Consider the following 288,358-nt stretch of genomic DNA (forward strand, 5'->3'; position numbering starts at 1 on the left):
GGCAGGGGATGAAAGAGCGTGAAATCTTCTTTCCTAACAGGAAGTGCATAGATGATGCCTAAAATGGAAAAAAATCAAGAAGTAATACAAGGAAGCTATTTTGAAATATGGCAGCAGCTAAAATAATTCAAAGTGATTGCCTCTGAGAAGACAGATTGGGGGGAAAGGGACTAGGGACTGCTCTGCTTTTTTTCATTGTTTTTAAACAAACTCTGTAGAACTGTAAAATTCCTGACATTTGCACATGTATAATTTTGACAAAAATTAAAAACACTCATCCCCTGTAGTCTAGGGATTCTAACTCTAAAGACCTTATCTGTCTCACAGACACACTTACATGTGCATAATAACATTTTTACAAGGTCATTTATTGCCGTATGGTCTGTAAGAACAAAAGACTGGAAATGATTTAAACATCATTAATAAGGGATTGTTAAATAAATGAAACATATATTCACTGGAATACTACATAGCCTATGGAGGAATCTCCTAAATGAAAAAGTGAAATGCAGAAAATATGCATATATGCTACCACTGGCATAAAAACAAAAATTTACCGGCAATATACAGAAACTCTCTTGAAGGACACACAAGAAGTGGAAAACAGTAGTTGTCTCCAGGAGAGGGAACTTACTGGCTAAGTTCAAGTGGCAATATTATCTATTAGAAAATAAAATTTTAATTAAAAAGCTTTCATACAAGATGGAAAAACACAGAATTAATTAAACGAACCCAACAACAAGGCAAATGGATATTTGCTAATAGTAACCGTATCAGTCAGGGTTCTGCAGAGAAACAAAGCCAACAGATACACATCTCCAGGACCAAGCTTGATGTCAGTAACAGCCAGGAACAAGATAGTCTCCAATGCACTTGCAACTTCTAAATCTCACCAGAGCACATACAATTGATGGAGTCTAATTCGTTTCCAGGACTCTAGTTGCAAAGGAGTGTAGACAATGTGGTGTTTAGCTGACCACACTTCAGAGGGCATGAAAGCATACCTGGAGATGACACTGTCTGGGGAAGCCAACCCACAGAGTTTGCCGCAGTAATTGAACTTGTGAATGGTGGTTTCTGAGAGGCTGATATAACAGAACCCATGCCCGGGGCAGCTGTACGCCCTTGTCCTTTTTGGGCTTGGTGTCACTGGTTTTCTAATGTCTTTCTAGAGCCAGAAAGACATTATTTTGCCTTCTTTCATTTGGCCTCCCATAATGACCAAGTACAATAATTTACATGCCTTAAAGAATACATTGCACCTGTCAAAGAAAAAAAATTATTCCTGAGACTTGTTATAGATGGTAAGGGAAGGACTTCTCTGATAGTTCAGTATCTAAGACTCCAAGTTCCCAATGCAGGGGGCCTGGGTTAAATCCCTGGTCAAGGAACTAGATCCCACATGATGCAACTAAGAGTTTGCATGCTGCAAGTAAGATGGAAGATCCCACATGCCACCACTAATACCTGGCACACCCAAATAAATATTTATTTATACATAAAATAAGAGCCATAAAACATTCAATCTACCACAGTGACTTTGGGCAAGTTACCTTATCTTCATGAAGCTCAGTTTCATCATATCGTAACTAAAAATAGTAACATCTATCTTGAAAAGGTTTTAGTAAAGAATAGGAAAAATAGAATGGTTCTATTACTAGTGAGCATGTGTGCATGCTAAGTCATTTCAGTCGTGTCCGACTCTGTGCGACCCTATAGACTGCAGCCCATCAGGCTCCTCTGTTCATGGAATTCTCCAAGCAAGAATACTGGAGTGGGTTGCTATTTCCTTCTTCAGGGGAACTTCCTGACCCAGGGATCAAACCTGGTCTCTTATGTCTACCTGCACTGGAGGCAGATTCTTTATCACTAGCGCCACTTGAAAAGCCTAGTATTTATTAGTTTATCTGAAAACTTTTTGCCAAAAAGCCACAGCTTTCTTAATGTTCTTGATTCATTCCAAGTCTGGTTTAGCCTCAGGGCCTTTGCACTTGCTGTTTGCTTTGTTTACAATGCTCTTGTGACTACCTTTCTTTTCACTCAGGGCTCAGCACAGTTCTCCTTTCCCAGATATGTTTCATTAACCAACCTATATAACAGCTACCCTCCCACTGGGAAGAGACACCAGAGACCTCTTTTTCTCCACACACACAGAGGAAAGGCTGTGGCAGGATGCAATGAGAGGGTAACCATCTGTAAGCCAAGGAGAAACCTCACCAGAAACCAACACAGCTAGTTCTTTGATCTTAGACTTCTGGACTCCGAACTTTGATAAAATGAGCTTTAAGTCACCCAGTCTGTAGTATTCTGGTATGGCAGCCCAAGCAGTCTAATATAGAGTTTCACACCTCTGACAGATTTTCTTTTAGGCTGTTTTGTCTCTGTGGAGAAGAGTCTCTCAAACTTCTGCCTGAGACGTATAAGCCAGCCACTGGTATGCTTAGAGCCAAGGAGATGAAATGCATTTGGGGTGAACCTATTCAGTGTATCAACTTTGAATTCAGTTCAGTTCAGTTGCTCAGTCGTGTCTGACTCTTTGCGACCCCATGAATCGCAACACACCAGGCCTCCCTGTCCATCACCAACTCCCGGAGTTTACTCAAACTCATGTCCATAGAGTCGGTGATGCCATCCAGCCATCTCATCCTCTGTCGTCCCCTTCTCCTCCTGCCCCCAATCCCTCCCAGCATCAGGGTCTTTTCCAGTGAGTCAACTCTTGCTGCTGCTGCTGCTGCTCAGTCGCTTCAGTCGTGTCCAACTCTGTGCGACCCCATAGACGGCAGCCCACCAGGCTCCCCCATCCCTGGGATTCTCCAGGCAAGAACACTGAAGTGGGTTGCTATTTCCTTCTCCAATGCATGAAAGTGAAAAGGGAAAATGAAGTCGCTCAGTCGTGTCCGACTCTCAGCAACCCCATGGACTGCAGCCCACCAGGCTCCTCCATCCATGGGGTTTTCCAGGCAGGCCCTAGTATTCAGTAGTGTCCCTGCTCTTAGTTCTGCCTTAAGTCTCTCAGTCCAAAGACCCTCAAGTGCAACCTCTCTAGAGGATAAACCTCTAGTCTTCTTCCAGGGTGGGAGATGAGGTGATTTAACTTCTTGTTATACAGACTTTCAAACAATATTCTTGTTTTTAGCATCATCTTCACTCACCTTCACAGTAACGTGGTGCTTTATTTTTCTAAATCTTTCAGAGTTCTGGATATGAATTAGCATGAGTCTGTACTGCTTTATTGCTGGCTTGAAAGTGACAGTCGCTCAGAAGTGTTCAACTCTTTGCAAACCCATGGACTATACAGTCCATGGAATTCTCCAGGCCAGACTCCTGGGATGGATAGCCTATTCCCTTCTCCAGGAGATCTTCCCAACCTAGGGATCGAACCCAGGTCTCCCGCATTGCAGGCGGATTCTTTACCAGCTGAGCCACCAGGAAAACCCAAGGATACTGGAGTGGGTAGCCAATTCCTTCTCCAGCAGATCTTCCTGACCCAGGAATCGAACTGGGGTCTCCTATATTGCAGGCGGATTCTTTACCAGCTGAGCCACCAGGAAAACCCAAGAATACTGGAGTGGGTAGCCAATTCCTTCTCCAGCAGATCTTCCTGACCCAGGAATCGAACTGGGGTCACCTATATTGCAGGCGGATTCTTTACCAGCTGAGCTACCAGGGAAGCCCAGGTTTCAGCGTTCACTGATTGCAAAGTCAGTTACTTCTCATCCATTTGCTTTCCACCTTCCAAAAGTTTGGTGCTATCATCTCCACGCCTAGCCTATCTTTCTCCCTGCCCCCCCCTTTACTGTCATGAAGTATTCAATATGCCATGTGTAACTGAAAATTGGAGTTTAGTGTTTAATGACCAACTGGGAACAAAAGATAAGACTCTGGGCTAAGGAACATAAATTGAAACTGAGATTCCCACATAAAGCCTGAGCTTTCAAAGGAATGGAATATCAGTGAAAGGATAGATTAGGAAAAAACTCATTGACTGGCAGAGGAAAATAACAAAGAAGCCTTTAAACTAGACTCTGAGTAGGGAAAAGAACTCTCCCTTAAGAATTTATAAACAGGGACAATGTCACACAATTGAATTAATACTATTAGGGAATCCCCAAGCCAAGAGACTGACATAAAAATTGATCCTGGGTATATGATCCTCCTAGTGCGCCTGGTTCTGAGTATATGATGTTCCTAGAAAATTTGGCCTTATAAAAGCAAATGGAAAACTGTTTTGAAGGTCATGCTCTAAATATAGGCCTGTTGCGATTCCCATAGCCAATGCTAAGTGGAAATGATCTCAAATTTGCACAAAGGAGCAATCATTTAAATGAGGATCTGCACAGACACACAAACTAAGATTCAGCTCCCAAGTTCTCTATAAGTACAACAACTACAGAACACTACAGAATAAGCATTTTCATAAGTATTAAAGATATAAAAGAAAGATTTAGTGCCATAAGTAAATAAAGCATTATAAAAGAACAGGACTTTTTGAAAGTGTATTAAATGTAATTTCTAGAAATGAGAAATGAAGTCATTGAAAATGAAAACTAAATAGATAGTTAATATCAGATTAGACACAGATGAAGAGAGAATTTGTATGCTAGAAGATATATAACCAGAATGGAACAAAGTTAAAAATATGGGAAAATGAAAAAGAGATTGAAAGTCCTAGAAAATATAAAAGGAAGTCAAACAAAAGTTCCACAAAGAGGAAATAGAGAGAATGCAATAAAGCATTCAAATCTTATCAAATTCAAATCAATAAAGCAATAAATCTTCAAATAATGATTTGAAGATTCTTGACCATATACCCTAGTCCACAAGGCAAACGTCATCAAATACCAAAGATCTATATCATATAAACCATGTTCTCTGCCCACAATACAGTACAATGAGAATTCAATAACAAAGGATAACAACGCCAGAAGTGGCCGAGATGGCAGAGGAGGAAAAATCTAGTTCACCTCCTCCCACAGGCACACCAAAATTTGAAAAAAAAAAAGCATCTATTGATGAAAAAGACCAGAAGACTAATGGAAAAAATCTTCTTTAACTAAAGATATAAGGAAAGAACCACAAGAAGACAGGTAGAAGGGGTGTTAAATAGTCAACACCCATCCCCCGAGTGGGTGACCCACAAATGGGAGGATAACAACACGGCAGAGGTTTTCCCCAAAAAGCAAGAGTTCCAAGACCTACATTGCTCCCCCAGTGGTCCTGCACCAGGAAGATGAGTTCCTAGAACACTATCCTTTGAAGGCAAGCAGGGCTTACTTTCAGGAGAACTAGAGGTCTATGGGAAATAGAAACTCCACTCCTAAAGGGTGTACACAGAATTTCACATGCTCCGGGCCCCAGAGCAGAAGCAGTAATTTGAAAGAAGCCTGGGTCAGATCCACCTGCTGATCTTGGAGAATGTCCTAGAGAGGCAGGAAGCAACTGGCGCTCACCCTGGGTACACAGACACGGGTGGCAGCCATTTGGGTGCCCATGCTATGAGGACCCTGGTGCTGGCGAGGGCCATTTCAGAATTCTCCCTCTAACTTATCAGAACTGGAACATGGCCCCTGTTGGCATTAGCACTGGGACATCTCAAGCTGAGCAGCTAGCTGGGGAATGGGGAACACGAGCCTACCCACCAGCAGGCTGATACCAGCCCTGGGATGCCCCCGAGTCCCAGCCCCACCAATCAGCAGGCTAATACAAGATCCAGGACCCTCTGCCCCATAACTACTCACCACTGTGCCAGTACTAGGCCTGGAAAGCCCCGGGCTTCCACAGCCAGCTGCCTCATGAGCCAGCCCCACCCTCTAGCAGCTGTCAGCGTCCACACAATGCAGTTTGGCAGCCAACTAGGCAAGCGGACAGCCATACCTATCAGACCACGCACACTGATCAGTCTCACACAACAGAAGGACCCCTGCAGCCCACATAGGGGGCACTCCTAAGGCATAAAGCTCTAGTGGCCAGAGGGAGAGCATACTGCTGGGATACATAGGACGCCTGCTACAAAAGGCCACTTCTCCAAGGTCAGGAAATGTAAATACTTACCAAATACATGGAAATAAAAATAGCAAATTAGGCAAAATGAGGTAATAGAGGAATATGTTCCAATCTAAGAACAAGATAAAACCCCAGAAGAACTAAGTGGAGATAAGCAATCTACTCAATAAAGAGTATAAGGTAGTGATCACAAAGACGTTCAAATAACTCAGGAGGAAAATTAGATGAACAGAGTGAGAAGTTAGACGTTATTAACAAAAAATTAGAAAAATATAAAGAAGAACTAGATATAAAGAATACCATAACTGAAATGAAAAATATACTAGAAGGCTATTTTTAGTAGATTAGATGATACACAAGAACAGATTAGTGAGCTGGATGACAGAGTAGTAGAAATCACAACAACAACAAAAAGAATACAAAGAAATGAAGACAGTTTAAGAGACCTCTGGGACAACATCAAGCATACTAACATTCAAATTACAAGGGTCCCAGAAGAAGAAGAGAAAAAGAAAGGGTATGAGAAAATATTTGAGAAGATGCATAGTCGAAAACCTCCCTAACATGGAAAAGGAAGTAGTCACCCAAGTTCAGGAAGCTCAGAAAGTGCCATGCAGGATACACCCAAGGAGAAACATGCCAAGACACATATTAATCAAACTAACAAAAGTTAAACACAAAGAACAAACATGAAAAACAGCAAAGGAAAAACAACAAACAACATACAAGGGAATCCCCAAAAGGCTAATAGCCAATCTTCCAACAGAAACTCTGCAGGTCAGATGGGAGTGGCAGAATATATTTAAAGTGATGAAAGGAAAAAACCCTACAACCAAGGTTACTTTATCCATCAAGGATCTCATTCAGATTCAAAGGAGAAATCAAAAGCTTTACAGACAAACAAAAGTTAATTCAGCACCACCAAACTAGCTTTACAACAAATGCTAAAGGAACTTCTCTAGACAGGAAACACTAGAGAAAGAAAAAGCCTACAAAAACAAACCCAAATCAATAAAGTAAATGGTAATGGGATCATTTATATCAATAATTACCTTAAATGTAAACTGACTAAATACTCAAGCCAAAAGACACAGATTGCTGAATGGATATGAAAACAAGACCCCTATACATGCTGCCTAAAAGAGACTCACCTCAGACCCAGTGACACATACAAACTGAAAGTGAGGGGCTGGAAAAAGATATTCCATGCAAATGGAAATCAAAAGAAAGCAGGAGTAGCAATACTCATATCAGATGAAATAGACTTTAAAATAAAGACCATTACAAGTGACAATGATGGACACTGCATAATGATCAAAGGATCAATCCAAGAAGATATAACAATTATAATATATATGCACCAAATATAGGAGAACCTCAATACAAAAAGAATACAAAGAAATGAGGACAGTTTCAGAGACCTCTGGGACAGCATCAAGGATACTAACATTTGTATTATAAGGGTTCCAAAATGAAAACAGAATAAAGGACAGAGAGCATATTTGAAGACATAATACCTGAAAACTTACCTAACCTGGGAATGAAAAAAGACATCCAGGTCCAGGAATCACAGAGAGTCCCAAAGGCTATCAGCTGACTTTTCAGCAGAAACTCTGAAGGCCAAAAGAGAGTGACATGATATATTTTAAGTGATTAAAGAGGGAAAACCTACAACCAGTAACACTCTATGCAGCAAGATTCATTCGAATTGGATGGAGAGATCAAAAGTTTTACAGACAAACAAAAGCTAAGAGTTCAGCACCACTAAACTAGCTTTATAAGAAATGTTAAAGGGACTTCTCAAAGTGAAAAAGGAAAGGCTACAACTAGAAATATGAAAATCACAAAAGGAGAAATTTCATTAGTAAAGGCGAACATACAGTACAGATAGAAAATCAACCATGTATAAAGCTAGTAGTAATGTTAAAAGATAAAAGTAGTAAAATCATCTATATCCATACTAAGTAGTAAAAGGACACAGAAAACAAAAAGATATAAAATATGATGTCAAAACAGTAAACATAGTAGGGAAGAGTAATTAGCAGGATTCTTAAAAATGCACTTGAACTTTATAGATCAGCAACTTAAAATAATCACATATAGATTTCTATATGTAAATCTCATGGTAAACACCAACCAAAAATTTATAATACATACACAGATGAAAAAGAGAAAATCACAAGGGAAGAGACCAAAAGAGGAAGAAAAGAACAACCAAAAAAACAAAGCAAAACTACACAATAACCCCACAATAAGTACATACCTATCAATAATTACTTTAAACGTAAATAGACTATGTTCCAACCAAAAGACACAGAATGGCTGAATGGATATGTAAATAAGACCCATTTATATGCTGCTGACAAGAGACTCACTTCAGACCTAAAGAGGCACACAGACTGAAAATGAAACAATGGAAAAAGTTATTCCATGCAAATGGAAATCAAAAGAAAGCTAGGGTAGCAATACTTACACCAGACAAAATAGACTTTAAAATAAAGATTGTTATAAGAGACAAAGAAGGACATTAAATAGTGATCAAGGGATCAATCCAAGAGAAAGATACAACAACTATAAATATATATGTACCCAACAAAGGAGCATATAAATACATCAAGTAAATATTAATAGGTATAAAGGGAGAAACTGACAGTAACAACTTAACAGTAGGGGACTTTAACACCCCACTTACATGAATAAGATAATCCAGACAGAAAATCTATAAGGTAACACTAGCCTTAAATGACACATTACACCAAATAGACTTCACTATGTGATGGGACTTCCCTGGTAGTTTAGTGGCTAACACTCCATGTCCCCAGTGCAGGGGACCCACGTTCAATCCCTGGTCAGGGAACTATGTCCCACATATCACAACTAAAGATCTCACATGCTGCAACTAAGACCCAATGCAGCCAAATACATAAATATTTTTTAAAACTTATAAGAAAATTATGTGATGCAGCAAAAGCAAATTTTAAAAGGAAAGTTTATAGTGATACAAGCTTACCTCAACAAGAAAAATATTGAATAAACAACCTAACCTTATACCTAAAGAAACTATAGAAAGAAGAATAAACCAAAGCCAAAGTTAGTAGAAGGAAGGAAATCATTAAGACCACAGCAGAAATAAACGAAATAGAGACTTTAAAAGCCCAATAGAAAAGATCAATGAAGCTAAAGGTTGGTACTTTGAAAAGATAACCAAAATTAGCTAGACTCATTAAAAAAAAAAGGGAGAGGGACCAAAGTATAAAATCAGAAATGAAAAAGAAGCTAAACCAAACACCATAGAAATACAAAGGACCATAAGAAACTGTATGAAAAACTATATGCCAATAAAATGGACAATCTAGAAGAAATGGACAAATTACTAGAAATGTACAACGTCCCAAAACTGAAACAGGAAGAAACAGAAAATCTGAACAGTAATGAAATTGAATCTAATAAAACAAACTCCCAACGAAAAGAATTTGAAAAAGAATAGATATATGTATATGTTTAAGTGAAATACTCTACTGTACACCTAAAACTAACAAAACATTGTTAATCAACTATACTCCAATATAAAATAAAATTTTTTTAAAACTCCCAATAAACAAAGGCCTAGAACTAGATGGCTTTACAGGTGAATTATATAAAAATTTATAAAAGAGTTAGCACCTATCCTTCTCAAACTATTCCAAAAAATTGCAGAGGAATGAGGGCTTCTGAACTCATTCTATGAGGCCAGCATCACCCTGATACTGAAAGCAGACAAAGCTATCACACACACACAAATTACAGGCCAACATCACTGAACACAGATGCAAAAATACTCAACAGAATATTAACAAACCAAATTAAACAATACATTAAAAGGACCATGATCAAGTGGGATTTATCCCAGTGATACAAGGATGGTTCAACACCTGCAAATCAATGTGATACACCACATTAACCAATTGAAGAATAAAAACCATATGATGAAAAAAAAAACCATATGATGATCTCAATAGTTGCAGAAGAACTTTGTCAAAGTTCAACATCCTTTTATGGTAAAAACTATCCAGAAAGTGGGTATAGAGAGAATATACCTCAACATAATAAAGCTCAGATAGTTCAAGCCCTTAGCTAACATCATACTCAATGGTGAAAAGCTGAAGGAATTTCCTCTAAGATCAGGAACAAGACAAGATTGCCTACTTTCACCATTTTTATTCAACATAGTATTAGAAGTCCTAGCCACAGCAATCAGACAAGAAAAAGAAATAAGAGGAAGACAAACTAGAAAGGAAGAAGTAAAACTGTCACTGTTTGCAGATGGCATGATACATATAAAATCTTAAAGATGCCACCAAAAAACATAAAACTAATCAATGAATTCAGAAAAGCTGCATGATACAAAATTAATATACAGAAATCTGTTGCATTTCTATACACTAGCAGTGAATTATCAGAAAAGAAATTAAGAAACAATCCCAGTTATAATCCTGCCAAAAAGAATAAAATATCTAGGAATGAATCTAACTAAGGAGGTAAAAGACCTGTACTTAGAAAACTGTGAAACACATGAAAGAAATTAAAGATGACACAGATGGAAAGATATACTGTGTTCATGGATTGAAAGAATTAATTTTGTTAAATGACCATACCCAAGCCAATCGACAGATTCAATGCAATCCCTATTAAAATACCAGTGATATTTTTCACAAAACTAGAATGCATAATTCTAAATTTGTACGGAAATAGAAGCTTTTTCCATAGACACATAGACAAAACAACCTTGAGAGAGAACAAAGCTGGAGTTATCATGCTTCCTGATTTCAAACTTAATTAACAAACCAGTATGGTACTGGCACAAAAACTGACACATAGATCAATGGAACAGAACAGATAGCCCAAAAATGAACCCACATTATATGGGCAGTTAATCTGTTGACAAAGGATGCAACAATATACAATAAGGAAAAGACAGACTCTTAAATAAATGGTGTTGGGAAAACTGGACAGCTACATACAAAAGAATCAGACTGGACTACCCTCTCACACCATGTACAAAAATAAACTCAAAATGGATTAAAGATGTAAATATAACAGTTGAAACCATAAAACTTCTGGAAGAAAACAGGCAGTAAGCTCTCTGACACTGATTTCAGTAATATTTTTTGGTTAGGTCCCCTTAGGCAAGACAAACAAAAACAAAAATAAACAAGTTGGACTGTGCACTGTGCTTAGTTGCTTAGTCATGTCCAACTCTTTGCGACCCCATGAATTGTGGCCCGCCAGACTCCTGGGTCCATGGGGATTCTCCAGGCAAGAATTCTAGAGTGGGTTGCCATGCTACATCAAACTGAAAAGCTTTTGATCAGCAAAAGACACTATCAACAAATGAAAAGACCACCTACTAAATGGGAGAAAATATTTGCAAATGATATATCTGATAACGGTTTAATATCTAAAATATTGATAAAGAACTTATACAACTCAATATTTAAAAAACAAACAACCTGGACTTTCCTCACAGTCCAGTGGTTATGTCTCCATGCTTTCACTGCAGAGGGTACAGGTTCGATTCCCTGGTTGGGGAACTAGGACCCCACATGTTGCATGGTGCAGACCTAAAGAAAAAAAAAATTTTTTTTTAAATTTAAAAATAAAAAAAAAAAAAGTAAAAAAAAGCAAACAACCTGATTTTAAAATGAGCAGAGGATCTCCACAGACGTTTTTCCAAAGAAGACATGCAGATGGCTGACAGGGACATGAAAGATGCTGAGCATCACTATGCAAAGGTCCCCAGCCTTTTTGGCACCAGGGACCGATTTCATAGGAGACAATTTTCCCACAGACATGCAGGGAGGGGTGTGGAATGGTATCAGGATGATTCAAGAGCATTATGCTTCTTTACATTTTATTTATTTTTATTATTACCTCAGTTCCACCTCAGATCATTAGGCATTAGATCCCAGAGGTTGGGAACACCTGCATCAGGGAAATGCAAATCAAAAGCACAAGTATCATCTTTCACCTGTTAGAAAGGCAATTATCAGAAAGACAGTAAATAGCGGGATGTGCAGAAAGGGAACCCTCATGCACTCTTGGTGAGAATGTAAATTGGTGCAGTCACTGTGGAAAATAGTGTAGAGATTCCCCAAAAAGTTAAAAATAGAACTACTATGTGATCCAGAAATTCCACTCCTCCATATTTATCTGCAGAAAATAAAAACACTAATTAGAAAATATATATGAACTCCTATGTTTGTTGTAGTATTGTTTACAATAGCCAAGATACGGAAGCAACCTAGGCACCCATCACAAGATGAATGGATAAAGACTGTTTGGTACATACATACAATAGAATATTACTCAGCCACAAAAAAGAATGGAATCTTGTCATTTGTGACAAAATGGGTGGACCTAGAAGGTATTATGCTAAGAAAAATATATTAGACAATAAAACAAATACTGTATGATTTCACTTACATGTGGAATCTAAAATTCAAAACAAATGAACAAATATAACAAAACAGAAACAGTGCTACATGTACAGAAAACAAACAGGTGGTTGCCAGAGGGCAGCAGGTGGAGGGAAGAAAGAAAAAAGAGAGAAATTAAGATGTATAAACTTTCAGTTACAAAATAAGTGAGTCATGGATATGAAAAAGAAAAAAGATCACAAGGTCATACACACTAGAAAATTTTAAATCATACTAATAAATGATAATAGAATATTATATACCAAAATTTATGTAATGTAATTAAAGCAGTATATAATGGAAATGCATTGCATTCTTGAAGTTAGTCCCCAAGCCCACAGATTGACCCAGGAACCTGACGGAAATACAGTTTTCAGTCTCCATCCAAAACCTATTGAATCAGAAATTCTGAAAGTGGGATCCAGAAGTCTGTATTTTATCAAGACCTCTAGGTAATTCTGATGCACACTCAGTTTGAAAACCACAGCTTTAGATGTACATTTTGAAAAAGAATGGTTAATAGAAATATCCAACTCAAGAATTTAGGGGAAAAGAATACAAAATTAATCCAAAAATTAAAAATAATAAAGATTCTTTAAAATGCATTTTAATGGCTTTAATTCTACATTAGGACTCTTAAAGAGGCATTATCTTTGCTTCTGGGTTCTAACAATCCCAGGCTTCCTCCAGGTTGTCTCTGGTTAGGGAGCCCATCAGGGCAAGGAGGTTGGGCAAAGAAGAAATATATATATATATATATATTTAAATATATATTTATATAAATATATTTATATTTTTATATATACATAATTTTATATATACATAATATATACAAAATTATATAAATATGTTTATATATATTTATATAAATATATATATATATATATATAAAACCCTTTCAAGATCTCTCATTCTAGGTATTTATGTATATATGCATACTTTTTTTTCTGGCTAGAATCATAAGAAAGTATTAAAAATGCTTTTTTTGCATAGAAGGACTTTGGGTAAGAGGCATAGTTATCATTTTTCCCTTTAAAAATATTTTCATTAAAAAAATATTTTCATTGAGTTTGAAGTTCTAAATTATACAGATATTAGTTTCATTTTTTGAAGCGATAACAAAGCTTATTTGGACTGTGGGATTATGGGTAATTTTTATTTCCTTAAAAGAAAAAACTTGGGTAATATTATAGTTTTGTTAACAACAATAACACCCAGCAAAAAAAATTTCCCAAACCTGGATTCCATCAGAACTTTTTTTGCCTAATATAATTCACAATTTCTTTGTAGGAATAAAGCTCATACCTAATACAACGTATAAGCAATTTTCTGATAAACTCTAAAGGAACTGAAGACTTGTTCTAAGAAACCCACACACCTGTCAGTCAAGAGTCTAATTACCTCTACCGAAACATAATTTCCTTTTGTGTCCAACCTAACAATGATTATCTATTTCTATAAAGCGTCCCGATCAACAGTAAATCTTTGAATTGGCTCAGTAGACTCCTCCTTTGCAACAAGATTTGTAATAAATTTTAATAAACGGTCATAACTAAATCACTTGGAAACGTTTCCTTTCACACCAGTTTAACATGTTTTAAAAACCTTCGAAATCCTGGGGGATGTACACCTTCGTTACCAGTGTTGATGGATGACAGGGCCATAAACACTATAGAAATGTAACTGTAGGAATGTTTATTCATTCGACAAGAATTTGAGTTCATACCCACTTCAGGCTTTGAAAAGCACTCGAGTTCTACCACGTGCCAGTCACCGTTCTAAGCTATGGGATACAAAAATGAACAAACGGCGTTGAGGGATAAAACTACGGTACCACACAGTATTTCGCGCTTCTGCCTCTTCCCTGGTGGGCGCCTCTCGCCACGGGTCTCTTCCCACGATTCTAGCTGTGCAGAAAAGCCCCGCCCGCTCATCTGCCATTTCTCCAAGCTCTTAGGAGACGGACGGACTACAACTCCCACAATGCCATCCCGGGGCGGGCTCCTTGTAAGGGTTCCACCTTTTTCCTGGCCTTGCGAAGGACGACTACAACTCCCAGAGTGCTCTGCTTCCTCTTTGGAGTGTTATTGCCCCTTTCACGGTGCCGGACGCAGTAGAAGCGGGCAAGAGTGCCAGGTTCGATGTTTTCTGTGTCCTTCCCCGGGGCAGGGACCAGGCGGTGACTTGACCCTTGGGCGCAGAGCCCGGGAGGGAGCGCAGGAGACGCTGTCCCTTCTGCCCGCCTCACCTCGCGCTACTCTTCGTCTTCTCCACCCGCGGCCACCTGAACTCCTGCTCAAGACCGACCGCCCCAGGCAGGGTGGTGGCTTTGCCGCGCCCCCGCCCCCCTCCCCCTCCCCCGGGCCGTGGTGAGGCCGCTGCCCTCGGGGCGGCAGTAGCGGCGTCAGCGCTGGGGAGGCGAAGGAGGGAAGATGGCGTCGGAGCTGGAGCCTGAGGTGCAGGCCCTCGACCGGAGTTTGCTGGAATGTTCAGCTGAGGAGACCGCGGGGGTGAGTGCCTGGACTGGGGCTCGGATGTCCGGCCGTGGCAGGCCGCGCCCCGGGGGAGGAACCGACTCCTGGGAATCCCCAGGCGGCGGGCCCTGACTTGGGGTGACGACCCCGCGCGCGGCGCCTCGCCGTGTAGGTGATGGCCCGGGGAGGCCCCGGATCCTGCTCCTCTCCTTCCCTCTTTATCCACAAGTAGCCGGCAGCGCTGTGGGTGCACCAGCCACCTCGCGTTCCTTTTCGCTCTTCCATTATTCCTCCTTTTCCCCACACTCCCAGTGAGTCTCGCAGCACAGGGCCTTTGCCCTCTATGCCAACTCTGCTTCCTGGTTTTTGGGGGTACTTTGTCTTCCTGATTACTTTTCCGGAGATAAGCGGAGCCTTGCCTCCTCGTTTGAAACCTGCCGCCTTTACTTTGTTTCTGGGACCGGCGGATGCCAAGGACACTGTCCTCCGTCTTTTTCTTTTCAGTGCGTTTTTGCCCTGGTTTGGTCAGTCGACGTTAGTGAATGTACGAAGAGTTAGTGTCTTGACAGGTTTATGGAGTGTGAGAAAGTGGTCGTTGAGACTGGGAGATTAAAACAATAATTCGTCTAGGAGTTGGGGGTAGTTGGACGGAGAACAAACGTTATATAACTTTGAGAGAGCGGCTGTCAATAAATGGAAGCTAGTAATGTGGCCACAGCGTGGTGAGAGCAGTTAATGCCCCAAACTTAAAGCATTCAAAGCCGGTCTTGTACTGAACCTATAATATGAATATGCTCATATAAGTAACAGAGTTATAAAACAATTAATAAAACTCGATGGTATCTTTCCTCCAGAAGGACAGGGAACACCCGTTAGAACAGATTGCCCAGAATGATTATAAGTGGACCAACACAGCTTAGGCCCCACCTTTAGGGCCTCCGATTTAAAAAGTAGTAGGAAGGAAGTGACCTTTGAGCACAAGTCAACAATCTGAATGTTAGGAACAAAATTGTAATGGGGCAGTTTGAGCCTGTTGGTTAGTGAGGAGTTATTTTGAGCGAATTGATGAGGACACTAGAGTCATAGGGGAAGAAAATGTCAGGAGTAGAGGTGAAAAGTTTCAAGAAACACGTTGTTGACTGATGCATCTTTGTTTTTAGACCAACTTCTTTAGTTCCATTTTCATTTACTTTCTGCTTAACATTGCAACAACCAAGGATTTTCCCCATCTGCCTTTCATTTATCGAGAGATTTGAAAAGAAAATGAAAGCTGTGTTCGAAGTAAATTGTAAAATGATGATAATAGCTGTTCCCTATCTACATCATCCTGTCAGTATCCATGTTGATATCTGACCTTTTATTTACCTGATTTTTTTTTTTTTACTCCTGCCATATTTTGCCTGTAACCCAGTGGTACAGGCTATGTACTCTGTTTTCCCAGTTCTAAAAGTGCAAGCTGCTATACACCTGAAACTAACACAACATTGGTAATCAACTATACTCCAATATGAAATAAAATTTTAAATAAAAGTGCAAGCTGTCAAGTGAGAGCTTCTCAAATTTGTTGAGATTTCCTGAGTAAACAGTTATAAAACTAATGCTAGAGACCAGTGCTCCTAGTCCTTGTGTAGTGAAATTCTCAGTCAGATGTAGTGGGGGATATTAAGGGAAATGTAATCAAAATTTAGTACTCTGGACTTGGAGTTTGTAAAGATCAGAGTCTGAGCTACATTTTAGTTTTGCTCTGTTTTCCTTTTAAATGGATTTCTGAATAAGATGGAAAAAAATTTAGTCTGAAGACCAATAAAATTTTTTAAAGAAGATTCAGGCTAGTATTAAAATACAGGATTCTTCAAGCAGTATAATTTGCTCTTACTTTGTGAGGCGTTTATTGTCTGTATTTGGTTAAAACAGCATAACGCTTTAGTATTCTTCCAGCTTCGGCTCCAGCCCAGCCTTTATCACAAATTAAAATGAATAAAGTTTTCTCAGGTTAAAATAAACTTGAGAGAATAAACAAGTAAAGCAGTTACTGCAGCTTTTAGACCTCTGTGACTAGTAATTGGTTGGGATCACATCCGTCTAAAATTACTTAATAAGCACTGGTGTCATCTTTCCCACACTGTATTTACACACTGGCTTTTCTTATTTGTAGAGGAGGAAGGACTTTTTGTGATCCCATCTATTCTTTACTAGAATGCCTCACAAAAGTATTTAAGTACTCCAGTACTTTTAAGTTTAGGATAGTAAAATGACTGGCCCTATGTTCTAGTGTTCTCTTTCCTTTGGTAGAGTTGATCCTGCAAGTATGTTCAGTTTAGTTTGGTCGCTCAATCGTGTCCGACTCTTTGCGACCCTGTGGACTGCAGCATGCCAGGCTCCCCTGTCTATCACCAACTCCCGGTTGTGCAAGTATGACTCCCCTGACACTTCTTGAGTCTATCTACATCTTATGCTCCACAGATTCAATTATATGTTTCAGTGGATGATTATGATTTAAAAAAAGTGGATATATTGTTTCTCCCCAAGTCTGAAAGAACTATGTATTCCTTACAGCAGTTTTATATAGAGTATTATATCTATATTGGTTACTTTTTACCTTAAAATTTTCAGCAGTTTTATATATTGCAATATAATTCACATATCTTACAGTTCAGTTCAGTGGTTTTTAGCATATACAGAGTTGTACAGCCATCACCACGATCAGTTTTAGAACATTTTCATCACCCTTCCAAAAGAAATCCTATATCCATTATCTGTACACTCCTTCTAACCTCCCAGACTCTAGGCCACTGCTAACCTGTTTCTTTGTTTCGATAGATTTGTCTATTCTGGAAATTTCATATAAATGGAGTTATGTAATATGTTGTCTTTTGTGACTGGTTTTTTTCGCTTAGCGTAAGTATTAAAGTTTTGTCCTTATTGTAGCATATATCCTCAATACTTCATTCCTTTTTACTGCCAAATGATAGTCCATTATGTGGACATACCATATTTTATTTATCCATTCATCAGTTGATGGCTATTTGGGTTGTTTCAACTTTTGAGAGATTATGAATTGTGCTACTGTGAACATTTGTGTACAGTTTTTTTGTGGGAATATATGTTTTCATTTTTCTTGGGCATACACCCTGGAGTGGAATTGCTGGGTCAGGATTTGCTAGGCCGAAATGACTGCATCGTTTTACCTTCCTATCAGCAGATGTGAAGTTTTCAGTGGGTTTCACATCCTTGCCAACACTTGTTAATTGTCTCTTTTTCCAATTATAGCCATTCTGTTGGGTGTAAAGTTGGAGCTCTTTATAGTTTTGATTTGTATTTCCCTCGTGACTCATGATGTTGAACATCTTTTCATAAGCTTTTTGGGTTGTTTTTTTTTTTAAGTGTCAATTTGGGTCTTTTGCCTATTTTTAAGTTACATTTTTTCTAGTTCTAATTTTTTCTTAATATAGTCCCGAAAGCTCCATTTCAGCATTAGTGATTGTAGCTTTAGATTGTTTTTTTTATAGTTAACTTACATGTTGATTATCCTTGTTCAAAAGCAAAACCAAATGTGGTTAAAGAATGCAGTTTTAATTTGGCAAAGAATTATAATTAGATCCTGTGATACAAGCTTCCCTTGTGGCTCAGCTGGTAAAGAATCTGCCTGCAATGTGGGAAACCTGGGTTCAATCCTTGGGTTGGGAAGATCCCCTGGAGAAGGGACCCAGTACTCTGGCCCGGAAAATTCTGGGCCAGTACAGACTGGCCCCCTGTACAGTCCATGGGGTCCCAAAGAGTCAGACATGACTGAGCAACTTTCACTTTTCACTGTGATAAAAGAACTAACCCCAAGGGATTCTTTCATTTTTGTGTTTATTATACTTGCTCTCCATCCCAAGGCTGAAAATTAGCTTTCAAAATAGGAGAGAGCCTAGAAACATTGTCATAACATGTTTACTATAGTGGAATGAGTTGACAGTTTCCCCACTTCCCTTATGGAGGACTTCTAATAAGGTAGTGCTTATTACTGTGATGTGCACATTACATGACAGCCGCAAGTGTATGAAATAAGGACAGATTAACATGCAACCAAATTGGAAATCTGGTAATTTTTCCTGTTGAAGAAATAGTTACAATTAGCTTATGTTACTGAGAGCTAATATGAAAAGCTATAGATTTTTTCTTTTGAGAAATATGTAAACCATTATTCTGAAATGCAGCCAGAAATTTTCTCCACCTGCTCATTTTCTCTTCACAGCTTTTTTTTTCTAATCTATACTGTTGCTGGTCACTAATTGTATATCTCCGGTATATAATTCCCATGTAAAGGTACTTTGCTTTGTTTATAAGTGTTTTAAATAAGGTGACTGATTTTTTTTTTTTTCTTAATCAGAAGCTGATATTAGTTTCTGAATTTTTTGTTTAAGAAATCTGAACATATTTGGCCCATCAGTGTTGTTGGAGACACAAGACAACATAATTTCTTTTACAAAGCACCATCCTTTATCCTCCCTGGATCAAAATTCTGCAAAAGTAAACTTTTAAGAGAAATGGCAACATAAAACAAAAAATTGGTGTTAAACAAAACCTTTAAATATGTTGTAAATTAAAAGTGAAGCATAGTTTTCTAGGATCCTGGGGGTGAATTCTTGAATCTTAATGATTGTCTCCCTGGAAGTACTGTTTTAAGAGGAATTTCGTCTCTTTCCTACTTGATAAAAGGAAACAGAGCAAAACTAGTTACATTTGGAAAGGATTGTTTCACTTCAGGGGTAAAGACTTTTTCGCTGTTTTCAATTATAAACTTCCATCCAGCCCTTAACTTATGAACAAGAATTTTACATGTTTAGGAAAAGTTCTCTAAAGTGTGAAATTAACTTGAAAGTTAGTATATACCACCTCATGAATATTTAAAATCTCTCTGTAGAGTTATTTAAAAAAAAAAAGAAGTGGACTGAAGATTATGCAAGTAATAGTTAAAAAGACCTTACACTCTTTTTTTTTAAATGTGTTATTTTATATTGGAGTATAGCCATTAGACGACCTTATACTCTTGTCTTATGGTGTTAGACATCACTTGAATGCACTCTTTGTTAACAAGGATGTAATTTGAGACTTAAACGTTGTAATCTGTAGGTAAACATGAGACCTATGAGTTAACAGTTAACTGCATTTTTATAGAAGTGAGTTGTTCCATGTTTTCTGATTTCAAATTTTTACTTGGTTTAGAGCCAGAAAAAGTTGGTTGTAATTAATGCAAGGAAATATGAAGGACAAATAAACATAGATGGAATTGGTATGGAAGGCAGGAATAAATAAATGACAATGGTATGAAGAAAAATCTTAAGACTTAAGGAAATAGAAAGGGAAAAGAATGGAGGTAGTTTGATGGATGCCTTATTATAGGCCTTATTTGGTTTGGTTTTTAGCGCCTGCACCTGGATTGGCTTTATTTCTGCTTCCATAAAAGCCACATGGAGTATCTTTCTGTAATATCAATGTTAAGTGACAGTCAGTAGTACAGATACATTTATAGTCTTTAGGTTAACGGATTTTACTAAATGCCCACTGGGGCTTGGTTCTGTTTTAGAACTTGGTTGGGGTGGGGAGTTAGAGGAACAGGAGACTACGGTAAGGAATGGGCTGAGGAGGCATCTTAGAGAACGTGAAACATAAACTGAGATCTGAAGAATGAGTAGAAAATAGCCCTGGGAAGCAGAGAGAGGAGCAGTACCACTCAGGAGGAGGAGACTAGGAAGTATAATACAAGACAGAGGGCTTTGTAAACCATGTCAGTGGACTTGTCTTAATCCTAAATAGAAGGGGAAACAGTGACATGATCAGATTGGCATTTTGCAAGAAACACTCTGGTAGTGAGATTGGAAAAATGAACTGTAGAGGGGCCAAACTAGTGGGGATTACCAGTTAGAATATGGTTGCACTAATCTGATGGTTCTGGGCAGTTTGGGGGCAGTGCCAGTAGAGATGGAGAGAAAGAAATGGATGGATTCAACAGATGTTGAGGAGCCCTAATAGACAAGACATGATGATTAATTGACTGTTGGGGTAAGGAAGAAAGATTTCTGCTTTTTTTCTGGTTTGAATACCTGGTAGATGCTGGTGTTTAAAACAGGGAGATGGAGAAAATAGCAGGGGGTTTTGTGTTGTGGGAGATCATGAGTTCAATTTTGGACATATTGAGTTGGTGTCTGAAAGGAAAAACTATTTCTTCTGTTTCTCTTTACATTCACACTAACATTTCCAGCCACCAAATGTAGGGGGGTGGTTTTCCCACATCAAGCAGTTCTCTCCTTCTCAGCAGAGACCGATTGGGTGCCCTACAAGTTGGTCAATTCTGACACTATACACCTGGAGTTAGCATCAGATCCCAAAGATTAAGGGCTCAGTCCCACAAAGCTGCCCCCAGTACTGCTTCAGATGCCACTCACAAGCAGGGGGTCCTCAGGTTACCCACAATTTATGTTGCAAATGAGGGGGGTTCCTGTGACCCCCTCTTTCGGTTCAATAATTTGCTCAGTGGCTGACAGAACTCAAGGAAGCAGTTTATTTACTAGGTTACTTTTTTATTATAAAATGATACAACTCAGGAATAACCAAATGAAATAGAGGAAGGTGTGTGGAACTTCCATGCCCTCTCTGGGCACGTTAGCTCCTCTGCCTGTTCACCAAGCAAGAAGGTGTCTGAACCTCGACATTTTGGAATTTTTATGGAGGCTTCATGCCTCCGTAGGCATGATGATCAAATCATTGGTCATTAGTGATTAACTTCACCTCCAGCACCTCTCCCTTCCCTGAAGTTGGTTGGGATGGAGGCTGTAAGTTCCCACCTATTAATCATGTTCCCCTGGCAACCAGCTCCCCATCCTTAGGGGCTTTCCAAAAGTCACCTCAGTAACTGCAACTCATGTCTGATTGAAAGGGGTTTGCTCTGAATAACAAAAGACACTCCTTTTATCTTTATCTCACTTACACTTAGGAAACTTCAGGAGTTTTAGGAGCTCTGTGCTAAGAATGAGAACACCAAAAGTGTATGTCTTATTGTAAATTACAATATCTCAGTATCTGTTAGATATCTAAGTAGAATTACCACAGGTAGTAGGACATGAAAGTTTGGGTACAGGAAACGGTGGCTTTTTAAGATGTTTTTAGTGTGGAGAGTGAAGGAGAAAGGGTTTAAGCAGAGGTCGATCGGGGGAAAAGAGCATAATCATTAAAACAAAGTTGTGGCATGTCATTTATTAATCATTGAGAAATAGAATTAGTACATTGGCTGTTCATGTTTACTGTATGCTCTTCCTATCAGCAAACTGAAAAGAGAATCCAGATCACAATTAGAGTATCATTTGAGCAAAACAGTTGAAACTAGAAAGGAAGTCAGATGGGCTCAATGGCTAGCGTCTTTGAGATGATTTATTGTGGTTATTTTCCTGGACTGCCTGTAGAAGTTTGCTTCAGAAGTCATTTTGAGCAGATGGGCTCATTTCACTGTTGATTTTGCTTTCACTTTAAGTAGAATTCTAAGATACTGGCTATTGTAGTTAAGTTCTGAATGTTTCACCCTTTTTGAAAAGGCATACAGTGATGAATGTTGTCAATAAAACAATTTATAAGATTCTTTTGTCATTATTTTTTGTGTCTAGGAGAAAATAGATTTATTCAAATTTGCAGTTTATTGACTGTTTAAAAGTATTTTTTCTTTTTTTGAAGAAATGGCTGCAAGCAACTGACCTTACTAAAGAAGTATACCAGCATTTGGCCCACTATGTACCCAAAATCTACTGCAGGGGTCCCAACCCTTTTCCGCAGAAAGAAGACACGTTGGCACACCAAGTTTTGTTGGGACCAATGGAATGGTACCTTTGTGGTGAAGATCCTGAGTTGGGATTTTCCAAACTTGAACAAACAAACAAACCTTCTCATCTTTGTGGTCGTGTTTTTAAAGTGGGAGAACCTACATACTCTTGCAGGTAAGATATTGCCGTTTTCTTTCTTTCTTTCTTGTTTTTATGTGACTTATTTTTTTCTTGAAACCTTACATTTTAATTTTTAAATTATGAAATATTACATATGTATGTATGTGTGTGTGTAAGTCTATACAACAAATATGTATGGTTTAATAACTTATCATAAACAAACATTATTTTCCAGGTCAAGAAATAGAGCATCACCAGGATTTCAGAAACCCATAGTGTTCTTTCTTCCTCCCCCATAGTTAACCCCTGCCTTGACTCTTGTAATGATCACTTTCTTGCTTTTCTTGATAGGGTGATTCTTTTCGATGTTTGAATTATCCCTTGTTTGGCCTTTGAGTGCCCCATCACACTAGCTTCTTGGTCCTTTTCACATGCCTTTCATAGTCTTTGGGTGCTTCTTTGCTTTCTGGCACAAGATGTCCACACCTCACTTTGTACTTACTCTGACCCATATGTGCAATCAGCCACTTATGCAGGGAGTTTCCTTTTAGTTGGGAATGTTAGAAACCATGGTCTGGGTGCTATATGTACTTACTGCTACCAGGTTGACTTTAAATTTCTTTGTTGAGAATTGCGTGTACAAGGGTAGAAGATGGAGAGGAAAGTGCTCTGTTTCCCTTCAGGACTATCTTCTATTTCTCAGAACTAATCATTATTGACAAACTCTTACGTATCCTTCCAGAAATTTTCTGTGCGTATACATGCCCATAAATGGGGCTATCTTAAACATACATATATGCAGACATACATAGAAAAGGGACTATGTTAGATATACTGGGCTAAGTTTTCCTTTCTCTACAAAATCTTGCCATTGACATCTGTCCATATCAGCTCATATAGCTAGATAATATTCCATTGTGTGGATACAGTATTGATTGTATAATATTTTTTTCTTTAAGACTTTTTCCCATACAACTTAATTTTGGTACAACTTCTGGGTGTCTGTGGCAATCTTTCTTTATAGTTAGAATACCGATCGAGAGCTTTTTATATATTGAAGGACTGTTAGATCTAGTGTTTTGTCTATACAGAAACCTAAGTCCCTTATTGATATTTTGAGCAGTAGATCTAGTTTAATCTCATGATTTATAGATGAAGAAACTGAGATCCAATTGTTGCAATAACATCCTTTGTATCAAAAATATCCAGTTCCAAAACATGCATTTGTACGTCATGTCTTTCAGTCTTCAGTTTGGAATGTTGCATTGGTTTTTCTTTGATTTCCATGATCTGGACACTTGACAAGTACAGGCCATTTATTTTGTAAATGCCTGTCAATTTGGGTTTGTCTGTACGCTTCATGGTTAGAGTCAGGTTGTCTCTTTCACAGAAATATTACAGAAATCACTTGTTCTCAGTGTTCCAGTAGCGTATGATTTTGGTTTGGTTCAATAGCTCTGTAACTTTGATCTCTTGATAAGGGGATTTCTGCAAGGCTTCTCTACTGTGGAGTTACCCTTTTTCCCTCTCTAATCATTAAGTATTTGGTGATGAGATACTTTGAGACTATTAAATATCCTATTTCTTACCAAATGTTTAGTTTTTTATTTGTATCAGTATGTATTCATGGAGTCCCATTATTCTGGTGGTCAGAATTGTCCTAGATTTGACCAGTGGGAGGCCCTTCAAGTGGTTTCCCTGGTGGCTCAGATGGTAAAGAATCTGCCTGCAATGTGGGAGACCTGGATTCGATCCCTAGGTTGGGAAGATCCCCTGGAGAAGGGAAAGGCTACCCACTCCAGTATTCTTGCCTAGAGAATCCCCATGGACGCAGGAGCCTGGCGGGCTACAGTCCATGGGGTCACAAAGAGTCAGGCACAACTGAGTGACTAAGCACGCACATACAGGCCCTTCAAGCTGTCTTTGTTCTTTTTTATGTCCCCATCGTTCTTTGAGCACTTCCTTTTTCTGACACAAGATGTTTTGGACACATCTTGGACTTTTCCCTGCCTCAGTTCTGAAATCAACCATTTCTCCAAGGAGCCTGTTCCTTTTTAGTAGAGATCAGTGTTCAGAAATAAAATACTAAGTCAACTTGTTGCCGTTGGTATGTCACTAATCCCAAACCCTGTCAATGGATCTGTGTATCTGTATGTAGGTCTCTCTAGTTCCAGTCCAGCACCACAGGATTCTTTCTTGTTTTCGTCCTTTGCTTATTTTATCTCTTCTCTAATGATGCCGTGTGTGTCTGTGTATGGGGCCATCCCAGGGGAGAACAGGTTGGGTGCTGGTTTGAATGCTTTGTAGGGAGGGCTTGATTAAATTGACAGTTCTGAGAGCTTCCATGACTAGAAGAAAAAGAAGTAGAAAGAATCTTGTTTTCAGCAGTGATCATGGAATCGGCTTTTGGGGGTTTGGAGGAGTGGAGGTGGGATGACAGGAGGAGGAATGTATTTACTCCCTCAGTGACAGTGGTGCACGGAAAAGCTGGCTGCCTGTGTTTGAAGATTAAGTGTGCCTGTAGGATTTGTGGGTGAAACCAAGTCAGGGATGATCTCAGAAGAGTTTTCCTGTATGTGTGTGGTGGAGGCTGGAGTGGGTAGCCTATCCCTTCTCTAGCAGATCTTCTCGACCTAGGAATCAGACTGGGGTCTCCTGCATTGCCGGTGAATTCTTAACCAGCTGAGCCACCAGGGGTGTTTATTCCCTGAGTGACTGAAGAGAGAGAGCAGGCTGCAGTGACCTGCACTCGGACAGACAGGTAGCCTGGAGTGGGGAGAGGGACATAACTATGGTGGCCCCCCAGCACTCAAGCTTGAACCAGACTCTTAGAGGGTGTTTCTAAACTTTGTTGTTACTTAAAGTTGGCCGACTCCAGGTTAAGGGCCCAGACTTCTACAAGATTGTATAAAATGCAACTGAAAGTTGGGGACCTCTTGAGCCACACTCAATTCTGATCTGCTGGTTACAAATTTCAGGCATCTCCATAGATTAACTTAGGTTGGATAATTCACTGGAACAATTCACAGAACTCAGGGAAATGTTGTAGTTACGATTAAAGTTGTATCATAGCAAAAACACACAAATCTGAACCAGTCAAAAGGCAGGATTTCCAAGTGCAATGTTTTCTTGTTCTCAGGGACATATTATTATCTTCCTAACACATTTACTGCATGACAACAAAGTATTGCCAACCAGGGAACCTCACCCAAGCTTAGGTGTCCAGAGTTTTTATTGGGATTTCTTATATTGAATAATGATTAATTGAATCATTGCCCACATAATTCAGTTTCCAATTCCACTACCCTTCCCAGTGTCAGAGCTGTGCCTGAAAGCCCCAGCCCTCTGATCACATGATATTAGCCCTCTAATCACTTGGTTGGTTTTCTGGTATGGCCAGTCTCCAGTCTGAGTTACTTAATTCTGCCGGTGCTCTGTGACAGCCTAGAGGGGTCGCACGGGGACGGAGGTGGTAGGGAGGTTCAAGAGGGAGGGGATATGTATGCCCTTGGCTGATTCTTGATGTGTGGCAGAAACCATCACATTATTGTAAAGTAATTCAGTTCAGTTCAGTCATGTCCAACTCTTTGCGTCCCCATGGACTTCAGCACATCAGGCTTCCCTGTCCATCACCAAGTCCCAGAGCTTGCTCAAACTCATGCCCATTGAGTCAGTGATGCCATACAACCATCTTATCCTCTGTTGTCCCCTTCTCCTCCTGCCTTCACTCTTGCCCAGTATCAGGGTCTTCTTCAGTGAGTCTGTTCTTCACATCAGGTGGCTAAAGTACTGGAGTTTCAGCTTCAGCATCAGTCCTTCCAATGAATATTCAGGACTGATTTCCTTTAAGATTGACTGGTTTGATCGCCTCACAGTCTGAGGGACTCTCAGAGTCTTCTCCAAACCACAATTCAAAAGCATCAATTCTTTGGTGCTCAGCTTTCTTTATGGTCCAATTCTCACATCTATACATGACTGCTGGAAAAACTATTGCTTTGACTAGAGGGACCTTTGTTGGCAAAGTAATGTCTCTGCTTTTTAATATGCTGTATAGATTGGTCATAGCTTTTCTTCCAAGGAGCAAGCATCTTTTAATTTCATGGCTGCAGTCACCATCTGCAGTGATTTTGGAGCCCCGCAAAATAAAGTCTGTCACTGTTTCCATTGTTTCCCCGTCTGTTTGCCATGAAGTGATGGGACCAGATGCCATGATCTTAGTTTTCTGAATGTTGAGTTTTAAGCCAACTTTTTCACTCTCTTCTTTCACTTTCATCAAGAGGTTCCTTAGTTCCTCTTTGCTTTCTGCCATGAGGGTGTTATCATCCTCATATTTGAGGTTATTGATATTTCTCCCAGCAATCTTGATTCCAGCTTGTGCCTCATCCAGATGGCATTTCACATGATATACTCTGCATATAAGTTAAATAAGCAGGGTGACAGTATACTCCTTTCCTGATTTGGAACCAGTCTGTTGTTCCATGTCCAGTTCTAACTGTTGCCTCTTGACCTGCATACCGATTTCTTAGGAGGCAGATCAGGTGGTCTGGTATTCCCATCTCTTTAAGAATTTTCCACAGTTTGTTGTGATCCACACAGTCAAAGGCTTTGGTGTAGTCAGTAAAACGGAAGTAAATGTTTTTCTGGAACTCTGTTGCTTTTTCGGTGATGCAGTGGATGTTGGCAATTTGATTTCTAAATCCAGCTTGAACATCTGGATTTCACAGTTCATGTACTGTTGAAGCCTGACTTGGAGAGTTTTGAGCATTACTTTGCTAGTGTGTGAGATGAGGGCAACTGTGCAGTAGTTTGAGCATTCTTTGGCATTGCCTTTCTTTGGGATTGGGATGAAGACTGAACTTTTCCAGTCTTGTGCCCACTGCTGGCACAAATTTGCTGGCATATTGAGTGCAGCACTTTCACAGCATCATCTCTTGGGATTTGAAATAGCTCAACTGGAGTTCCATCACCTCCACTAGCTTTGTTCGTAGTGATGCTTCCTAAGGCCCACTTGACTTCACATTCCAGGATGTCTAGCTCTAGGTGAGTGATCACACCATCGTGGTTATCTGGGTCATGAAGATCTTTTTTGTATAGTTCTTCTGTGTCTTCTTGCTACCTCTTCTTAATATCTTTTGCTTCTGTTAGGTCCATACCGTTTCTGTCCTTTATTGTGCCCATCTTTGCATGAAATGTTCCCTTGGTATCTCAAATTTTCTTGAAGAGAGTAAAGTAATTATCTGCCAATTAAAAATAAAATTTAAAAATAACAAGTTACTTCATTAGTATAAACTATCAGATATGTGGGTGGGGTGGAAGTGTAAATAACAAAGACACTCCTATATATGGGAAATTTCAAGGATTTAAAGTTACTTCCTAGGAACCCCAGACAAAGGTGAGCCAAACTCTTTATCACACAGTTGTTAAGAAAGTAAATGAGGTCCTTTGTGTAGTGCTTTCCGCAATATTTGATACATAATAAACTCTTGGTAAATGGCCATGCTGGGGTCTGAGGATCAATGTCTTATGTTTAAAGTAGTACATGAAACTCAGTACCTTGATAAGATGACATGGAGTCTGTTATTTGGAAAGATGAAATATGGTTATTGGAATTCTGGAAGAGTTTCTAAACTAGACCCTTTAGGAAAAAGGTGACTTATGTCTGTAGGTTGGAGATTTTCTTTAACCAGAAAAAATGATACTCAGGAGTCTTTAAAATGAATCTATGAAGGAAATTAAGTTAATTTTTCTGTTACTTGTTCATCATTTCTAAAATCGTATAGATCTCAGATCATCTCGCTGAAGCCTCTGTGATGTCAGAAAAAGCTATCTGTTTTCAGACAGTAGGCTAATTTTTATATTTGTCTATGCTTAGTTGGGCTTCCCTGGTGGCTCAGATGGTAAAGAATCCGCCTACAATGTGGGAGACCTGGGTTGGGAAGATCCCCTGGAGAAGGGAAAGGCTACCCACTTCAGTATTCTTGCCTGGAGAATCCCCATGGGCAGATGAGCCTGGCAGGCTACTATCCATGGGGTCCCAAGGAATGGGACACGACTGAGCTACTTTCACTTTCGCTTTTTCATACTTGGTTCACTATTAGGAAAAATGGAATCAAACCTGGCACTTGTTATTTCTTTCTAAATAGAGATGGTTGTTATTAGGGACAATCATGTTAGTGTGATGTTGATCATAAGTACTTATATTTTGACATCTCATAACCATTAAGAAAAATAAAATAGTAAAATATGAAATCATACTTTGGTTATGAGTTTAACATTAAGTTAGTTCCATTGTTTTTTGTTGCAAAGTTAAATTAAAAACATTCTTATTTAACATTTAAAAGCTTACTGCTTGAATATTACAGATAACCAGAATTTGGAGTCGGGCGTTATGCTGCCATCGGTTAGGAATATTCTTTTTTTTTTTTTAACATTCACAATCAATATTTATTTAGCTTGACACTAAAAATATAGGTGTGTAAGTTACATATATATATAGGGAGAGAGAGAGAGAGAGAAATAGATATAGATATATAATTGACAAGACCCACAAGGCAAGGATTGTTACAAATATCTTATTAGTAGGGGCTTCCCTGGTAAAGAATCTGCCTGCAATGCAGGAGGCCAAAGTTCAATCCCTGGGTCGAGAAGATCCCCTGGAGAAGGGCATGGGTACTCACTCCACTGTTCTTGCCTGGATAATCCCATGGACAGAGAAGCCTGATGGGCTACAGTCCATGGGGTTGCAAGGCAGAGATTATTACAAATAGTATATTAGTAAAAACTGAATATATTACTGCTAAGGAAACTGAGGCACAGAGATTAAAACCTAATAAATTATGGGAATAGTTTAAAGCCTAATAAATTATGGGAATGTTTATTTAAATGTCAAAAAATAATTTGTACTACCGTGTCCTTTAATTCATGTTCAATTAGTTTTAATGTACTATATTAATTTTAATTTAATCTTGTAGAGATGCTCATATCAATCTCTACCTGAAAGCCCTTTCATTTCTACTATCAATTCTGCTCACATTCCCCCCAGTGAGTTATTTCCATACACTTATCTTTAGGAATATTCTTAGCACATGTTTCCAGATAGTACTTTATGATTCTTTGTTATGAACAATTTTGCTTCTTTAATTTTTTTAAACATTGAGTCTATCAGTAATGATAGATGAGGTTATGCTAAAAATAAGCAACAAACCTGCCATCTCAGAAACTTTAAATACCCAAAATACATTTATTACTCAGACTGTGTGACCAGATTGGTGGGGGTGATGAGTGGAGGGCTCTTCTCTAAGTAGTTATTTTATACCGTGTGGCATCACAGTCAACTTCATATGTTTTTAAGGGTCACAGAGCAAGGAAAGAGAAGGATCTTACACAGCAGATAAATTGCTCTGGCTCAAAAGTGACGACCATGCCTATATCCCTTTAGCTAGAATTAGTTAGAAGGCCTCTGTCTGACTGCAAAACAGGGCAAGGAAGTGTAATTTTCCTGTGTCTGGTAGAGATGCAGACTTGAAAGTGGGTGAACATTAGAAGTGTTTTCAGTGATCTTTAGAGTTTGGGTGTTATTTTTCCTTCCTCACAGGGTTGTTAGGATAGAAAGAGGTATAGTATAGAAAAGCACTTAGGGAACTATAAGGAATTTTTATATGTAAGATTTTTTAAGCCGAATACTCAGTCTTAAAATTTATTATTAAAAAAAAAATTCATTATTGAGCCATGAGTAATAAATATGTTAGGCAGAGGGAAAGAGGTGGTTTCATTCCTTTTCTCTCTGGAAGTATAGAACTCTAATATGGAAGAAACACTTATTTTCAGTAAGAATAGTTTGTTCAATTTTTTGCTTTTTAAAAAACTTGAGGAGAAGGAAATGGCAACCCACTCCAGTGTTCTTGCCTGGAGAATCCCAGGGACGACGGAGCCTGGTGGGTTGCCGTCTACGGGATCGCACAGAGTTGGACACGACTGAAGCGACGCAGCAGCAGCGGCGGCAATGTGCTTGAATACCGAGAGAAGGTTACACAGCCGGGAGAAGGGTTTGGTTACAGGCTAGCAATAAAATATACAAAATCAATGTCCCCACAGCCCTGCGCAGAAAAGACAAATTTGAAATGCACGAAAATACATTTTATACAGAAAGTCATCACAGTACACAATGTGATAAAGCTGTGAGTAGCAGTTACAGTCATAATACCAAACAATGAATACTGATGCAACCAAATTGAAAGAATATTGGGAGGATGGAGAGATGGTAGTGTGTGCAGAGGAGAGGGAGGTGAAAGAAAGCCCTTCCATGATGGAAATTCAAAAGAAAATACCTAAAACTGAAACACTATTGAGGAACATGTGATTTGGAGACAAATACAAAGTAAATCGGCAAAAAAAAAAGAAAAAACTTGAACACTTGATCTTTTTTTAGTACTATTTTAAGACTTTTTTAAAAAAACATGAATGGTATAGAGATTGAAATCATTGCTGTGTTACTTTAAAAAAATATTTGTTACCCCTAATTATGGATGTGATACATGAATGAAATTATACTGTGTGTATTTGTAAATGTGGCTTTTTTTCATGAAACAGTTTGTCTTAGAGCTCTTTCTCAGTCAATTTATATAAATCTACTTCATTCTTTTAACTGCTGTATTTCCACAGTAAGGCCAGGCCATGATTTATTTGTTTGCCCTGTTAATGAAATGAGAATGGAAATTTTCTAGGAATTTTTTTTGTCCTGTAGCAAACCATGCTGCAGGGAACATTCTGTACCTATTTGTATACATCTCTTTTTATACACATTTTAGTATTTTCCAAGATAGATGCCTATTAATAGAAACAGAATTTCATTGCCGTGTGTTATCACTGTGGTCTTCATTGTATTGGAATTTCCCTTGTCTAGTTTGCTCTCTCCAACCTGGGAAAGTAACAGAAAGTGGGTAGTTGGTATCTCCTAGATAGGTTGAATTTCTGGGGTTGTCTAAAATGAATCTTGTATTCTTGGTTTGGATATTTATGGTCATTTTTATTTACTTTTTTTTAATGCACCAATTTGGTGTAAGATCGAACATAGCCATACATGGGGTATAATACCAACTTTACATGTATGCCTTTTATCCAGTTATTAGGGAATAGTAGATGTATGAATAGGTTACTGTGGGGTAATCCTTTTAGATAAGGAAATTTGGGTTTACATCACCAAAATTTTCCTAATGACACCCTATTTGAGTTCTTTATTTCTTAGAGGAAAATTTATGTATTTCAAAAGGCGCAAATCTTAATTGTACATTTTTGACAATAGTTAACCTCATGTAACTCACATCCTGTCAAACAGAACATTTCTGTCTGACTGGAAATTTCCTTGTTAAGGACTCCAAGCCCTAGGTAACCACTATTCTGATATTTTCACCTTAGATTAATTTTGTCCATTCTAAAACTTCGTCAAAATGAAATCATACTCCTTTGTGCCTGGCTTCTTTTACTCAGCGTAATGTATATCTGATTCATCTAGAATCCTATAATTATTAGAAATTGTTTCCACTTGTATTGCTGAGTAGTTGTCCATTGTATGACTGTACTGTCATTGCCCATAATCCATTGTTCTACTGATGAACATTTGAGTTGTTTCAGTTTGAGGTTATCATAAGTCTTCTATGGCTTTTTTTTAATCAGCTCATTCTGTTTTTTGGTAGAAATTTAAAATATTTTAAAGGAAAGGAAAATGGTAGTTTGTTTCATAAATCATATCAGCTTATGCCAACATTATTTTAAATGCAACATAGTCAAGTATTAAACAGTATTATTTTATCCTTAACTTTAAATCTGTGTATTTAAAATGCCAATAAAGGAATTCCCTGGTGATCCAATGGTTGGAATTCAGCTTCCACTGCAAGGGGCATAGGTTCGGTCCTGGTTGGGGAACTAAGATCGAGCATGCTGCATGGCATAGCCAAGCAATTTTTAAAAATAAAAGAACAAATAATAAGTCTTACACTATTAAAAATCTTCAGCTTTTTATGACACACTTAAGGAATATTAAGACACCATTGGTTGTTGGTTGTTTATTCCCAAGTCGTGTCCAACTCTTCTGCCCACGCTCCTCTGTCCACGGGATTTCCCAGGCAAGAAATGGGAGTGGGTTGCCGTTTCCTTCTCCAGGGGATCTTTACAACCCAGAGATTGAACCCACGTCTCCTACATTGCAGGCAGATTCTTTACCACTGAGCCACCAGGAAAGACACCAGTAAGATAAGCTTTTCTATACTGTTATTATTCTGATAGAGTGAACACTCTTAGCTGATCCATTAGTTGCTGGCCATGACTATTTGCAAACAAGTCTTTGTGTGGACGTATGTTTAATTATGGGCTTCCCTGCTGGCTCAGTGGTAAAGAATCTGCTTGCAGTGCAAGAGATGCAGGAGACGCGGATTTGATTCCTAGGTTGGAAAGATTCCCTGAAGGAGAAATGGCAACCCGCTCCAGTATTCTTGCCTGGGAAATTCCATGGACAGAGGAATCTGGTGGGCTACAGTCCATGGGGTCACAAAGAGTCTGACACGACTGAGCAATTGTGTGCACATGCACAGGCGCGTGTGCACACACACACACACATTTAATTGTTAGTGGATTCTACCCCAGGAGTAGAATTGCTGCATCAAAGGACAAGTATGTTTGAACTTAATAAGAAACTGGCAAAATTTTTTCTAAAAAAAAAATTTTTTTCCCAGCAATAGTGTTCCACTTGCTCCATATTCTCACCAACATTTGATTTTGTCAGTCTTTTAAACTTCAGCTATCCTATATAGTGATATCTCAATATGGTTTTAATTTTCTTTGATAACTAATGATGTTGGTGCAATTTTACATGTGTTCATTGCCCACTGAACTAATGAGGTTTTTGTTCAAGTCTTTTTTTTTTTATTGGCTTCATTATCTTTTTATTACTGAGTTTTGGAGTTGTTTATGAATTCTGGATACAAGCCCTTTGTGAGACAGATTTTATGAGTGTCTCCTCTAAGTCTGTGACTTGCCTGGATGGTATCTTATGATGGCGGAAGTTTTAAATTTTAATGGTTTAACTTTCCAACTTTTAAATTTTATGAGAATTGTTTCTTGTGTTAAAGAAATGTCTGCCTTCTCCAAGGTGACAAAAATATTCTCTCAGTTTTCTCCTGTAAACTTTGAAGTTTTAGATTTTATATCTGGGTCTGTGATCTGTCTCAAAACTGATTTTTTTAATAAAGTTTAAGGTATAAGGGTTGAGCTTCACTTCCTTATTACTTGTGGGGATCCAGTTGTTCTAGCACCATTTTTTTACTTTTCACATTAAATTGCTTTGGTACCGAAGACTCTTGACCATATGAGTGTGGGTCTATTTCAAAATACTAATCAATTCCATTCATTGATACGGCTATTCTAATGCCAATAACAACATTAACTGGATTACTGTAACTTTGTAGTAAACTTCGTATTGATTTCATTTTTGCTTCTTTAAAGTTTCTTTTCTCTATTTCAGATCCTTTACATTTTATGAATTTTAGAATTAGCTTGTCAGTGTCTTTTTTAAGTCTCTTGTTAAGTCTTTCTAAGAAAGACTGCTGAGATTAAGATTAGTACTGCATTGGTTTGAGGAGAATTGACATTTTAACAATACTGAGTTTTCCAGTCCATGAACATCTTCTATCTCTCCATTTATTGAGGTCTTCTTTAATCTCTTTTAACTGTCTTATAGTTTTTATATAAAAGCTATACATACCTTTTGTTACATATTTATTCCTGAGTATTTTATGATGGTATTTTTTTCTTAGTTTTAATTTCATTTTTCTTTTGTGAGTATAAAGAAATAGAATTGGTTTCTGATATCGAACTTGTATCTGTGAGCTTGTAAAACTCATTTAGTAGTTCTAGTAGTTTCTGTTTTCTTCTAGTTTTAGTTCTTTAGGATTTTTGCATAATTGTGTCCTCTCTGAATGGGGACAATTGTATTTGTTCTCGCTCAACCTTTCTGTCTTGTATTTTTTTGTGCCTTACTACACTGGTGAAAGAGGACATCCTTGCCTTGGATGGAAGGCATTCAGTCTGTTACCATAAAGTATGTTGTTATCGTTTTCTCATATACATCCTTTATCTCATTAAGGACATTTCCTTCTGTTCCTAGTTTGCTGAGTTTTTTTATTATTATAATAAATGACTGAATGTTATCCAGTGCTTTAATTATATCTTCTAAGATTACTATAATTTTCCTTTTTTATTCTATAAATAGTTGCATTGATTGATTTTTTTTCCCAAATGGTTTTCATTACTAAGATAAACTCTACTTGATCATCATGTATTATAAGCTTTATATATTGCTGGATTCAATTTGCTAGTATTTTATTAAGGTTTTTTTATGTCTGTAATCCATGAAATATACCATCTGTCACTTTCTTGTAATGTCTTTATCTGGTTTTGGTAACAGAGTTATGCTAGCCTTATGAAATGAGTTGAGAAATATAGAAAAAAAGGAATATCTTTGAAGAGTTTGTATAAAATTGGTATGAGTTCTTCCTTCAGTGTTTTTGGGGTTTTTTTCAGTTTTGAAAAGTTTTATTAAAAATTTTTTTAAATTTATTTTTTTATTGAAGGATACTTGCTTTATAGAATTTTGTTGTTTTTCTTTCAAACCTCAACTTGAATCAGCCATATATCCCCTCCCTTTTGAACTTCCCTCCCATTTCCCTCACCATCCCACCCCTCCGTCAGTGTTTTCTTCAGAGGAAAATTTTGATAACAAGTTAAATTTCTTTGATCCTTGATTAGTTATTTAGAACTTTATTTCATCTTGTGTCATGTTTGGTACATTGTGATTTTCGAGAAATATGTTTCATTGTATTATGCCAAATTTATTGGCATTAAGTTCTTAGGTCATTGATATCTACAGTATCTATTGTGAAGTCTCTTTCTTTGTAAAATTAGTAATTTGTATTTTCTCTTTGAAAAGATTCATAAAACTGTTTAAAGAATCACTTCGGGGCTTTATTAATTTTCTTTTTTATCTGTTTTGTTTGTTTGGTTTCTACTCTTCTTTCTACTTATTTTTGACCTAATGTGCTCATATTTTATTCTTTAGAAGTGCGCTACTTAATTTTCATATATTTGGGGCTTTCCAGGGTATCATATTGTGACTGGTTTGTAACACAATTAAAGTTCTGTAAGGCTGCAGTCTTTGAATTTATTGAGGTTTGTTTTATGACTTAGCAACACAGTCTTGTACATTCTGTATGCACCTGAAAAGAAAGATGTATTTTGCAGTTACTGGATATAATAATCTATGACTCTTAATTAGAATGAAGTGGTTGATTGTGCAATTCACTTCTATACTTACTGATTTTTATGACTAGTTCTTTCAGTTACTGAGGAAGGGGTATGAAAATATCCATATATGATTATCATTTATTTACTTCTTTTAGTTCTATCAGTTTATATTTCATTTGTCTAAAAGTTCTTTTATTAACCTGATACATAGATATTTATAATTGATATTACTTCTGATATATTGACCCTTTTATCATTTATTAATTCTTGTAAGAGTCCACTTTACCTGATAAAATTTTTCTTTCTCTTTCACTTTCACTTTTGAAGGATAATTTTGCAGGTACAGAATTCCAGGTTGGTAGGCATCTTTTCTTTCAACTTCAAATATTTCACTCTACTTTTCTGTTGTTTTCATGGTTTCTGAGAAGTCAGATATGATTCTTACCTTTGTTCTGCTACATGTAAGATTTTTTTTCTCCTCTTGCTTCTTTGACTTCCTGTATTTTGAAAATGATATGCCTAGGTACAGAGTTTTTTGGTGTTAATCCCACTTGATGTTCTTTGAACTTCTTGGATCTGTGGTTTGGTGTCTGACAGTCATTTAAGGAAATTTTCTCAGTAAATGTCTTCTCTTTACTTTTTTATTTATATTCTTTTCTTTTCTTTTCTTTTGTTGCACTGCATCTTAGTTGCTGTATGTGGGCTTTTCTTTAGTTGTGAGGAGCAGGGACTACTCTTCGTTGCAGTGCACGGGCTTCTCATTGTGGTGGCTTCTCTTGTTGCGGAGCACAGGCTCTAGGCGTACAGGCTTCAGTACTTGCAGCACACGGGCTCAGTAGTTGTGGCTCATGGCCCTGGAGCATGCAGGCTCAGTAGTTGTGGCCCACGGGCTTAGTTGCTCTGGGGCATGTGGAATCTTCCCAGACCTGGGATTGAACCCATGTCCCCTGCATTGGCAGGTGGATTCTTATTTACTGTACCACCAGGGAAGTCCTACATATTGTTTTCAATATTCTGTTCCTTTCTCTCTTTCCTCTCTTTCTTGTATTTCCATTACATATGTGTTAAACCTTTTATAGTTGTTGCACAGTTCATGGATATTCTGTTCTGTTTTCTTTCCAGTCTTTTTTCTCTTTGCTTTTCAGTCTTAGTGCTTTCTATTGAGATATCCTCAAGCTCAGATATTCTTACATCAGCTATATCCAGTCTGCTAATAAATCCATCATTCTTCATTTCTGTTTCGGTGTCTTTGATCGCTGGCATTTCTTTTCGGTTTTTTCTGAGGATTTCCATCTCTGTTTATATTGTCCGTCTGTTCCTAAACGCTATCTACTATATCTATTAGAGCCCTTAGCATGTTAATCATTATTGTTTTTAAATCTGTGCCTAGTAATTCCAATATCTGAGTCTGATTTTGATCCTAGCTGTCTCCAAACTGTATTTTTTGACCTTTTAGTATGTCTTAAATTTTTTCTTGGTCATTAGTCATACAATATACTTGGTGAAGGGGACTCTCGTAATTAGGCCTTTAGTAATGTGATGGTACAGGCATAGAGAACAGACTTGTGGTTGCCACGGGAGAAGGGGTGTGTGTGGGGGGGAACTGTTGGGAGTTTGGGATTAGCAGATACAAACTGTTACATATAGGATGGATAAACAGCAGGGTCCTGTATTGTAGCACAGGGAGCTATATTCAGTATCCTGTGATAAGCCATAATGGAAAAGAATATGAAAAAGAGTCTATAACTGAGTTACTTTGCTATACAACAGAAATTAACACAATTCAATAAATTAACCATACTTCAATAAAATTTTAAAAAGCAAAAACATCTGCTAGAAAATGTATACCAACAACAACAAAATAACATGGTGGTAATGGGTCAGGGAGAGAGCATTCTGTAGTCTTATGATTAGGTCTCAGTCTTTTAATGAGCCTGTATCTCTGGGCTGTGAACCTCACATGTGTTTCTTGATGTCCCCCATAGCCCTAATTTAGTTGGGACAGGATGGCTAGAGCAGGCTAGAATTGGGTATTTCCCTTTTTCCAGTCAGTTTGATAAAACCCCAGCAGGTTAGGCTCTGATTAAGGAAAGCTATGACAAACCTAGACAGAGTGTTTTTAAAAAGCAGAGACATCTCTTTGTTGTCAAAGGCTGTATAGTCAAAGCTATAGTTTTTCCAGTAGTCTTCACATATGGATGTGAGAGTTGGACGATATAGAAGGCTGAGCACTGAAGAATTGATGTTTTTGAATTGTGGTGCTGGAGAAGACTCGCGAATCCTTTGGACTACATGGAGATCAAATCAGTCGATCCTAAAGGAAGGCAACCCTGAATATTCTTCGGAAGGATTGAAGCTGAAGCTCCAGTACTTTGGCCAGTAGATGCTACAAGTCAACTCATTGGAAAAGACCCTGATGCTGGGAAAGATTGAGGGCAGGAGGAAGAGGGAATGGCAGAGGATGACATGGTTGGATGACATCACAGATTCAATAGACATGAATCTGAGCAAACTCCAGAAGATAGTGGAAGACAAAGGATCCTGGAGTGCTACAGTCCATGAGGTTGCCAAGAGTCAGATATAACTTAGGGACTGAACAACAACAAAATACAAAGACAGCGATTCTCAGAATTTTAAAACTCCAAAAACGTTATCTATCAGAGGCATAGTAAAACAGAAAGTCACTAAAAATAGAAATATAAACAGTGGAGAAAAATATACCAGGCATAAAGTATGATACAGAAGAAAGTTAAAGTAGCAGTTTTCCTTGTATTCCTGCTTTTCTAATTAGAATCACACTGGATACTGCTACCCTCATTTCTTATTCCTTTCTTTTTATTTCCTTTCTTCTTTTTCCTTTGGGTGTGCTCAGCTGTTCTTTTTCTATTAAGGATCCAACACAGACTCCCACATTACATTAGGTGTCATTTTTTCCTTAATCACCTCAATCTCCAAAAGATTGACAGGTCCTGTATGGAACCTAGAAGAGAAGTAAAGCACCTTAGTGGGAAAACTGATGATATTTAAATTAAGTGTATAATTAATAATATTATACCAGTGTTAGTTTCCTTGTACTTTGGTTAACATTAAGGAAAGCTTTTAAGGAAAAGTAAGGGTGTAAAGGAACTCTGTATTTTTGCAACTGTTCTATAAATATATTTTAAAGATAGAAAAAGAAGGTTAAACACTGAGTTCAAGAAGCCAGTAGAGATAGAACAATTGAGCACACTCAAGAGAAAGAAATGAAAAGATCAGAAAATGAAATATAAGTAAAAAGTTGGGATACTTACTCTTTGGAATTATTAAGGCAATTTTCTGAGAAGACTGAGTAAGAAAAAAAGAAGGTGAACATATATAAAATTCAGAATGAAGATTGATACACTCACTGCATTCCTTTTGGTGGTATCATTTCTTGCAAAGCTGAGTCTTCTCTGCTGCTGATTTTTAAAAAGCAGAAACCTGTGAAATAAGAAATGAGGGTGGCAGTATCCAATTTGATTCTAAAATTTGAGAAATTGTGCAGTGCCCACCAGGTGCTAAATGCCCACCAGGTGCTAAATTTGAGTCTAAGTGTGTGATAAACAGAATTGTTAGGTGTTTCATTTGGTGAAATGGTGCCTTGAAGGAAACTGTTGAGACACTAAAGATGCCATTAACCAAGAAAGTCTGACAACCTCTGAAATGCAAGAATTATGAACAAGTAAATGCAAACAAAAAAAAAAATTGAAAATGTAGATGAAATGGATAAATTTGTAGAATAGTGATAGGCAACTTGAATATATTATGTGAAATAGTATGAAACATGGAAGGGTAATCAAAGATCTTCCCTCCCTAAAATCCCATACCTGGATGACTATATACGGGTGAATTCTATCAAATTTTGAAGGAACAGTTAATTCTTTTCTTAAACAAGTTACTACAGAAAATGGGAAAGTAATGAAAACTGCCTCTTTATGAGGCTACTTACCAGCTTGATTTCAAGCCCTGATAAATTCAAGGAGACGTTATAAAGCCATTTCTCTCATTCATATAGATGAAAGAATCCTAAATAAAATATTAAATATCTGAATCTAAAAATATACTAAAAGAGTGATGCATCATGATCAAACAGAATTTAGTTCAGGAATCCAAAGATAGTTCATCTTTAAAATAATTATTAATGTAATTCACCATTTTAATAGTTGAGAAAAGAAAAATGTTTTACTGATTTGAATCAGAAAAGCATTTTATAAATTTCATTTATTGTTTGTGATTTAATTCTTAGCAAACAAAGAATATATAAGGGAACATATTGAGTATTTGTATGTTAGATTTCTCTAAGTTTTTTTGTTATGGACATTTTCAAGCATAAAGATAGAGTGAGTGGTCTAATATACTTGAGAGTACTCATTGCTGAGCTTCAGTTATTACTGGTATATGGCAACTCTTTAATCTGTGCACACATACAGGCTTATACACTTTTTCCTGCCCTGCCAGATTATTTTGAAGAACATTCCAGATAGCATACTCTTTAAAAAAATCAATACTCACTATGTGCCTTTTTTCTTTATAACCATTAATGTTTTAAAATAATTAACACTAATTCCTTAGTATCTACTGTCTAACAGGGTTGAACTTGTCTTAACTGACTCATAAATGTGGCTTCAGATTTCACACATAGCATTTGGCTCTTAATCATTTTTTCTTTTAAACTATAATAGCTCCTTTACCTCTTTTTTTCATTTTTCTATTTATGTTACTAAGAAACCAGGTCATTTGTCCTATGGAATTTTCCACATTCGAGGTTTGGCTGATTCTGGCCACATGATATTGCTTAACATTTTTCTTTTTTCCCTGTCTTTCTTCTAACATGTAGTTAGGCTTGGTTAACCTCTGTTATTAGGGAAGGAAGTGGATAATAATTTTATAATTATTGATGCATAGCTTCTTTTAATAAACTTTTTATATCTTAACTGACCTGCTTGTTTATTTATTATTTATTTTTGACTGCCCTGGGTCTTTGTTACTGCATGGATTTTCTCTAGTTGCAGTGAGGAGAGGCTGCTCTTCATTGTGGCGCACAGGCTTCTTTCTCATTGCGGTGGCTCCTCTTTCTGGAGGCCGTGGGCTCTAGTGGAAAGGGCTTCAGTAGTCGCAGCGCAGAAGCCGACTGGTCGCAGCATGTGGTCTCAACGGTGCGGGTTCAGTAGTTGTGACACGTGGGCTTAGTTGCTCTGCGGCCTGTGGAATATCCCCGACCAGGGATCAAACCCATGTCCCCTGCCTGGGCTGGTGGATTCTTACCCACTGTGCCACTCCAGGAAGTCAGATGCATAACTTTTTATTTCTTCATATCAGAAGGCACGTAATGCTTGGCTGCTTTTAAGATTGACCAGTGGATTTAGGCAGAGAAGGCAATGGCACCCCACTCCAGTACTCTTGCCTGGAGAATCCCATGGACGGAGGAGCCTGGTGGGCTGCACTCCATGGGGTCGCTAAGAGTTGGACACAACTGAGCGACTTCACTTTCACTGTTTACTTTCATGCACTGGAGAAGGAAATGGCAACCCACTCCAGTGTTCTTGCCTGGGGAATCCCAGGGACGGGGGAGCCTGGTGGGCTGCTGTCTGTGGGGTCGCACAGAGTCGGACACGACTGAAGCGACTTAGCAGCAGCAGCAGCAGCAGCAGTGGATTTAGCTACCTGGCAGATGCAATCATTGTAAAGGTCTCCATCAGCCTTTTATTTATTTCTTTATTTTGCCACATTATGCGGCATGTGGGATCTTATTTCCCCAGCGAAGGACTGAACTCATGCTCTCTGCATTGAAAGCGTGGCGTCTTACCGACCAGACTGCCAGGGAACGCCCTCTACAGCCTTTTTGCCTGATGTTTTAGCAGTCAGTGATGGCTTGCTGCCTGGATCTTTATTTTGTTAGGTGGTTGCAAAATGGTGCTATTTGACTTTATTATCTTTTCTTTGTTTATTAGCTAGTCTTCTATAAAGAAGAAATACGATCCTTCTTCAATCCTTTGATTACCCTGAGGCACAGTTTGTATAGGAAAGGCAAGATAAATGCTTGATTCTTTTTTTTTTTTTTAAATGCTTGATTCTTTTTAGAAGAGCACTTTCTTACTATACTTCCAGTGAACATAATACTTAATGAGTGATATCACTAAGTTTGTCACTTTCTTAGTAAACTAACAGTGAATGTAATACTTAAGAATACTAAAGAACCTTTAGGTGTGTTTAATACCCAAAACCAAGACAAGGATGCCTGCTATTACTGTTGCTGTTTACCATTTTACCTGAAGTCCTTGTCAACAGTGTGAGGGAAGAAAAATAAAAGATGTAAATATTGTAAGGAAGAAAATTAAATTGTCGTTGTGTACATACTATATACTCAGTTTACTTCAGGGAAAAAAGAATCAGCAAACTATTAGAAACTGCTTAAGTTTATCAAGGATATTAAAAATCAATAGTTTCTTTTCCTCATCCTTAACTAACTAGAAAATGAAAAAAAAATTAAATGTGTGTCATTAAAACAACAAAACCTAGAAAGTACCTAGATAATTTACTCTTGAAAGGATGCTATTACTCCTGAAGTTTATCAATAAATTCCAGGTAATCTATGTCAAAATTTTAGCTGAGTATTTTTGAGGAACTCTGTAAACTTACGTGATTAAGCCTTTAAAAAAGGAGAATAAAGGGGAGTTTATCCTACTAGATATTAAGATATTCTACAAAAAGCCATAGTAATACAGTGTAGTTTTGTATAAGAACAAATAGGTCACTCAAATATATTACACAACCTAGATATAGACCTGCTAATGGAACTTAACATATTTAAAGGTGACACCACAATCAATAGATAAAAATTAGATTGTTTACTAGATGGTTTCAGACAAAGAAAGCAGCTCATTGTCTATGAAGAAATAAATGTTATCTCTGTTCTATATTATATGCAAAAGTAGATTCCAAATGGATTAAGCACCTAAATGTGGAAAATACCAAAAGATTTCATTGACGAAAATTATCTTCTTTAAAAGCATATATTTTTGTGACCTAGGATTGGGAAAAGAACTTCTATAAATCTCAAAGCACAAACCAATTTGTGTGTAAATTTAATTGCATCAAAATAGGGAGTTCTGTTTAACAAAGGACCCCATGGGCAAAACTAATACACACGTGACACATGGGAGACAATATTTGCAATGTCTAAATGGCCAAGTGATTAATGTCCACTAGACTAAATTATACAGGAACTCCTGCAAATAAAGAAGATGAAGCAATCCCAGCAGAAAAATGGGCGTAGGATATAACCAGGCAGTTTATAGAAAAGGAAATCCTCAAAGCTGTAAGTATATGAAGAGTTGCTCAAGTGTATTAGAAAAATGCAAATTAAAACAATAAAGTATCGTTTCATAGGGCTTCCCTTGTAGCTCAGTCAGTAAAGAATCTGCTTGCAGTATAGGAGACCTGGGTTCGATCCTTGGGTTGGGAAGATCCTCTGGAGGAGGGCATGGCAACCCACTCCAGTATCCTTGCCTGGAAAATCTCATGGACAGAGGAGCCTGGTGGGCTGCAGTCCATGGGGTCACAAAGAGTTGGGCACGACTGAGCGACTAACACTTACTTACTTATCATTTCATATATGTTAGGCTGGTCGTTGTATAGTTGCTAAATCGTGTCCAGCTCTTCTGTGACCCCATGAACTGTAACCCACCAAGTTCTTCTGTCCATGGGATTTCCCAGGCAAGAATACTGGAGTGGGTTACCATTTCCTTCTCCAGGGGATCTTCCCCACCCAGGGATTGAACCTGTATCTCCTGCATTGGCTCGTGGATCCTTTACCACTAAGCCACCAGGGAAGCCCCTGTTAGAGAAGAACTTAATGCTAGTGAAGATGCAGGGCTATGAAAACCCTTACACACTGCTGGGAAACATGCAGCCACTCTGGCCAGTAGCATGGCACTCAGAATAAAAACTTGATGTACATGACCCAGCAGTTCTGCTCTAGAGTTGATTTACCAAAGAAAATCTCAATCAGATCTATAGAGAACATTTACAGGGATGTTAACTGCAGCAGCATTTGTGGTAGAAAGGCATTGGAGGTAATCCAGGTATCCGGTGCAGGGATAGTATAGAGAAAAAATGTTTTGGAACACACCATGACATATTATATAGCAATTAGAAGCAGCACATCAAATGTACACATACAGAATGAATGGATTGTGTTACAGAATTGAAAAAGTAAAGAACAGAATGAGACAGAATAATACATAACAGTAAGATTTGCACACATCAAAAATACATGCACTTAGTAAACAAATATTTACTGTATAGCACAGGAAACTACGTTCAGTATCTTTTAATAACCTATACTGGGAAAGAATCTGAAATATATATGTGTATATGTGTATCTGAATCACTGCTGTATACCTGAAACTAATAAAATATTGTAAAAACAACTATTTTAAAAAGAATTAAAAAAATACATGTACTCAAAAACATTTTGCAAGAACACAAACAAATAAAGAACTTCTGTGGTGGGTCAGCAGGTAAAGAATCTGCCTGCAGTGCAGGAGACCCGGGTTCAATCTCACGGTCGGGAAGATCCCCTGGAGAAGGGAATGGCTAGCCTGGAGAATTCCATGGACAGAGGAGCCTGGCGGGCTACCAGTCCATGGGGTCACAAAGAGTTGGACACGACTGAGCCACTAACATATACAAATAAAAGTCAATAATAAGGATAGTAGGGTGGTTGCCTATGAGAAACAGGATAAGGGGAAATGTAAAGATTTTCATGACTCCCATATCATTTCATAGAATCATAGAGATTCTCTTATTTAAGGTATGATATGTAGTATATCTAACTGACAGTATGTTAAAAGCAAATGAAGTGACTGAGGCTACCATTGTCAACCCGTGCACCTTGTGGAATCTTACTCTCCCAACAGGATGTTTTATGAACCATAAATGTTGTGCGACCATCAGATATACAAGTGTAGAGACCCATATCAGCCTCTATATTGAATGCTTAGTATATGATTGCCTTTTAAATTAGTGAAAATTTAAATAGACCTTTGCTTTAATATTGTCTTCTTTCATCTTGCCTTTGGGGAATGTGCATAGAAACCACTTTGATGACCTTTGGTCTGAATTATCTGTTTGGATAAAGTTACTTGAAATCTCAGGATATATCTTAAGACTGTATAATATGTAAAATCTATTCCATATACATCTGTGTGTTTTAATATAAAATATGATTTCCCCAAATCTTTAGGGAAAATTCCCATTCTGGTAATGTGTGCTCTCTAAGACCCGCTAATATACATCCAATATGAGAAACAGTTTCTTAAGCTGACTTCATTGATCAGAGATCTGACAGATCTTTCGGAGCAATAATTTTTTTTTCTTACAGCAAGGCTTTTCACTATTCTGGCTCTTCTAAGATAGATTCTAGTTTGAAATACTACATTGTAAAACATACACTTATTGTATACATTATGATTTTTTTTTCTTTAACTTTTCAGAGACTGTGCAGTTGATCCAACTTGTGTTTTATGCATGGAGTGCTTTTTGGGAAGTATTCACAGAGACCACCGATATAGGGTTAGTAATACCCAGATGATAACCACACCTAGTATTGAAATTTATACTCAATACATTTTCTTCCTTTTTAAAATTCCAATATTTAACACTGAAACTGGGGAGAGCGGTTAAGAAACGTGTTATTGAAATACCATTAAACATGTGATGGCAGTGTAGAGACAAATTATGAATCCAGATTTCATGGAATACATGGTTTAAGAAAGGCAAGACAGATAGCAGCTCTTCCAGTATTGGTTTTCAGCTAGTTAGCTTTGCTGTTTATTTTTAATGTTTATTATCTTTCTAGTTCTAGGTTTATAAAGCAGGTTATCAAAAATTAGAGAATGAAGGTGAGAGTTAAAATGTGAGAGGGAGACTCTGAAGGAAGAATGAGTGAGCAAAATAAGGAGAAGTGACAAGATTATACCTTTAAGAAATATTTTTTGGTGAACCTCTACAGAATATTTGCTGTTTCTTAATGTTAAAGAGGCACCTACTATTATACAGTGTAAAAGAGAGCCAACTCCAAAACATAAGGCTAACCAGGTTTTGTTTGTTTATTTTACTGCTATAATACAAACAATACTTTTCCAAAAATCAAGTGTGTTTGCTTTTAAATTAGGGCCACAGAATACATTAGGCAGATTATTGCTAAGCCTGTCCTGGTTCCTGTACTGGAAATTGAAGCCAGAGCTGTGAACATTCAAAAATTTAGGGAACTGGAACTTCTCACACTAATCTCAAGTAAAACGATAGAGAAGAAATATTGCAGTCATCTTATTAATTCAAGAGCTTTATTAGTTCAGGATTTTTTCTCCTGTTTGTTTTTATTTACTCTGCCTGAGTATTGATAATAATCAACTAAAACAGCTGCAAAATTGAATTCGTATTTTTGTATATTTTTTTTATTTTCATTGAGCAAGAGAATCCTAGTTTCCTTTAGTCTGTTCTGCCTACCTATCTTTGGTAACCAGAACACGCATAAGAGCTATAGGGTGAAGTTATCATTTTCCATATGCCTGCCTGCTTATGTTTCTTGGTATCTTTGCAGCCCTTAAGAGTAACCATCATTTGTGAGTTTACATTAATTACCTTGTGATATGTAACATATAAATACTTTTCTTGAGCAAAATATGAAAGGCTTTTTCTAAAACTTGCACCTATACCCATTCGTAAACTCACAGCATGTTTTCAGAAGCAGAATTTCCGATCTACTAATTATTAAATAATAAGTTTTATCTTGCCAGATTCCTTGAATTATTGCTGCATTTTAAGGAAGCAGGAATAATTCTTGACCCCCACAAGTGGTAAAAAGTTTTGTGGCCAGATGGTATTTCCAGAGTTTACTTCCTTTTCAAAGAATGCTATTTAGAGAGTTTTAGAAAAGAAAAAATAAATGATTTCCGTAGTTTTCGTTGATCACTTTTCTGATAATACATGCAGCACTCTTATTAGACTTTTGTAGAAGATAGCAGTTAAAGGAATCTTTGTAACTCTTGAATCTGTTACAGTATGTTATAGCCTAGTAGCACAGATACCAGCAGTATATCAGTTTAGCCAAAACCTAGCAAGAAAACCCTTGTGATTTTTACTAATTAGAAACTCATGCAAGTGGACATATTTTACCTCTTTAAAATAGATGTAGCCTTGTTTGGTAGAAACCAGTGCAATACTGCAAAACCAGAAGCAATTATTCTTCAATTAAAAATAAATAAAAAATAGATGTTGCTTACTAAACACTATAAAGTAGCTTATTTTATTTTGAAATCACTTAAACTAGCCTATAGGCTTATTTAAAATAAGTTTTAAAACATTGAGAGATTTGGCATTTTGATTTTATCCTCCAAAGAAATTAAACATTTTAGCAATGTTATTTCCTTAGCACTTGATATTCCTATTTATAAGCTGATAGTCCTCAGTAAATACTTATTGACAAGATACTTTACAATTTCTTTTCAAGATGACAACATCAGGAGGTGGAGGTTTCTGTGACTGTGGTGATACTGAAGCTTGGAAAGAGGGTCCTTACTGTCAGAAACATGAGCTTAACACCTATGAAACTGAGGAAGAAGAGGTAAAAACATTTTCACAAAATTGTTTTAAGGAAATACTATTTTAACTATGCTTTTGAAATATTTTCAGACCTAGAATTAGGTTGTAATATAGAATTGTGTAAGTAAAATAGCCCTGGCACAATAAACAGTATCCAACTATACTTGAAAAGCTTTTTTGCATTTTGTGGATGCCATACAATTACTAATAGAACACACTTGAAATCCTAGAAATTTAATTTAATTTGGACTTTTGCATTGGTTTTATTTTAAGCATATATGAGCTTTTTTAAGTCTTCATTTTTTATTAAAAGGATTGTTTGTGGTTACATGTGGACCAGTTAACTTAGTTGATTTTTATTTGTGTTGTGACCAAGACTTTGTAGACTGGATACCTTTCTTTTCTATAGTCAATAGCAGCCAGTCCTACTCATCATCTCCCAGTAAATCAGTGTCATTGGATATGTGATGGGACCAAACATTGGGATGATAGCTCAGTACAAATTATACTTATTCCAGTAAATAATGTGCTTTCTAAAATTATCATTGATCCTTCATTGTTTTTCTCTAAATATTTGGAATGATTCAGTGGATTCTCACTAAATAAATAACTTTAAACTCTGCTGTTTGTGGCAGTTGATATTTGATTTAGGATCTTATTTCAGATTTTAATTTTAAATGGCAGAGAGGTGGGTATATTTGAAGTACTTATTGCATTGTTAGTAAGTAGATCTCATATAGATTTGGGGCAAGTGGACATTGCTAGTCCTTCCTCATGCATGTATCTTCGTGGTCTCAAGTATTTTAACAGAATGACCAAAGAATTTATGGTGTAGGACAGTGTCTTTTAAACTGTGTTCTACTGTGTTTTGGATGGATGAAGTTTGTGCAAAATGATTCAGTGCTATAGAAGACATATATTTGTTTGTGTTTCATTTGCTTTGTGCATGTGTTCTGGGATTATTTGCTAGAGAGAGATGCCAAGTGATCAGGGTTTCAGATTTCTCCACTGGCAGTTGAAACAGCTCCATTTTTATCTCTTACATATTGGATTGGGATTCTGTATATAAAAATACAAGCAAGGCAAACAAAGATAAATTTGGAAAGGGGGGTTTTAACTTTTGGAAAAAATTTGGGAACTAGTATAAAACTTTAAGATTCTGGGAGAAAATATTTACAAATCATATCTAATAAGTGTCTGGTATCTAGAGTATATATCTTATAACTCAGCAACAAAAAGACAACACAATTAAAAATGGGCAGAGGACCTGAATAGACATTTCTCCAAAGAAGATATAATACAAATGACCAACAAACACATGAAAACATGCTCAAGATTATTAGTCATTAGTTCAGTTGCTCAGTCGTGTCCAACTCTTTGTGACCCCATGAACCGTAGCACGCCAGGTCTCCCTGTCCATCGCCAACTCCCAGAGTCCACCCAAACCCATGTCCATTGAGTCGGTGATGCCATCCAACCATCTTATCCTCTGTCGTCCCCTTCTCCTGCCCTCAATCTTTCCGAGCATCAGGGTCTTTTCCAATGAGTCAGCTCTTCGCATCAGGTGGCCAAAGTATTGGAGTTTCAGCTTCAACATCACTCCTTCCAATGAACACCCATAGGAATTGTAAATCAAATCAGTGAGATACCACTTCACACCCAATAGGATGGACATAATCAAAAAAGTGATAAGCGGATTGGAAAGGATATAGAGAAATTGGAACTCTACAGTGCTAGTGGGGTTACAAAATGATTCAACACTGTGGAAAACAGTTTAGCTATTCCTCAAACTGTAAACATTGCCATATAAGCCTGTAATTTCATTTCTAGGTATATATGCAAAAGAATTAAAAACAAATATTATGATATGTACACGCACAAACATGTTAGTAGCAGCATTATTCATAATAGCCAAGAGGTGGAAATAGCCAAAATGTCTCTCAGTGTGTGAATGGATAAACATACAGTGTAATTTTTTTTTAATTTAATTTTATTTATTTATTTATTTTTTCATTTATTTTTATTAGTTGGAGGCTAATTACCTCACAATATTGTAGTGGTTTTTGTCATACATTGACATGAATCAGCCATGGATTTACATGTATTCCCCATCCTGATCCCCCCTCCCACCTCCCTCTCTACCCGATCCCTCTGGGTCTTCCCAGTGCACCAGGCCCGAGCACTTGTCTCATGCATCTAGCCTGGGCTGGTGATCTGTTTCACCCTAGATAATATACATGTTTCGATGCTGTTCTCTCGAAACATCCCACCCTCACCTTCTCCCACAGAGTCCCAAAGTCTGTTCTGTACATCTATGTCTCCTTTTCTGTTTTGCATATAGGGTTATAGTTACCATCTTTCTAAATTCCATATATATGCATTAGTATACTGTATTGGTGTTTATCTTTCTGACTTACTTCACTCTGTATAATGGGCTCCAGTTTCATCCATCTCATTAGAACTGATTCAAATGAATTCTTTTTAATGGCTGAGTAATATTCCATGGTGTATATGTAGCACAGCTTCCTTATCCATTCGTCTGCTGATGGGCATCTAGGTTGCTTCCATGTCCTGGCTATTATAAACAGTGCTGCGATGAACATTGGGGTGCATGTGTCTCTTTCAGATCTGGTTTCCTCGGCGTGTATACCCAGAAGTGGTATTGCTGGGTCATATGGCAGTTCTATTTCCAGTTTTTTAAGAAATCTCTCCACACTGTTCTCCATAGCGGGCTGTACTAGTTTGCATTCCCACCAACAGTGTAAGAGGGTTCCCTTTTCTCCACACCCTCTCCAGCATTTATTGCTTGTAGACTTTTGGATAGCAGCCATCCTGACTGGCATGTAATGGTACCTCATTGTGGTTTTGATTTGCATTTCTCTGATAATGAGTGATGTTGAGCATCTTTTCATGTGTTTGTTAGCCATCTGTATGTCTTCTTTGGAGAGATGTCTGTTTAGTTCTTTGGCCCATTTTTTGATTGGGTCATTTATTTTTCTGGGATTGAGCTGCAGGAGTTGCTTGTATATTTTTCATACAGTGTAATATTACTCAGTTATAAAAAGAAATGAAGTAATGAACTTTCAAAACATCATGAAAGAAGCCAGACACAGAGGGTCATATATTGTATGATTCCATTTATATGAAATATCCAGAAGAGAAATCTGTTTCGAACACAGACTGGTGGTTGCCAGGGGATAGGGAAGAGAAGAATGGAGAAAAACTGCTTAATGGGTAAGGGCTTTTACTCTGAAGTGATAGAAATGTTTTAGAACTAGATACAGGTGATTGTGGCTTAATATGAGGTGCTAGATACCAGCAGACTGTTCACTTTAAGTTTTCTAAGAAAAATTATGAATCTGCTTGCAGTTACTCTGTTGGCTTTATCCTCATACATTAGTGGGGTAGCTATGAAGTAGTGAAGACAAGTTAATTTCCTAAATTTTAAGAAGATTCTGGGACTTCAGGTGGTCTAGTGGTTAAGACTCTGCCTGCCAATGCAGGAGACACACGTTCAATCCCTGGTCTGGGAAAATTTCATATGCTGTGGAGCAGCTAAGCCGGTTAACTGCGACCACTGAGCCCAAGTAGCTGCGTGCTGCAGCTACTGAAGCCCGAGCGCCCAGAGCCCGTGCTCTGCAAGAAAAGCCACTGCAATGGGAATCCCACGCGCACCGCAGCTAGACAAAGCCTGTGCACCGCAGTGAAGACCCAGTGCAGTAAACATAAAATAAATATGTTTTTAAAGTTCAATACTGTTGGGAAAAAGTGAAAATGCCAGCAAGATACATGCTTGAGTGAAATTATATGGTCCTGCCTGGAGAATATATATTCCAGCAATCTGATAGAGAATCAAATCTCCAGGCTCTGCCATTTAATTCCTACTTAAGAATTCAGTTAAGAGAATGAAGTCTTTGAGGAAAGACTAGAAGATGTTAAAAGATAGCATTCTGTTTAGCATACCTGGTCCCCACTCACTAAATTTATACATTATCTCAGTTTTCTATATTTTGTGCTTGAAATGGAAGAAAACTATGTAATATTTGGAACGTGACTTTTTAGTCTGTCATAGAATTGTTGTTATTGAACATAATTTTATTTTTGTTTTACATTCAGCCTACATCTTAAGAAAAAGTTGGAAAAATTGGATTATATACTTCTGTTGGGATAGTGTTTAGAACAGCTGTGTAAGATAAATACTACTGTTACCCATATTTTGTAGCTGTGGAAGCTTGAATCTTATTTTAAGAAAGTTGTCTGCAGTACCGCACCCAGTTAAGTGCTGGTACTGGGCTTTAAACCTAGGTATTTCAGACAACTCTGATAGTACATTGCACTGATTTTTGGAAACGTTTTTTGGCAGTGGAATTTTTTAAAATAAAATTTTAATGAAATCCCAATAGTAAAACACAAAAGTGGTATTATTAATGAATTTATTTTTTATAAGTTGGAATGTATATTATTTACTTGTTAGAAAGGCATTCATGATTATTTTGTTTCTAGTTAATTTCTAGTTTTAGTTGGGCAGTGTGGAGAAAGCTCTCATTCATACCTTATTTGCATAAGACAGCAGTTAAACTCTTTTATATTATATGGTTACTTTTTTTCCCCTTCTTTTTTTCTGTTTGGCTGTGTCACTTGGCTTGCAGGATCTTAGTTCCCCAACCAGGGACTGAACACATGCCCTCAGCAGTAAAAGCTCAGAGTCTTAACTGGACTGTGGACCACCAGGGAATTCTCTCTGTTTTTTTCTTTTGACAGTCTAAAAATTCAAACATTATAGAGGTATAGAAGTGATCACATAAAAGATTAAAGTTCTCCATAATTCCCATGGTTTTCTAAGATAACGGTAGCCTTTTTAGCCTTTTTAACTCACTGACAAAGGCTTGCATTCTCTAATATAAATGTCATCAAAAACCATTATTAATCATAATAGGTAATACAACATGGGATAAAAACGGTCATTTATTTTCTCATTCTGACTGACTTATGCTGTGATAAGAGCAAAGGAACAGAAGTCTCTTCAAATAGCATTTGATTTCCCATTGTACACATGAATAGACTTGCACAGCCTAGCATCTCTTCACTGTAGAAATATTTCTTAATCCGTAACCATTTTCAAGAAGTTAACATGTGCATATAAATATGGCAGAAGAATCTTTATCTGGAGACTGTTTAAAAATATAGATAATCATATATTTTTAAACAGATGTGTATTTCAAATATGAAACATCTCTGACAGGCCCTGGGATGTTGTAGAACAGAGTTTGAACACTACTGGCTTGGATTCTCAAGAGGTGGCAGTTGTTTCTATCACAACACCATTTCATTCCTATAAATCCTGTTTATCATAATTCTTCAGTCCTCTAAAATGTCTTGTATTATGGGACATAATAATGTAAGAAACAGAATGACCGTATAGTGAGATACTATAACCTAGAAAACTGAGTTTTGGTTCTACTTTTTATTTTAGTTCTGTGTGAGGTTCATTTTATGATTTCTAGCCGCTCTTCTATGAATCCCCAAAAGGTTCCAGTTCTGGTACCTTCTTTATAATAGGTGATTTTACCATGTTAACTTCTAAAGTCTCCATAAGAAATGGTAGCAAACCTGGTAGCAGTATAAAAAAAATTTTTTTTTTGATGGAACATATAAAGCATAGGTAGAAAGTTCTGTAAGACTTTGGAAAATCTTCTTCTTACTTTACTTTTTCTTGCACTCTTTAAGCCCTACACCCATCTTCTTTAGGAATCTGTCCTTTTTTCTTCATTCTTGTTATTACTCTCTTCCATTTGATTTATATCAGTTCCATTAAGCTGGTCCTTGGTGAGGATGTACAAAAATGTTTCTGTGTCCTTATGTATATTTGCAAGAATGTGCTGGTTCCCTTTCCATCATGTTGGAATATATTGATTTTCTTATTGAGAGATGAATATAACACTTTTAGCCATTAAGCTGAATAACATGTTTATCTTAAATCTAAACATAAGATAAAGCATTAAGATTAAAGATTGTGTAAAACATTTTGCCAGCCTGACTGAAAGATACCATGATAAACTTACTGTATGTTTATAGTAATACTTTTTTACATTAGCGTTGAAATTTAGTGACTTATTCACTGTTAAGTCTAATGTGCGAACTTCCGTGTTACATGCATACACAACTTGTCTCACTGAAAGTGAGTGACTCTTAACTGCATCAAGGAGCAGTTTTCTGATCTTGTTGACTTCTCCCCTTTAGAATCCTCAAAATTAGGCTTTCCTTCATACCTGTAAAACTAAATATTGCTTGCCTGTCCTTAGATAACTTTTCTTTGTTTATCCTGGAATTTGGGGATTAGAGGGATATGAAGCTGTAAACATGCTTTTAAGATCCCATAATGCCATTCCAAAATTTTTAGATGTGTTAGGCATTGGAGAGCCTTGGAATATTTTGATTCAGAAGATTCAGTAATAGGGATTATTGTGGACAAAATGTTTTAGAAGTTTGATTTGCTGAAATACAACATATAGGATCAAATTGAAGAGAAATTGACGCTGGAGGATCAGTCAGCCTTTTACAGTAGTATTTTGAGGAGGAAGGCAGAATGGGAAAAAGGAGAATTAATGTGCGTTTAACATGGTTGCTTTTTTCTTCTTTCAGGATCCTCTTGTCCATTTATCAGAAGATGTGATAGCAAGAACTTATAACATTTTTGCTATTATGTTTCGATATGCAGTAGAGATACTAACCTGGGAAAAAGAAAGTGAATTACCACCAGATTTAGAGATGATGTAAGTACAACCCATTTATTCTTTGTATTTGCTTATACTTAGTTTTAAACATTTTGATTCTAATTCCTCAAATTAATGTAGCTAGGATTGAACATAATCTTTTTTAATTACTAGTTTTCAGCAAAATAATAACCTTGATTTTATAGTTTTAAAATATATGTGAGCCATTTAATTAGTAGAGGTTTTTTCCTGTTGGTTGCTTTGGCTGATTTATAGCCATATTTTAGCTAAAGCTGTACCACTGGTTGCAAGCACGGGCACTTTTCTCTTCTTTTTGTGTTAAAGCTGTTAACTCGATAATTCTTTTTGTTTCATCTGTCAGATTTGATTAGGGAATGAGCACTGTGACCTAAGTGAGTTTTTTGGTTTGACTAAATGCACAAATTCAGTTTTAATCATTTTGATTCTGAATTTTTTTTTTAATTTATTCTACACTTTGTGCTTCTTTTGGTGTACATCTAACTTTTTTTTTTTAACCATTTGTTCTTAAATTATTGAGGAGATTGTAAATTTGCAACCAGAGAGCTGGATTCTGCTATAGCTGTATTACAGCTAAGGACTTAACTTTTTTGCATGAATGTGCTTGCCTCGAGCAGCCTTCTCTTTTACATTTAATTCTAACCAATCTTGTTGGAATCATACTCATACTCAAGGTTGAATACAAGTGAGAGTCTAAAGGACATTGGTGCTGTATCTCTTTTGCTTTCTCAACAGTGTTCCAAATAATCAGGTTATAGTTTATGTTTCTTAATGAAATGAGATGTTAGCATTCCTTTTTGGAACTGTTGAAAGTGACTTAGTTAACCTCATAACTTTATCTTTGTGTATTTTGAGTTAGGAACCAACTAAGATCTAAATCTAAAATCCAGATTTAGACCCTAGAGAATAGAAAAGTTGTGTTTTTATTTTTCTATTCCATTTTCAGTTTGGGACTACCAGCACAGAAGGGAAAACAATCTAACTTACTTGTAATGTTTTCTCATCTTAGTAAATGACGTTTGATCTACCCAGAAACCTGAATCACCCATGTATCCACTTAGATTTCGGGTCCAGCAGGTTACCCCTGTATCAAGTTGTTCTACTTTTGTTCATCTGTGTTACTACTGTGGTAGTCCAAATTATATTAATTTCATCCTTGGACAGCATGATACCCTTAACCAGACTGCCATATCCACTCTTGTCTCCCTGCAGTTCATTCTCCGCACTGTAGCCACAGTGAATTTTAAGGCAAATCTGACTATAGCTCCTATTTCACCATTTCAAATCCTGGATTGCTCTTAGGATGGAAAAGTCCAAGTCTGTTTCAGGGTCTTTAAGATTTCTGCCTCTCTCCAGACTAATCTCCTCCTTCCTCCCTGTGCTCCACCACCCAGTTTCCCTTTACCACCTCAGGGTACCACCCAGGGTACCACCTTTCACTTTTTACTAGACTATAGTTTCTCAGCCTTGGCACTGTTGACTTTGGGGGTCAGATATTATGGGCATGACTTGTGCATTGTAGAATTTTTAACTGCATCATTGGCTTTTACCCACTGGACACCAGTAGCACTTCTATCCCAGTCATGACGACCAAAAATGTTTCCAGACATTGCCAAGTGGTCATCTCTGAAGGGTTGAGGAGAATTCCCCCTAGTTGAGCACCACTGATAGCCAGTTCTGACTTCAGCTCTCAAGTTACTTCTTTGGCAGTTCCCTGAACTCCCAGACTGGTTTTATCCCACTCTGGCATCCTGTTCTTGATAAAAACTAATTCACACAGATTATATGTATGTATCTTTTGCACCAGCTTGATAACATCATAGAGTGTGGGGACCACAGATGACTTCGTTACAGATATGTGCCTAGTGCCTAGCACATTCCCTAGGACAAAGTGTCTGAAGTGAAAGTGTTAGGTGCTCAGTCATGTCCAGCTCTTTACAACCCCATGGACTGTAGCCCTCTAGCCTCCTCTGTCCATGGAATTCTCCAGGCAAGAGTACTGGAGTGGGTTGCCATGCTCTTCTCCAGGGAATCTTTCCAACCCAGGGATTGGACCCTGGTCTCCTGCACTGTGGGCAGATTCTTCACCATCTGAGATACTAGAGAATCCCAGGACAAAGTGTTCTCTTAATAAATCATCCTGGAGCAGGGTGATATGCAAATAGATGATGTGTAATTAATGTTTTATCCCACAGCGAGAAGAGTGACACCTACTATTGCATGCTGTTTAATGATGAGGTTCATACCTATGAACAAGTTATTTATACTCTTCAGAAAGCTGTTAACTGTACACAAAAAGAAGCCATTGGCTTTGCAACTACAGTAGATCGAGATGTAAGTAATTTCATTACATTGATGTTGTGTAATTACACTTTTAATACAGATAAGGTATCCTAGAAAATTAAGTTAAAAGTGTTTGTCTAGGTTATTTTTTTTTAATTTCATATGAATATTGTCCCAAATATATATTGGATATAACTGTAGGCTGTTGTCAGAAAGTTTAGGTGAAAACATAAATTGCCTTCATTCTATACAGAAGAACAAATGTAGTATTGTTCAAAGGTATATACTTACTGATGGCTTGAAAATGTTAGGATTGCTTTGAAGGAAAATATTTTAATTTACTTTCTAATTAATGAATAAAATAAACATTGTAAATATTTAAACTTTGACCAGAGTTGTTATATGCTCATATAACACTGTTTACTGATTCAAAAATTATTAATACTGAATATAAATATTTTTGCAAGTTAATCTCAAATGTCTTTATTTACAGGGACGTAGGTCTGTTCGATACGGAGAATTCCAGTATTGTGAACAAGCAAAATCAATAATTGTGGTAAGTAATGTAAAAACATGTGTACACTTGTATTTTTTATTAGTATAAAACTAGTCCCAAAAAAAAAAAAAACTAGTCCCACATTTTGGTGTTTATGAACACATTTTTCTGCCTTCTTGAATGTAAAGCCAACATCAGCTAAAAATCACGTTTAAAGATACGTTAGTATAACATTGCTTGTTGCTTTACCTAGTTTTTTTTAAGCTGTAAGATAGATATAAAAAAATGAATGTTTAGATGCAATACATATATATTTTTTCTCTCTTCCTATTTCTTCATCAAAGATGTCTTAGAAAGTTTTTTGCTTTTTGTTTTGTTTTTGATAGGGTTTCATGTTACCTTTTTAGGAATTAAATTGGCCTTTAGCACCAAGACTAGAATTCAAGGGAAGTTGTTTCTTGGTCACTTATAGCAAGGTATGCTGTATAGCATTTAGTGTATAATACATCTGAAAGAAAACTATTCCCCACATTTAGATTTCTTTTTAAAAGTTAGAATTTATTGTTTTTAACTATTCCCTGTAACCGCACTTTATGTAAATATCCTTTTAAAGTATAATTTTATATATTGTAAAATATTTTAAATATATAGATAAAATATGGAGATAGCACAGTAAATGCCTGTGTGCTACATTATATCTTATTTTCTTCATGCTTATTTTAAATAAATAAAATAGTACAGAGGCACTTGTATTATCTCTTCTAAATCCCATTCCCCTTCCTCTTTCACTAGAGTTAACTACTTTTGTTAATTAATTTTTCATTTCCATACATGCCTTTTACTTTATCTGCTAAATACCTATCAATATTATATGCATTGATTTGGAGGTCTTTAAACATTATATAACAAGATTCATACTGAATGTATTATATTGTAACTTGGCTTTTCATTTCAGCATTGTTTCTAGATTTATCTGTGTTGATACATGTATGGTATAAAGTATTCCATTGATGACTATACCATCAATGGTGACTTGTCTTTTCATGTCAGTGTTGTTTCTAGATTTATCTGTTTCGATATATGTATCTGTAAAGTATTCCATTGATGACTATACTGTAATTTTACATTCTCCTGTTGATGAAGAGTTTGGATATTTCCAATTTTTTCTATGACAGTCAGTCCTGCTATGGACGTTTTTTGGTCCTCTTGTTGCATAAAAGCAAAAGTTTCTCTAGTATATATACCAAGAAATGGCATTGTCGAGTTGTTAAGTTATAAGCATTTTCAGTCATACTAGATTTTGCCAAGGTAATCCCCGAAATAGTGGTACCCAGTATACATTCCAACCAGCAGTGAAGTACAGTTCCCGTGTCTCTACTGCTTTGTCAGAACTATATATTGTCAAATTAAAAAATTTTTGCCAACCTTCTGTGTATGTATGGTATCGCATCTGTTAGATTTGCACTGCCTTGATTACTGAGTATCTTATTTCATATTTATTGTATTGGTCATTTAAGTTTTCTGTAAGTTTCTTGTTCATATACTTACCCATTTTTTTTAAAGTCATTTGTCTTTTTCTTACTCATTCGTAGGGGTTCTTTACATATAATCTGAATCCTGATCTTTTGTTGCAGTATCTTTTCCTGACATATGACTTTATGTCTTATTTGTGATGCCTCTCCTTGAGCAAAAACTTTTAATTTTAATGTAGCAAACTATATTTTTCTGTTTATGAGTTTGTGTCTTATTTTTTAAATTATTGATATCTGGACATACTCAATTTAATAATGCATTAGAAACAATACTGTGGTAGAACATCTGCATTCTTAGGAACTATATACTGAACTTTTTAGGAATAAGAGGACATGATCCATGTAAGTTACCTTCTGTGATTATTTTTTGTCTGTGTGTGGAAAAAGAAAGATAAAGTGTAAATGATAAAGCAATTAGGATAGAATTTTACAGGTAATTTTACAGAATCCAGGTAAAGGAGATGATATTTTTTCCCTTTAATTTGTTGTTTAATAGTGTTATTTCAGTTTTTCCCTAAAAAACAAGTCTCTGGTAATGTCTGCATAGATATAGCAATACTATTTTCATAATATAGAATAGAAAGTTCAGAGATAGATACTAGTATGAGGAAAATCTAGGACAAAGATATATTCTAGGGGGGAGGAAGAGAGCTTCTTAACCAAGACTAGAACCCCAGGAGTTAAAAAGAAGACATTTTTTTGGCTACATAAAAAATTTGCATAGCAGAATATTATTAAAAATGTAGTAAATTTAGAAAAATTATTTCTAACACAAAGGATAGACGTTTAATGTTTATGATAAACAGAGCACTCATAGATTATCAAGTAGGGAGCAAACAACAGAATAGAAAAATGGACATGGGGTATGGAAAGACAACCACAGCAGAGGTAATCTCAATGGTATAAATATATGTAAAAAAAGACTCAAGCTCACTAGTAATTAGCAAAATGACAGGAAGATTTCATACCCAACAGATGGAGAAATTAGAGTGATAAAGTACCTTGCTGGCAGAGATGCATAAATTACTACCATGTATTTGGAAAACAATCTACTAGCATATATTAAAATTTTGCCTCTCCTAGAAATTTATCCCATAAAAATATAAGCACCAGTTAGTGTGTGTACAAAGATGTTCACTACTACCTTTGTTGTAGTCATAGAAGATTGAAACAGAGAATATGAATACCCTTCTCTAGAGAATGTTTAAATAAATCCACACCACAGAATATGATGAGTCATTAAGCTCACCCCCCCAAAAAAATCTGTTAACACAAAGATGCAAAAGAGTATGGTAATATTCCATTTTTTTGGAAATCAAACAAAAGTCTTTATAACTGTGTGCATATATGATACATATAAGGTGGATAAAATATTCAAAGGTATACTGTGCTAAAGTGGGTTATGGAGATGGGATGAGATAGGTAGAAAGATGATTCAAAAAGAAAAGGAAAAGGGGGAAATCATGTTAAATGAAAAGTTTTGATAGACTTAAATACATTTCTCCAAAGAAGGTGTGCAGATTGGCAAAGAACAGGGAAGCATGCTCAATATTATTAATCATTAGGGGAATGCAAGTAAAAGCCACAATAAGATAGCACCTCATATGCATTAAGATGGCTGTTATAAACAACAATAATAACAAAATCACAGGTATTGTCAAGGATATGGGAAATGGAACCCTCGTGTGCTATTGGTGGGAATGTAAAATGGTGCAACCACTATGGAAAACGGTATGGTGCTTCCTCTAAAAATTAAAAATAGAATTACCATATGATCCAACAGTTTTGCTTCTGATTATGTACACAGAAGAATTGAAAGCAGAGTCTCATGTTCATAACAGCATTGTTCAGTTGACAAAAGGTGTCTATCAATTCATCCACTGATAGACACTTAAGGAGCTATTTAACTGGATGAATGGTTAAACAGAATTTATATACATACAGTAGAATTTTATTCAGCCTTAAAAAGGAAGAAAATTCTGGTACACACTACTGTGTAGATGAACCTTGAGGACATTATGCTAAGTGAAATAAGCTAGTCACAAGAAGGTTCTGTTTGTATGAGGTACCAGCGTATTTGGGTACAGAGTTTCAGTTTTGCAGGATGAAGAGTTCTGGAAATCAGTTGCACACCAGTGTGTACTTTGCACCACAGAACTGCACACTTAAAAATGGTTAAGCTGGAAAGTGTTGTGTGTTTACTATAATTTTTTTTTAAGTACTGATAACATCACATTTGTGCAGTGAAGTAAATTATTCAAATTAGTGTATAATTACATTAAGAAATTAGTTTAAAAACGTACAGTCAGTTTAACACTTAAATAATTTATAATTGATGGGGCACATTTTCAGATATAAGACCAAGAATTCAGGTTAAAACTGTAACTTCTTACTTTTTTGTAAGAATCCTAGGATTCCTTCTAGAAAATCAGAATCTGAATAAAGTAACCCAAGTGGTGTTTTTCTTACACACATACATGAATAACTCACCTATAATGATGAGAGTGTAGTTATATTTAATAAAAATTTGACTTACTTTATAGAAAATAAAAAAACCTTTTTAAGTTTTGGTTTTTTTCATCCTGTCATTTCTTTTTAAGAGAAATACCAGTAGACAAACAAAGCCACTCAAAGTTCAAGTTATGCATTCGTCTATTGTCGCACATCAGAATTTTGGTTTGAAACTTTTGTCTTGGCTGGGAAGTATTATTGGATATTCAGGTAGGTCCATAAAACCTTTTGCAAATTGACTTAAAAATGAGCTCATATGCCCTAGTAAAACTATTTTGGAAAAGTAACAAATGGAATCAGGTGTTCTGATTTTTCCTTTCTTTTCTTTTTTTTTTTTTTGCTTTAGTTTCATGTTTTAAAATACCATCTAAGAATATCTTTATATACACAAAAAAATACTTCCCAAATTTTGATCTATGGGATCTTTTTCATATGCATACATTTATGTATTTTCATACATAAATAAAAGGTATTTATTTATCTTCAAATAAAGGAAACAGTAGATTAAACAATTGTAAATGATTTTAATATGCTAATAAATCTAAATCTTACCAGCTTGATAAAAGAACCTATTTTTAATGGAGCATCCTGTGGAATTCTTTTCCACAAAGCAAGCTGGAAAATGCTACTGTAAATAAAACCTAAATGGTTGACTGTTTAAAGGATATCTTTGTTTTGATTTCTACAGTTTGTGTTTACCGATAATTTGCAACCCTGAAAATATGCAAATTTGAAGTTACTATGTTTTTGAATTTTTGTTTTTCCATAGTCTACAGATCAGATAATCTTTTAAAAGTAGTGGTAACAATTAAGAGCCTTCATGTCCAATGCCAAAAATACAAGTTTGTTGTGTAACACTGAAGAGTAAACTAGGAATACATCTAAGCTGTCTGTCCTACATTTCTTCAGGCAAGGGATGTGGTTTGGATGCATGATATTCCAGTGTTTGCTATAAAGAAAATTTCTAAAACATTTGTATTGAAAAGCTATTAGAATACTGCCAACTGTGAACTGACAAGTGAAAATCGGGAAGTGTGGAAATTTAGGAGAATATGTTTGCTTGCCTTTTAAATGTCTTTCCAGTTAGTTTTCTTAACCTTTTTTAACTTTGCTGTTTTCCATTGGGTATCTATCTGTATGCCAAGTACTGTGCTACAGGATTAATAAATAGTATCATGGAAACAGTTTTCTGCTAAAAATTTTTCTTTGAGAAAATTTATCATCAACAATTTAAAGACCTTATCATCTATTATTTAATATATATAAAGTTTTCTCTGTAGCCTTCTAAAAAATTTCTATTTGGTGGCTCTTATAATTAAATTTAAAAAGTTTCAGATTATTTTGCATGATTGTAGATGACTAAAAACAGTGGTTTTAAATATAAAATACGAAACCGGAGGTTACTAAAGTTCTACTTTTGTTAATGCTTACATTAATATTTGAAGGTTTTTTTTTAAGTTTAGCATTTAGAATATGTAGGAATTTGTCTTCCAAAGCCTCTCATATAGTGGGTATACATAAGTACATATTTTTGTATTTTTGTTTAATAAAGAACATTTTGCATAATAACAATAAAATGGACTGGTATATATTAAAGTACAGAGCATGTATTCTTTTAAATGGTAGCATAATTTCGTATTATACCTATCTTTTGTTACCATAGGATATATAACAATTTTCTAATACCTGGTTTAATTAGCATAGATGCTTAGAAAACCATGTGTACGTCAGTGGCTTTTGGATTGATTGTTGTTTAAATTGTTTAAGCATAAAAGGTCATTGCCATTCTGATAAACAAATATTTTGGTATTCTGGAATAAAAATTGGTATATAATGCAAGATTTGGAATTTTTCTCCATTTTGTGAAAATGTTAATAAAATAGTTAATATAGTTACTTTTTCTGAATAAATTTGACCTTTTAAAAAAGCAAGTAAAAACTCTATAGTAAAGTCCATTTGAACATTTTTACTAATACGTTATTTTATTTTAATATTTGAAGTTAACTATTTCTTGACTATTTTTCTTCCTGTTTTAAGATGGCCTTCGCCGAATTTTATGTCAGGTTGGTTTACAAGAAGGGCCAGATGGTGAAAACTCTTCTCTAGTGGATAGATTGATGCTTAGTGATTCCAAATTGTGGAAAGGTAAGTATCTTAACTACTGTAAGGTATAGGGGAACTTTCATAGGTAATTGGGATGTTAAAGTTTCTTTTTCATTTGAGGAAATATTTAATAAATATATTTATGGTTTTTAGAATTAGCTCATGCAGTCTTATTCTTTGGAAAAAAAACAGATTTGAGGATCCATTTCTCAAATAACCTTTATGTTTTGTTGGAAGAATACACTTAGAAAAACTGATTTTTAAAGAAACAGGTTTCACATGTTTTAAGGAATACATGTAGAGTTTCGCTCTTAAGATTTAAAAATACAATTGATCATATGAAAACTTTGGAAATGTAATTTTTGGCTTGTTTGGTATATCTTCATGTTATATCTGCTCTTTTTGTAAAAGGTGCTAGGAGTGTGTATCATCAGTTGTTCATGAGCAGTCTACTTATGGATTTGAAATACAAGAAACTGTTTGCTGTTCGATTTGCAAAGGTAAGTAGTTTCTCACTTTTGAAGAGTAATAAAATAGGTTATATACAGAATAGCTGTAGTCCATGATTATATCCAGCATTTGTAAAATTAGTAGCTGATAGTAATGTGTCATTATGTTGATTTTTACATTCTAAGAAACTTCATAAAGTATCTTTTTATCTTTTATCAATAGAATAAAAGTCTAGCAGTGAGGTTTTTCACGTTTATAACCTGCCATGATAATATAAATATCCATCTATGCAGTGTATATGACATGAAGTGATAAATGGAAACTTTAAACCTACGCCATTCTGAATTACGATATTCCTATTAAATTTTGTGTAGGAAAAGATAATCTTAGTTGAAATGACATGTGTATATGGATGTGATTTAAAAATCATGAACTATAGGTTGTTGATACCATTGAATTTTGCTCTTTTTCCTTAAGCTAACTGCTTGGTTATTTTTATTCACCTGAGTTAGGGATTATTAACAAAGGAAACATATGAGAATCATTTGAGGAGCTCTTTCAAAATATACATGTTTGTATTTTCCATTCTCAAACCTGCTGAAGCAGATTCACCAAGAATAGGGTCCAAGCATGTGTACTTTGAAAGAGCCACCAGGTGACTGTGATAGCCATCCGGAAGTAATGAAAGTCTGATTTCATCAGAGACAATGTAAAGCTACTGTGATTGAGCTCATCTGTGCACAATAACAGCCCAGGATTTTAATAGCTGTTACTCCTGTTTGAGCTCATAAACTGCCATGGTGCTCAAGAAGATTGCATAGTGAATCAGTGTGTTTACAGATTAGTATATTGGTAGTTGGTAGAAATCATTCCAGTTGTTCTCATAGCACATCTTATTGACTCCTCCAGCACTGATTTTTCATTATAATCCTTAAACATTTGGTCATTGTGGATTAGAGGTGAATCTCCCCCTTGTTGTTTAGAATTACCAGCAGTTGCAGAGAGATTTTATGGAGGATGATCACGAGCGAGCAGTGTCCGTGACTGCTCTGTCTGTCCAGTTCTTCACCGCACCTACTCTGGTGAGTAGTGCTTGCCTCTTCTTTGTCACTGATAGCTGGCACTCCTTGCCTTTTTTTGCCTTCTTAATAGAACTATGAGCGTTTGCAGAGTGATTATGTGACAGATGACCACGACAGAGAGTTTTCAATCGCAGACTTCTCGGTTCAGATTTTCACAGTCCCTTCACTTGTAAGTACTAAAAGACTAAGAAGAACTTTCTTGTTTTCCACTAGAAGGAGTAAAGCCTTAAAATAATAGTGAACTGAGATCTGTATATTTCTGAATAGAAAAATATTTTATTAATGGGTGATACGACTTTGGATGCCTTCTATACCAGAAGATATAACTTTGAATATGTAATCTGGAGGGGGAAAGTTAATTTGAACTTAATCTGTACTTTCTCATAGTACTTCCTTGAGATTTTGAACTGACAAGTTAATTAAACTCATTAGTTAAACAACATTTTGTGTGAATTCCTAGACTGTCCAGTGGTCAGAACTCGGTGCTTTCACTGCCGGCTCCTGGGTTCAATCCCTGGTTGGGGAACTAGGATCCCACAAAGGACGCAGTGTGGCCAAAAAAAGAAAGACAGGAAGGAAGAAACAGCCTATTGTATATAATCTCACATTTTTGAGAAGCCTCCTTTTCCACCCTAAGGCAAGGGATTACTAAGGGAATTGAATCATGATGATTCCATGATCTTGTACTAAGTTTCACTAGTTGTTCCAGCAGGCGTCCTTATGTTTTTGTAATATTGAATAATTAATATTTGATTCATTTAACAAAACTTTGAGCACCTATTGTTTATTTAGTTCTGTGTTTTGGGAATGAAATGGTGAACAAAAACAGACATAGTCTTTGCCTTCATGAAACTTACTGTAGAGGGAAAGACTCACATAAATGGTTAATTAAAGCTATAGTAAAAACTCTGAAGAATTTGGTTGTTCTGAGAGAATAGTAAAAAGGTCTGACCTTTTCCCACAGTTTGGAAGAGGATTCTGTGTAGCTTTATGCAGGCTCATGAAGGAAAACCCATTCAGAGGAACCAGCACTTGAGAAAACCCTGAAGTAGGGACGTTCCTATAAGGGGAATAGAAGGAAAGAAGTGCAGTCGAACATCCTTGAACATGGAATAAAATGAGACCAGAAACATAGGCAAGGGCCTAACTGTATGGAGCTATGAGTATTCTACACTTATTTTATTAATAAGGTGTCTGTTCCAGCTTCTTTTTTTAATGACTGTTTTATCCTCAGATACTTTTATATTCAAGGGTGTATTCTAGCACAGTTGAAGCTATCTGAAGTCTATTTACCCACTAATGAGATATTTTGGTCCAAATGAAGGATTTTGATTTTCATCTTAAGAGCATTGGAAGGCATTGAAGAGTTTGAAGTGGCACTTACATCATCACATTTGTGATTTTTAAAGATGAAGCTTTTTGTAATTTGGAGAACAAATTTGCTGCGGTAGTAGTGGTTGTGGGGAGCCTGTTAGGGATTGTGGCAGAGGGTATAAAAGTTGTGAGAGAGATGTAAGTAGTGAAATCTGCTAAACAACCACACTTTGGGTTTCAGGGATATTGGGTTTGGTGAGTCATTGGTTATTGGGTTTGAGGGGAAAATGTAAAGGTGATTCCTGGGTTTCTGGTTGTAACCAAGTAGATTTCTCTGCCACTTGCATAGGAAGTTTTGGAGAATGAGTAGAACTTGTAAAGAGGGAAAGTGTTGCTTTCAATTTAGTAAGCGATGAGTTTGAGAAGCCTCTGAGATGATCCCATGTGTAATCAAATCTGCATTTCTCCTGCATTGATCCTTTTGTTCATTTCCATGCCAGTACTCAGTTCTAATAATTTTAGCTTAATATTCCATTTTAGTATTTTATAGAGCTCTAGATCTCCTTTTATTATTCTTGCCAAGAAATTTCTTGGGACTTGCCTGTGGTTCAGTTGCAAAGACTTTTGTGTGTCCCCCCCCCGCCGCCCCTTGCAGGGTGCCCGGGTTCAATCTCTGCTCAGGGAACTAGATCCCACATGCAGCAACTAAAGATCCCATGTGCTACAACTGAAAAACCTGATGCAAGTAAATAAATAAGAACTGAACTGAAAAAAAGGAAAAAAATTATTTTCTTAATTATTTTAGACCTTTTTTTTTAAAGGACTAAAATCATTTTGTCAATTTCAAAAAACAACCGAGAAACAAACACATTAGGGTTTTTGACTGAAAACCTACTGGCTCAGTGGTAAAGAATCCTCTTGGCAGTGCAGGAGATGTGAGCTCAGTCCCTGGGTCGGGCAGATCCCCTGGAGGAGGAGATGGTGACCCACTCCAGTGTTCTTGTCTGGGAAATCCTATGGACAGGAGAACCTGGTGGGCTGCAGCCCACGGGGCCTTGAAAGAGTCAGACATGACTTGATGACTAAACAACAACAAACAAAAGTAAATTTGTCAGTTTCAAAAACAGGTTAGAGTTTTTGACTGAAAAAATATGTATAGATAATTTGGGAAGAACTGATATTTTTGCAATATTGAATATCCCCATCTAGGAACATAATTTGTCCTAAAAGCGTTTTATGTTTTATATTTTTGACACTATTATAAATTACTCACAATTTTAATCTCATTATGGCTAATATATTAAGAACTTCTGATTTTTATATATCCATCTTGTATCTATCTGGTTTTCTTACTAACATTTTCTCTAATATTTTGTGTTAATTCCTTAGAATTTCTAGTAATCTGCAAATAATTTTTGGTTTTTTCTAATATTTCAATTTTTTATGTTTGCTTCTTACCTGACTCCTTTAGCTAGAAGCACTAGGAAAATAACAAGTATTTGTAATTCAGAGCATATTTATTTAGAATTTTTATTAACTAGGCATTGTTTGAGACTCTGGAGATAAGTAGAGCAGTAAACAAAAAAGACAAAAGACCTTGTTCCCATGGAATTTATAATCTTAACTAGGAGGAGATACATGTATGTAATACTGCTTACAAATCAAAGGCCGTTGAGAAGTGCTATAAAGTAGGAAAGCAGATTAAAAGGTTAGAGAGTGGCAGTGAAAGGGTAATATTTTATACAGGGTTTTTCCAAAAAACCTCTCGGAGAGATGGTGTTTGAACAGAGATGTGACGGAGTAAGTGATGTGCCCAGCTGGTGGAAGAGTCTCCTCAGCAGAGAAAGATAGCAAGTGCAAAGTTCTGAGGTGAATGTGCACTTGATATTTTAGAAGAAAAAAACCCGAATCAGGCCAGTGTTGCTAGAGTGACTGAGAAGGAGAATGATCTGTGAGGTCATTGAGTTTGGGGATGGGGTGTGATGGGGGTGGATAATGCCAGATCTTGAAGGCCATTGTAGTACAACTACTTCTGTCTTTTATCTAAAGAAAGAAGAAAAAGGGAAATAGTAAAGAACACAAATTAACAAAACAAATTGTACAAAAAATTTTTCTTTGAGAAAAGCAAAACTGGTGGGAGATAGATCTCTAGAAAGTCTAATAAGAAAAATAGAAAAAATTTTAATTTAAAAAGGATTGCAAAAGCTACAGATCTTACAGATTTCAAATAGAAAATAGCCAATATTAGGATCCAGTTAATATAATTGGAAATCTAGATGAGATGAACAGATCCCTAAGAAAAAACACCAGTTATTACAAGAGAAACAAGAAATAGGAATTTTAATTAATATAAAAATCTGCTCACAAGGAAGTCCCCAGGCCCAAAGGCTACACGGGGAAATTCTTCCAAATATTTAAGAAAAAAATAATACCTGTCTTATATAACTTTTTCTAGAAAACAGAGAGAGAATATACTTGACAATTTAATGATGTCCTCTGTAATCTTATTACCAAAACTCAGATTGAATTGCAGACAGAATCAAGCAACATGGGAAAAGGATAATGTATCATAACCAAGTTTGTTTTATATCTTTAAGGCAAGAGTAGTATACCATTTGAAAACAAAATCAGCTTGCATAAAAGAGCTTATTAACAGACAAAAAGGAGGAAAATTGATCATATCAAATGCTTATCCTGAATTCATGATTTAAAACAAATTAATAAAACCTCATTGCAAATGAAATAGGAATAAAAGAATTTCTTTAATCTGATAAAGTACCTTATAGCAAAACAAAAGGTAAAAACTGAAAGCAAACAATGTGCTTGATGGCAAAATGGTAAAAGCTTGTCCCCTGAGACTAGAAGTTTTTCTTAAGTCAGTGAAATTGCATATACTCATTTAATTGTCTCAAAATTGACTAATACAGCAAACAAGAAGGAAAATCATTTTACTTGTCAATTCCTCCCCTCCTTCAAACTTGAACTATAGTCTTTACTGTCTAGGAAAATTAACATACATTAATCCTGTTGACTTTGAGCTTCTTGGAGCCTAAGTCCTGGCAATGAGATGGTGATTTAACAGTTTTTCAAAGGGATGTTTAACTATACATTAATAGGTTTTCTCCTTATCTGATGACTTTACCACTTAACCTCTACATTAGGCATCTTTTCTTCTTTGACATCTTTGTCTTCTTTCAGGAGACAATTTGGAGTTTGGTGATATCAGTCAAAATTTATAATGTATATTACCTTAACACAGTAATTCACTTCCAGGAAATTATTTTATGAATCTCCTTGCAGCTGTACACAGTAGATAATTGTTACAGTATCTTTTGTGATAAATAGCGTAAGATTGGGAAAAACCTAAATGCTCACCAGTAAAGGGCCTGGCTAATAAAGTTTGATAGAAGAGAATAGTTGGGATAGTTAAAAAGAATGAGAGAATTTATGTTAACTGGTATGGGATAATCTCCAAAATATATCAGGTGAAAAACCCAAGTGCAGAACAGTGTTTGTAATATGCTATCCTTTGGGCAGGAGGCAGGGGGCAGAGATCATTTTACATAGCCATACTTATATCTACTTAATAACATTTATTCATGTATACTATAAATGTGTATATATATGTGTATGTATGCATACATGTATATGTTATACACGTACCACCTCTGGAAGTATATGTAAGAAAATGGCTAACAAACATTGCCTTTGAAAGGGGAACTTTGGGAGCTAAGAGACTTACCTTTTTACTTCTTTTTTGCATCATTTAAGTGTATTTGCTTATTCAAAAATACATGGATATGTATATCTATACATAGAAAGAAACAAAAAATAAATCTCAACTAAGTTTAAAAGAAATATGGTTTCATATTTCATACTGAATTCTACAGAATCTGTGATATAAGCCTGTGGATCCTAGAATAATTATACCATACCATTATAGGTGTCTAAAAGTCTCAGTTAAGGAAAATTTGCAGCCTGGTTCAGATCCCCCACCCTGAATTGTCTTTGAATAATGAGCCTTGGATCTGTCTCCTTACATTCTGGCATCTTTCTCCGTGATATAATTGTTGCTTCATACACGTGGCAATTGGAGTAAGTAATTGTTATTTAGAAATACACAATAATGCATTTATGATATTATGATATTATATAGTTGTATTGAAAAAGGTCTAAACTGAAAGAGCTAACCAGTGTTGGTGACTTTTTTTTTTTTTTTTAGCTTTCTGGTAAATAGTTTTTTATTACCCTGTACTCTGATATACTTTGTCTTAGGCTCGGATGCTTATCACAGAAGAAAACCTGATGACCATTATCATTAAGACTTTCATGGATCATTTGAGACATCGAGATGTCCAAGGCAGATTTCAGTTTGAACGATATACTGCTTTACAAGCCTTTAAGTTTAGGAGGGTTCAGAGTCTTATTTTAGATCTCAAGTAAGTTTTTGTTCAGTTATTAAACAAGTTGCAACTTGTAAAAGGTCATTGTTTATTCATATACTCATTGCTGTTTTTATGTTGTTCAGGTATGTGTTAATTAGCAAACCAACTGAATGGTCAGATGGTCTGAGGCAGAAGTTCCTGGAAGGATTTGATGCCTTTTTGGAATTACTCAAATGTATGCAGGTATGTATAAATAGATACATTTCAAAAGGGAAACGTTTACTTTTTTCCTTTTTGGCTCACTGATCTAAATATCTTTCTGTTTGCATTTTTTTCCTTCTGGGCACATGTTTAAAAGAATAATTTGGATAGCTACAATTTGGACCAAGAAGCTCCTCTTAATTGGAAACTCTTAGAAAGGTGTAGAATGCATGAGATCCCAGCACAGGTTCTGACATCTGCTGTTCTTTTGTATTTGGTTATTTTTTTGTTTACCATTAATGTTCTTTCTTTGGGGGCTTCAAGTTATTTTGTTTTGAATATGCTTAAATGGAAGTATTGTCAACTCAGTTAAGAAGCTATGTTTGTGTGTTTTTTTAATGTTTCCATATTTCTTTCTTATTTCATGGATGTCATATTTATATTGATAGAGTATAGAACGCTCCTCACCCATTTAATTTTCTTCTTGGAAACCTCTGTATACAAAACAAAATCTAGAAACTAATTAACTGGTATAGTTAACCAGTTTTTTTGGTTGTTGTTTTGTTTGTTTTTAGCCGCAACTTGAGGCTTATGGGATTTTAGTCCCCAGCCAGGGATCAAACCTCAGCAATGAGAGCACAAGTCCTAGCCACTGGACAGCCAGGGAATTCCCCTGGCTGTAAAAAGATAGATAACATTTCAGAGAATATGAGCAATATCATATGCTTCCTTTAGTACCTGTCCTTTTTAGGATATATTCTAGTTCCATGTTATGTGGTAGTTTAATGGATGTTTAATTTAGTATAGTACTTCTGTTTTTTGCTTTGTGCCTATAGAAACAGTAGCTACCTTGGTTAATTTGAATACTCAAAATGTCCTATATTTTCCATCATTTAATCAGTTCTGTTATACCAGGGTAGTTAGGCTAGTTTCTAAAGAGGTATATTCTTTTGTATTAAAAGCTGTTTATCTTTTTCTGGTTTTGCTTCCCTTCAAACTCTGAAAACTTGCAGTTGCAAATTACAAATAAATATAAAATTTTTATTTTAGTATTTTATAGAACATATTTATAAATTCAATAGCATTTTAAAAGCCTGTCAAATTTCTTCTGACAGTTTTTTCTATAGATGATAGAACTGAAAAGGAATTTGAAGGATTGTTGCAATGAAGTACAAATTTATTGTCTAAAACATGTAGAAGATTGCCTTTAAAGTAATTCATTCTGTATCTTACTGGGATTTTTTTCTTTATAAAAGTTTAGGGAATGTTATATAAACATGTAATTTAAGAAGTTGGACTTCTTATACTGCTTGAAACTTCCTGTTAAAATTGTTGTATGTTTTTGTAATCAGTATATATTTCTTCTACATTATTTCTTAAGTTTCTATGTAGAAGAACAAATGTAATTTTAATTCATTTAAAATCTTCTCACTTCTTTTAAGGGAATGGATCCAATTACACGTCAAGTAGGACAGCATATTGAAATGGAACCGGAGTGGGAAGCAGCCTTCACACTACAAATGAAATTAACACATGTCATTTCAATGATACAAGACTGGTGTGCTTTAGATGTGAGTCTGTTCTGGGGTCAGGGATAGGAGATAAATGGAGGAGGGGCAGAGAAACAATTTCCTAAGTAAAATATGAGGTGGTTTGGAGGGGATAATAATGATATGCTCATAAAATAGCATATTTTCCTCTTTCACCTATACATTCCATAAAAGTTACAACCCTAAAGCCTTAGATAAATGAGAAAATAGAGGGAGATATAATCCACACTCTTTTCTCTTATGTTGCTATCTTCCTTTTTTCCCCCCATAATCCTATCAAGATTTTGAGTGTATAAAAAGTTTATAAATTTACCCCAAAATGAAATTTTACTATTAGTACATTTGTCCTGTGTCTTTAAACTATGTTGGCCTCCTTTGGCTATAAAATCTAGAGGAGAGGTGTAAGTTGGGAGATCAGAGAAGGCTTCCATGAGATCTAAACTATGTGTCAGAGTTAACTGATCAGAGTAAAGAATATTCCTGACTGAGCAAAAGCTGTATCATGCTCTCTGATGAAGAGGAGTATGGTTGTTCCAGAAGCTGTGAGAGGCTGTAGTTGGAGCAGAGGTCAAAGACATAACTTTGCAGGGCCATATTCAAAAGTTTGAATTTTATTCTGACTGAAGTGGATGCCATTTGAGACTCCCAAGCAGAAAAGTGACAGACATGATCCAGTTTACATGTTTTTGAAAGTTACTCTGTGTGGATAACAGATGGAGGAGGGCAAGAGTAGAAGCAGGAAGTTCAGTGGAGGCACATTGGCTTTCCTTTAAGTGACTGGAGATATCAGTGGTCAAGTTTGAGAGCATTTTTAGATGCAGTTGCTAGCTTGGTAATAGATTGCACAATGGGGAATGAGGAAAATAGAGCCCAGAAATAAACCCACACAATTATGGTCAATTAATCCACAACAAAGGAGACAATATGCCGTGGAAAGAAGGTGATCTTTTTCAGTAAGTAATGCTGGGAAAACTGGACGGCTGCATGTAAAAGAATGAAATTAGAACATTTCCTCACACCATATAAAAGAATAAACTCAAATTGGATTAAGACCTAAATGTAGGACTGGAAACCATAAAGCTCCTAGAAGAAAGCATAGAACACTCTTTGACATAAATCTTAGTAATAATTTTTTGAATGTATTTCCTAAGGCAAAGGAAACAAAAGAATAAACAAATGGAACCTAATTAAACTTAAAAGCTTCCACACAGCAAAGCAAACCATCAACAAAACAGAGAGACAACCTACTGAGGAGGAGAAAATATTTGCCAATGAGATGACCAATATGGGATTATTATCCAAAATACATAAACATCCCATACAGCTCAATATTAAAAAAACAGCCCAATTAAAAAATGGGCAGAAGACCTGAATGGACATTTTTCCAAAGTAGACATACAGATGACCAGTAGGCACATGAAAAGATGCTGAACACTGCTAATCATAAGAGAAATGCAAATCAAATCACAGTGAGCTGTCACTTCACATCTGTCAGAATAGTTGTCATCACAGAGCCCACATATAACACATGTTAGCGAGGATGTGGAGAAAAGGAAACCTGTACACCTGTTAGTGTGAATATGAATTGTTGTAGCCCCAGTGGAAAACAATATGGAGGTTCTTCAAAAAACTAAAAGTAGAGCCACCATAAAATCCAGCAATCCCGCTCCTGGGTATATACCTAAGAATAAAGAAACGCTAATTTGAAGAAATACATGCTCGCCAATGAGCCTGGGAGGCTACAATCCACTCACAAAGAGTTGGACTTGACTGAGTGACTAAGACTTACAGTGTTCACAGCAGCATTATTTGTTCATAGCAGCACAATTGCCAGGATACAGTGTCCAATAGATGAGTGGCTAAAGAATATGTAGATGGATGGGTAGGTGTAATGGAATATTACTCAGCCATGAAAAGAATGAAATTTTGCATTAGCAACAACATTGATGGACCCTGGAGGGTATTATGCTTAGTGAAATAAGTCAGAAAGACAAATCCTATAATCACTTACGTGTGGAATCTAAAAAATAAAACAGAAACAGACTCAAAGGTATAGAGTGATTACCAATGGAAAGAAAGAAGACCAGGAGGGACAAAATAGGAGAGATTAAGAGGTACAAACCACTGTGTGTAAAATAAATAAGCTATAAGAATATATTGTACAACACAAAGAATATAGTCAATATTTTATAATAACTAAATGGAATATAATTTATAAAAATTTTGAATCACTATATTGTACACTTCTAACTAATGTACATCAACTATGCCTCAATTTAAAGAAAAAAATGGGGAATGAGGGAAAGGAGTATATTAGAATGACTTCTAGATTTCTACAGCTCTATAGAGATGTTCCCTGAGACAGGGCGTTGGATAGAGGGAGCAAGTTGCGAGGGGAAGATTGAGTTTGCCCATATTGATATTTGAGGTAAATATTCATCATTGAATTTGAGATTCTTGTTTAATATTGTAGAAACTTAACATAAAATCCTTTTTTATAGGAAAAAGTATTAATAGAAGCTTACAAGAAATGCCTTGCTGTATTGACGCAGTGTCATGGTGGTTTTACGGATGGTGAACAGCCAGTTACATTAAGCATTTGTGGACATTCAGTGGAAACTATCAGATACTGTGTTTCCAAAGAAAAAGTTAGCATTCACCTCCCAGTTTCTCGCTTACTTGCAGGTAAAACATTTTTCCCTAAAAAGAGAACCCTGAAATTGTCTTTTGAATCTTTGCTTGTGGTTAGTATTTACTGAATACCTACAATGCTTTATTTTGAAAGTGTTCTTGTTCGGTCTATCACTTAAGTGATTGTTAATAAATTAAAAACACCCAAAAAAAAAAATTGAAAACACCCTAGACTTCCTCTCTCTCTAAGCAGTTTCTTATTGATAAATTTTTTAATCATCAGGTTGAAATGAGTTCGAAATTGGGTTGATAGTTTTTTTTAATTGTAAGTAGCTGATTTACACACTGTTTATACATGCTCGACTATTTGAAGCTGCTACCTCACGGCAGCCAGAAACTCTGCATATGCATTCAACTGTCTCTATAGACATCGTAAGTTCCTTCCACATTTCTTGAGTGCATAGTTCTTAACCTGTTCACATACTGTTCCCTTTAGTTCGGTTTTTAACTCAGAGAGTAGAAAAGTAAAGTTATCAAGGTAAATATTTTCATTCATTGCAGAACTTGCAATGTAGATTAAGTATGTGGCTCAGTAACTTAATAATGTGAAAGTAGTTTGTGTGTGTGTGTAAGTGTAAGAAACTGGAGAATTGGCATCTTTTCTTCCTTAAATGTTCGGTATAATTCACCAGTAAAATCGTATGGAGCTGATACTTTCCCTTTTTTGGTAGGTAATTAATCATTGATTCAGTTTCTTTAGCAGTTCCTATTATCTGTATCTCCTTGTGTGAGTTTTGGTGGTTTGTGTTTTTCAAGAAATTGGTCCATTTCATCTGAGTTATCAAATATGTGGACATGGAGTTGTTCATAAAATTCCTTTATTATCCTTTTAATGTCTATGGGATAAATAGTAACAATCCCTCTGTCATTTCTGAAGCCTTTTTTTTTTTTTTTTTTTTTTTTTTTTTTTTTTTTTTTTTTTTTTCATTTTTCTGTGCATTACCACATTATCTTGCCAATAGATGTTAGCATTCCAACAATTTTTTTAGATTCTTATTGAAATTGTGGTGATTTAAGATTGAACTTAGACATGTGAATTTAAATAGTACAAGTAGAACAATAAAAAGTACCTGGAATGAAATTGTGATTGTAGGCAGAAATCTCTTTTTCCTATAACTTGTTCATGCCCAGTTTTGTTTTCATAAGTATTGATACTTGCATGCTGAACTATTGATCTTCAGTACAGGCAAGTGATGGCATGGTGGTGTGGCATAGTGTTCAACTAGAATGCAGGAAAGTGGGTCTCCAACTCAGCTACTGATCTTTTCTGCCCTTTGAAAATCTGAGTGGAAGCTAATGCTGATAATTATCCACAGGGAAAACAGTCAGTACTCTAAAAATGTACTAATTTTGCCGAGGTATTTACCCCCCTCAGTCTTCTAATATTTTGAGCATTTTATCTTCCTGTGTTTGGCAAACCTTGGCCTGAACGCTTATAATCTAACTGGAGAGCCACGCAAGCATACACAGAGCAGCTCAGGAACAACTTGGAGGCTGAGTGCACATTGTTAGAACGGGATTCTCAGTACAGGTGTTCTTGGATAAGGAAAGCTTCAGACCAGGCTTGACCAGGCGGCCTACATCTGTCGATGAGACTGTAAAAAGCATTCTCTGTTTAGACAGCAACATAAATAGGACAATTCTTAGCTAGCAGAATTAACTAAAGTTGAGCTATGAAAGGCCCTTTGCAATTAGGGACGAAAGAGGCTTTGATCCTAAACTGGAAGTTCTGAGGAACTGAATTCTGAGGTCAGAATCAGTGCAGACCTTGAATTCCATGGCCAGTGTCTCTGTTCAGTTGCCAGGAGGATCTCTTGGTATTGTACTTTAAATGGAACAAACTTCATGATCCAGTCGATTATGACCCTTAAAATTGGTTTAACACAGAAATTGCTTTGATAGTTACATAGCTGCATTTGCTATGTTTGCACTTTTAACATTTACTTTTGTAAAATTTAATCAGTGTATGTTGGTACATGTAATTAAGACTCTGGTTCTAAGCATGGCTTTAATACAGAGGTTCATGAAAATAACAGTTGTAAAGCTTCTTTTATGGATGCAATTCATTTTGTATCTTAATGTGTAATATGATAGGTTTCCAAAGAAACACAGAAAGGGAATTAGATATAAAGTTGAGCAAATACTTAGGGTATTTTTATTTTTAAATCTAAATGACTTTCACCTATAGAAATACTTTTATCTTTGTTTTCCATGCAGGTTTGCATGCGTTGTTAAGTAAAAGTGAAGTGGCATATAAATTTCCAGAGCTCCTACCTCTAGTAAGTAGTGCGAACATTTAAAAGTAAATATCTATTACAGACCTCCAGTTAGATAATAAGTTATGAGAATATAATATCCAGCATAAGGAATATGCTGAGTAATATTGTAATAACTTTGTATGGGGACAGATGGTTACTAGACTTACCATGGTGATCATTTCATAATTACGAAAAAGTGAAAGTCGCTCAGTCATATCTGACTCTTTGCGACCCCACGGACTATACAGTCCATGGAATTCTCCAGGCTAGAATACTGGAGTGGGTATAGCCTTTCCCTTCTCCAGGGGCTCATCCCAACTGAGGGATTGATCCCAGGTCTCCTGCATTGCAGGCGGATTCTTTACCAGCTGAGCCACAAGGGAAGCACAAGAATACTGAAGTGGGTAGCCTGTCCCTTCTCTAGCGGATCTTCCGACCCAGGAATCAAACCGCAAATATCAAATCATTACATAGTATACCTGAGTGTGTGTTTGTATATGTGTGTGTATACAGGAAAAGACAGATTAATTTCTTGTAGGGATTTGGCTCACATAGTCAAGGGATTTGGCAAGTCTGAAATAAACCTGGCAACCTGGTGGATTAAGAGTTGATCTTATAGTCTGAAATCCAAAGGCAGGCTGGAAGCAGAATTTCTTCATCCTTGGGGAAACCTCAGTCTTTTCTTTTAAGGCCTTCTAGCTTATTGGAAAAGGCCCACCAATATCATGGAGAGTAATGTGCTTTACTCATAAAGTGTACTGATTTAAATACTAGTCACATCTAAAAAATGCCTTCACAGCGACATCTAGACTGGTGGTAATCAAAAATTGGGTACCATGGTCCAGCCAAGTTGACGCATAAAATTAACTAGCACACAGACATACCTTAAAATAATTTTGATTTGTACTTTATATAAAGTCTCCATCTCTAAACCAGTCTTCTTTATAGAGTTGAGATTTTTGTGGTTTTTTTGTATACACAGAGTGAACTTAGCCCACCCATGTTGATAGAACACCCTCTTAGATGTCTTGTTTTATGTGCCCAAGTACATGCAGGAATGTGGAGAAGAAATGGTTTCTCCCTCGTAAACCAGGTGAGTGGTTTTTAATTCTGTGAAGAGTTTTCAGTCCATTCTTTAGTTTCTGTGGAGGTTATAATAGTCATCGAAAGTCATCTATATTGAAACTATTGAATGGCCACTGGAAATGAACCTTAAAAATGTTTTATTAAAAACTGTTTGACAAGATAGATGTAATGTTAAACCAAAAGTTTCTTAGAGCTTTTATTCATATTTTATTAAGAAACAATATCAAAAGTAGAAATGAACTTAATTTTCACTTGAAGTCATTTTTAGAACAAAGTTTGCTGTTTTTTAAAATGTAATGAAAAAATCAAGATTTCACCTGCTTTAATTATAAAATTGGGTTAAAAGATAAAAGTGCTGTTAGTATAGCTCTGAAATTGAGGTTTTAATTTTTAAACCTCCCCAAGACATGGTATAGGATTTTTCTCTACTTTTGATAGCTATAAATCTCATTGAAAGAACTTTATTAGGAGACCCAGAAAGTTGGCTGCAAAATGTGAACCATAAAGTTCCATAGAGTTTCCATACTATAATCTGGAAATTTCTAATTAATTAATCTCTATTAAGATAGCATTCACTGCTGGGGAAACCACATTGTATGTGCGTGTTTGCATGTTCACATACTCACATGCACAAAAGCCATGTGCTCTTTTGGTGAGTGGGGAGAGGAGAAAACTGCACAAATAAAAACCTGTTTACCCAATATAATTACTTGTGTTTTTTTTTTTTTTAGATTTATTACTACCACAATGTGAAATGTAGACGTGAAATGTTTGATAAGGATATAGTAATGCTTCAGGTAATGAATTAAAAGCATTAAATTTAAAGGTTTGGGGGAGTTTTTCTTTTTATTATTTTCACCGGACCCAGACACTTAGGACCACTCTCAAATCTGTAACTTCAATCTACCCCTTATCTGTTTTTGTTTAGTCGCTAAGTTGCATCCGACTCTTTTGCGACCCCATGGTCTGTAGCCCGCCAGGCTCCTCTGTTCATGGTATTTCTCAGGCAAGAACACTGGAGAGGGCTGTTGTTTCCTTCTCCAGAGATCTTCCCAGCCCAGGGATCAAACCTGCATCTCCTGCATTACAGGCAGATTCTTTACCACTGAGCTACCAAAGAAGCCACCTAGCCCTTATCTACTAAGCTCCAAATTCATATGGCTAAAATAACTGATTGAACATTTCCATCTGGTTTCCTGAACACATCTCGTATTTCACATATTCAAAATAAATCCTGTGTCCTCCATACCTTCTTCCTATCTTCAGTGTTTCTTTACCTTGGTGAATTGTTCAACAATTTATACAGTTATTAGGGTTAGAAATCTGAAAGCCATACTTGCTTCACTGTCCTCTGATTATAAAGCCCCAAATCCCTCAAGCTGATTTTCAAGGCCTTCAGTACTTAACTATGTTAAAAACTCCCTGAACTTGTGATATAGTCCATTAAGTCTTAAAATTTGTACATTTATGTCTTTCCTTACCTAGGTTGTACCCCCCACCCTCTTCCTTTTCTGTTTGCTACCTGTCTTGTCTTCCTGCATATCTTCATGTTTAGTTTAGTATCACTTTCTCCAGAAAGCTGGCATACTAAAACGTGGCTGTGTGTCCTTTTGGGGAGGGCCCATAGCATGCTACTTATCCCCACCAGAGCATTCATAACTCTGGATTGTGGTTGCCTGTTTGCTTTCCTTCCTCTGCACTAAACTGTGACAACTCTCTTGGTCCTTTTTATGTCCATTTACCTAGCACGGTGCCTGTCACAAAGTAGTGTTTCCATATTATTGCTGAGTGGATTTAGAAATTACAGAATAAGTTATAAAATGTAAATTTCAAAAAATTATTGGTTCAAAAAAATTAAAATTCAAGTTGATTGAGAATCTGTACAAATGGAATTATAGGAGAATTAAAACTAATATTTACAAGCCAGCGTTTCACTTAGTATAGCATTTATTACTAAAAATTAGTTTGAGTTCTTGATAAGAGTTTAATATGATAGGCATTTAAAAAAAAATACTGAAAGTTTTATTGCTATACCACATTTCTCTCAGAGTCGTACCCCTGAGAGTGACAACACTGACATAAAACCTTGAACTGAATTTATTGGGATACAACTAATGCAAAGCATTTAAAGTGAAGAGAACATATAGTCCATGTTATTATGATATGTGGGTTCAGGGCATGTTTTGTTTTGTTTTGCCAGCACAGATTCCTGTCCACACTTGTAGCTATCACAAGTAAGGACTGGGGCTAAATGAGTCCTCATCTTTTATTGGAATTGATGAACGAGTAAGCTGCTTTCTCTTGTGCAAACCAAAATATGTCTCACTAATTGCTTAGTAGCCCTTTTGACCTTCCTTTTTTCCTTTCTTTCATACATTTTAAAAAAAGACAGGTGTCTCCATGATGGATCCAAATCATTTCCTGATGATAATGCTTAGCCGCTTTGAACTTTATCAGATTTTCAGTACCCCAGATTATGGGAAGAAAATTGGTTCTGAGACTGCCCATAAGGTAAGAGCATGCCTTATGAGACCACAACACAATCGTTAGAGAAGCGCCTTTCATTCTTTTTGGTTATTTTAATCATCTGAGGTAATACAGATGATTCTTATTCTTATCTCTGAACTTGCTCTCTTCCATTGCCCCCGATGGTTTCAGGATTTAGTTCAGCAGAACAACACTCTAATAGAAGAAATGCTATACCTCATTATAATGCTTGTTGGTAAGTTTGGATATTTTGAAACATTTATGTATTGTATTGACTTTAAAATTTTTTTTTATTTATTTTTGACTATGCTGGGTCTTTGTTGCTGTGCATGGGCTTTCTCTAGTTGAGGTGCACGGGCTTCTCATTGCAGTGGCTTCTCTTGTTGCAGAGCACAGTGGTTGTAGCACACGGGCTTAGTTGCCCCACAACACGTGGAATCTTCCCAGGCTAGGAATTGAACCCACGTCCCCTGCGTTAGCAGGTGGATTCTTAACCACTGGATCACCAGGGAAGTCCTGTATTGACTTTTGTGGTAGCAAATAGTTTAGAATCTAAACTGTTTCTTCTGTTTGAGCAGTTACTCAGTTTTAGGGGAAGGAGATTAGAGTATATATTTTTATTTTCCCCTCTGGTTACTGTAATGATGAGTAACAGCACTCCAGTGCTTTGGAAGAAGGGGAGAGGACAACTGCTAACGCAGGATAAACTGGAAGATTGTGAGTTAGGAATAAAGCAGGGGACAGGAGAATTTAGCAAACAAGAATAGGATATTTAGGAGCTATTTACTGTTACTTTATATCTTAGCTGTGTTTCTCTCCATGGCTTTGTGGTGTGTGAGTGTTCTCACTGTCTATATTTTCGGTCCTGTCACCTCCATCTTTCCTACTGTGTGCTTTACTTTCTCCCTCCTCCCATACTGTTTCAGACTCTCAACAGCCCTGGAGCAGAGAATCCTGGCTACTGTCAGGATGTAATACCAAAGAAGGAGATCTCAGAAGGTGATACCTTATTTGCCACTAGATCAAAGTGCAAAGGAGGACTGTCCCTTCCTCCTACCACATGGCAGATGACTTGAAAGCAGTTTCGTAGGCTGCTGGTACAGCTGCTGTTTCTAGTCTCTTCCCACCTGCTGATCTCATTCTTTGAAAACAGCAACCAGAATTCTCTCTCTGTGGCTGAAGACTACACTCCCCTGTTGTGTCAGAGGCTCAGAAAAAATGATTGAGAGCTATTCTCATCCTGCTTTATTGCCTGACCAGTCATTGCTTTCCCATTGTAAAGAAAGAAAAATATATTGTGTTGCATGAATTATAAATATGTATTGCTTATAAATATTATGATTGTTAAGTGTGTGTATATGTACTTATTCATTGTTGACAGGAGAGAGATTTAGTCCTGGAGTTGGACAGGTTAATGCTACAGATGAGATTAAACGAGAGATTATCCATCAGTTGAGCATCAAACCTATGGCTCATAGTGAATTGGTTAAGTCTTTACCTGAAGATGTAAGTACCTACATTTTAAAAAACATATGGAAATCCTTCCATAAACCCTTCCATAAATATATGGAAATATTTAAACCTTTAACTGTCCGTCTAGTATACCTTTTCCACAATTGTAAAAACTATGGTGCTAGCACATGTATAACTCTAGTCACTCTTGTTAGAAGTAAACAGAAAAAGAAAATACTAGGTACTAGGAGTGGAAAGCAGCAAAGAAATAGAATCCTTTATAGTGAAGCCTTGAAGGAGATAAGGCTACTGAATAAAACAAAACGTGTTCCTTAGAACTGAATTTACATATCCATTAAAGAAGGATTGTTGATAGGGTGTTTAGTACAAAGTTGTGATGGGTAGAGATAACACTTTATAACCTAGAAATACCTACTCAACTATGTTGAATAAACTAAAGTTTGCTAGAGTTTTTTCCTTCTAAAGCATCCAAAGACCCTCCTAAGCCATTCCTCTCATTTTAGTGAATGTAAATTAACATTCATGTGGGCATTCGTAGATCAGTTGTAGCTATTTTTCCTGCTAGAATCTTAAGGTCCTCTACCACCTATTTTTCAGCCCTGGGCTTTTTAGAAACCCCGATTACAGTTGGGAAAGATTTTTCAAAATGTTTTCCCATGTTTGAACCATAGATTAGAACTCTGAACCTTAATTTTCATTCTTCGAGGATTTAAACCTTTACTTGTGGCGTTGTAATACTTAAACATTGTCTTATTTCAAACTTAAAAAACTTCAAACATTTATAGGAATGGAGAACATAGTATAATGAACCCATCACCAGTTTCACCAGATGACCAGTCTTATTTCTACTCTAACCACTAATCCCTACACCCTCACTGGGTTATTTTGTGGAGAATACCAGATTTACCATTTCATCTATAAATAGAATTGTATATATCTAAAGTAGTGGTTCTCAACCAGGGATAATTTTGGCACCTCCCGCCCCGGGAGGGGACCATTTGACAGTGTCACTACTCAGGCCTGAGTGTGTGTGTTCCTGGCGTCCATTCAACAGAGGCCAGGATACTGTAAACATCCTACAGTACAGGATAGGCTCCCACAATAAAGACCTATCTAGTCCAAATGTCAGGAGTGCCAAGGTTGATCCAAAAGATACAAGCTTTTAGAAAAAACCTGTGCATTTGCCAGTTATCACACCTAAAAAAATAATAACTTTTAATATCACTAAGTATCTATTAAGAATAAAAATTACATGTACTTTTTTTTTAGGTCTCTGTTAATGGGCTGCTTTTGCCATTTCCATTTCTAGTTATGTATGCAGGTACTTTTTAATGCAGAAAATGAGGGAACAGTTATAGTTTCACTTAGATGTTAGAATAGAAAGAAATAAAATTTAAAAAGCATTTTAAAATGCAAATACCTTGTACAGAGTGATGGCATCTATATCTACCAAACATTTTTGACCAGAGAATTCTTTTTTTCCACACAATTCCTGTTAACATCTTGTCACAAATAAGATATGATTTGGAAAATGGTGTTTTAATGAAGATAGACAAGAAATTAGTGTAGCTATTTCAGAAAATATTACAAAGATATAAATTTTGTTTAAATGTTATGTATACTTTGTGTTTTTATTTCATTCCTTTTGAAAGCTGTCACCTTGATTTCATATGATGACTTGTTTTTAATTGTATCAGTCTGAATGAATGTTAGCTTACCAAGTAAATTTCCCCAACTGCATATTAATCGTGTTTCCTATGGAAATCCTATGGAATCTGTAGAAACTGAGATAGTAGTGTATTCACTTTATACAGTTGCTCTATGAAGCTTAATGAGATAAAAGCACAGTGCTCAGACTGCTAGCAGATACTGTTATTAACATGAAACACATTTATTTCCTGTACCTTTAGGAGAACAAAGAGACTGGCATGGAGAGTGTGATTGAAGCAGTTGCACATTTCAAGTGAGTTTATTTTCTATTTTTTCACATTTGATTTTATTTTATGCATTAATTTTTCTTAGAGTATTTCCTTTGGTGGAAGTAAGAATAAAATTGTTGTTTTCAGAGAGTGACAGCCATTTTCAGACATGTAATTCTGAACTAGATTTCTCACTGACATTTCCCTTTTATGATCTAGCCCTGTGCTTAGCAGCTTAAAGTAGATATATGAGAATTTTCATTGTATTCAAAATAGGTGTTCATAGCTGATAGTTTCAAATAGCTGAAATTAACCTGGTCTTAAGTAAATGCGTTACTCTTCCTTTGTTTCCATTTGAATGTGCCGCCTGAGCTGTGATCAGCCTCTAAATAATGCTTTCTTTGGTGTCCTGTGTGTCACCCAATCAATAAACTAGTTTATCCCCTTAAGGTTGTTGAGGCAGTTTCTTAATCCTGCTTTTTCTTTGCTCCTCACTTCAATGACAGTGTCTTTATTTCTGTTGATTTTAAAACAATACATGTTTTTAGGGGAAGTATCAAAATAACTATAAAAGAGATTCTCAGGGGCTTCCCAGGTGACTCAGTGGTAAAGAATCCACCTACCAATGCAGGAGACCTGGGTTCAATCCCTAATCAAAGAAGATCCCACATGCCATGGAACAGCTAAGCCTGTGTGCCACAACTACTGAGCCTGTGATCTAGAGCCCAAGTGCAGCAGCTGCTGAAGCCCATGCACCTAGAGCCGCTGTTCTGCAACAAGAGAAACCTCTGCAGTAAGCCTGCACACCGCAACTAAGAGTAGCCCCCGCTGTCTGCAAATGGAGAAAGCCCATGTAACAACAAAGACCCAGCACAGCCAAAATAAATATAAATAAAGTAAATGATTTTTAAAAAATTCTCTCAACCCAGATTACACTTGCTTTTTTCACGTGGTAGAACTTTTCATAGACATGTTTACATGTCAAAATATAGAAGTTAGCATCACTTTTAATAGTTTTCAATTGTCTGAAGATAGCATAATGTGTGTTACCTGTCCCTTATTGTTAGACCTCAAATTGTTGTCACTACAGTGATCATCATGTTCCCGTGTCCAGTTAGAATAAATCCATAGTGGACATGCTAGATAAAATGGATGCACATAAAGCTTTGGATATAGATTACCAAATTAATCCACAGAAAGTAGTTCCAGCTTATACTCATTAGCAGTGTATGAGATTTTGTAATTAATTAATTGTTTATTTATTTTTGGCTGCCCTGGGTCTTCATTGCTATGCATGGGCTCTCTCTAGGTATACAGGCTTCTCACTGTGGTAGCTTTTCTTGTGAAGCACAGGCTCTAGGACGTGGCTTCAGTAGTAACAGCACACAAACTTAGTTGCCCAGATCAGGGATCAAACCCATGTCCCATGCATTGGCAGGCGGATTCTTAACCACTGGACCACAAGGGAAGTCCAGAATATGAGATTTAAGAATTTTTTCTTCCCCAAAGGAAACCTGGATTAACAGGACGAGGCATGTATGAACTGAAACCAGAGTGTGCCAAAGAGTTCAATTTGTATTTCTATCACTTTTCAAGGGCAGAGCAGTCCAAGGTAATTGGGAAAATTAAAAAGTATATTGGGAAGGGGTTGCTTGGAATTTTTTTGTTTTTGTTTTTTCCTAAACAACTTGTACTGCTTTTCACACAGATTGAAAAAGGGCACATTTTTATTGTAGAAAATTTGGAAAATATGGAAAGGTATAAAGAAGAAAGTACAGATGACCTATAATACCACCATTTAACATATGGGGTTTTCCCCTTAGTATTTTGTGTGTACATAAAAGAGATCTATATAATTATACACGTACCGACACATATCTAATTGTATGTATTTTATTGGCTTTTGATGACAGATCATCAACCTGTATGGTAATCAGTTAACTTGTTTCACTCTCATTTCAGAATTGCTAGTGCTAACATTGTGCTTTCCCATGGTGACTTATGGAATTTAACTAGTTAAATTTTGCCTTTTAGCAGTTTACTCTTAAAAATAAGTTTTGAATAAATGGCATTAAACAAAACTTAAACATGAAGCTTTTGTTTACTAGTTTATTTTTTTTTTGAAGTATAGTCGATTTACAATGTTATGTTAGTTTCAGGTATACAATACAGTGATTCAATCTTTATATATATATGTGTAGTTTTTATATATATATAGTTTATATATATATAGAGAGAGAGCTTATATATATATATAGTTTTCCAGATACTTTTCCCTTATAGGTTATTATAAAATATTGAATATAGTTCCCTGTGCTATGTAGTAGGTCCTTGTTGGTTATCTGTTTTATATATAGCAGTGTTTATTCATTTTTGATGCATGAGATAGAGCTCAAACCTAAATAATTTTTTTACTTTGGTTGATACATGTTTCCCCTGCATTTTAAACCAAGAAAGAATCCACTTGGGGGATTCTCTTAGTGTAAGGGGAAATTAACCTGGAAATCAATTTCAGAGTGATGACAAAATTAAGGATAGAAATTTCCTAAAATCAGAAGTTAGTATGACAAAGATTAACTTATATCAGTAGTTTTGGATATTAAATTGTTTCATATTACTTATTCTCTGTCCAAATTACTTCATTTTCATTAGGCAGAGGAAGCTCAACGGAAATTGAAAAGACAAAATAAAGAAGATACAGGTATTTTTAATCTTTCCCAAAATTTCATGTCAGTCTCTTAATTGTTAAAGGTTGTTTTCTATAGACTATGATAATAATCCCTAGTGAAGTGAAAGATGTAAATGTAAGCTTTCTGAATGAATGAACATTTAAAGGGCTAATATATAGGCTAATATAAACATATTCTTGTACTGAGTCACCTCTGAGTTAATGGTTTTATCTCAGATCTTCAGACATTTCTAGGGAAAAGAAAGACCTTCTTTTGTACTACTGCTATTTATGGAGCTACTTTTATTCATTTAACTGACCCGAGAAGGTAAAATATAGCTTTAGGATGAAAATATTCTTTGAAGGCTATCATAGGTTGTTTGGTTTGGTTTGATTTAAAGTGTGTTCTACAAAAGGAGCCAATAATATCTTTATTTTCAGCACTTCCACCTCCAGTTTTGCCCCCATTCTGTCCTCTGTTTGCAAGTCTGGTTAACATTTTGCAGTCAGATGTCATGTTGTTAATCATGAGGACAGTACTGCAGTGGACTGTAGAACATAGTGGACACATCTGGTCTGAGTCCATGCTGCAAAGGGTAAGTTTGAAGACATGTATTATTTATATTTCAGTGGTTTTGTAGTAAAAACCAAAGTACAAAATACTCTTTCAATATCTGTACATGGGACACTTAGGTTAAAATGTAGTGTTATCTTACTTTGAAATGAAGTATTTTGTTTCTGTTTTTGTGTCTGAGGATAAAAAGGAGAGCTTGGCAGATGTTTTTACACCACGTGGTTGTGATTACCCGGCTCTTGTTGGCAGATCTGCCTCTCACTGACTGGTCCTGATCTGTCTTTGTTTATGCAGTAGTCTGATATTTGTATAATGTGTTATCTGTGCATTTGTTTTTTACTTAATTCTCTTTAAAAACTTGTGAGTTCATTAATACTTATATTTTGCAATTGAAGAAATTGAAAGTCAGGGACTTACGGTCCTATAGCTAATTAGTGGCAAGTTCAGAACCTTTGTATTTTACTTTATAGCTTTAATCTAAGTCATTCATAAATTATCATCTCATTAAATTCACATAGTACTCCTATGTAGATAGTAGATAGTTTTTCTTCTGTATAGATGAAGAAGGCAAGTTTCAGTGAGAGTCAATTAACTGGTCCATGTTACTCAACTAGAAAGTAAGATAATACTAATACTCAGTTAATAGAATTAGCCTATTCTTGCCAGGCACTTTTATGTACTGTACTGGTAACCCTCAAAACTCTAGAGGAAAGCTAATGTTTTTTCCCATTTTAAAAATGATGAAGTTAGGCTCAGAGGAACTCCCTAAAGGCATGTAGCTTCAAAGCAGTGAAGCCAGAATTCAGATGAAGGTGAGCCTTCCTTCAAAGCTATTTCCCGTTGTCTCAGCAGCTTCAAGTATCTCACTGGCTAAGATATTTGTATATGTATACTTCCCTCATGGCTGGATGGGAGGGCATTTTGGGGGAGAATGGATACGTGTGTGTATGGCTGGGTCCCTTCACTGTTCACCTGAAACTGTCACAGTATTAATTGGCTATACCCCAATAATAAAAAGTTTAAACTAAAAAATAAAATGAGATTACAAAAATTAAAAATAATAAAATGTAAAAGCATGGAGTTGTGGTATACTGGAGACGATCAGTATTATATGAGCAAAAGAGTTGTGGGAAAATGGAGAAGAGGAATGAACATGATTTATCATCTGTATACCTTGGCTTTGTGTCGTTCACACTAATGTTCTTCCAAGTGTTTTGACAATCACAGCAGCCCTATGTATAGGGAAAGATACGGAGACACCACACACGTATCTCCCTCAAAAACTGGGGAGCAGGGTAAAGAACAATAAAGATGAGACAGATTCAGTGTCATTATATTCTTAGAAGTCTAGCAATGAATTTTTCATCAGGTATGCTGAACATCTTTATAAATGATGTGGCATTAGAGATAAAAGTATGTCTCTTTCTGAGATGATTTTTAGTCCTTAGAAAAACTAAACTAGTATTATAGATTAGATAATTACATGATTGATGCTTTCAAGTCTAATTATTTGACCACTGATCCTTAGAATCAGTGGTTTTTAAGACTGTAGTGTAGGGATGGAATAAAACTGAAAATTATATGACTCGCTAGTCACAGCTGTTAGTAATTTTAACTTACCTTAAGAATTTGCAATTGAATTTTCTTCCTAGCTGAAATAGAAATTTTTGTTTCCTTGCTGGGAATTCTTTATTAGAAAATGAACTTTAGAGTTGGATTTAATAAAAATTAGTACTTTGAATTATTTTTTACTATACTTAAGCTTTAATAGTTTGATTTCTCTTTTTTCAGTAGTTGATTCTTTTTTGTTATTTCTTACAAAATTATGTACTTGTATTTTAGGTATTACATTTAATTGGAATGGCACTACAAGAAGAAAAACAGCATTTAGAGAATGTCATGGAGGAGCATGTCATAACATTTACCTTCACGCAGAAGATATCGAGTATGTATACAACTTTTATTAAACTAACTCAGCATATCAGTCATTTTTTAAGTGTAATATAACCTGTTTTATTTGATTATACAGGTTTTAAGTAGATTATATTGAATCCAGATTTCTGACATTATCTGTATTTACCTGTGTATTTTATCAGAGCCTGTGTACTTATCAGATCTAATTCATTTTCCTAGACTTGTAAAATCTCAGGTAGACCTTTCAGCTGGGTTTTTATTGAATTTTGCTAGAGGCTATCTTAAAATAATCATATGGTATAAGACGTCAGTTTTTGAATGATGAAAGTGTTCTAGTTGTTAACAGCTTGTTTGTGAAACACAAATATGTCACCTTTTGAGAAGTATTGAAAATTTCTAAAAGAGCTGTAATCGAATGATGGGCCAGTATTATAAGCAATTTCATTTTATCTTCTTGTGCCTGGTAGTAAGCACTATGAAGTCTTAACTGATGCTCACATGCCCATTTTTTCTTCTACCTTAGAACCTGGTGAGGCTCCAAACAACTCACCTAGTATACTAGCTATGCTGGAAACACTGCAGAATGCTCCCTACCTCGAAGTCCACAAAGATATGATTAGGTGGATATTAAAGGTAAAGTTTCCTACATCACTCTGCTTTTTGTGAAAAATATTAAATGTTTATCTTTAAATTTTAGAATGTTTCGTAGCTTCAGAGTAACTGATACTTTTTTTCATAGACTTTTAATGCTATTAAGAAGTTAAGGGAGAGTTCATCCACCAGTCCTGTGGCAGAGACAGAAGGAACCATAATGGAAGAGGTATAAGATGTAAAGTGTGGTAATACTGAAAAGATGTGGCAAGCTCACTTTAAGCAATTAAATTTATCTGCAGTAAGTTGGTAGTTGATATTATTCACAAACATGTAAATGCAAAGAAATTGTGGCACTATTTGTTTATTTTTGTAGCAATCTTTTGGACTGCCTTTTTTTTTTTTCTTTAGCATGTTAAGTTGATTAAAAATCTAGTATTTACAATAAAAATATTTCTCCTTTGGGGGAAAAATGTGCCTTTAGCCTCTAGTGGTCTAATTAAATGAAGTGTAATTTCAGAGTTCGAGAGACAAAGACAAAGCTGAGAGGAAGAGAAAAGCCGAGATTGCCAGATTGCGCAGAGAAAAGATCATGGCTCAGATGTCTGAGATGCAGCGGCACTTTATTGATGAGAACAAAGAACTCTTTCAGCAGACATCAGAACTGGATTCTTCTGTCTCTGCTGTACTTGATAATGGGTAAAAATTAAGCACAAGTTTTGAAACGCTTGACCAGTGGTTCTCAATTGAGGAAGATGTTTGGTTTGGTTTTTTTTTTCTTTTTGCATGCATGTGTGTGTGCTAAGTCGCTTCAGTTGTGTCTGACTCTGTGACTCCATGGACTGTAGCCCGCCAGACTCCTCTCTCCATGGGATTCTCCAGGCAAGAATACTGGAGTGGGTCGCCATTTCCTTCTCCAGGGAATCTTCCCAACCTAGGGATCAAACCCACATCTCCTGTGTCTCTTGCAAGGCAGGGAGATTCTTTACTGCTGAGTCACCAGGGAAGCCCCTTTTTTTCTTTATAAGTACACTTAGTCCTAGAGTAGTTTAGAAGAGTTGATAGAAAAATTGTGTGGCCTTGTAGTTGGAGGATTTAATCTTAGAAATCTGAGCTAATTAGCATATAATTATGAGCATGTCTCTATTGATAGGATAATTCCTGTGTATGCTTAAAATGTAAGTTATTGAAAAGGCCCTTGACACTCATAAATGAATGAGTACACTCGGCCCATCTAACTTAGCATCTGGCTTCTGTGTTACATACTGGATTGCTGTGAGGATTGAAGGAGATAATTTTGATACATATGAAGACTTTGTCTCTCAAATCAAGTCATCAAAACTGTGTGTTAAATATGTACATACCTAAAATCTACTGTTCTCTGGTTCTGTAGAAACTTCTCAGGCTCGTTAATTACTCTCATAACCGTGTCTTTGCAGCCCTGTGGTTTCAGATACGACCCTTACAGCGCTGGGCCCAGCACAGACCCGGGTCCCTGCACAGAGACAGTGTGTCACCTGTATACTGTGTCAGGAAGAGCAAGAGGTGAGCGCAGAAAGCAAGGCAATGGTCCTGGCCGCGTTTGTGCAGAGATCAACCGTGTTATCAAAAGACAGAAGTAAATTCATTCAGGATCCAGGTGAGTCATAGCTGTGTCCTCATCTGCCCTGTTAATAGTGACTGCCACTTAGTATGGTAAGTGACATACAGAATTTATTAATCTGCTGATAACTCTGTAGGCTTGCTGGTACCTTGGGCAGGTAACTTGGGTGGGAATTCCTCACTTGGCAAAAGCAGAAACGTTCCAGTGGATTAAGTATCATGCCTGAAGTACACAGCTGATAAATAGCAGGGATTCAAAGGAAAGCTGTCCTTTGTGATAAAACATTAACATACTTTGGTACTTAACAGTCTTTCCCATTCTTCACGCTTTAAAGTTCCGATAATTAGTCGACACACTGAAATGACAATAGTTATTTTCTCTCATGGGTGGTCCCAGGGTGAAGTCCTGGTGAGCCAGCCCTGTGAGAAGCAGTCCTTGAGCCAGGTTCTCATTTAGATTATTGAGATAGAGACTGCCATGTAGTGCAGGACATCATTCAGGAGTCTTGGAATCAGTGTCTATGGAATGGAGGGGAAGGAAGCAGGTTTGGCCAGAGGGAGAATTTTAGCTATGGTACAGTCCCCAGAAGTCCTTAGCCAACCCCATAGGCGCTCTGGAGCTAGATAGAGCTCAAAGCTGTCCTAGGTTGGGCTAAGGGGGTGGGTTTTTTATACCCTGACACTGATAACAAACTGGTTGTGGGCTGCCTCTGGAAAGAGATGTGACCTTGAGCAAAGCAGTGTGACCCTGAGCAAAGTCTTTTAAAGAGGGATAACAGTTGAGTGCCCTCTTCTAACAGCTGATGGAGTAAGTCATTCATTCCTGCAGGGGCATCTGGGCTATACCTTGTTGTGTCCACCATAGATACTTTTGTGTTTCTGCTCTTCTCTTTGTTTATATGTGCATGTGCCTCAGGGATAACAGTAAACTTCGTGAGAGCAAGAACTGTGTCTTAATTTCCAAGGTACTTGTGTAGCCAGTGCCTTTCACATTGTATGACTAGAAGGAAGTTTGTGAGCCCACTGGTAAAATTGCCTTTTCTCTACATGGAAAGTCTTCAGAATATGGCTCTCAAGCCCCCTAGTTAAGAAAGATTGGTCTGCTTCATCTTAAGAAATGACCATTTGTACTAGATGGTTTACAGATTTCATTCTAGGCTGAAGATAAAGTTATCACCTGTATTTAGTTTGTTACCTGCTTGGAAAAACTGACTGGCTGTAAGTGGATTTTTTTTAAGGCTTTCACAGTTTAGATCATTAAAGATTTTCTTTATGCTGTGAAGTTTGCACTATTCTATTATATAAAGCAAATTGAAACAAGTAATTTTACTGTTAGAGAATTTCTAAAATTATGCTAATTTATGTAGAGAATTCCGAGAATTCCCAAAGAAGCCAGCTAGCCACTTGATGTTTGTCTTCATTTTTCATCTCCTTTGAATATAAAAATTAGTGCCAGAGCAGAAGACTGTGTGAATTGCCCCCTTTTCCCTACTCCGGTCTGGGCTGCTGTCCTGGTATTTTGCTGCACCTTGACTCCTATAGTAATTGTGGCTCTTCTCTGCATGAGTGTCCTTAAGAAGAATCTCCTCTAGGGAGCGCCCCACTACTGCCAGGACATCTTTTTTGTTTGAGATCATTGTGACCCAGCTGCCCTAAAGGCATTTAAAGACAGATCCATCATTTGTGGGAAATAGGAGTCTCTTGGTGCCCTAAAAATGTGATGTGTTCAAAAAATTAGATGTACTTAAATACAGAATTCCCTGGAGAAGGAAATGACAACCCACTCCAGTATTCTTGCCTGGAAAATGCTATGGACAGAGAAGCCTACAGGGGGCTACAGTCCATAGGGTTGCAAAGAGTCAGACACAGGTGAGAGTCAGACACAGCTGAGCGATTAAACGACAACAACAGGATTCCAGTTTCAGTTCACAGTTCAAGGAAGTTTCATTAATTTGCTCAGGGTAATGAAAATTAGAGAGTCCTGTATTCTAAATAATCCAGGGTCTTGCATAAATTATTGGTATCTCAAAGGAATAAACTAGCATTTCATTTGAAGTTTACAAGCTCTTAGTAAGGATTTCACAGTTTAACGTTGTACATTTGTATAGGAATATTAAATGCTTGAGTTTTCTCTCATGTTTTTTGTTTGTTTTATAATGCAGAAAATTATGATCCATTATTCATGCACCCTGATCTGTCTTGTGGAATACATACTGGTAGCTGTGGGCACATTATGCATGCACACTGTTGGCAAAGGTAATTTATATTCTTAATATTAGTCAAGAGAAGCTTAACCAAAGACTCAAAATTTAATTTTTTAATAAAGGAAATTACATTCTAGAAAAAGGGGAGAGAACTAAACTTATCAGAAGAAAAAAAGACTTCATTATTACTGCCTAACAAATAACAATTAAAATTAATTTACTTTGTCAGTACATTTAAAGGAGTGACTTAGAAACTTCATAGTATATCAAATTAATTTTTAATTTAGGGGTCTGTATTTTTTAATATGGGAAATCTAACAGACTAGATGAAGAAAAGGATTTTTACAGTAATATAAACCCGAGAAGAATCGTCTTTCTTCGGGTCCAGGGTGAAGAGCTCTTGATTCTGAAGATGCTAGCACTTGCCTAGTTACCTCTCAAGAATGTCATGACTCCCTGAGCTAATAAGGAATAACTTCAATACTCTGTTTTGGTGCTTTCTGTGTTCTCTAGCAGCAGAAGTGCCGTTATTCTAGTACTCTGCTCATTGAGTTGTCCTGAACCACCCCTAGTAAGCAGCTCTAGTCCTGGGGGAGTAACCACAGAGCACTAGGACCAAGAAATATGCTACTTGGTGAATGACTGGTTTGCAAGGCAATCTTTTTTTAATTCTCCTGTTTTAGAACTCTTAGCCCTTTTTGCTATTTACTACAACTTAAAATTAAAGTATCACTTTTAAAAATAATTGAGGTCATTTTATTTTTTTTTTTTTGAGGTCATTTTAAAATTTTAATTTTTAGATGTTTTGTGGAAACAAAATGTTGAAGCTTGTGGCTCTCATTAAAAAAAAAATTGCCATTGTTTTTGATACCTCATGTTTTCTAATTGTGAAGGTATTTTGATTCCGTTCAAGCTAAAGAACAGCGAAGGCAACAGAGATTACGCTTACATACAAGCTATGATGTAGAAAATGGAGAATTCCTTTGTCCCCTTTGTGAATGCTTGAGTAATACTGTTATTCCTCTGCTGCTTCCTCCAAGAAATGTTTTTCATAGGTAAGTTTTGACTCATAAAACCTTTATATTAAAGAAGTTTCCTTTAGAAGGTAATGAAATGATAAACCACAGCTGGGTGAGGATATCACTCTAGGTAAATGCATGTTTTCCAGGTACTTTGCAAACTTTTTATTTAGTCATTTCTTCCAGCTGACCTATTAGATACAATTTTAGTTTTTAGAAAGGAACAGACCAAAATTTTAAGTTTCTTGGTCACCCGTAAATACTATAAAGGATATAAAATTCCCATGGGTTCATGAAAACTGTTTCCTTTATTTTTAAGACCCTGCTTTAAATATCTCCTTCATACTTTTTTGAGACACTCAATAAATCAGTGAGGGGAGGGACAGCTCAAACTGACCTTATTGAGCATACTAACAATCAAATATTATTTTTTGAAATTTACTGGCCAATTGAAGAATTGGGCCAAAAAGTGAATATTTTTGTATTTAAAATGTAAAAATTTTGTTATTTCATGATGTCTAGTGCGCTTTTTAGTTATTCATGATCATATTCCTTTCAAATATGAATTTGATGGTATCTCCTATTCAAACCTGACCTTTGTATACATTAAGTTTTATGAATGTGAGTCATCTGTTTATTTGTATGCTACTATTTGGGTTTAAATTAAAGCAGAGTCAGTTTTTTTCTCTTCAATTTTAAGAGTTCAAACTATGGTGTCTTAGTCTATGCTACCACAAAATGCTCTTAAAATACCATTAGATATGATGTAAGCCCATGCTTTTTTAATCAGAAAAGAAATATCATGGTGCTGACTTATATCTGCATTTGAACTGATAAAGAAATTAGTCACTGTAAGATTAAGAATAGAATTCTCTTGCGTGTAAAGAGAAAAAAATCACTTCTGTGGTTCAGGTTTTGCTTTTTTTCCCAGGAGAGTCAGTTATGGCACATTTGTTAAGAACACAAGCTACAGTGTCTGATGTAGCTGGGTTTGAATGCCACATCTGTCCCATATACAGCCTTAGTCAAGTTACATAGCTCAAAACCTCAGTTTCCTCATCTGTAAAATGGGGACAATAATATAACCTATTTTATTAAGAAAATTTTGAGGATTAAATCTAATACTGTGAAATGCTTGCAACATAACTAGATGCTTGCCGCATAATAAGCACTCAATAAATAGTATCCATGATGTGTTGGTTGTGATATTCAAGAAATACTGGCAAATTCTGGTACTAAAAAAGTGAAATTTTTGACAAATAACTCAATTTTATGCTAATAATTAGTAGCATCATATTGACAAGTAATACATTTTCATTTCCATTGACAAATAAATACCTATTCTAACTTTTAAAAGTAACAAATTTTCCCCAAGTTTTTTTGGTTGTTTTAGTATTTTAATGTTTGAAGTATGTTTAAAATATACCCGTGATGATTTAAGGAGTCTTTTTGTATCTTAAACTAAGCAACAGCAGAATACTAAACACTCTCTATAATCTTTTCTAGCAGGTTAAATTTTTCAGACCAACCAAATCTGACTCAGTGGATTAGAACAATATCTCAGCAAATAAAAGCATTACAGGTTCTTAGGAAAGAAGAAAGTACTCCTAGTAAGTTCTGATAACCTGCTTTCATTTTTCCCTAATATCTGAGACCATTGGAAAATACAGTTCCAGAATAAATTGTTCTAAAATATTTTAAAAGTGAAACCTCACATTTTAAAATTTGACTTACTCAAATCTTCTTTATCTTAATGAACTAAATTTGAAACTGCTACATTACTCCTTATTCCTTGAACACACAAGCTCATGTGTAGTTTATGATAGATACTTCTCACTTATTTCCCCCATTTTATTGAAGAGCTTCTGGGGGTGGGGGAGATGTAACTGAGTATCAAAGAGCTGGCTTTATTCTCCATGGGCTGACTCACTTTATTGTTGGCATTACCAAAACCTTCCCAAGTTTGATAGGTATGCACTGCACTTCTGACCTTGAGGGAAAGTGAGCTGAGCAGAATTTATACCATTGGTTTTAAGGAAACAAAACAGCGTACAGCGTACTCTTCCAGTGGTTGCACTATCAGGAGAAGCACAATGATTGAGGAAGGTGTCTAGCTCATCCAGAGCAATAGTACTTTTCATGCTTTGAATGTATATTACACCAGTTTTCATTATGGGAATTTTTCCTGTTTTAATTTAGAATGAAATTTATGGCTGAAATTTATAGAAATATTGTGGACTGAAGAATAATAGTATAAAATGCTTGTTTCTGTAGTTACTGCCTCATCAAAGAATTTAGAAAATATGGATGAATTGCACCTTCCTGAAGGATTTAGGCCTGATTTTCATCCTAAGTGAGTATATTATCCCTTTTACATTTGGCCCACTTGAAATGAAAAATCAAATTAGCCATTAGTAAGAATATAAACTTGTCAAGTAGGGGAGCGGAATGTTACAGGACATTGATCTTAATAAATCCTGAGACTTAATGCAGGAATACTGATAAACACCTAAGACTTACATGTCATGTTTAATTCTCACAAACTTCTAGGTGTTGCTGACTGTCTACTGCACCCCTTTATCTGGCTCTCCTTGATAGCACCTCATCAGTACATCTAAATCCAAGCTGCTCAGCCTCCTCACCAAAGTCCATGCTTCCTGCTGACTTCTGTATTTCTATTTACAGACCCACCAACCTCTTAGTAACTCTGGGTCAAAACCAGAGTGTTCAGCCTTATTTTACCCCATCAGTTCAGTTCAGTCTCTCAGTTGTGTCCATCTCTTTGCAACCCCATGGACTGCAGCACGCTAGTCTTCCCTGTCCATCACCAACTCCCGGAGCTTGCTCAAACTCAGGTCCATTGAGTTGGTGATGCCATCCAATCATCTCGTCCTCTGTCATCTCCTCTTCCTGCCTTCAATCTTTCCCAGCGTCAGGGTCTTTTCCAGTGAGTCAGTTCTTCGCATCAGGTGGCCAAAGTATTGGAGTTTCAGCTTCAGCAGCAGTCCTTCTAATGAATATTCAGGACTGATTTCCTTTAGGATCGACTGGTTGGATCTCCTTGCAGTGCAAGGGACTCTAAAGATCTTCTCCAACACCGTAGTTGGCCACATTTTACCCCATAGCCAGTAAGTTACAAAGTATAGCCCAGATTCTTGAACTAGACTGCATTTGTTCGGTTCCAGCACCACTGTTTATTAGCTGTGCCACTTTGTGCAAATCACTTAACCTAACTCAATTTCCTCATCTGTAAAGGGAAGAAAATAGTATCTACCTCATATGTGTGATAAAGTGACATGATGCCCTTAAAGTTACCTGGCAGCTGTGCCTGGCACATACTAAATATCTCAGCAAAAGTAGTGCATATATGCATGCTCAGTCACATCCAGCTCTTTACAACCCCGTGGGCTGTAGCCCACCTGACTCCTCTGTCCATGGGATTTCCCAGGCTGCTGCTGATATGGGTTGCCATTTCCTGCTCCAGGGGATCTTCCTGACTCAGGGATCAAACCTGTGTCTCCTGCATTGGCAGGCGGATTCTTTACCACTGTGCCACCTGGGAAGCTGGCAAAAATAGTGCTAAAAGGTTTAAATAGAATAAACATCAATCATGTGCCTCCCACATTCCCCCTTCCCATCCCCAGTCCTGTCATTTTGTTCTTTCTACTGTTTACTTCCTTATTTCTAATTAAGATGCTTAATCAACTGTGTCTTGATTCATCTTTTTTTTTTTAAGTATCTTTACAGAGACTAGTAATGTAGGATTCAGCTTTTACCTCTACCCTATTCACTTACTCCTCACCAATCTTCCTGTAGAGTTATTCTACAATTTTTGGTTAAATCATTTGTCAATTTTTACGTTATAATTGTTAATACTGATAAGTTATGTGATAAATCTTTCTTCTACAGTTTTGTTTTCCTGTGATTAATAATTACCTTTTTTTTTTCATGTACTGGGTTTTCTGTGTATATAATACTTTTTTCCCTAAATGCTGTTGTAGGTCTGTCAGATGCCTAGCAGTGGCTGTTAGTGCTTGGATCCATCTGATGACCTTCTTCCCTGAAGCCCTCCTCCCACAGCCTCTGTCCTCTCGCACCAGTCAGGACAGGGCACAGCTCTTACCCTAACACTCGCCCTGGCCATGCTCCTCTTGTTGCTGGATCTTGTATCCTTCTCTTTCTTCATTTACTCCCTCACATTGCATCCCTCAGCAGATTTCTGAAAAAAGGTGCCTGGATGTTAAATTTTCCATGTCTGAAAATACATTTGTTGTATCCACATGCTTGATGGATGGTTTGGGTATAGAATTATAGGTTAGAAGTTACTTCACATCTAAATGTTGAACACATTATTTTACTAACTTGTAGCACCCATTGAGAAATTAACACCTGATTCCTATTCCTTTCTAATTTTATTACTTCTGGAAACTGTTGTGGACATCTTATTAATTCCCAGTGTTCTGGAATTTCTCTGTGATATTCCTTGGTGTGTGAATCTTCATTCATTTCGCTATGTGTGTTTTCAACAGGCTCTTTAAAGACTCATATCCTACAGTTCTGGGAATTTTTTCTGGTTTTTCCTTAGATAATTTTCTCTTCTTGGATTTCTGTTCTTTGAGCTAGCCCTACTGTTAGCTCATTGTTGGCCCTCTTGGACTGATCCCCTAATTTTTTCTTAATTAATTTGCTGTTTTCTGCACTGTCTCTCCTTCCCTGAGTTCCTTTTTCTGCTTCTCTGTTTTGATGTTTCTCTCTTTGATGTGTGATTCTTTCCTTAAGTTTATTGGTCCTTGGGTGACTGTTCAAGAATAAATCACTAGGAAGCTCAGTGGATACCTGGTGGGCAGGTTGGAGCTTCCTGACAGATGAGCCTCACTGTGAGGAGATCAAACCCCTACCAGTCTTTTTTTCTTGGGACCCTGAAAATGTCATTGTGTAAAGCTGGCTTTTCCATGAGGATTCATCACTGGAGAAGCTAAAATCTATGGCAGTGGGTATACATTGCGATGTTCTTGAGATGGAGGAAGAGGTCAAGGGTCCTGTAGTTCAATATGTAGACCTTCAGCCTAATACCTTGTTTTTGGGCCTGTGCCTCATCACCACCAACCCAAGATGAACGTAACTACTCTCAGGCAGGGGCTGTCTGCATGTCTTTAATTCCCCCTTTTCATACAACTGTCTTTAGATAGTTTAAGGGGTTCAATTCCAACATAGAAGATAGCTATTAAGAAACTGAGCCATTTGATTGATGTGAGCACATTGTTTTGAGCTAATGCTGTGCATGTTCACTTCAGGAACCCTTATTCTGAAAGCATAAAAGAAATGCTAGCAACATTTGGAACTGCTACTTATAAGGTGGGATTAAAAGTTCATCCCAATGAAGAGGATCCCCGTGTGCCCATAATGTGTTGGGGTAGTTGTGCATATACCATCCAAAGCATAGGTAAGAGATTTAGAATTGTGTCTTTAAATCTAAAGTATACATTGACATGAGTTGTGTGCAGATTTAAAGTGGGCAACATTCTTAAGCAATAATATAAAAACTTTGAAGCAGGAAATGTAGTATACTGACAAAATATTAGATTGACAGTTTATAAATTAACCACAGCCACAAAAGCACTCATTTCAGTGGTGGTTATAGCTTCTAGTCAGTTAAAATAATGTGTTTTCACTTTTACTTCTCACGCACAGTTAATTCTTGTGAAATGACTTAAAGATTTCAAAACCTGACAATATTATGCTTTCTTCAGAAAGAATGTTTTTTTACTTTTTTAAAAACTTATAATATACAAAGCATAAAATTTATCATCTTTACTATTTTTAACCGCAGAAAGAATTTTAAGTGATGAAGATAAACCATTGTTTGGTCCTTTGCCCTGTAGACTGGTAAGTTATCAGTTTACTCAATCCATGGAATGGGAAAGTAGAAATTAGGTTGTTCTGCTCTTTTTAATCCAAAAAACCTATAATGGTTATTTAAGCATAGATTCATTCCTTTTGTGGTAGAACCCATTTTCTATAACAGTATTGAAGCAGTAATGTTTGTAATTTAATTTTTCATGATTTTTCGTTTAAATAGACTTCATCTCTTTTGGTTAAACACGTAAAAAGATGGGTGGAAAAGCTAAAAACAAAGTGCTTATTCTTGAATTTTTAGTTCTATAGTTGGAAATACTGAACAGAACCTATCCTCTACCACATTTGACTACCTGTTGTAAGTAGCGTGTAAATAAATACAGATTAATGTCAGAACAGAGTATTTAATGTCTAGGAGAGTGAAGGAATATACCGCTAAAGCTTGCTCATTTTTACCGTGTAGCTAGTATCAGCTTCATCTGCTGCTTACTGTTCAAACTTACAGTTGTAAAAGTGCATGTAATTTTATTCGTGTAACATCACCTGAGGAGCTTTTAAAAATGCCTAGGCCCTACTTCAGGTCAGTTAAATCAGAGTATCTGAAGATGGGCCCCAGGCATTAATATTTTTTAAAAGCTTTGCCCGAGGCCAGGATTGAGAACCACTGATAGAAGAGCGATCTTTGGAGTTTTTTAAAAATACAGACACCTGGGTCACTTTGACTTATTAAGTTGGAATATCTAGGAGTATGCCCTGGTATTAAAACTGCCCTGAATTGTATTTTATAGTAAGTCAGTAGAATAGCAGTTGACTGTAGTCTTAGCTATGGTATGTGATGGATAGGACGTGACCACCAGTGTTGACTGTGACATTTTTTTGCTGCAGTAAATAAAGAGTTGATAAATATGCTGATAAGGCAGTCACAAATGTATAGAATAGAGGTTATTTTGTCTGGTTTTTAAGGCAGTTCTTACATTTTCTAGATTCTATATACTTCACACTACCTCTTTGGCACTCTATTTCTCTGCTAATATGATTGTGTGTAATCTGTTTATATTGATTGTTATACCAGTCAGTCTTGCATTCCTGAAATAATCCCAACTTGGTCATGTAGAGCAGGGGTCCCCAACCTCCGGCTGCGAACTGTTCTGGTCCTGTTAGGAACTGGGCAGCAGAGCAGGAGGTGAATACAGGCAAGCGAGCGAAGCTTCATCTGCTGTTTGCCATCACTTGCATTACCACTGGAACCATCCATCCCCTCCCTCACCCTGCCAGCCCTGTCTGTGGAAAAACTATCCACAAAACCAATCCCTGGTGCCAGAAAGGCTGGCAACCACTGATGGAGAGTAGCATTTTAATATAACATTATATTTGATTTGCTAATATTTTATCTAAGTTTATTTTTCTATGAGAAATTTCTACGAAAAATTTAATTTTTTGAAGTATATAGTATATAGCCATTAGGGACAAACTTCTATTTTTTGACTTCCACTTTTCATCTTCATTGATCTTTGTCTCCCATATCAGATGATAAAGGACCTCCGTAAGGTGGTTTATCTCCCCCCCCCCCCCCCACCTCTTGATTTCTATGACATTCCTGGTTTTCTCCCTATCTTTCTGGCAGCTTCTTCTCCATCTTCTTTCCCTCCTTTGTCCTATAAATATTATTTTAAACCCCCAGAGTTTGGCCCATGACTCAGTCATGACATTCTTCCCTGGTCAACCCTGTCTATGACTCTGATTTCAGTTACTTCCAAATGATTCCCACCTGTATATCTCCAAGCCCGATCTGTTACCATATTGCCTGCTTTATTTTTCTCACCTGGATCTCCTAACGGCACCTCAAATTGAACATTCCAGCTTAATTTTTCTTCCTGTATTCAGTGTCTTAGTTAATGTCACCACTGTCCATCCAGGTGACCAGGCCAGAATCTTGGAGGTACTTTTGGATGCATCATTTGGTCCGGATGTTCATGTCCAGTTGATCAGCAGAGATTGTTGAATTCCTCTCCTGCTTATTTGTCCTATTTTTTCTATTCAATTTATTTGGTTCAGCCCTGTATCTTTTCTTGCCTAGATTGTTATAATAATAATAACCATAACAATAAGATTATTATAATCATAATGATAAGATTATTAAACAATATATAATATAATAAATTATATTTATAATTATATAATATATTATTATTAATTTAATTGGTAATGTTATTGGTTAATATTGTAATTGTATAATAATGATAATAAGATTCTCTACCCTGAATCTCACTTTCTCCTAACATACTCTCAGAGGGGTTCTTCAAAACGTAACGCCAATCATACGTCTTAAATGTTACTTCTCCATTATCACTCACCTCGTGCCAGTCTCCATATCCATTGTCCAGGATAGCAGAATCATTACTGGTCCCCAGATGCTAGTTCCAGGCTTTTGCCTCTGCTCAAGTGCCCAAAGCAGACAGCTCCTCTTTAAGAAGCTCTTCAAGCTTTGTCTTCCCTGGAAAACTTCTGAGCCATGAGTGGGATATCACTCATCTGGGATCCTGCCTCCTTTAGTTGTCCCCACCCGCCCCTTTTCTTTCCCTTCCCACCCTCAAGGCTGTGAGCTCCTTGACAGAAGCGGTTGGGAGGGCTGAGTTTTCATTTTAAGATCTTCAAAATCAAGACTAGCCTATGGTAGTTCCTCAATATCTACTGAACCAAACAACATTATAGAAAATTTAGAAAACAGAGAAGTAGGAAGAAAACTTAAGTCAGTCACCCATTTGTCTTTTTTCATTAGCATGTTTATACTTTTATTATAATAGATATTTACATGTAGTTTTGTTCCTACTATATTCTTCACTTTAAAGTTTTCTCATTGTTGCTACATAGTCCCCATAATAGTTTTTGATGTCTACTGACACCCTGATTTTATACAGCCATCTTCCATGAAGTTTCCCCAGTATTGGGAGTATTTCCCACATTTTAGTGTATTTCTTTAGACTAAATACAAAGAAATGCTGCTTCACATTCCTGAGAGTCTCTTCTCTGTTGTTTACTGACTGTCTTGACACGTGTATCCTTCTTAACTTTTCCATACAGAACTAGCAGCATGGTGATAGGAGATAACTTTGTTTTATTCAGCATACAATTAGATATTTTCTACTCCATTCATTTCACGTTAGAGACATGTCAGTAAAGATGTCATAGGATTCAGTACCATACCATCTAGAGATTTCATTATGCTTCCAACTGTACTTCAACTAGCTGTGCGTTGATCGAGCATTCCTAGAAGAGAACTACTTCATATGCTGGCTTCTTTGTTAACTGTGTCAGCCTCTATTTCAGGATGACTGTCTCAGGTCACTAACAAGATTTGCCGGAGCACATTGGACAGTGGTGTCACTTTCAGTGGTCCAAGGACACTTTTGTAAACTTTTTGCATGTGAGTATTAATACATGTACTATATGTGTTACGGTAATTTCTCATTTTCTGTAATTTTGTTTTTAGTAATGAAACTTCCCTCCACTATGAAAAAATATTTTGGTAATACTGTTTGTCTTGTATGCAGGTTCTAGCTATGAATTCATATGTAGCTTGCAAAAAATAAATTCAAGCTAGGTTATGTGCATGTTAAAAATAATTTAATACTTACATTGATATATAAAATATGATCTTGTATTTTTCTTTAAATATCAGCATTGGTGCCTGGTGACAACCACAGAGACCTTCCATGCATATTAGATATCGACATGTTTCATTTATTGGTGGGTATTTTATAATTTGTGTTTGAAATTCTTCTGTCATACTCCGTAGCTTTATCTTAAACTTGATGAGTAATGTAAAGGCAGACAAGGAGTTATCATCTATTATTATTAACTACTTCTGAGTATAATTCTTTTCTGAAGATACTTTAAAAAAAAATATTAAGGAATCTAGTTGAGAGAGTTGACTTGAGTGTCTAATCCAGTCTCTTCCATTTTTGCCTTGTGGCTGAGGTCAGTACCGTAACCTCTCTATGCTTTTTACAATAAAGAAGTAAAAATAACAGTGGTAATGTAAGGGCTGCTGCCAACCCATACAGTGGTTTGGGGCAGATACAGCCTTTTGGTTCCACTACTTAGCAACAGACAGTCCCTTTGTGTGATTTAGGGCAAGTCACGTCTTCTGAGCAAGTGCAGTCTGGTGCTAGATCAGCACTGGCAAGCAGTGCATGGTTGAAGTTCAGCCCCACCTCAACCAGGCTCCCTCTCACAGGGCACTGAGTGTACCACCACACACAGCAGCCTCAGGTGCTGCCCCCTTAATCACGTTTGGGCATCAGATTCTATGCCTTTAAGTTAGTTAACACCTACCTGATATGATTGTGTCAAAACTCAGTGGGATAATCAATGCAGAGCTCTTAGAGCAATGTGTCCCTAGTAAATATTAGCCATTGTTATTGTTCCCATCTCCCCTTTGAAAACCCCCACCACTGACACCATCATACAGGCGGCAGGAGACTCACAGTGGGGCTAGTTTAGGGGGCACCTGACTGCTTTCACAGTCATCTTCATTTAGTCTCTACGTCCTCACTGCAAAGGTGTTTAATCCTAAGGTATTAAAAACACACATACTATCTCCAGTTTACCAACAGGGAAACTAAGACTCAGAAGAATTATCTAAAAGGCTCCTAAGAGAATCTGGGCTTCATACCTGGATCTTTGTGGGTCCAAAATTCATGCTTTTTCCACTGCTTACTACCTAGAAAGATTTCAGGCTTTATTTTTGTTATTATTAACAATAAATGCATATAGGGGAGTTGCTGAATAAATGAGATAATAATGTTCTAAATAGTTGTCTTTAGTCAGTCCTAGTGGAATTTCTAACATGTGTACCCTTTAAGAACAAAAGATTTCTTAAGGGAGGAACTGAGTTCGCAAAGGGCTCTCATTAAGGAAATGGAACTGTGTTCGGCAGTGAAAGGAGAGGCGCTGAGTCTGACGCTGTGTTTGCTGTCCAGGTGGGCTTGGTCCTCGCCTTCCCTTCGCTGCAGTGTCAGGATTTTTCAGGGATCAGCCTTGGCACTGGGGACCTTCACATTTTCCATCTGGTTACCATGGCACACATTGTTCAGATCTTACTTACCTCGTGTACAGGTAACTCCTTTTTGTCCGATTCTTGAAGGAAATAATTGAATTTTCTCGGCTTAAAAAAAAAAAGTACTGAAGGAAAAGGCGCTTGGATGAGAATAATACATAAATTTATAATAAGGCTACTTGTAGTGGTAAACAGTAAAATAAACAGTAAAAACCTGTTTATCCTCTTGTGAAAATTTTTGAAACATTTTCCCTTCTGTTAAAAATTCCTAGTGATGTGAATGTGTGAATGTTTTTACTTATTTTTTTTTACTTCACATGTTTAGTAATATCTGAGTACCACAGACTGTATATGTAGCAGGTTTTACTCACCACTTGCTGCCCGGCACCCTGGGGCACATTCACATCCTCTGCCTAAGAGTTTCCTTATTATGATAGTAAACTGTGCTCAGACCTGAGGGATTTAAGTTCTGTGTGTTTCATGGGAGTATTTTCATATTACATGTGACTGTGTGAATATATTTGAGTGCTTAAATGATGTGGTCAGCAATCCACTTAATAAGGCAAATGCAGGGCATTAATATTGCCTTGTCCTTCAGAAAAGAGTGGCATGGATCAAGAAAATGCTGCTGGCGAAGAAGAAGAATTAGCAGTTCTTGCTTTGTATAAAATGATTCAGCAGTATACAGGAAGGTGAGATCATACGTACTCTTTATATGATAGGCAGTTCCCCAAATATTAGGAGGTGATAGCATGAAAAAGGGATTAATTTGGGGCTTCCATGGTGGCGCAGTGGATAGGAATCCACCTGCCAATGCAGGGGACCAGGGTTCCCAGATGATCCCTGGTCTGGGAGGACTCTACAAGCTGCAAAGCAGCTAAGCCCCTGCGCCACAACTCCTGAATCCTGCACCCCTACAGCCTGTGCTCCACAACAAGGGAAGAAGTCACCGCAGTGAGGAGCCCAGGCACCACAACTAGAGTAACCCCCACTCACCACAGCTAGAGAAAGCCACGTGCAGCACAGCCAAAATAAATATGGCAATGTGGACATGTCAGAAAAAGGGGGGGGGAAAGTGGAGTTTGTTTGTTAAATAAAGGAAATTGCTGTCTGTTGATACATTTGAAAAAGAAGATGGGGGATCTGCAGGATTCCCAGACTTTTACTATACTAACATGATTGGGAATCTCTGCAAGAAGGGTAATATACAGTTCTTCCCACACATTTTTAAGATAATACCCAGGGCTGGTAGAAGTTCTCGGAACCTCATATGTTATTGGGGCCTTTGTGATTTGGTTACAACAGTTTCATTTGGCTTTCTGACAGTAGATCTCAGGAACCAAGCTATTTGTTCTTTGACTAAGTTATCCCATTTCTGAGAATCCATACTAAATAATCTGCATACAGAAAAACCTGTAGACGTAACAGTGTACACTGATATTATTTATATTAGCAAAGAGTTTAAAGCATTCTAAGAGTTTGCTTGCAGGGAGTAATTTAGTGTAGGTTATGATAGGTATTATCCAGAGTATCAAAACTCTGATAAAAATTATGGTTTATGGTATTCTGAAAAATGTGGGAGTTTTTTATGTTAATTTTAAATTTCATGTTACACTTATAACTGTGTTAGACTGATTAGTATGAAAGTAGTTTGCCAGAAGAATACCTGCTAATATAAAAGTTACAGAATAATGGATAGTTTTTATTTTGCAGATTTTCTCTTTATGTAGCTATATTACTTTTATAAATTTTAATAACAGTGTGGAGGGTATATCAGCAGTTACACCTGACACCCTGGATAGTCAGGGCTTCCCTCACCTTTGACAATCAGATAGCAGTTGTCTGTTTTCACACTGTGCTGTAACGAGAATGAATCATTTTTAAATTTAAGTTTCCCACTTATCATTTTTCTCTTTTTTAGTGCCTTGAAAGAAATGCCGTCTGGTTGGCATCTGTGGAGGAATGTCAGAGCTGGAATCATGCCTTTTCTGAGGTGTTCTGCTTTGTTTTTCCATTACTTAAATGGAGTTCCTTCCCCACCTGAAATTCAAGGTAATTCTAATTTCTTTCAAAATGTAGGAAATGTGTGTTGTCTTTCACTCCAGCAACTTAAGAATTAAAGTGCATTGCAAAAATTAAAACTTACTAAATCTTTAGGTCGTAGCTAGTTGAGTGGTGATGTATAAAATTACAGAATTAAATGCATATTTATGTAAATATCTGATTTTATTTGAATCTCAGTAAATGTACTGATTTTGTACATGTATGAAAATATAGTTTTGCTGTCAGATGTTAAAATGTTCAAGTATATATTATTTATATATAATGGGTTCTTCAGATTTTAAAAAGGGAAAACTGAAATTCAGGTGGTTTTTAACACGAAACGTGGCATTGAGATTCAGAATACTCATAATTGCACATAAATCTGATTTTAATATAGGAGTTAATTTGCTATTTCACAGTTGTTCTCTATGTTCTGCTTCAATTCATTTCTTGAAAGTAATGTAAAGGTAGACTTACAGTTAACTGTATCTCGTAGTGCCTGGCCCCAGGGCCTGGGGTACCTGCATATAATGTCACTCTCTACAAGTTTGTTGAATAGCATCTCCATTTAGCTAGTTGTCCAGGCACCACTGAGAGAACAGTTTAGACTTCCTAATCATTTGCAGTGATGATTAAGTGAATGTTTAAGTCCATCTCTCAGTAATAAAATTGTCTTATATTTCTGTACTTCTTTATACTCCTCTGGAGCTCCCCATATGTTATTTTTGTCATTTAATGTTCACAAATAACCCCATAAAGCATATCACACAGGACAGGTGTCCCATTTTGCTTATGATAATACTGAAACATCAAGAAATTGTGGCCAGTTTAGTAAAGGAGTCGCCTGACTCTGTGGATTCCTTCCTTTGCCATCTTATTTACTTCCTGCAGGTTATGTACCTAGCAAAATTGAACTCTTCTGTCTTGTGCTTTTTTTTTGTTTTAAACTCTGCTGTTGCCTACTCTAATATAGAATCTGCTCTTAATTGTTATATCTATATCTCTTCCTTCTCTGTTTGCAGCTTCTGGAACAAGCCATTTTGAACATCTATGTAACTATCTTTCCCTGCCAAACAACCTCATTTGTCTTTTTCAAGAAAATAAGGAGATAATGAAATTACTGATTGAAAGGTAATGACGATACAATTTTCTTCTTTATATTGCAATAAATATATATATATATATTTGGAAACAAACTTGCGTTTATTGCATATTTTACAAAATTCTCAGATAGTGAGCCTGGCAAAATTCAATCCTTGTGATTCATCAGGCCTTCTTAGTTAAGGGTTTACCTTTGTGGTAAGATTTTTGCCAGGCCTAGTGAATAGCATAAGTAGATTGGCCTGGACAGAGAAGAGTAGTGGAGATGTTTATTTCCTTGTACATTTAGTTCTAGCCCTTCAAAAGTAAAAATGTTGTGTTTTATTTTTCCCTCCATTTACATTAAAGTTGGTGTCATAACATCGAAGTTAAAAGATACCTGGAAGGTGAAAGAGACGCTATAAGGTAGGTTAAAGATTGTCAAACCTCTTGGTGGCGGGGAGGAGGTAGGGAGAAAGCAAGATACAAGTGTACAGTACTGTCTGTTGTCCTGATAATTTTTATGCTGAGTTCTTCAAGTAAAGTGTGAATCCTAAGGCCCTGTGTTATTTAAGAGTACAGTGCATTTTGAATTTCTTGCTATAGCTTCTTGCTGCTGTGGTAGCACCCAGTTTTCCTTTATTTGACTAAGTCAAAAGTTACTTTGTTATTGTTAAACAATATGTCCTCCTATTAACTGAGTTTTTGTGTGGCTTTTGTTTTTCTAGTTATCCAAGAGAATCTAATAAATTAATAGACCTGCCAGAGGATTACAGCAGCCTCATTAATCAAGCATCTAATTTCTCGTAAGTTTTGATATTAGCTTATTGAGTGTTTCCTGCCACTGTAAACACTTATTCTCTACACAGAATGTGAAAGATTTCACTGTTCTTTTCTGTTTGGGTAAGGAAATCGTAACATCAGAAGGACTTTACACTATTTAACTCATAAAAGGATGATCCCACCATCTTACAGAATAAAATATGAGAAACAGGATGCTGAGGAACAAGTTCGATTCATTACAGTTTATCTAAACCTTTTGCACTTTAAGTAACACATTAACTACAGATAGTTATATTCCTAAGCAGTATATATTATTTTGCATATATAATTATTTTAAGCTTTAAAATAACATTGTACCTATTCCTGTGGCTTTTGACATACATAATTTTTAATTCATCACTTTTCACTGTTGTATAGCGTTTCATTATCTGAGAGTAGCAGCATTTACCTATTTTTTCCTCCTGTTGATAATTTTATTTCTCCTTTCTCCTATTGATTATTTCCAGTACCTGATGTTGGTGTATATGTGTGAGATGTTATCTATTCCAGAAATGAATTTGCCTGGGCTATAGTCCGTATGGATCTTCAGCTCTACTTGATATTGCAGATTTTTTTCCCAGGACGGTTTTACCACCATCAGCTCTTTAGTCTTCACTTGTATTTTTTTTATTCCATGGAGGTGCCCCAAATCAGGTGGTGACAAGAGCAGAGCCCCAACTATGTGCCTTGTATGCGGAACCCTGCTGTGCTCCCAGAGCTACTGCTGCCAGACGGAGTTGGAAGGGGAGGACGTGGGGGCGTGCACTGCTCACACCTACTCCTGTGGTTCCGGGGTGGGCATCTTCCTGAGGTAAGGCCCTGGAAAGAGCTTTCTAGCTTTAGATCTGCCACAGTAGATCCTGTTGAGGAATGGACACAAGAAACTGCTACATGGCAGAGGATTAGGGGCCACCGTTTTCATTCATTTGAGGAAAACGGGGAACCTTGTCTCCACACCTCATATTTGGCTCATGCTAACTCTGTGCTGATTCTTCCATTGTCATTTCCATCCCCGTGACAGTTCTGTTTTTCTTTCTTTGCACCTCGTTCTAATGTGAAACCGCTAGCTGTCTTTGATTTTCTACCCAGGCACAGTCAGAACTAATTGCTTCTTTTGTTATAATGGTAGGATTCACACATAGCACAGACCGATGCAGGTAGTTGTGTGTATTCAACAGTGTACAGTAGATACTTATTAGTGACTGTGTACGAGGCATTGAGAATGCAGTGGTCAACACAACAGACAAAAATCTCTGTTTTCATGGAGCTCATTTTCTCATGAGGGAGATAGAAAATAAGAATTTAGAAAGTGATCCATGCAGAAGAGAAAAAATAAGGCAGGGAGGGGAATGTGAAATGGCAGCTGAGGTGGATTTTATAGATAGGAAACCAGAAAAGGTCCCTGGGAAGCTGTCTTGAATAAAAAAACCTAAAGAAGAGGGGAGAACATTTTAGGGTGCAATGAGCAGCAAGTGCAAAATTACTGGGGGGTGTGCCTGCCATGTTCAAGAAACAGAAAGGACGAAATTCATCAAACTGTGTTCTAAAAACGGATACATTTTATTTTAAAAATTACACCTCAGTAAAATTTATTTAAGAAAAGAGGGAATTCCCTGGCAGTCCAGTGGTTGGGACTCCAAGCTGTCACTGCCGAGGGCATGGGTTCGATCCCTGGTCCAGGAACTAAGATCCCACAAACTATACAGCGTGGCCAAAAGAAAAGAAACAGCGTGGAGGCTGCCGCCACTGGAGTGGCGAGTACAGTGGGGAGAGGCGTGGGCCTGGTGTGTCCCCTTGGCATCTCTGAGTGAGATGGAAGCCATTGCAGGGTCTGAAGGGAAGAAGTGACGTGAGTTTGAACTCCACTGGGGCATAGATTTTAGGCACATCTTGCTACCTCCAGTGTACTACTGGAGGTTCTCATTTACTGGAGGTTCTCAGTAAATGTTAAATTGAGCTGAATTACTAACACCAGAAAAAGTTAAGCAAACCTCTCAACAGAATCAGGAAACTTTTTTTTAAAACCCTTAGGAGAAATACGAAAGTAGCATTGTACTTTGTTCAGCATATTTCAGAATGCTTCTGGTCGAGGAGGGGTTGCTTTGTGTTTCAGGTCTACATAATTTATAATGTCTGTGTACCATGTTTTAATGAATAATTTTCTCATAAGAGTGGTTGATACATCAGTAACTGCTTTTAGAAGTTAACTTTCTCATATTTAATTTTTTCAATGCCAGTTTTATATGAGTTGTTGAAATCTAATCCTAAATGTCCCTCTTCCTCCTTATATTGATAACAATACAGTCCTTTTAGTTATTTTTAATACTTAGGCATGTGTTGAGAGGGGAGTTAGGGAGAGAATGGATACACACATATACATAAATGGCTAAGTCCCTTCACTCTCCACCTGAAACTATCAAGTGTCTCTGCTGTAAATACCACTGCTTGCCTTCCAGCACCAGTTTTGTTTGTTTGCATTTATTTATGATGTATAGTTGACTTATATTGCAGTAGTTTCAGGTGTACATCACAGTGATGTAGGGGTTTTTTGTTTTGTTTTTTTGCAGATTATATTTCATTATAGGTTATTACAAGTTACTGGGTATAATTCCCTGTGCTGTACAGTAAATCCTTATTGTTCATCTATTTTATGTATAATAGTTTATATCTGTTAACCCCATACTTCTAGTGGTTTTGTTGATTTCTCTAGGACTTCAGTCCATTTGTAACTGAATTCAAATCTTGGTCCTTAATGTATAAATTGGTCTCTCTACAGAGTACGAGAATGTCAAGTACTATTTTTAGCTGGCAAAACCAAAGGCTGTTTTTATTCTCCTCCTTACCTTGATGACTATGGGGAGACTGACCAGGGACTCAGGTAAGGCCCATCCTGGGGAACTGCGTTGGCTGGCTCTGGGCCTCGAGGACCTTTAGCATGAGGTGATCCCCATGAACCCTGTGGTCCAGAGGCCTGCCTGCTACCCGCCCAGGGCGTCAGCACAAGTGGCTGTTGTCTGTGGCCTCTCCCAAGGCAGCTCCCCTTGCTGTGTGGTTTGCCATTCCCATTGCTCGCCCTCAGAATGCCATGAGGGCCATCATGGTACATAAGGGGGAGAAAATGGGACAGAGTGCAGCTTTTTTCCATGTCTCACTCCAGAGAACTGCTTGAGGGGTCCTGCAGCATCCACAGCATCAAGCGTTGCAGGGAGAGCGCACTGTGACTTGTGCAGTTTTGTGTGGGAGACCCAGTATTCTTCAAGTGATGAAAAAAGAGCAAATCTTAACTGATAAGAGATGTACTTATCTTACTACATAAGACTCTGGGGGACAAAGACTTAGAACATATAGAGCAGTAAACAGTATTTGAGGCAGTGTTCTGCTCTGGTAGCACCTATTTCATCAAAAGCAATATATGAACAGTAGTTCCTTTAAGCACTATTAAAGAATTTTCAGACTGCTTATTTTTGCCAAAATGGGGTAAAAACCTTAACCTAGATGTAGCTTCCCAGGCTTGGGGAGCAGAAGTTGAAGGCCTGGAAACCAAGGCAAGATACATAGTTGGGCTCCCCAGGCAGTTGACTGACTGCAAGGATACACTTGTGCCACCAGCTGATGGTTCAACCTGGTGCCCTGAGAAATGTGAGCTCTTAAAGCCCTTAACTTTGGGGTGATTTGTTATATAACCACTGGTAACTGAGAGCTTTGTTTTTGTCTCTTCTGACTTCTGGGTAGTCCTTGCATATTCCAGATGAGTTCCTGGTGTATTTCTTATGACTCTGTACCACCCTTTCCATCCCCCTTCCTCCCGTACCTCCATAAGCACATGGCTGACTCCTGCTGGTCTCAGTCCAGTGCCGCCACCTCAGAGAAGTCCTCCCTGATCACCCTGGCTAACGTAGCCTCTGAGTAGGTTTGTCACATTGGCCAGTTTCATTTTCTTCTTAGCCCACGTTATGACCCCGAGTCACTGTGTTTACCTGCCTACTGCCTGTCTCCTGGGCTAAATTTTATGTGACCAGGGACAGTGAACTAGCATATAACAGGTTCTAAATAAATACTGTTGGATGAATAAATGGAAGAATAAATGAAAAAAGAAATGAGCCAAACAGGAAAAAAAAAGAAAGAAAAAAAAAAAAAGAAATGTGGCCTCTTAGGAGGAGGAGCCCTGGATGGAGAGTTGAGAGGACTGGTGCTCTGAGTCGGGAGCCAAGGCCTCAGACGTGAACTCACCAACACCTGTTCTCTGGTTAAGTTGGGCACCAGAGTTATTCATATTTGGCTGCTTTGCTTAAACATTGGATCTAAAAGACGTCCTTGGAAGAACATTTTTACCTGTGTAATGTTTTCATCCTCCCCCCTGCCACTCCCTATTTCACATTTTACCAACAAAATGGACAATGAATGCCTAGTTTTAGCCTCTCAACGTTAACCCTCCTGCTCAACCCCACCCTCCTGTTCCTCACCCCAGCCTGAGTCAGTGTAGTTTGTTTTCCTCTTCTTTTCTGCACTTTCTCCCCTTTAGCTGCTCCTAGCAAACGGTCAGAGCTAACATATTAATAGCCACAGACACCTGCCAAAGAGAAATTTTGCAGAGGATCTAAAACCAGTAACCTGTTAACTTTTCCTAAATGAGGAAAGGTTGGAGTAGAATAGATGAATATACCACCAAATGCCTCCTGAGTGACGTGTGTCTTCTTTCTAGACGGGGAAATCCTTTACATTTGTGCAGAGAACGATTCAAGAAGATTCAGAAGCTCTGGCACCAGCACAGTATCACAGAGGAAATTGGACATGCACAGGAAGCAAACCAGACACTGGTTGGCATTGACTGGCAACACCTATAGCTACTTCACTACCAAATACATGAACTTGGATTTTTGTAACCCAGCTGGCTTTTCGAGAAAGAAAATAGAAAATAGCTTCTTCTGAATTTGGAAATAAATTATTTAAGCTTTTTTCCCCCCCGGTTTTTATTTTTATAGCTTCTGGCTCCAGGAACTGATGAAAATCATTTTCTGCCAGCAGATTTTCTTGCATCCCTTCCTGTGTCCTTCAGACATAACTTCTTGAATTTTCGAATCCCGGAAGGAGCTTCTCTTCCTGGGCTGGACTCAGCCCATTTGCGGGCATCTGACTGCGTTTGACTGTTCCCCAGTCATCTGAGCCATGTCACATTACTGAGAGCAGGGAACTCCAGGCCGGAAGCTGATTCAGCAGCAGCAGGAAGCAGAGTGTCTGGTCTTTTGGGGGTCACACTTCCTGGGCCCGCTCAGTGACTCTCAACCTGGGGGCTGGGTCAGTGTCCCCACAGCTGATGGCACCCTACCTCTAAGCAAAGCAGTGTGTTTCGAAAGTGGCATTCCCTGTTTCCACTGGCTGTGAGGGGGTTGGGGGGACACTTGCTGGAGCAGCCTGTGGGAATCCGAAGGGGAGATGGTGGTGTCTTTATGTACCAGCTGATTTTCAGGGCTGTACGGCTGTACAAGGTTGGATTCCCCCCTCATTTTTTTTTTTTTTCCCTTTTTGCAAGACTTTTGGCTTTGAGGAAAAAAAACTCATTTTAAAGGGCTTTTTGAGAACTTAGAGTATCCTAATTTTTCAGATAGTATATTCTGTTATTTCTAAGACTAAGTTGAAAGAGTGTGTTCATCTAGAATCAAGCACTTGCAAAAAAAAATGAGAATTCAGTGTTTTGAAATTCCCTTACCCCACCCTTCCAGCATTTTCTGGAATAGATGAATTGCTGTTTACCTGCTAGCTCACTTAGTACATTCCTGGGACAGCCTGTGTGCCCAGGCTTTTTATTATTTTTGAACCTTATTCTTACTAAGAGGTGCCTTCCTAGAATGATAGCCGCTTAGTAAAATAGTTTATAACCACGCCATGCCACACACCACTCTCGCGTGATCATGTATGCTAAGAGCTTGGGTACGCGGAGAGTGTTGGCAGATTTGGTGGAGGAATCAGTTTGGAGTCTCTCTGAGGAGGGACTAAGGGATGAATGAATAATAAGAGGCTCTTGGACTTTTTTAGCCAATACAGATAACCGTTTCACTCAGTTTTCTTTGAACTGCGTCTGAAAGTTGCATCCTGCTCAGCTTCGCACCCTCCACAGTACACCCAGGAGGAAGGCCAGAAATCCAGATATTCAGCTAAAGTCAGTGGGGATACAGAAGCCACACTTGCTGCTTCACCCGGGGTGGTGTGTGAAGAACCCCTTCCTCTGAAAGGATGAACTTGACCCTTCTTGCCTGGGACTGACTCACCCATCTGAGAGGGCGCTTCTTGCCCAACAGGAAGAAAATCCACGTTAGAGCCCAGTGCTCATCCCCTCTCCTGGCCTTTCTCCCTCTCTGGTGGTGTGGTCTGTGGATGGCATCATGATTTTAATGTTTATTTTGGCCTTGGTCACATCCCCACTCCTTTAGCTTTTAAGTCCAACTTCTTTTGGCTTTTCTTCAGTTGTTAACCAAGCTTAAACTCCAAATAAAACCAGGTTTCTCCCTCTGTAGTAGGATTATAAACTTCTTCACCAAATCATAACAATACTTCAACTTTTAAAACTGACTTCATATAAGCCTGCTGTTAGCAGAGGGTGTCCCTAGATTCCATTTTCTGAGAAGGTCAGGGAGTCTGAGAGAAAATGAATTTACATCAAGTAGCAACACACACCCTTTTATCTTCTGGTGTGTGTATCATTAAGCTAATTGTCTTCCCCAACTAAGGAATCATCTTAGTCATGATTTGTTCCGCATGTATTATGTTTATTGTAGAAATGTTTATATAAACATGCTTTCCATATCAGGGAAAAATCATATCTGTTTAATAAATTGGCTATAACTTTATTATCTGTGGACAACTTGTAAAATTGGGAATGTATCATATGTAAAAAGTTTAAAGATATCCAAATAAATGCTTTAGGTGTTGACATTACTTTGGGTCTGCCTACATTTCCTTTGTTTTGTTTCACACAGTAAAATGCAGTGGAATTGTCCCCGATGTCACCTTGCTACAAATAAAGTGGGACATCAGTATTAGCTTGAAATTTAAGATGCTTATATTATTAGTGTCAATAATTATGGCTGTTAGCCAAACTATCTTGACCTTCTGAAGAAAGCTTGCTCATCATTTCAGCTGATTAAGTCTCATATTGATTGACTATGACAGCTTGTGACCTTTCTGAACCATCTTGGACCTCAAATCACTGGGAAAACAGGGCCCTCAAAGCCTCTCCCAGCTGGAAGTTGTTTGCAGGTTTAAACTCTTCTTGCCTGTTCTTACCTAGTGATCGCCAGGTCCTCCTTACACACTCCCCAGACACAAAGGAAGCTGCATCCTGCATTTGCAAGGGAGTCATTGCCTACAATGAGGTGCTCTTGAAAATCCTCTTAAAAGGAAAGCATCAAATAGTTTCCATTGTGCTTTCTCTGTCTCCTGGTCATTATGCTGCTCCCAGCTTACTCCCTTCCCTGATCCTTACATCGTAAGTTCCAGGATTCATTAAGTCCCTCTGACATGCTCCCTTCTTTTGTCCCTACTTCTGTTTGAGTCTGGCTTATTGAAGTTTATTTTCCAAATAGTGAAATTCACCCTTTCTAGTGGATAATTTCATACATTTTAACAAATGCATACAGGTGTTTTTTTAACAAACCACACTTGGTTTGGTTCCATTGCATCACCCCAAGAAGTTCTCTTGTGCCCCTTTTTGGGCACCTTCCCCCATCACAACCCCAAACAACCAGTAATTTTTTCTGTCCCTTTGTCTTGCCTCTTCCAGAGTGTTATATAAATATATCACCTGTAGCGTTTTGAGTCTGGCTTCCCTCTAAGAAGACTGATGCATTTGAGAGCCATCTGTGTTCCTTCTGATTGCTGAGTCGAGTTGCATTGTGCAGATGTTTACACTGTCATCAGGTAAAAGACATTTGGGCGATTTTTCGTGATTAGGAACACAGCCACGACAGACATTGCTGTTCGGGTTTTTGTGTGGACCACCTGTTTCCATTTCCCTCAGGTGAAGAACTCAAGAGTTGTTGCATGTCTTAATCTTCTTTATACCAGGCTCACATGACCTTCCCCTTCACTTTGCCACTTACACGCATCCTCTGATTTAGAGGACAAGATACAACACCCTCAGGAATCAAGGTCTAATATTTCCTCTCTTCCAGCCAATCTCAAGTCCTCTTAAGACCAGGAGGACATCCTCCCCCTGAACTTGCATGTTATTCCCACACATTCTTAGCCCTTCACACACAATGCTGCTGGCTGCCTGCACTGCCTTTGGATCTGGTAGCAGGTCAGAGGCCCTGATTGTCCTGCACCACTCCACGCCTGCCCCTGGCTAAGCTGCAAACCTGCTGGCCTAGCATTACAGGTGCCTGGAGAAGGAGAGAAGAGGCGGGGGAGTGTGCGGAGCAAGTGCCTAATCTTATTAACCTGAATTGAGGTTACTCAAGGTTTATTGACTGGTGGCTCAGTCCTGGGCTTGAAAATGCTGCAGGAGGCTATGTGGTCTTGAGCTGAGGCCACAGATACTAGGACACCTATTAAATGTTCAGAACAAGTAGCTGTTACTGCTCCTTCACTGTGGAGTAGTTGTTTTAAAAATAGAAATCCTAAGATGCTGTCTTTACCTCTCACTTTTCCCCAGGGTTAGGCTGGCAAGACTTGAAAAGCTGAGTCCCTTGGGAGAAATGAACTTACACACTGGCCCAAAGAAAGAGTGAGGTTAGACATAAAGAAAAACCTGATCCCAGTCTTGCTGGGCACTTGTAGAGGACCAAGCAAGATGGGCAGTTTCCTCTGGGAGCGACCTGAGAAGACTGAGGATGCAGCCCACCTCAGTCAGAGATGCAGTCTGTGTGATGAGAAAGCAGCTATTGGGAGTTGCTGCCTAAGCATTTTGCCGTGTGACAGCCCAGCTCAAGACATTTAGACAAACCCGAGCTAAGGTTTCCCTCCCCCAGTATTCCTAGTTTGCTTTTCCCGAGGGCGCTTTTAAAATAAACACTCGAGATGGAGCTTAGCCCAACTACCTCTTACGTAATAGGTGCTCACTGCCCTGTTCTCTGTCTCCTGACCTGGGATGAAGGACCGCCCTTCCACTGGCTCAGTCCACAGCCCCAACCCCACCCCACCCCTTTCCATTCTGGGACCTGTAAGTCATAGACTGTGAATTTACTCCCTTTGTATGAGCGCATTGAAACCGCCTCCAGTGGTTTCATTTCCCCGAAGTGGGAGGTGGGATGCTGAGGGAGCTTCCTGCATTGTGGCTCATGCCTCCTCGTCCAGCAGATTGTCGTCTTCATGTTCTTAATTCAGTACACCAGCTCCGGGCTCCCTACACAGTCTGCTCTGAATCAACTGATATTTATTGTAGAGTCTGTTCACCCTTGATCCTCTCAACAGCACTCAAATTCTGACCAGAGCAGGGGAAGGAAAAAAAAAGATTTGGAATTTTTGCTTAAATCACTAAATTGAGATTCCACATACTAAAATACTAATTTGGGTTCTGGTCCAAATACTAGGAAATGTTGAGATTATGTGGATAACCTGATGGTCCCTGTTCTTGCAGATCAGAGGTGAGGTGACACCCAGGCTGTTGAGACAGCTCCCTGATCATGAGCAGTGCCTCCGTTCAGTGTCAGGATTCATTTGGTTTTGTTAGCAAGTATCAGCAAGAATCAGGGATCCTGTGCTAGACACATACATTTAAGACAAGCATTTAACAAAGGTAATTTTTGTATAATATAATTTTTAATGTCTATTGTACAGCTGTCAACAGCATCGTCAAGTGCGCGGGCCTAGAGTGGCATTTTCTTGATGGTTCTCAGCACCCCTGGGAGGGGAGAGCTCCGGGACCCTCATCCGAGGGCTTGACTCCCTCAGTGTTGTCCACATGGATTGTTCCTTGGTCTCCACACTCAGAAGTCTAATTGAATTCAACCTGGGACCAAAGTCTGACAGGCTATTCAAACATCTTTGATCTGGTCTGGGAGAGTTTGAGCCCCAGCACACAGCCCAGGCAGCACCAGAAGTCTTACTATCTCCACACTGAAGACTCAGGACAGCAATGAAATCATTCCCTCCTTCCCCTGAAAGCTTCTTTTCTCTCTTTTTCCGGAGGGAAGTGAAAACTTTCGCAGTTACTAGTGTGGGAAGAGGAGAAATCACAAAGAATCTTCAACGCAGAGGTGTTCGGGAAGTACCCTTTGCAGGATGGATATTTGGGGGAAGAAGCAGGACAGAGCTTGCAGAGGACTCCACCCTCCACTGTGGACAGCTCGTGTTGTCTGGGGCTGTCACAGCACCTTTTGGGCCTCCCTGGGCCCACCGGAGGTGAGGCCCGGTCTCCAAACGGTGGGCTGTTGCCTCATTGTTGCTCCTCTGCCACAGAGCCAGCGCTTCCACGGACAAGCCCAAGGAGGTCAGCCGCCACGTTCTCTGGAACCTGCCAGCAGCCCCACTCCCTCAGCCCGTGGCTCACTCCTGGCCAAGGGCTGAGGGCTTGTGAAGGTGACACCAAAGCTGTGTTTCTGCAGGGGGATATAACCCCCTCTCTTTAAATTCTCTTGCCTCGTGATTGAGAATTCCTCTTTGGAGCCCTCAGTGCTTTGGAGAGACCATTACTCAAAAAAATATAATTGTCCCTCACCGTCTATAATTACATAAAATGGCTGACCTCTCAGTCTTTGCATTTGAAAAACCTGACAGCATGTCCAGTACATTTTTCAAATTCCTAGGCTTAAAGTGACCCTTGGGATCTAGAATGAAGCAACTTGGAACTCACCAGAATGGCCAACTTGTGAAAGGAAAGCAGCCCTCAGGTGTGGCCAGTAGCCTCCGGGTGGAACTGAATTCCTGTGACTGAAGACTCATCTGCTGAGAGGCCCTCCATGAGTCCACCGTGAGGGTGCGTCCTAGGGCAGTGGGGCTGAGCAGGACTCATGCACTCACAGTTTGAGACGTTCATTCAACTGAGGTTTTTAGGGGCCCTGAATATTAAATCCCACCATCCAGAAGAGCCTCTGTGAGACGGCCGCCCTCTTTGGGAGAGTCTGATGGGATCGGGGGTATCCGAGGTTCCTGGAGTCCACTACTTCTCAGTGTTGAGAGGGGAGGGGGCCGAAGGGCCGTCAGCCTGCTGCCGGGGCCTGGCCTGCGTCCTCGCCCTCGGCTTCCACCTGGTTACCCTGGCCCAGCTTCTTCACGCTCTCCAGAAAGGCCTTCCAGGTCTCCGGCACGCTCTTCTCCAGAAGCCAGCCCTCACTCTCGCACTCAGGGTCCTCGGGGTTGGCCATGCCTTCCAGCGCCGTGTGCAGGTAGCGCAGCCCAACGGTGACGGTCGCCTGGTGTGGGGAGAGGAGACTTACAGGAGCAGGGAAGTGGCCGGGGCAGGGGTGACCTAGAAGCCACAGGGGCCCTGCAGACAAGGCTCTGCTGGGTTTGAGCTGACGAGGGCCTGCCCCAGCCATGCCTGAGTGCTCAAAACACCTGCTGCCCCCGCCTCACCTCTGGCCCTCTTCTCCTCCCTTCCCGGTCACTCCAGGTTGCTTTGGATCCTGCCCACCCGGCCTTTCTCCTTGCCAGTTTTACCATGTGCTTCTCTGCCTGGAGTATTAGGGGTGTCCCTCCCCTTAGGTCTCCCCTGTCCTGGGGGGCATTAATCCTGGGCTCCTTCTCCATGCCTACCCCCACCTCATTCCTAGCACATCGCTTGGTACATATTGGGTGCTCGGCAACTATTTGCTGGACAGAATAAAAAGTCATCTTTTTTCCTGCAAACAAGGTGATAGATGGTTTCCCTCTACTTCTGTTATTTCTGATTAGTATGGGGATGAGTGGGTGATTGGTTTGGATTTGTTCCCTGGCAGTCACTGCTACAGACTCTGGTGCCAGAATGCCTGGATTCAAGCCTCAGCCCTGGCACCTAGCCAGCCATGTGACCAGGAAGCCTCAGTTTACTTGTCTGGTTTGCAGATTTTCAGATGAAGTACCGCCTGTTCCACGGGCATGCTGTGACACTCCATTGTGTGTGGAGCGTGGCACCTCGTGCAAAGCAAGGATGAATAGGAGTGTCAGCTGTAGTTGGTTATTAGGCAGCATGGTAAGTATTCTTTCTACTTTTCTAACCCTGTATTGTGTTGGCCACTTGCTTCTACACAAATTCCTGCTTCGCTTGCCCTCTTCCTTTGATGGTATAGCAAACTCCATGAGAGGCCTAGGCCCACTAACAGAGAACATCCACCCCCCCGAGGGCAGGAGTGGCCTTGATACATCTTGTTCACCTGCTGTCCCAGCCCTAGAAGGGCACCCCATGGTGGTAGGGCCTCAGTAGACATCTGTTAATGAAAGCTCTGGGAGTATTTAATGATTATGGTAGTGCATGATATTAGTAGCTAGTAGTTTTAGGGTTTTGTTATAATTATTGTTGACTGAAAGTTTAATAAGATATTTTTACAGTGAAAAAATCCCTCCTCCAGGAAGTCCTCCTGGTATCCATGTGCCCATTCTGATTCTTTCCTTCTTTCCTCAAGAAGGCCTCCTGCCACAGTATGAATTTTGCAGTAGTAGTAGTATTGAGGTGTCATATCCTCACTGGATTGTGAAACCCAGGAGGGCAAGACTGAGGCCAGAATCTTATCAGCTCAGCCACCCTTGTGTGCATCGCAGAGTCTGCCCACTAAAAGCCTCAAGCAAAAGTCAGGGGCATGCAAACTCCCTGTTCCCAGTGAACTGTTCCTCTTCTTAAGCAGTCACTAGATTTCTGGAAAAGTGGGTAAGCAGAGAGGTAGCCAGTGGAACTCAATTTTCTCACTGACTTCAGTTATACTTTCAGTCTTCTTTTAATGGCTTTTCAAGGGATGTGATCTTCTAACCTTCTATCCTCATTCTACCTTCTAACCTTTTCTCCTCATTGTACCCACTCATTCCTAAGACTCATTCCTAAGATTCTGCCTCAAGGAGCCAGGGACCAATAAATCTCCGTGAATATGCTTGCCTCTGCTTCAGTGTGAGAAGAAGGCCTCCCTCCCCATCTCATCCCCCATCAACAGGCAGTTCAGTCCCTCTGGTGTGACGTGGTGTGTTAGAAGTGGTGTGTATCAGATGAGAGCACACCTACCTGTGAATTTCCATAGCACTAAAGATAGACTTACTTAAAGGAAACTTTCAGTGAATCTTCTTTGATGGGCAGTTTCCTCACCTAATATTTCTGGTTTTGTAAATTTAGCTTTCGTAGGCTGGGTTTCCTGCCGTCAGCTCAAAGCAGGAGCCCATGAGTCACCCTCTGTACTACCTCAGTTTACCCCTCCTTGGGCTCTTGTTCAGCACCCAGGACAGCGCCCAGCACTCATAGGTGTTTGAGCTTATTTCTTCAATGAATGAATGAGGGCTTGCTACATCCGAAGCCCTGCAGCTACAGAGAGGAACTAAACCTAACAGATGATGGAAAATGAACCTAGAGATAATCAGAATACCAGGTAAACTGCTACCAGAATTTCAAGAGAAGCACAAATCAATGTGCCTGTAACTGCTGTTGCCTCCCAGTAGCCCCAGAGCTAACTGCTGTCAGCCCCCTGTAACAGAGAGGTTCAATAAGTTTCTGAGACCTCAGGTGCAAAAAGTGGAGACACAGGATGAACCTCAAAAACATTCAAAGTAAAAGAAGTGAGACATAAAAGGTCATATATTACATAATTCTATTTATATGAAATGTCCAGAATAGATAAAGCCACAAGGACAGAACAAAAATGGGTGGTTCCGGGGCTTAGCGGGAGGCCTGGAGGGGTCTGACTGCATAATGAATATGAGTTTTTTTGAGGGGGTGGTGGGGGTATTTTGGAACAAGATAGAGGTGGTAGTCGCACAACACATGAATGTACCAAATGCCTCCAACTTGTTCACTTTAAAAAGATTGATTTTATGTGCTATGAATTTCAACTCTTCTTTAAGTGGTAGGACAGAAACAAAAAGTGGAAGTGCCAGTGTTCAAGCCTGGGCCTGCCTGCATGCCAGCAGAGGGCTGGTTCCCAGGAGGGAGCCCAGGGCCCAGCTCCACCCCATGAATCCCAGTGGGGCAGGTGAGTCCCTCGTCTTGCCCCCTCGTTGACCAGGGCCTACCTCAAAGAGCCAGACAAGGAGGGTCACAGCGCCTATGGTGTTCATGAGGTTGCTGTAGTAGCTCAGCAGGGCGGCCCTGCAGCCACGCAGCCACAGGTTGAGCTCTTCCGTCTGGTGGTCATAGCTGTAGTGCGCAGAGTTGTTGGTGAGCTGGTACTGGATGCAGGGCCGCGGTGAGTTGGGGTTGCAGCAGCTGAAGGGGACGCCGTCCACCAGGTACCGCCCATCCACGTTGCTCTTGATGCGACTGCAGAAGAAACAGATAGATGGCTTGAGACCGGCCTCCTGGACTTCTCAGCAGGTGCCAGTTTCTCCCATCCCTCATCTCTGAAAATCTGGGATGTTCATTCACTCATTCTTCTAGAGAAATAATTTGCTGTTCGTCAGCTACGTGCCAGCCAGCTGCTATTCCATCTTCAGCTGCTATTCCAGCTGCTGAAGATGGAGGAGTGGCCCAGAAAGCCAAGGCCCCAGCTTCCTGGAGCTTATGTTTACAGGGTTGAGACAGATGATAAACCAAGAAGCAAGTAAGTAAGGAACATATGTATTCTAGCCCTTGTATAGCAATGGAGATTCAACAGAATCTTACAAGACATTTCAAAGACTCTATGGACCTGCTGATCCTGAAATACCCTGGAAGCCTGTGAGCAACCTTTGATAAAACTGAGATCCAGAGTGCTGTTCACTCGAACTGCCCGAGGGTAGCCTATTAGAGGTTCAGTGTTTCTTCAAGATCCTGGGGTAACTATCAGTGTAGATACAAAGGAAGTCACAGGAGGGGGCATTTAGACAAGAGCGAATCACATACCTGAAGAGTGTGTTCATTCTTTTATTGCCTGTTGTTTTCACCCAACTGAACACAAGATCAACACAAGCACTGTTCTCCTGGAACCTGTCATGTGTGTCAGAACATGGATGTTGCCCTGTGGACAACATTTGACCCCAGTCTATGGAGCACCACATCAGTTTTTATAAAGTCCAAAATAAAGATTTATGCAAAATATCACCCAACAACTCTATGTGCTACCAGGGCCTGGCATGCAGTGATTTCTTGGAGCCGTGCCAGGCTGGTAGGATGAGAGCCACAGGAAAGGTAGTAAGTGTGAGACAAGGCTCTGCCTGGCATTCGTGACCATCAACATTAGCGCCCAGCCCCTTCTCTAACCTCATCTCCTCCTTACAGCTCTGGGGACAACCAACGCCCCCTCTGGCCAGATCAGTTCTGTCCAGCAGATGTTTCCAGAAGGCCTGCTCTGGCCCTGGGCCTTTGCAGCAGGGGCAAGGAATGAGTCTTTGCCCATGGCTTGCTCTGTATCCACACTGAGCTCTGCCCCACCCTTCCCCGCTGGGTGGAAGAGCCTTATTCACCTGAAGGATGCAGCTTGCACAACTTTCACATTTCTCTATTTATATTTGGTTAGAGCACACCATGCATTCATGGTGGGTTCAAAATTCAAAAGGGGCAGGGACTTCCCTGGTGATCCCATGATTAAAACTCTGCACTTTCACCGCAGGGGGCACAGATTCAATCCCTAATCAAGAAACCGTTATTCAAAAAAAAAAAAAAGAAACCGTTATTCTACAAGCTTCATGATGCAGACAAAAATTTAAAAAAAAAAATTATGTAGCTGCACACTTAAGATTTGCACACTTATGTGCACATTATCTTGAGTAAAAAAATGGGTTTTTTTAAGTTAATTTTTTTTAATTGCAAGGCATTATTACATAATAACAGCAGACTTGTATGACATAATAATAGGGAGCATGTAGTTCATAATAGAAATTATTTCCAATGTTCATTGAAATGGTAATTAATTATACTCTTAAAAAGATGTTCAAGAACTTCCCTGATGGTCCAGTGGTTAAGACTGTACTACCAATGCAGTGGGCCTGGATTCAATCCCTGGTCAAGGAACTAGATCCCGTGTGCCACAACAGAGGTTGACAACCCTGAGTGCCACAGCTAAGACCTGGCACAGCCAAATAAATAAATAAATGTTTTTTTTTAATTTTTTAAAAAATTAAAAGATGTTCAGGGACTTCCCTGGTGGTCCAGTGATTAAAACAGTTTCAATCCCTAGTCAGGGAACTGTGATTCCACAAGGCTCATGATGCAACCAAAAAAAAAAAAAATTCATATAGCTGCACACTTAAGATTTGCACGCTTGATTATGTGCACGTTATCTTGAATAAAAAAAGATTTTTTTTAAGTTTAATTTTTTTTTAATTGCAAGGCATTACATAGTAACAGCAGACTTACAGCATAAGAATAGGGAGCATGTAATTGTTCATAATAGAAATTATTTCCAACAATATTCATTAAAATGGTAACTAATCATACTCTTAAAAAGATGTTCAAGGGCTTCCCTGGTGGTCCAGTGGTTAAGACTGTGCTCCCAATGCAGTGGGCCTGGGTTCAATCCCTGGTCAAGGAACTAGATCCCACATGTCACAGCTAACACCTGGCAGGGCCAGATAAATAAATATTTTTTAAAAAAATTAAAAGATGTTCAGGGACTGGAAGTCCAGTGGTTAAGACTCCACTCTTCCCCAGCAGGGGGCGTGAGTTCTGTCCCTGGTCAGAGAACTAAGTTTCTGCATGCCACTCCGCCAGAAAAAAAGAAAAGAAAAAAGATGTTAATGTTTAGCTTCTAAGTAAAATCCCCTCGATTCAAAAAATTCTCCCACTCATTCTTGTCTCTTGGCCTCCAGGTGCCCTCACTGTGGCCAGCCCTGTCTGTCCTTCTACAGAGGCCTCACACGTGGACAAGCAAATTCAGATTTTGCAAAAATTCTTCCTGTTTGTTTTGTTTTTACCCAAATGTTCACATTATATTGACACTGCCTTAAACCATTATTTTTCCCTTAACAATACCTTGGAGATCTTTTGTATCCGCCAGGGAGGAGTGTTCTCCAGGTTTTAATGAGGTGCGTGGTGTCCCCAATGTGCAGATAGCCCATGGGGTACTATCGAGTTCCCTACTGATGGACATCGGGGATTCTCACAGTTTCGTGTTAATACAAGCATGGACTGGGTCAGTTCACATACTGGGACTGTATCTAGAGCATCAGCTGCTAGGAGAGGAGTCTCTGCCTCGGGCCCATCCGTGGTTGCACCCGAGCTCTGCTGTCTCTCTTCTGGGGGATTGTACAGTGACATCTCCACTGGCCACACCCACACAAGTCCTGTTTTTGATCTTTGCCAAAACCTGATAGATGAAAAATAATATCTCCAAAGTTGTTCTAAATTTCTTTTTTTTTTTCTCATTATAAGTGAAATTGGGAATCTTTTGATATGTTTTTTTGTTTTGGGGTTTTTTTTTTTTATATATTTTAAGATCCACTTGTGGTTTCTTTTCAGTGAACTGTCTGCTGATCGGTTTGGTTAAGACCATACCATACTGCACAGTGTGGCCTCTGGTTCCAGAACAGTCCTCACCTGGGTCATGGCGACCATATTTCCACCTGCCCTGCAGTCCCTGGCCTCTGCTTCATGGACAGGACCCACAGCACAGCTGGCCCTGGATGCACAGGTGGTCTAGGACTAGGACCATGATAAGAGCAGGACAGCCTTAGTTTATTCCAGATCCATCCCTCTGGACCAGTTCCTTACCCTTGTGGGTCTCAGCTTACTTATCTGTAAAATGGACTTGACATGAGGATTGTGTGAAGGGATCCATGTAAAAAGGCTTAGAAGAGTGCCTGGTACATATTAACTGTGCAGGAAATGTGGACTCCTGGGCTGGGGCTGGGCCGGGCGACAGAACAAGAGCTTTCACAGGAGCCTGTGTGTTCTCGGGGAGCAGCTGTGAGGTGGAATAGACCACTCTACTCCGCTGGGGAGCAGTCACGCATGAACAGGTGGCGTGGGCCCTGCCGGCTGTGGAGCAGAGGGGGTGCCCCTGCTGTGACCCAGACCTCAAGGGCAGAGCTCCCCACTGGCCCTCGGCTGGGGCTGGGCGGCATTTGTCCAAGGACAGGAGGGGTCGCTGCCGAAGCTCACCCGCACCAAGCGTCTGGGAGCAGCTGTCTGAACAGCCTCGTGAGGCACCAGGCTCCGCTGGCTGAGGTGGTCCCAGTGGGGGGACAGGAGCAGAGACCTTCACCTTGGGGCTCCCAGCCCTGTCCTGAGGGGCCAGCTGCCCCCACAGCCCTAGTCCCCAAATGCAGATGCTGTTCATCCCTCTTTCTGACCTGCAGGCAGCCTCTGGAACCCACTCCCACCTGGGCCGGCCCCAGGGTCCCCATGGAGCGCAGTGGGTGAGAGCACAGAGAGCTGGCCTTTGAGTCCCAAGTCTGCCTGTGTGAGCTGCGGACTGTGTGAGGTGGGCCGATCAGGGACTGTGCGGAGGGTGAGATGAGGCAGTCAGCAGATGCCCAGGACACAGGCTCTGAGAGAATGCTGGCTCCTCCCCACTCTTGGCCATCTGGGGGGACCCTGCAGCCCACCGGACTGTTCTACCAAGGAAGAAATGGGGCCCAGAGCAGGGCAAGCCCTCACCCAAGTTACACAGGAAGTGGAAGACCAGCCCACAGCAGTTTCCCACCTCTCCCCTCAGAGTTTCCTCAGAGTCTCCAGGGCCTTTCTGCCTGTTGGCTTTTTCTAGCTAGAGAAGTGAAAGTCGCTCAGTCATGGCCAACTCTTTGCGACCCCATGGACTATACAGTTCTCCAGGCCCGAATACTGGAGTGGGTAGCCTTTCCCTTCTCCAGGGCATCTTCCCGACTCAGGGATCAAACCCAGGTCTCCCGCATTGCAGGCAGATTTTTTACCAGCTGAGCTACCAGGGAAGCCCTTTTCTAGCTAAATTTCCTAGAAAGGTGTGAGTTCTCCCCACTGTTCCCTGTCCCAGGAGCCCTTCCTTGTCGACCATCACCTCTCCTGCACACTCTCCAGGTTTCCCTCAACTGGGGTAAGGCCTGCAGACCTGCCTCATCCTCCCTGGGGCAGGGCTGTGTCTCCTCAGATTGGGGCCTAAGGAACGGCAGCTCTGGCCTGATTGGCATTGGGATTCCCCCAGCCTCGGACCTCTTGAGGTCCCATATCTCTGGAACTGGCCCTCCCTCTCCCTCAGGAGTACTGTCTTGTTTACTTCGCACTTGCCCTGGTTCCAACCACAGATTAAGGCTCCACTCACCCTCTTAAGACAAAGTCAGGCAGAGGAGAGCTCCTTAGTTGGTGAGCTGGCTATTTATATCAGAGTATTTCCCAGGCTACAAATCTCTGCTCAGGGCTCACCAAGGGTTGTAGGGGTCTTGATTAAGGTAAGGCTTTGTTCTAGCTCACTGTCTCACAGCCAAGATACAATTTGGGAAAGTCATCACATTGGAATTTTCCTGGAAAAAAACCATATAATTTAGTAGGTGAATTAATAAACCAATAAGGAACACCAAATGGAAACAAGCAGGGGAGGGGAGAGGAGGGATCCAGGAGTGTAAACTGATAATGAGTCAGTTCCCAGCCCGTGTGCCAGCTGAGTGACATCTGTGGAACCTTGGCAAATCACTTGACCTCTGAGAGCCTCAGTTTTCTCACCTGAGAGATGACAATAAAGTCTCTGACAGTGGTGTGGTGGAGATTAATTGGGTTAATACACATAGAGAACCTGGTATACAGCAAATGCAGTATTAGTATTTCTTTGAAAGGCAGGGGGAGAGGAGGGGCCCAGCCTTTACCAAGGAAGCCCCAGTCTGAGAGGAGACACTGCGCTGCTTTCAGGGAGAACTGATCTGATGAGAGATCTAGACCAGCACCAGAGAGTCCAGTCTCAGCGGGAGAAACAGACCTGTACTTGGGGAGCCCCTGTCTGAGGGGAGACACAGTCCTGCCCTCAGGGAGCCCCAGTCTGAGGGGAGACACAGCCCCGCCTCAGGGAGCCCCAGTCTGAGGGGAGACACAGCCCTGCCCTCAGGGAGCCCCAGTCTGAGAGAGACACAGCCCCGCCTCAGGGAGCCCCAGTCTGAGGGGAGACACAGCCCTGCCCTCAGGGAGCCCCAGTCTGAGAGAGACACAGCCCTGCCCTCAGGGAGCCCCAGTCTGAGGGGAGACACAGCCCCGCCTCAGGGATCTCCTAGCCAAGGTCCAGAATTTTCGAGATATCTCTTAATTGTTTAGGAAGAGTTTACCGTCCTGTGGGTTCTGTGGAAAGGACAGTAAAGTGCGAGAGCTCGGTGCCAGCTTCTCCCTCAGACCGAGGGCCCCAGGCCAGGCCTTCCTGGCTTACAGTTCCCTCAGGCTGATGGTGCCAAGGCCTCTGAGCATCTTCATGCTCTGCCTCTCACCCCTTGACCCTGAAGCTCATCTCGTCATGAAAACAGGAAGAAACCTTAAAGGAATGATTATAGGGACTTCTCTGGTGGCTCAATGGTTAAGACTCCATGCTTCCCCTGCAGAGGGCACAGTTCCATCCCTGGTCGGGGAACTAAGACCCCACGTGCCAGTGGTGTGAACGAAAAAAAATTATTATTATAAACTGGTTGAAGACCTCATGTCCCACCTGGTGCTACAGCAGCACCCTAGCGGGTGTTCTTGCCAAAACTGAACCTGAATCCAGCCACACCTTAGCCCCACTACTTGTTTACACAGGAACACAGAAGACAGAAGAACACGTTAGATGACAGCTCTTGGTTGTAACGACCCCAGCCCAGAATGTGAGGAATTCTGCAGGACAAGTGGCTGACTTCCTCCAAGACGCACATGGCATGAAAAAGGTAACTGTAAAGAGTAAGAAAGGTTGTTAGGTCTCCTAACAACCAAATGCAAAGTGTGATTTAGATCCTGATTTGAACAAGCCAACTGTAAAAGGCATCTTGAGACAATCAGAGAATACTGAACACAGATAGGGTATTAGATGATAGTAGTGTTAGTGGGCATGATTACTATTATGCATCTGTTAAACAAAAACAAAAAGACAGAAAAAACAAACCCTCTTTATCTCTTAGCAATTCTTCCCAAAGTTTTTACAGAGAGGAGGATACAATGCCCTGGATTTGCTTCTTAATACTCAGACCAGGGAAAATGTGTGTTTTGGAGGAGCGAGGGCAGTACTGATGGAATGAGAAAGGGAGAATGTTTACATTTATCAAAGTAAGGTGATAGGTACATGGGGATTTCTTATAATCTCTCTACTTCTGTGAATGCTTGCAATTTTCCCTAATGAAAGTTGAAATGCAAAAAAAAAAAAAATATAATAAAAGCAGTTCTGGTTAAGAACTACAAATCTATATCCCAATTCCTTGCTCTGAAGACTCAAGAGTCTCTGAGGGAGGTGGCATTCCTGGATTCCTCTGAGGACACCACCACCCACCCACCCCAGTTGTAACAGCCCCCTCCCCGGCTCAGGACCTCTGAGCCAGGGAGGGAGAGAGAAAGTAAACACAGGAGAATGGAACACAGTCCTGTCCCGGGTGCCACTGGGGGGCCTCATGATGATCTGAGATCCGGGCACAGAAGGATAGGAATCCCACCACGATCCACAGGTGTTTGTTGAGCCTGTATCATGTCTGCCTACACCTTCCACTGTGCCTCTGGAGAAGGAAGGAAAGAACAAGACAGAGACAGGAGAAGGGATGACCTGAGGCAAACCAGCCCCCTCCAGAGGTTTCAGTCATCGGGGAACAAGCACTCATCTAACGCCTGCGAGGTGGAGTGGAAACGGCAGAGTGGAAAGAGCAGACTCAAGAGCTGGCCCTCCCCATAGCAGGACAGCGTCCCAGCAGAAGAAGGAGCAAGCGCTGACACCTGCTGCGACATGGATGAAATCTGAAAACGGTGCGCTGACAGAAGAAGCCAGACCTCAAAGGGCAAATCCCACATGATTCCATTCAAAATGAAGTGGCCAGAACAGGGAAGCCTACAGAGGCAGAAAGTGGAGTAGTGGATATTTGGACTTCGGGGCAGGGGAGGTCGGAGTGAACACTGAAGGGTGCAGAGTTTGTCTGCAAGATGATGAACACGTTCTAAAATCAACCTCAGTACTGGCGGCACAGCTCTGTCAATATATTAAAATCCATTGAATTGCTCACTTTAGATGGGTGAGTTATGTGGTGTGTGGAGTATACTGTCCATAAAGCTGGTTTGTTTGTTTTCCAAAACTCTGTCCTACCCCACCCCCAGTCCCATCTTGCTACTTCCTGCTGTGAGATTTTAGGAACATCCCTTAACCTCTCTGAGGCTCAAATTTCTACAAAATAGAGACAACAACAACTAAAAATAATACAAATCCCCCAGGAGAGGTTTTGTGCCCACCAAATAAGGATACTTTCCCTCCCAAAAGCCCCAGCAACATAGCAACAGGACAGGTTCAGGTGAGGGGCCGGGGGTGGGTCAAAGGCTTGTAAACTCTTGTAAAACATCTTGCATTAGTCCACTTGATCTCCATGATCAGGAGCCTTCAGGAACCAGCCATTGACCTTAAAGATTTCTGTGAGAAATCTCCCAAAACCAACCATCTGTCCATGCTTGGCTGAGCCCACAAGTGCCAGGCTCAGTTAAGGATGTTCAGTTCCTCTTAATGTTGTGACCAAGTGTGTGTGTGTGCAGCAGAGAAAATTTTTCCCAAGTCAGTGGAGTTAGGATAGTTTCACACCAATAAGTTGGTATGGGGCACTGAGGTGATTTTGATCAAGTTTAATGCTGGCCTGACCAGTTGGATATGCTGACCACTGGGAGTGGAGCGGCCTGGGACATTGCTCTACCCTGGGACAGAAGGGGATTTGGGGATTACAGAGAGATCCTGTAAGTCTTGTCAAGGACTGACCCTGCAGAAGACATTCAAGGAAAATGACAGAGAGGATGAGAAACCCCTTGCTGCCCATCACAAAAGCTGGTTCTACCATCAACTCCCACTCTCCCCACTCTCCCCAGCCCCTAGAACTCTGCTTGTCCCTCTGGCTTCACACCCTTCTGGGGTGACATATATAAATCATGCCACTTTGTGCCATCTCTGCAGACCTGTCCCCTAGGAAGGGCAGAGTGGTTTACAAGCCTCCTTGATGAGGGATTTATAGAAGTAATCCCCTCCCACAGAGAAAATACAGTCCCAAGCAGTGACCTTCATTCTGACTTCCCTTCCATCTGGGGTTCACCAGTGTTGTCTGGGCTTCACCCACATCCTGCAGCCAGTGTGCCCGTGTCACGGGTGCATAGCCCCCTAACTCACCAGCCTCACTCAGAGGATAAATCACCTGGGGGATCAACTGAACCCCTAGCCTCAGCCAGGGAATGGGGAGCATCGGACAGAAAGAAGAGGTGGGGGAGAGTCACTGACTCTGGGCTGGCCAACCTTTCCCCAGAAAATGACTCAAGGCTCAAATGGTGGGTCTCTGGGAAGAGGGATATGCCAGGGTCAACACAAAGGGTGAGAGCCTCCTCTTGAACATTTCCTTACATCCCCCCCAGGATTTTACTTTTACACAAGCCAAGAACACTTCAGAAACACTTTATCAAGTTGCATTATTATTACTTAAGTAGTAAACACCAGCAGATATTTACTGAGCACCCATAGTTTACCAGGCTCTAGACGGAGCTAGGAGGTAATCACCAAGGTTGTGTATTTTGGTGCCTTCATTTAAAAGATGGGCAAATAGGACTTCCTGGTGGTCCAGTGGTTAAGAACCCTCCTGCCAATGCAGGGGACACAGGTTCAATCCCTAGTCGGGGAAGATTCCATATGCCGCGGGGCCACCAAGCCCATGCGCCACAACTACTGAAGCCTGTGCACTCCAGAGCCTGTGCTCCACACAGAAGCCACCCAGTGAAAAGCCTGCACACCTCAACTAGAGAGTAGACAGTAGACCCTTCTTGCCGCAACTAGAGAAAGCCCATGCACAGCAACGAAGACCCAGCATAGCAATAAGTAATTTTAAAAAGAGAGAGATGGTCAAGCAGGGGGCCCAAGGTATCAAAGGCCTTGTCCAAGGTCACCATCTAATGAGCAATAGAGATAAAGCTAAGAGCTTAGACCCCCTGACTGCCCCCATCCTCTGCTTTTCCCACCATATCCAGGGATAAACACTTTGAGAATGGATGCTCAAGGTTGAAAAGTTGGAAAACATGGGAACAGCCCAGAAATTTATGCTTGTAGAACTGAATCCATTCAGTTTGAGTGAATGAGACAAGCAGCCAGATACTGTCTCAGTATATGTGACCCATCCCTCCTGTATGAAGCAGACACAGTCCTGGCTGGGTCTCCCCTGGCTGTCTGCATTCAAGCTGCTTCTGTAACTTGACACTGTCCTCCCATCTTAGCCTAACATTAGGTTGAACCGTACATTGCTGCTAATTTTATAGGTAAAAAATGATAGAATATTGACAATTCCGTATGTCTAATCAAGTACACCCTCACACACACACCAGTAATAAGTTGTATACCCAGAGCACCCAATGGGGAGGAAAAGGTACTGGACAGGGGGAGTCAGAGGCTGGGGTCTCTGTGCCCTCTATCGCTCTGACCCCAGGACTGGAGGCCACTCACTCTTTGACTTCTTTGGAGGAAAAATCCAGATAGCGGTTGCTGATCCATTGAATCTCAAACCAGTCCCGAAAGCCGTTGTTGCCACAGCACTTGAACTCAATCTGCAGCATGTCGATGGTCTTCTTCATGAAACACCGGCCCGGGGTGTCCGTGTCCCGGTAGAACTTCATGCCATTCTTGAGCCCATGGGCCAGCGTGCTCTCCAGCGAGCCCCGCAGGAGGAAGCAGCAGAGGGCCACCAGGAAGAGGGTCACGTTGAAGAGGACACACACGGCCAGGTACGGCTTCAGCCAGGGCTTCCACTTGGCGTACTTGGCAGGGTCCAGGGCGTCATAACAGATCTTGCCAGCCAGAGAATTGAAGACACAGGATAGCACCCCCACCCCGATCAAGGAATTGGGCACAAAATGGCTCTCAGAATTGTTCATCACATCGCTTCTCTTCCGGAGTTCAATCTTTAGGAACAGCCCTAAGCCGAAGATGATGATGCCAGCCAACACGGAGAACCAGTTCATGAGCCAGAGCCCTTGGGCCAACTTGACCCGCTTCTTCTGGTCAAACTTGACTTTCAGCAGCGCCATACTTGCAGGCTGCAGTCCAGGTAGCCTCCCACAGCACAGCTCTCACTCCTGACCTCAATAAGCCTGGAGGCTGAAGACTCAGGGCCTTGGGAAAGGTGCAGACGGTCCAAGCTGCAGGGAGCTGCTCTGGGGGCTGCCCATGTTGTGCCCCCTAGCCCGGGACCCCTGTTAACCCGCGAGTGGGAGCAGGGACCTCAGAGTCACAGTTCATGAAGGGGCCAGTCCTCCCCGTCGTCGCTGTAGCTCCCTTCCCAACCAAAGAGGGACAGCCTGAAGGCTGCAGATTAAAAGTGGGATCCACAAGACATCTTGCTAATCTCTTTAGCCAGGTTCATCCCATTAGATAAAGCCTTGCCAGTTTCAGAACATGCTCAAGAAGAGCCTCCATGGACACCCTGGAGCAGAGAGCTCTGGGTTCAGCTTGGAGCATCAGGAGCAAAAAAGACAAGACTGGCCAGAGGAATGGGCTTCATCTGCAAGTCTGCCTCAGATCAGATCATGTGTCTCCAAACTCCTTGAAAATTTGAAACATTCTAATGGGTGGCAAAGAGTTGGACAGGACTTAGTAACTAAACAACAACAAATGGGACAAAAGAGATCATTATCCAAGTTGAAAAACAAATGACAGATTGTGAGAAAACATTTGCAACATGTTAAAAAAAAAAAAAAGAATGAATAAGCATTAAAAAAAAAATAGCTGCCACAGTTCCACATCTTAAAAAAATCAACAATCAACTGAAAAAACAGGCAAAGGAAATGAGCAGGTGATTTATAACAAGTGAATCTGGAAAGTCCAAGGATCTGGAAAACATGTCAATCTAAGTAGAACGAATGGACATTGTAGTTAAAACAACAATAAAAGACCAGACTTGACCCATCAAATTGAACATCTGTCAAAATTCTGTTACCAGTATAAACAAAGATAACAGAAATGAGATGTACATCTTTGATGAATCTGTAAATTTATTAGTATTTTTAAGTAATAGATTTTATTTCCTAGAGCAGTTTTAGGTTTACAAAAGAATGAACAAAAAATACAGGGTTTCTAAATACTCCTTTCCCCCAACCAGTTTCCCTATATTTATTTAACATCTTACACTTGTGTGATACATTTATTACAACTGATGAGTCAGTTTCTGTATGTTATTAACTAAAGTCCAGAGTTTACATTAGGGTTAACTGTTTGTGTTGCACGGTTCTATGGGTTTTGCTAAATGCATAATGGCATATTTCCACCATTATATCATATTAGTGTTAGTGTTACTCACTCAGTCGTGTCAGACTCTTTGCGATCCCATGGACTATAGCCCGCCAGGCTCCTCCATCCATGGGATTCTTCAGGCAAGAATAGTGGAGTGGGTTGCCAGTCCCTTCTCCAGCAGATATTCCCGAACCAGGGATTGAACCCTGGGCTCCTGCATTGTGGGCAGAGTCTTTACCATCTGAGCCAGGAGGGAAGTCCATCATATAACATCATATAATATTTTATCATTATTATGTCATATAGTATTGTACAGAATATTCTCACTGCTCTAGATAGCCTCTTCATTCTTCCTCCCCTCCCTGCCCAATCCCAGGCAGCTATTGTCTCTATAGTTTTACCTTTTCCATGTCATATTGTTAGAATCATACAGCATGTAACTTTTTCAGACAGGTTTCTTTCCCTTCACAATATGCACTTAATGTTTCACCATCTTTTTGTGGTTTGATGTTGTTGTTCATTCACTAAGTTGTGTCTGACTCTTTGTGACCCCATAGACTGCAGCATGCCAGGCTTTTCTGTCCTTCACTGTCTCCGAGAGTCTGCTCAAATTCATGTCCATTGAGTTGGTGATGCCATGTAACCATCTCATCCTCTGCTGTCCCCTTCTCATTTGCCTTCAATCTCTCCCAGCATCAGAGTTTTTTTCTGGTGAGTCGGCTCTTCACATCAGATGGCTAGAGTACTGAAGCTTCAGCTTCATCATCAGTCCTTCCAATGAATACTCAGGGGTAATAGCTCATTTCTATTTATCATTGGATAATATTCCATTAATATGAATGTGCCATGGCATGTTCACCATGCCCTTTAATAAAAGGGCAACTTGATTGCTTCCAGTTTGGGGCAATTATAAATAAAGTTGATACCAAAACTCTGCTCTGCAAGTTTTTGTGTGGACATAAGTTTTCTACTCATTTGGGTAGATACCTAGGAGTGCAATTGCTGGATCATACGGTGAGACTATGTTTAGCTTTGTAAAAACCTGCCAAATTATCTCCTGAAGTAGCTGTACTATTTTGCATCCCCACCAGCAATGAACAAGAGTTCCTATTGCTCCACACCCTAGCTGCATTTGGTGTTGTTAGTGTTCTGGATGGATTTTAGCCATTTTAATAGGTGTGTTGTGGCATCTCGCTAGTTTTCATTTGCATTTCCCAATGGCATACGATGCAAAGCATCTTTTCATATGCTTATGCGTTATCTGTATATCTTCTTTGGTGAGTGTCTGTCCAGTACTTTTGCCCGCTTTTTTTTTTTCTTTTGCCCACTTTTTAATTGGAATATTTACTTTAGATTGTAAGTTTCTGCAGCCATTTGAGAGAGTAATTTATCTATCTGTATTAAAATTTTAAGTGCACATTCCCAATGATAATGCAATTCGACTTCTCAAAACAGTCTATGCATAAGGACAAGGAGTTTTAAGAACAAAACCATCTTGTCCTCAAATTCCTGTCCACTGAATACTAAGGAAGTTTCCATGATTAGAATAAGAGGCGCATGAGCCCAAGGCAGTAAGAGGGTCGACTCTCCAACCGGGAATCTCCTTTGCTTCCTTCTGTGTTGATTCTGCTAGATTCACCACCTACACATTCTTTAAGATCTCCTCTTTAAGTCACTAAGTAAAAATCAAAGGAGTATTTCTCTACACATAGAGGAGGTGTGAGAACAAAGCAATGGGGCATGATTTTTATTTTACCTTCCAATGTAGTCACCTCAGCAAGCAAAACATTTATTCCATTGCTAGACCCAACTTTGAACTCCAATTTGGGACTGATCTCTGAGACCAGGTTCTGAGCCTTATGGGGAAATCAGCCTTGTTATTTTATTGTCAAACCACTTCTCACAGCTAAGATTCACCTTCTAAATAGCTTTGGACTCTCAAAGGATTTCAACTCTTCATCATTGGAGACACTGAATAGAATGTGCTGCAAAGTTCTCCCTCCGCCTAAGAGGACATTTGGACAACCAGAAATATGACCATACTCATACCTCATATGCACAAAATCTGAGGACAATTGTTCCCAGAGAAAAGGGACCTGGATGATTGTGAAGCTATCAGAGAATCTATTAGGAGCACATATGCATATGAGAAAATCAAAGGGAAGGAGAAGGAAGATTTGACACTGAAAACAGAAACAAAAGTTAAAAATAGCTCTGCAGGGATAAACCAATTAGTCAAGGACCTTTTTCTCCTCAGATGACCCCAAGGTGTACACCCTGAGGAGGGGCACTGTGGAGTAGCGGCAAGTCTGTGGTTGCCCCCTAGTGGCCCAAAAGAGAATGACCTCAGTGAATCGAAGAGAGAGATTTCGGCTCTCAGGCTAGAATCACTCAGGATGTTAAATTATGTAGAAAGGCAAGACAGAAAGGACACATCGGGCATGTTCCTGGCCATACTGTTCAAGTAGGAAGCAAGGCAGGATGTGATGAGGAATGAGCCAAGAAAAGCAGACTGCAGAAGAAAGATGCATCTCTGGAGGAGGACAGGGAAAGCTGGCTATCTCCCCCAGTGGACCAATGGGTGTAAGTCTAGACTCTGTAAATCTATTATAAAGAGAATAGCATAAGTTAATTGAATTAGGAGTGATTAGTTTTCCTTCCTTACTGTTTTCTTTAATGGAATGAAAATAATGAATTTATACAATTAAAGGAAAAAAAAAAAGAACCCAAGAGATCTTCTCCCTACATTTCCTACCCAAGGAAGAATGAAGCACACCTTGGCTCTTTGAAGAATTAGCTGATTCTTGTTTTCTTAACCTATCTCCCTTATCATTCTGACTCTTTACTCAGTGCTCTTTTTCCTTTTCCCTTCCTTTTTCTTATCTTTCTCCTTGTTAAATATATCATACATAAAGAGCATAAAGAATAATGTTCATTTACTACATAAAGGATGGAACTGCAAGGCAACAAAAATCTTTTCTCATGAATCTTTGCCCTCCCTCTTTCAGAGATAGTCCTGGTTACTCCTCACAATGAAGATCAAACAGGGGACTTTCCTGGTGGCACAGTGGATAAAAGTCTGCCTGCCAATGTAGGGGACAGGGGTTTGATACCTGGTCCGGGTAAGATTCTACATGCCTCAGATCAGCTTAGCCCGTGCCCCACTTACTCCTGAGTTCCTGCTCTAGGACCCACAAGCCGAAATTACGGAGCCCGAGTGCTGCAACTAGTGAAGCCCAAGTGCCTAGAGCCTGTGCTCCACAAGAGAAGCCACTGCCTGTGCACCCCAACGAAGAGCACCCTCCGCTCACTGCAACTGGAGAAAGCCTGCGGGAAAGCAACAAAGACCCAGCACAGCCAAAAATAAATTAAATTAAAAAAAAAATACCAAGCAGGACCATTGGAACCATTTAAACTTGAAAACTCCATAATGAACACAAGCTCTGACTTGATAAGAATGAACAAAGCAAGACCATAAGAACTATTACGAAAGAATATTTTTAGGAAGAGTTAAATAGCAAGAAAATGTCCCTCTGCATGTCCCTCTGTGACAGCCAGCTTCTGCCTCTGTAGTGTGAAAGCAGCCACAGGCCATAAGTAAACTAATGAGCATGGTTCTTTTCCAATAAAACTTTATTCACAAAAACAGATGACAGGCCAGGCTTCACACACCAGCAGTAATGCCTGCTCTACAGCAGCATTGTTCAATAGAAATATAAAGCAAGCCACATTTTAGATGCTCTTGTACCCAGTTAAAAAAAAAAGGCAGAATTAATTTGAATGTCATTTTCAAAATATCATTTCAACATGTTATTAATAAAATATATTAATAAGTTACTTTACATTTTTTCATATTCAGTCTTCCAGAGCTGCTGTTTGCTTTATACCCATGGCACATCTCAGCTGGGACTAGTCCATTTCAAGTGCTCTGTAGTCACACTCAACTAGTGGCTACTGTACTGGACAGTACAGCTCTTTATTTCTGAAACTCTGATCAAACATAGGTATGATCTTGATAAAAACACTCAGCAAGCCAGGAATAGAAGGAAGCTACCTCACCAAAGGCTATGGTTTTTCCAGCGGTCATGTATGGGTGTGAAAGTTGAACTGTGAAGAAAGCTGAGTGCCAAAGAATTGATGCTTTTGAACTGTGGTGTTGGAGAAGACTCTTGAGAGTCCCTTGGACTGCAAGGAGATCCAACCAGTCCATCCTAAAGGAGATCAGTCCTGGGTGTTCACTGGAAGGACTGATGTTGAAGCTGAAACTCCAATACTTTGGCCACCTCATGTGAAGAGTTGACTCATTGGAAAAGACCCTTATGCTAGGAGGGATTGAGGGCAGGAGGAGAAGGGGACGACAGTGGATGACATCACTGACTCGATGGACATGAGTTTGAGTAAACTCCAGGAGTTTGTGATGGACAGGGAGGCCTGGCGTGCTGCGATTCATGGGGTCACAAAGTCAGACACGACTGAGCGACTGAACAGAACTGAACTGAACCTCACCATAATAAAAGCCATATATGAAAACCACAGTGAAGTTCAGATAACGCCAATAGGGAGGTGAGGAAGTGATACAGGAAGGAAGGCTAATAAGGAGTGTGCTATGAAGCTGGCTTCCACCTTGAGGAACTCCCCCAGGAAAAACACCTCAGGATTATTCCCTTGACGGACTCCTGACCACCATTTAATTGGTCCCAGAGAGCAGTGCTTTAGCTCTTCTGGCCTGCCACACCAGGACAGCAACTTGGCTTCCAACAGCTCTGGGAACCAGAACCCTAGGGACCAAATCCTGGCAGTTGAAAGTCTACTGGGGCACCAAGGAATGAAAAGTCCAAGGAATATGAGCGGTCAGTGGTCCCTTCTGTTACCCTGATATTACTTGAAATAATAGAAAGTGCTCTTAGAAGAAAATTTCTGATAAGAGAAATCATAAGCAGCACTTTTTACTTACTTGGTTTTTTTAAAGATTTTACTCCATTTATAGTCATTTTTAAACTTTTGCTACATTCCCCATTTTGTACAGTATATCCTTGTTGCTTGGGCTGTGCTTAGTCGCTCAGTTGTGTCTGACTCTGTGACCCCATGGACCATATAGCCCACCAGGACCCTCTGTCCATGGAGATTCTCCAGGCAAGAATACTGGGGTGCGTTGCCATGCCCTCCTCCAGGGGATCTTCCCAACCCAGGGACTGAACCCAAGTCTCCTGCATTGCAGGTGGATTCTTTACCGTCTGAGCTACTAGGGAAGCCCTGAGTTTATATTTTATCGTGTGTACCTCTTAATTCCCTATCCCCTTGCCTTTTCCCAATGGTAACCACTAGTTTGTTCTCTGTATCTGTGAGTTACAAGCAACACTTTTAAATATTTATTGATTTATTTAGCTGCATGAAGTCTTAGTTGCAACATGCAGGATCTTCCTTGTGTCCTGTGAGACCTTTCATTGCAGCTCACAAACTCCCCAGTTGTGGTGTGCAGGTTCAGTAGTTGCAGGCAGGGGCTTAGTTGCTCTGCAGCATGTGGAATCTTAGTTTCCCAACCAGGGATCGAACCTGAGTTCCTTGCACTTCAAGGTGGATTCTTAACCACTGGACCATCAGGAAGTCCCAGCACTTTTTATTAAGCCCCCTGGGGACACATCCCAGTCATAGGAGCTACTGGACTGAACAGATTGAATAGTTCCTTACTGTCAGTCACAAGTCAGGCTGCTTCAGGTCACTCATATTTCCAGTGCAGGAAACACGTTTCCTACCATAAAAATGCCAAAACTGAAGGTGAAAAGAAATGAATGTATACAAGGAACATAAAGCAAGTAGGTATTATAGAAGTTGTTGATATTCTTTTTGAGGAAGTTTTATGTACAAGCTGGGTTTGCTAATGTTTCTTAAACTATAGCTTCAATGTAATGTTCTTGGTGAATGTCTACAAGCTTTCTAATTGCTCAAGGACCTTAAAAATCTTTCAACATTCCAGGCTTCCTTCTTGGAAATTTCCATAACCAATGAGGTGTGTGTGAATGGCCCTCCCCTTTTCCTCCCTCCTCCACTTCCTTCTCAAAGATTACAGCTAACTTCAGTGTAAGTCTTGGGACTTTTGTATTGGCACTGGAAGCTTCACTTGTTCTTTTCCTCTGGAGGTCATTCTTTGGTCTTTCTGAGAATTTTTCCTTTAATATCTTTTCTCAGACTTCTTAAAAGAGACAGTGACTGCTGAAATTATTGCTGGACCTAAACCTCTGTATCTGATCATGCTCCCAGGCCTTCTAAAGTTCTGTTATCACAGGAATTGGCCTACACTTGTCCCTTTCTTGACATCTTTTTCTTTCCCTCAAAAATTGCCCCTACTGGAGAATGCAACTTGGCCTCAGAGACTGACTCATTTATTTTTTTTTTCCTTGCTCTTATTGTCTCAAAATATCATTCTTTGTTCTCAAAGAGACTGAAGGAAATCCTAGAAGACTTCCCAGAGGAGGTGGCAATTGGTTTGTGCAAAATTTTGGCAAGTACTCATGGACTCAAGCTGTGTGGGAACTACTTGAGAAAAGGCCAGGAAGAATGGCAGAACTGTGTTTGTACCAAATATATTCCGCTTGTTCCTCCAAATCTAACCTTCACTTTCCTACACCCTGGAGCTCTGTGTTCTGGGAGTTGACCCATAGGGACTGCATCAACCGACCTCCTTGCCCTAAAATTTTAATTGGGCTCAGCCGGTGGAAGGCATCATGGAGGAGAGTTTGGAAATTCATGTTGCTCTCCCACCTATAGGTCACAGCAGATTGGCTGCATCCGTCTAGTGAAGGCCACAGCTCTGTCCAGTAGCACGCTCTCTTTCTGGGTTCAGGGAAAAGTTTAGTCCCTTCAGCCCTAAGAGTGATAACAGGTGTTGTACTATCTCTCATTACTTTTCCTAAACTCTGCCCGTGGCTTCATAAATAGCTCCTGTGTTAGGCTCTTCTCAAATTATCCAAGTGTGCCATCTGTTTCCTGCCAGGCCCCTCACTGATACCGTGTGTTTGATTAATGGGTATTAGTTCAGACTAGTTGGAGCATGAAGTGTGTGTGATGAAACAGTAAAACATCATGTAGGAACAGTAGGCTAAAAGCCGGTGGTGAAGGTACTTGCCTTCCAGGCCAGAGAGCCTAGCAGGCTCTGGGAATCTCAGAAGGTTTTAGACCAGAAGTGACATGCTTTAAGAAAATGAATTTGGCAGCTGCATGCAGAATGGTTTAGAAACTAGAACTGGGGAGACAAATTAGGAGACAATTAACTATTACAGGAAGATAACATTTTGTAACTTTCAGATTGGCAAAGATCCAAAAATTCGATAGAACAGTGTGTCGGTAAAGATGCGAAGAAATAGCACTCGATCTTTGATAGTGAGTGTGTAAACTGATAAATCTTTTCAGAAGGCAATTTGATAATATCTGTCAACAGAGAAGTGGGTGGCAGAGGAAGAAATGGTTAAATAGCATCACGGCCTCAATGGACATGAATTTGAGCAAACTCCAGGAGGCAGTAAAGGACAGGGGAGCCTGGCATGCTGCAGTCCATGGGGTCGAAAAGAGTCAGACACGACTTAGTAACTCAACAACAAATCAACATAATAAATGTTTTATAACCTATTGATCCAGCAATTCCATTTGGAGGTACTTAGCCTATTCCTTAATACCCACTGCACACACGCTAAATAATTCATGTATGAGGGTACTCATTGTAGCATTTTTCTACTGGGTAAAGATTGCAAACAACCTAAATGTTCTTCAGTTGGAGACTGGTTAAATAAGTATGACACACTCCACATAACAGAACACTATATAGCTGTTAAAGAGAATGAGATGGCTACATACTTATGTGGGAAGATCTCCAATATAATGTTAAAGACAAAGGCAAAGTGCCCAAGTGTACACATAGTGTGCTTCTACTGGGGTGGGAGGATAGAAAAGTATATTGCACATAAATTTGTAACTGCACAGACCAAAGAAATACAAAGGAAACAGGTTAAGGGTGGTTGCCCCCTGAAGAAAACTGAATCACTGGGATCAAAAGAAAGAAGGAAATTTTAATTTTTGATGCCTGTACATGAATGATCTGTTTTGAAAATCCATTGCTCTATCATCTCAGAATCAAACATCTACCTTGTTATCAGTTCCAAAAATTATGTATAGCTTTCTTGGTGAAATAAACACAACTAAAAGATATTCAACTAAAAAATATTTTGTAATAAAGTACTTAAATGCTTGCACAGAATACTGAATTTGGTTACCAGGTGAGGAAATGGCTTCAAATTATTTGCTTGTTCTTGTCCATCCTCAAGGTTCAGAGTGTACAGTAGCTGAAAATTTGGAAGGCAGGCCTTTGAAGAGTAAATACTTCCTTCTGTGACTGCTGCAGATTTGAGTAGGTAGTGGGCAGTGTTGTCATCCAGGGAACTCAGACCCTGGGTTGGTGGTTAATATAGAAGACTTACTTAAGTTCCTTCTGACTAGGAGAAGTTATAGTAATAGGGCACGACCCTACCGGAGCTCTCAGGATTTCTCTCTCATGATTGTTCTTTCATTTATCTGATCTTCAACTAGGCTGTAACCTCCATCAAGGAAGAGCACACACTTACCTTGCTTACCTTTGTGCTCTTAGCACCTAACGTGGAGAAGGTGTGTAGTGGATGCTCAAATATTTATTCAGCTGAATCGAACATGGCTTTTGTGTCGTATTGTCCACGCCCTTCCTTTTCTATGTATTTCTTTCTTTCTTTTTGGCTGCGCTGGGTCTTCGCCGCTGCCTGGGGGCTTTCTCTAGTTGCAGGGCACCAGCTTCTCACTGTGGTGGCCTCTCCCGTTCTGGAGCATGGGCTCTAGGCACGTGGGCTCAGTAGTTGTGGCGGACCAGCTTAGTTGCTCTTTGGCATGTGGAATCTTCCCAGTCCAGGGATCGAACCCATTTCCCCTGAATTGGCAGGTGGATTCCTATCCACTGTACCACCAGGGAAGTCCATCCCTGTCCTTCTTTGAAACTTAAAGATGGCAAACAATGGACCATTCATCTAATTGTAATGGCCAATTTACTTTCTCTATAAGCAAAGAAAATAGTCAAATAGCGTGAGTGGGTAGTAAAACTTTTGAATTAAATGTAATTTACCTGTGCAGTTTCTGTGGTGCTATAGTAATTCCATGATGTCTCTAAACCACTGTATTACTAAGAAGTAATATTAGCCATAGGAAGTTGAATCTTTACATCTTACTGTTTTTGTTCATTTCTGCCTGATTAACACAACTATTTTTGTTGTTGTTGTTAAATAATGACTCTTGCATGGCAGTCAGAACTTGAGTATCAAAACTTTTAAGTAAATTGACCATTTTCTCCTGTTCTTATGCAGTTGAGACTCTGGAGTGACACTTTTATAATTATACAATACTCACATAATATCGTGGGAGCTTCCCAGGTGGCTTAGTGGTAAAGAATCTGCCTGCCAATGCAGGAGCCACAGGTTGGATTCCTGGGTCGGGAAGATCCCCTGGAGAAGAAAATGGCGATCCACTTCAGTATTCTTTTTTAAATTAATTTATTTTTTTTTCATTGAAGGATAATTGCTTCACAGAATTTTGTTGTTTTCTGTCAACCACTCCAGTATTCTTGCCTGGAAGATTCCATGGACAGAGGAGCCTGGCAGGCTACAGGCCATGGGGTTGCAAAGAGTCAGACACAACTGGGGGACTGAGCACTCACACATGTATCTAATACTGTACTGTTGTATTTAACATAACTGATCATAAATGAAATTTAATAAATCTGATTGCTTGACTGATATGCAATTTTATTGCTTTTCCAGAGTTGATCTTAGTGAAAATATATGGTCATTACACTAATTGGTCAATATGCCCTCACTGCAATGATGATTGTCATTAGATTTAATAAAAACTTAACTAAAGTGACTTTAAGTCAATGATTTTAATATAGGGGTATGACTTTAACATAGATTTGTTTTCTTTTTGTCTTTGTAAAAAAAAAAAAATCCATCCAAGTTTAAGCATAAGGGAAAGAGATAGGGTCTATCTTCCTGAAATAGCAGAAAGACTTGAGAGGACAGGATGAATAGGTGAGACCTTCTGGGAATGGAACTGACATGATTTGGGCATCACTCATCACTGGCCAACTTGGGGACCAGATGCAGAGTGCAAAAAACATTGTGCTTGTCTTGTCCAATGTTTTTTAAATACCTGAATTTGTCTGCCGAGTCATCTGGTCCCCCACTCCCTAGTGACTTTCTCTCAGCAGCCTTGCTCATGGACTTCACCAGCTTCAGTTCAGTTCAGTTCAGCCACTCAGTCGTATCTAACTCTGCAACCCCATGGACTGCAGCACCCCAGGCCTCCCTGTCCATCACCAACTCCCGGAGCTTGCTCAAACTCATGTCCATTGAGTCGGTGATGCCATCCAACTATCTCATCCTCTGTCATCCCCTTCTCCCACCTTCAATCTTTCCCAGCGTCAGGATCTTTTCCAATGAGTCAGTTCTTCACATCAGGTGGCTAAAGTATTAGAGTTTCAGCTTGAGCATCAGTCCTTCCAATGAATATTCAGGACTGATTTCTTTTAGGATAAACTGGTTGGATCTCCTTGCAGTCCAAGGGACTCTTAAGAGTCTTCTCAAACACCACAGTTCAAAAGCATCAATTCTTCTGCGCTCAGCTTTCTTTATAGTCCAACTCTCACATCCATACAAGACTACTGGAAAAACTATATCTTTGACTAGATGGACCTTTGTTAGCAAAGTAATGTCTCCGCTTTTTTTTTTTAAGTCTTTATTGAATTTATTACAATATTGCTTTTGTTTTTTTGGCCGCAAGGTATGTGGAATCTTAGCTCCCTGACCAGGGATTGAACTCGTGCCCCTTGCAATGGAAGGCAAATTCTTAACCACTGGACCACCAGGGAAGTCCCTGTCTCCGCTTTTTAATATACTATCTAGGTTGGTCATGACTTTTCTTCCAAGGAGTAGGCGTCTTTTCATTTCATGGCTGCAATCACCATCTGCAGTCATTTTGGAGCCCCCAAAAATAAAGTCTGTCACTAGACCTGGTAAGCATTGGGTGCCTGGAGAAGAGTGACATCCTTGAACATGGAACTTGGGTGAGAAAAAAGTGAAAAATGGAGATTTTAACAATATATGGAATTTGAAGGAATTTCCTGATGGTCCACTGGCTAGGATGTGGCACTTTCACTGCTATAGGCCCAGCTTCTATCCCTAGCTAGGGAACTAAGATCACAGCCAAAGGAAAACAACAGAGAAAAATAAAAATAAAAATTTGGAATCTGAAAGGCAGGTAAGCCCAATAAGGGTCGAGGCTAGGGGCACAAACCCAAGACTGTGCACATAGGTTGAGAGTTGAGGCTCTGAGAGAATGAATACAAAAAGAAGCTAAAGGGGACTTCCCTGGTGGTCCAGTGGTTAAGACTCTGTGCTCCCAATGTGGGGGTCTGGGTTCAATCCCTGGTCAGGGAACTAGATCCCGCATGCTGAAACTAAAGATCCTGCATACTGTAATGAAGATCTCCCATGCAGCAACGAAAGTCCTGTGTGCTACAACTAAGACCCAACACAGCCAAATAAGTAAATTTTCTTTTTTTAAAAAAGCTAAGTTTTGATGCTCAAAACTTTGGGCATCACTTATATTTAAAGGCTATAAATCACCAGAATCCCAATGAAGGGAAGCCATCCTACCGGAAACAGGTTAGAGAAAGCTTATGGTCAAGGAGAGAACTTCAAGGGTAAGTATAAACTGTACCTCAAACACAAACAGTACACTGTACCTAGAGTAAAAAGGCTAAGTTGAGGGGAGGGGAAGGAGCCAGTAGATTTGGTGATCAAGCCACTAATATCCCCACTCCAGTATTCATGCCTGGAAAAATCCCAATCCATGAGGTCACAAAACTGGGTGACTAAACAACAAAGATCATCAAAGCACACTTTCAGCAGAGAAGAGTTAAAATTACAAAGACTCAAAAAGAGTGTAGATATATAGAGTAAGTGGACACAGCTGTGTTAAGATGTCAGACACACAAGAAAGGAGCTGGAGCATCATTCATGACATGTAGGGTGGATGATCTCAGGATGGGATGTCTTAAAAGATAAAGGCCTGTGGAAAGGGAGTGAGAGCCATGGGAGGCTGGTTCCATGAGTGGAACCAGCAAGAGACATGCCTCTAGTGAGGAAGAAGATCAGCAAAGATGGAAATGTTTTCAAATACTGAGGGACATTGGGGGAGCTAGTTGGATAGCCTGTAACTGGTTGGGTTGTCGGCAGAGTTACAGGTACATAATTGTGAACCTAAGAAGAAAGGGGTTGGGACTTCCCTGGTGGTCTAATGGTTAGGATTCCACTGCAGGGGGCCCGATTTCAATCCCTGGTCCAGGAACTAAGGTACCCTCAACAAGCTGGGAGGCATGGCTGAAAAAAAGTAGGAAAGGGTCTGGGCAACTCGGCATCATTCAGGAAGGCAGGACAGGCTTTTTGAGCAGCAGAGAAAGCTCGGCTCAGATTAGCAAGCATTACTATGGTTCATACTGCCATGAGGTTTGCAAGAGATTCAAGGTATTTTATTTTTTAGATTTAATTAGCAAAGTAAACTTTCCTATAAAAATGATCAGTCCACAGAAATGAATTGCAAGCCCATTAGTGTCACAGCATGGTTTATTCTTGGGTAATTTCCTGACAGTCCAGTGGTTAGGACTCCAAGCTTTCACTGCCAAGGCCCGGGTTCAGTCCCTGGTCAGGGAACTAAGATCCCAAATGCCAGGCTGTGTGGCCAAAAAAGAAAAACAAGCATGGTTTATTCTTTTTTTTTAAACCTTTTTTATTTAAGCATGGTTTATCCTTAAGTGCACTTGTGTTAAACTATCCATCTCAAGGGGTATAGCTTTAGGATACACAAGTTTCTAATGTAAAGATATGGTTGAGGATCTCATTCTATGTTGTCTCTTTTTATTATTAGAATTAATTCTCCCAAGCAAATGATATTTTCCCCTCTTGTTTGTAGATGATGCAAATTGTGCAACTGATTAGGATACCTTTTCAAGTTAGTTAATGGTTGAGGAAAAAAATAATCTGCATTCTCATCCAGCTAAGGAACCGAGTTTGGCAGCTACATGTGTTTATTGGCGTCACTTCTGCCTGCAGTTTGTCACTCTACCCTGGTTCCTCCTTGTCATTTATCATTTTGTTTTATTTCACATATCCTAGAAGCCACTATAAATCCTTTTTTGGAACAAAAGAGAACATGTAATATTAAACTTACAAAGACTTGACATATTTAAGCACCTTAATACTTGTAGCAGTTATTAAATAAAAAGCACATCCACAGTTACAAAGCCACTAGACCCAAAACAGCTTTTTGAAAATCATACAACTTTCCATTTAGTAATGAGTCGTAGAGAGCAGAAAGCCAAATTTGTAACAGCAGTGAATTACAGCAAAATGAGTCGAAAAATTAAGACTGAGCCATGTTTGCCTCAGTTCTTTTAGTATATGAGAATAATTAGCACATTATGCCAAAAGCTATTTGCCCTTCTTAATTTTGGAAGCTTTCTTCCCAACTCAATTATCAGTATCTAGTAGAGATTAAGAAGCTGGGCTCTGGAGTCAGAGTACCTGGTTTCCATCCAGCCCACCACTCCAGCTGTGTGGCCTTTGGGCAACTTTCTTATCTGTTTCCTTATTTGAAAAATGGTGTTAACAGAATCTACCTCATAAGATTTTGAGGACTTAGTAAGTTTACACCAGTAAGGTGCTTACAATGGTGTCAATAAAATTTTAAGTGCACAAAAATTGGTAGCTATAACTACTGTGGCTTTGTGTGTGGTTAAGACTCATGAGGCTCTTGGAGCCCACTGCCAAAACTTTGGATCCAAGTCAGTCAATGAGTAGCTGGATGCCAAAAACCCCAGCCAACATGTAGCTGAAGACCAGAGAGAAGTCCTTCCATCGATCCACTAAAAAATACTTATGAAGTTAAACCTGCAAGTCAAAAAAGCTCTTGGTTAATGGCAGTTTAAACAGGTCTAATACCTTAGTTACAGACTAACCGGCTCCTACTAGAGCCCTACTGAATTCGTTTATTAAACAAATATTTATTAAAGGCCTACTTTATCAAGCAATAAGTTTTAAACACCACAAATCATTAAAAACCAACATACAATCACACTTTTTCCCCTTATGGCTTCAAAGTATCACCGTCTAACAATAGGTCCTAGGCAGTACCAAAATAGCAAAATTTCTTTAAAGTGCTACACCTGCCACAAATTTAATGGAAATCAAAAGTAGAAGCCTATCACAACCTCAAAGTCTTAAAATAATGAAAACAAAACATGACGACAGTAAACTTTGGGGTCCCATGAGTCGGAATCAGTCCCACAGGGAAGTATTTGGTGGAAGTGAAGAGTGACAAATGTTCAGTCCCATTGGATCCTTCGCTCTTCTTCAGGAAGAACACTCCAGTTCGGGGAGGCCACATCCCGGGCCAACCAGTTGAAATCGTCAACGTCGTTCCAGTTATTTTTGTTCTTGTCTAAACCAGAGCCCTCGAAGTCCTTGTCGATGCCCGGGTAGCTCCAGGTGTAGGGGGCGAACTGGATCCCGGTGCAGTCCTCCATGATGGCCCTGCTGGTCACCTGCAAGAAGATGCGGGTGTCTTTTGTGGTGTGTACGCGGAGCTGCTGGCAGGCCACGGCCAGCACGCAGTCACTGCAGTCCTCCAGGAACACGGAGGTGGACACCGGGCCGCAGAGCAGCGTGCAGCCTTGGGCCTTGGTCAGCCGCAGGGTGTTGGGATTGCCGTAGAGTTTGATCGTGCAGTTTCTCAGTTGGGTCAAAAGGACGTCCTGCTGGTGCAGTTCCTCAGCTCTCTTCTCCAAAACTTGGGACTGCAGATTGGAGAAGCCACAGACCCAGCTGGAGTCGAAATCTCCCTCCTTCTTCAAGGGCGGCGGGGAGGTCAGGATGCCTTCCGCCGCCGGGGCGTCGGGAGCCGAATCTACTTGCGTGGCTGAAGCAGTATCCTTCTTGCGGGTCTTGAAAGCGAAACGCTTCTTAGGCTGAAGCTCCTGGCGCCGCTTGGCCAGGGCCGCCTGCAGCCGCGCCAGCACCTCTTGCGCTTGCCGCAAATCGTAGGCGGCCAGGAACAAAACCGAGTCGTTGATAAGTTTCTGAAGCCCCTGCAACCGAGCGGCCGCCTCCTCCAGCCGCTCGACGGACTCTCCGCTTTCCAGAAGCTCTTCCACGGCCGATCGCTCCCGAGTGAAGGCGGCGGCGAAAAAGTCGCTCTTCTCCCCTTCTACCTCCTGGTCCTGCCGCTTTTGCTTCCTCCTTTCTACCTCCAGTTGCCGCTCATGTTCTCGCTTCTGAAGCCGCTCGGGCACCAGGGTCCGCTCTCGCTGGGATCCCAAGTCCCCGTTCGCTAGGGCAGCTGCGGACAAACCACCAGTCTCCATCTTGACTTCAAGCTTCCTTTCTCCTGCCTTCCTTCCTCCGGGCGCGCCCTTCGCGAGGCCTCTCACCAACGCGCCCTGTGATTGGCCGGGCATGCTTACGTCATACCCCGGCCTTATTTTCCTCGCCCATTGGTTCCTCTGCGTTGGAGGGGGCGGGGATGTGGGGCGGGGCCGACTGACAGAGGGGGTGGGGAGACAAAGGTCCTTGTGGATGGGTGGGGTGGGAGCAGGCGGGGGAAGCTTTTTTTTCTTCTTAAAGGGGCAGGACTTATATCCGGGATTGTGGGGTGAGTTGCAGCAGCGGCAGCTGCACATGTGGGTTTGTTTATAAGAACAAGGTTAGAAACTCGCAGGACTCCCCCTCCCCCCAGCTCCTCCCTACTACCCCCTTACAGGCCGGAGATCCGCAACTGGTGGGGGGAATGTGTGCGTGTGGTGGGTGGATGGGGGGGACAGGTAGTGGTGAGAAAGATGGAGGGGGGGGGGAATATTACACCGCCCGGCCGGCGCGGGTGGAAGCGGCAGCTGGAACAGCTGGCTAGGGAGCCGCTTGCATGTCTCTTGTTTTTTTTTTTTCCTTTTTCCTTCCACCACCCCTTCCCCCAACCCATTCTTGCCGCCCCTAAACCCTCCTACCCACCCCCGCGCTGCTGCAGTTCCGCGTGGCCTGGGGCTCCTGATTCCCGAAGACAGTTACCCGGGCGGGAGAAGGGAAGGGCACGTACGGGAGAGACTGAGGTCCTCGCTGCAGCCGGGTCCAGGGGGCCCCGGAGGAGTCTAAAAACGGATTACTATTTGTTTTTTTGCCAATTGCTGCAGTCGAAGGGGTGGGGGGTGAGCGCGGGGGGAGGGTGAAACTCCACACCCCCTCCCTCTTCCTCCCACGCCCTAAACCCCCTGGGCCGTCACTCCGTACGCAGCTGGCCGCTGCTCGCCGCGCGGGGGGCGAAACCCCAGCCCAGGACTCGGCGGCAGTCTGTGGGGCCGTCCGTGGTTAGGAAAGTGATGGGGGAAATGTTACATTATTTTTAGAGGTGGTGGGAGGGATTTATCACCGGAAGTAAATGAGCCTCCCCTAAAGTCTGGACCAGCCAGAGGTGTGAGTGGGCAGCCTGGACGGCGCAATCGCTGGCGAAACCCAGAACAGCGGGCTGGGCGAGAACCCGGGCGCGGCCGGCAGCCGGCGCGGGGCACCTCACGTGCTCGGCTGAGCGCGGGGGCCTCTGACCCTGCTCGTCCTTACAGTCGCCGGTTCCACCCTTATCTCCACCCCTGGTTTCCAACCTCCGTCGGGGTAGTTAACTGCCCGAGAAACTGTCACTTGAAATGGTACTGATACACCTGCATTTTGATGCAGAAAAAAAATGGGAGGAAATGAGAGGATTAAGATTACTCTCCCACTTTTTCAAGACCCACTCTCCTTCTTTCCTTCTCATTTAAAACGAAAACCAAACATAAACTCCCGATTTTCTCTGCTGAAAGTCAGCGCAGGTCACATTGTTTGGCAAATTCCACTCGGGGATGGAATTATTGTGTGTTTGTAGATATGCACCTGATGGAAACGACGTTGCTGAAAACATCTTGTGCTTGCGCTTGTAGTATATATGATAAATTTTAATTTGCTTTGTTTCATGGACAAGATAGATGGAGACTTTTGTGTGTGTGAAGTATGTTTCCAAGGCTGGTGAACGAAATATAACTGGTTATCTTGTCTTTGGGTCATATGGGGGAATGCAATAACTGATTTATTTTGTGGATAATTGATTTAACCAGGGAAGGTTTAGAGAAGGTTTATTTTGCTAGGGAAAAAAAATCTGACCTGCCTCCCCTAAGTATTTCAGCAATACAGTCTGTCCCAGCTCCAATTAAGAAAGTTTGTAGCAAACAAGGTTTATTGGGCTTGGGAGTTGCAACAGGAGTGAGACAACCTTTTGGAATTAGCTACAGTGACCCTGGGGGTAGGGGATAGTGTTGTCTGTATCTGAAGTGGAATGGAAGGCCACTAAACCCTTTGAAGAACTTCACTTCTGCCCAGTGAGCAGTTTGGGCATAAAGTCCAGTAGATTTTGGAAGTCTCCAAGTATTTTAAGTTGGCTAGTTCAGACTTTAATGAGAAAGGGGCAGTAAAGGGCACCTGAACGGGTGAGAATGAATGGGTCACCCTGCAAACCCAGGGTGTGGGAAAGAAAGAGAGCGAAGTTGCTCAGTCTTGTCCTACTCTTTGCGACCTCATGGACCGTAGCCTACCAGGCTCCTCCATCCATGGGATTTTCCAGGCAAGAGTACTGGAGTGGGATGCCATCAGTGTGTGGGAGGCGCCTTCAAAGACTGATGTGAGGCCCCAGTGGGAATGGACAGGGGTCAGAAGTCTGGTCATTGTGAAGCACTGGCTTGACTGTTTTTTTTTTTTTTATAATATATAATATATAATGTATTTATCACTTATTATATATATCATTTTATAATCTATAGTGTATTTATCGTTTATTTTTTATTGTGCTGGGTCTTCGTTGCTGCACTCGGGCTTTCTCTACTTGCCATGAGTGGGAGCTACCCTTCGTTGTGGTGTGAGGGCTTCTCGTGGCTTCTGTTGTGGAGCACGGGCTGGAGGTGTGCCCAGGCTTCAGGAGTTGCAGCCCTCAGGCTCTAAAGCGCAGGCTCAGTAGTTGTGGCACACAGACTTCGTGCTTCATGGTACGTGGGATCTTCCCAGACCAAGGAATGAACCTGTGTCCCAGGTAGATTCTCAACCACTGTACCATGAAGGCGGTCCGGCTTCATAGTTCTTGACAAACCCCAGCACAGCTGCAAGCCAGGGTAGGTGATCAAGACATAGGTTTAAAGCTACATTTCAAAAGCAGTAGGAAAGCATTGCCAAGCTGTGTGTGCGCCTTCACTATGATGTTTGAGGGCAGTTGATTCAGTTTGCATCCTTGAAAGGGCCCCAGCTCCTCAGAAGGACATGCCTGTTCTGATGGAAGGAAGCCGGGTAATACTTTACAGTGGAAATGTGGCAGAAGGCAAGCTGCCCATAAGTTCTGGATCTCGCTTTCAAGGATACTTTACAAAGCTTGTGAATCGAAGAACTGCTGTCCATTAGACATCTTGGAAAGTGAAAGAATTCTAATGTGTTCCAGACTTTAAAAATTATTTAACAAAAATTTAGATGCTTTAATGGTTCTATTTGTTAGATACATTTTTTAACTTTCTGAAAATTTAAAAAGTGGAGAGGAAAGGGTTTACATGTACCTATCACCCAACTTCAGCAATTCACAACTGGCAGTCTTGTTCCTTCTAAAACCCTAGCCACTTTCCCACCCCATCTCACTCTGATTTGTTGTTGTTGTTCAGTTGCTAAGTCGTGTCTGATTCTCTGTGACCTCATGGACTGCAGCATGCCAGACTCCTCTGACGTCCACTATTACCCAGGGTTTGCTCAAATCCATGTCTACTGAGATAGTGATGCTATCTTATCACTTCATCCTCTGTCATCTCTTTCTCCTTTTGCCTTCAGTCTTTCCCAGCATCAGGATCTTTTCCAGTGAGTCAACTCTTCACATCAGGTGGACAAAGTATTAGAGCTTCAGCTTTAGCAGTAGTCCTTCCAATGAATATTCAGGGGCATATTTTCTTTTAGGATCAATATTCAGGATTGATCTCCTTTCTGTCCAAGGGACTCTCAAGAGTCTTCTCCAGCACCACAGTTCAAAAGCATCAATTCTTTGGCTCTCTACCTTCTTTATGATCTCACATCTGTACATGACCACTGGAAAAACCACAGCTTTGACTATATGGACCTTTGTCAGCAAAGTGATGTCTCTGCTTTTTAATATGCTGTCTAGGTTTGTCATAGCTCTCCTTCCAAGGAGCAAGCATCTTTTAATTTTGTGGCTGCAGTCACCATTTGCAGTGATTTTGCAGCCCAAGAAAATAAAATCTGTCATTGCTTCCACTTTTTCCCTTTCTATTTGCCATGAAGTGATGGGACTGGATGCCATGATCTTAGTTTTTTTAATGTTGAGTTTCAGGCCAGCTTTTTCACTTTCCTCTTTCACCTTCATCAAGAGGCTTTTTAGTTCCTCTTCACTTTCTGCCATTAGAGTCGCATCATCTGCATATCTAAGGTTGTTGATATTTCTCCTGGCAGTCTTGATTACAGCTTGTGATTCATCCAGCCAAGCATCTCTCATGATGTATCTGCATATAAATTAAATAAGCAGGGTGACAATATACAGCCTTGTCATACTCTTTTCCCAATTTTAAACCAATCAGTTGTTCCATTTCTGGTTCTAACTCGCTTGTTTTAAAATAATCCCAAACTTTATATTATTTCATATTTTACAATCCACGAATATTTCAATATGTATCTCAGAAAGATTAAGGCTGTCTTTTTAAAAACAACTACAATACCATTTCTTGTTGTGTAGTCACTCAGTCGTGTTCAACTCTTTCCAACCCCATGGACTGTAGCCCGCCAGGCTCCTCTGTCCTTTGGATTTTCCAGACAAGAATGCTGGAGTGGGTTGCCATTTCCTCCTCCAAGGGATCTTCCCAACCCAGGGATCGAACTTTCATCTCCTGCCAGTCTCCTGCATTGTAGGCAGATTCTTTTACTGCTGAGCCACAGTCCAAAAAAAGTGGCGACTGTTTCTCCATTATGATCTGAGTTTCAGGCTGTTAGGGGAACCACTGATCCAAACCAATATTCACATTTCTCTGACTATAATTTCCTTTTTAAAATTACTTTATTTGAATAAGGATCCAAACAAGTTCTATACAGTGTGCATAGTTAATATGTCTCTTTAATCACTTTTAAATCCTTCCCCTCTCTCTCTCAAGTGTTTTGTTGAGAAAAATGATCATTTGTTTAATAGAGTTTCCCACAGTTTTGAAGTTTCTGGTTGCATCTGCATTCTTTGTTTGTAATTTTAAATATTTGTATTTATTTGATCTTTTAACATCCTTCAGAGAATATTTGTGTAGTGATATGCCACAGGAAATCAGTAAGTGAGGAATGAAAGCAGGTAAACACATAAATAAACACAATATAACTGTCTGGGTGTGGTCAGATAGCAAAGAATGAGGCCTTTTGTGTCCTCTGGTGTTTATCAGGGACCCTGTGCAGGCCATTCCTGGGCAAATAAACAAATCCAGGCTCTGTTTTCTAGTAGCTGGATTCCAGAAGTAGGTGTCACCTATTCATCTTTCAGCAAATATTGAATGTGTAGTGGATTAAAAGGATTCACTACGAGTTCTGCGTGTCAGGTATGAAATATATAGCCAATTTTCCAGTCTGGGTGGCTCACTTTTCTGACACAAAGCCAGTGAGGGGTGTCAGCCGTGCAGGCACGTGCTATTCTGGAAAAGGCTCCACATTAGTCTGGGAAGCAGAATGGGAGCAGCTTCTGCCTTCCTCCTCTGCCCCTGGCTTTCTTACCTCCTCAGCTCCCGTGACTTTCTGGGGTATTCCTTCCTCACTGTACCCCTCAGACCCAGCACAGGGGCTGCTGCTGGCTATGATGCCCAGCACTGAGCTAGGGAGGTTCTCCGGCTGCCAAGTGCGTCAAGATAGGCAGAGTCCCTTTCCTCCTTGAGGAGGCCTAATCTGGGCAGATAATTACACAAATGTGAAATTGTAACAGTGACAATTGACAACTGTTAGGAAGGACAGAGGAACAGTGGGTGCCCCTCATGGGAGGTGTGACCTTGTTGGGAGGTCAGCGAAGTCTTCCGGAGGGGACAGGGTTGAGCTCTCGCTGGAAGGAGGAACAGGAATGAACGCGGAGTCAGTGAACCCTGGAAGGTGTCCTCTAGGTATGTGGGCTCAGGGGCCGCTGGTCACTTTGTGGAGAACTGTGTCCAGGAGCGCTGGGGGCAGGAGGCTGCAGGGGTTAGGTGACAGGGAGGGGCGGGAGCAGATGCTGAATTCATATAACTCTTTGGAGAAGTTTGTGAGGAGGAGGGAATAAATAGGGGGTGCAAGGAGGCCAGTGAGGTATTTCTGTTTTTTACAGGAAAAAAAAAAAAAAGACATAACCTAAGGGCCCTGAAATTACTGGAGGAGATGGGATGCAAAACACGGGTGCGAGGATTAGCCATGGATAAAGGGAAGGACAGCTTTCTCTATGGCAGTGCTGTTGTCTTAACTTTTTGTTGTGAGTTTTCAAACATACACAAACCTTTTGCTCTCAACTCATAGTAACAGATGCATCATAATTGAAACACAAGCTTTAAGAAACAGCAAATACTCTTGAGATATATAGTAGATGCTATTTTCTGTTCTTTTTATTGTATTTTAAAATGTTGTCCAAGACCTAATTAAACAGCAGTTTTAAGTTGATGCATCAGTCAGGGAGGGTGCAGCTGTAGGTAAACTTGCATGTTTGATGAGTCTGACGGTGTCTGTGCTCTCTATGAGTGGGCAGTGGGGTCCTCTGCTGGGTGTGAAAGGAAAGAGGTGCGGGGTATCTGAAAAGTAGGGGGAAGGTTTGAAAGCCTTGTGGGAAGAGAGCGTGTTGCCCAGAGAGGGGGGCTGGTGGTGTGGATGGTCAGGAAATACTTGAGAATGAAGGAGCAACCTTCCAGGGGGCCATCTAGGCCAGAGACTGACTCAGGGGATGGAGCAGGACTGGGGGCAGGGTAGAGGAGAGAAGCTGGTATGGAGAGCCTGAGCCTCAGAAGGCAGGAATTCCTGTGGCGTGGCTTCTCTGGAAAGGTCTGGAAGCTTGACTCCTGTGGCCCCTCCTGCATTCCCTCCAAAATCTTCAGAAACTTATATCAGTCTTCCAAGACCCACGCTGCCTGTCAGCAGATGACCTTAACCTACTCTTCTCAGGGGCTTCCCGAGTAGCTCAGCTGGTAAAGAATCCACCTGCAATGCAGGAGACCCTGGTTTGATTCCTGGGTCACAAGTTCCCCTGGAGAAGGGATAGGCTACCCACTCCAGTATTCTTGGGCTTTCCTGGTGGCTTAGACAATAAAGAATCTGCCCACAATGCTGGAAACCTGGGTTGGGAAGATCCCCTGGAAAAGGGCATGGCAGCCTACTCCAGTATTCTTGCCTGGAGAATCCCATGGACAGCAAGGCCCCCAGAGAGGAACTTCACCTTGCCTCGCTCCTAAAACCTCTCTGTGAAGATCCACTCCTTTGCCTCTTGCCCTTCTTCTTCAAGGCCAATGCCTCCACCTGAACTGCGTCCCTCCCATTTCCTGGAACCTTGAGCCACCCCCATCCTCTCTTTCTTCAGGATCTTTAATGCTGCTTCTTTGGCTTCTCTTCTCAACAAGCAAGTTCTCTCCACTTAAAACATTTTTTTTTTTTTGTCCTTTCATGCACCCAAGGAAATACTTTTTTCCCTCTTTTGTCAATAGACTTTTTAAAAAATATGTATTTTTAAAATATTTATAAATAAATTAAAAATATGTATTTATTTACTTACTAGGCTGCCTCGGGTCTTAATTGTGTTGTTTGGGCTCTTTGTTGCGGAGCGTAGGCACAGGCTTAGTTGCCCTGCAGCACGTGGGATCCTGGCTCCCCGACCAGGGATCGAACCTGTATCCCCTGCATTGGAAGGCAGATTCTTAACCACCGGACCACCAGGGAAGTCCCTATTAATAGACTTTTTATTTTATTCAACTTTTTGAAAAAAATGTTGTGGGAGAGGTAATCGGATTTATTTTTTTCCTGGCTTTGTTGAGATATATTGTGTGAGTTTAGGGTACTCATTGTGATGATTTGACGTGTGTGTGTGTGTGTGTGTGTGTGTGTGTGTGTGTGTTTATATTTGTTGTTGTTGTTCAGTTGCTAAGTCATGTCCAACTCTTTGCAACCCCAGGGACTGCAGCATGCCAGGCTCCCCTGTCCTTCACTCTCCTCGAGTTAGCTCAAGTTCATGTCCCCTGAGCCGGTGAGGCCATCCAACCATCTCATCCTGTCGTCCCTTTCTTCTCTTGCCCTCAATCTCTCCCAGCATCAGAGTCTTTTCCAATGAGTCAGCTTTTTGCATCAGGTAGCCAGAATATTGGAGCTTCAGCTTCAGCATCAGACCTTGTAATGATGGAAGGATCAGTCCTTCTTTTACTGTATGTATGACTGAGCCACTGGGGACTCGTGCATTGTTAACTGTGGGGCTTCCCTGGTGGCTCAGTTGTAAAGAACCCGCTTGCCAATGCAGGGGACTTGGCCTGGCGGGCTACAGTCCGTGGATCGCAAAAGAGTCTGAGCTGACTTAGGGACTCAACAACAACATTGTTAACTGTAATCAATATGCTATATGTTACATCTCCAGAACTTACTCATCTTGTAACTGGAAGTTTGTAGCTTTCTGTTTATTTCTGGCTGCCTTGGGTCTTCATTGCTGCACTTTCTCTAGTTGCAGTGAACGGGGGCTACTCATCCTTTCGGTGCACGGGCTTCTCACCGTGGTGGCTTCTCTTGTTGAGGAACACAGGCCCTAGGTGCATAGTTGTGGCCCATGGGCTTAGTTGCCCCACGGCATGTGGAATCTTTCCAGACCAGGGATCCAACCTGTGTCTCCTGCATCAGCAGGTAGACTCCTATCCACTTCACCACCAGGGAAGTGCCTGGAAGTTTGTATTGTTATAGCCATACTTTCTGGGAAACAAACTCACTCAGGACAATGCAGATAGTGGAGTGCAGTTTATTACACCAGCGGGCCCCAGGCAGAGTCTCCTCTTAGCCAAGGACCCCGACCAGCATTTGTGAAAATCTTTTATACCCCATGTGTATGTGTCTAAACCCACCACCCCAAATCCCTTGAGGCTTACAAAGGAAGGGTAAATATAATCACAATAACCCCATCATTCACGTGTTATGTGTTCAAACAGTTAATAATCAATAAGCCCGCGGTTACATTCCAACCAGTTAATAACCGATAAGCCTGTAGTTACTTTCCGATAGATACTGTCCGGAGGCAGGGGGGATTAGTGTCTGTTTTCTCTTAGGTGATGAGTAACCTGGATATGATCTTCAAGGTTCCCCTGTCTGGAGGGGGTCTTATCCTTCCATTGTTGTTCCCACAGGCACTAAGCAGAGAGTTCAGAGTCCACTGGAGAGGTGGCTGAGCACGATCAGCATGGACAGGCCTCAGATGGAGTCAAGGCCCTATGAATTCCTTCTTCAGTATCTTTTGACCACCTTTGTCCATCTCCCATCCCACCCCTGGAAGCTGCCAATCTAGTCTCTGTTTCTCTGGGTTCAACTGTAACAACAGACTTTTAAGAACAGTCATCTATGTTTGCTGTGTTCAGATTCTCAATCTCATTCCCTCCTTAGTCTCTCATCACCTGGTTTCTGCCTCTGCTACTTCACTGGGAAGTCCCCATTCCCTCCTAATGTTCAAGTCCGTTGTTCTTGGTAGCTCTCAGCACTGGATAACCCCTTCTCAGAGGACAGCTCCCTGGTTCTGTGTGTTCTGTCTCCATCCCTGATCACTATTCTTCGTCTTCTCTACTAGCTTCTCTCCACCTGCCCTCTAAGGATCCACGGGGCCAGATTTCCGTCCTGGGACCCAGTTTCCAGTTCCTCACGCCTCCCCTGGTGAGGTCCTTCTCCCGGGGCACCGAGTCCTGTCCTTATGCTGATTGATTCTGGAATCCCTGCCTCCTCCTGCTTGAGCCCAAACTTGGACTTCCAACACCCTTCTTGATATTTCTATGTCTCCATATTTCTCCTGTCCAAAATACCTATTTTAAGATGGCTTCAAATGAAGTCCTTATTGGCCCAGTGATGTCCTTTTTCTTCTGTACATAAGTTTCAGTTTATTGTTGTGTAGCAAACGAACCCACAACTTACTGGTTTGAAATAGCAGTAACTTATTTCTCACAATTCTGTGGGCTGACCTGGATCTGGAGCCTCCAAGACCGCCTCTCTCGTGTGTCTGTGGCCTTGGTACTGCCGTCGGCCTGTGCACCTCGTCCCCTCCCCCCAGCCTGTCTCCTGCCTCAGTCTCCTAACATTGTTATTGGGCTCCAGCTTTGCACGGTGGCTGGCTTCCAAAGGGCCAAAAGTGGGTGCCACCAGGCTTGAGCCGGAATTGGTGCAATGTCACTTCATTTGGTCAAAGCGAATCACAAAGCTGCCCAGATTCAAGACAAGGAGAAACAGACTCCATCTCTTGACAGGTGGAGCACAGGTCTTCAGAGGGAGGGAAGGAATTGTTGGCAGATCGTAACTCTTAGCAGATAATACGGCACCTTGTATATAAATAATTTTGTGAACTCTCATGTGGCATTTACGTGTGCCAGGCAGTGGCTGAGCATGTACACGTATTACTCCTTTCAGCCTTTGCAACATCCCTGTGATGTAGGTACTACTTGTGACCCGCATTGAGCAGATGAAATGAGGAGCTGAAGGTGACTTCCTTAGGATGGAGAGCGAGTAAGAGGTGACGCTAAGACTTGAATCGAGGTGGAACTTCCCTGGCGGTCCAGAGGTTGGGGCTTTGCCTTCCAGTGCCAGGGGTGTGGATTCCATCCCTGGTCAGGGAGCTATGATCCCATATGCCTCTTGGCCAAGAAACCAAAACATAAAACAGAAGCAATATTTTAACAAATTCAGTAAAGACTTTTAAAAAATGGTCCATATCAAACCAAACCAAAAAAAAAAAAGCGAGAAAAAAAGACTTGAATGGAGGCCGTCAGGTTCTTTTCCTGCCCCCTGTCTGGTTATGATACTGCATCTGGTCACAATCCTCACACCACAGTTGTAGTCTTCTGAGCAGGAAATCAGTCATCCACAGAGCCTCGTTCCTCCTCACTGGGCCACCAAGCCTCCAAACACTCTCATTCCCCTCCCTCTCTCTCTGTGTCCTTGTCTCCGCCAGCTCCCTGTCTTCAGGCCTGAGCCCCCTCCTCATCTTCTTCCGGGTGGGCTATTGCTCTAGATCCCCATCTGGTCCCTGGCCACTGTGCCTCCCTAACTTCCCCCGGCGCTCCATGCCTCAGCTACTCACTGCCCTAAAATTCAAGCTGATTGTGTAGCTTTACCTGACATTTGCCTTGGCTCCATTGTCTGATGCCGTTGAGTCTTCGGTGAGGACGCCAGCCCTTCACGACCGGTCCCCAGTGTCCCGCTCATCTCCCACTGCCATCACCCCAGTCACACCATCCTCTGCCGTTACACCAACACGTGAGCCCCTTCACTTCCATTTATTCCTGCCACACTTCTTAAATCAGCACTGACTCTGCTAGGCACTTCCGGAGGATGGAGGTGCTATACTGATGAACATACAGGCCGGTCACCCTCAGAGCTTACAGACTAACTGTGGGATGCGGACAATCACCAGGTGGTGTGATATATGCTCTAATGGGAGAAATCTAGGTCTGAGCTCACACAGGATCACCTAACCCCAGAAAAGGGGCATCGAGGGAGGGAGTGTCTGTTAGGAAGTCTAAGCTGGATCTTAAAGAATGAGTGTCATCGGACCAGGTGAAGGGAGAAAGCAGAATTGCTCAGGTACTGTTCTGGGTCTGGAAAACACTGCAGTGAATGAAACAGAAAGCCACTGGCTTCAAGCCAGGATAGCTCCAGGGCCTCTGATGGCAGAGACTGGGCATGTGCCGCAAACCTGTCAGATGTGTTGGGCTAGAGCAGTGTTCTCAGCCATGGCTGCGCGTTAATATCACAGGGGGAGCTTTACAATCCCCGGATGCCCCGGGTCTTCCCCTGAGTAATTCAGTCACAGTGTCTGGGAGTGGGACTGTGATATTGGGTTTTTTTTTAAAGCTCCCCAGGTGGTGGTGCTGGGTAACCAGGCTCATAAGCCACAGTTTATGAGGAACTAAAGATCAGAGATGAGGTTAGGAAGGTGAGCAGAGGCCAGACCACCAAGGGTCTTGTAAATCCTGTTAGGAGGTTTTGTCTTAATCATGAAGGCACTAGGATCTAGTGAAGGACTTAAGCAGGATAATGACAGGATCAGATGGTTCCCACCAACCTGCTGCTACCCTCCCCCACCTGCCCCCGCCTTAGAGATTCAGTCTAGATGCTCTGTGCTGAGTGAATTTAATGGAGCGAAAGTAAAGTGATGTCCATTTGGAGGCTGTTGCAGGAACCAAGGAGAAATGGTGGTGCTGGGCTACCGTGAGGGGAGTGAGGATAGAGAAGGAAGGGGAGATGTCTGAGAGACTTAGAAGGAGACTAGACAGGACTCAGGGATTCAGTGGAGGTAAAGGCTATAAGAGAGAGAGCAAGGAGTGTGGAAGGTTCTGGCTTGGGGAGCTGGGTCTGTAATGGTCTTGGTGCCAGGACGAATGGGTTTGGAGAGAGAGCTGGTGGGTCCACGTGGGACCTGCTTCCTGCTCCCTTGTTCCACTGCCTGCAGTCTTGTACCTTTTCTTTTCTGTGTGACAGGGCACTTGTCTCCCACAAAAGCTGTTTTACACGTCTCCTCCTCCAGGAAGCCTGCCTGGATCCTGCCCTCCTTTGGCTTTGGGCGAGTGTCCAGTTGTAAAGTCAGTATCCTGCCTGTATTTATAGGTATCTACTCTATAGCTTGGGCTCCTTCAAGGAGGGATGTGTTTTATTCTGTGCCTAACACAACACCTGATACATGTTAATAAATGCTTGTTAAATTGATGAGGGATGGATGGAGAGTTGGGCCAGAAGCAAAGCTTCTCCTAGGAGTGTGAATGGAAGTGGGTCGGGGGCTTGCTGTTCTCGTTCCTAGGGTAAAGAATAGAAGGAGTCCAGAGGCAGAAAAGAGGATGTTTGCTGAGCTGATCAGAAAAGAGACCTAGTTAAAGAGGTGCCAACCTGCTGACTCTGACATAGAGTATTGTATTTAGTAAGCTATCTGAATTGTCTTTTTTTTCTTATCAAGGTATAGTACTGTATAATATATAGATTTCAGGTGTACAACATAGTGATTCACAGTTTTTAAAGATTATATTCCATTTATAGTTATTATAAAATATTGGCTGTATTTTCTGTGCTGTATAATATATCCTGTAGCTTATTTTATACATAGTAGTTTGTGTCTCTTAACCTCCTACCATATCTTGCCCCTCCCTACTTCCTTCTCCCCATTGGTAACTACTAGTTTGTTCTCTAGATATGTGAGTCTGTTCTATTATATTCACTAGTTTATTTTTTTAGATTTCATATATAAGTGATGCCATGCACTATTTGTCTTTCTCTGTCTGACTTATTTCACTAAGCATAATACCCTCCAAGTTCTTTCATGTTGTTGCAAATGGCAAAATTTTATTCTTTTTTATGGCTGAGTAGTATTTCATTGTATGTGCATGCACCCACATGTGTAGGAGTGTTTATCACATCTTCTTTATCCATTCATCTGTTGACAGACACTTAGATTACTTCCACATCTTGGTTATTATAAATAATGCTGTTATAAACATCATTTGAGTGCACTTATCTTTATAAATTAATGATCTCTTTTTTTCAGACATATCCCTAGGAGTAGAATTGCTGGGTCATATAGTAGTTGTAGTTTTAGTTTTTTGAGGCACCTCTATTCTGTTTTCCATGGTGACTGCGCCAATTTACACTCCCACCAAAGGTTTGAATTTTTGAACGTGATTTCAAATTTCTCTCATGTCAAAAGTCACGTAAATCTCTTAAAGCCTTTCTGCATTCGTTCTGTTTTTGATGTCTCTTCCTGCCAATGAGGTCTGATTGTGGCAATTGTGGCAATAAGTAGATCTGAGTTTAAATTCTGATTACTTGCTATGTGACATTGGGCATGAGACTTAATTTCTCTGAACTCAGTTTCCTCCTGCTGAAAAGTAGAGATAAAGAAGAAGATATATATCTCCTGGAATGGCTGTGATGTTGAAGTGGTGGGTGGGAAAGTGCCAAGTATTGGGCTAGACCTGAGGTGGCTCCTCAACAATTGTTCGTTTCTGCCCTCCGGTCACCAGAGCTTGGTCCCTTTGCATTTTTCAGCACCCAGGGTCAAGGGTGGAGCCAGAATATGTTGTGTGTACTAAGATTTTCTCATCAAGGACCCTGTAATGATTTTCCTAGGGACAGGTCTCTGGCCTTTCCGCAATTCTGGGGTATATATGGGTAGAACTTACATGTAAGTAGAACTTCCCTAGTGGCTCAGCTGGTAAAGAATCTGCCTGCAGCGCAGGAGGCCCAAGTTCAATCCCTGGGTTGGGAAGATCCTCTGGAGAAGCAAATGGCAACCCACTCCAGTATTCTTGCCTGGGAAATCCCATGGACAGAGGAGCTTGGCAGTTCATGGAGTTGGAAGGGGTCAGACACGACTGAGTGACTAACCCTTTCACTTTTCACTTTACATGTAAGTAGTTGCTGCAAAAAAAACCAAAGAATTCTACAAAGTCAGAGCTGGGCAAGTCCTGAGGGATCCTCAAATTCCAGGACAAAAACTGGCTTATATAGTAAAAGGGGGAAAATGAGGCTATGTAATTTTTTTTAAAGTGATGATTCATTCAGATTAAAGAATTGTGAGATCATTTGCTTTTTTTTTTTTTTTTTTCAGTTTCTTTTATGAAAGCCTTTTTTATCTGTGAAATCTTCAGTTTTGAGAACCACTGATCTAATCTTACTTCACTTTACAGATAAGGGAACAGGCTATGTAACATTAATGGAACGTGAAGTATTTTCACAAACTCTAAGCCCTTATTTGACTGCAGGCGCCATGAGGGCTGCAGTTGTGTCTCCTGTTTTTTTTATACCCCATAGCCTCTGCACATGGGCAGATCATGCCTGGTGTGGAAAGCTCACAGTAGTTATCTGTTGGAGGAATAAGTGAAATACTCAACCCAGACACTCCAGAATCCTAGTTTGTAATGCTATTTATTCTAACTGATGGAACCAGTAAACGCCTTGTGGGATCCTCTGTCGCCCAGCAGGGCAGGTGTTCAGTGAGTGAGCCCCCAGGTCACACAGAGTTCAGGCACGTCCAGGAAAAGATAACCCAAGAACCTGAAGGACAGCAGGAGCTACCAGGCGCTTCCCTCATATGATCTCATTTAGTCTTCACGGTTACCTTGCCGGGAGGGTAATAATTTCAAGCAGCACAACTTCAAAATTCCTTACAAGATACAACCAAATTTTCTTTTATTTATTTATTTATTTTTCTCTACTTTTTTTTTTTTTTTAAATTTATTTATTTGACTGTGTAGGGTCTTGCTTGCAACACATGGGCTCTTTTTTGTTGCTCCTTATAGTACATGGACTTCCTTGCCCTGGGGCATGTAGGATCTTACTTCCCCAACCAGGGGTTGAACCCACATCCTCTGCATTGCAAGGCAGATTCTTAACCACTGGGCCACCAGGGAAGTCCTCTTTTATTTTTAAAATTTATGTATTTATTTGTTGTTGGCTGGGCTGGGCTGCCTTGCTGTGCACAGGCTCTCTCTAGTTGTGGTCAGCAGGGGCTACTCTTTGTTGCAGTATATGCAGTATGTTGCACATGGATGTTCTTATTGTGGTGGCTTCTCTTGTTGCAGAGCTCAGGCTTAGGGCGTGAGGTTCAGTAGTTGTGGCACATGGGCTCTCTCAGTTGCTCTTGACCATGTGGGATCTTCCCAGACCAAGGATCCAACCTGTGTCCCCTGTATTGGCAGGCGGATTCTTATCCACTGTACCACCAGGGAAGTCCCAGAAGATATAGCCAAATTTTAATTCCCAAACAGATGTGCATTTTTAAATACTACACATGGAAGGTGGGTGGGTGGGGGCGATACCTTTCAACCTGCATTTTTTTCTTCTTCGGTATAAGGGGAATAATGACCCACAATGTTTTGAGATGGGTTTTTGTAGAAATGCTCATTTGCTGAGATAAAATGCTTTTAAAATGTCCTGGCAATTGAAAGCTAAAGAAGCAAAAATATTATTCCTTTTCCACTTTTCTGCCTAGAAGTTGAAAGTTTCTCTTCTTTGGATAGAATTTTATTATTTTCTACAAAGCAGCACTTTTATGTGAAATATCATATGCTTTCAAATTGCAGGTTTCAACACAATAAGGTCATGAAATCCGTTTGGTGGATAGAGGTCTGCATTAAAAAAAGACAAAAGAAATAGAATGGAAAATATCACAGTTCATTGTATTGCATAAGTAGGCTTATAGTATACATATATAGTTTACATATACATATGTGTTACTTGCAGGATAAAATATATGTCTTTTTAGAGTTTATGGTCAAAAAAGTTTGGAAAAAAGGGTTTGGTGATGATGCTTTGCACATTATGGTTCTCAGATGTGCTCACTGACATGGATAAAGTGATGTCTTGTGTCATTAGGATGTGGCAGCCGTCAGAAAATGTGGCTGCACAGTGGGAATCCTTCTGTGCTGCAGATACTTCCTCCTCCTTCATTTGTCAGGATAATGCACGTTTGCTTACAGAATGTGAAAGATGCCAACTTGGACATGGGGACAATGGCACATACTGTTGAGGACCATGGGTGTGTGATGGGAGCTACCAGATAAGGCACGTGTGTTTGACAAGTGTGAGTTCTGCTCTCTGGGAGGGATCCAGTGGTCCCTGACCTGTGGTAATTTGAAATTTGTTTTTACTGTTGTTCAGTCGCTAAATCGTCTCTGACTTTACAACCCCCTGAACTCCAGCACGCCAGGCTTCCTTGTCCTTTATTATCTCCTGGAGTTTGCCCAAACTCATGTCCACTGAGTCAGTGATGCCATCCAACCATCTCATCCTCCCTCATCCCCTTCTCCTTCTGCCCTCAGTCTTTCCCAACATCAGAGTCTTTTCCAGTGAATCAGTTCTTCACATAATGTGGCCAAAGTATTGGAGCTTCAGCTTTAGCATTGGTTTGTCCAGTGGATATTCAGGGTTAATTTCCTTTAGGATTGACTGGTTTGATCTCCTTACAGTCCAAGGGACTCTCGAGAGTCTTCTCTAGCACCACAATTCAACATCCATACATGACTACTGGAAAAGCCTTAGCTTTGACTATATGGATCTTTGTCAGCAAATTAATGTCTCTGCTCTTTAATATGCTGTCTATGTTTGTCATAACTTTTCTTCCAAGGATTGTCTTTTAATTTCGTGGCTGCAATCACCGTCCACAGTGATTTTGGAGCCCAAGAAAATAAAATCTGTCACTGTTTCCACTTTTTCCCCATCTACCATGAAGTGATGGGACTAGATGCCATGATCTTAGTTTTTTGAATGTTGAGTTTTATGCCAGCTTTTTCACTCTGCTCTTTCACCCTCATCAAGAGACTCTTTAGTTCCTTTTTGCTTTCTGCCATAAGGGCGGTGTCATCTGCATATCTGAGCTTATTGATGTTTCTCCCGGCAATCTTGACTTCAGCCTGTGCTTTATCCAGCCTGGTATTTTGCATGATATACTCTGCATATAAGTTAAGTAAGCAGGGTAACAATGTACAGCCTTGATGTACTCCTTTCCCAATTAATTTGCTGAGGCACTGATCTGAGCACATCCCAGGCCTGTGGGTGGAGAGAGACAGTGATTTAGCTTCTGAGGGAGCCACGCCCCCTGCCCTCCCTCTGCTTTCGACAGAGCTTGTGAGGTTTTCTAATCTTTGTCTTTTTTTTTTTTTGGCGGGGTGGGGCGGGGGTAGGGATGGAGTATAATTGCTTTACAATTGTTGTGTTAGTTTCTGCTGTACAGTGAAGTGAATCAGCTATATGTATACAGATATCCCTTCCCTTTTGAACCTCCCTTCCACCCTACCCCCCCATCCCACCCCTCTAGGTCATCACCAAACCCTGAACTGAGCTCCCAGTGCTTTATAGCGTGCCTGCACGCTCAATCGTGTCCGACTCTGTGACCCCCATGGACTGTAGCCCCCCAAGCTCCTCTGTACATGGGATTTCCCAGGCAGGAATACTGGAGCAGGTTGCCATTTCTTACTCCAGGGGATCTCCTCAGCCCAGGGATTGAACCAGAGTCTCCTGCTTTGGCAGGTAGCTTCTTTACCCCTGAGCCACCAGGGAAGCCCTATTCTTTATCCTGTTGTCGTTGTTCAGTTGCTGAGTTGTGTCCAACTCTTTGCGACCCTATGGACTATAGCACACCAGGCTTCCCTGCTCTCCACTATCTTTGCCTTAAGAGCACAATTCTCTTAAAGTAACAAAAAGTTGGTTTTTGTGTGAAGAATGACCACAAAGTGAGAGGTGAAGTTTGAGTAAAGTTGTGAAGATAAGCCAAGAAAGATGACCTCTTGACAAAGTTGCGATTTTCCCAGAAAACAAACTCCACCGTGAGAGTTCCCAGGTTCTGCGGGTTGGTGATTCCTGGCACTCTAGAGACTGTCAAGAGCAGGGATACCCTGGTGGCTCAGACAGTGAAGAATCTGCCCGCAATGAGTGAGATGGTCAAGGGTCTGTGGAATATGCTTGATGCCTTTTTAGAACCTGTGGGGTAAGCCTTGATTTGAGGCAACATTCATTTAGCATATAACCTCTGGAAGATAGAAATTTAGAGGGTAGAAATATTCACTTTTGTTTAAAAAGAGGACAAAACATGCACTTTGTGTGTGTCTTTTTCTTATTAATTCCGGATACTTTTTGATCAATTGCATTAGGAATGACTGTGTTACATTCTCTGCTATGATCTTTAGGATCTTTAGGATAGACCTGTCCATCTCAAGTCTGCCCAGAGCTGAGTCCTTCTCACAACTCTGGGAGGGAGAGGGAGAGTTTGGGACAGGAGACAGATTATCAGTGGACAAATCAGGACCAAATTCTGCTCCTTCCTTTGCATGTAGATGCTGACTCTTTTGAAAGAAGGACACTAAAGTCACTGGTGGGTTAACCCATGTGCCCTTCTTCTAAACCATATAAACTTGGTAACTGGAGGGTCATCCCCATCCCCATTCTCCAGTAGTCGTTAACCTAAAGTTTGCATTCCATAAGGTACCTATGAGTCATGATTGCAACTGTAGAAAGAGAGAGAAAGAGAAGAAAGGGAAGTGGCATGTTAGTTTATCAGGATATGAGAAATTACACTTCGATTTTTATTTAAAAGAAAAAAAAGGCTGAGATTCATTCATTCATTCATTCATTCATTGCTGCATGATGGACGTCACCAGGAGTCTGACTCTGCTCTTTCAGCTCTGCACCTGCAGAGGCTAAGTGGACACCTCTCCTGACCATCATCAGATCCAGGGGAAACTTGTTCCTGCCACCTAACTGACTGTCATTGATTTGGTGGCCATTTGTTGAATGCCTGCTACCTCTAACATCAGCCAGGTGCCTGGATACAGAAAACATGCAATGAATGTTAAAGTGTTGATGCAAGATGCTTTATTCGGCCTTGAAATGAGGGGAAGAGAAAATGAACAAAGCCTAGTCTCCTTGAGGCTCACGATCCAGAGATAGACAAGAAGACAATTAATTATAACCCAGTGTGGGTTATAAAGGAGAGAGAGGAATTCCGTGGAAGTACAAAGAGGAGAGAGAGGAGGGCACAGAGAGGAGTGGAGTGAGAGAAAGTGGGCAGAGGAGGGGCCCAGGGGAAAGGGTGCCAGCAAGGGCAGAACTGGAGCCGAGCAGGGTGGGCACCAGTTGCGCTTGAGGAACTTGGGGTAATGCCAGGCAGCAAGAAGGAGTCAGGAGGTCAGGAGAAGTGTCGAGGTGTGTGGTGGAAGATGGGGCTGGAGCCTGCAGTCATTCCCAAGGCACCAGGAACCATCAGAGGTTTTGAGCAGGGAGCGAGGCATCAGGTGCTTTGTGTTTCAGGGAGAGAAGTTGAAGAGGATGGATTGAAGCAGGGTGAAGCCTTGGGGAGGCTCCTGCAGTGGGTCACTGGATAAATGACAGGGCTTGACCGAGGGCAGTGGAAATGAAATGGAGGTTACGCCGGAATGATTTGTACTCGAAAGCCAATCTCTGAATTTATAATGGGCATGAACCTACCCAACCACTTGAATGATTAGGTCAGCTGGCCAGAACACAGCTTTTTAAATTGAAGTACATTAATAATCAAAGGATTATTCGGTGAAAGTGGAGTTAAGGCAAAAGGAGTTTAATGTTCTGAACAGACCTTCCACTCGATCTATTGCTGTCTTTGCATAGCGGTAGTTACACAGCTGAAGTCTCTGGTGAGTTATTACTCTTCTCTAGAAAGACCCTTGGCCTGCAGGAGGAACCGCTCCCCTGGCCAGCACCGGAGAAAGGCCGTACTCGAGGATCTTTTGGTTTCAAGAAAAGGAACTCACTCATCAATGAGCAAGTAAAATGGGAAATAATTATAAGGAAGGGGAATCTTTCACCCCAAATACTAGAAAGGCGGCCAGACTTTCTGGGGCTTAGAATATCCCAGCTCCTTTCTCCTTCCCACTTCCTTCCCCCTTCCCACTTCCTTCCCTCCACGTCCACTGAGAATCTGCTTTCTTCTGGACACATTGGCCTTTCTGTTCCCATTCACTTGCATGGACCCCATTATAATTGCCCCCAAATGGTGGTCTTGACCCCTAGTCAGACTTATAGTCTGCTCCTCACACCTGACCCAGTTTCTCAAGTACTAAAACTTGAAGAGAGGATCCCATTGTTCCAGCTTGGGTCAGGGGCCTTTCTCTTATCTAGTCAGGCTGGAAATGTGACATGATAGATTCTTAGAGGAAAAAAAAAAAAGCAGTCAACCCTGGATAACTCTAGTATACTGATATTATTGTTCAGCTCTGTTCACTGATTCAGTATATTGGTTGTCTTTTGCTGTATAACAGAGTACTCCAAAACCTAGCAGCTTAAATAATAAGTGTTTATTATATTATGTACCCAGTTCTGTGAGTCCAGAATCCAGGGACAGCTTACCTGGGTGTTTCTGCCTGAGTCTCTCATGAGGTTGTTGTCACACTGTTCCGTGAGGCTGTCACCATCTGAAAGGCGGGCTGGGGGCTGACCTGCTTCCATGACAGGGAGGAAGCCTCCTTTCCTCACTGGCTGCTGGCTGGTGACCTCAGTTCCTTGCCATGGCTATGTGTCCTTAGGACGTGGCAGCTGGCTTCCCCAAGAGCGACTGTTCCAGAAGGAGCACCTAAAATGGAAGCCGCAGCCTTTTATAATGTAACCTCAGAAGTGACGATCACTAGCGCCCTGTTCTGTTGGTCACACAGACCAACCCTGGTACAGGGTGGGCGGGGGATACACAGAGGTGGGGATACCAGGAGCTGAGGCTCATTGGGAATCACCTTGAAGATCCGTTACCACACTCAGTCAGCAGACAGTGATTTAGTGCCTACGTGTGTGCCAGGAGCTATAAACTGAGAACTTGTCACACAGAGTTTCCGTCCCTGAGGAGCTCGCTGTCTGGTGGGGGGACACCTTATAAAAACACCACCGTGTGTCCCCTGAGCCACCACGCTTATCCTCATGAGATTCACATCTGTTCACAGCAGTCTCTTATTTAACCGTCCTCAAGTAGATCCCTTGTTTGCCCAGATGGAGTTTTGGTTTGCTTTTTTTAAGTCACCGCCACAATAAGAGATACATTTTATATCACAAACCAGTACATACATAGACACATTTATATCGGAAACAAACTTCACAAAAGAGTTTACACCCTCACTGCCCGCAACATATTCAAATATTTCCTACTCTAGGCAATTTCATTTTTTTGCGAAAGTTGGTCACAATCTCATGGATTTCACAGCCTGTCACGTTGTGACCTGCCAAGTGGAAATCAGTAGTCTAAAGAAGTCCAAACTCTCTGCCACGCACAACAAAGCCCCTCACCATCTACCTGTCTGCAGCTCCCCCCTCATTCATATTTAATAATGACACCCCACAAAAGGCTCCTCTACCTGGAGCTGTCCTCTCCTTCCCCACATGGTTTGGAAAACTCTTATTCATCCTTTAAAGCCCAGCTTTAAAGTGAGACTCCTCTTCCTGCTCCATCCTCTGGGCCCCAGAGCATTTTCCGGATACTTGGTCCCTCCTCCACTTCCAGCCTCTCCTAGGGCCAGCTACTCCGAGCCCACCTTGTGTTTTCACTGAATCTCTCTCGGTACGTTTAGGACTTTGAGCAAATTAGCATCACACAAATGACGGCGCTGCAAATGAGCGGTGTGCAGAGCTGGGGGTGTTGCAGGCAGGTTTCCTGTCGATGGGGCCACGTGCTGCAGAAAAGGATCCCTCCCCCACGGCCGGCCGTGTCCCCGCTCATCCATCACAGGTATAATTCGCACCGGAACTGGCTGCCTGGGTTCATTACTGCGGTTCATTTTAGCTGATTTGGTTTCTTTTTCTTTCTCCTTACTTTTTTCTTGTGCTTGTACCGATGGGGACAGCCTAGTGAGAGAGGGAGCTTTAGGAAGCAAGATAGAAAGGCCTCTGTATCTGCACCCGCCCTGCAGGAGGGGGGTTTCCTTTCTGAAGTGGTACGGAAGGAGGGTTTTGAGGTTTTTGAATATTTGCTTCTGAGTATCTTAAGTAAGAGATTTGTTTGCCCACATTTGTACTATCTTGGCAAGCTAGCAACCTGACAAAATATTTTCTGGTTGGTTTTGCCTGTGCCGTGGTTTTTATTTTTGAGGGGAAGAAAAATTTACACCTTGGTTAAATTGTTCTGAAATACAACGGCTGTTGTTTTAAATTGCTGTTAACTTCAAGGGTTGAAGCTAATATGATTTCCAGGCTCATGGGACTTGCTGATAGACTATGCTGTGAACCATAACCAGAAATGAAAAAAAAATTAGACACGTGCAAAAGCAATTAAATTATTCCTTCTCCAATATTCTCATTTCTGCATTTATCAACGGATGGGTAACTAACTACCCAAGGATATGCTGACTTCCTTGTGGTGTGTACCTGTTAGGGGGAGGGAAGTGGGGGTGGGAGACAGACTGTAAACAGATCATTACTGTAGAGTGTGATAAATAGTCTATAATAGAGTACATATTACATGCATAGAGAGGGGAGTTATTTATTAACTTTCAGCAGTATTCTTCAAAGGTAGGTTGCCTCCCTTAGTGAATCATGAAATCCATTATAAGGTGGCAAACAGCATTTTTAAAAATGGGATAATAGAATGAAATAGATCAAGTTGCATCCTCCATAGGAAGTTTAGATACTGTTTTCGGAAAACTTTGTTTCAGTTAGGCATCTACTGCGTTGCAATGTGAAGTCTGTTTCTTGAGATTGAGTCTCAGGCAGAGATATTTGAAAGCCACTGAGGGGTGGAAGGAAGGCTTCCCAGAGGAGGTGGCATTTGAACTGGGCCTTGGAGAATGGTGGACTTGCCCCAAAAGAAGGACATTCCAGGCAGAGGAAAAAAAAAAGTGAAAAGTGAAAGTGAAGTCTCCCAGTCGTGTCTGACTCTTTGTGACCCCATGGACTGTAGCCTACCAGGAACCTCAGTCCATGGGATTTTCCAGGCAAGAATACTGGAGTGGGTTGCCATTTCCTTCTCCAGGGGATCTTCCTGACCCAGGGATCGAACCTGGGTCTCCCGCATAGGAAAACCTCTCCGGGTTTCCCGCAGAGGAAAAAGGATATGGCCAAGTGGGGGAGGAGTTTGTTCTTGTCCAGGGGTGGGTGTTCTCCATGACTGGACGGTAGGGTGGGGAGAGGAGTAGCTGCAGGTGCACCTGGGAGGCGGGTGGAGCCAGGGAACCACTTGCAAGTACAAGTATCAGGGCCTCAGTTCTTCCAGAAACTCCATTTTTCTGCGGATGGGCTTGGCCATGAGAATCTGTGTTTCTAATAAGCTTCCCTGGGCAGTGAGGTGCTAGTAGAGGTGTGACACCAACAACTCTGGGTTTTTGAAAGGTGATTTGGGGTCGTAATTTAGATAGAAGATTGACTGGAGGGAAGGGAAATCGAGAGACCAAACAAGAGATGAGGGCCTGAATTTAGGTGAGACAGTTAGTGGAGAAAAGGGACTAGGTTTGAGGGAGATTTTGGAGGTGGGTTGCCTGGGTTAAGGGAGATAAGAGAATAAGAAGTCACAGATGATTCTAAAATGTGTAGGGAGTACACGTCCTTTGCTCTGATTGCCCATCTGTGAACAACCTCCTGGTTGTAAGACCTGACTCAGGTTAATCTAACTCTACAAGGGACTGATCAGTATACCTACACTGCTAGTGAACTGGTTCGATTTACAGTGACGGAGGTGCCTTAACCTTTTTGGGTACAAAAGTACTTGTACCTTTGCTGAGCAGTATCAGAGGACCTGGGAAATGGCACCAGAAATTAGAAGATTTAGAGAAGAGAGAATTGTATGGTCTGGGAGGTATTTCATGGAGGTTCTGAAATTGCCTGACCGACTTTACCCTGCTCAGGTTAGAATGTGATGAGAATACTTGTGGAGGTGATACAGTGTCTCTGCTCCCTCAGTTTTTTTCTTCCATGTTGAAGACGTATCTTGTGTGCTTTGCATTTACTTATTTCTTTGTATTCAACTTGTAGGTACAAGTCATCTTTTAGGGGTAGTTTCTTCTTCGTATATCTTCCCTCTTGGTTTCATTTTCAGAAAGGACACTTTCATTTATTTACTGAGCAAGCCCCTTTGCATGGGTAGCCTATCTTCACGGTTGGCTTTCTCTCCAAATTCTGAGCTTGTGAGACCTCTCTGCTACTGTCTCCATGACCCACGATCCTGCTGGGCATGGTGGAGTGGAAGGGACACTCTGCTGAGGACATGTCCAGAGTCCCGGCTCCACAGGGGCCTGGGAGCCGGTGAATGACGCTTCCCGCGTGTGTGATGCCTCCTCCAAACCTAATGACTGTCCTCCCCCTCACATAGTCAGTGGGGAAACAGGCTGGATGTGTAAAACAGCAAGGCCAGTGGGAGTGACTGTGCCTCTGTTTTCTTAAACAGTTCTATATTCCTCATCCTTGTACTAGAAGCTTGTAGGAGTTCAGATTTTTTTTTTTTAAGTCTGTCAAGAAAAATAACCAGCTTGAAATATGTCAGGACTAGAATAGCCTTAGTCTCTACAAAGATGATTTAAAATGCTTATACTTATGTATCAAATAAAGTAATAATGTAGGCAAGGTATTGAAAACATTTGTAATCACTCCAGCAATTTGCCTACTTACCACTGCTTTGAAAACAATTCCACATTACTTCTAATAATAGTATTAGCAACCACAACAGTAATGGCAACTACTATTGAGTATTTATTGTATACCAGGCACTAAAGCAAGGGTTTTACATCCCTAATATCATTAAACTCTTCCCCTACTGACCCAAGATACAGATACTGTCACCTTCATTTTACATATAAGTAAACTGAGGTGAGAGAAGTTAAAAAAATAGGCCACGGTCACATGGCTAAAATGCAGCAATGATAAAGCTCTAATTGATGAGAAAGGAAGTGAAAGAGAATGAGGAAGAACTTATAAACCATTAGGCAATACTGCCTGGGATCAACTGGGCAGTGGCTTTATGTGATTCAGGGAGACTGACTCTATTATTCACTTAATATGTAGCTGTCTAGGTAGAAATATGATGATTTCTTGCATTCTAACACATCTTGTGGATTGGGTTGTTTTTCTTTTATCCTACAAGTACTGGTTGCAAGCTTAGTATATACAAAGTACTCTGCTCGGCCCTTAGAAAATAAAAAGCCTTTGAGGAGCTCCTTATCCTGGACAGAACAGAAGAGAGATACATTTGGTGGAATCATGTGAGATTGCCATTGGAAATTTACATGGGAAGGTTTCACACGATTTAACCTGACACATAACTAAAACGAGGTGATAGAATATCAGCCGAACATACTGACCTCTCATTATGTTTCAGGCACCATGCTAAACATTTTACATGCACTAGTTCCTGAATCCTTAAAATAACTCTCAGACGTGAGTACTATAATTATCCCTGTTTTATAGATGAGGAAGTTGACGCTCTGAAGGGTGAAGTGACTTGCCCAGAGCCACACACCTGGTGTGTGACAGAGATGGAATTTGAACCCCGGTCAGTCTGAGTACATAGCCAGTGCACTTAAGCCTCAGATTATAAGTAACTCAAGAGGTTCAAATAAAAGTACCGAGCTTATTTATGCACATTCAGAACTTTTAAGTTTTTTATACCACAAACATTCATTGGGTATATCTCAGATTTCTGTGATCTGGACACATCTGGTCATGCATATCACCACTTAATCTCCTGTATTTGCATTCTCCCCGCTCTGAGAACAGCTAACGAACTGAGGGGAACACGTGGAGGAAGAAGGCAAAAAACAGCAACATTTCCACTTTTACTTGTTATGTTGGTTTTGAACCTGTTTATTTAGAGGTACAAACCCATGCTAGAGCATTTCAGTTTTATCTTTTTTTTCCACCTGTGTCCAGTTGCCCTTCTTACTAGGTCACATATACAGATGAGCATCATAGGAGGGAACTTATACATAACTGTACACAAAGTTTTTGGCATTATGGTCAAGCCATTTAAAGAACTTTCTTTTTTAAAAGTTTTCTAATCTTATATTCGATACCAAAATCCTGTCTATATAAACCATCACTTAAAATTTTATGTACAAAGGCATATCCCTTATTTTAAATGTTACATTTTTTTATTTGCATGTGGGAAATTTTAAGAAGTTGTTTTTATTGTTAAATGATTCCAATTTGGTGTTATACCTGGTGAGTCTGAGATTCTCCCCACTGCTGTCCCAGTATTTTGTGACCCACTCCCACCCCCCAAATATTCTAAATTAGCTTTGACAACTGGCAAACTAAATCTTCCCCAATGAGAAAGGACGGTCCCGTCTGCCTATGAGCCCCTCTGCCAATGAGAGAGGGTGGTCCCCCTAACCACCACTGAACTTGGTTTTTATTGAAATAGCACAGACTGTTTGTTCCCAGGATCCTTTCTGGGACTTGAAGAGAGGGTGTGTTGAGGAGTCAACCAGGCCTGGGTTCCCCCCAGCTCTTCTTAGACTGATGACCTCAGGCAAATTATGAGAAACATTGGGAGACTCATTGGTGAAAATCTGGATAATTAAACATTATTCTGTGGGTTTGTGTGAAGGTTCAGGCAATAATATATACTATAAGAATAAAGTATCTAGAATAATACCTGGCAGGACTTAGTAGGTCCTTAATAAATGTCAGCTCTGATATTTGGGCATTTGTGAGAAAGCCCCCAGTGCTCTATCTTCTTCTGGAGCTCACCTCTTTGTTGAGTGATTTTAAAGTCAGATTTGTATTTTTTTAGGGGTTTTGGCCTACTAGGGAGAACAGCTTTCTGAAATCCATTAATATTTCATTGGAACTGTGAAGCAACAGCTGTAAAACTTGCTTGGTGGGCCCTAATTGCAATGAATAATCCATGGACTCCTTTGAAATGTAATTCTTCAAAATGTGTATTATAATTAAATTCCAGCCAATCCAAAGGCACTTTAAAACAGGTTTTAAAATTTCCCAAGCCAATTAGAAAACTGGTTGGTTCAACTGTCAAGTGTAGAGAAATAATGCTAATTTATGCAAAGACTTCAGTTCCAGGAAGACCTTGGCTGAATGTGAACACAACACGTATCTTCTGAGAAAACACCTCCATGATACTATGTGATACTAAATCACTGACTGTATTTATTAAGGCCGGTGGAAATACAAAGCACACATTGTGAATGACAGAGTGGCAGTTACTTTAACAAGATATGGTTTGTTTTTTGAAGAGATCTATCTTGAATATGACAACATTGTATACCAACCTTGACATTATTTATTTTGTACAATAAAATAGCATAGTTACAGTATCCTTATAAAAGCAAACATGGTATGCTACCACTATGGTTGGTTTTTAATGCTCAGGGGATTTGTATTAGAAACTAACCAATTTCACTTAAATAATTTAAATCTAAGGATAATTTTAGAACTCAGTATCTGGGGGATATGAGTTTGAGTTTTCTATCAGCAGAACCCCATTGCTATATGTATTATAAACTAATTTAAAATAATTTTAAAGTATTTCTGGGGCCTACATATGTATTTTTAAAACTCTGAATCACATTTTTGTACAATCCATCTTTTACTTTGATATTTATTTAAAATAAAAGACAACAACCCCCCCCCCCCGACTTTATTTTTGTGGGCATTTACAGGAAAAGTAAATGTAATTAACCTAAACCACAGAGGCACCTACTCCCAATCCACACTGTCATAATTAACATTTCTTTAAGTGCTCTGGATGCTGGATGGTTTATGGAGACGTCTTAATTTGAGATTAAATATGGGTGGTAATCATACTTGGACTACAATGTTAAAAGGCTAGGTAGCTCTCTTTCTCTTTTTTTAACCTATTCTATTTCAATGGATGTTTGGGTAGCTCTCTTTTTTTAAGACTAGGGATCACATGGTGAAAATTCCACAAATGTGACGATACAGGTATCTGCATAAAGAGTAAGCACTGGGAACTGGATGTTTTAAGAGTGACTTACTTCCCTCCTCACCTTCATCTTGGCTGCTAAAGTGTTGTGTGTGTGTGTGTGTTTTAAATGTTGACATACAGGTTTACAGATAAGGTTTCACTACACTTCGGAATGGAAAGAGGGTGTTGCAAAGGAAAGCTTAGTAGAATTAAAAGTTGGAATGAATTGCCAAATAAGTTAAAAGTGATGTTTTCGCTTTTGTTTTTTTAAAGCATAAGCAAAAAACGATTTACTGGCACATATTCTAATTAGAGTTTAAACAAATATTGTCTTTTGTTTTTAAACTACCTCCCTCTTGGCGCTCCCCCCGCACCCCCACAGCTAAAACTGGCGTGTGTGTGTGTGTGTGTGTGTGTGTGTGTGTGTGTGTGTATGTGTGTGTGTGTGTGTGTGTGTGTAGGGCGCCTGCTGAGACTAGCACGCATCTCGTAGATCTTTAAAAAAAACAACAAAAAAACCAAAAAACCCTGTTTCTTGAATAAACCACTACGTTTCTTGAGGTTAAAAAGAATCCCAAAGGAAGCAGGAATTATCAGCTTTGGAGTTTGATTTTTCTAAAAAAAAAACAAAAAAAATTTTTTTTAATTAAAAAAAAATCCTAATCTCCGCATTTTTTGCTAGGCGAGAACCGAAGTTTGGAGGTAGACGAGCAGGCGAGCGGTTTGCCCGGGCGCAGAGCATGAAGGCCGGGCGGGCGCGGGGAGCGGGCGCCCGCCGCCCGGCGCGGGGGTGAGCGAGAGAGAGAGCGGAGCGCGTGTGGCCGGCGCCGCTCGGCCGGGAGCTCCCGCGCCCGCGCCCCGCGCCCCGCGCCCGCCGCCGCCGCCGCCGCCGCCCCTGGTGCGATGGCGCAGAAACCCCGTTGACAAGGCACTGCTTTTTCATGACGGTGAGTTTCCCTTTGAGTGTATTATAATTTTGTGATAAAAATTTCAAGGAGAAAAAAAAAAAACACACACAACCTCCTTCCTCTGCCTCTTTCCTTCGGGGAGGGGAAAAGCGAGGGCGGGGGGGCTGGAGATCTATCTCCAGACAGACAGAAAAGAAAGAGGAGCAAATTAAACACCGAGTTGCCAAAACCAGGATATTAGGTTTCAGCCCAGAGAGCTATTGGCTAAGGCTGTGTTTTTTTTTTTGGGGGGGGGGGGGGGGGTTTGTGGGTGGGTGATGGTGGTGGTGGGTGGATGTTTAATGGACACGGAGAAAAGGGGAATCGAGTGTTTATGCCTTTCCCAGCGCTGCCCGGGCCCCGGGAAGACCAAGTTCAGTGTCGCGGGCGGGGGCGCGGGCGGGCAGGGGGCGGCGGGGCCGGGCTGGGGGCGCCTCAGCGGGGTGGGGGCCCTGGCGCCTTTTTTTTTTTTTTTCTTTTCCGCGGATGCAAATTTCTGGAGCGGGGAGAGGGAGAAGCCTGGGAAGGGGGGTGGCGTGGCGGTTGGTGGTGGGGAGGAGAGGGGAGGGAAGCCTTTTAATGACTCATTGATTGAGCCGGTTTAAAATTAGTTGTGTGCGCGAGTGCGAGTGTGTTTTCCGCCCCCCCGGAGCCGCCGGGAGCCGGGAAGGAGGGAGCGGGGCTCGGCGAGGGGAGGACGGGCGCGGCGGGGCCGCGAGCAGGGGGCAGGGAGGGCCAGGAGTGACGGCGGGCGAGGAAGAAAAATAAGCTTTTCCAATCTCCTCCCCTCGGTTCCCCCCGCCTCGTTTCTTTTCTCTCTCGGAAGCTCTTGGGTGTGAATCGCATTTTCTTTCTTCTCGGCAAAATGGACCCCGCGTCTCGAGAGGGGGAGGGGAGCGGGTGGGAGGGAGGCGGCGGGGACGGGGTTTATTTTTCATCCTGGCTTCCTCCTTCCCGGCGCTTGTGCCGCCGGCCGCGGCGGGGAGAGCTCGGGGCCAGCCGGCCGCTCCGGCCTGGTTCCCGGCGCGCGCGCCGGGGCCGGCCGGCCTGGCCCTTCCCCGGTCGCCTCGCCGCCTGGGTCCGATGCACCGCCGACGACCCGCGGCCGGGCCCGGACGAGCCCTCGCGCCGCGCGGAGGACCGGCGGCCCAGCCGGGCTCCTCCTGCGGGCCCCGCGCGGCCGGTCCGAAGAGACGAGAGGCTCGGTGGCACTCTCTTTGGGCTGAGAGTGCGCGGGCCCAACGCGCTTCGTGCCCCCCGACCGGCCAGGACGCAGGCTCTTGCGGGGGTTGTGCGGGGCGGGGTGGAGGGGGCGGTTGGAAGGCGCTAAGATGGCGCTGGGCCTGGCCCTTCGCCAGTGCTGGTGGCGCAGTTGCTCTGCGGGCGCCATCTTCCCCGGCGGCACGGGCAGCGCCCTTCTTGGACGGTTCGCCGGCCTGAGCGCTGGGAGGCCCGGGACGTGGGGGCCACGCTTCGCTGGCCGAAGTCTGTACTTGGGCCTTGGGTGGAGTAGTCTGGTCCTTCCCGGTGCCCCCAGACCCGAAAGAGTAGGCCGCCGGCTCAGAGCGGGAAGGGGTTGGGGACCGCGGCGTCTTGTTCCTTTTACCACTTGCCTTTGAGGGAAAACTGAGAATCGGGCCTTGCAGCCGAGGGCTCTCTCCTTAAACCCGCATCCCACCCCCAACCCCAGTCAAGACTGGAGATGAAGGCTTCCCCATGTCCTCCTAGGGCTTGAACCTGGAAGACTTTGCTTTCCCTGGCCTGGCTGGGGGCAGATCATGGAGGCTTTTCCTTCGCCCTCTTCCACGTCATTTTGAGAGGAGAGTCAAACCCAGCTGCAGAATTGCAGGAAAAAAGTCGAGGAGAGTGTCTGTCTGCCTTCCAGTATTGTGGTTCTGTATGGGTCCCCTGCTAGTTTTCTTGGTTGTATTTTCACAATCCTGGACAACCTTTTCTCTGGTTGTTACATTTGTGGGAAGGTAATGGGTTCCAGTGATTTGAAACGTCCTTTTGGCTTTCATAGTCCCTGTTACAAATGGTAGTAAATGACGATAGTTTCTTAGACCTCTGATCTGAAAAATTAAACTCGCTTTGAAACACCCCGGATACTTTTTCCTTTCAAAAAAAGGGGGGGGGGGTTACTGTTTTGGTTCATCTCTTTCTAATCAGTATAAGACTTCTCAGTTCCCCCACTTTTTATTTAAAATGTTTCCTAGAAGCATTCATAAAAATACTTAGCTGTCTTGTAGTAGCAGTATAACAATGGGTGTGTGGGTTTTTAACTTTGTTTTTGTTACTGAAAAGATTGTTGGGAGGAGTCTGTAAAGCTCCGATCTCTCTAGGGGTCTAGATGGAAAGTAAATAGTTAATTTCTAGTGGATAAAAGTAACATAGTGGCGCCCTTAGGTATGTCCTTGTGTTTACAGTCACTGTGGTGGATGCTTTTAGGCCCTTTAAGACCTATCCTGTGCTGAACACTGTCGTATGCCAGGAACTGTGCTTGGTGTTTTTTAATTCCTATTTATTATATCAGCCCTGCAGTATTGGTTTTTATTATCTACTTACCAGGGAAGGAACTAATGTTTGCCAAGATAGTTGAATTGTTCACAGGCTCAAAGTTTTAAGTGATAGAATTGACAGTGGGTCCCAGAAGCCCTGTTCTTGGCTCTGTATCTAATTTCCAAATCTGAGCATCAGAATCAACTGGTGAGATGTTTTTAAAATGCGGATTTGTAATATCCATTATTGGTTAGGGACAGTTGGGGTTTTTCAAAAGGTCTGATGTATCAGACACTCTCAGTTTTAAGTTTCTGACTTTCAATTTCTTGATGCTTGTAACTCCCTCCAAAAATTTTGAAATTCTTGCTCATCTAGGATCGCCTGGATCTAAATATGTAGGACTCTGTGTTATTCCAAGCTCTCCAGGCGACTTCATTGTGACCCAGAGACGTATTCAGAACATCCCTGTGTTAAACTATGCGCTGGCTGCTGGCTATCTTTTGAATTGGAGCATGAGACTTGAGGTTCATATCATTTTGAGTTTCAGCATAATTTTATTGCTTAACGTTATTTTTATTTTTTGCCTCTGCCATTTATCAAAATGTTGAAATGATTTCCTTACAGAAAGAAATCTTAGGTATCCCAAGACTTTTAAGTCTTAGTACATTTTAAAATACATATATAGCTTCATTCTCCTGAGAAGTTATATAACATACTGGCTTCACGTCTAGCCAGGCCATCTAATTTAGTCACGATAGCTCTGGAGCAAAAATAAAATTGAATCTAGGAAATACAGAAGTTAGAAGTAGGGTAGAAGATATCCTGAAATCAAAACCTAGAGATAAACCTTGAAAGAACGAGTTCTTTTCTGAATTTTAAATTAAGAAGATATTTCTTGCATTTTGGAAAGTAGGATGGGGAACTTATTCTAAACATGAGACTTAGTAGGAACAGAATATGCGTTAAAGACACAGTAGGTTAGGAAGAAACATCCAGAGCAGATAATGACTAGCCAGCCAGACCAAAATGAGAGAACCAAGTCAGGAAATAATTAACTTCTCTGGAGCAAAGATCACATATTTGAGTTGTTTTGTGCTTTTCTTTCTTCTGAAATCACTGTTGTGTTTAGCGATTGCTAGGGGGAAAGGTTGAAACCTTTGATGCAGGTGTCAGAGTTATATTATTTTTGCCTATATCCACGTTTCTCTGTCCTACATTTTGAAAAGCTTCGTGAGGGACCACTGTGGATACCTATGTGCAGTCCGTTGTCTAGGCTAGTGAGTGGGTGGAGTTCTAGTATTTGACTGTCCCATGTGGTTTTTCTCCGCTTATTTTTCATGGAGTAAATGCCACAGCAATTATTTTGACTAAAATCCAGTAAAGCTTGAAGGGGGGGGGGGCGTGAATCTAAAATCAGCCTGCTCAGAGGGAAAGAGTAGCTTCTTTATTTTCAAGTAGCCTTCAGTAGAATTCAAAACAGACAAGATCTCTGCCCTCATGAAATTTGTAGTATAGTGTGAAAAACAGGAAATAAGGAAACACAAATAATCAAGGTAATTAAGGATTAAGAAAAAACTTATAAGAAGTTAATAAGCTGGTGGGTCCAAAAGAGTGTGTTATGGGGGAAAGAGTGTATTGTTTTGGCTCGGAAGAGTCAAGGAGTGTCCCTGTGAAAAGGTGACATTTGAGCTAACACTTGACACATGAACTTGTGTTGGCCTTGTGCAAAGCTGGGGAGACATTCCTGGCCTGGAAACAAGTACAAAGCCCTGAAAGGTCCAGAAGGACAGGGATGTTGGAACAGAAGGAAGCAGGAGGAGAATGCAGTGAAATGGAGTTAGAGAAGTTGTGCAGGGCCTCTTAAGACATACAGGGGCTTGGAGATTTTATTTTAAAGAAAAGGAGAAGCTATTTTAGGGCTTTAATTAGGGGAGTGATATGTTTTTGTTTTTAAACATCACTGGCTGCTCTGTGGAAAAGAGGAAGCAGAGAGGGCAGTTAGGGAACTACTGCAATGGTCAGCTCAAGTTTGATAGTATCTTAGGCAAGTGCCGTGGAGATGGAGCAGAGCAGATGGTGGGTTTCAGAGAGATTTTGGAGGTTGAATCAAGAGTATTTGCTTCATGGGTTGTTTGTGGAGGGACAGGAGGAGGAATCAAGGATTCCTTCAGATTCCTGGCTTACGGCCTGGTGGCTGGTGGTGCCAGTTGCTTGTAGAGGAGACTGGGAGGGGTGGGTAACTAGAGTTCTGTGTGGAACCCGTTGGATGTCTCACAAGTGTTTCAAAAACCTAAGTGGAAGTCAAGCAGGTGGTGAATGTTCAAGTTGAGCTGAGGGGAGTGGACATAAATTTTGAGAGTCACCAGCATAGAGATGGTATGTCATGGAACTGGTTGAGGTCATATGTGAGCATAGAAGACTTAACGATCATGCCTGAAACTTTCCCGTGAGTGAAGGGGGTACAAAGGAGACCGAGGAGGCTCAGCCCTAAAGCAGGAGAGTGAATTTATTTATTTCAAGAAAAGGGAGTGGTCTGCTGTGCCAAATACTACTGAGAAGTTAAATCCTGAGGAGAGAAAACTTCCACTTGGATTTGGCAGTCTTGACAAGTAGTTTTAGTGGCACATGGAATGAAGGCCAAATTGGAATGTACTGAGAGAGTGAGCCTCTTGATGAAAGTGAAAGAGGAGAGTGAAAAAGTTGGCTTAAAACTCAACATTCAGAAAACTAAGATCATGGCATCACATAGTGATGATCACTATCATCACTTAGTGGCAAATAGATGGGGAAACAATGGAAACAGAGACTGTTTTTGGGGGGCTCCAAAATCACTGCAGGTGGTGACTGCAGCCATGAAATTAAAAGATGCTTGTTCCTTGGAACAAAAGTTGTGACCATTTTAGACAGCATATTAAAAAGCACAGACATTACTTTGCCAACAAAGGTTTGACTGGTCAAAGCTATTGTTTTTTCAGTAGTCATGTATGGATGTGAGAGTTGGACTATAAGGAAAGCTGAGCGCAGAAGAATTGATGCTTTTGAACTGTTGTATTTGAGGACTCTTGAGAGTCCCTTGGACAGCAAAGAGATCCAACCAGTCCATGCTAAAGGAAATCAATCCTGAATATTCATTGGAAGGTGAATATTCATTGGAAGCTGAACTGCCAATTCTTTAGCCACCTGATGTGAAGAACTGACTAATTTGAAAGGACCCTGATGCTGGGAAAGATTGAAGGTGGGAGGAGAAGGGGACGACAGGATGAGATGGTTGAATGGCATCACCGACTCAATGGACATGAGTTTGAGTAAACTCTGGGAGTTCGTGATGGACAGGGAGGCTTGGCGTGCTGGAGTCCATGGGGTCGTAAAGAGTCAGACACGACTGAGCGACTGAACTGAGAGAATGGGAGTGAAGCAAATGTGACCCACTTGTTGGGAAAATTTTGCCATAAAGCAAGGACAGAAATGGCACAGCAGTAGTTAGAGAGGTGGGGTCAAGGAAGCACATTTTAAAAACTGATGGGAAATAGAAGAGCATTTTCAATAAGCTACTGAGACTGTCTAGTAGGGGGAGACTAACGCAGAAGAGAGATAAGACTACCAAAGGAGCAGAATTCTTTCTCTTTATTTCTCTCTCTCCCTCCTTCCTTCGCTGCACTTTCGGGATCTTAGTTCCCCAACTAGGAATTGCATCCGGGCCAGGGTAGTGAAAGCAGCATGGCCTAACCACTGGATCACTAGGGAATTCCTGCCAAAGGAACAACATTCTTCAGTAGGAGAAGAGTCAGAATACAAGAGGGTTTGCCTTTGGGGGGAGCAGGATGACTTGCAGTGTAGCAGGAGAGAAGGCAGAGAGGTTTAGGAATTGGAGGTGGAATCCAGGGCTTTTTGTTTCATGGTTTCTGTTTTCTCAGCGGAGTCTGAGGCAGGGCCAGCACCTTAAAGGAGGAAGGGGTGTGGGTGGTGTGAGAGAAGGAGGACACCTTGCTTTGGACAGCAGGACTGTGAACTCATTGGGATACTCGATAGGGTGGCTGGGCATTGCTGAATGCCTGGGTGCACGTTGGGGGGCGGGGATCAGCATTTAAGGTGAAACCAATCAGTCCAGTTAGTTGTGTGATTTTCTGCCACAAGCTAACCACCACCGTTCATTACAAGCGAAGTAAAGCAGCCAGGTGATCAGTTCAACCAAGATTGGCATTTTTGCCCCCAGATGTGATAGGAAGAGAGATGCCAGGGACTTGAGGGTGGTTGCAAGGGGGTAACAGTGGTGAACCAAGATAATGGGAGTGGGGGCCAAGAATTTAACGATGAAGATAACTTTTGGTTAATAAAAAGTGACGTAATGGTAGAGAATTTCAGCTGGGGATAATGAAAAGTTCTGGAGCTGGATTGTGACAGTAGGTTTATTGGTTTGGCCCAAAAGTTCGTTTGGTTTTAAGTAAAAAAAAAACAAACATGTTTTTCATTTTCACTGAGAACTTTATTGAACAACATATTCAGAATGAACTTTTTGGCCAACCCAATACAATAGTGTATGTGTACTTAAAGCCAATGAAGTGTACACTTAAGTGGTAAATCTTGCGTGTTTTACCACAATTAAATGAATTCAAGAGTTCCCTGGTGGTCCAGTGGTTAGGACTCTGTGCTCTCAATGCCGAGGACTCAGGTTCTATGGAAGAAAGGCTTAGAAATCATATCTCAAATTATTGAGAGTTAAGAGACAGCAACTCCTCTTATCATGGTCCCAAACTTGAGTAGGCGAAACAGTCATCTATAGACACAGAGCTTCTGTAGTAGGACTGGGAAATCCCTGTTCACTGACTTTTTCTAAGCCTTTAGCATAGCATTTAAAACAAGCTGGGCACTCAGTAAACATTTGCTGGCTAACTACTTAGACAACCAGGTAGAACAGAATGATGGGAACTAAATAAAAATTGTTTTTGGAGATAGAAATCAGCAAGGACTTGTAGTACATTCTGATGGCTGTGGGTGAGAGGAAAGTCAGGTTAAAGGGAGAGGGAGAGAAATAAGGGAAGGTCATTTTTTAGAAATTCAGATAATACCAAGTGGAACTTTGTAGCACCCTCCTTAACCTCATTTTTTTCTATTCTTTCCTCACACTGCTGTTACTTGCTTTTTCATAAGGTTCCTCTGTTCCCCAAATTGCCTACAAAAAAAGTAACTGTAACATAAGAGGAGAGCAGGGTGGATGATAGGATTCAGAATAGAGGTCTTTCCTAAGAAGATCGCAAGGTCATTTGTCAGGGGCAGAGGCAAAAGGTTTTGAGTTTGAAGGGAAGAAATTTGCAAAATGTGTGAGATGTGGGGGAAGATGGAGGAAAGGAATGGTACTTGGTTGCAGGGAGGCAATGTGAATGAAACAGTACACCAAATCCACCTGCATCGCATGGTTCTCTGATGACAGTAGTGTTCTAGAGTAAAAGTGAAAAATACAGTGGGGAAGGGGGTGGTTAAATGAAGGTGAAGCGGGAATGTGGACAGAGAAGAAAGGAGGTGTTGACTTTAAAGGAAAGCCCTAAAAGGGAAACTTTGTAAGTGGTCCCTCGCTGAATGGAAATGGGCCCGGAAGGCCGCTCTGCTGCGGCGGTTGTACATGCGTGGTGTAGCTCAGGAGCCCTCAGAACTGGCAGCGAAAATGGGATGGGGACGTGGAAGAAAGAGGTCTTGGGGAGAGGCAGCTAGGGGCCTGATCTTTCCTCCCCCTTAGCTCGTATGTTCTTCCATTCAGGAAGAAACCTGAAACCTCACTGCACCGGATGTTTGACCCAGATTCCCCTTCCCTGTACTCCTAATCAACTCTGATTTATGTAGTTGTGTTTAATTATACATTTCTTTTTAATAAAGTTGGAAAATTGAACATTTTCTGTTTTTGTGGGTTCTTTGGCTTATCTTGCAAACACACTGAACATTCATTTTGCCTGAAATAAAAATCCTGAATGTGAGGGAATGAGATATGAAAAGTATTGCCTTTCTATGCGTGCTCAGTTGCTTCAGTCATGTTCAACTCTGTGACCCCATGGGCTGTAGCCTGCCAGGCTCCTCTGTCCACGGGATTCTCCAGGCAAGAATTTTGGAGTAGATTGCCATACCCTTCTCCAGGGGATCTTCCCAACCCAGGGATCAAACCCTCTTCTCTTAGCATCTCTTGCATTGGCAGGCAGGTTCTTTACCACTAGCGCCACCTGGGAAACCCCCATGGTGGGCTTTCTAGGAAAGGCTTAGGCTTATTTCAGTTTTCAACTGAAATCCATGGTGCTTCCTAGTATCATCAGAAATTAAACATGGAGTCCCAACCTGTGATTGAAACATTTTCATAAGAGAGAAAATAGGGGAAAGAGAAAGAATGTTGTTAAACCTTAATATTACTTCAGGCCCTGATGGGTCATACAATTCTAAAGAACTCCCTGTAGATAGTTTGTCTCCATTTTATAGATAATGAAACTGAGGTTTAGAAATGATAAACAGCTTACCCGAGGTTACGTTACTAAGGGGCAGAGGTGGGGTTTGAATATATACTGCATGTCCATACCTCATACAGTTTGCCATTGGTATTAAAACCATGTTGAAATTTTATTTACAAATGACTGCCTACAAGTTCAAATATTTTGAGGTCCTAAAATTAAACTTGGATGACCTTTGTTTCAGTAGGAGAAATAGGAAAAGGTAGTGTTTTGTTGATAATTAAAAATGGTGACCAAAAAAAAAAAAAAAAAATGGTGACCAAAAAACCCAGAATCTTGTGTCAGTGGTCAGATTTTAGGTCAGAGCTCCTTCTGCAGATAATTCAGTTTCAATTTGCATAGCATGGTGAATCAAACATAGGGCCCATTTTAGCTCTATACTTGGAAGCAATCAGAGATTATGAATCATATCTTTCACTAAACAAAAATCCTGATTGGAAGTGAGAACACCCAGAACCTTAATTAAACATGATATGGTGCTGCTCAAGTTGTTCCCTTGCTGGGAATGCTGTCAGTGTAATCATAGTACAGATTTGGGGGGAAGGATTTAAAATGTACAAAGTATGACTCACTCTATAAAGAAACATTCTTTTAAAGAGGCCATGCTGTAGGTTGAATTTAAGGCCAGTGAGATACTGCGTCAGAAGGATTTTTTCCTTTTCTTTTTGACTGTGAGAAAGCTGAGCCCTGATGGACAACAATAGTAAAAGATGATGAAACACTCTTACTGTGGATGTTTTAGTTCGCCCCGCCTGACTTACGGCTCTTGGGCTTTAAGTGGCTCCGTGTACAGTCTGAGATAGTACCTGAGTTCTTCATGGAAGGCTAGAACTAACCTGAATTTTCCCTCTCCCTCATTGAGAACCAGCCCTTTCACTACTTACTAGTGGTAAGCTTAATTTGGGGAGATGAAGAATTTCAAAATCTTGTGGTAAGTGTAATATGGGAGAGACTGTCAAAATTTTGTTATGTAGACTAAATATTTCAAACATAACTAAGGAATATTAAGACTGCTATTATATGTATTAAAATCACCTACCTTCAAAAGTTGTTTGCAGTGTATTTCAGATTTTTATTGTATTTTTTTAAAAAAGATAATCAGTTTACTTAGTTTCTTGTTTTTTATTTTAGAATTGGTATTCAACTCTCCTTAGAATAACATTTTAAAGTGTTATAACAATATAGGTGGTCTCTTGCATTGCAGACAGATTCTTTACATTCCATGTGTAGAGACTTACCCACACACACACACACAAAATCAGGTTTTTTTCCCTCCTGATTCTTGAGTAAAGGTTGTTTTGATGGTGTGCTTTTAACTTGGAAGTATTTCTCCTTGGATTTAAAATAAAAATGCTTCTATAATTAGATTTCTTTTAACTCTGATATTTCCTAGAAATGCAAAGAAATATATTTAGAAATTAAAAATAAGAATAAACTGACCTATTTGTATTCTGATTATTCAGATTTGTGAGAATCTTAGGATTGGAGAGATCCATGAGAGGCCAGCCCCTTTTCTCCAGGTGTGATCACACTTAATGGATGAATATTTTCACCTTGAGATGTTTGGAATTGTTTCTATCCATAAGCCTCGAGATGGCTTGCTTATCTATTTATTTTAGGTATTTCTTTTCACTTTACTGGTCTAGTTTAAGAGGTAAACAATAACTGATTTTTTTTTTTTTTGAGTTCACTTCTCCCTCCAGCTACTGCTCTAATTCTTTGCTCCTCTAGGGTTCCCCCCCACACATTTTGAAAAGTATTTTACTTGTTTCTCTTTTTTATGTCACGTGATATACTTAGAATAATTTTCTGTTACAGCATATATTATGTAGGTAAAACAATCTGAAAGTAAATTTCCAAAGAGAGTAATCAAAGAAAAATAAAATTTGGGGAACTATGTTTGAAAAAGAGGGGTGGGGAGGGCCTTAACTTATCTAGAAATGTAAAATGGACATTGTGCTATGTGAAATGCCTGTGCATACCAGAGAAGATTTATCTTTTTAGTAGATTTTATGAGTACTAGATTATTACTGTACATTCTTTTTTCATTTGCACTGTTAAAAGTCTAAGCTTAAATCAGCTATATAATCAATTAAGAAATTACCAAAAGTCTTGCAGGGGTCTGTTTACTTATCTTCCTCACCAATATTCACAAAATGAATTGTGCATATGCTACAGTCAAGATGACTGAAAAGATAGGGACTTCCCTGATGGTCCAGTTGTTAAGACTCTGCTCCCAATTTGGGGACCTCGGGTTCAATCCCTGGTCAGGGAACTAGATCCCACATGCCACAACTAAAGATCCCTTGTGCTGCAACCAAGACCTGGCGCAGCCAAATAAATAAAAGTAAATAAATATTTGAATTTCCCTTGTGGTGCAGTGGTTAAGAATCCACCTGCCAATGCAGGGAACATGGGTTCGATCCCTGGTCCAGGAAGATCCCACATGCCACCCGGCAGCTAAGCCCGTGAACCACAACTGCTGACCCTGTGCTCTAGAGCCAGTGAGCCTCAGGACGGGAAGGAAGCCACCTCAGCGAAAAGCCTGTGTCACAGCTAGAGAAATCCCATGCACAGCGGACACCTAGGCAGGCAAAACTAAAAATAATTTTTAAAAAATGACTGAAAAGATCCTAAAGTTGGCTAAACTGTTTTTTAACAATATGCATATTGGATATGCAGTGCAAAATGAACAATGTAGAGAGAGATGTTACAGTTTTCATGTAAATGAAGACTTTAGTTCTATATAATAAATTGTTTTATAGGACACGTTATCATTATAATTTAGATGTTTCCCAACTAGAACTGATACTAGATCAAAAAATGTGCCATAAAACCTATTTGACATTAACCTTTTAATTTTGTGATATATTACATAAATTCTTGACTCATTATTTAAAATATGTTCTGTGTTCCAAATTACTTTACTATCCATTTAAGGCCTACATTTTCTTATTGATTTTTCTGTCTGGATGATCTGTCCATTGATGACAGTGGGGTATTAAAGTCCCCAGCTATTACTGGGTTACTGTTGATTTCTCCCTTTATGTTTGTGAATATTTGTCTCTCATATTGAGGTTCTCCTATGTTAGGTGCATATATCATCTTCTTCTTGGATTGAATTGTTGATCATTATGTAGTGTCTTCTTTGTCTCTTATAACAGTCTTTGTTTTAAAGTCTATTTTGTCTGATATGAGTGTTGCTATTCCAGCTTTCTTACGAGTTTCATTTGCAAGGAATACCTTCTCCCATCCCCTTACTTCAGTCTGTAACGTCTGTGTCTTTTGGTTGGTGCATTTAACCAATTTACATTTAAGGTAATTATCGATACGTGTGATCCTATTACCATTTTCTTAACTGTTTTGGGTTTATTTTTTTGTAGGTCTTTTCCTTCTCTGTGTTTTCTGCAAATTACCCTCCTATCCAAATGTGACCTTAAGCTTGACTCTCAGGAATGTCTTCAGTATATAATATACATGGAGGTCACAAAGCAAATAATTTGTTTTCAGAGCATGACACAGATTTGGTATGTGTATATGCATTATCTGTACATACCTTTAAAATATTTTATACCCTTTTAAGAGTAATCTAAAATATTCTCGGAATTTTCTGGCGGTCCAGAGGTTATGACTCGGTGCTCTCACTGCCAAGGGCCATGGTTCAACCATGGTTCAATCCCTGGCTGGGGAACTAAAATCTCACAAGCTACCTGGTGCAGCCAAAGAAAAAAAAATTAAAAATATTCTTTTTTTTCCCCTTTGCTTTCCAGGATGTCTCTTTTCTAAATGGAATGTCATGTTTTGAAAGGTTATTACTATAACTATCTATCCCAGGAGAAGAAGGCACTGTACTGATAATTCATCAGCAAGTATTTATTAAATGCTGATTTTGTACAGGGCACTTGGAGGGGATGGGAACACATGATCTAGGTGAGTGGCTAATAGATACATGCAGAGAAGAAGGAAATGACATTCCACTCCAGTATTCTTGCCTGGAGAATCCCCTGGACAGAGGAGCCTGGCAGGCTATAGTCCATGAGGTTGCAAGAGTCAGACACAACTTAACGACTAAACCACCACCACCACACAGCGGTATATGATAAATCCCAAACGCCTGATACAAGTGAGAGCAAAGGAGAGACAGCCTTTGACTAAAGTGTATGAGCAAGTCCATCCATTCACTTGTTCAGCAAATATTATTGAGCAGCTAATATATTCCAGGTGCCATTCTAGGCTCCAGGATGCCTCAATGAGCAGGGCTCTCTTGAGAAGACAAACTATACACCTAGATAAACTTTGTAGTGAGTCATAGTGGGGAAAAGAAAGCAAGAAAAGAAAAATGTGGAATGCTGGGGGGATGGAAAGAAGTAAGGCCTTATCTGAAGGAATGACATTCCAGGCAGAGAGCAGCCAGTGCAAAGGGCCTGGGGCATGAGGCATGAGCAGGCCTGGTGAGTTCAAGGCATGGCAAGGCAGCAAGGGCTAGAGTCAGGAAGCGTTCAGAGATTTGGGGGTAGTGAGAAGTTATATAGGGTGCTACAGGCATTCACAGTTGAGCACAGAAAAGGATTTTGGTTTTTACAATGAGAAAAATGGGAATGCATTGAACAGTTTTGATTTATGTTTTAAAGGGATTACTCAGGAAGTTGGAATGAGAATAGATTGTAGCAGGGAAAGCAGAGAGGTGAGAGATTACAAGGGCTCAGACCAGGGGGGCGGCAGTGGAGGTGGTGTGTGGCTGGGTTCTGGATCTCTTTGGAAGTATAGCTGATGAGATTTCTTGACAGATGGGATGTGGGGCATGAGAGAATGAGCAGTGAAAGATTACACATACAAAACGGCATTTGAACTGGAGCCTAAGAAATGTGTTGACCAGGAGAAGATGGCAAAGCAGAGGAATTTAGGTGGGAAAGAAAGAAATTGAGAAGTGTATGAAAATGATGAGACAGTGGGGAAACTTATTTAGATGAAGAGAGAAGTTTTTAGAAGAGGAGAGAGAGAAAAGGAAGGAAGGCTGGGGTATGGGTGGGCGGACACTGGAGTAACATTTGTGAAATACACTCAATGCAAGGCCACAGTGTTTGAATTTTTCTTTATGTATAAAAAAATAAAAATTTGTCAAGCAAGGCAGTTATTTAACTAAGAAAGAAAGAAACATTGTAGTTATTAATAGCTTTGGAACCAGACAGATGTGTGTTCCAATCCTGGCTCTTTTCCTTCCTCTGTGCTGACTCCAGTAAATTATGTAACCTCTCTGGGGGCCTGTGCCTTTGTTTCTCCCTCTGGATTGAGGATTTACTTTGCAGAGGAAATTCACCAGAATTAATTGTGAGGTCATGCGTGCAAAGGGTTAACGGTGCCTCACCCATTTGGAGCTTAGCTATCCTGCTTTTTAAAATTACTGTTATTAAAAAAATATAATGTTAAAGCAGTGTTTAATTAGACTAGTCTGCTAACAGTGAATCAGTGGGTGAATGGCTCCTTTAGAAAATTACTTTTTATCTTAAGTGAATTATCCCTGTCAGCCAGTATTGCCTTCCAAGACCTAGACATTGCCCCTTGAAATTCCTGTTAGTTGTCTAGTAGTATATTTTTAGCAGAGCAGCAGGGCATGTTTTCCTCCCAAGCATTTAGAGATCAAATATAACAAATTCCCCTCTTGACATTTTCAGTTCAGTTTAGTACAGAAAAGACTGAGAAATTTAGTAGTAGAAACCTGACGTCACTTTAAAATCCACTTTGCAAAACTCAGTGTCCTGCAGAACACTGGTCTGCAGAATGCAGGTTTAAAAAATTCTGGGAAAGTTAAAAAAAAAAAGGCATATACTATTAGTTCAGGCTGCCATAGCAAAATACAGTTAACCTTTGAACAATGTGGGCTTGAACTGCATGGGTCCACTTATCTGTGGAATTTTTTTTTCCCCCTGAATACATACTGCAGTATTCATGATCCACAGTTGACTGAATCTGCGGGTGCAGAGGAACTGTCTATGTAGGGGACCCAACTATAAAGTTATATGTGAATTTTCAACTGTGCAGGTGGTCAGTGCCCCAGACCTTGGGTTTGAGGGTCAACTATATCATAGGCTGGATGTCTTAAACAGCAGAAACTTATTTTCTCCTATTTCTGTAGGCTGTGCAATCCAAGATCCAGGGTGCCAGCCAATTCGCTTGCTGGGGAAGGATGCCTTCTTGATGTCCTCACATGAGCCCTGGACTCTCTTCTTACAAGAGCACCAGCCCTATTGGATTAGGGCTCTCCTCTCGTGAACTCGTCTAATCTTAATTACTTCCTAAAGACTCTCTCTATTCAGTCACTTCAGAGCTTAGGGTTTCAACATGAGTTTTGGGAGGGACACAACTCAGTCCATGGCAGTCACTGCTAGGCAGTGGGAATCATAAGTGATCTTCATTTTCTTTATACATTTCAGTATTTTGCAGACTTTCTGCAGTTGAGGATGTTTGGGTGAAACTGGGTTCTACTTCTAGATTCCACTTATATGAGTTACCTAGAGTGGTCAAACTCACAGGGACAGAAAGTAGAATGGTGGTTGCCAAGGTCTAGGGGGAAGGGAAAGGGAGAGGTAGAGTTTCAGTTTTTACAAAATGAAAAAAGGCTCTGGAGATGGATGGTGGTGATGGTTGCCCAACAATGTGAATGTTCTTACCACCACTGAACTGGACAGTTACAAATGGTTAAGATGGTGAATTGTATGTTATGTTATTTTACCACACATACACACAAAAATTCTCAGCCCCTTCTCCAGAAGAAAGGACCAAAAAAAAAAAAAAAAAAAAGGTAAAGAGAACCCCGGCCCCAAACTTCTGAAAAATATTTGTAGCTTTTGGAGTTAAACAGACTGGGTTTACATGCTATTTCTGTGTTGACCTAGTGGTGCTCAGACATGGGTGTGCGTCAGGACTACCTCGATGGCTTGGTTAACACCCTGAGTTCCTGATCCAGTGGGCCTGGAATGGGCCTGAGAATCTGGATTTTTAACACATTCCCGTGTGATTGAGAAGCCTACAGCAAGTCTTGGTTTTCCCTGTTCAAATGGGTCTGAGAGCCAGTTATGAGGCTTATCTGAGAGTACCTGATTCAGGAACTCTCAACATCAGTTTTAATTTCTTTTTAGCAAATTTTTTTGTTTGTTTTTTCCTTGAATAATTTATTTTTTTCTCATGTATTTAAGATCATTTTGCACAAACATGAAGAAATAACTTGTTTTTAGAAATTTATGTTAAAGCCTTCACATATATGAGAAGCATGTAAAATTAACTTTGCTTCTTAGAAGATTGGGATTATTTCAGTCCAATGGCTAGATTAGGGTTGTCTTTGGAACTGATACTTAATATTCAACTTTTTCATTTTTTAAATTATGTCTTTATGTATGTGTGTGTGTACGTGCATGTGTGATACTCTGGTGAAAGCAAGTGTTAATGGCAACTGACCATTCCCTTCATCCCCCCTTCCCATAAAAAAAATCCCATCAACAAAACCTTTTGGAAGCCATATGTAAATAATTATTCATACCTTGTCAGCTGTTCTTAACTCTTATGATTTCCACTTTGTGACTGTCCATAAAGACTAACAAGGGGCAAATGAGCCTATAGGCCAGTGTTTTTCCTAAACTAAGTTCTATAAAAGAAAGTCTCTAGATGATAACTGTCCAATATGATGGCCACAAGCCATGTATTATGGCCATTAGTGCTTGAAATGCATCAGTAGTGATGTACTGTAATTGTAAAGTCCACACCAGATTTTGAAGACTTTGTATGAAAAAAAGAATGTAAAATATCTAGTTGAAATGATTATCTTAAGTTCTAAATAAAATCTTTAAAAATTTTGTCCAAATATTTTTTGAGTGTTCTGGACAAAATAAACACAGTTGACCCTTGAATAATGTGAGGGTTAGGAGCACCAGCCTCCTAGCAGTCAAAAATCCATGTACAACTTTTTATCCCTCCAAACTTAAAATAACTTATAGCCTACTGTTGAATAGAAGCCTCACTGGTTAACATATAATTGGTATATTTCTTATATGCTGAATTCTTGTAAAGAGCAAGCAAGAAAAAAAATTATTAAGAAAACCATACAGAAGAGAAAACACTTTTAGAGTACTTTACTCTATATATCCATATCATAAGTTTACAATATCTGTTCACAGATGAACTTTCTTGTCTGTCAATACGTGTATCAGTATTGTCTCATAAAATATAAAACCCTGTAGATGTTACATGTCTTTCTAATCAGTTCAGTTCAGTTTCCCCATGAACCACAGCACGCCAGACCTCCCTGTCCATCACCAACTCCCGGAGATTACCCAAACCCATGTCCATTGAGTCAGTGATGCCATCCAACCATCTCATCCTCTGTCATCCCCTTCTCTTCCTGCCCTCAATCTTTCCCAGCATCAGGATTTTTTCAAATGAGTCAGCTCTTCTCATCAGGTGGCCAAAGTATTGGAGTTTCAGCTTCAACATCAGTCCTTCCAATGAACACCCAGGACTGATCTCCTTTAGGATGGACTGGTTGAATCTCCTTGCAGTCCAAGGGACTCTCAAGAGTCTTCTCCAACACCACAGTTCAAAAGCATCAGTTCTGCGCTCAGCTTTCTTTATAGTCCAACTATCACATCCATACATGACTACTGGAAAATCTATTCTTTCTAATATTAGACATCAAAAATGAAAAGAAAATATGGAAAAGATTTATGTATTTATCTGTAGGTATAGTGATTCATGCATTGGTAATGAAGAAGCAGCTATGTGATTGCTTTATGTGGCCTAATGTCATTGGTATGATGACTTCACAGTAGCCTAGCCTCTATGCTAATGAGTGAATCATTATCAGATGTTGATGGCATATGGTAACAGTCATATTCATAATACAGTATTGGAAACATTGTTATATTTTTCTTTAAAAAAACCCCACGATGATAGGCAGATATGAAGGTTCTCCCATTGCAAGAGAGAGAGGCATATTTTATGGTAATGTAATTGTTTGAAAGCAAAGTTATAAAACAGTAAGAAAACAAACACCATTAACTTTGCATTAAATACCACTCACCTATGCCTGTGTAAGGATAGGCTATCCATATACAAGTCTTACATATGATGTTCTACATGTATATATTTGTAAATGTATCAGAAAAAACCTGTGTATAAGTGGACCTTCGCAGTTCAAACCCATATTGTTCAAGGATCAACTGTGTATTAAATTACACTTAAAAAAAATTTTACTGCTAGAAAATTTTGAATCTCACAATGTGTGCCTCTCACTCGTGCTTGTGGTGTTTCTAGTGGACAGCTCTGCTGCTCTCGACCCTTGGGAGTTCATGGTTGTTGGGAGTGAACTTGGGAGAGAACGGAGGGATCTGGGGCAAAGTCAGTGGGGGAAACAGTGACTTTGAAAAAGCAGGTGATCTGATGTGCACATACGAGAAGGGTACGTGATGTGTAGCGTCTCCCAAAGTTACTGCATTATGGAACCTCTTCCAGCCTTTTCTATTGAAAAGACTCCTCTCCCCCAAGTCTTACATGGAAAAAAAGACTGTAAAATGTCAGCCACAGTGTTCCCACAGCTCCTTTATCCAAGCCAATTCTAATGTATTTCTCCCTGCTTTTCATAGTGATAGACTTACAATAATGTGCTTCACTTTTCTCAGCAAAAATTCCAAGTTGATTTAAAATTTTAGAATTTTAATTGATGGAATAGTGAGGGTTTTTGCTGTGGGAGAAAATGTTTTTTAAGATTTTCACCAAATCTCACCAGGCCAAATGACATGGGAAACGTTGACAGAAATCAGACCTTCCAAGAATCACGTTTCCACTCACAGAGATGAGAAGCAGCATGGGCTTGGGAGTTAGAGATTTGAGTTCAAACCTCTTGTCCTGCTGCTTGTAAACTACAATGTTGGGCCAGTGTCTTACATTCTCTCTAAAAACAGGGATAAGGATTCATACCTCTCAAGACTATGTTAGAAGGATTAGCACTATGTAAAGTACATGGCAGGGGGAAATGTTAGCTGCTACTACAGGTTTTATTTCTACTATAGTTTTTATCACATCACGTCCCTTCATATATTAATAGTCATTAATATTAAATTAATTTATATTTTTATAATAGTAATAATAATTAATTATAAAAAAAGCTTGTTATTATTGTAAATGTCCATGCTAGTATATGTTTACTTTTATGCACATTGATAATGCTTTCTACAGTTTGGAAAATTATTTCAGAGGTCTTGCCTTTCCAATAAGATTATCAGTTACTTGAGAGCTGGGACATATATACTTGTGTGGGGTCTTTTATGTTTCTTTAATCCTGTACCCTCCCCTTCCAGCACATGCTTATTTAATAAATAAATAATCATTGAATCAAGTCATCATTACCATTAGTACTGTAAATTATGGTACTGCTTAACATATCATGCTATTTTAATGTACTTTCTTAAAGAAAAATTGTGATATTAATGATGTGAGAATCATTAACAAAATCTGCAAGCTTTCGTTAGAATTTTAAGGAACAGTTAAATAATGACAGACCTTCATAGAAAAGTGATTTTTACTAAGTGAGGCAAAGTCGAAGAACTTAAAATATTTTAAGAGGTAAATAAGGTCTTCTACAGGCAAGACTGTTAAGACCCAATGAAGCAAGAAAACTTCTAATTTGTCCAAAAGAGCAGTATTGAATAATGGCAGTAATAGAGCTATGAGTCTGTAGTATTTCAGAGTCTGTCCTATTTCAAATGACCCAGAAAAGTCTTTACTTCTTTCCTAAGGAAAAGGGTTGTGTTGTAGCCACAAGTCTCTCAGAAGAAGGGACTGTGTTCTAAGCCGGTCATAGAGTTTTCCCAACACCATTTACTTCTTTTGTTTTTTAGACTTTTTATTTTGTGTTGGAGTATAGCCGATTAGCAACATTGTAGTTGTTTCAGGCTAACAGTGAAGGGTGGCAGCCACACATAGACACATATCCATTCTCCCCAGACTGCCTCCCATCCAGGCTGCCACATAACCCTGAGCAGAATTCCACATGCTCTACAGTGGGTCCTGGATGGTTTATTTATTTATTTATTTTTTTGGTCTGGCACAAATGAGGTGTTTATTTATTTATTTATTTATTATTTTTTTAATGGGATTTTTTTTTCATTTATTTTTGGAGGCTAATTACTTTACAATATTGTAGTGGTTTTTGTCATACATTGACATGAATCAGCCATGGATTTACATGTATTCCCCATCCCGATCCCCCCTCCCACCTCCCTCTCCACCCAATTCCTCTGGGTCTTCCCAGTGCCCCAGGCCCGAGCACTTGTCTTATGCATCCAGCCTGGGCTGGTGATCTGTTTCACCCTAGATAGTATACATGTTTCGATGCTGTTCTCTCGAAACATCCCACCCTCGCCTTCTCCCACAGAGTCCAAAATTCTGTTCTGTACATCTGTGTCTCTTTTTCTGCTTTGCATATAGGGTTATCGTTACCATCTTTCTAAATTCCATATATATGCGTTAGTATACTGTATTGGTCTTTATCTTTCTGGCTTACTTCACTCTGTATAATGGGCTCCAGTTTCATCCATCTCATTAGAACTGATTCAAATGAATTCTTTTTCATGGCTGAGTAATATTCCATGGTGTATATGTACCACAGCTTCCTTATCCATTCGTCTGCTGATGGGCATCTAGGTTGCTTCCATGTCCTGGCTATTATAAATAGTGCAAAGAAGACATACAGATGGCTAACAAACACATGAAAAGATGCTCAACATCACTCATTATCAGAGAAATGCAAATCAAAACCACAGTGATGTACCATTACACGCCAGTCAGGATGGCTGCTATCCAAAAGTCTACAAGCAATAAATGCTGGAGTATAAACACTGTTGGTGGGAATGCAAACTAGTACAGCCGCTATGGAGAACAGTGTGGAGATTTCTTAAAAAACTGGAATTAGAACTGCCATATGGTCCTTGATGGTTTAACTCATCCATCCCAAGCTCCCTGTTTCTTCCCTGGCAGCCGTAAGTTTCTGTGTGAGTCTTTGTGTTTTGTAAATTCATTTGTATCATTTCTTTTTAGATTTCACATATAAGGGATGTCATATGATATTTCTTCTTTTCTGTCTGACTTGCTTTACTCAGTATACGATCTCTAGGTCCATCCATGTTGCTGCAAATGACCTTATTTTATTCTTTTTTTATGGCTGAGTAATATTTCATTGTATATATGTATTAATACTACATCTCTTTACCCGTTCCTCTGTCGATGAACATTAAGGTCCATCTTCCATGTCTTGGCTATTGTAAACATTGCCCCAGCACTATTTACTTCCAGCACATATGACTGCCACCTTCAGGATGATGTGGTTTTAATTTCTAAAATCTTTTAATTACACTGAGTTGGCCTTAAAAAAGAAATGTAGTATTTTCATTCTTAGATCTCCAGAGGCTGTTTCTAAATTACTTGACTCTCTCATGTGAAGGTTCAATAATCTATAGTGGGATAGCCCAGAAGTGAGTATAGACAAAGGTGTTAATTTAGATATGTGTTCAATTCCAAATATTCATGTAAAAACTGGAAAAGTTAATGATTATGTGACTATTTTCTGCATTGGACATTTGGGAGAATGAAGATACAAATTTTGACTAAGCTTTCCAGAAAAAAAAAAAAAACTTGCGAGTTATCAAATGGAACTTGTAACTCACTCTGGTCCAAGGCTGAGAATGTTGATGGTCTTTTCCACTGCAGTGTCAGGCTTTTTAAACTGTAAAATGCATTTCTGTTGCTCTCTGCTAAGCTTGCAGAAAACTAGGTTACTTGACCGTCCTCCCTCAGAGAATTCTTTGATAACTTTGGTGATAGTGAAGTGTCCTTTCTATTTTGTGAAAATTGACAGCTTGCTGCTTCTCTCGTGTGTATCTGGCAGCACCTTCAGCATCTTGATGTTGCAAAAAAGTACAGTGTGTAGAAATGGCCACTGTGTGCTTAGCAAGTATAAAAATATCTTGTGAATTATATTCAGATGTTCAGAATCCCATTGTGTTTGTTACTGGATTGAGTTTATTTGTTTCACATGTTGAACAAACTGTCTTGGACCCCTGCAATGCAAGGGCTCCATGGAGTGACCCCTAAAGCATCTATGTAGAATTGGGAAGAGAGAGGCCCATGAATTTGGATATGAAAAAAGTCACATTTTAATTGGTCACACGGGTCCTCTCCATCCCCCAAAGGAAGATGAGGTAATCTGCCGCACAGACCCCTTCTGTCCCCTATAGGTGGGTTACCTAAGCCTGAAATAATCCTTTTTGTTCATGACTTTCTTGTCTTGCCTTTAAAAATCTTCGCTTTCTGTAGCCCTGCTCACTGGAGGGGATGTTGCATGATTCATGAATCATTCAATAGAGCCAGTTAGATCTTTTAAAGGAAAAAAAAAAAATTGCCTGTTATTTTCACTAGACTCCAATTGAAATCTATTATTTCCTAAATCTATAAATAAAGGCCACTTGCCGCAGTATTATTGATATTAACAGTGCCCGGAAATATTACTTTTAGAAATATTATCTATCATAATACATTTGCTGATATCTTGAAAGATCACTCTCTCCTAAATGATAGTAGTTACTAGACTCACCACTGTGTGTGTGCATTAAGTCGTTTCATCATGTCTGACTCTGTGACCCTGTGGATTCTAGCCCGCCAATCTCCTCTATCCATGGGATTTCCCAGGCAAGAATACTGGAGTGGGTTGCTATGCCCTCCTCCAGGAGACTCACCACGATATCTAGTATATTAATACACTGATGAAAAACCATGTATACAACTCTCATACAATATTTTTAGAACCCTGTTTCAAAAAATCTTCCATATATTATGCATTTTGAAATATTACTGAGGAGGGATCCATAGGTTTCACCAGACAGCCAAGAGGCACACCAGAGGTTAAGAACCCTCCTTCCTTCGTGTGATGATTTCTTTCTATTAATACATCTGTGCCCATCGGTAGTTGTGGGGTGATCTGCCTCAGCTTCTTCCACCCTACTGATTGTTGGGGTTAATTTTAACTGATGAATCACAGGTCCCTCATTTCCCCTCATTGAGCATCTGCCCTAATGCTGCCAGCTTGAGGGAGAGGATACTTTTCCAGAAATAGGAAGATTTTTGACCATAGATGTACAGCTAGTTATTTTCAAGCAAACCCTTTTGGGTATTTTTTAAAGTAGGAATATTCATATATGATTTTTTTATGTGTGGTAAAATATACATGACACAAAACCTACCATTTTAGCCATTTGAAGTACAGTTCTGTGACATTAAGTACATTCACATTGTCGTGTATTCATCACTACTATTTTTCCCAGAACTTTTTCATCTTCCTCAACTGAAACTTTGTATCTTATGGTATTTTGATTGAAATAACTATCAATTTAAATTCCAGTTCACATGGCATTTCTTAAAGTTTGTAAAAAATTTCACACTAGAGGGAAGTTTGTTTCTTAAATGGAGTTTAGCAGAGTGAGATTAATTCAACTTCTTTATACAGTTTTTATAGAAACTGGGAAATCTTTATTGGCATAATATGCCACGTGTATATTTGCCGATATTCTTTCTGAAATGGTTTTTAAGCTTTAAAAATTTCCTTATATTTTCTTCTCCTTAAAAAGTGGACTTTATGCACACATCTTCCTTTTGAGCCTACTTTTGTAAAAGGGAATTTCAGCATGTCTTCCTTGGTAACATTGTTGACTTTGTAAAATGGAATTTTGTTTGTTAATATTGTTAGTAGTTTTTATAGAGCTTGTTTTTCTTGGAACATACCATAAAACCAAAATATTTTGAATGTTACTCATTGACCAACAGCAACAAGAGTCAAGAGTTTGCATAATAACTTTAACTGGATTGCTAATACTAAAGCTCAATAAAATAAAAATATTTTTTGTTTATAATTACTGCCATTTCAAAGTATTTTTAAAAGTAGTTCCGTAGAGACAATAACATGTACAAACTATGCTAACACAGAGCAATGGTGTCCTATTATATTTGAGGAAATATAGAGAAAGATCCGGCTTCCCTGGTGGCTCAGATCATAAAGCGTCTGCCTGCAATGCGGGAGACCTGGATTCAATCTCTGGGCTGGGAAAATCCCCTGGAGAAGGAAATGGCAACCCACTCCAGTATTCTTGCCTGGAGAATCCCATAGACAGAGGAGCCTGATGGGCTCCAGTCCATGGGGTTGCAAAGAGGCACACAAGACTGCCTTTCATTTTTTTAATAGCTTATTACCATATTGTACTCTAGTGAATTTTGTGACTGTGGGATGGAAATGCAGATGGCAGTCCTTTCTCTCTATTTATGACTGGTATCGTGCACTCATATCCATTGTTTTTCAAAGTAGAAAAAAATTGCATTGGATTTTTCTTTTACTTCATTTAAAAGAAATGTTCTCTAAAAGAACTCCTTTTCTGTTAGAAAAAACACAAATGACTCAATAAGTCTTCATTTAATAAAATATATATTTTTCTGAATGAAACTAGAAATTTAAAAAGTGTCAAGGGCAGTTCGTGTTTAATATCCAGGTAGTTTGTTTTTATGGAGAGGATGCAAGTAAGACTTACTTTTGGCTTTCTTGTTTTTAATTCCTGTTCCTAAAATTTTGGCTAATGCTTTTTTGGTTGATGCGTAACCAGGTTTGTCTTCATGAGTGTTTATTTCAGCGTTGGCATTGCTTCCTTTTGCTAAGTCAGATTCTCACTGGAGTCGATTCTCTGAATGACTGATTATTTTTAGTGGAAGAACGTAGTAAATATGGCAATCAGTGATCAAAACAAATTCACCTTTTATTTGGAAGTATAATAGGAGAGTTCTTTGAAATGTAGTGTAACTGAAGAGAACTGACTCATTTTTTTTAGTATTTATTATTCTATGTAGTGATACATTGTGAATTATCACAAGGGTAGTTTCAACTTAATTTTACTTACTTGCATTTAGTAGCAATTAGGACAGAAACATTTCTTGGTCATTTCTCAGTCATTTCCTGGATATTGTTTTCCATAGTCATTAAAATCTTGTCAATTATAAAGCACAGTAAAGAAATTATGAAAACATTTTTGGCAGAGCATCTGTTTTTCCTATATTGTAGAGTTTGGATTTTTTTTTTTCTGTAAAATCTAGTGTTGATGCCCTCAGAAACCCTACATGGCTATGCCAGAGACTCTTCTTCATCTTCTACTTCTGAGTCTTAATGAACACAACTATTATTAGTATAATAAATTAACTGCTCAAAATTTGGGGACTCTAGGATTTATTTTATGTTCAGTGCATAAATCCCCATTTTAAGGAGGTTTATTAAATACCATGAGCTTTGCAGGTGGCACTAGTGATAAAGAACCTGCCTACCAGTGCAGGAGACTTAAAGAGGCAAGGGTTTGATCCCTGGGTCGGGAAGATCCCCTGGAGGAGGGCATGGCAGCCCACTCCCATATTCTTGCCTGGAGAATCCCATTGACAGAGGAGCCTGGTAGGCTACAGTCCATGGGGTCACAAAGAGCTCGACATGACTTAAGTGAATTACACACACAGACATTAAATATTAACAGGGTTATCATGAAAGGATAAACAATTTTTTTTTATCATATGGATCTTAAAAAATGACATTTCCTTATGCGACAGAGGGTTGAACCATCTGATCTGAAGCAGAGATGGGGAAGTCAGTCAACCTCGCAAGGCTTTTTCTCCCCGGCAGGAATGCCTGGCTCGATAGATCAGGATCCAGCATAAGCCAGGGGCTGACCAACCCTGCGTTCAGATCCCGTGCTTTGTGGTTGTGCTAAGGTGCCCCTGTGTAGCCTAGCTGCATGTTCTTGGAAACCAAATGATAAGAAACTGATATCACCCCTGAAAAAGTTAAGACTAAAATTTTAAGTAATTCAACTGATAGAACATGTTTATTGGGCACATTTGTATCAGGTATTGCACTAAAAACTCTGGTGACAGGAAGATGGAAAGAATTGACCCAGCTTTCATGGAACTTGTAAGCTACTAAAGGAATCAGAAAAGCAAGGTTTTGTGATACACATGTCAGATCTAGTAAAATGTCAGACGTGCTGTAAGGATACAAATAACTAAGGAATTTTGCTTCAGTAATTTTTTTTTTTTTTTTAAGAAAAGCATGGGCTTCCCTGATGGCTCAGTGGTAAAGAAATTGCTTACTAGTGCAGGAGACACCGGTTCAATCTGTGGTCCAGGAAGACCCCACGTGCCTCGGAGCACCACAACTATTGAACCTGCGTGCCCTAGAGCCTTTGCTCCACAACGGGAAGTCCATGCATCGCAACTAGAGAGTGCCCCCACACTTGCTGCAACTAGAGAAAAGCCCACACAGCAACGAAGACCCCATACAGTCATAAATAAATTTATATTAAGAAAAAGAAAGGCAAAATCATCTTACTCAAAACCTTAAAAGATAAGGAGATATTGTCAGTTGACCACTTGGAGATTGGTAGAAAGGTCTTTTATCTTCTAAGTAAAGAGAAAAGTGCAAAGCCAAAGAATTTGAAAAAGTAACATGTTAAATTTAGGGGACATTAAATGGTCAAGATGGCAAGGAAGCAAGGAGGCCAGAGCCTGTTGTAATGGGCCAGGGTTTTCAGTTCACTGATGCCAAAAAAACCATGCAGTCTAAAAGTTGCTTGCATTTAGGATGGGAGAATTCACTGTACTCTTGTAGCATTTTATACTTTTTTGTTTACATTTGGGTTCTGCTTTTAGTTGGGTATAAAGTCTTCTTTCAGTTGGGTATAAAGCATAGACATAATGAAGTTAATCAGCCAGAACAGTGTCTGATCAACGTGGAAAGACATGGTTGTCGCTTTTAGAATTCTGGGTAAAAGGACTTCCCTGGTGGCTCAGTGGATAAGAATCTGCCTGCCAGTGCAGGAGACATGGATTCAATCCCTGGTCCGGGAAGATTCCACATGGTGAGGAGCAGCTAAGCCCGTGGGCCACAACTGCTGAGCCCATGTGCTGCCGCTACTGACGCCTGCATGCCTAGAGCCTGTGCTCTGCAATGAGAGGAGCCGCTGCAATGAGAAGCCCAGGCACTGCAACGAAGAGCAGAGCCCGCCCGCTGCAACTAGGGAAAGCCCTCAGACAAAGCAACAAAGACCCAGTGCAGCCAAAAATAGATAAATTTCTAGAATTCTGGGTAGGAAATCCAAGAGACAGCCTAAGGTTGTCAGAGAGAGACCCACAAAGGTAGAGTCAAACTAAGTTTTGAATAATGGATGGAATTTCAGTAGATGCAGAAGAGAAAGAACATTTCAGGTAAAAAAATTGTCACCTGGACAAGGGCAGATGCTGGGAAAGTGTGCGTTGTATTTGGGGGCTAGAAGAGTGGCAGTTTGACCAGAAATAGAGTGCAGGGGAATAGTGGGACGTAACTTAGCCCCACTGTACATTCTAGATTTAAATAGAATTCTTTGTTTTCCACTTTAGATTGCTCTCCCATAGAAATAACCTGGTGTCCAAAATAAGCATGCTTTCTTGGAAAACTGGTGTGTCTGATCCTGTTGAAGGTTTTTCCATTATGTGGCTGATGTACTGGAAAGGGTGATAAGTTCAATTCAAAAACTGTTCATTGATCCCAACGAGATATCACCCCACGCCTGTTAGAATGGTTGCTATCAGACAAGTGATGACAAGTGTTGGCATGGATAAAGACAAAGGGAACCCTCCTGCACTGTTGGTAGGAATGTACATTGGTGCAGCCGCTATGGAAAACAGTATGGAAGGTCCTAAAAAAATTAAAAATAGAGCCACCATATGGTCCAGCAGCCCCACTTCTAGCTGTGTATTTTGACAGAAATGAAATCACTATCTTGAAGAGATAGCTGCACCTTCATTTTCATTGCAGCATTATTCACAGTAGCCAAGATATGGAGACAACCCAAGGGTCCGCTGATGGGTGAATGGATAAAGAGACTGTTACATGTAAACATAAACATATGGATAGTTGGGATGTATACATACATACACACAATGGAATATTAGTCAAACATAAAAAGAAGGAAATCCTGCCATTTTGTAACAAAATGGATGAAACATAAACGAAGTGAAGTAAGTCAGACAAAGATATCTCATTTATAGGTAGAATCTTCAAAAGTTGAACTTGTAGAAGCAGAGTAGATTGGTGGTTGCCAGGGACTGGGGTGAGGGGTGGAAATGGGATGTTGGTCAAAGAGTGCAGACTTTCAGTTAAAGATGAATGAGTTCTGGGGATCTAATATATAACATGGTGACTATAGTTACTAAAATATTTTAGACCTGAAATTTCTTGAGACAGTAGACTTTAAATGTACTCACTATACCAATAAATAAATAAATAAATAGCTATATGAGGTGATGGATGTGTGTGTAGTAATCATTTCACATTAATAGACATATGTTAAATCATCAGATTGTACACCTTAAACTTACATGGTCTTATTTATCAATTATATCTCAATAAAGCTAAGGGTGTTCATTGAGCTCCTGACATGTGACAGGCGCTGTTCTGAGGTTCATTGGTGATCAGATAAACCTCTGCCCTGGTGGAGCTGATGTCCTAATGCAAATATAAGTCAATACAGTAAAGAGGGAAAGGGAGAAATAAATTATTTGAGAGGGAGGAGTAGAAAGGGACTGGTACTGAGGGTGGTCGAGAGTGATGCATCCTCAAATGAAATTTCACCCACCCACAGCATTTCCTTCAGTCAGATCACCAAGAAGCAACCCTTCACCTGAGTCTGGAGAGTTAGAGGAGACTGGAAAAGTTGGCTTGAAACTCAGCATGCAGAAAACTAAGATGATGGCATCTGGTCCCATTGCTTCATGGCAAATAGATGGAGAAATAATGGAAACAGTGACAGATTTTATTTCTGGGGGCTCCAGTATCACTGCAGATGGTGACTGCAGCCATGAAATTAAAAGACGCTTGCTCCTTGGAAGAAAAGTTATGACCAACTTAGAATATTAAAAAGCAGAGACATTACTTTGCCAGCAAAGGTCTGTCTAGTCAAAGCTGTGGTTTTTCCAGTAGTCATGTATGGATGTGAGATTTGGACTATAAAGAAAACTGAGCACCAAAGAATTGATGCTTTTGAACTGTTGTGTTGGAGAAGACTCTTGAGAATCCCCTGGACTGCAAGGGGATCCAACCAGTCCATGCTAAAGGAAATCAGTCCTGAATATTCATTGGAAGGACTGATGCTGAAGCTGAAACTCCAATACTTTAGCCACCTGATGCAAAGAACTGACTCAATGGAAAAATTGAAGGCAGGAGGAGAAGGGGACGATGGAGGATGAGATGGTTGGATGGCATCAACAACTCAAGGGACATGAGTTTGAGTAAACTCCAGGATTTGGTGATGGACAGGGAGGCTTGGCATGCTGCAGTCCGTGGGGTCGCAAAGAGTCAGGCACGACTGAGCGACTGAACTGAACTGGACTGCCTACTGTGGGGGACAGATTCCCCAGTTTTCCTGAAATGTGCCCAAGTATGTGCTGTGACAGGGAAAAAGAGTAACCAACCTCAGGGGCCAGGGAAAAAGCCCCCTACAACCCCAGATTCCTGGTGGACCAGAATCTCTGGAGTGGGAAGGGGAGACAGGATTCCATGTTTTTAATAACTGACTCCAGTCCATGTTGTTGTGAAGCACATCCCAGACATCTTAAAAGTTAGTTCATTTGTGCCTATTTCAGTGTGACCTCTCTAAAAGATATGAGTTCTTTTAAAAAATGTGACCCAAATGTCATTATTACACCTAAAAAATTTTAATGGGATGTACTATATTTAATAAGTCACTAGTAATTGCAAATTTTCAATGCTGGTGGACCTTGGGAAATTTTACATTTGTCAGGATTAAACTAGGATTATGTGAGTTTTTAAGACAATACCTTTGGGAACACAATCTTTACACAAATCACAGCTGCCCTACATTTAAACCCCAAATATTTATTCAGTATTTATTAAATCTGTTTATGTGCTATTTGCTGGGGATGTGAAGATGAATATGACAAGATTCCTGATTTTGAGGGTTCAGTTCAGTTCAGTCGCTCAGTCGTGTCTGACTCTTTGCGACCTCATGGACTGCAGCATGCAAGGTCTCCCTGTCCATCACCAACACCTGGAACTTGCTCAAACTCATGTCCATCGAGTCGGTAATGCCATCCACCCATCTCATCCTCTGTCATCCCCTTCTCTTCCTGCCTTCAATCTTTCCCAGCATCAGGGTCTTTTCTAATGAGTCAGTTCTTCACATAAGGTGGCTAAAGTATTGGAGCTTCAGTTTCAGCATCAGTCCTTCCAATTAATATTCAGGACTGATTTCCTTTACGATTGACTGGTTTGATCTTCTTGCAATCCAAGGGACTCTCAAGAGTCCTCTCAAACACCACAGTTCAAAAGCATCAATTCTTCAATGCTCAGCCTTCTTTATGGTCCAACTTTCACATCCATACATGACTACTGGAAAAACCATAGCTTTGACTATGTGGATCTTTGTCAGCAAAGGACTATCGCTGCTTTTTAATATGCTGTCTAGGTTTGTCAGGGCTTCCTTGGTAGCTCAGTTGATAAAGAATCCACCTGCAATGCAGAAGACCCTGGTTCGATTTCCTGGGTTGGGAAGATCCTCTGAGGAAGGAATGGGCTACCTACTCCAGTATTGTTGGGCTTCTCTTATGGGTCAGCTGGTAAAGAATCCGCCTGCAATACGGGAGACCTGGGTTCAATCCCTGGGTTGGGAAGATTCCCTAAAGAAGGGAAAGGCTACCAGTCCAGTATTCTGGCCTGGAGAATTCCATGGACTGTATAGTCCACGGGGTCGCAAAGAGTTGATGACAGTGACTTTCACTTTCACTAGGTTTCTCATAGCTTTTGTTCCAAGGAGCAAGCATCTTTTAATTTCATGACTGCAGTCACCATCTGCAGTGATTTTGGAGTCCAAGAAAAGAAAGTCTGTCACTGTTTCCATTGTTTCCCCATCTATTTGCCATGAAGTGATGGGACCAGATGCCATGATCTTAGTTTTTTGAATGTTGAGTTTTAAGCCACCTTTTTCGCTCTCCTCTTTCACTTTCATCAAGAGGCCCATTAGTTCTTCTTTGCTTTCTTCCATAAGGGTGGTGTCATCTGCATATCTGAGGTTATTGATATTTCTCCTGGCAATCTTGATTCCAGCTTGTGCTTCATCCAGCCTGGCGTTTCGCGTGATGTACTCTGCATATAAGTTAAATAAGCAGGATGACAGTATACAGCCTTGACGTACTCCTTTCACAATTTGGAACCAGTTCATTTTTCCATGTCCAGTTCTAACTGTTGCTTCTTGACCTGTGTACAGATTTCTCAGGAGGCAGGTAAGATGATTTGGTATTCCCATCTCTTTAAGAATTTTCCACAGTTTGTTGTGACCCACACAGTCAAAGGCTTTACCATATAGTCAATGAAGCAGATGTTTTTCTGGAATTCTCTTGCTTTTCCTATAATCCAACGGATGTTGGCAATTTGATCTCTGGTTCCTATGCCTTTTCTAAATCCAGTTTGAACATTGGAAGTTCTCGGTTCACGTACTGTTGAAGCCTAACTTGGAGACTCTTGAGCATTACTTTGCTAGTGTGTGAGATGAGTGCAATTGTGCGGCAGTTTGAACATTCTTTGGCATTGCCTTTCTTTGGGATTGGAATGAAAACTGACCTTTTCCAGTCTTGTAGCCATTGCTGAGTTTTCCAAATTTGCTGATATATTAAGTGCAGCACTTTAACAGCATCGTCTTTTAGGGTTTGAAATAGCTCAGCTGGAATTCCATCATCATCAGTGAGGGTAGCACTGTAACATTGTCTTATATATAAATCTGTTAGTAACATTTAGATTTGAGGTGAGTCTTTTGGTCCACTGTACTTATTGTTGTTGTTCAGTTGCTAAGTCGTGTCCAACTCTCTGTAACCCTGTGGACTGTAGCACGCCAGGCTTTCCTGTCCTTCACCATCTCCCAGAGTTTGTTCAAACTCATGTCCATTGAATCAGTGATGCCATCCAACCATCTTATCCTCTGGTGCCCCCTTCTCTTCCCACCTTCAGTCTCCCCCAGCATCAGGATCTTTTCCAATGAGTCAGCTCTTTGCATCAAGTGGCCAAAGTATTGGAGCTTTAGCTTCAGCATCAGTCCCTGGACAGAGGAACCTGATGGGGAACAATCTGTGGGGTCACAAAAAGTCAGACACAACTGAACAACTAACACTTTCACTCCACTGTACCCGAGCCGTAACTTAATACCCAGAGCTCTTTCCCACCACTAGCTGTGCAACAGGAGAGCAGACAGTTAAGAGCATCCTCACATGCCACGTTACTCTCCTTCGAGTTTGGTTTCTCTTGAACCACCTCAAAGACTTTCAGGACTCAACCCCCAACCTCTTTTGATGTCCTCCTTTGTTTTAGACCCTCCCATCTACCCAGGCTGGCACCACATGGGAGTTGATATTAAAGGATGATGAAGAGAGTTGTTTTCCCCAGGACCATCTTCACATCAGTCTGACAATGCATACACAGGTCTTCCATCAGTGGATTCCCATTAGATCTCAAAAATTTGAGAGGCCCTTAGCAAACATGTTAAGAAGAATTTTTATCAGCCCTGAAATATTTCAGCATGTATATTTCTGGCTGGTTTTAGAATCAGTTGATGTTTCTCAAACGTGAGAACTCAGACCAGCCAAGATTATTTCTAAAGATACCAGTTTGAGAAACACTGGTCTGTATATGGTTAAATGGTTCTATAGCCAGTAAACGTAGGTCATTATCGCTGTGTTGGAATTTTGCGCCTGGACCCCTCAGAGAATCCAAGGTCTCTAGGGATCAAAGATTTAAAATCACTATCCTGGCTATTAACTTCATTAAGGATTAAAAAAAAAGCCCTGAAACATTGGAATGTGTCAGTAGTTGTCAATGTCAGTGTCCAGAACAAGCCCCTTGACTTCCAGATTCAGTGACCCCCCCCCATCCACAGCCCCTGTAATGTCCCTCTTTCTCCCCATGTTATAGTATGTTGTGTAGTGAGCTTGATTGCTTAATTTATTAGGTTTATGTCTACCCCACCTCATTCCAAGTTGAAAAGTAAGGCAACTTTAAGGCTTTCAAAGTCTTTTTTTTTTCTTTCCTTTTCTTCTTTTGGCTGCACAGCAGGATCTTAGTTCCCTGACCAGGGATCGAACCATGTTCCCTGCAGTGGAAGTCCAGAGTCCTAACCACTAGACCACCCGGGAATTCCCAAATTTTGCATTTCATGAGTTGAACCATGAATACTGGTAATTGCCTACATTAATAATGGTCATCTTTTCTGACTTCAAGGAATTCTTTGGTTCCTAACTTTTTCTCCTAATAATGTTTGAGTTTTTTCCACCTTACTTCCTTGCTGCTAGTGGGCTCTAGCTGGTGACAAAATAAATGAAGTTCTTGGTTCAATAACAACAGAAAAACTCAGAAGCCATCATGCTGAGTTTGACAGTTTCCTTTTATTACATATGGGTATAACTGTGAAGATATAGTCATTTTTTTTCTAGCAAAGTGTCATATTATTTCACAAAAAGCAACCAGTGACTTCACCTGAAGAAGCTTGGGAACCCCCTGCAAAAGCTCTAGCACTTCTTACATTGCGTTGTGGTGAATTATTGCATCTGTCTTCCAAAAGAGAGTGAGTTCCTTACAATCAGGAACTGTGCCAGAAAGTCTGATACAGCCTTACAATTACAAAATTTAACAGTCCATAACAATATAATAAAAGAAATAAGATGAGAATACTTTATATCCTAGGTGACATAGACAGTTACTTTCCTTGGGTAAGTGGCTGTTTTATGGTGTGACTTGTTGATCATGACACTTATTAGGATATTGTTTGCTTAAATAAACACAGTAACTTACATTTTGGCCTTGCTTTTACAGTCCTGCAAAAATGCTAAGGGTATTTATATTTACCCTTGCATTTTATGTCATACTCATTTGAAATTCCCAGTCCTTAACACAAGAACTGGCACATAGTGGGCGCTGAGTATTGGTTAAATATTTACTCTCTTCACCCACCGAGCAACATCATTAAATGTAGTAATTAAAGAAGTGGGTTTCCCCGTACCCTAAGCTTTTTTTCAGGGTAGAAAACAAAAGAAGGCAGGACTAAAGCAATTTACTGTCCTCCTTTTCTCCTTCCCTCCTCCTTTTAGGATCTCTGATCCCACAATTCATGCTAATGAACTCATATAAGCTGTTCTTAGCTCCTAAAGTAATTTCTTCCGAAGATGGAATAATAGGGACTGGATTGACTTTCTTTCATAAAAGTTAAAAATTAGATAAAACATGATTATTAGACATTGACTATCAGGCAGCCCAGGACAGTGACTCATGAGAAAGAGAAAATGGGTAAGATGAGTCCTGTAACTTCCCCAGTGTCCTGTCTGGGGAGGGTTTCCAGGCCACGGCACTGGGTAAAGGAACCCAGGTGGCATCTGGTAGTCTTCCTGAACTGAGCTGATGTTGCTGGGATGTAAAAGTAGCTACACTCGTGGGGGCAGAGCCAGAGAAGAGAGCGGTGCTGAGATAAATGCAAAACCCTGGAGAGTGTCTCCCTTGGCTCTTCAGCTGATACCCAGTCACTTCATGCGATAGGGAAGCTACCCACGTCCTGGGAGAGAACCAACCAAAAGGATTAGAGCTCACACAGGGCAGAGACTAGTTTGTGTTTCCACTTGTAAGAGTGCAAAAATCTTTACAATTCTGCAATATCAAGTGAAGTACTCAGGTGGGCATTGGGCAAAACTGACCCTAGACTAAAGACTGACAAAGCTTAAAATCAGACCTCAAGAGAATCAAACTATTAAACTATTCCTACAAGCAACCTAATTGTGTCCTAGACAGAGTTCAAAAATACAAAATATCCAGTACTCAATAATGTAAAGTTAGCAATGTCTGGAATCCAATCCAAAAGATTACTAGGCATACAAAGAAGAAGAAAAACACTACCCATTATAAGGACAAAAAAAAATCAATCAGTAGAAACAGACCCAGAAATGATACAAATGATAGAATTAGTAGAGAGGGATATTAAAAAGTTGTCACTATTCTGCATAATTTCAAGAAGGTAGAAGAAAGATTGAACATACTAAAGACAAGGAAGATATTTTTAAAAAATACCCAACTACTAGAGATGAAAGCTACAATGGTTGAAAATTTAAAAATACATTGGATAGGATTAATAAGTGATTAGACACTGCAGAAGGAAAGATTAGTGTGCTTGAAGACATAGCAATAGAAACTATCCTAAATAAAAACCAGAGATATCAAAGGACACTTAAAAAGTTTTGAAACAGCACCAATGAGCTGTGGAACCACTTAAAAGCAGCATATTCATAGGTAATTGGAGTCCCTGAAGGACGGGTAGGACATAGAGAATATGAAGTAATAGCTGCAATTATTCAAGATCAGCTTACCTACCTCCTGAGAAACCTGTATGCAGGTCAAGAAGAAGCGGTTAGAACCGGATATAGAAAAACAGACTGGTTCAAAATTGGGAAAAGAGTACTTCCAGGCTGTGTATTGTCACCCTGCTTTTTTAATTCATATGCAGAGTACATCATGTGAAATGCTGGGCTGGGTGACTCACAGCCAGAATCAGGATTGCTGGAAGAAATATCAACAGCCTCAAATATGCAAATGAGATCATTCTAATGACAGAAAGCAAAGATGAACTAAAGAGCCTCTTGATGAAGGTGAGAGAGGAGAGTGAAAAAGCTGGCTTAAAACTCATCATTCAAAAAACTAAGATCATGGCATCTGGTCCCATTACTTCATGGCGAATAGATGGGGGAAAAGTGGGAACAATGGCAGATTTTCTTATCTTGGGCTCCAAAATCACTGCGGATGGTGACTGAAGCCGTGAAATTAAAAGATACTTGAAGAAGAAGAAAAACTTCTTCTTAGAAGAAAAACTATGACAAACCTAGACAACCTATTAAAAATCAGAGACATCGCTTTGCCGACAAGGGTCTGTTACAGTCAAAGCTATGATTTTTCCTTAGAAAAAGACTCCTTAGAAGGAAAACTATGACAAACCTAGACAACCTATTAAAAATCAGAGACATAGCTTTGCCAACAAGGGTCCGTTTACAGTCAAAGCTATGATTTTTCCAGTAGTCACGTACGGATGTGAGAGTTGGATCATAAGAATGTTGAACACCAAAGAATTGACACTTTCAAACTGTGGTGCTGGAGAAGACTCTTGAGAGTCCCTTGGACAGCAAGGAGATCAAATCAGTCGATCCTAAAGGAAGTCAACCCTGAATATTCATTGGGAGGACTGATGCTGAAGCTCCAATATTTTGGCCACCTGATGGGAAGAGCTGACTCATTGAAAAAGACCCTGCTGCTGGGGAAAATTGAGGGCAGGAAGAGAAGGGGGCGAAAGAGCATGAGATGGCTAGATGGCATCACTAGCTCAATGGACATGCGTTTGAGCAAGCTCCAGGAGAAAGGGAAGAACAGGGAAGCCTGCTGTGCTGCAGTCCACAAGGTCACAAAGAGTCTGCCACCACTTAGCAACTGGACAACAAACAACAACAACAATGGCTGCAATTATTCTAAGTTGGAGGAAGATTATAAACTTACAGATCATGGAAATTTAATGAATCCCAAGCACAATAAGCATGAAGAAAATATTGCCAAGGCACATCATAATCAAAGGGCTTAAAACCAGTGATAAGGAGAAAAATCTTTGTATTGGGGGTGGGGGATGAGGGTGGGGAGGGGAGACCTGTTATGTACAAAAGGACAAAAGTAAGAACCACAGTAGAATTCTATTTAGAAACAGGGCAAGCAAGAAGCAGTACAGCAGTATCTTTGAAGAACCAAAAGAAAACAGGCTCATTGAAGAGGATTTTGAGCAAACTCCAGGAGAGAGTGACAGACGGGCAGCCTGGGACGCTGCCGTCCATGGTGTGGCAAGGCATTGGACACGACCTAGTGGCTGAATGACAGAACTATATATATCCAGTGAAATACATTTCAAAAATTCAGGCAAAATAAACATTTAAAGACATATGAAAGAATTCATCACCAGATCTGTACTTCAGAATATTCAAGGAGATCCTTCAGGAGCGGGGGAAATGATACCAGATGAAAATCTGAATTCAGTCAAAGGATTGAAGAGCACTGGAACTGGTAAATATATGGGTAAAAATAAAAGTGCCTACAGCTCATTATACCTTCAGAAATCACCTGAGAAGACTGCCCATGCCATAGCTCAGGACTGCTTAAATAAAGTTTCCTACTGATCCCTGTGCTAGCTCAGCACCTTTTAAAGGCAAATTTGTGAATGATTGGGAAATTATGACATATACTGATACTATACCAAATCAACACAAATAAAGCAAATGTCAGTAATTTTTTTTGTATGTTGGTAAGATAACCTGTTTTATTGATTCTTGATGATCTTTTAAAGTTTTAGCTTACTAGTCATCATTTTCACTAGATAATGTTTTTGGAAGAAGAGAAAACAGAAAAGCATATAAGGGAGAGAAGAGAATCATTTGTGATAGCAGTCACATATCAGATTTCATTTGGTGAATTATTTGAAATTCTGTGTTATGACTTTTAACGTTTTCTTCTGCTCCTAGGTTATAATGTCTTAAATCAGTAGAATTGATTTGCTTAGCTAGCTTTCCTGAAATTTGTTCTTGAAACCAACACATTTCTTGATATAAGAGCTCAGATTTTTTTCCTCCGATGTAAAAAAATATATATATATATATAGCCTACCATCTTCCTCTTTTATCTCTGGCTTGGCAGTCTTTAAAATCTTTCTGTATTCTTAATGAATATCAAACTGTCTGTAAGATATTTCTTCTGAGATAGCTGATGTAGGTTATTCTTGAGGCCACTGGACTGCTTGAAAATTTTCCAAGTATTTGATGTCCAGTATGTTTACGTAGAGTGAGCCTGACTTGAGCGTCTTGTGTTTCATGGATCGTCCCATCCTCTTTGTTTTATTAATTATATTGGGGTGGGGGCCGCTGCTTAGCTTGTTGGATCTTAGTTCCCTAACCTGGAATCAAACCCTGGCCCCAAACAGGGAAAGCCCAAAATCCAGCCACCCAATTTCCCTCCCAGAAGCAGCTGGTATTGCTGGTTATTTGTGCCTTATTTCAGGGTCTGGATACGTATACACACATTTTTATATATTTTCCCTCTACCCAACACTTCTGGTATCAATTATATTCACCCACACAATGGAGTGTTACACAGCCATTGAAAATAATGAGGCAGATGTGTAGAAACTGACTTGGAAAGGTATATGATCAAAGGAACAAGAAAGGTGTATACCTCTTTCGTTTCATTTTTTTTAATGCTTTAAATATAATTTCAGTACCATAAGATTCACCCTTTAAAGTGTACAGTTTTAGTGATTTGATTCCACAACATTTCCATCACCTTAAGAAGAAATCCCTGCTGTGTTGTGGGTGTGTTGGATCTTAGTTCCCCAATCAGGATCAAACTCATGCCCCCTGCGTGGTAAGTGTGGAGACTTAGCCCCTAACCGCTAGGGACGTCCCCTGCACTGGATAGTCTTATACACATACCATTTCACACTTGTGCAAGAATATTTATAGGACAAGCACATGCTAGGTGACATGATTCGTGCATTTAAAAATTTTAAAGTAGTTGTCCTCTCCAGGGATTATGCTCTCACTAAGTCAAGTCGCTCAGTCGTGTCCCACTCTTTGCAACTACATGGACTGTAGCCTACCAGACTCCTCTGTCCATGGGATTTTCCAGGCAAGAGTACTGGAGTGGGTTGCCATATGCTCTCACTACCTAGGTGTAAAAGTCCCTCTTTTCCATTTCCTGACTAGCATAGTCCTTAACCAAACTTTATCTTTGCCAATCTGACAAATAATCTTATCTCATTGTAATTTTCATTTGCATTCTGTTATCCTAAGTGAGGGTGATTACTTTTACATGTTTAGGGGTTACTTGTCTTTCCTTTTTTTGGACTGATTTTTCATACCCTTTGATTTTCTGCAGGGTAGCTGACCTTTTTAAAAATATGAGCTCTTTATGTATTAGGGAGAAAAGCTGCTTGTGATACGAACTGAATTTGTTTTCCCCACTTTTTGTTTTTTTATTTTTATTCATTTTTTTTCTTTTATCATGCAGAATTTTTAAAAATTTTTGTCATCAAATTTGGCAGACTTCTGCGTCTTGTGACATACTTAGCCTTTTCCTACTCCAAGATTATAAAACAAAATTCTCCCATATGTTTTTCTTAAACAGTAAATCTCTTCTCATCCCTCACCTGCCCCACCACGTTTAACTCTTAGATCCATCTGGAATTTATTTTTGTGTAAGATAGGAGGTATGGCTCCACCTTCTTTTCTCTAGAGGGCTAACGTTTTCTCCCACTGATTTGAAATGTCACTTTTACATTGTCTTCTTGATTAAGAACAGTGTGAGCAATTTTAAATATTAGCTTTCTTTCTTTAGGAGTGGTAGTCAGGGATTTCCCTGGTGGTCCGTGCTTAAAACGTTGCACTTCTAATGCATGGGGCGCTGATTCAATCTTGGATCAGGGAACCAAGAGCCCACGTGTGGCCAGGAAATAAAAATAAATTAATTTTTTTAAAAAAAAGTGGTAGTCAGGTGTCTGGGCAGTGCCTTCTGATCTCTTGGGGCACCTATAAGAACTGCAGTCCCCTTCTCTCCCTGCCAGATCCTACTGCTGCAAACTGCTATCACCCAGGGGATGTGTCTTACTCTAGTGTGTGAAACCAAGAAGTAGTTTGTAACCTCTGATCTAGGGACTTCCTCTTGGAAGAGGGGTGGCCAGAGGCCCATCTCGTGAATCCAGAGTCATTACTTTAATGAGGGCTTCAACAAGAGCCCAGAAGTAATGGGGGAATCTTTCCAAAGAAAACTCAGCTCTTCACTTTGGAGTCATTAGTTTCTATCCTCAGGTTGTCTTTCTGCTTTAGAATCCTAGTCAGTTTCTACACATTCACTGTGGTAGATTTACTCTGATGGGGCCATCTGTCCTCCTGGGGAAAGAAATAGCGGCTCGGGCTGCGTTGTGACTGTGTTGTGGCACCATGTGGAGCTGGGTGTGTAGAGGTAAGAGTCATCTCTTCTAATCTGAAAGTGTTTAGTCAGAAAAGAGTGTGGCCCTTTAAAAGGTAGAATTCTCAGAGTTGCCCTGACTATAAAGGCTCGTGGCATTCTACCCAAGGGGCGCTGGAGGAGAAGGTCTGTCTGGCAGGACTGATGCCGCGAGTAGGGTGGATGTCGCCAACAAGTGTTCTGTCGAGTGTCTGGGCAGCCCACTTGGTAGGGGAGGGTGTGCAGTGGCCTTTAACTTCATCCCTCTTGTACAGTTGTTCTTTTACTGGGTCTACTCAGGGAGCAGCTTGTCCCCGAGCTGTGGGGTGGCAGAGGCTGTCTGTGCTTGAAAGTCTTGGTGGCGGTGACACTCGGGAGGAGCCACTGGTGCCTCCTTCCTCTCAGGGTGTGTGTTACCCTGGGGCATCTCGTGCGCTGGAGGAGCTGATACAGGTGTTAGGGGAACCAGGGAGAGGTGTGAAAGGGTTCTGCCCTGATGCAGGCTGTTTTTCACATACATTTAGTTCGTTCTGAAAACTGTTAGACACTTAAAAAATGAATTTACAGAGGATACAGCGGAGCTCCATTTAAATAGTCATGTTGAAGTAAAGAAATAATATGCATTTTATAGGCTTAATTGTACATCATAATTGGCTAATGTAGTCCATGTGATTGTGATGTCTGGGAGACCAGCCCAGGGAACAGTAATGAGCAACAGCTAATGTGGCTCCCCATGTTAAATGTCAGGATTTAAGGGCGGACCTTCACACAAGTTTCTAGCATATCTACTTGATGATAGTTTTCCAGTTTCTCCTTCCTGTCCCTTTTCACCCCTCAAAAGCCATGTGAGTAAAGTCATCCTAGCATGCCCCTGGGTGACTCAACCTCTGAGTCCTAGACACAGATTTCACTTGGCCCGTGCTCCTCCCACAGTTGTGGCCATGGCTGTTAGCGTTGGATAAGCTGTCTGCACTGACCTCCTCCTGTCCCCCATCAGCTCTCCTCTCCACCAATGATCCACTCAGAGGATCCACCAGCAGCTGAACCCTGTCACCCACCAACGCGGAGGTCCCACATGGGGGGATACTTACCCCTTCCAGACCCTTCCTGAGGAAAGCAAGTTTCCTTCCATGTGGCAGGAGTAATTTTTATATTTGTTTGGCCTTGTGACCGATGGGATGGGAAGTTGGGGGGGAAGTGGAGAGGAGATGGCAGTTTTAACCGAGAAAAAAAAACCTTAGTAGAAACTCTGCCTTCTTCGGGCGTGTCCCTCTTCTGGGCATCTCTTCAGGATTTCATTCCTCCGTCCAACTGCCGTTCACAACTGCCCTTTCCAACGGCTCCAGAACTCTTGGCCTGGGCATTCTGTGATGTAAATTATTCCACGCATGGCTCGAAATGGGTGCGAAGCAATGTTGCCAGGTGTCGGATCACTAGTGTAAGTTTCCTGGATCTCGGGGGAGGGAGGAGAAAGAAAAGGGGGAGAACCGCTCTTGGAATTTGTACAGTTGTTATTGTTTCAGCCAGAACACAGCGATTGTGCTGGCTGAGCTGGATGCTCTCGATGGCTGGGGAGAGAGGGAGCTCTGGGCTTAGAGCTGGGGTGAACTGGGAGTTGAGAGTTTCTACTTTAAAGATTCTAGTGTTAGGATGTACACTGTTTACAACTGAACAGTTGGCATTGCTTCTGGGAGGGAGGAACTTGGGACCTTCAGTGCCAAGCCTGTCACAGTACTGCCTGGGGCAGTGGTGCCTCTTCTGTCTCCAAAAGTAGGGAGAATTGACTTTTCTGTTTTCCTAAAGATAGCGAAAATATGGCTAGAAATCTGGATTGCTCACCAGGTTTGGAAACATCTAGTCACAAAATTCAAAGACCTCTGTATGCACGGATTTTTTTAAAAACAAAACTGTGATTGCTCCTCTTGTTCACTATACTTTTTGAGGAAGTTACTGTTCCTGGTTTACTGGCCCTTTGGGGAATTGCATGTGAAGGGTTGCTGCCAACCCCCTTAGATTTGTCTGGATTCCTTTTTGACTTGTCAGTTAAGGATTTGTGTTCAATAAAAACAATTTAAATTGAATACTTGATCTCTTGAATGACCACAAAAATTTAAAAATCACATTCATAATAAGCAATTAGAGGGAAGTGCACATGAATTACAGTTATTTACCTAGGAAAGTATAAGGTATATTTTTGTGTTGCGTTGATGCTGGTGGCTTTAATCTGCTGTGCTGAAACAGTGCTTTCTCATTCCTTCTCTTTATAGTTGTCATGGATGATGATGACGACTCGTGTCTCCTTGATCTTATTGGGTAAGACGCTCATTCCAGGACTGGGGTGAATTGAATGTGTGAGGTCTGCTGTACTGAAACAACCTAATAAGCACCTTGAAACCAAGTGGGTTTTTAAAATAAAAATTAAATAATCATCAGAGGTATAGTAGAAATATATAGGTATAGTAGGAAAGTATAATATACCTACCTATAGGTATTTATAGGTATAGTAGGAAGACAAAGTGACATGGATTAACATAGGAGTCATCATTAGGTAATCCGTTATTAAATTCATTTTCTAAGAAATCCTAGGAGGCCGAAATGAGTGATAGTAGGAAATGAAATGACAGCAAAACAAAACAGACAAAAACTACTAATAGTTTTAAAACAAGGAGAGGATTTTACTTGAGCTAATATGTCATTTTCTTTTTACCCTAGTAAAAGTGAACTCTAAATGTAAGTAATGTATTTATTTGCTGTTGTCTCTGTTTGGTGGTTGTTTTCTAGAGACCCACAAGCATTGAACTATTTTCTACATGGACCTAGTAATAAATCGGTGAGTAATACTCAGGCTGTCACAGTCATACATTTTGTTTCTTCTTTTACAGTCCAAGTGATCATTTTTTTGAATTTGTACCTTTGCAGAGCAATGAGGACTTGACTAATGCAGGATATTCTGCAGCCAATTCAAATTCGATTTTCGCCAACTCTAGTGTGAGTATTGGAAACTGCAGTGATCAGGTGTTTCTGTCTCATTGATGCCTGGTGACTGGAAGCTATAATTGCTTTTGGATCATGATGGGAATCCTCACTTCATCTTTTGCAGTTGCCACAAGAGGAAAAATCTATTGAATTATGTTGACAGTTTCTACTTTTAACTTAGCCTATTAAGATTTTTACTTTACTATTTTCCTAAGCTTTCAATTTTCTTTCTAAAATGCCATGGACACATAACCTGAGAAACTTAGAGTCTTTTGAACACTGTTACATAAGCTTTAAGAAAAAATCCTTCTGAATTATGGTTATGTTCTCATCCTTTTCATCTTAAACAAGGAAAAAGATCATAGTAACTGATACCTATTAAGCACTCAGTATGTTCTTGGCACTGAGAGCTTAACAAATATCAACCTCACTAACCGTTACAATAATTCCGTGAAGTATATAGTAGGTTCTATTAGTATCCATAATTGAAGATGAGGGAACTGAAGATTGGTACTTACTGAGTATTACACAGCCAGGAGTTGCAGAGCTTGGAATTGAACCCAGGCCACCAGGTTCCTTAAACCCTAGGAGCATCTAGACAAGAAATCTGACCTCCAGGACAGGTGAGTCCTGCCTGGAAACTGTATCCAGATGGCTGTGTTTAAGCCCGTGTTACTTTAATCTCTTAACTGCTTTGTTCTCCATGGATGATAGTCTAGAGTCCCAAGTTTGAATCCTTGCTCTGCCACTTTCTAGCTCTGTAACCTTGCTTATATCACTAAATCTCTATGAGGCTCAGGTTCTTTATTTGTAAATCCAGGAGAATGATAGATCTACCTCATAGGCTGGTTAAGATGAATGGAACTAGTCCATGGGCACACTGTTCAGTTAATGTCAACTTATCATCATCATCATCAGGATCTTTATTTTCTTCATCCATAATATGGAGTACCATTGGAGTAACATTTAGAAAGTTCTTGGGAATGTACAATTCTTTAACGTATTTGAGTGTATACAAAGTATGTCAGATCATAACATGTAAGACTCCTCCACATGCTAGGGGTGGCTTTAAAGTCACAACACTATCTCCTGTAAGGCTTGTGAATCAGTAGCAATTTTGAAATTCATTCTGAGTGGGCAATAACTGCATGCATGCCTGTAACCCATAAAGGAGGTATTTAGCCTGTTTCCCAACACTAATGATTTTTACTCACCAGCTCTCCCACTTCCATGTGAGTATTAATTCTAACTCTTCAGGCTGCTTCATTCAGGGTGTATTTTTGGGGAACTTGGATTGTGTCATGGCAGTAGAAATATTTTAAAAGCTTTGAAAAATATGAAATTTTAAACCCATGGTCTGTTAATTTGTGCACTGTGAAAACATCACCACTCAGGAGATAATCCACTGTTGCCTTGACCTTTCTCTGCAGAAACAAGCAAACAAACCTCCTTGGTTTCAGTGGCTTTTCCCCACTTCGTTTCAAATGACTTCAAGTTCTAATTGGGTGTCAGGTGAACTAGTCTTGCTTTTCTACCTGGTTCTTCCCGTCTTTTAGCCCCCAGAACACCATACCTTACTAACCTACGTCTGAGAATTTCTAGGGTTTTGAAAACTGGACTGTTCATTCTTCTTCTTCTTCTTTTTTTTTTTTTCCAGTCACACTGTGTGGCTTGCAGGATCTTAGTTCCCCAATCAGGGATTGAACCCAGGTCCTGGCAGTGCTGGACCACCAAGGAATCCCTGGATTGTTTATTCTTGACTGATCTATTTTTAAATGTTTTTCTTCACCTTTTAACATTTTTAATTATGTTACAATATATATAACAACAAGTTTACCATCCTAACCATTTTTAAGTATACAGCTTGGTAGTGTTAAGTATATTCACATTGCCTTCACCCTGTGTTAAATAACTATTGATTTCATTTTTCTTTCTTTTATAATCTTGTCATATCCCATGATAAACTTCTGGCCCAGTGGAGTGTCTCTGATTTATCAGTAACCGTGCTCAGTTCTCTACATATGCCTGTTTTGTTGTCTCTAATTGGAATGCCCAGACCTTAAGGACTCATTACGGACAGACACTAATGCACAAGGGAGCACTTGACAGGTGGTGACCGACTTTTACTCTTGAATAGGACACTGATACAGTTTTTAAAGCATCATAATGAGCTGATTACTTCTAAGAAATCAAATGCCCATTCGCTCATTTCACATGGGAAGCTTCTTTTCATCCAGACTGATCTTGCCTGGACTGGGACAGGTTAGCACTAGGGGAGTTCTGAGAAACCTTGAAAGTCAAGGCTGAATCTGAGACACCTTCGGGACATCTAGTAGAACCACACTCAGAACTCCCAAAATTCACGTCTCCTCCTGTGGTACAATGAACTAGACACTGCTGTCTTCTGGATACACACATACCCTAGGCTGAGTCCCATTCAAGCTTTGGACTTGGGAGCAATCCTGAAAAAATAATGCCTGTGCCACTGTCTCAAAGAATAAAGCTACTCAGGTAGCCATGAGTATGTTTGCATTATTGATCTGTTCCCTATAAAATAATTTACCAGAGCAATGAATGCTTATACTTACCAAAAAAGAAAAAACAAACTTAAACATCATCACTAAGGAAATCAAGTATCAGAATAAGATAAGCAGTTTGGAGAGTTGAGTCTAAAAAGCAGACTGTTATGCTTTATTCATATTCAAAAGTGAGATTCATTTTTTGTTTAAGAATCTCTTTCAGAGGTGAGATATGCCGTGTAACCTCCCGCTTATTTTTTTAGAATGCTGATCCTAAGTCAGCCCTCAAAGCTGTAAGCAGCCAGCTTGGAGAAGGGCCCAGTGATGGACTGCCACTTTCAAGTAGCCTTCAGTTTCTCGAAGATGAACTTGAGTCTTCTCCTCTTCCTGATCTCAGTGAGGACCAACCTTTCGACATTCTTCAGAAATCCTTGCAGGAGGCCAATATCACCGAACAGACATTGGCAGAAGAGGCATATCTGGACGCCAGTATAGGTTCGAGCCAACAGTTTGCACAAGCTCAGCTTCATCCCTCTTCATCAGCATCCTTTACTCAGGCTTCTAATGTTTCTAATTACTCAGGTCAGACACTGCAGCCTATCGGGGTGACTCATGTGCCTGTTGGCACGTCGTTTGCAAGCAATACGGTGGGTGTGCACCATGGCTTTATGCACCACGTGGGGATCAGTGTGCCCAGCCAGCATTTGTCTAATAGCAGCCAGATTAGTGGTTCTGGTCAAATACAGTTAATTGGGTCATTTGGTAATCAACCTTCCATGATGACTATTAATAACCTAGATGGATCACAAATAATACTAAAGGGTAGTGGGCAGCAAGCCCCCTCAAATGTGAGTGGAGGGCTTCTCGTTCACAGACAGACTCCTAATGGCAACTCCTTGTTTGGGAACTCCAGTTCCAGCCCAGTAGCACAGCCTGTTACTGTTCCGTTTAACAGCACAAATTTCCAAACATCTTTACCTGTGCATAACATCATCATACAAAGGGGTCTTGCACCAAATTCAAATAAAGTCCCAGTTAATATCCAGCCAAAGCCTATCCAGATGGGTCAGCAAAACACATACAATGTGAACAACTTGGGAATACAACAGCACCATGTTCAGCAAGGGATCTCGTTTGCCTCTGCAAGCTCACCCCAGGGCTCAGTGGTTGGTCCGCACATGTCGGTGAACATCGTAAACCAACAGAACACGAGGAAGCCCGTCACCTCGCAGGCTGTGAGCAGCGCCGGGGGCAGTATCGTTATTCATTCTCCCATGGGCCAGCCTCACACACCCCAGAGTCAGTTCCTCATACCTACAAGCCTTTCTGTCAGTTCCAACTCGGTACACCACGTCCAGACCATCAATGGGCAGCTTCTTCAGACTCAGCCCTCTCAGCTCATTTCCGGCCAGGTGGCCTCAGAGCATGTCATGTTGAACAGAAACTCTTCCAACATGCTCAGGACCAATCAACCATATTCTGGACAGATGCTGAACAACCAGAGTGCCGCCGTCCAGTTAGTGTCTGGGCAGACATTCGCCGCCTCCGGAAGCCCGGTGATTGTCAACCACGCCTCTCCTCAGATCGTCGGCGGACAGGTGCCTTTGCAGCAGGCATCACCCACCGTCTTGCACCTGTCCCCTGGGCAGAGCAGCGTCTCCCAAGGAAGACCTGGCTTCACCACCATGCCCTCGGTGACAAGCATGGCAGGACCTAGTCGGTTCCCTGTTGTCAGTTCGTCCAGCACTGCCCATCCTAGTCTTGGGTCTGTGGTTCAGTCTGGTGCATCAGGATCAAACTTTACGGGAGATCAGCTGCCCCAGCCCAACAGGACTCCAGGACCGGTCAGTGTATCCCATCGTCTTCCAGTTCCTTCTTCCAAGTCTACCAGCACCTTCAGTAACACACCTGGAGTAGGAAGCCAGCAACAGTTCTTCTGTCAGGTAACGTTCCCTTTATCAAACAAATGCTTGGGTGATTACGGAATGGAAGAATGGAATATGTATTTGTAAGAATATAATTTTCATCCTAGGTTCCCAATTTATTATCTTAAGATGTTCAACTTATGATTGATTGCCTTTTTTCTTCTTAGTTAAAATGTTCTATCCTGCATAGCCTTGTGGTTTAGGGTGGAGACTTCATGGATTTCAATCTAGGCTGTATGACTGGGAACAAGTCTTACCTTACCTAACCTCTCTAGACTTAAGTTTTTCCATCAGTATAATGGAGTTTATATTAATAATACTACCATCCCACATAGTCATTGAGAAAGTTAAGTGAAATAATCTGTATAAAGCGCTTAGCATGGTCCCTGGCAAGTGGCAAACACTCAGCTCAGATGTGCTTAGCTCATCATGTCCAACTCTTTGCAACCTGGACTGTTAGCCGGCCTCTGTCCATGGGATTTTTCAAGCCAGAATACTGGAGTGGGTTGTCATTTTCCTCCTCCAGGGGATCAAAGAGCCAATATTAATACATATACTTGGTGGAATGTGTTATAGGCATTTACAAGGAAAGATTATTTCAGATTATTTACTTACATCATGGGGCTCAGACAGTAAAGAATCTTCCTGCAGTGTGGGAGACCTGGGTTCAATCCCTGGGTTGGGAAGATCCGCTGGAGAAGGGAATGGCAACCCACTCCAGTATTCTTGCCTGGAGAATGCTATGGGCAGAGGAGCCTGTCAGGTTACAGTCCATGGGGTCGCAAAGAGTCGGACACGAATGAGTGACTAACACTTTGGCTTCCCTCTCACTTGCATCATATAGTAGCCACTAGGTCCTATGACTATGGACTGGGTAGAGAAGTCGTGGCTGTTTCTTGGATGCCAACTGGAAAGGCTCAGGGACCCACTGAGACTCAGCAGTGGGTAACTGGCCTGCACAGAGGGATGCATACAGAGGGAAGGATACAGGGCAGTGGATTGGACCAAGTACTTGAGCCTGTTCTTACCAGGCTGCTTGCAGATGAATGACCAGGCAGTCAGTTACACCATGTGAAGATGATATTCCTGAAAAGCATTTCAAACATTTGTCAGCTGTAGTCCCTCACCCCATCTGCCAATCTTTGAACTCCTACGGCTTTTGGCTCTCGCTCATTCTGAGAATGTTCTGTAGCTCCAGTTCCATACCCTACCTTCCCGCTGTGGTCTACCCTCTCAACACCTCCATTTTCCCAGCCTTTCTTCTCCACATTTAGAAGAACTCAAAAACTTCTCTCTACCACGTAGGTCAGTATTTTTTAAACTGTATACCTTTGACTTAGTAATTCCATTAAGAATCCTAAGGAAACAGATTATTTATGATTAAGGATGTTCAGTGTACTCTTTTGGTATCAAAACTGTTTGTGTGTTTTGTTTGTTAAATTTTATTTATATTTATTTGGCTGTCCCACGTCTTAATTGTGGCATGCCAGATCTTCAATCTTAGTTCTGACATGTGGGATCTAGTTCCCTGAACAAGGATCAAACCCAGGACCCCTGCATTGGGAGCGAGGAATATTAGCCACTGAACCAGGGAAGTCCCTCTCTGTGTTTTGAAATAATAGACTTATAGAAAAATTAAAGTTGTGAGAATAGTGTAAAGAATTCTCATGTACCCTTCACCAAAATTCTCCAAATGTTAACTTTTTACCCCATTTGTTTTATTCTTCTCTCTCTCTCTGTTTCACACAAACACATACACAAACACACACACAGAGTTTTGAAGAGTAAATTGCAGGCGTGATGCCTCTTGACCCCTACATACTTCAGTCTTAACAGGTTTATTTCTTGAAGTCAGGGGCATTCCCCTACATAACCACAGTACTGTTATCAAAACCGAGAAGTCAGCATTATTACAATATTACTATTAAATCTACAGACTTTTTTCTGTGTAGTTCATTTTCCCAATAATGTCCCTTACGGCAAGAGAGAATAAAATTTGTTTTGTTTTGTTTTTATGGTCCAGGATCCAACCTAGGATCACTGCCTAATTCTGTTGTCATGTCTTTAAATCTGAAACAGTTTCCTCATCTTTTATGACCTTGACTTTTTGAAGAGTACAAATCAGTTATTTTATTGAGTGTCCTTCAATTTGAGTTTCTCTAATGTTTCCTCATGATGAAATTCAGGTTATACATTTTTGGTGGCCTTCCCTGGTGGCAAAGAATCTGCCTACCAATGCAGTAGATGTGGGTTTGATCCCTGGTTCAGGAAGATCCCCTGGAGAAGGAAACAGCAACCCACTCTGGTATACTTGCCTGGGAAATCTCATGGACAGAGGTTATAATATATGGGGTCTCAAAGAGTCAGACTCAACTGAACAACTAAACAGCAACACAGTTTTGATAGGATTCCACAGAAGTGGTGTGTGTGTCCTCATGGGGTGGACTTGTCCCATTGCTGGTGGTGTTCACGTTCAGCACTTGCTTAAGATGGGGTCTGCTTCATGTGGTGTCTGATGTATCATTAGTAAGCTTCTTTGGGCAGCTACACTGAGATTATGTAGATATCGTTTCTTGTCAAACTTGAACAAACTAGTTTAAGCTTTCATTGATAATTCCTGACCGAATCAGTTGTTACTCAGTCAGCTGTTACTGTGATGGTCACCACATAGAGACTTTCTAATTCCATCAAGTTTATTCTACCTTAATTGTTAGCATTCTTCTCTAAGGAAGAATTTTCCTGTTTCTCCCTTTTACTTCTATCAGTATAGACGCATAGATTCTCATTTAATGAGTTAAAATTGTTGCAATAAAAAAAAATTGTTGCAATCATTTATTTTGATGCTCAAATTGGTTTTTTTAAATTATTTTTTAAAATGAAACTTGAGATTATATGCTCTTTTTTTTTTTTTTTTTTTTTCACTTTGATGCTTAGGTTTCTTTGGGTTTATATGTTTATTTAATTTTTTGGTTGCATGGCATGTGGGATCTTAGTTCCCTGACAAGGGGTTAAACCCACATCCCCTGCTTTGGCAGCACAGAGTCCTAACTACTGGGCCACCAGGGAAGTTCCACTTAAGTTGATTTGATGGCCATTGAGCACCCCTCCACACTGGCTGCTGGTCCCTCTGACATGTTTACATTTTGCTTTGAGCACTGCCTTTTAATTTCTGGGAAAACATGATGTTCCATGTTTGCCTTTCACTTTCCTGCCCGTGCCTTGGAATTCAACTATTCAACAAAGGCCTTGTTCCTTCTAGTGGAGAACAGTACTTAGAAGCCAAGATCTGAGCACTACATATTCATTGCTACTGACGTTGTCTCAACTGGGACTTATATATATTTACACATACACAACATCTGTAGCTATCTATTATCTGTTTATCTATATATCTATATTTAAAACAGTAGGTTCATATTGATACTTCAATTCTAATCCAGGACCACCAGATTCGTTATTCAAGTCTCCTTTTCCATATTTATCACTCCCTTTTCTAATAGTGAAAAAGCCTACCCCATAATATATTTATTTGCCCAATCCTAGAATACATAGAAAATAGTTTTAGAATCACTAATTCATGGGCTTCCCTGGTGGCTCAGAGGGTAAAGCATCTGCCTGCAATGCAGGAGACCTGGGTTTGATACCTGGGTTGGGAAGATCCCCTGGAGAAATGGCAACCCACTCCAGTATTCTTGCCTGGAGAATCCCATGGACGGAGGAGCCTGGTAGGCTAGACTCCACGGGGTCACAGAGTCAGACACGACTCCACTGTTGAAAACAAACCTACTTCAGATTTGATTGCTGATTTACAGTTCCGTCTTTACCCTAAAGGTATATAGTCAAAACACTGTTCCAAAGTTACTAGGGTTAGTACTTATTTTTCCTTCCTTGGTGTGGCTGTGCTATTCTTTTGAACTATGCTTTTGCTTATTTGTTTCTGTTTGTATTTCGTTCTAGAATTCTTTACCCGCTACTTTTGTTGATTTTATCTATTTAGTTTCTTTTGGACGAGTGAACCATTAGCGCAGTCCCAAACCTCAGGGCTGTGCAGAGTGTGTGGGGCAGTCTCCCTCCTCCCTGGCCCCTCTCCTACTCACAACCGCTCCATCCTTTCCTGCCAGTTCTCCTCCATCACCTCTATTTGCCAGTCTCAGTAGTCTCTCCTTTATTTATCGTCTGTTTATTTTCACACAAGTAAGCAGATACATGTGTATTTTCTTATTTCCCCTCTTTTCTTACTCAAATATAGCATACTATAGATATTCTCCTATACTTCAGTTGCCAAAAAGTTTTCTAAACCCAGTATAGTAATTCTCCTACTATAGGATTTATATATATATAAATTACTGAATATAATGAAGTATTATATAACTGTTTAAAATGTTTTTGAAAAATAATTAAAGATTTGAGGGAAGGCTTATAAAATCATTTTGGGCTTCCCTGGTGGCTCAGCTGGTAAAGAATCTGCCTGCAATGCGAGAGACCTGGGTTCAATCCCAGGGTTGGGAAGATCCCTGGAGAAGGGAAAGACTACCCACTCCTGTATTCCGGCCTGGAGAATTCCATGGACTGTATAGTCCATGGGGTCACACAGAGTCAGACACAACTGAGCAACTTTCACTTATAAAATCATTTTAAGTGCACATTTAAACATGAAATATTTAAAATGTACATTTAACTGCAAAATAGTTAATAAGCAATTTGCTTTCTCTTTTAGAAAAATGATGAAAGACAGTATGATGAACTAGAAAGTAGAAAACCCTCTTGCTTACCAAACACTCAGAAACTTGATTAAAAGGAAATGTACTACTCCATTAACAGCAGTTCCTTGGATGGTGGAATTACAGATACTCTGTTTTCTTCTAATTTAAAAAATTTACCCACGTAGAGGAGGTGATACCTGGAAAGCATTTATCAACATATTGATGCATTTTTTTAAAAAGTAAAACTTCCCATTGGTAACAATTAGAAACAGTTCCAAAATAGCTTAGAATGAAAAGTAAGCCCTCTTCTTCCAGGTTTCCCAACCACAGGCCACCAGTGTTTCTGTGTTCTTTCTCTTTCTCTTCCCCCAGAGACATCCTTTGCATACCCAGCACACGTCACATATGCACTTAACTCTACAACACACCATACTTATTACCATACTCATTTTTACTTAATTAGATAACTTGAGGATCTCATGATATCTGTATATATTGGTCTACTTTATGTTTATTATAATTGATTATACATAATCAGCCACAGCATGGTCATTTCCTTTCTTTTTCATTTTTTTCAATAATGCTTCAATGAAGGGGGGAGAAAATCTGTCTCTCTAACTCCCCGAAGTTTCAATTATCCAAAGGTAACAAGAAGCATATTCCGGCAGCTCCAAAGTAATTTTTTGTGACTTTTAATGTCAAAGAATATTGGGAACTCAATCTTGCATTATACTCCATGTGTTCTGCTGTAGGTTTTCCAGAACAATTAAAGCATCAGGTATTTTGGAATAAGGAGGGCATAACCTTGGAGGCTGCACAAACTGGAAAAGTAGTCTTGAGGTGCCATCTAACATTTACACTCCCAGGAAATCCAGAAGCACAGTGACTCTTTTACTTTATAATCTCTGTATAAATTACCTTATAGAACATTGTAAGGAACAAAAATATCATCATCAAGGGCTTTCAAGGTTTATCTACTTGGGGAAATTTCATTTAGCAAGTTTTGATACTATAAAGTGTTAATATTAAATGGGTTTTAAATATAAACTGTATTTATTTTTGCCATCGAAATACACTTATTTGGTTCAGAATTCAAAAGGTACAGAAAGTTGTGTACTACAGTGAAAAACTTCCTTCCTCCTGTCGCCAGCCACCCAGTTGCCTTTAGTTTTACCAGCTTCTTAACGAGTGAACTTAAGTCCCCGCCCCACCTTTTCTTTTATGAAAACTTTCAAAACTACAGAAAAGTTGGGAGAGTACAGTGAACCTCCTCAGCGAGATTCACTACTTGTTTATGCTTTGGAGCATTTGTTTTGTTTGTGTCTGGATGTCTTTCTCTCTTTCCAAACAGACACACACAGACACACACACACCCTTTCCTCTGAACTATTTTGAAAGTAAGTTGCAAAATGGCATGAGCCTGCTAAATTCTTTAGCAAGTATCTCCCAAAAACAAAGACTGTCTTCAACACAACCTCAGTATCACTATCATGCCCAGGAAATTTAACGTTTGTATAATAACATTATATCAGATTTCTTCCTGTTGAGCCAGTAACGCCCTTTATGACAATGCCCTTTATGACAATGCCTCGCTCTGATCACTTACTGTCACGTCTCTTTAGGCTACAGCAGCCTGGATCAGTTGTTTCAAGGGTGGCCCTCAGTGCATTGACTGATTGTCTCCTCATGATTAGATTCTGGCCGAGTGGCTGGCTTATAACGTTAGTTTGTCCCCTTTATGGGTGATCACTTGGTTCCCATGCCGCCCCTGGCCAGGTTTCTCCTCGAGGTATTCAAAAGTATCTTATTCCAGTACGAGGAAGACATCATCTCTGGGACGGTGTTTTGGGACTATGTGACCTGCTTGTTTCTCAGCCCTTCACCATTGACTTCGCTGATATATATTACATTAGTGATTGCAAAATGATTTTCTAATTATCCTATCTACTGTTAGTGATTGAGATTTTTCCAAAAAAGAGAGCTTTTTCTTCTTCTCACATTGTGTATATATGTGTGCTGCTGCTGCTGCTAAGTCACTTCAGTCATGTCCAACTCTGTGCAACTCCATAGACGGCAGCCCACCAGGCTCCCCCGCCCCTGGGATTCTCCAGGCAAGAACACTGGAGTGGGTTGCCATTTCCTTGTCCAATGCGTGAAAGTGAAGTCATTCAGTCGTGTCCGACTCCTAGCAACCCCATGGACTGCAGCCCATCAGGCTCCTCCGTCCATGGGATTTTCCAGGCAAGAGTGCTGGAGTGGGGTGCCATTGCCTTCTCCGGTATATATGTGTATGTGTGTGTATAACACTATGAAATCATAGTTGTTTTTTTTTTCTTTTTAATTTATTTAATCAGCTATGCCAGGTCTTAGTTGCAGCATGTGGGACCTAGTTCCCTGACCAGGGATTGAACCCAGGCGCCCCTACATTGGCAGTGTGGAGTCTTAGCCACTGGACGAAGTCCTGACATCATAGTTGGTTTTTTCATTCATTTTAAAACTACTTATGGGGGATTTTATTTTATTTATATACTTACTTATTTACTCTATTTGGCTGCATCAGGTCTTCATTGTGGCAAGCAGGATCTTCATCGCATCATGGGGGATCTATCGTTGCATGCACTGACTTAGTTGTGGTGTGCAGGCTCAGTAGTTGTGGCGCGTGGGCTTGGTTGTTCCACGGTGTATGGGATCTTAGTTTCCCAACCAGGGATGAACCTATGTCCCCTGCATTGCAAGGTGGATTCTTTTTTTTTTTTTTTTTTTCTTTTTTTTTTTTTTTTTAAATTTATTTATTTTTTTTTTCAGTGGGTTTTGTCATACATGACAGATGGATCCAAATAGATTTTACGTATTCCATATCCGATCCCCCTCTCACCTCCCTCACCACCGATTCCTTGGGTCTTCAGTGCACCAGGTTCGAGGCCTTGTCTCATGCATCCCACCTGGGGCTGGTGACCTGTTCACCATAGATAATATTACATGCTGTTCTTTTTCCGCAACATCCCACCCTCACCTTCTCCCACAGAGTTCAACAAGTCTGTTCTGTTACTTCGTGTCTCTTTTTCTGCTTTGCATATAGGGTTGTCGTCACCATCTTTCTAAATTCCATATATATGTGTTAGTATGCTGTAATGTTCTTTATTTTCTGCTTACTTCACTCTGTAAATGCGGCTCCAGTTTCATCCATCTCATTAGAACTGGTTCAAATGAATTCTTTTTAACGGTGAGTAATATTCCATGGTGTATATGTACCACAGCTTCTTTATCCATTCATCTGCTGATGGGCATCTAGGTTGCTTCCATGTCCTGGCTATTATAAACAGTGCTGCGATGAACATTGGGGTGCACGTGTCTCTTTCAGATCTGGTTTCCTCAGTGTGTATGCCCAGGATTCTTAACCACTGGGCCAGCAGGGGAGTCCTTGTGAGGAACTTGAAACATGAACAAAAGTAGACAAGATAGTGTATTGAACCCTCATGCTCAATCAGCTTCAGGGCTCACCCACTCACGGTTGCTTCTGTGTTATCCATACCTGACTCAGGCTTCCCTGCCCAGTATTATTCTGAAGCTAATCGAGACATATAAGTTCATCTCCTAATTTTTTAGTGTATTTCCCTAAAATATTGTGTATTTTCTTTCATAGTTAATGTTGCAATCTATTGCTTTCTTTATTCTTTTGATGCTTAAATTGTCCCCAGTTTGGTCAGTGGAGGCGAGGCCTACTTAAGATGGCTTCTGTACTTCTGTCACCCCACTTTGAGCATTAACCTCCTTTGAGCACTCTATGGGACGAGACATTGTAAGCATGTCTTCTGATTTCCTTGCCTCACACCTAGAATCAGTCATCTCTCTAAGGAGCCCTGTGAATTTAAATCTCTTCATGCAAAGAGTCATTTACAGGACTTAGGCTTTCTCATGAATGGATTAATATTTCACAAGTCACTGATGAAAGAGGTGCAGTTTGCAAGAGTTTAACCTGTCAAACAAAAGTAAACAAATTAAGTCTAACTCTCTTTATTTTTTTTTTTTTTCCTAACTCTCTTTAGATCACTAATAGATTTAGTAGATCTTAAATTCCCTGACAGCTTTGTGTGAGAGATTTCCAGGAGTGGTCACCACTGAAGTCTCCAACCTTCCCTGCCCCTTTCTAATTCCTTCCCCATCCAGCTCAGCCTGCCTACCTTACCATGGAACCACCGAATCCTCAGACACTCAGACTTCATAATCTAGATGTTCTTGCTTTTTTCTTTTCCTTCTGTACTTTTAATAGGTTACTGAATCCTACAAATTCTTCTCTGAGTGTCTCATATCCATTCTTCCCAATAACAATGAAAGTAATAATATTATTAACAACTGGTACATGCAGGGGTTATCTGTATTATTTCTAATCCTTACTTTGGGGCCATAGGTAGCATTATTGTTCCCATTTTGCAATCAAGGAGTTGGAGGTTCAGAGCATGGGCGAATTGCTCTAAAGGCAGACTTCACCTGCTAACTGTCTTACCACGCTGTCTCCCATTGCTCTCCTTTCTGCATCCGTACTTGGGGCTAGACTTTAAGAGGGGCAGCGATATAATGGGGAAAACAAGAGTTGGAATAGCAATCAGAGCTCACTTGCAGGTCCTCCTCTGCCACTGACTGGTTTTGTGATCTAAGTTCATATCTTTAATTCTAAGCCCTTGTTTCCTCTTGAAAATGAGGAAACTCTAGCCAAGCCATAGAATCATCTGGGGAGCTTTGTAAAAATATGGATACCCCCATAAATTCTGACTTAAATGGTCTGGATTAAAGGCTCTAGGCATTAGCATTTTTCAAAAGCTCCCCAAGTGATTCTAAAGTGCAAACAGGAAGAAGGGCCAATAGGTAGACGGTTCCCAAGGCCCATTTGTATTATCATTAGGGGGCTGTCACCATTGTCTGAGTGATTAATCTGCCTTCAGCCTCTTCTCAAAGTGTGGTTTCCATCACATTCATCTTCCCAAAACATTTGTTCGGTGACCTAAACCACATCATCTGGGAGCTTCTCATTGCACAGGAGAAAAGTACAAACCCCCAGCCCAGCCCTTAAGCTGAACTCAAGCTGAATTCTTCAGGTTAGCCAGGCACGACCCCTCATGGTTCCCCAAACAGGCCAGACTCATCATGAGCCCCAAGCCTCTGCTGATGGGTATCCACTGAATGTCCTTTCCTGTCTGGCCTGACGGCTTCCCCTCCATCAGGGTATCCAGGCTTCTAAAAGAGTGAAGCCTTTCTCACACCATCCATTGATCTCCTCTCTGCACTTTTTGTTTACACTGCCCACGAGGTACATAATCACTCGCTGTACTGTTTCCTTCATTGATTCATTCATTCAGCAGTGTATCAGCACCCACGTGGCCAGCCCTGGGCCATGTCCCAGGGCTACGACAGGCTGTTGCGGGGCAGAAGGCGCGGACAAGCTGACCAGCATTCTCAGTGCTCTGGTGGGAGCAGCCTGGAGCTCCGGGCTCCAGAAAGGAGCCTGTCACCCAGATGGGGCAGGTTTCCATGAAATAGTGGTTTCTGACTGAGCCCTCCTAAAGGAAAAGCAAGTTATCCAGCACAAGAGGGTCTGAGTTGAGAATGTTCAGGCAGTGGGATAAACAAGTGCAAGGCCTTGGGGAGGGAAGAGAATGTGGTTCTGCAGGGGAAGGAGAACAGGTTCAAGTGAGGCATGAAGATTTAGGTGGGAAAGGTAAGCAGACACTAAATCGCACGGGACCTTGATGCTGTGTCACAGAGCCATCGTGGTATCACAACCTAAGCGTGACAGTGAAAACCGACTCCACCCGGGTGGCAGTAGAAGTGGCGAGGCGTGAACTGGATTTGAAGCAGGTCAGATAGAATTTCTGGTTGATTGGCTGGAGTGGCGGAATAAGGGTGATGCAAATTCCCGACTTTTTTAAGCCAAAAAGTTGGCTTAAAACTCAACATGCAGAAAACTAAGACCATGGCATCTGTTCCCATCACTTCATGCAAATAGATGGGGAAACCATGGAAACAGTGAGAGACTTTATTTTTGGGGGCTCTAAAATCACTGCAGATGGTGATTGCAGCCATGAAATTAAAAGATGCTTGCTCCTTGAAAGAAAAGCTATATGACCAACCTAGACAACTTATTAAAAAGCAGAGACATTTCTTTGCCAACAAAGGTCTGTCTAGTCAAAGCTATGGTTTTTCCAGTAGTCATGTATGGATGTGAGAGTTGGACTGTAAAGAAAGCTGAGCGCCAAAGAATTGATGCTTTTGAACTGTGGTGTTGGAGAAGACTCTTGAGAGTCCCTTGGACTGCAAGGAGATCCAACCAGTCCATCCTAAAGGAAACCAGTCCTGAATACTCATTGGAAGGACTGATGCTAAAACTCCAATACTTTGGCCACCTGATATGAAGAACTGACTCATTTGAAAAGACTCTGATGCTGGGGAAAACTGAAGGTGGGAGAAGGGGACAACAGAGGATGAGATGGTTGGATGGCATCACTGACTTGATGGACATGAGTTTGAGAAAGCTCTGGGAGATGGACAGGGAAGCCTGGCATGCTGCAGTCCATGGGGTCACAAAGAGTCAGAAACGACTGAGCAACTGAACTGAACTGAGATTTCCGACTGTGACACCCAGGTTCACTGAAATAGAGAACAGGGGAAGACGTCATGGTTTGAAGGGAAATTCTGAGTTTAGTTTAGGATGTTTGTCAAGGGTGAGGTACTTGTGTGACAACATAGTTGTATGGGAAACGGCTCCATATGCTGAAGCAGAGGGCAAAATGCAAGCTGAAGTGGGACTGACTGGCGTGTATATCACGATGGAAGCGGCCAGAGTGGAGGAAATGCATCAGGAAGAGTGTGTCAGTAGAGAGGAAGAGTGACCAGAAGAGAACCCTAACGCACTTCAACACTTTGAGGGTGGACACAGAAAGACAAGTCTGCAGGCGAGACTCAGAATATTTTAAAAAACCAAAAGGTCTTGGCAGTTTGGAAGATAAGAAAGGAAAATGAGGCAGGCAGGGATAGCTGGGGTCCATAAAGTTGAGTGTCACTGAGGGGCTGGCGGAAGTCAGGATGGGAACGTTTCTGACATATTTAGCAACAGGGAGGCAGTTGTTGGCCTTGGTAACATTTGTTTCCATGGAGTGATTTGTGCAGAAGCCAGATTATAGATGAGGGGAGATGAGGAGTGTGGCGATGAGCATGGACAACTTCCAGAAAAATGACAGTAACCGACCCTGCAGTAGTTCCACAGATGTGTGGAGTCTGGTGGGTGATTTTTATAAGATACAGGAAAGCCTTGACCTTTTTTCCAAAGCTCTTGGGAAGGAGGAGGACATGAATTCCAGGACATCAGTGGGATTCTTTGTAGAAAAAAAGGGGGAGATGCTTCTTCCACTGTAACAGGGAAGGGGGGAAGGGATGACTGGGGATCAGGTGAGGTCAGACCTTTGATGGTAGAAGGTGGAATGAATTCTTACCTGGCTTACAGGTTTGAAGACAATGAAATAGCCTTTGTGGAAAATGAGCGGGGAGCTAGCCAGAGAAATAAAGGGTTACTGGTCAGGCCTAAGGACCTGGGATCGGCCACCATAACTGTGGTGCTCTGGTGGGCTGTGTTTGGGCCCTCCTGAGTGTTCTCTGGCTGATAAATGTTCAGAAGGCAAGGCCTGTAGCAGTATCCTTCAGCCCCTGTCTTTGATTACCGTAGTATAGTATATACAGTGAATGCCTAGACGTCTTAGTCAAGGTACTTTGGGTTGCAACTATCAGAAGCTCACTCTAACTTGTTTAGCAAAAAAAGAAGAACATCTCGTGGAGTGCAGCTCCTTTATAAGGGTCAGAACTAGGCTCTCTGCTGTTTCCTTGGCCTCTCCAAGATGGCATGTGCCTGCCTCTCTCCTTCATGGCCCCCTCTCACCCTTCTGGCCCCAAATGGCCACCCCAGGCCAACGTCACAATATTTGCCAACCATGTAACAGAGACTGGAAAAAGAGAAAAAAGAAAAACGGAGACTGGCAAGTGCAGTGGTTTCCCCAACTTGAGAATACATCAGAATCTCCTGGAGAGCTCTTTTAAATAATAGATTCCTAAACACCACATTGGATTTCTGAATCCATCTTTGTGCATATGACCCCAAAACTTTGTCTTTCAGAAACGCCCCCAGGCGATCATGGTACAATTAGGCTATAAACCTGCACTTGAGAACTACTGCTCTTAGGTACCCCTCCCGCTCCCCCCATTCTCAGTTCCAAGGAGCATCCGATTGGCGCCCCTGTGGTTCAGTCATCCCTGACCAGAGGAGCCCGTCATGGGTGACCTGAGGAAGCAGCCACACGGGGCCTCTGCTGCTATTATGTACAGAGTCTTTATTCAAATTAGGAAGACGTGCCCCCTTTAGGGAAGTAGAAATAAAGAAAGGCACCCCTAGGAGGGAGAAGCTGCTCACTGGCAGGGTTGGCACTTTTCCACAGGAAGAAGAGGTTCCTCTGCCCTGGATTCTGGCTCTTCACATCCTTTGTGTGCCCACCACACCGGCTCCACCCCATTTCTGTGGCGGGGGACAATTCCCAGAGGAGGGTGTGGGCTGGGAAGATTCCCAGTGGCCTCCCTGATTCAGCAGATGCCTGGTGACTATCATCTTGCTAGTTTGTTGTGGGCTTCTTACAAAGTGTACCACAGAGCTGGATAGGGCTAGATTCGGTATTCTGATTCATTGGGGGATTTCTCTGTATTCACATGGTATCAAGATAATGCAGGATCTAAAGAGTTAAAATCATACACTGATGTGATCTGAGTTCTTGGAGCCAAGTTCTCAAGAAAATAGCCTTCAATAGTTTATTGTAAAGAAAATATATTTCAAGAGGAAGTTTTCTCCTTAGAGCTCAGGAAAAAAAGACCAGAATGATAAATTTTATTTCTGGAAAAGATGGACAGTTAGGGGCAACCTAAATTGGAGGGGAATGGCAGAAAGCTGCAGGCTGCTGAGGAGGGCATTGGACTAGGAGGAAGTACAGGCCCCTATAACTTACGCTGCTGTGGAATTCACTCCCTTGTGTTCATCTAACAGCGATTCACCCTGTGCTCGCTGTGGTATCAGGCCCTCTTCCGGTGCTGGGGATTCAGCAGTGAACCAGACAGACAAAATTCCTGCCCTGAAAAGCAGGGGACTGGGAGCGACCAGTAACATCTGAAAATGGAGCGGGCCTGTCGGGCAGCAGAGCTTTCCAAACATACAGACCTGGTGAATGGAGGTGTAGCCCACATTCCCGGTGGATTGCCATTCCCCCACCACCCTGGCCCTACCTGGCCCACCCAACCTCCATGTTACCCCCCAGTGTACCAGCTGGGGAGATCATTCCAGTCCCCAGCGGAGGGACACAGTGAGGGGCACCAGCAGTAGCTGGAGGATGAAAATGCACTGATGCAAGGATTGAACCCCCACTCGGGTGGGCAGGAGGCCTGAAAACACTCATACCAGAACCTGCTCAAACAAGAGGAATCCTGCAGATAGAAGCCTTACTATCAGACACAGCGGCAATTTATTCCCTTTGCTATTATTGTCATTCAGTTGCTAAGTCATGTCCCACTCTTTGCGACCCCATGGACTGCAACACATCAGGCCTCTCTGTTCCTCACTATCTCGTGGAATTTGCCCAAGTTCATGTCCATTGGGTCGGTGATGCCATCCAACCATCTCATCCTCTGTCACCCTCTTCTCCTTTTGTCTTCACTCTTTCCCAGCATCAGGGTCTTTTCCAGTGAGCTGGCTGTTCGCATCATGTGGCCAAGATATTGGAGCTTTGGCTTCAGCATCAGTCCTTCCAATGAGTATTCAGGACTGATTTCCTTTAGGATTGACTGGTTTGATTTCCTTGCTGTCCAAGGGATTCTCAAGAGTCTCCTCCAGCATCACAATTGGAAAGCAGCTTTGACATTAGATTAGATTGTTCAGGGTATTTTTTTTTCCTTGTTACTCTTCTATGTTATGAAAACACACACACACACATTTAGGAAAATAAAGAAAACATAAACGTACAGTAACCAAATAATTATAAACAAATACCTGTGTGAGGAACCACTCAAGAAATAGAATGTTATCAGTACTCCCACAAACCACCTCCTCCTTCTGTGTGCCTTCCTAACCCCAGGCCTTCTCCTGACTTTTATGATGATTTCTTCCTTCCTTTTCTTACGTACTTTTTTACTTTCTTTTTGTTGTTGTTTTGGCTGTGCTGGACGTCTTGTGGGGTCTTAGTTCCCAACCAGGGATCAAACCCGAGCCCTCGGCAGTGAAAGCTCGGAGTCCTAGCCGCTGAACTACTGGAGAGTTCCCTAGTTTTACTACTTATGTATGCATGGATTTTGTTTTATTTGTCTGTTTAATAGCTAAGAGTCATTCAGGGTCCTGACTGATAAGTAAGTTGGGAGATCAGGCTGTGTAGTGCCATTTATTTGTTCAGTTTTTCAAAGTTGTATGCTCTTAAGCAATAAGGATAAAATTCTTCTGTTTCATGTGAACTAGGCATATTGAAGAAAATTCCAAAAATGTTGTGTCCTGCCAGCACTGCTATGAGGACTTTGGTCATTTGAACATATTCCTTCTGGTTCATCTGTTCATCTATTGATCTCGTTATTTCAGAGTCCCATCTAGAATATAGCCTTACCCTGTTAGACCACATTTTTCCAACTTTTATCTGTATTTTTATCCAAAGTGGCACCTTTCTTTCTTTTTTTTTTTTTTTTGCCCACACATCGCAGCTTGTAGGGACTCAGTTCCCCAACCGGGGGGTTGAACCTGGGCCACAGCAATGAAAGTCCAGAGTCCTAACCACTAGATCCAGGTGGCCCTTAGTGTCTGTCTGCTGGAGATATTTGTGAGGAGAGCTTCAGGCCTCCCTACAACATGGATATCCTCCTTGTGGCTTCTCTGCGATAGGAGAGTGTGGAGTTATGTTCCAGGGGAAGCTGTGAGGACTGGGAGGTTCTCCCCTGTGGTGTTCTGACTAAGAACTATGAATATTGCCTGTAGACTTAAGAGATGTAGGTCCAAGCTTCCCTGCTAATGGAAAGATGAGCAAGGTGACCATTTCCATCTTTGTAATGACCTCCTCCAGTCTCTCTTGGAAAATATCAAATCCCTCTCCATTTTTGTATTAGAAAAAGGAGCCAAATAGATCATTGTTTAGCATAATTAACTGTTTAGAACAGAAATATTAACATATCTAGTTCACTGGTTTAGTTGGCTAGTGACCAGGCATCACCCAGTTCTGTGCGAGCAGCCACACGTGAACAGTTGGTGGGAAACTTTTTCTTAGGCCAAAGTCACATGTCATCACCCATGGAAATGGTTACACTAAATCATCTGCTGGTGTACAAAATATAAAAGTGAAGGAAAAACTGAAAACTTACTGCACTGTGAAATAGTCATGACATAAAGGATTAAAAATTGAGGGTGGTTGAGAAACCCACCCTTTATTGTGCTCAGTCGCTTTAGTCGTGTCCAACTCTCTGCGAACCTATGGACTCTAGCCTGCCAGGCTCCTCTGTCCATGGGATTCTCCAAGCAAGAATACTGGAGTGGGTTGCCATGCCTTCCTCCAGGGGATCTTCCCATCCCAGAGATTGAACTTGTGTCTGCTACATTGCAGGCAGATTCTCTACCGCTGAGCCACCAAGGAAGCCCAGAAACTGTTTATCACTTTAAATGCATTATAGAGATAACAGATTTTTTAGAGCTAGAAAGACCTTGTTAGCCCTTAAACATCACCCAGTTCCTCTTCCTTATTTACAGAAAAGCACATAACAGTTTAAACATCAGATTAATTTTTCTAGTGATATTTTGCTCTAATATTCAGCTGAATTTACATTTCCCAGTTACCTGCCACCTGAGGCTGTCATTTCACGAACCAAAGACCTCCCAGACAGCAGGGGGAGAGGTGCTTCAGATCATCTACACAGCAAATAGCAAGCGTTGACAGTAGACTGGGGTTGGCACTTAGGTCCTGACTGGGTGGTCAGTATTCCTGCAGACCCTGCATAGTCAAGGTCATAATCCTTGCAGGTGTGATAAAGCAGTCCTGAAGCTAGAAACTGTTGAGGGGTAGAAACTGAGTTCCAGGCTCAGCTTTGCATCTGAGCACCATGAACACAGGAGTTCCAGGAGCAAGAAAGCAGCTGGTGTCAATGAACTCTGCATCCCTGACTGGTGTCAAGAAGACTCAGCCTGCAAGGGGATACTCTTTGCAGTTCTCCCAATGTGACAGGGACAGTTGTTTTATAATCTAACCTGAAGGTGATGCAGGAGACTCATTAACTGACTTGGTTGACATTTTAAGTGATCTTTTAAAGCTTTTATCGTGGATTTAATTTTTCCATCTCGGCCATGTTTTTCACAGGCTCAGAAAAAAAGCTTGAATCAGACTTCCCCCATTTCTGCTTCCAAGACCACAGATGGCCTGAGGCCAGCGCCCATGCCAGGCCTCTTGAGCACCGCACTGCCAGGTCAGGAGCCCCGCCGTGAGCTCTCCTCAATCCGTGCCTGTCTTCCCAGGGGACACCCTCTGCACACCCGTCATCCTGCATCTCTTCCACTCCACCTCACCTCCAGTCTGATCCTCCCTGCTTTCTGTATCCCTTCCACCTGAGTTATATACCGTGTTGCATCTGTGCCATCATTTTATATAAAAAATGAGAAATTAAAACATCTCTATTAAATTATGTTCAAAAAGTGTGCTGCTTAGAAAGAGTGAAACCTAGTATTTTGAAAATAGTAAAATGAAAATAGTATTATATGGCACATGTGACTTTGCAGCTATCCTCACATTGCTTTGTATAGGTATATTTAGAATTCACCCATCTGAGACAGAAAGTATCATGGGTCATGTCTCCCATTTCTTCTAAAGCTTTGAACACCCACACTACTCAATAAGTACTAGAAAAGATGACACTATGAACACTAGTAGCCAGTCCTCTGTTTGGGCCTCCCTTTCCTTAAGTTGTGAGTATTTGGAGGTTCGGTGGTACTGACAGATCACTGGCTTGAGGCCTATTCCGTAGACCTTAGATGATTTGAAACTGTAGCATTTGACAGCTTTTGTTTATTACCATTTATGTATGTGTTTATTTCTATGTATTACCTAAATAATCTTTCATAACCCTTACCTCTGCTTTTTGCGCTTTGGTAGATAAATGTACTTCCTGCTTTCCTTTCTCATAGCCAACATCCATGATAAATCTATTTCAACAAGTTCAGTAATGTGTGTATATTGGACTCTAGGGGTTACCTGCCGGGCCTGATTTACTGTTTCTGTTGAACGTTGTCTCATGTGTTCATTCTAATAGGGCAGGATTCTGGAAGCAAAGTTATACCAGCGTCCTTAGGAACCACACAGCCCCAACAGGAAAAAGTCGTTGGATCACCTCCTGGCCAGCCAGCGGTGCAGGTAGAAGACAGTTTGCCTGGCTTCTTCTTAATAATCAGTGTGATTGAAAGAAAATGTCACATCCCCTTCTGCTTACTAGAGGCTCTCTGGCATCGTCTGCACAGTCAACCCTGATGCCCACAAAAGTACTCATTGAAGACCTTCCCCAAGGGCCAGGTCTTGTAATGTCGATGTTTCTAGGATGAATGCATCTATTCCTTACATACTTTCGGTGCTATCATTTCCTTATGAATCAATAATATACCAGCAGTTGTCCACCTGAAACTATCACAACATTATTAATCAGCTATACTCCAAAACAGAAAGTTTAATTAAAAATAAAAAATTAATCCTCAAGAGAAAAAGTAAATAGAATGTGTCCCAAAATAAATTATGGTAATACATTAATACATTTGTTTAAAGAAACAATAATTTAAAGCCTTTGAATTACATTTTAGTTGAAAAATTCCATTCTGATTTTTCTTGGAAAATGTATTCATGTGAAAATATTAAGTACTTATTAAATAAAACAGTGCAAAAATTTATCTTTTAAAAATAAAAATGATTCTGAATATAAAAAATAATATACCAGCAGCCAGCACATCATAGGCACTCAAAAAATGTAGTTTACTGTTGAATGATAATGACCATTATCTTATCAAAAGTGGATCTGTTCCTCTTAGTTATACTAGAGATTTTTTTCCCCTGTCGGAGTATATGAAGTAGTCAAACCCTATGGTCTTTTAACTCATCCACTGGTCTAAAAAAGAAGAAACAAATTTTTTTGTCTTCCATTTTTTAAGGCCTTAGTTTCTTTTCCATCAGTTTTACCAGTTAATAGCTTAATGAAATTTGTGATCGTCTGGGCCTGCCTGGAATACTCAGTGAAGGATCTGGCTCAGTTCTCAGGTTCTGACATTAGGAGTATTTGTTCTTTACTATGATCTAAGAAATACCCTGATAGATCACACATCTGGACTGGATGTAACAAGAGCTCAGATATGTTTGCTCCCTTATTTACCACTGAGAAGATGAGTTAAAGACTCTCTACTGAATTTTCAGTTGTTTATGAAGTTGGCACTTAAAATATTATTTTTTTCAAAAATATAACGAAAGGACTTCCCTGGTCATCCAATGGCTAAGATTCTGTGCTTCCAATGCAGGGGTCCCGAGATCGATCCCTGGTCAGGGAACTAGATTTCACATGCTGCAACTAAGAACCAGTGCAGCCAAATTAAAAATAATAATAATAATCAGCATTTAAGGGCTTCCCTGGTTGTCCAGTGGCTAAGATTCTGTTTCTACTGCAGTGGGGCATGAGTTTGATCCCTCGTCAGGAAAGTTCCATGTGTCACGAGGTGGCCAAAGGAAAAAACAAAAATATAATGAAGCGTTTGTAGAGGGAGCTAGGAATTCAGGCTTTAAGGTACAAGTGAATCCCTTCAAGGAGCTGATAGCACAGCTTTCTATAATCTTGACACTGCAGCTTTGCTGCATGAATCTATGGGACTTCCTTGTTTTGTTTTCCAACATGGCAAATTCTACATTCTTAGAGTGTGCTATTGATAGAGAGTTGAGAAGACTGCAGCCACAGTGACCTTTATGAACTGTGTTCTGCTTATGTTTTCTACAGAAGGAACTAAGAAGAGGTGTGTTTTGTCCTCAGGTGGATGGTCATCCGGGAGGACAGAAGAGGCCTGCTGCCAAACAGCTGACTAAAGGAGCTTTGTGAGTCCCCTTCGGAAATGATCCATTTTGAATGTTTTTCTAGGTTCCTAACCTTCAACAAATAGACAACAGCAGTCGGGTCATTATACTATATATTTTTTAAAGTATACTTTGGAAGTCTTTCCCTTTAGTTTGTTAGCACCTGTATATATATCAAATGTAGTTTGAGCCTACTGCTTACCCTTTTGTTCTTAAGAATAGTTCTTTGCCTTCTTAGCAGCCACATACCCTTTGACTGGCCTCAGGGTCTCTGAGAAGAACGGTTTGATAAATCCCTATGTTCAGAACAGAAATGGTAACCATAAGCTTAGCTGGCCAGTGGTGAGGCATTGCCAGGGTCTGTGTGAGCACCCGCTTGAATGGTTGGTGGAAACATGGTGCTTTAGAGGCCAGGGTCATAGTTTGAGACTAAACTCAGGGTCAGACTAAACTAAACCCACCATGATGTATAAAGTATAAAACTATACCATATTTGATAACATCCCTGGGCGTCTCATTGTCTTTGCATGCGAATTGTTGTGATTAGATTTCATGACATGACTCAACACAGCCATCGGCAATTTCTCTGTGACAGCATTCTCCAGCAGTTACAGAGGGACCAAGCCCTTGCGGTGACGCCTGACAAAAGCCAGTTCCGGTCGCTCGGTGACGCGGTGCAGAGGCTGCTGTCCTATCACGTGTGCCAGGGCTCCATGCCCACGGAGGAGGACCTGAAGAAAGGTGAGCAGGCTGGAGCCCCAGAGTGCCACCTTGACCCCAGACCGCCTGCCGGGGACACGCCCCACAGGAGAACCCGAGCCACGGCGCCCCAGGTGGTCGCTGGGTTACTCTTCTTCATCGCAGACCTGCCATCTTCCCAATGTACTTGGTTTCCCAGTCCATGTTGAGAATTGTGACTTATTTTTCTCAGCATTCTGTGAAGGGGTACCCAAATATCTGGACATTTTATGGGCAAGTTTGAGGGCAGTGAATGCAGAACATTGTCGGGACTCTGGCTACAGGTGGGACAGCCTGGGCTAGGTGCTCTGCACGGTGATTCAGGCACAGTCCTTGCATTTAGGCTGAGTGCACCCATACCCTGAGCTGTTAGCATCACCTTTATGAATTCGATAGATACTGTAGCCCTCCAAAAGCTTTGAGGTTCCAAAGGAAGTCCAAGGCACTGCTCCACATCCAGAAACTGGCAAAACATTTAGAAGTAATGTCCTCTTATCCCACCTCGAGCTCAGCCCGTTTCGATGCCTGGCCCTGCTGCCTCTCCCAGCCATGCTACCCAGTTCTACTCTCCTTCCCACCACCGTTCCCAGCCTGGACCCCGTTAGGCCCCCTCCGCTGCTTGAATCAGTCCCCCAGCTGCCCGCAGACTTGTCCCTCCGGCCAGGGTCTCTAATGGGAGCGCAGCCATCAGCCCACTGAGAGCTTCCCTGGGAGGGCCAGGGTGCTCTTCATCCTCATGCAGCATAAAATAGGGATTTGGAGGCTCTGAGAAGAGCGGAGTGGGAACTGTGAGACCTTTGAAGACAGAGGACAGACCCACAAGACCATGACCTGCGAGATGCCGTGGACTAGCTGGTGTGGTTTCGGGAAGCTGGTCTGCCCAGCCCAGACAGCAGGACCTCATTGTCTCAATGGTTTCGGGTTTTCCTGCTTTGGAAGGGAGTGGAGGCTTCGGTGCCCTGAGCTAGTAGGTGATTCTCTGTTCGTGGGTACTTGCTGCTGTTCTGGGTTTCGTGGTTTTCTTTTACAGATGGTCTTAAGGGAGTTATGTTGTTGGTTTCCTAATCAGAGTTAAAATAAGCTAGTATTAAAATGGGTTTCTGAGAGCACATGCCAGTGAACAGTAAGGGAACGCCGCACAGAAGCATCATGTCTAACCAAGGAAGAGCTAAACTCAGAGAGAAAATGGAGAAATGAAGGACCTAGTGGTTGATGTGCACTCTCTCACTATTTTTTTCTCTCTCTCTCTTTTTAAAGTTGACAATGAATTTGAAACAGTTGCCACTCAGCTCCTGAAAAGGACCCAAGCTATGCTTAACAAGTACAGATGCCTGCTCTTGGAGGATGCCATGGTAAAGTTCCACTGAGCACAGTCTGTTTCTTAAACTCCACAGGTCACAGCTACCAATTCAGAGACAAAAACTTCAAGGAATTACATTTTCCCACCATAGTTGAAAAGGAACAGATAGTTAAAATTGTAGAAAAACTTGCTTTCGCCTATACCTACTACTAACAGCAGCTGTGGGTTGGCCAAAAAGTTTGTTCAGGTTTTCTGTACATTTTCCGTACAAACTTATTGGCCGACCCAAATACAAGCACTGTTCTCTCCATGACTGATCACTCTCAATCTCTGCCATTGTTTTCCTGGTTCCAAGTGAGGAATTGGGGCTTGGTTACGTGATTTGCCCAACGCCACACAGCCAGTAAGTTAGCTCTGCAATTAGCAGAGCTGGGATTCAGACCAGGACCACCTGACCCACCTCCATACTCCGATGCTGTCCACCGCCTCTCATCAACCGGAAGAGGCAGGAGCGGACCGGTGGCACTTCTGCTGAAGGTTGTTCAGAATAATATCTGAAGAGATGAGGTGACAGACATTAAAATTAGTTTTGTCTTGTTTTCAGTTGAGAGATCACTAAAGTCATAAAAATCATGCTTCATTTCAAAATGTACCACCTGATGGATTTTAATATGTTCACAGACTATGCAGCCATCAGCACTCCCTAATTTCAGAGCATTTTCAGCCCTCCAGATAGAAACTAAAATTGATTTTAAAGCACAGTGAATTAGAGAAAGGAATAAGATAGCTCTGAAAATGATGGAAAGCCCAAGTCTGAGATTTTAGAAGCAGTTCTAAAATCATACAGACTAATAAATTGGTCTCTTACAAGTGGCTTTTTTTGTTGTTGTTGCGCTGAGTCTTTGTTGCTATGTACTGGCTTCTCTCTAGTTGCAGCAAGCAGGGGCTGCTCTCTCGTTGTGGTGCGCAGATGTCTCATTGCAGTGGCTTCTCGTGTCTCGGGTTCATGGGCTTCAGTAGTTTCAGTTCCCGGCCTCTAGAGCACAGGCTTAGTAGTTAACAGCATGTGGGCTTAGTTCCCCAAGGCATGTGGGACTCTTCCCAGACCACGGATTGAACCCATGTTCCCTGCATTGGCAGGTGGATTCTTATCCACTGTACCACCAGGGAGTCCACAGCTGGCTTTTAATTTGAAATCAGCTTTGAAAATTTATCTTGGAAGAATAGGTGGACTACATTATGTGTGTATACAGGATAGTGTAAATATGTATGTATGTATGTGTTTATATGTGTGTGTGTGTGTGTATAAAAATAGGCATACCTCAGAGATATTGAGGGTTTAGTTCCAGACCACCTCAATAAAGTGACTATCACAGTAAAATTCACATGAACTTTTTGGTTTCCTAGTACATATAAAAGTTATGTTTACACTATACTACAGTCTGTTAAGTATGCAATAGCATTGTGTCCAGAACAAAAATATGTATATCTTCATTTAAATATACTTTATTGCTTAAAAATGCTAACCATCATCTGAGCCTTCAGTGAATTGTAATCTTTTTGCTGCCAGAGGATTTGAAATATTGGGAGAATTACCAAAACATGACACAGAGACATGAAGTGAGCAAATGTTGTTGGGAAAATGGTGCCAATAGACTTTCTCAATGCAGGGGTGCCACAAACCTTCAATTTGTTTAAAAAAAAGTGCAATATCTACAAAGCACAATGAAACGAGATATGCCTATAACCTATATATATTTATTTTAAATTGTGCCACCAAAGTCTGAAACAGTTGTTCTTACTTTGACAATCATTTCTGCAATAAAACTGAGATATCAAAAAGACTAACTCTGTCATTCATGAGAAAAGGATCATTTGGACAGATTTGGACAAAGGGACTAATTATTTGGACAAACTATGTCTGCCATGATTTTTATGTTAAATAAGAATAAATAAGATTTGACTCTGTACAGCAAGAAATAATTCTAAGGAAAGCGTTAATACAAAACACGATCATAGGGAATTCCCCGGCGGTCCAGTGGTTAGGACTCTGCACTTTCACTACCATGGCCCAGGTTCAATCCCTGCTCAGGAGACTAAGATCCCACAAGCTGTGCTGCAAGGCCAAAAGAAAACACAGTAATAGCATAGCAAAATATAAAGTAAAAGAGTATCTGAACAATAAGATTTCCAACATATTATTAAGCAGAGGAGGAAATAAGCAAAGAATAGTGCATATAGTTGCTTGTAATTTCTATGCAAAAAATAGAGAATGAATAATGTAAATGTGTGCGTGTGCATAAAATATCTCTGGAAGAGTTTGTTAAACTGCTTGGCAGAGGGTACCTCCAGAGAGGGCCCTGGGTGGGTGGGCAAGGCATTGCACAGGTCAGGTAAAGAAGGAAGGCTTACTTTCCACATCCCCTTTAAGTACCTTTTGAAGTTTGTACCAATGTTGTAAATAACCTTTTCCCAAAAAATACGATTTTAAAAAATATGTCAATGATAAACACATTTTCTTCTCTGATTGCTTCCTCTGTCCCCCAAATGCAGCAAGATGTTCGCAGTTGTTAAAAGGCATCTGAAATGACTAGACTCTCTCATTTTTAGCGGATCAACCCCTCCGCTGAGATGGTGATGATCGACAGAATGTTTAACCAGGAGGAAAGAGCTTCTCTGTCCCGGGACAAGCGTCTGGCACTCGTAGACCCCGGTAAGAAATGTCAAGTGAAAGCCGAGGAGAGCTCCTGCCAGGGTTCCGGGGCTGTGGCTTTGGGGAGACTTTCTGAACTGACCTTGCGGTATGAGACCTGAAGGTAGATCCTGGATTCCAGGGTGAAAAAATCTGGAGTTGAGAGCAGGATATGAATCCTCTGAGAAGGTCTATGTTCTGCAAAATCCAAACCGGAATTTTACATTCTGTTAACTGAATCTTCTTCTCTCCTGTAAACTCACACTTCTCAATCTTTCTCTAGTTTTTGAGAACTAAAGTAAGTCAGAAGCCTTCCCAGAGGCAACTAAACCTCAGCCAATTATTGAGTTGTTTTACTGTGTGCCAGGCCTTGTTGGGGGGAGTCAGTGAGGCCCAGTCCCTGCCCATAAGCTAATGGATGGTAGTGCTCCTTGTGGGTACTCTTTGAACACCCCATCAGCTTCCTGCTGTTTGCATCATGCTAGAGTCAACCCACATCCCGTCTTTTAGAAATGGATTCTCAGGACTGCCCTGGTGGTCCAGTGGTTAAGAATCTGCCTGCCAATGGAGGTGGCATGGGTCCTATTCCTGATTGGGAAACTAAAATCCTGCATGCCACACGGTATGGCTGAAAAACAGAAAAAAAAGTATTCTCCATACTATTTTCCAGCCTCTGAAATTTTTAAATCCAGTAACATTATAAAAATTTGTGGAGTATGGATTTTCACCCATATTTTCACCATCCTATAAATGTTTTTATTCCTACAAGTTTTCTTCCCGTTCTGGTTCCCACTTCCATATATCATTTACAGGTTGCTTTTATAGGACACCCTCCAACTGTGCTTCTGCATGTTCCTGGACGTGAACGACTGACTTAGAGGGTGAGGTGGGGCAGTTTGCACCTGACCCACTGAGGGGCTGCTGTCTCGTCCTCACTGTCTCCTTCTTTCATTAACGTGCTTTTCGTTCCTAATTGCAGAGGGTTTTCAGGCTGATTTCTGTTGTTCCTTCAAACTCGATAAAGCTGCCCATGAGACGCAGTTCGGCCGGAGTGACCAGCATGGCGGTAAAACAACAAGTTCTGTGCATCTGACGGCCAAGGCCCAGGGCAGAGACCGAGGCAAAGCAGGCCTGGCAGAACCAACGAATCATGACCAGTTTCATCTAGTGCCTAATCACATCGTGGTCTCTGCAGAAGGAAACATTTCTAAAAAAACCGACTGCCTCGGCAGAGCACTGAAATTTGACAAAGTGGGCTCCGCTCAGTACCGGAGTGCGTCTGAAGAGAAAAGCAGCCGGAGAGACTCCACAAAAGGCAGCGAGTGCTCGCCCGGCCCTGAAGGCCACCGGAAAAACTTATCCAGAGCAGATCACGGTCCTGACAGCAAACTCTCAAGCCTCCTCGTAGATTCGCACCTGGAGATGACCTGTAATAGCTCCTTCCAGGACAAGACACTGCGGAATTCTCCAAAGAATGAAGTTTTACACACAGACATCATGAAAGGGTCAGGCGAGCCCCAGCCCGATCTCCAGCTCACTAAGAGTTTAGAAACGACATTTAAGAACATTTTGGAACTCAAAAAGGCTGGGCGGCAGTCCCAGAGTGACCCCACGGTTAGCGGCTCTGTCGAGTTAGATTTCCCCAACTTTTCTCCAATGGCTTCGCAGGAAAACTGCCTGGAAAAGTTCATCCCGGACCACAGTGAAGGCGTCGTAGAAACTGACTCTATTTTAGAAGCAGCTGTAAATAGTATCCTAGAGTGTTAATAGCGCAGTCCTCCCCGCACCCGCCCCAAGACCCCGCCCCGGACAAGTTACATTCTTTCCTGGCAAAAGCAATGGAAACGGTCTCCTGTCTCCAGCCTGCTTGATCTCTCATCACAGGTTATTCTTTCTAATTTCAATCCCATTCTTTGTTTAAGAGCAATACTCGTGGTTACAGGGAGATCTTTCAGTAAAGCTGATCATTATTAGAAAGCAGTCTGATAGGCCCTATACATTTCAAGTGTTTTCAAAGTGCTTATCGTCATTTTTTTGTTTGTTTATTTTTTTTCCCAAACACTGTAATTCAATGAGATCACAGTACACTTGGCCCTAGGTAAAATTCTGACAATCATAAGTCATTTGAAAAGAACAGACTTTATTACAGAAAATCAAACAGGACTGTTAGAAGATACTTTTTAAAGAATATCCCCACTGTATCTCCAAATTTGGGCTTTGAGGGGGGTGGGTCTCGGGGTTGTCGTGGGCCAGGAGACCGCACGGCTCTCCCCCCGGCCATCTGTGAGCAGTTAGCCCCGGCTGCTCCGCTGGGACCCACAGCCCTGGCCTGAGCACCTGGAGCGCACAGCAGGGCTTCCTGTTCGTTCAAGTGCTTTTCTGATGCTCCCTGAGCAAAGCCTCACCTCTTCAGCATATCCACGTTGAATTTCATCTAGGGAAAACTTTGTTTTTGAGTTGCGACAGCATGACTTGAGATAATCTCACCAGGCAAAATAAAGGAAAAATGGAAACTAGATAAGTGGCACAGTGTACGGGGGAGGCCAGGATCGAGCCTTGAGGAATATAATATGTATATATGTAAAAGCATATATATGATGTTCACTGTTGAGAAAAAAACAAGCGTTTTGCATTCTACAATTGGATCTAGTCAACATACAATGTATGTTTCTGTTGGTTGCTGGGTTTTGTTTCATTCAATCTCTCTTTGCACCCCCTCCCACAACAAATAGCCAAGCGTCAAAAGCACTTTCATTTGAAAACTGTGTTAGAATTTTTCAGTTTAAATGTTAAGGGGACTTTGGCCTTGTTTCTGCTTCTTGTTGTCTGAGAACAGTAGTCACACCCCCCCGCAGCAATCATTACCAAAACATAGACAAACCAAAGGTAACCAGCCAGCCCACCACTGAAAGGAAAGATCTGAGCCCCGGATGCCCACTGGAGAGCCAAAGGACACGCCCCGTCACGGTTTCTGTTTGGCCCATGTTCATGTTCATCGATGTGACTTATTGCTTTATTTATTTATATTTCTTTTCAGGGAGCTTTCCCCATTTTCCTTTCTTGTACGCCTGCCCCAGGTCCTCCCATTTCTGTTGTCCCTTTCATTCTCAAGGTCACTGCAACCGTCAGTGTCCCCTAGCACTGGGACCGCTACACGTGGCGCTCCGTGTGTGCTGTCTGACATACGTGTGTGCGTGTGTCTGGGCTGTTCAGGTACAGAGGTTATTTTGGCTACAGCATGTACACAGTCACCCTCCCTCTTATGTGGACAGGCTCTCATCTCTTCTGTCCATCTCTCTGGCTTTAGAGGAACTCCCACTTGTCTTCACTCGAACACGTTGCCAAGATCTACTTCTGGCCTTCCCCAAAATGAGGACAACCCCCTGTCATCATGTTGGGCATTTCTTTTCTGAATTGGCCTGCAACGGAAAGGAGGGCTTCTGATTCTTAGAAAACACAACAGAAGACCTAGACTCTCCCTGCCCCTGAGTGCCCGTCCCCCCCACCAACACACAGAGAAATCCTGGGAGACCGCCAGGATTCACAAAAGCAAAATACCTTCTTCCCCCTTCCACCCCTGAGCCAATAGAAACCGGAAAATCTGGGCCATTTCACGGTTGCCATGTTTTCCTTATTTGTGCCAATGTCCAAGTTGCAGACTTCCCCTTTTTTCCCGTATTGTAACATATTAGAAAGATAAGTTGGTATTGCCAGTTGGAACTTTGTGTTTGGGCAGCCCTGGGATAACACCCGCTCTGAACCCCTTGATGTCACAGGCTTTTCTCCTAGGGCTCATGCTCCCCTAATTGCTAGCAAGACTTAAAGGTGGTTCCTCCTGATCAAATTCTTCTCATTGTGAAAATTTATACCCGGAAGCCTTCTTGGAGGCTACTAATGAGTTACATTAATTACCGAATCAGTGGAATTCTTAAGAGACAAGATAGATTCATGTGTATTTGTCACCTCTCCTCTTCCCTACCCTGCCCTGCTACCCCAGTCCCAGCTTTTCAATATGCCATCTTAAAGGGATTTTTAAAGACTTGACCCTTGTCTAGAAAGCGGAGAGCCTAATTTACCAAAATGAAACTTGTAAATTTTTGTGTCCTTGTATGTAAGTTTACTTTTAACGGAGGAAAGATTCTAGATAATGACAAATGACGATTACGAAATGTATTTTATTCCTGTGATTAGGTCATAACTCGCATGTCGAGGCCCCTCTGGTGGAGGGTGAGGGCTCAGCCTCGGATGGCCAGCATTCAGTTGTTAAGGTTCATTAGTCAAAGTTAAGTTTTAGAGCTACTCGTACTCAGTAACAAAAATCATTTTCTTTTCTTTTTATTTTTTTTTCTTTCTGTTGTTGTTGTGGAAGAGTGTGAATTTGTTATTAAGCATTTGATTTTCTGTGTCCTTAAGTACTGCCTAAAGATAAAGCAAATTTTAAACTGGCAATTACGAAAAAGAACTATTTTAGTGCTGAAGAATTTAGTAGACTTTGTTAGATTAGGGAGGCCTTACAGACTGACTTGACTTAAAGAGGACGCGTCACTCACTGTCAGTGTGGTGTGGGCTTTATTTGCTTAAATACCTTCATTTGTATAGTATGTCTCACTTGAAATTGCTTTGTATACATTTTGTAAAAATATTTATAAAATGTTTTGTAAAAAAAAGTATAACAAATTGCAGTTTATTTTGTTATGTTGGATAAATACTGTTAAAAGAAACCAGTCAGTAACTATATTGTTAATCCATGGTTAGGAAATGTTTAGTTGGAGATTACAAAATGAAACAACCATTGCAATACAGCCAAAGATTTGGGAAAATGTGCAACTGTGATTGTCTTGATTTTGCAAAGAAGAATGGCTGCTTTTCCCAGAAGAAAAGGGTAAGTAAGTGTCCAGCGGGCATTCTGTTATTAAATCCTGTTACCCAAAACTAGCTCTGCCAGTGAAGGGGTAGGATTTTAATTGATCAGCCTATCCAAGCAGTTGCCAATTAAAGTTGGTCAGTGAGAAAGTTTAGTCATGTACATGCCAGGCCTCCCTCCCAGGGCTCCTGCCACATGGGCCCTTCACTAAAGAAGGAAAAATGAGGTCATTTGAAGGTTAGATAAATGGGTCTCAATCTGCAAGAAGTTTCCTTTAGTCGTTATATTTCTTTTGTTTCTTCAGGGACAAGAAGGCTAAGGGATAGGTAAAAAATGAAAAAAATTTTTTAAAAAAATGAAAAAGATTAACAACTGTTTGACATGAGACTTGTTCCAGAATGAACACGTTTCCCTTTGGATTCACACATTTGACCAAATTATATTGAGAAATAACCCCTGTTATATCTATAAAGTCAGCCCCAGGGGCACTTCTGATTCCTGGCCTCCCTCCCAAGTGTCACTTTACCAAAATGGTCAGGAAAACTACCAGAGTGGAAACTTCATGGAGTAAGGGTCTAAGACTGCTTACCTTTTTCTTTGGGGCCTAGAATTTATATGTAGCCTCCTTATTTTATGGTTTAATGGCTCCCTTCCCCACCCCCACCATTAGGTGGTAGCAGTTGGGATATCAAGATTCCTCAGTAATCAATATATAAAGAGGAAGTCATTCTCCTTTGTCTTAACAGTAGTTAGAATAATGACATCAGTGAATGGATCCCTTAATGTCTTCTGCAGTGGTGTCCTGCTGTCGAGCTTCTCCCCTTGCTAAGGACAGATGTGTGTCTAACATGACACGCTTGCCCCTCCTCTTCCCATTTGCAGTGGGTGTGCCCCGTGAATAAAGAGAAGGATCATCTGGCTACTTGGTTAGGATTGAAATCTGTGTGTTGCACAGGAGCACGCACAGAGGAAAAACCTCTTAGGATGGTTAGAGCCCTGAGCCCTGTGTACGAGAGGCCCTGTCCCAGGAAAGGGGCCCTAGCACTACCTGATGTGGGAGAGTAGCCAGGGAGTTACTGGGGGAACGGGAGGGGAAAGGAAAGAAACTCTACCATCTTGGGGCACAGAAGCAGCATCATTCAGGCAGGATATCTGTGGCACTGGATCTGAGCTCTGGCTCTGCTTCATAGACAGAGGGAGGACTCCCAGGCATCTGGCATTAAGTATCAAACTATCGAGCAGTTTGCAGGCAATGTACTAAACCCTGGGGGTCTACAGATCACTCGGGTGTGATGTCTGTACTCAAGGAGCTCAGTCTAGAGAGGAAACAAGTCCATAAATAGCTGCATTCCAAGAGAAAAGAAACTCGGGGCTAAAATTTTTCCAGATCTCCACTTGGTAGAGAGCCACGATCTATATTCCCATGCCCCCTCTTAATTCTATGGTTCTTAGTGTAATTTCCTGAGGTACGTTTAAGAAAAAATAAGTATGATACTTTTTGTATGAATGAAGATAGAGGAATTTTATAGTGTTAACTATATGGAGAAATCTGGTTCAGCAGACACACAAACTGTAGGAGCACCTTTACAGTATCAGGTAGATTCTAAAGAATACATTCATGTGAAGTAATTAGCCTCCAACTAATAAAAAATTTGAAAAAAAAAAAAGAATACATTCAGGCTAAAGTGAATAGCCTGTGTGTATCTACACTACTGCAGGTTAAAAGGCCTTCATGAGTCCCTGATCTGTATTCCTTGTAGGCATGTGCTGGAGCAAATCATGTGTGAAGGTCAAGGAAAGCGGTACAATGGGAGGTGGGAGCGGGTGGACACGGCAAGTGTCTTTAGCAGCAGAACCTGGGAACAGGCCCCAGGACTTCACCTAAACTGTCATCAGACAGCTTCATGCAAGTTACTGTCATCCTTTGCTTTCTTGCCTGTCAACTGGGAAGACTTGTCCTGATCCTCCACTTTTTAAGGTGTAAAGTGAAGTCTTCAGTGAATGTGGAAGGGAAAAGCTCCTTTATCCCCAAAATAATTCACAAGCGGTCTGGGTGGTTCTGTTTTGCATTTGGTCTTACCTATAGCACACTCTCTGCCCACCCCCTCAGCTCTCTTGTGTCTACCGTCGACCTCAGGAGGCTGCCGCCCTCCACCAGTTCTCTCCTTTTCCCCTTTCACTTTTGGTCCCTTTGCTCATTGTTTATCGGGACCTAAAGCTGTTGTCCATGTTGTCTTTCCCAACTCCAGGCTCACCTGGTTGCTCTCTCCCACCTGCCGCCTGGGGGCCTCATGGCACTCTCTGAGGAGGCAAGCAGGAAATCCTGAAACAAAGTCGACTGCAAGGAGGGTCCTAATCCAAGAAAGAGGTCTGGGGTGGATGGGAAATTGCAAGTTGGGCCCACTTTTGGGTGTGTGGGGTGTGATGCTTTTGCTTTGTTGAGAAGGCATGATTCAAAATAATCCCAAAATGCAGATATAAGGAAAGGAATCCCAGAGCCAATTCAGAGAACCACAGAATGCTGGCTCTGAATTTTTCATTATGGATCCTAGTTCCCCCATCGGGGATCTAATCGGTGCCCCTGCATTGGTGTCTTAACCACTGGACTGCCAGGGAAGTCCCTTGCAAGGAGTCCTAAAAAACAAACATATAGTCAAGTGGTTTCTAAAACAGGCAAATCACAAGAATCTAATTACCCGGAGGGTGCTTTCTTAAACTAATAGGTAAGTAATAAACAAAGGGCACACCACAAAGTGTAAGTCTTTCCACTATTCCAGGCCCTACTCCCATTTCCCCAAGATAACCTCCGTCAACACTTTCCTATGTGTGTGTTAGCTGCTCAGTCGTGTCCAACTCTGGGACCCCATGGACTGTAGCCCGCCAGGCTCCTCTGTCCATGGGGATTCTCCAGGCAAGAATACTGGAACAGGTTGCCATGTCCTGCTCCAGGGGATCTTCCCAACCCAGGGATTGAACCCAGGTCTCCCGCATCGCAGGCAGATTCTTTACCTTCTGAGCCACCGGGGCAGCTCACACTTTCCTGTGTATCCTTCTTACTCTATTCTGTATCTTATTTTTCAAATGTAGCCAAATGTCTGGGAGTTTTATAGTTAGGATTCTTTGGTTTTACATAACAGAAACCCTTCTGGTCAGTTAACAGCATAAAGAAGTTTTATAGGAAGGATAAAGATTAAAGGGAAGATTGAAGAGCTTGAAGATTTAAGGGAATTTTCTGCTAATACAGTAGTTAGTACCCTGTGCTTCCATTGCAGGGGCCAAGGGGTTTGATCCCTAGTCAGGGAACTAAAATATCTCAAACCAAACAGCATGGAGAAAAATAAATAAAAATTAAAATTCTCACTTTAACCAGAAAAAAATAAAGTATTTGGGGGTCAAATTCCAAAAACAAAAGAACTTGAAGACTTGAGAAAGACAGGAATAAGAAAACTCCAGGAGGCCTTAGGAGATAGAAATCCTTAGAAGTCTTGCCCTGGACTAATTCTGTTTCTTCCATCATCACTCTGTTGAAGATTCAAAATCTGGAGAAGAGAAGGTTAGGGTCTTATGGGCAGGTGGGAGTTGAAAAGATGTTCCAGAGACCCCTTCAACGGATGTATTGGGAGGTCAAGTGTGTTTGGATTTGACGCCCCACCCTCCAAAGACTGTACACGATAAAGGAGAGCTCACTCAGCCCACAAGAGAAAAGGGGATGGAGGTCAGTAGGCCAAAAAAGAAAAAATACCACTGAGATTTCAGGACATAAAGACCTACCTCTCTGCATATATCAATAATTGCATAGTCTTCCATAAATTGTTCTAACCATTCCCTAATGATGGACAACTGAAATGGTCAAGAAAAAAAGAAAACAGGCCTATGAGGTCTGGCTATAAAGAATCGATTCTAAAGGCTGTATATGGCTATGCCCCATTCTCATTCAGGAACCTGTTTCAAGTAAAAAATCTATCTTGCCCAGAGCTCAGGGCATATACTCAATTTACTATAAACATGCAGTCAGTAAACATTTTAGGCTTGAGAAGTAGGCCATCTCTTTTTCACTGGATCAGTCTGGTGGAATGATGGCTTTGGGTCTGAGAATAAGTGTTCTGCTAGCACCATCTGCTGGCCCTGGAAAGCCTCTCCTGACTCCTGGCCTCCAAGTCTCAGCTAGAGGTGTTATATATTACTAACACCTCTGAAAGAACCTTTAGGACCACAGAACCTATCTTTTATGTGTAGAGGGGAACTCACAAAACATTTACTTTGTTTCTTGTTTACTATGTAATAGATGTTTCATAGTTTTCTGGCCTTTCTGTTTCTGCCTTTCCACAAAGTAAGACATATGGTGAGGTGCTGAAAGAGCAAGTAAAAATGAGCCTCACACCACAGTCTGTGATTCTGAAGACCATGTTGTCCTTTGACATTTATTCATCAGGTACTGAGCTCTGTGCATGGCACTTTATGGTTGAACTATTAATAGTTACATAGCACTTACCAAAATGATGTTTTGAGCTTAGATGGTTAATAAGTCCCTGCAGGTGTCCATTGTTTTGAGAGGTGCTGTAGAAGATTCAGAGAAGTATGTGACAAGTTCTCAGCCTTCAGAGAACCCAATCTACTCAGGGAAACAATAAGGCAAACAAGACAGGATAATATCTGTGGATATGCCTGCAAGTGTGTGCCTGCATGCCTGTTAAGTCACTTCAGTCCTGTCCAGCTCTGTACAACCCTATGGACTTCAGCCCCCAGGTGCCTGTCCATAAGGATTCTCCAGGCAAGAATACTGGAATGGGTTGCCATGCCTTCCTTCAGGGGATCTTCCCAGCCCAGGGATCAAACCCGTGTCTCTTATGTCTCCTACACTGGCAGGCCGGTTCTTTACCACTAGTGCTACCTGGGAAGCCCCCATACCTGTAAGTGCTAACTGTCAAATAATGACATTGCTTTAGACCTTAAGATAAATATATATACATATATTTAAAAGATAAATATATATACTATGCTAGACATGTGGCAGAGAAGGAAATGGCAACCCACTCCAGTGTTCTTGCCTTGAGAATCCCAGGGATGGGGGAGCCTGGTGGGCTGCCGTGCAGACATGTGGCAGTGCCTGGAGCATTTTTTTTTTCTTTTTTGTCACAAATATATATATATATATATTATTTGAAATATATATATATATATATATATATATACATATTTGAAAGATAAATATATGTACTATGCTAGACATGTGGCAACGCCTGGAGCATTTTTTTTTTTTTTGTCACAACTGAGGATGCTAAACATCCTATAATGCACAGGACAGCTGTCCCTGTCCTGTCAAAGAATTTCCTGGCCCCAAATGCCAGTAGTGCTGAGACTGAAAAACCTGTGCTTACGACCCTTGGATCAGTGATGAGCAAAGCAGGCATGATCTGTTCTCCTAGTATCATGAGGAAAAGATGTTAAAAATATAATAGCTTCCTGATAGAATTCAAGACAGAGACTACTCAAGAACCTTGCTTGTCAAAGTGTAGTTTTCAGGCCTGAAGCACCCGTATCACTTTGAAGCATGTTTAAAATGTAGAGTCTTGATTCCCGCCCCTTCCTGAATAAAAAACATGCATTTTAACATCCTCGGATAACTCCTATGCACATTAATGTCTGAGACACGCTGCTCGTAAGGTTTCCAGAAAAGACAAGACGTGAGTCTTCATTGTTTTATGAAGACCAGGAAAGAAGGAAGCATATTCCAGGCGGTAAAAGCTGTATGAGGGAAGGTCCTGAGATAGTAAGTTGGAATTTCTAGTTTTCAGTTCAGCACCAGTAGCAATTAAACACAGTGTTAAAGTTCGCTTAGCGCCAGACTTTGTGCTGAGTTTTAGATGGAGTAGTTTCATGTAACTCGCCTGAGGCTAGTAATAAGGCAAGATCCATTATGTCTATCTATGGGTAAAAGAAACTCAGGGACAGGGACACAGGGGTCAAAGAATTTGCTCAGAGATCCACTGATGGAGCCAGGCCGACGTAATCACAGCGGCGTTTTTCCACCATCCTAAACGGTTCTTATTCATCTTTACCCACACGAGAGCGCCAAAGCTCTCCGCACCCAGCTCTTCCCACCCAGCCACGCAGACGCGTAGCGCAACGAACGGAAACCGGAGGCCCAGCGCCCACACTCCACGGGAAGTCAGTGCATTGTGGGAAGCGTCTCGTTGTTTATTTACATCCCGGCCTCCAGCACTAAGCGAGTTCACCTGGAATGGAAAGGACTGGCTTCTGAAGATGACACGGCTCCGAAAAGCTTCCAAGAAGTGCGAAGGAAGCTTTGTGTAACTTTTGGCGGGAATCAAGGCTAGCAAAACCTCAGCGGTTTACTACTGCTAAAACGGCCCGGGCCGTCCCGCCCGCCCCGCCTTGAGCTAGAGGAGACGTCTCTATGATCAAGTAAACATAGAGATGCCTCTCTCTTCACTACGGGGTGGAACTGCGCATGAGTAGTAGCTGCCGCGTTGGAAAGATGGCGGAGGAAGAGTAAGTGTTTGGGGAGTTGTATTTCTGGCGTGGCTTCTTGAGCATCCGGTGCCATCCACAGTGTTTATTTCTCGCTGGCGGAAAATAGGGGTATTTGTGGACTGAAAGAAGAGACTAGGAAAGGCTCCAGATTACAGAGGGAGGAGTGAGGCGCCGTAGGGGTTGGTGTGGGTGGGCGGAGGGGGCCGCCGCGGAGCTCGGGTCATCTCAAGAGGGCAGCGGGCTGAGAGCAGGCTGGGTTCTCCCAGCTGTGCTTAAGTGTTACCTCTGTAGCTGGGTCTGCACGCGACCCAACTCCACGGGGCGGAATCTCATAGCTGATAGTGTCTTTAAAGCCGTGTTAGTAGAAGCTCCGTTGACGTACATGAGGACCAGTGGCTGTAGGGTTCGTGACTTATTAAGGCTTTGCTGCTGCTGCTGCTGCTAAGTTACTTCAGTCGTGTCCGACTCTGTGTGATCCCATAGACGGCAGCCCACCAGGCTCCCCCGTCCCTGGGATTCTCCAGGCAAGAACACTGGAGTGGGTTGCCACTTCCTTCTCCAGTGTGTGAAAGTGAAAAGTCAAAGTAAAGTCACTCAGTCGTGGCCGACTCTTAGCGACCCCATGGACTGCAGCCTACCAGGCTCCTCCATCCATGGGATTTTCCAGGCAAGAGTACTGGAGTGGGGTGCCATTGCCTTCTCCGTATTAAGGCTTTGGGTCCTAGGAAATGTGAGGGGTCCATTTTGAGGGCTAGCGTTAGAAACCACAGATTTCGGAAGGGCCATAGCCCTTACAAATATGAAGATAGTGTTCCCCTAGGCCCGGGATATCTTTTGGAAATCCGGTGCATATTTTGTTTCTTAAGTACTATCGCTGGTCTCCATTTTCTGTATCAGACCAAGAAGAAAGATCCCTTTGGTTCCAGAGAATCTCCTGAAAAAGAGGAAGGCTTATCAGGCCCTCAAAGCCACCCAGGCAAAACAGGCGCTTTTGCAAAGGAAGGAGGTAATGGTGGGGAATCAGGTGGAGGGAATTAGAGTTTGAGTTGTATCCAGCACGTGTTGAAGTAGACTTGGTACCGATGGCCCCTTCCCCCGTCCGTTGGGTTATGCAAGGTATAATGTACCAATTTTGTACAATTTTTGCTATTTGCTACATGATTTTGGAGAAATACATTTTGGAGGCAGTTTATGATGCCTAACACAGTGTTAGGGTCCCTAAACACTTGATGGTAAACATTGACAGCATGTAAATTGCTTTTTTTTGTTTATCAGGGACTTTTCCCAATAGTTCCCAAGTTTTCTCCACTTCTTTCTTGTCGATCTTTTTTCATTATATAAGAATAGAGGGGGCGTCCGTAGCATTCCAGTGGCTAAGAATCCTCCCTTCTATTGCAGGGGGCACGGGTTCAATCCCTGGTCAGGGAACTAAGATCCTGCATGCTGAGATGTAGCCAGAAAATAAGTTAAAGTAAATTTAAAAAAATAAAAACCGAGGATGTTTGTTTGTGCCCCTTTCCAGAGCATAGGGGAAATAAGCTCTATGAATAGTGACTAGTGAATTACCGTTGTGAAAGAAAAAGATGACTATAGAGGCAAAAAAATGGTGATGATGGTCTACCTTCTCTGTAGCAGAGGAAAGGAAAACAAGTCAAGTTTAAGCGACTAGAATGGTTTGTACATGATTCCTGGCGGCAACTTCGGGACAGAGTGCGACTCAGACGGCTAGAAGTGAAACCTCATGCCTTGGAAGTGCCAGACAAACATTCCTTGGCCTTTGTTGTACGCATTGAAAGGTAGGGAACTTGGTGGATTCCATGAGGCTGGGGAAATTATTGGTTCAGCTTTAGAGCCTTTTTAGGGAGATGAGATTTAAGCCCTTAAGGCAAGTTGTGCTAGGAATTCTGAGCTAAGCAAAACAGATTTTGTCTTCAAAATTAGGGAGACTGGAGGACTTCCCCTGAGGTCCAGTGGTTAAGACTTCACCTTCCAATGCAGGGGGTGTGGGTTTGATCAGTGGAACTAAGATTCCACCTCCCTTGTACCCAAAAAACAAAAACATACAACAGAAGCAATATTGTAACAAATTCAATAAAGACTTCTACTAAAGTTATCCAGGTTAAAAAAAAAAAAACAGATTTGGGAGATTGGGACTTGCCTTGTGGTCCAGTGGTTAAGACTCTGCTTCCATCGCAGGAGGGTAGGTTTGATCCCTGGTGGGGGAACCAAGAATCCCACATGCCACACGGCGCAGCCAAAAAACACATAAATATATTGGGGAGACTGCCATTAAGCAGACAGACATGAAAATACACTAACTGCTGTGAAGGCAAAGGGCTGGATGTTCGGACACAGGGGCCACAGTGTGATCTGTGGTGGTTTAGGACACTCTCCCCGTACAAGTCCAGGGGCATTTCTGTTCCTGTGGCACCTCAGGCAGTGCCCACATAGCATGGTGGATGGCCTGTTTGCCCAGCTGTTGCCCACTCAGTTGAACTCTGTAAGTCACACTCTGTGTCCTGCCCTCTGGGTGCCCATTAGTGGCACACACTTCATGGTGCTTGCTGGGCAGAGCCTGACTTTGCTGTTCATTTCAGGATTAATGGGGTGAGTTCAGTGGTGCAAAGGACCATTGCCAGACTTCGCCTGAATAAGATTTTCAGTGGTGTCTTTGTGAAAGTGACCCCTAAAACCATAAAGACGCTTCGTATCGTGGAGCCTTATGTGACCTGGGGGTGAGTATGGTTTTTTGTGTGAATTCACATTATACTGGAGAACGTTGGGACGCACAGGGTACTGTTCTCCAGCACTTAGGTTGCTGGTCAGGGGAATGTTGTGCCGCGGCCACAGCCATCAGGGGTCAAGTGCTGGCCTTAAGAATCTTGGAACATGGAGCAGGTAGAGCGGGGGTTCCTGGTACAGCTCATAACTGTTTGAACAGGGCTATGGTAGGGCTTGGTCAGCTGTAGGTTAAGGCCGAGTAAGATAAGAGATTAATTCTTGGAATCTTGAAGCAGAGCTAGGGTAGTATTCCTTCAAACATCAAAACCCCCAAAAAGACTTGGATTTCATTTCAGACTTTTTCAAACTCTTGAATAGGGGTCACATAAGGCCAAAGTCCTAGATTATAAACCAAGACTTTTATTTTTGCTGGGAAATAAACATCTTTACCTGGCGAGCGTTTGTATCTGTAAATTTCTAATTACATAGTCGGGGCTGCGTGGGTTTTATTCACCTCCTTTGGGTGTATGCTTCCCAAGTGTCCCAGCCGCAGTGTGTTGGGGACAGTCCTGGGGAAGGGGTTGGGAGACTCCTTAGCCAGGCTACAGGGCTGCGCTGCCAGCATACTGCAGCCTGCCAGGGGCGGGGTGGCGCTGTGATCGAGCTTCCTTCTGCCTCTCGTAGATTTCCAAATCTGAAGTCTGTTCGGGAACTCATCTTGAAACGTGGACAAGCGAAGGTCAAGAACAAAGTCATCCCTCTGACAGACAACACAGTTATTGAGGAGCACCTGGGTGAGTGAGCGTCTGAGGAGTCAGCAGAAAGGGTCCCCAGAATTTGCCAGAGTGCTGCGCTCTGGCATATCAGAGCCTCGCAGTATGTTTCTGGGCAAGTGCTAAATACAGGAATCTGAATCTTATGTTTCTTAGGGAAGTTTGATGTCATTTGCTTGGAAGACCTCATTCATGAAATTGCCTTCCCGGGGAAGAATTTCCAGGCAATCTCAAGGTTCCTGCGCCCTTTCCAACTCTCAGTGGCCCGTCACGCTACAAAGAACAGAGTGGGCTTCCTCAAGGAAGTGGGCTCGCCGGGCTATCGAGGTGAACGCATCAATCAGCTCATCCGGCAGCTGAACTGAACCCAGGTAGGTGGGGCTGAAACTGCCCCTTGGTGGGCTCTCGGGCCAGGTGTTGCCCCCTAAAAGATCACCTTGCATTTACAAGTGTATGAGAATAACTTCGGGTGGGAGGTGGCTGGTGCTCACAAATTAAATGGATGGAGATATTGAAACAGTGAATGCCTGGTTAGGACATGGGGCTGTGAGAGGTACAGGATAGAAAACACTTGAATGACCACAAAGCCTTCTGTGTTGCTGTGTTCGTTTAGCTGGAGATGGAGAGAATAAAAACTGATTTCAAAAAGGATATGAAGGTGTAAACCATCACCTCTGTTGAAGGCATCTTAATCCTTCAAAACTGACTTTTATTGTTGTGGTTAACGCTTAGGTTAGGGTTACAGTACATTCGTATTAACGAAGTGGTTTTTTCTTCCTCAGCGTACCTGAAAACAGTGCACTGGAAGCATGTGTTTTTGTTTTATGGAATTGTTGCTCAGTATCTTCAAGGAAGATTGTTTTCTGCTAGAATATATCTTCAGAAACTGGAGGAAAGGGTCAGGGGAAACATGGTGATGTTCACAGCAGGCACTTCCACCTCAGTTCCAAGGAAAAGTTCCTGTGTGTTTTCTGTGATGACCACCGTCCACCTCTGAAACCAGCAAAGGACTGATGCCATGAAGGAGAAGTCCTCTTTTATCACGTCTATCCTGGGCTTTACTGTTGGTGAATGGACACTTACCTATGAATACAAGACAGCAGTGGACCAAGCCCAGGAGCATGTTGAACCTGGGGTTTCCTGGGGCCTTGTTTTTGGAAGAACTTGAAGTTAGAATTAAATTAAATTAGAACTTGAAATTAAAATGTAAAAGCACATAAAAACAGTACCTGGTTGTCTGTCCCGTGAGTTCATGTTCTAACTTCAGCGACAGCTTGGCAAGCTCTCAGGCTGGCTCTAGGTATATCCAGTGCCGCCTTATCATTGCAGCTGGCTTAGTGCTTTTCTCTAGCTCAGGATTTTAACCTACTCTTGGATCTGTGAGAGGGGCCCTTTGCCAGAAAAACATACACTCCAGTTTTTTCTTTGAAGTTTAGGGTATTTGTAGGTCCTTCTCAGGGATCCAGGTGCCTTATGTGAAGAAGTCCTGCACTATCAGGATTGGTCACACAGGCTCTGATCTTGCAGCCACCTCTGGTTCTGTGCCCTGTGGGAAGACCAAAGCTTACCAAGGGGTTCTTTCCCCTTTCAAGCCAGGTGGATGTTCCCTACAATATGGTAGAATGCTGAGCCCCTGTGCCATGAATCAGTCAATCTAAAAAGAAGTGGAAAACTTTATTCAAGTGAAATTTAAGAATCATAACTCAGAGCATCTCAGAAAGCTCTAAGAACTGTTTTGCCTATTAGAAGTGAAGACACAGTTACATAAGCTTTAAAGGCTTGTCTTAGGAGAATATTGCTCTTTATGGTTGAGTGGAAATTTCTGCCAATGAGGAAAGTTTGGTCAGTGCATAATGCAGCTAGACAGACAATGCACAGTGGCAGGAGAGAGAAGGCCAAAGGGAAGATTTCTTGTTTTGGAGATTTCCTTAGTCCAGTGGCTAAAACTCCGTGCTTTCAATGCAGGGGGCCAGGGTTCAATCCCTAGTCAGGGAACTAGATCCCAAATGTCTTCAGTTTGCTTGCATGCTGCAAAGATGGACGATCGCATGTAGAAGACCTGGCTCAGCCAAATAAAACACTTAAAAGTCTTGCCATAAGGTAGGTACTTCACAGTTTCCCCCTGTCAATCTTTAATCTTTTGACAGTGTTAGGTGACCAAGTGTTTGGTCCCTCAAAGCACGGGTGGCTGCTTGCCTGCTTCAGTGCCATCGGGCCCCTTGATGCCAAGTCCTCATAGCCCGGTTCTCTCTTTGGAGGGTTATGCTAGCAAGAGTGTTCGTCAGGGACTGACAGCCAATTCTAGATTGTCCAATAAGGGACTTGAGCTAAATTTCCTTGCATGTACATTGTGTATGTCCATTATTTTATAGAAAACTATAGATGTGGCCTAGTTTCAAGTCAAACATCTGAACTTCAGAGCAGGAATTTGCCTCTTCATGGGTCTTAAGATGAGGGAACAAATAACCATGGTCACATGGTCCTATCACTGGAAAACAGAAACCAGTGTGACTGTGCTGAAGGCAGACATAATGGCAGGGACTATTTCCCGGGCTGCCTGTAAGTATCCTTGAGCCCGGGGGAAACTTCATTGTGCATCCCCCTAACCATCCTGGGGAGAGCTAAGGTCATAAACTTGTACCAAAATTACTGGGTCCTAGTAGGAACTACCAGCCACTAATGTAAAGGATTATATATTGCAGAAAGAATCCACCTGCCAATGCAGGAGACGGAGTCAATCCCTGGTCTGGGAAGATCCCACATGCCATGGGGCAACTAAGCCTATGTGCCACAACCATTAGGGCTTCCTTGGTGGCTCAGCAGTAAAGAATCCCTGCCAATGCATCCCCCCGGAGAAGAAAATGGCAACCCACTCCAGTATTCTTGCCTGAAAAATCCCCTGGACAGAGGAGCCTGGCGCGCTACAGTCCACGTGGTCGCAGAGTTGGACACAACCTAGTGACTACACAACAACAACATGGCAGAAGAGGCGTTGTTAACCGGCTGGTTAAGGGTCTCCGACACTGGCAGTGTGACAGCGTGCACAGTGCTGGACTGTCTTAAGATAATTGGTTTTTGAAACTTGCACGTGTTTAAGCCCAAGAAATACACTTGGTTCCTAAGCAAAACCAAGAGCAATTGTCAAAATAGTATACAAGTCTGGTCCAGAATCTTGGGTCATCTGTCTTAGTTCGGATGTCTTATCATGGTCTGGTAGTGCTGGTCTTAGTTAAAGTCAGGTGTCAAAAACAGGAGTTTCAGTTCATTCAGGAAAGGTCTTCTAACATGGCTTTAAGGAATCCTTTATCCCCATGTCTTTTCCAGTATGAATAGTGTCCTGGTTGCACGTGATGGTGAATCCAATCTCATCCAAGGTTGGATTACTGTTGTAAAGCAACTATACCCCAAATAAACACGCACACAAACACAAAAAAACCCCAAAGTTAGATTACTGTGATAGACTTCAAAAACTGTCCTTTTAATAACTAAACTTAAAAGGAGCTATCTGAGTCTTAGTAAATACTTCAATTAACAAAACTAGAATGTTCACTGAAACAATCTTTTTTTAAAATTACCCTCATTTCTACCATATAAGTGGTTAACTGACCATATAGTTGGCTATACATGACAAAAACTTTAAAAGTCAAGGTTAAAGACTGATTACATTGCAATTGAAAAGCAACTTGATTACTGACTGCTGTGACATACACTAAATCTATGATATCACCAGGTCATACCAGAATTTTAGGAGTTCCTTATAATTTCTAGCATATATCTATTAAAAATGTTTACCCATATGACAACCTAAGAAGTTTTATCACCACTTGTTTAACAATGCTTCTTATTTAACATACCAAATAAGTCTAATCAGTTTAATATTCCTCTTTCTGAGATGGGGAGAAAAGTATTTTGAGGTGCTCCAGGGACAATTTAGACAAACCTCAAAGTTAGCTAGAGAGGTCAAACAAACTTCACTTAGAATTTGATCCTTGGAAAAAAAAAAAAAAAAGAATTTGATCCTTGGAAAGGCTGTCAAAAGTATCAAAAAGTTTTAAAACACTTGGTCAAACAGAATCACAGGTCACTGTGAAACAATTCCCACTCACTTAACCAAAGTGACAATGAAAGATCTCAAGGGCAAGTTCAGGTCACTCAAACACAAACTCATAATCTAGTAACAAAAGCAGTTCAATATTTTAAGAAAAATTTGTCCTCTTAGAAGGCCAAATTCAGGTTTTGTACCACTTTAAAACTTTTTCTTAATTAAGTTCAGTCTTAGCCAGTCTTGACCTTGCACAAAACTCTCACAGTGTCGTTTTCCACAAACCTCCACAACTTTCTCTACCTATAAAGAAACAACCAGCTCTAGGATACCACCTTTTTTTTCCCTTTAACAAAATGCATTTTCATTCCTTATACTTTTCTTTGTTGAAAACACACATCCTACCTTCCTTGCATCCTGAAATGTCTCCCTTATAATTCTTAACCTTAAAACCTTAAATCTCGGGATTTCCCTGGTTGTCCAGTGGTTAAGACTCTGAGCTTCCACTGCAGGGGGCACAGGTTTGATTATTAGTCAAAGAACTAAGATCCACCTGACATGCATAGTATGGCCACCAAAAAAAAAAAAAAAAATCTCTAGTGAAAACCAAGAAGCAAGTAATTGTAAACTGCTGTGAAATTGGCATTTCCTGATTGACAAACTGTGTTAATTTTCCTCTCTTAAAAACTTAGACCTCCCCAACAGTTAATGTTCTGGGATTTCATCCTATTTGAAATGACCTGGATAGCAAATGAATTCTCGTAATTTAACTTGGTTTAACTTCTAGTTACCAAGATCTGGAGATATTATTACTATTATTATTATTTTTGCCCCACCACACAGTTTGCTGGAACTTAGTGAAAGCACCAAGTCCTAACCACTGGACCATCCGGAAATTCCCTGGTTTGAGTTCTTTTAGGTGGCTCAGTTTCTCTCAATGACACCATCATGAGTGCTTGAAGCACTAGGCAATCAGCCTCTGTCATGCCCCCAGATAAGCAGTACTTACTTAATGATCATGGTGGGTTTTCCTTATGGGATTGCTACAGGTCATGAAAACTGATCTTCAACACTTCCGGGAGATCTGTCATCTAAGAGTATCTTGTAATTCGAAGGAGCAAAATGTCCCTTTATTCTTTGGAGATGAAAAATTCGGCCTCTGATTTCACTAGTAAAATTTTGTTCAGACCATATATCAACTCGTTTTTTTTTTTTTAATTTAAGCCAAATTTGACAAAACCCAGGCACACATTTCCCTGGTCCTCTTGCCCAGACCCCCTAGGTGCCTAGGAAATGCACCAGTGCCCCAAAGACAGCAAGTCTTAAAACCAGCTGAAATAAAAATTTTAGGATCAACACCCAAACAATGAGATCTGAGTATCAGGAGAACTTACCAAGAACTGAGGAGTGTTGAGAAGCTGGTGGGGCTCAACGGGCCCATGCCAGGACCAAGCGCTGGTTCTGAGTAGACCCCAGGTAGCCTCTGGCAGGAATCTCTTGACAGCCTGTCGACTATACCAAGCATATATTAATGAAATGAAAAATAAATCTAATAGAGAAACTTAAGCTTTTATTTGAGCCAAATTTGAGAATTATAACCCAGGAAGAACATCTCAGAAAGCTCTGAGAACTATTATGCCCATAAGAAGTCAAGTTATATAAGTTTTTTGAGACATAGGGCTGTACATTAAATGACATATTGTTGACAACTTACATAATCCAGATCTGAGCACCAAATGACCTCTTATCAAGAAGGAATATTACCTTTAAGGAGTTGTTTTAGGAGAATGTTGCTCTTTACTGTTGAGTGGCAGTTTTGACTGATGGGGAAGGTTTTCAACCGGTAGGGAAGGTTTCAATTGATGCAAAATGCAGATACACAATGCACAGTAGAGGGAGAGAGAAGGTGAAAGGGCAGAGATTTTTTTTGTTAAAATTTTTCTTCTCTTGCCATAAAATATGAATTTTATTTCACAGTTAATTGGCTCAAGAGTTAACCTGCCAGAAATAAATGTTAATCTTATACTATAAAGCACTGTGAAGTCAGATTTATTTAAAATAATGTATCAAAGTCATGAGAAAAGAGCAGTTGTGAGTGTGGAAGCCCAGGGTTTATATCCCAGATCTTATACTAAATATGGGAATGTTCCTACTCTTGCCTATAAAATGGAACTAATATAGTCTTGCCCGTCTGCCTCTCATAGTTGAGTAGTATTATAAAGGAGGTTTTAAAAATTATGCTCCTCTTTTAAAAGCTCCTTTTAAAATGATCCTTTTAAAAATTATATCCACCATAATATACACCATTCCTTGAACAAATTGTGGGACTATCCTTATTTCTGAGAAAAGTTAGTCCTTTTAATGAATGTGTGCTAATATAGGTTCATGAGTCATGAACCAGATATGTTCTAGGTGTAGGTAGAACAAAAAAACCTAGTTTCAGGAAGCAAGAGTAGGTATAGTGAGCCAAGTAGCTGATTTAAACAGACTGACATTAAAAGGTAGTTAGAGCTTTTCCTCAGCTCTAGACCCTTGAGCCCCTTTGCCTGACCCACCTGGTTCTCAGAGCTTAGGGTTCTAGGGGTTGTTGTTGACTGGCTCTTTTTATGCTTTGAGATTTCATTCATTGTCATTCGAGGGCCAAGTTTTCTCATCAGACCTTTTTTTTTTACACTGCCTATCTGGAGAATGGTTATCTGAAATCAAAATGCCACTTGGATCCCAAATTCACTTCCACAACGACCATGTATAAACTAAACCAGGAGATAAACACTGACATCTAAACTCCTAAGAAATCATTCCCTGTGGGCCAGAACCATTTAGTGTTTCCTAAGTAGCATTAAAAAATGAAAACATATCTATGCACTACAAGTAGTAAAGTTATGAGATTTGTTTCAATTTATATAAGGACTGAAACAGAGTCTAAAAAGATAATTTTTTAAACTGAGGCTCCCAGTCCAAAGATACAAATGCAAAACCACTGCAGTGATGCTCCCAGGAGGCTTAAGTCCAGCTGATAGGTAGGGGTGAAAGCACAAAGGAAGAAGAGCAGAGTGGTCAGTACCCAAGGTCTGAGTCTATGTGGGACACGGTCATTTCCTCCAGATCTCAGAAAAACACACAACTTTAAATTGGAGAATTATGTTTTATTTGGTGAATGTTCTGAGCAATCAAGCCTGGGAAGCAGCCTCTCAGACAGGTCCGAGAGACTGCTCCAAAGAGGAAAGGAAGAAGCCAGAATATTCAGGAGTTTTGCAATAAAAATCAGGTAGTCAGAACATCAAAAGGTTACCGTTAAAGAAAATCCAAACATCTCAATTTACAAATTTAATACTTTTCTATGTATGGGAAGATGCAAGAGTTTGGGCTTACTGAAACCATTCCTTTGATGTGCACCTTAGCTATCCAGGACCAGCATCCTGTTCTTTCCCATCCTGAGTTCCCTCAGGGTGCACCCAGGTGGGGCCTGGCAGCAGACAGCCCACCTGTCTCTCCTGAGTTCCCTCAGGGGCTCACCATCAGGGGCAGTTATAGAAACTGATGGTTTGATGGCCACAGCCCCTTTTGTTTGTTGATATGGCAGGCAACATTTTTCGTCTACAGTGCTTCCCCTTAGTAATAAAATTCGACCAACATTTGGGAGACATTTCACGACCAACATGGTCCCATGGTGCTAGGAAGGCTCATTCCTAGATCAGGCCAAGATTCTGTTGATAAGCTACTCAATGTGTTGAAAAGTTTTCTTGGAGCAGGCCCTGTTGACAATCTAAAATTCTCTGGATCCCTTGTCTTACTAGTCTATCATGATCGAGGAAAGGTTTTTCATTGTTGCTTCTTCCCGTATCTAGAATCACACTATTACGATCATTGATCTATTTCCTCAAGATGTTTAGCCATCATTAATTTTGTTAGAGACCTGGTTACACATTGAGTAATGCAAGGGGCAGTCTTATAAACTAGCTGGGATAAGTAATAGAGCTATTAACATTAATAAGATCATAGTACAACAGAGAGAGACACAAACCATAAACAATCTGAAAACAAAGAACAAATTAAAACAATGATTAGTATGAAAGTGAACATGTTAGTCACTCAGTCATGTCTGACTTATTGTGACCCATGAAATGTTGTCCACCAGCCTCCTTTGTCCATGGAACTGTCCAGGCAAGAATACTGGAATGGGTAGCCATTTCTTTCTCCAGGGGATCTCCCTGACCCAGAGATTGAACCCAGGTCTCCTGTGTTGCAAGCAGATCCTTTACCATCTGAGCCACCAGGGAAGCCTATAACTACTTGTAATTTGGTTTTAATAAGCCATCAAGTCCACAGGAGACCTAGCTGGATAAGCCAAATTCTGAGAGCATTAGGTAGAGAAAAAGATAAATGTTTCATCTTTATAAAGGTATACTTAATCAACATCAGAGGAAAGGTTTTTCTGGAAAATAAAGATTTAAAGCCCGTATTTTGCAGAAAAAGTCATAAAATTATAAATAATATTTATTTACCAGTTCATTCAGTCCTACGTAATTAATTTCTGATGATCTGGATGAAGTACTCAGGTTTTCCATTAGAGTTTTATAATTTCTTACCCAGTTCAGTGGTATGATCTAAAAGTTATCAGAACTTACATTTGTCAAAATTCCTTTTTATGAATTTTTTAAAAGATTTTCATTTTATAGAAGCGTAAAACTATGACTGTCAACAAATGATAACTTAAATGGCATGGTTAAAGATCTGATTGCAATGCAACTGGCAAGAAACTTGGATATTTCTGTGACATATAACATTTTAAGATAATAGCTAGAATTATAATGACTAATAACATTATACCAAAGCATATCAGAATTTTAGAAAATTCATATAAAACTTGGAATATAACATTTATCCATATAATATAACCTTGGGTTCATCTCCAATCATTTGACAACATTTTTTAAGTAATGGAACATATCAAATAAGCCTAATTAGCCTAGTAGGCTAATTAAGATGCCTTACGGTTCATTTGAAACATCCCAGACTTAACCAGAGGAAAATGAACCTTTAAAGTTTGATATTTGGGAAATTTGTCAAAAATATTAACAATTGGTCAAATAGGATCCCAGGCTTCCCTGGTGGCTCAGATAGTAAAGAATCTGCCTGTCAATGCAGGAGACCCAGGTTCAATCCCTTGATTAGGAATCCCCTGGAGAAGAGAATGTCTACCCCGCCAGTATTCTGGCCTGGAGAATCCCATGGACAGAGGAGCCCCGAGGGCTACAGTCCACGGGGTCACAAAGAAGCAGACACGACTGAGCAACTAACCGTTTCAAATAGGATCATAGGTCACTGTAAAATAATACTCGCTTAACCAAAGTGACAAAATTTTTTTTTAAAAAGCAACAAAAAATGGAACACTTAAAAAAACTTCACACAATCGGTTACCAAAAGCAGTATATCAAGAAAACTTCATTCTCTTAACAGACAAAATCAAATCCAAGCTTGCACCAGCCTACTTTTAATAACATTATACATTTACCTAATTTATCTAATCTGAGCCTGCCCATGTACAAAACTTTTTCATGGCTGCTTTTTTTTTCTGACAAATCTTCTACAACTTTTTGTATTTGTATTAATTTGTCCATTTTTTTAATCCAAAGATAACCAGCTGTAGAGAATCATTCTTTCCCCTTAATAAAATGTATTTCCATTCCTCATACCTTCTTTTGCTGAAAACACACATCCTACTTCCCTTGCATACTGAAATAGTTCCCTTATTATCTTTAGTAGTTCTAATTACATACTACAACTTTAACCATTATAAATCTTAATCTCAGGATTTCCCTGGTGGGCCGGTGGCTAAGACTGCACTCACCAGAGTTCGATCCCTGGTCAGGGAATAGATCCCACATGCCCCAATGAAGACCTGGGGCATCCAAATACATAATAAATAAATATGTTTTTTAAAAAACCCTTAATCACTAGCAAAAACCAACAAGCAGCAAGTAATTATAAATTGTCACATTAGCCTTCCCTGATTGGAATATTCCAAAACCTTTAGAAACATATACCATGACTTCTTTCCTCAATGTGGTACAAGATGTGTTTCTAATAAACCCTTAGTTTTCTTCTCCTAAGAAAAGTGGTAGACCTGTTTAGCAATTAATGTATCAGCATTTTCTTATTTGAAATAATGTGGAAGTTCAGTACATTCTCCTCAGTTAACTTAGCAAAACTCAAGTTACCAAAACTCTGGAGAAACTTTTAGATAGACATAGCCAAGATATAATCACTTCTAAAAGAGTTCACCTGAAACTCTCATCATAGTTACCTTTATTTTGCAACTTATAAAAAATACTGCCATACCAAGTAAATGTGTTGTTGACAAACCATAACAGAAACATGAATCTATTGACCTTTAGTAAACCTAGGTACAATAAAGTAAGACATGTCTATATTGATTAAGCCAGCAAGCTTAAGCTACTTTTAATATCAGATTTTATACTATATATAAAATAGATAACCAAAAAGGACCTATTGTATAGCACAGAGAACTATACTCAATATTTTCTTTTCCCTTATCGGAAAAGAGTCTGAGAAAGCAAAAATATATATATCTATTTGTATGTGTATATATATGTATATAAACTGAACCACTGTGCTGCACTAACACCTGAAACTAACACTTCATAAGTAATGATATGTCAATAAAACATTTTTTAGTGAGACATTAATATTGAATATTTCTTAGATCATGTAAACCTGAAATTCATTCTGGCCAGTTTTTTTCAAATTTAGAAATATTTAGTTTATAACATCTTACTTTTTAAGTCAATTACATAGAGCTCTTTTTAAAATTTAATTTTAATATTTCCTAGAGGTAGAGACATCTCATAATAATGTCTCTTACTAATGTACACATGGACACATAAACAAACTAGAGGTCTCACAGCTTCACTTTAAAACTTAGTTATGAATCAGTTATTACAATATAAGCTTACTAGTTCATAAATAAGTTGGGAGTAAATTAAATTTGCTTGCTAAGATGACAAAGGCTTTATTATTTGTGGAAAAGACTTTTAAGATTTGCATTTGATCTTGATAAACCCTTAAGAAGGCTATGAATTAGATTTTGGTGGAGGGTGCCTTTGCAACTGTTTAAGTTTAAAAAAGGCCACCTTTTCCTTTTTTCCTCCTTGGTTTCAGGTTCTCTCTGAGTCAATTAGGCTCAGTTTCAGAGTTTCAAGTTCTTGTGGGGTTTTTTTTTTTTTTCTCTTGTGGGTTGTATTTACATTTCTGATTTATCAAGACTTGTGAGCAAAAACTTTTAAATTTCCAAGAACTGACTAGTCACCTAAATAATATTAAAAGATTGATTTGAAAAGATTTCTAAATTTCAGAGTCCTGTGTTCTAGAAGTTTAGGGTTTAATTTATCATGCCTTCAAAAACTTTTCTGGTGGCTCAGAGAATCTGCCTGCAAACACAGAGACATGGGTTCCATCCCTGGATGGGGAAGAGCCCCTGGAGAAGGAAATGGCAATCCACTGCCTGGTAAATCCCATGGACAGAAGAGCCTAGCAGGCTACAGCCCATGGGGTTGCAGAGTTGGACTTAACTTAGCAACTAAAATAACAAAATCTTGCAAAAGACATTCAAGAAAGGCTTTCTTTTTGAGTGCATAGTTTAGGCCCAGAGCAAAATCTCTTATTAGCTCCTGAATATGATTTCTCAGGTTCTTTCTTTATATGGCATGGGCTCTGATAATCCTCAGATTCCCTTTAGCATGTTTAACATTTCCTGAGGGGTAGATATATATGCCCCTTTTTATAATATCAAGCAAGGGAAGCATTCCCCAGCAAAACATGTCTATTCCACAATATAGTTAAGCAAAAGAGATGTAACTATCAAATATAAAGCCTATGTAAATAAAACAGCTTTTATTAACTTTCATCTCAATTCTATCAACCTTTATACCTTTAACTTTAGTTTTCATTAGGACCCAATCAACAAGTTTTGGTCTTACAAGAATTCTAGAACTCTTCATTTCCCCCGACTATTTTACCTACTTTGTATTTTTATACTGGGGCTCTGGAGTCCCCAGTCAAGCCAAGGGATTCAGGCCCTTTTGTCAATCTTTTAACTTAATTAATTAGCCTGTCACCCCAAATAATTGTTGGTCAGGCAGCTCAGTGTATTTTTTTTCAGCCGTTTAAATATATGTTTTAACTGGGGTAAATAGAGTGGATTTGTTTGGTACCCTTTAAAGTTGAAGACCACTAGTGAGTCCCTTTGGCCCATCCAACCTTAGGTAGTGTTTTATCAAACCTTTGATTTAATCCTGTTAACATCTGTTTTATTTATCCCACTTTCAAGTAACCATCTAAAGATTTCTTTATCCATTTGGGACCAGTCACCTTAAAATCTCCACCTTTTTGGGGGGTAGTCTGTAGACTTTCCCTTCAGTTTTTTGTTTTCCTGTTAGTCAACCTAATTAATTATTCCAATGTTTTTATTATCATCTATAAGACCCACTGAGGGAAGAAGAGGCCACAAGAAGGCTTCCCAAACCTTGTTTGTTTTAAACTAAGGGAGTTCTTAGGTTAACCATCCTATTTTTTCCCACTTTCCTTTCTCCTCACAGATACCAATAAAACAGTGTTTATAATGAAAGCTCTCTAAAATTTCACCAATTTAGAGTTTCTCCAATTTAAAGGGTCCATCATCTGGCCATTAATGAGAGGTATCTTAATAGTGACTCAAACCAGTAAGATGCAAAAGGCATTCCCTACAAGAGTGTGTGAAGATGCCACCTAAACAAGACCCAGAAAGTGTATTCCCCAAAAATTGTCTAGGAAAGGAAAGGCCTTTGTGGTACCAGCTGCCACCACAAAAGTTAAGATGACAAAAAGCCTTAGAGGAAAACATAGGAGGTATACTCTTTGACATACATCACAGCAAGATCCTCTTTGACTCACCTCCTAGAGTAGTGAAAATAAAAACAAAAGTAAAGAAACACAACTTAAAGAAAAAGTTTCTGCACAGCAAAGGAAACAATAAAGAAGACTGAAAGACAACCCTCAGAATGGGAGAAAATAATTGCAAAAAAAAAAACAACTGACAAAGGGTCAGTTTCCAAAATATACAAGCAGCTCATGCAGCTCAATACCAGAAAAACAAACAAAAAAATGGGCGCAAGACCTAAATAGACATTTCTCCAAAGGACACATAAAGATGGCCAACAAACACATGAAAAGATGCTCAACATTGCTCATTATTAGAGAAATGCAAATCAAAGCTACAATGAGGTTATCACCCCACACCGGTAAGAATGGCCATCATTAAAAAATCCACAAACAGCAAATGCTGGCGAGGATGTAGAGAAAAGGGAACCCTCTTGTACTGTTGTTGGGAATGAAAACTGACATAGTCACTATGGAGAACAGTATGAAGATTTCTTAAAAAAACTAGAAATAGAACTACCATTTGACCCAACAACTCCACTACTGGGCATATACCCTGAGAAAACCATAATTGAGACACCTATACCCCAATATTTCATGGTAGCACTTTTTACAATAGCTAGGACATGGAAGCAACTGAAAGTCCATCGACACATGAATGGATACAGAAATTGTGGTACATATATACAATGGAATATTAGTCAGCTATAAAAAAGAACACATTCAAGTCAGTCCTAATGAGGTGGGTGAACCTAGATCATACTATACAGAGTGAAGTAAGTCAGAAGGAGAAAAACAAATACTGTGTATTAACACATGCATACAGACTCTAGAAAGATGGTACTGAAAACCTATTTACAGGGCAGCAATGGAGCAGCAGACAGAGAGAGCAGACCCGTGGACACAGTAAAGGAGAGGGTGGGATGAATTGAAAGAACAGCATGGAAACATATACAGTACCGTATGGAAAACAGATACCGAGTGGGAATCTCGTGTGACACAGGGAGATCAACCCAGCGCTCTGTGACAGCCTAGATGGGTGGGAGAAGGGAGGCAGGCTCCGGAGGGAGGGGACATACGTATACCCGTGGCTGATTCACGTTGATGTATGGCAGAAACCAACACAATATTGTAAAGCAGCTACTCCCCAATTAAAAAATACATATATATGGCAAAGAGCCCATCAGAGTTGGTAGTCAGACAAAAGACTGCTCAGAATCCCAGTCTATATGACTGGTCTGCCAAGTGTACACCATATGTGCACCTTCTGGATGGCAAAGACCAAGTTCTCAAAACACAAAAGGCCTAACACAAAAGGCCTGAAAAAGATGAGGTAGAATATTTACATCTCAAAGACAGAGAGAAATGCAAGTTCCCCCTACAAGGGCTTTTGTTTAAGGTCAGAATTCAGATTTTTTTAATCAAGCTGGCTTTTTCTAACTTAACTGCATGGTCAATAGAAGAGCCCCAACTTAAGTCATTTTCAGGGTGGGATTTCCTTTAATTGCCAGTTAAGTAGGTACTGGCAAGTATGAACTCTGTACATCCACAAATCTGGCTGGAGTGTTAGTCTGAGGTGGGTTTTCTGATGTCCCTCATTTTTGTTTGAGAGAATCTATTTCCCCCCTTTTTTTTTTTTTTCTATTTCCCATTTTAAAGGTGAATTTCTCGGGGATAAGATTTACTTTTAAATCTTTTATCCCAAAGAATTCTTTTTAAGGTATGCAATTTGAGGAAGGCCTCAGGTCAGCCTCTTACTGAAACATTCAGCCCAGACTCCTCCTTATCTTTTCTACGGGGCAAATCCCAGTGTCTTTCAACCAGGCTTCCTCTGTATCTTTCAGCTGGAGCGTACTTTCTTCCAGTGTGTTTCAACAGAGCTCCTCTAGTATCTTTCAACTAGGGAGGTCACTCCCCAATATCTTTCAATTGCGGAGCCAGGTACCTGTTAGACATTGCCAATCAAAGCTCGGGATAATCCATCAAAAATCAGGAGATCCGAGAACAAGGAGAGACTCACCCAAATTCGTCTGAACTCTAGGAGGAGGTGGATGGGCACAAGAAGACTCTGCTAGTACCAAGGCTCCATTTCCCCGTAGAGTTCAGGCGAAGGAAAGAAGTCTTCTCTGGGTTCTCTCAGTGGTCATCAAAACTGTGGACTGGAAGAAAAAAAAAAAAAAGCAAAACCTAAAAGTGGAAAATAGTTTTATTTGGCAGACTGAGAACTCAAACCCAGGAGGCAGCCTCACATAGCTCTGAGCGACTGCTGTGTAGGATATACAAGAGTTTTGCAACAAAACCGGGTAGTCAAACCATCAAAAGATTACCGTTAAAGCAAACCAGACGGCTCACGTTAAAGAGTTTAGCTTTTCTCATGCATAGGAAGTCTTAAGAGTCCGGCCTCACTAAAATCATTCCTTTGCTATGAACCTTAGCTATCCAAGGCCAGTATCTTATTCTTTCCTATCCGCAGGCACCTCGAGGTGCACGGTTGGGAGTGTCTGCAGTGGCTGAGGGCTCAATAGTAGTCAGGCCAATTTCCTTCATTCTGGGGATTGTCCCTTGGGGCTGCAGTACTGGCGGATGGGTGGCTGCAGCGTCCTTTGTCGACAGGGCAGTAAAACTTTTCATTCACTGCTGCAAAGGACCTCGAGCCTCAGAAACGGCCGAGCCAGGGTCCTCCAGGCGGCTCCTCTGCCCACCGTCCCCGGTTTGGAACTGTGGCGCTGGGTGCTCCACGGAGCGCGCGGCCTCCCAGGGCTTAGGTCTCCGCGGGAGTCGGGACGCTGTGGGTTCGTCAAGGGTCGCCGCGACCTGGCGCCTCTCCAGGCCGGGGAGCTCCTGGCCCTCCTGGACCAGCTGCAGGAGCTGCGCAAGTGTCACCGAGGCCGGCGTTGACTCCGCGGGCGAGGGAGCTGGGCCGGACTCGCTCCGACAGCCAGGAGGCTCCATGGCGGGCGCGGAGCCTGGGCGCTTCCGGGTTGGGTGGGCGCAACCACCGCCGGAGGAAGTGAAGGGGGGCTCAGACCGTACCAAGTGGCCCAGAGAGCGGGGGGCAAGCTCCGCGCCGAAACGCTTTACTCACACATAGAGCCCTTAGCTCGACCCAGAGCCCCTGACAAAGAATTAAGCCGGGAAGGCTTGCACAGAACGGAATTGTATGCGCACACGCCGATACAAGCAAAAAGACCCTAGTTTGCACAGATGCCCGGGCCATGGCAACTCACCTGCTTTCACGCACAGGCTGAGATTACTGCGTAGACACGTGGCGCGTGGTGGGGTGCAGGGATAACTTCCATCCCGGGCCCAGCAGTGCCAGACAGAAAATGACGGAGGCGATGTCTCCGCTGGCCTCAGGAGAACTGGGAACAAGCGACGCCCCGGCAGGGCCTCGCGACTCTCCCCCGACGTCCTGCGGTGGAGACTGTTCCTGGCGTTCAGAGTGGAGGAGTGAAGATGAAGGCAGGCTAGGAGGGCTACATTCCCTTCAGCTGCTTGGGAAGTCAATGCCAATAAAACCCAGGTTTCTGTGTTTATCGAAAGCTAGCCTGATCTGGCGTACACCGCCTTAATCAAGCGAGCAAAGCTTAATTACTACTAATTGGACAAGCTAGCTTCATCTGTCTCCTGAAGTGATGGAAGCACACTACAGGTTTAGAAACACCATCTCTGTAGCGTTCCTGCCAAGAACGTTCGCTCTGAATCTAAACTGGAGGAAATGAATAGACACAGTAGGAAACATTCTAAAAAATGACTGACCTGGACGCTTTATAGATGTTGAGGTCATAAAACACAAAGACAGAAAGAAAAAGGCAAGACTGAAGGTCTATGTCAGACTAAAGGGGATGTGAAAAATGCAAAGTGTGCATCCTGGATTGGAGGAAGATAAGAGAGAAATCAGTTACACAGGACATTTTATCTTTGGGAAATTTTGAATATGTGCTATATATTAGATGACAATGTTATATCCGTGTTTAATTAAGTGTGGTAATTGTGCTTTCCTTATGTGGGGAATAGGAGATACATGCTGAGGTACTTATGGGTGAATGTCATGATAAGAGAGAAAAGGTTTATGTGGCAAAACTGCTAAGAATTGGTGAATCTAAACAGTTTGAAATTTGTCAAAAAGTTGGAAAGGGTGAGCTATAGAAACCAGTCTGGAGGAAACTGACCACACTAGTGTCGTATAATAAAGAATTTGGCCTTTGTCCCTAGTTCCTCACAAGGAGTCTAAATTCTGGAAATTTCCCAAGTATTACAAGTGATATTCATGGTGGTCCCTGATTGTTTATGCCAAGAAAGTGACTCGTTTAGGGGTTTCAGGACTGGGAATGGCCAGTCATATGATTAGAGAGTTGGGGCTTTGAGCCATGGGGGGTCCAGGAAGTGGGACTGAGTTCAGCCTCCAGCCAATGATTTAATCAGCAGTGCCTGTGGAATGAACCCTCTATAATAACCCTGGACACGAAGCTCAGTGGAGCTTCCGGATTGGTGAACTCATCAGTGTGTCGGGAGGGTGGCATGCCCTGGCTCCACGAGGTGACACAGAAGCCCTGAATGCAGGCCATTCTCAGACCTTGCCCTAGGTGCCTCTTCATCTGACTGGTCCTTCTGATTCCCTGTGGCTCAGAAGGTAAAAATTCCACCAAAATGCAGGAAACCTGGGTTCGATCTCTGGTCTGGGAAGATCCCCTGGAGCCAGAAATTGCAACCCACTCCAGTATTCTTGCCTGGAGAATTCCAAGGACAGAGGAGCCTGGCAGGCTACTGGCCGGCTACTGTCCCTGGGGTCAAAAAGAGTTGGACACAAGAGTGACTAATACACACACTTTCACTGGTTGATATCCTCTCTAACAAAAGGTGGCTCAACTGGTAAAGAACCCACTTGCAAATGCAGGAGATACAAGAGATGTGGGTTTGATCCCTGGGTTGGGAAGATCCCCTGGAGAAGGACATGGTAACCCACTCCAGTATTCTTGCCTGGAGAATCCCATGGAACAGAGGAGCCTGGCGGGCTACAGTCCATGCGGTAGCAAAGAGTCAGACACGACTGAGAAGGTGTGTGTGCACATGCACACACACACTCACACATACTAACAAAACCATAATTTTAAAATAGAACTTTCCTGAATTCTGTGAGTTGTCTAGCGAATTATTGAACTCGAGGGGTTGCGGCATCTCACAAATTTGTACCCAGTGAGTCAAAAGGGCCTGTGGCCCAGGACTCTGAATTTGCAGTTGGCATCTGAACTAAGCACAATCTTGTTGGGGACTGCGCTCTTGAACTTGTGGGATCTGTGCTAACTACAGGCACTGAGCCCTAGACTACACAGTACTCCAGTTAGGGTTTTTAACCGAACACTGGATGAAGGGAGAACTCACCTTCTCTCTGTGGCCTGTGTCAGTTTCAGTCCTCAGGGTGACCTTCTGATGGCCTTGGGGAACACTTGCAGGGGAAAGGAGATCTGGGAGTTACCAGTGCCTGATGAGGAAAGTGAGTGAGCAATGTGGACTCCTTGATGGAACCTTGAAGGAGTCCCTCACCTTTTACAGATAGAGTTCATTGTTGTTGTTTAATCACTAAGTCATGTCCAGCTCTTTGTTACCCTATGGACTGTAGCCTGCCAGCCTCCTCTGTCCATGGAATTCTCTAGCCAAGAATACTGGAGTGGGTTGCCATTTCCTTCTCCAGGTGATCTTCCTGCCAGGGATTGAACCTGCATCTCCAAGAGAGGGCTTATATGGCTTATTAAATACTCAGCCCTCTAGGGAATTCCCTGGCCGTTCAGTGATTGTAACTCTGAGCTTTAACTGACAATTGGGAACCTAAGATCCAGCAAGCCATAGCCAAAAAAAAATTCACCCCTCTAGGTCTCTTATGCTAAGATGAGGGCATTGATGGGAAAGGGTGGGACCTTGAGATGGGGACATTTGGGCAGACATGGACAAGACTAAGAACTTGAATTCCCGGATTCTCTTGAAGTGTCTTGTCTGTAGAGACAACCTCCTCTTGTCGTGATCCTGTCTCCTAGGAGGCCAGTCTCAGAACCCCTCACCCTCCATCCCTTCTGACCCCAGGCCCTTCATGAATTAAATCTCAGCACAGTCTGGGTGTAGGAGCACAAGGCCCACGCTGAGAAAAGGAAGCCCAGACAGAGTCACAGGCCCTGCCAAACTGCCTTGGCAGGAGCCATGGGAGCATGTGTGGGAGAAGTTCTAAGGGAAATAGACCCAGGAGGGTGGAATATAAGATACAGTTTGGCCAAACTCATGGCCATGGATGCTCATACAGGATTTGGGATTTTATGTGTTGGCTCAAGCACCTGGGAGAGGAATTAATAGTCTGCTAAGATGCTTAATTAAAGCCTGGACTTAATGGTAGCCTAGAGTTAATAAACTTGAAATGCCAGAATTTCCCTGGCATACTATAGAGGAAGGAATCCAAAATCTCAGAGATGGGAATGCTGGATTGAATTTATTATGTGCAATCTGCTTAACTACTCCTAGACATGTATTTTAAGGCAGTCTGGAAAATACTCCCTTTTACCAAAGGATTAAGAAATGCATTGGTGGACTTCCCTCGTGGTCTAGTGGTTAAGAATCCCCTGTCAGTGTAGGGGACATGGGTTTGATCCATGGTCTGGGAAGATTCTACACGCTGCAAGGCAGCCTGTGCGGCAAAACTGCTGAGCTTGTGCTCTGGAGTCGTTGAGCTGTGAGCTCACTCTAGAGCCCGTGTGCCACAACTACTGAATCCCTCATGCCCTAGAGCCTGTGGTTTGCAACAGTAAGAAGCCCTCACACCACAACTAGGGAGTAGCCGCTGCTCGCCACAACTAGAGAAAGCCCACACTCAGCAACAAAGACCCAGCATAGCCAAAAATAAGTAAATAAATAAAATCTAAAAATAAAAAAAAAGACTTGGTGAGGGCCACCAGCTCCTAGACTAGCTCTGATGGCCATCCTCTGTAGGCTGGAGATGCTAATGAGGGATACCAGATAGTGAAACTTAATTCCCTGAGCTTTGATGAGAATAATGGTATCCTAGTGGGATAAACAGCAGGTTTAACAACCAAAGAATGCTTAACAACCAAAGAATGACCCAGAATAAAGCATGGGAAAGAATGGTCAGCAAGTGGGCAAAAATGACAGGCTATGGACCACGGTCAGCCTTTTCCCCAGGCACTCCAGGGCTTGTTCAGTGGACCCATGGTAGCAGGCATGGCAGCTAAGCTTTGGCTTAATAACATGGTCTCCCCTGAGGACTTCCCATGGTCCCTGAGGCTAGTCTGGCTGTGGCCAGTGCTGAGTGACCATCCTACCTACAGCCTGATAGAGCACCTTTCTCATCCTGACTTGATTGGGCCCCCCTAGAATGGATGGGCTGTGCTTTATCTTTAAGAGGACACATGTTCCAGATATGAATTCACTGCTGCCTCCAGTGCTTCTGTCATCACCGCTATTTATGGACTTACAGAATACCTTATCCATCACCATAGCATGCCACATAACATCGCCTCCAACATGGGCACATGTATTATTGCCAAGAAA

General features: G+C 40.8%; 6 protein-coding genes and 2 long non-coding RNA genes across 17 annotated transcripts; 3 read left to right on the forward strand and 5 right to left on the reverse strand.

The window, feature by feature from the left end:
- The first annotated feature begins 14,547 nt into the window (after positions 1 to 14,547).
- UBR2 (ubiquitin protein ligase E3 component n-recognin 2) lies at positions 14,548 to 116,704 on the forward strand. Of its 5 annotated transcripts, none has more exons than XM_043449355.1 (47): positions 14,557 to 14,968; positions 22,643 to 22,902; positions 45,657 to 45,735; positions 47,675 to 47,788; positions 54,409 to 54,539; positions 56,714 to 56,852; positions 57,295 to 57,357; positions 61,430 to 61,550; positions 63,378 to 63,485; positions 63,855 to 63,943; positions 64,877 to 64,975; positions 70,565 to 70,728; positions 70,818 to 70,917; positions 72,318 to 72,446; positions 74,927 to 75,110; positions 77,334 to 77,395; positions 78,357 to 78,467; positions 79,192 to 79,257; positions 80,849 to 80,971; positions 81,119 to 81,182; positions 82,329 to 82,453; positions 84,331 to 84,383; positions 85,849 to 85,951; positions 86,992 to 87,040; positions 87,449 to 87,603; positions 89,424 to 89,526; positions 90,019 to 90,128; positions 90,235 to 90,315; positions 90,607 to 90,785; positions 91,526 to 91,725; positions 93,851 to 93,944; positions 94,786 to 94,947; positions 96,418 to 96,521; positions 97,186 to 97,264; positions 100,206 to 100,354; positions 100,742 to 100,797; positions 104,095 to 104,191; positions 104,447 to 104,514; positions 105,750 to 105,885; positions 106,425 to 106,518; positions 107,748 to 107,878; positions 108,892 to 109,000; positions 109,319 to 109,375; positions 109,678 to 109,755; positions 110,412 to 110,582; positions 112,548 to 112,649; positions 114,474 to 116,704. In XM_043449355.1, the coding sequence occupies exons 1-47, from the start codon at positions 14,891 to 14,893 to the stop codon at positions 114,613 to 114,615; spliced, it is 5,271 nt and encodes a 1,756-aa protein (XP_043305290.1). In that variant the 5' UTR covers positions 14,557 to 14,890; the 3' UTR covers positions 114,616 to 116,704. The 5 variants fall into 5 exon arrangements, 4 of the variants coding, with proteins under 4 accessions (XP_043305292.1, XP_043305290.1, XP_043305291.1 ...); XM_043449356.1 differs by lacking the exon at positions 64,877 to 64,975 and adding an exon at positions 65,046 to 65,144 and having other exon boundaries at positions 96,421 to 96,521; XM_043449354.1 differs by lacking the exon at positions 64,877 to 64,975 and adding an exon at positions 65,046 to 65,144 and having other exon boundaries at positions 14,558 to 14,968.
- A 3,928-nt stretch (positions 116,705 to 120,632) lies between these two features.
- PRPH2 (peripherin 2) lies at positions 120,633 to 135,172 on the reverse strand. The gene is made up of 3 exons (XM_043449393.1): positions 134,368 to 135,172; positions 123,893 to 124,139; positions 120,633 to 121,119 (listed from the first exon to the last, which is right to left on the reverse strand). Exons 1-3 carry the CDS (start codon positions 134,946 to 134,948, stop codon positions 120,907 to 120,909), a joined length of 1,041 nt encoding a protein of 346 aa, XP_043305328.1. The 5' UTR covers positions 134,949 to 135,172; the 3' UTR covers positions 120,633 to 120,906.
- Positions 135,173 to 149,533: 14,361 nt separating this feature from the next.
- TBCC (tubulin folding cofactor C) lies at positions 149,534 to 151,942 on the reverse strand. Its single transcript, XM_043449389.1, has one exon. The coding sequence runs from the start codon at positions 151,724 to 151,726 to the stop codon at positions 150,596 to 150,598; it is 1,131 nt and encodes a 376-aa protein (XP_043305324.1). The 5' UTR covers positions 151,727 to 151,942; the 3' UTR covers positions 149,534 to 150,595.
- A 5,486-nt stretch (positions 151,943 to 157,428) lies between these two features.
- Positions 157,429 to 257,797, forward strand: BICRAL (BICRA like chromatin remodeling complex associated protein). 5 transcript variants are annotated; one of them, XM_043449377.1, is made up of 13 exons: positions 157,429 to 157,447; positions 180,575 to 180,839; positions 223,256 to 223,301; positions 223,770 to 223,818; positions 223,908 to 223,976; positions 226,747 to 228,426; positions 245,513 to 245,618; positions 246,459 to 246,559; positions 248,172 to 248,266; positions 248,841 to 248,986; positions 250,241 to 250,335; positions 252,894 to 252,996; positions 253,955 to 257,797. In XM_043449377.1, exons 3-13 carry the CDS (start codon positions 223,261 to 223,263, stop codon positions 254,740 to 254,742), a joined length of 3,273 nt encoding a protein of 1,090 aa, XP_043305312.1. In that variant the 5' UTR covers positions 157,429 to 157,447; positions 180,575 to 180,839; positions 223,256 to 223,260; the 3' UTR covers positions 254,743 to 257,797. The 5 variants fall into 5 exon arrangements, with proteins under 5 accessions (XP_043305312.1, XP_043305311.1, XP_043305313.1 ...); XM_043449376.1 differs by lacking the exon at positions 157,429 to 157,447 and adding an exon at positions 173,380 to 173,751; XM_043449378.1 differs by lacking the exons at positions 157,429 to 157,447; positions 180,575 to 180,839 and adding an exon at positions 212,200 to 212,218.
- On the reverse strand, positions 168,915 to 173,515 carry LOC122429160. The gene is made up of 3 exons (XR_006265944.1): positions 173,381 to 173,515; positions 172,392 to 172,614; positions 168,915 to 169,061 (listed from the first exon to the last, which is right to left on the reverse strand). It is a non-coding gene; the product is annotated as an uncharacterized LOC122429160 (long non-coding RNA).
- Positions 257,798 to 264,015: 6,218 nt separating the features above from the next.
- RPL7L1 (ribosomal protein L7 like 1) lies at positions 264,016 to 269,067 on the forward strand. Its single transcript, XM_043449399.1, has 7 exons — positions 264,016 to 264,352; positions 265,232 to 265,340; positions 265,967 to 266,130; positions 266,932 to 267,069; positions 267,740 to 267,849; positions 267,985 to 268,199; positions 268,611 to 269,067. The coding sequence occupies exons 1-6, from the start codon at positions 264,312 to 264,314 to the stop codon at positions 268,191 to 268,193; spliced, it is 771 nt and encodes a 256-aa protein (XP_043305334.1). The 5' UTR covers positions 264,016 to 264,311; the 3' UTR covers positions 268,194 to 268,199; positions 268,611 to 269,067.
- Positions 269,068 to 270,693: 1,626 nt separating this feature from the next.
- LOC122429159 lies at positions 270,694 to 284,521 on the reverse strand. Of its 2 annotated transcripts, XR_006265943.1 has the most exons (4): positions 284,035 to 284,521; positions 282,828 to 282,966; positions 273,265 to 273,382; positions 270,694 to 271,225 (listed from the first exon to the last, which is right to left on the reverse strand). It is a non-coding gene; the product is annotated as an uncharacterized LOC122429159 (long non-coding RNA). The 2 variants fall into 2 exon arrangements; XR_006265942.1 differs by lacking the exon at positions 282,828 to 282,966 and having other exon boundaries at positions 284,035 to 284,511.
- On the reverse strand, positions 282,996 to 283,976 carry C28H6orf226 (chromosome 28 C6orf226 homolog). The gene has a single exon (XM_043449405.1). The coding sequence runs from the start codon at positions 283,757 to 283,759 to the stop codon at positions 283,439 to 283,441; it is 321 nt and encodes a 106-aa protein (XP_043305340.1). The 5' UTR covers positions 283,760 to 283,976; the 3' UTR covers positions 282,996 to 283,438.
- Positions 284,522 to 288,358: the final 3,837 nt, after the last annotated feature.

The sequence above is a fragment of the Cervus canadensis genome, chromosome 28 (genome assembly GCF_019320065.1).
Source record: "Cervus canadensis isolate Bull #8, Minnesota chromosome 28, ASM1932006v1, whole genome shotgun sequence".
In the NCBI taxonomy this organism is placed as follows: domain Eukaryota; kingdom Metazoa; phylum Chordata; class Mammalia; order Artiodactyla; family Cervidae; genus Cervus; species Cervus canadensis.

Bases quoted from the DNA above. Each gene is read 5' to 3' on its own strand.
- UBR2 (XM_043449355.1), top strand. From the start codon at position 14,891: ATGGCGTCGGAGCTGGAGCCTGAGGTGCAGGCCCTCGACCGGAGTTTG. The intron at 78,468-79,191 runs GTGAGTGGTTTT...TTTTTTTTTTAG, and splicing joins GTTTCTCCCTCGTAAACCAG to ATTTATTACTACCACAATGT. The intron at 90,316-90,606 runs GTATAAGATGTA...GTGTAATTTCAG, and splicing joins AAGGAACCATAATGGAAGAG to AGTTCGAGAGACAAAGACAA.
- PRPH2 (XM_043449393.1), bottom strand. From the start codon at position 134,948: ATGGCGCTGCTGAAAGTCAAGTTTGACCAGAAGAAGCGGGTCAAGTTG. The intron at 124,140-134,367 runs GTGAGTGGCCTC...TTTCTTCTGCAG, and splicing joins TCCTCCAAAGAAGTCAAAGA to TCGCATCAAGAGCAACGTGG. The intron at 121,120-123,892 runs GTAGGCCCTGGT...TCCCCACACCAG, and splicing joins TCCTTGTCTGGCTCTTTGAG to GCGACCGTCACCGTTGGGCT.
- TBCC (XM_043449389.1), bottom strand. From the start codon at position 151,726: ATGCCCGGCCAATCACAGGGCGCGTTGGTGAGAGGCCTCGCGAAGGGC.
- BICRAL (XM_043449377.1), top strand. From the start codon at position 223,261: ATGGATGATGATGACGACTCGTGTCTCCTTGATCTTATTGG. The intron at 248,267-248,840 runs GTGAGTCCCCTT...TCTCTGTGACAG, and splicing joins CAGCTGACTAAAGGAGCTTT to CATTCTCCAGCAGTTACAGA. The intron at 252,997-253,954 runs GTAAGAAATGTC...TCCTAATTGCAG, and splicing joins TCTGGCACTCGTAGACCCCG to AGGGTTTTCAGGCTGATTTC.
- RPL7L1 (XM_043449399.1), top strand. From the start codon at position 264,312: ATGAGTAGTAGCTGCCGCGTTGGAAAGATGGCGGAGGAAGA. The intron at 265,341-265,966 runs GTAATGGTGGGG...CCTTCTCTGTAG, and splicing joins CGCTTTTGCAAAGGAAGGAG to CAGAGGAAAGGAAAACAAGT. The intron at 266,131-266,931 runs GTAGGGAACTTG...TGTTCATTTCAG, and splicing joins TTTGTTGTACGCATTGAAAG to GATTAATGGGGTGAGTTCAG.
- C28H6orf226 (XM_043449405.1), bottom strand. From the start codon at position 283,759: ATGGAGCCTCCTGGCTGTCGGAGCGAGTCCGGCCCAGCTCCCTCGCCC.